General features: G+C 42.7%; 2 protein-coding genes and 1 non-coding gene across 11 annotated transcripts; 1 reads left to right on the forward strand and 2 right to left on the reverse strand.

The window, feature by feature from the left end:
* Positions 1–22,399: 22,399 nt before the first annotated feature.
* trnac-gca (transfer RNA cysteine (anticodon GCA)) lies at positions 22,400–22,471 on the reverse strand. Its single transcript has one exon. It is a non-coding gene; the product is annotated as a tRNA-Cys (tRNA).
* Positions 22,472–75,830: 53,359 nt separating this feature from the next.
* On the forward strand, positions 75,831–175,578 carry ccdc78 (coiled-coil domain containing 78). 4 transcript variants are annotated; one of them, XM_072269555.1, is made up of 23 exons: positions 75,831–75,902; positions 78,215–78,449; positions 83,767–83,893; positions 85,589–85,791; positions 87,194–87,357; positions 90,566–90,709; positions 91,413–91,609; positions 95,943–96,117; positions 105,363–105,494; positions 113,700–113,831; positions 116,198–116,284; positions 130,816–130,995; positions 140,898–141,065; positions 144,151–144,195; positions 146,611–146,699; positions 150,490–150,568; positions 156,799–156,924; positions 158,649–158,860; positions 160,485–160,659; positions 162,608–162,651; positions 167,284–167,365; positions 169,540–169,640; positions 173,957–175,578. In XM_072269555.1, exons 3-23 carry the CDS (start codon positions 83,775–83,777, stop codon positions 174,021–174,023), a joined length of 2,721 nt encoding a protein of 906 aa, XP_072125656.1. In that variant the 5' UTR covers positions 75,831–75,902; positions 78,215–78,449; positions 83,767–83,774; the 3' UTR covers positions 174,024–175,578. The 4 variants fall into 4 exon arrangements, with proteins under 4 accessions (XP_072125656.1, XP_072125657.1, XP_072125658.1 ...); XM_072269556.1 differs by lacking the exon at positions 144,151–144,195; XM_072269557.1 differs by lacking the exon at positions 105,363–105,494.
* Positions 175,579–183,363: 7,785 nt separating this feature from the next.
* On the reverse strand, positions 183,364–202,988 carry antkmt (adenine nucleotide translocase lysine methyltransferase). 6 transcript variants are annotated; one of them, XM_072268981.1, is made up of 6 exons: positions 202,934–202,988; positions 200,131–200,291; positions 198,370–198,474; positions 193,643–193,783; positions 190,027–190,077; positions 183,364–185,532 (listed from the first exon to the last, which is right to left on the reverse strand). In XM_072268981.1, exons 2-6 carry the CDS (start codon positions 200,287–200,289, stop codon positions 185,338–185,340), a joined length of 651 nt encoding a protein of 216 aa, XP_072125082.1. In that variant the 5' UTR covers positions 200,290–200,291; positions 202,934–202,988; the 3' UTR covers positions 183,364–185,337. The 6 variants fall into 6 exon arrangements, with proteins under 6 accessions (XP_072125082.1, XP_072125081.1, XP_072125085.1 ...); XM_072268980.1 differs by having other exon boundaries at positions 202,916–202,968; XM_072268984.1 differs by lacking the exon at positions 202,934–202,988 and adding an exon at positions 202,906–202,926.
* Between the last annotated feature and the right edge of the window lie 85,370 nt (positions 202,989–288,358).

Genomic DNA, 288,358 nt, shown 5'->3' on the forward strand with positions numbered 1-288,358 from the left:
GTTTTTCCTATAATTTTATAACTGATTCTTGTGTCACCTCTTGATTAAAGATGAAACGTTGCTTGTGCCTTTTCTTTAATGTTCGAATGAAAGCTGTGTGGACGATACCTGCGATTGGACTGTACACTCACTGGCCACTTTATTAGGTGTGCCCATGCACCTGCTCATTAATGGAAATATCTAATCAGATAATCATGTGGCAGCAACTCAACACATGAAAGCATGCAGATGTGATCAAGAGGTTTAGTTGTTATTCAGACCAAATATCAGAATGGAGAAGAAATGTGACCTCAGTGACTTTGATCATGGAATGATTGTTGGTGCCAGATGGGGTGATTTGAGTATCTCAGAAGCTGCTGAACTCCTGGGATTTTCATGCACAACAGTCTCTAGAGTTTACAAAGAACAGTGCGGTAAACAAAAACCACCCTGTGAGCGGCAGTTCTGTGGGTGGAAATGCCTTGTTAATACGAGAGATCAGAGGAGAATGGCCAGACTGGTTCAAGGTGACAGTAACTCAAATAGCCAAGCGTTAGAACAGTGGTCTGTAGGAGAGCATCTCTGGATGCACAACATAACAAACCCTGAAGTGGATGGGTTACAGTGGCAGAAGACCACAAACATACACTCAGTGGCCACCTCATTATTCACTCTCATCTGGAGCATTTTGTGGGTTGATGTAGCATAAGTGCAAGGGGTCCAGCCCAGGACCCTACCGGGCCATCACCACTGAGACCTGAACTCTGAACCTCTGTGCTGTGGAGCCCAGACGGCTCCCGGTGTCGGCCTCCGAAGTTACTGCTAAACTCTGTCCGGCTGCTGGTCCTCTCCCTCCGAGCACCGATTGACCGAGTCCGTCAGGCTAGAGAGTGGAGGTTCCCGGTTCTCTTCCTCTGAGTACCGACAAAAGTATGGAGAATGACAGAGCTAAGATCAGGCGGGACTTCCAAATACAGTCTGATAAGCAGGTACTGGCCAACCAACCAGATATAGTAGTACTGGACAAGCAACAGGAGAAAGCAATAGTAATAGATGTGGCAATCCCATCAGGAAGAAAGAGTATGAGAAGCTGGAGAAATACCAGGGCTTGAAGGAGCAGATAGAAAGGATGAGGAAGATTAAGGCCAGAATAATCCCGGTGGTGATAGGAGCACTTGGAACTGTGACACCTGGACTGGGAATGTGGCTCCAAAATACCCTGGGAACAACAACAGAGAGCTCGATCCAGAAGAGCGCACTACTAGGAACAGCAAGGTTACTGCGCCAAACCCTGAAGCTCCCAGGCCCCTGGTAGAGGACCAACCAATAGACAACCCCTTAGGAGAACATCATATGTGACTTGAGTGATCGCACTACTACTAGGCTACGCCAACCGTAACTTCCTCGTGGAGTAACACATACAAAGTGCTAAGGGAACTCAGCAGTTCAGGTAGCATCTTTGGAAAGGGCTTTCTGGCTTCTTCCCCCTTCTTTTTCAGTCCTAATGAAGGGTCTCAGCCCCAAAAAATCGATTATTCATTCCCATATTCCCTATTCTCCAGCATCTGCAGAATCTCTTGTGGTTATGATTTCCCTCATGAATCTTCCTTACTATTGCAAAGAACAACTGTCAAGTTATTTGCCTTTAATTAGTTCATAATGAACCACACTCGTTGAAGTGACTGCTAATTTGGTGTCTGTATGTTGTTTTCAGAAGATTCCCTGCCACCAAGGTTAATCTGATTGGCTTGTCCCCAGGATACTGACGGAGTTTTACCGCTGTACCATTGAGAGCATACTCACCAACTGCATCTCAGTGTGGTATGGCAATTGTCCCGTATCGGACCGCAAAGCACTCCAGCGTGTGGTGAAAACTGCCCAGCGGATTATCGGCACCTAATTGCCCACCATTGAGAACACCTACCATAAACGCTGCCTGAGCAGGGCGAAAAGCATTATCAGGGATGCATCTCACCCTAACCATGGACTTTTTACTCTCCTCCCATCTGGTAGGCGCTACAGGAGCCTCCGCTCCCGCTCCAGCAGGCACAGGAAGAGCTTCTTCCCTGAGCCTGTGACACTGCTGAACCTCTCATCACAGCGCTAAGCAGTATTGCACCCATATTGTACTGTCTCAGTACTTTTATATTTGTGTGCTGTATATTTTTATTCGCAGCTATTTTGTAAATAACACTATTCTTTGCATTTCTTGTCAGATGCTAAATGCATTTCAATGGCTTTGTATCTGTACTCGGCACAATGGCAATAAAGTTGAATCTAATCTAATCTAATCTAATCTTGTTGTTGGCTTTATTCTTACATTCTTTCAAAAGAAAGTATTTGCACTTCACCCTTGAACATCAGCCTTGCATCCATAGAGGTTTGGAAGATGACGGTTAATACTTTACAATTTCAATTATTACTTCTCTCAGCAACCTAAACTGTATCTCGTATAGACTAAGTAATTTATCCATTTAAATGAGCTGATCCTTGAGTATCAATATCAATTTTTAACCAGGAATATGTCACCTACAACTTCCTTTGTTCAGATCAAAGTAGCATCCTCCTTCTCAGTAAAGGCTGATGTAAAGTATTCATTTATACACAGAGAGGCCACTTCATTGGGTTCGTCCTGTGAGTTTATGGTTTTCTGCTGGTGTAGCCCATGCTCTTCTAGGTTCAACCTGTTTTACATGCAATGATGCTTTTCTGTACGCAGTTGTAACGTGGGGTTATGTGAACTACTGCCACCTTACTGTCAACTTGAACTGGTCTGGTCACTCTCCTCTGACCGCAAGGCGTTTTTGTCCACAGACGTTCTGATCACTGGATGTTTTTTTTTGGTTTTATCACCCCATTCTGTGTAAACTTTGGAGACTATTGTACGTATGTGAAAATTCCAGGAGGTCAGCAGTCTCCAAGATACTCAAACCACATCAAATTCCGCGGTCATAGTCACCTTTCTTCCCCATTCTGCTGTTTGGTCTGTACAACAACAGAACCTCTCGACCATGTCTGCATGCTTTTGTGCATTGAGTTGCTGCCACATGATTGGCTGATTGGATATTTGTATTAACAAGCAGGTGAATAGGTGTACCTAATGAAGTGGCCACTGAGTGTGCCTTGGCCATGTTCTCTACCTCCACGGGCAGATCTTCCTTTGGATCACCAATCTGATAAGCGCCCCCGAACTATGGACTTACTTTCAAGGACTCTTCATCTCCTGTTCTCGATATTTATTTATTATTATTATTATTTCTGTTTTTGTGTTTGCACAGTTTGTTGTCACTTGCACCCTGGTTAAACGCCCAGGTTGGTGCGGTCTTTCATTGATTCTATTGTGGTTATTAGTCTATTATGGATTTACTGAGTATGCCTGCAAGAAAATGAATCTCAGGTTTGTGTATGATGACGTATATGTACTTCGATAATAAATTCACTTTGAACTATTTTTGAATCTGTTTTACATTTGCAGTGGCCCTTACACACTACCTCTCTCTGCTCCTCTCAGAAACTTTTGGCCTTGCCCTCCAAACATCTCATACATAGCTTAGCACTCACCTCACAAATTCTGTTTTCTTTTTCTCTATGCTTTAATTTACTATCTCTTTTGCCACACAGTGAAATATGTCTTTGGTTGTCCTACCTTTTTCCCACCTAGGCCTGGACTGAGACTCCACCTGAGCTATCTTCTCCTTAACTGCCTTTTGTTGTTCATTTATTGTATTCCAAATTATCCAGGCCAAATCCATGCAAGAAAATATTGCAATTCACAGTATGGTGCAAAAACGTTTGGCACTTATATGTAGCTAGCGTGACTAAAACCTTTGCATAGAACTATAGTAACTTTATGTATTGCACTGTACTGCTGCTGCAAAAAAGCAAATTTAATGTCATATGTGAATGATGATAAACCTGAATCTGATATGTGGGTCTATTGTGGACTGAGAGTGGGAAGGGGGCAGGGAGAGGGGAATCATTGTTGGGAAAATGGGAAAGGAGCTGGCAGGGAGCAGGAAACACCAGAGAGACATTCTGTAATGATCAATAAACCAAATGTTTGGAATCAAATTACCTTGTCTGGTGTCTCAAGGCTGGGTGTGTCCCTTGTCCCTGGCACTCATACCCCTCCCATGGTACTCCACCGACACCATTCCCAACATCCTTTGCTCCCACCAGACTTACAAATTTGCTCTCCGCTCCACATTGACAAATACAGTACTGTGCAATAGTATTAGGCACCCTACGTATATCTACACCTAAGAATTCCACACAGTACTGTTGAAAATTTGTTTAAATTGGTGAAAAGTCAGTAAGTGGTGTTTAATGTGGGAAAATGTGAAGTCATCTAAGGATTCAAAAACAGATTATTGTCTAAATCGAAAGAGACTTTGAAATGAGTGTAATATGGAGAGATCTTATGCTTGAATCATAAAATGTTATCAGGCTTGTGTGGTAAGTATTTAAAAAGACAAAAGACATGTTGGCTTTTATTGTGTGGGGGCTGGAGTTTGGAAATAGGGATGTATTGAACAGGGTGTTGGTGATGCCATACTTAGAATATTGTCCACCGTTTTGGCCCCCTACTCCAATCCAAAGGAGATTCACCAGGATACTTCCAGGAATGAGAGAATTATTATCCGGTTGAGAGAGCAAAGCAAGATGGGTCTGTCGTATTCTTTGTTATCCAGAAGAATGAACAGCGGCCTTATTGAAACATGAGAGGATCCCAAGAGCTCATGCCTTGTGCAGATGTTGAGATATTTTCACCAATGGGAATGAAGGGAAATAGTTTCAGAATAAGAGTTTGGTCATCTAAACTAGAGTATGTAGAAATATCTTCTCTTAGAGGGTAGTAAGTCTCTGGAACCTTCTGCTTCGGAGCATTTTGGAGGCTGGAATATTTGAAGGAATTGAAGTGGAGGTTAATAAACTTTTGAAAGATCAGGGAGTCTGTGGGTATCTGGTACACAGAAAGAGCTGGTGGTAGACCTGAGGAGAGCTAAGGTACCGGTGACCCCTGTTTCCATCCAGGGGGTCAGTGTGGACATGGTAGAGGATTACATATACCTGGGGATACGAATTGACATTAAATTGGACTGGTCAAAGAACATTGAGGCTGTCTACAAGAAGGGACAGAGCCATCTCTGTTTCCTGAGGAGACTGAGGTCCTTTAACATCTGCCGGACGATGCTGAGGATGTTCTACGAGTCTGTGGTGGCCAGTGCTATCATGTTTGCTGTTGTGTGCTGGGGCAGCAGGCTGAGGGTAGCAGACACCAAAAGAATCAACAAACCCATTCGTAAGGCCAGAGATGTTGTGGGGATGGAACTGGACTCTCTGACGGTGGTGTCTGAAAAGAGGATGCTGTCCAAGTTGCATGCCATCTTGGACAATGTCTCCCATCCACTACATAATGTACTGGTTGGGCACAGGAGTACATTCAACCAGAAACTCATTCCACTGAGATGCAAAACTGAGCGTCACAGGAAGTCATTCCTGCCTGTGGCCATCAAACTTTACAACTCCTCCCTTGGAGGGTCAGACACCCTGAGCCAATAGGCTGGTCCTGGACTTATTTCCTGGCATAATTTACGTATTACTATTTAACTATGTATGGTTTTATTACTATTTATTATTTATGGTGCAACTGTAACGAAAACCAATTTCCCCCGGGATCAATAAAGTATGACTATGACTATGACTATGAGACGACACTAGGAGCACAATGAATGCAAGGGCCAGGCAATCTGTGCTTGCTCCTATTTGCTTGTGTTCTTGTGTTTTTCTCTCATTTGGTGTCACAATGTAAATGTTCTAGTCAAGGAAGCTCATGTTCCAAACACATTTCAAAAGTTTCTTCTCCTTCTTGGCCCCTAAATTGTTATTATCCCTGTCAATATTAGAGGAGTTGAAATCTCCCATTAAGTCCACATCGTGCCTCTTTGCAGATCTCCTTCCACTCTTTCCCATTTCAAAAGGACGGCTCGATGAACCTTGAATGGGAAGTTTCTTCACTCCTGAAAAAAGTTGTCGTTGTGAGGCTAAAAAACATATATATGTTTATTTTAATAAAAATCAACAATATTCATAACAAGTATTATTTACAAGAATAAATCATGCAATGCTTTTTCATCCTTACATTCAAAGTCGATGCTTTCAGTACTGCCCTATTACATTCCTACATATCCATCAATAGGACTGTTGCCACTTACATGGCCCTCTGGGCTGGTATCCTATTTCAATAATTGAGAGTCTTCCTCCCCCAACCCAGTAGCAGATGAACCCTACACTGTGGTTCTTTCCCACCGAGCCCTTGTTGTGGCTGTGCCAAAATTCAGTGAGTCCCTCAGCACATACTCCTGCAGCCTGGAATGTGCTAATAATACAGTCCTGGGCAAAAGTCTTGGGCATATGTATATATATATATGTACATATATAGTTAGGGTGCCTAAAACTTTTGCACAGTACCGTAGTAACTCCCACAATGCTGGAGGAACTCAGCAGGCCAGGCAGCAGCTATAGTCAACGAGTATAGTCAACGTTTTGGGCCAAGGACTGCTGAAGGGTCTTGGCCCAAAACGTCGACTGTACTCTTTTCCATAGATGCTGCCTGGCCTGCTGAGTTCCTCCGGAATGTTGTGTGTGTGTCACTTGGATTTCCAGCATCTGCAGATTTTCTCTTAGCTGTAGTAACTTTATCTATTGCATGGTACTGCTGTCACATGTAAAAAAAAACTAATTTCATGACATATGTGAGTGATGTTAAACCTGATTCTGATATGGGTCTCTGTTGTGGACTGAGAGTGGGAAGGGGGCAGGGAGAGGGGAATCATGGTTGTGAAAAGGGGAAGGGAGAGGGAAGCATCAGAGACACATTCTGTAACGATCAATAAACAAAATGTTTAGAATCAAATTACTTCGCCTGGTGTCTCAGGGCTGGGTGCGTCTGCACACACTCCACCCCTCGACCCTGGCACTCCTTCTCTGCCACCTATCCCCCACCCCTCCCGTGGCGCTCCACCCTCACCATTCCCAACATCCTTTGCGCCTTCCAGATTTACAAACTCGCTCTCTGCTCCACGTTGAGAAATGCAGTGCTGTGCAGCAGTCTGAGGTACACCAACTATACACACTGTACGTGCCTCACACTTTTGTACAGTACTGCATAAAAACTGCATTTGACGAGGGCAGGTGCATGTGGAGGTCAAGTGGCAGGCCATACAATACCTTAACAGTTAGCCTAATGCTTCATAATGCCAGCAACCTTGACTTATTTCTCTCAGCTGTCTGTAGGGAGTTTGCATGCTCTCCTTCTGGCTGCATGGGTTTCCTCCAGATGCTCTGGATTCCTTCTCCAGTCCAAAGACATACAGGTTAGTTGGTCACTTGGGTATAATTGGGTGGCATGGGTTCGTGAGCCAAAATGGCTTGTTACAGCGCTGATTGTTTAAATGAATGAATAAATAAGTACATATATGCAGTTTTGAATGTGGCATTTTGAATCTACCCACTGTAATTTGAATTTATGTTAACTTCACAATACTTCAGTCAGATGAATTATAGACAGACACAATTGCTTATGTTGTTCATCCATGTCTCGGTCACTCTCTCTGTGCATCATCAGTTTACACGTTTGATCTCCGATGCCAGAATAGGGAAGGATATCCCCCAACTAAGGTCACGAATCAAAAAAGTTATGTCTTTTCTGTTTATGGATTAAACTACTGAACATAAGCATGCTGACAATGACAGGTAGCTATTTAAAGTATCACTACAGTTTAGACTTTGACTCCAATGGGCAGCATGAGTAAATATTTAAAATTTCTTTCTGCATTGCAGATTCTAACAGTTTTCAAACATACAGGAGACCTTAACATAACCCTTTGTTTATCCTGGCAACAACATCTGAGGCTGTTTAGGGAGCACATGCATGGGGTTCTGGACAGCGTTGTCCCATTGAGTCAGGGGAAGGACGATTGGGTGAAAGAACCATGGTTGACAAAAGAGGTGCAACATTTTGTCAAGAGGAAGAAGGAAGCTTACTTAAGGTTTTGGAAGCAAAGGTCACACAGGGCTTTTGAGAGTAATAAGGCAGCCAGGAAGGAGTTTAAGAATGCACTCAGGTGAGCTAGAAGGGGACAAGAGAAGGCCTTGGCGAATAGGATTAAGGAAAATCCCAAGGCATTTCACACGTATGTGAAGAATAGGAGAATAATTAAAGTGAAGGTAAAACTGCTCAGGGATTAAGGGGAAAATGTGTGCCTGGAGTTAGAGGAGGTAGGGGAGATCCTTCATGAATACTTTCCTTCAGTACTCAACAGTGACGTGAGGTTAATGTAGAACAGGCTAACGTGCTGGAGCATGTTGGAAGTTAAGAAAGACGCAGTTACAATGGGATGCAGACAGGATGCAGAGCTGGGTTGAGAAGTGTATGGGGAACCTTATCAAATGCCTTACTGAAATCCATTAACACTACATCCACTGCTCTACCTTCATCAATGTGTTTTGTTACATCCTCAAGGAATTCAATCAGGCTCGTAAGGCATGACCTGCCCTTGACAAAGCCATGCTGACTATCCCTAATCAGATTACGTCTCTCCAAATGCTCATAAATCCCACCTCTCAGGATCTTCTCCAACAAGTTATCCATTACTGAAGTCAGACTCACTGGTTTATAATTTCTTGGGTTATCTCTACTTCCTTTCTTGAACAAGGGAGCAACATTTGTAACCCTCCAATCTTCCGATACTTCTCCCCTCCCTATTGATCATCGCTAGAGGCTCAGAAATCTCCTCCCTCCCTTCCCACAGTAGCCTAGGGTATATTTCGTCCGGTCCCGGTGACTTATCTAACTTTATGCTTCTCAAAAGCTCAAGCACCTCCTCTTTCTTAATGTCTATATGCATAAGTTTTTCAGTCCACTGTAAGTCATCCCCACAATTGCCAAGGTCTTTTTCCCTGATAAATACTGAAGCAAAGTATTCATTAAGTACCTCCGCTACCTCCTCTGACTCCATGCACATTTCCACTATCGCAGCTGATTGATCCTATTCTCACACAACTCATCCTTTTGCTCTTCGCATACTTGAAGAATGCCTTGGGGTTTTCCTTAATCCTGTTCACCAAGGCCTTCTCATGGCCCCTTCTGACTCTCCTAATTCCATACTTAAGATCCTTCCTAGCAACATAATTTTCTAGAGCTCTAACAGTACCTAGTTTCTTGAACCATCTGTAAGCTTTTCTTTTCTTCTTAACTAGATTTCCTACATCTTTTGTACACCATGGTTCTTTAACTCTGCCATCCTTTCCCTGCCTCAATGGAACATACCTATGCAGAACTCCATAGAAATGTTCCCTGAACATTTGCCACATTTCTGCCATGCATTTCCCTGACAAAATCTGCTCCTAATTTATGTTCCCAAGTTCCTGCCTAACAGCATCATATTTCCCCCTACCCCAATTAAATGTTTTCCCAAATTATCTGCTCCTATCCCTCTCCACCACTATGGTGAAGGAGACAGAGTTATGGTCACTACCTCCAAAATGCTCTCCCACTGAGAGATCTGACAGCTGACCAGATTCATTTCCCAATACCAGATCAAGTACAGCCTCACCTCTAATTGGCTTATATACATATTGTGTCAGGAAACCTTCCTGAACACACCTAACAAACTCCACCCCATCTAAACCCCTTGCGCTAAGGAGATGCCAATCAATATTAGGAAAGTTAAAATCTCCCATCACAACAACTCTATTATTATTCCACCGTTCCAGAATCTACCTCCCTATCTGTTCCTCAATGTCTCTGTTACTATTGGGGGGGTGGGGTCTGTAAAAAACACCCAGTAGAGTTATTGCCTCTTACCTGTTTCTAACTTCCACCCATACTGACTCAGTAGATAATCCCTCCATGACTTCCTCCTTTTCTGCAGCCGTGACACTATCCCTGATTAGCAATGCCACATTCCCACCTCTTTTGCCTCCTTCTCTGTTCTTTTTGAAACATCTAAAGCCTGGCACACTCAGCAGCCATTCCTGCTCCTGAGACATCCAAGTCTCTGTAATGGCCACAACATCACAGTTCCATGTATTGATCCACGCTCCAAGTTCATCCGCCTTGTTTATGATACTGCTTGCATTAAAATGGACACATCTCAAACCATCAGGCTGAGTGTATCTTTGCTCTAACATCTGCCTATCCTTCCTCACAAACTCCCTACAAGCTGTCTCTACTTGTGCTCCAACCTCCCCATCCTCTGCCTCTTCACTTCGTTCCCACTCCCCCTGCAAATCTAGTTTAAACCCTCCCTAATAACATTAGTAAATCTCCCTGCTAGGATATCGGTCCCCCTCAGTTTCAAGTGCAACCTCTCCTTTTTGTACAGGTCACACCTGCCCCAGAAGAGGTCGCAATGATCCAAAAATCTGAATCCCTGCCCCCTGCTCCAATCCTTCAGTCACGCATTTATCCTCCACCTCATTCTATTCCTATACTCACTGTCGCGTGGCACAGGCAGCGATCCTGAGATTACTACCTTTGAGGTCCTGCCTCTCAGCTTCCTTCCTAACTCCCTGTATTCTGCTTTTAGGACCTCCACCCTTTTCTACCTATGTCATTGGTACCAATATGTACCACGACCTCAGGCTGTTCACCTTCCCACTTCAGGATATCGTAGATGCGCTCAGAAACATCACGAACCCTGGCACCTGGGAGGCAAACTACCATCCTTGTTTCTTTTTCACGTCCACAGAATTGCCTGTCCCCCTAACTATAGAATCCCCTATTACCGCTCCCCTCCTCTTCCGTTCCCTACCCTTCTCAGCCGCAGTTCGAGACTCTCAGTGGCACTGTTGCTTCCCCCAGGTAGGTCGTCCCACACCCTCTCAACAGCACTCAAAATGGAGTACTTATTGTTAAGAGGGACAGCTACAGCGTGCACTCCACTACCTGATGCCCTCCCTTCCCTCTTATCATGGGCTGAAGGATCTGTTCTGAGCAGTAATCTTCTCTGTTCCATGTTCTAATGCTGGTGGTGAGACAGCTATTAAAGAGCAGAGATTGAATAGAATTAGTGAGCCAATGTTGACAGGATAAAAAGGGTTGGTTCCTTAGCACTGACACATGGAGAAACTTCTTCACTCAGAAGTTTCTAATCATTGAAATATTCCGGATCAAGATGGATCTATTTTTAGATACTGGGGATGTGGGAAGATGGCAGACAGGTAAATAGGATTAAAGGTTATTCAGCCATAATCTTACTGGATGAAAGAGACAACAAAACCTTCTCTTCTCATAGTTTCTACTTCCTATAATGCTGAATGGTAAGCTGACAGTGGCCATGAGACAGGGAAATCCAGAGAGACAGGTCTACTTTAGTGATTCAAGAAAATAACTTTATCATGGCAAAGATGCAAGGATAAAGGAAATGGTGTTACCCTACAACATGGATAGGTTTGAGATACTGATTGAACAGCCTCAGAGAAAGAAATAATGCAGAGTTCCAATGAAATAATTTGTATTCAAAAATTGTTCATACAAATCTCAATAAACCTATCTCTTCAATCTTTAGCATTTATGGAAATCCTACTGTTATACTTCGAATTCATCCTCCAAAACTCAAATGCTAAAGATGAATAGCAGAGCAGATCTGATGGACCAAATAGCATAACTCTGCTCCTCTGTCTTATGGCCTTAAAACTGCGCACACACACAATGTCCTCCGAAATCAATTGTTTTTTAAAAATATCTTTTGCTCTGTAAGTTTTACGAGTAGGAGAAAATGAGTGTATAAAATAAACTTTATTTTATTGTGCCTTTGTTCAAAGTACAAAGTTCAAGGTTCAAAGTAAATTTATTATCAAAGTGCAACAACGTAACTATGTACAAATCTGAGATTCATTTTCTTGCGGGCGTACTCAATAAAGCCATAATAGAATAATAACAATAATAGAATCAATGAAATACTGCACCAACTTAGGTGTTCAACCAGGGAGCAAAAGACAAACTGTGTAAACACAAAAGGAAAGAAATAATAATAATAATAATTAATAAATAAACAATAAATATTGAGAACATAAGATGAAGAGTCCTTGAAAGCAAGTCCACATGTTGTGGGAACATTTCAATGATAAGCAAGTGAAGTTGAATGAAGTTATTCTCTTTGGGTCAAGAGCCTGATGGTTGAGGAGTAAATAGTCACAGTTATACTTTATTGATCCCGGGGGAAATTGGTTTTCGTTACAGTTGCACCATAAATAATTAAATGGTAATAAAACCATAAATAATTAAATAGTAAATACCAGGTGGTTTGGGTCCTGAGGCTCCTATACCTTCTTCCTGATGGCAGCAGTGAGAAGAGATCATGTCCTGGGTGGTGGGGTTCCCTGATGATGGATACTGCTTTCCTGTGACAATACTTTATGTAGATGTGCTCAATGGTGGGGAAGCCTTTATCTGGGATTGACTGGGCCCTATCCACTACTTTTAGTCAGATTTTCCATTCAAAAGCATGGGCGTTCCCATATCAGGCTGTGATGCAGCCAGTCAATATACTCTCCACTACACATCTATAGAAGTTTGTCTAAGTTTTAGACGTCATGCCGAATATTTACAAACTTCTAAGGAAGAAGAGGTGCTGCTGAGCTTCCTTTATAATTGCATTTATGTGCTGGGCCCAGGACAGGTCCCCTGAAATAATAAAACACTGAGGAATTTAAAGTTGTTGACCCTCTCTGCCTCTGATCCTCCGATGAGGACTGGCTCAAGGACCTCTGCTTTTTCCCTCCTGAAGTCAGTAATCAGTTCCTTGCTGACATTGAGTGAAAGGTTATTGTTACGGCACCACTCAGCCAGATTTTCAATCTCCCCCCTGTATGCTGATTCGTCACCACCTTTGATCCGGCCTATGACAGTGATGTCATCGGCAACCTTGAACATGGCATTGACGCTGTGTTTAGCCACGCAGTGAGTAGGGCAGGGGCTAAGCTCACAGCCTTGTGCTGCACCTGTGCAGATGGAGAGCGTGGAGGAGATGTTGTTACCCATTGAACTGACTGGGGTCTGCAAGTGTGCCTTGATTATTGTGCCTTTAAAAATACAGTTATTTTATTACTTTCATGAAACTAGTTGAAAGCAATGGAAACACAAAAACATGCAGCACTTGAAATAAAAATAAAAGGCATTTTTCTAATTGTAGAAAAGAAGTTATTTATTTAATTATTGAGCTACAGTGTGGAATAGGCCCTTCCGGCTCTTCGAGCTGTGCTGCCCAGCGATGTTTGATTTATTTCTAGCCTTATCACAGGACAATTTGCAATGACTAATTAACCTACGAACTGGTACGTCTTTGGACTGTGGGAGGAAACCGGAGCACCCTGAGGAAACTCACACGGTCACAGGGGAGAACAAACAAACTCCTTACAGTCAGTGGCAGGAAGTTTGAAAGAGGGTTGAAGTGTTATTTAGATGTGCCTACTATAAATACACTCCAAATACATTGAAGCTTGTATTTATTTCATCCCACTTTGTATAAATATTCATAATCCAAATTCAATGCAGATGCACACATTAACATATTAAGAATAAAACATCGGCTCAAATAATTTAAATGCAACAGGGGAGAGTCAGCAATTTTGACCAAGGGTTGATTAAGCAACTACAAAGTCAATATAGGGCATGTCAGCCGGGTACATTCAGAGATTTGGCAGCAGTTCAAGTTGAAGATGATTGCTTAACTTCAGGAATAGGGACAGATTACTGAGCCTTTTAAGCTTGTGCTTCAATGCAGTGAGAATATGGCTGATCTGAGATGTAGCTCCATAAACTTGTCTTATCTTCAGATCTTTAAAGCTTTGATTAATAAAGATCATTCAACCTCAGACTTAAAATTCCGGCTGTAATGGGACACCACGGCAGCGGTAAGCGTGATGCTACACTTTGACAGCTTGGGGCGTCGGAGTTCAGAGTTCGGAGTTCAATTCTGATGCCATCTGTATGGAGTTTGTGTGTTCCTTGCCGTGAACACACGGGTTTCCTCCGGGTGCTCTGGTTTCCTCCAGCATTCCAAAGGGGTACCGGCTACTAGGTTAGTCCGCGATTGTAAATTGTTCTGTGATTGGGGCCAGTGTTAAACAGGCGGGTTGCTAGGTGGCGCAGTTCATTGGGCAGGAAGGGCTGGATCCGCGTTGTACATCTATCACCTGCCAGCTTCTCATTCCCCCACCTATCTACCCTCACCTGTCTTCACTTCTCACTCGCCCACCTATCTACCTTCCCCTCAGCTGTCTTCATTTCTCACTCCCCCACGTATCTACCTCTACCCTTACCTGTCTTCACTTCTCACTCCCCCACCTATCTACCCTCACCTGTCTTCACTTCTCACTCGCCCACCTATCTACCTTCCCCTCAGCTGTCTTCATTTCTCACTCCCCCACGTATCTACCTCTACCCTTACCTGTCTTCACTTCTCACTCCCCCACCTATCTACCCTCACCCGTCTTCACTTCTCACTCGCCCACCTATCTACCTTCCCCTCAGCTGTCTTCACTTCTCACTCGCCCACCTATCTACCCTCACCTGTCTTCACTTCTCACTCGCCCACCTATCTACCTTCCCCTCAGCTGTCTTCACTTCTCACTCCCCCACCTATCTACCCTCACCTGTCTTCACTTCTCACTCGCCCACCTATCTACCTTCCCCTCAGCTGTCTTCACTTCTCACTCCCCCACCTATCTACCCTCACCTGTCTTCACTTCTCACTCGCCCACCTATCTACCTTCCCCTCAGCTGTCTTCTCTTCTCACTCCCCCACCTATCTACCCTCACCTGTCTTCACTTCTCTCCTTCCAGCTTGCACTCCTTCCCCTCCCCCAACTTCTTCCTCTTTCCTTTCCAGTCCTGGTGAAGAAATTCGGCCCGGAACATTGACAATAGACAATAGACAATAGGTGCAGGAGTAGGCCATTTGGCCCTTCGAGCCAGCACCACCATTCACTGGGATCATGGCTGATCATCCACAATCAGTACCCCGTTCCTGCCTTCTCCCCATATCCCTTGACTCCACTATCTTTAAAAGCTCTATTTAACTCTTCCTTGAAAGCATCCAGAGAATTGGCCTCCACTGCCTTCTGAGGCAGAGCATTCCACAGATCCACAACTCTCTGGATGAAAAAGATTTTCCTCAACTCTGTTCTAAGTGGCCTGCCCCTTATTCTTAAACTGTGGCCTCTTTTTCTGATTTTTTATTATATTGATTCTTATTGATTCTTTATTGTTTTTTTTATTCTTTATTCTTTTCTATAGATGCTGCTGGACCTTCAGTATTTTGTGTGTGTTATTCTTGATTTCCAGTGTTTGCAGAATCTCTTCCATTTACTATTTAGTAAACATGTTTTAGAAGCATAGAAAACCTACAGCACAATACAGGACCTTCGGCCCACAGTGCTGTGCCAAACATGTTCTTTTCAGATTTTGAAAATCTTCTGTTCTTGTTCTGGTCCTTCAAGCTGTAGGTTTTCCTGCTGGATACACACTCAGCTGACTCCCTAAGCGCTGAAGATTTGTACTGGGGTTGTCCATTTTATCCAGTGCTCCCAAAGTGGCCTCCTCTACATTGGTGAGACAGGTCGTAAACTGGAAGACTGCTTTGTTGAGCGCCACCACTCCATCGGCCAAAAGAAGCTCCCGGTGGCCCAACATTTCAACTCTGATTCCCATTCCCATTCCGACATATTGGTCCACGGCCTCCTCTTGTGCCAAGATGAGGCCTCTGTCAGGGTGGAGAGGTAACACCTTATATTCCATTTGGGCAGCCTTCAACCTGATGGCGTGAACATTGATCTCTCTTTCTAATAAAAAAAGTTTCCATCACCCTTCCTTCTTCTTCTAAATCCCACTCTAGCCTCTTATCTCTTCTCGCCTACCTATCATCTCCACCTGGGTCCCCTCCTCTTTTCCTTTCTCCTATGATCCACTCTCCTCTCCTATCAGATTTCTTCCTCTCCAGCCCTTTACTTTTTCCATCCACCTGGCTTCACCTATCACCTTCCAGCTAATCCTCCTTCCACTCCCTCCACCTTTTTATTTCGGCATCTTCAACCTTCATTTCCAGACCTCAAGAAGGGTCTCGGCCCAAAACGTCGACTGTTTATTCATTTCTGTGGATACTGTCTGACTAACTGAGTTTCTCTTGCATTTTATGTGTGTTGCTCAAGATCTGTACTGTTGTTATTTCTGTTAATGAATAACCAGTTGACCCCATCTCGAGTGGTTAGGGAAATCAGAAAAAGTAGATTTAAATCTTCATGAGGGAAGATGGACAAGCAAATTGAAGAATTTTCCATGTATAATAAAGATATGTTAAGGTTTTATAAAATGTTCAACAGACTTATGAGAAAGTTTTAAACTTGACACCCATAACCTTCTATCTCTATGTTGGCCTGGGGCTGAATTATAGGATAGAAATTCTTCTATAAAGCCTTGTGCATTGTTCAGTGAAATACCCCATAAAATTTCTGCACGTCAGGACACACTGAACTGTAATAGTATTTACCTCCGTAAACATAAGCACTTTACCCTGAATAACACTTTAAAGATGATGAGAGGCATTGATCGTGTGGATAGTCAGAGGCTTTTTCCCAGGACTGAAATGATTGCCACAAGAGGGCACAGGTTTAAAGTGCTGGGGAGTAGGTACAGAGGAGATATCAGGGGTAAGTTTTCTACTCAGAGAGTGGTGAGTGCGTGGAATGGGCTGCCGGCAACGGTGGTGGAGGCGGGTACGATAGGATCTTTTAAGAGACTTTTGGATAGGTACATGGAACTTAGTAAAATAGAGGGCCATAGGTAAGCCTAGTAATTTCTAAAGTAGGGACATGTTCAGCACAACTCTGTGGGCCAAGGGGAAGGGCCTGTATTGTGTGAGGTTTTCTATGTTTCTATGTTCTAACAGATATGAAAATAATTATGTTCGTACGGAACAGTTTGAGTTATATTATCAGCCTCTCCCCCTGAAATTTAGAAACAAAAAGACTGCAGCTGATGTAAATCTAAAACAAAAATGGAAAGTGCAGGAAACACAGAGCCAGTCAGCCCGCATCTGTGGAAAAAGAAAGAGATAATGTTTCCAGATGAGGGGTGGGGACTGGGCCCAAAATTTTCTATTTTGATCCCTAAATATTGGGAAGGAGAGTAAGTGGTGGCCAAAACTGTGCCAGGTTGTCATTAGCAACAAAGAAGAAATTGGGTCCAGTGACCCAATGTTGCTGAAGGTTATGCCTCAGAATTACAATCGCCTTCAACATCACTGACATATGATGTGAAATTTGTTGTTTTCTGGCAGCAGTACAGTGCAAATCATAAAAATATTATTACTTACAATGAAATATAAATGGGAAAATGAAATAAATATATAGTGTAAAGTGGAATAGCTGAGTGTGGAGGGGTGAAGCTCTTCCTAAAACGTTGAGTGTAGGTCTTCATAATCCTGTACCTGCCCCCGATGGTAGCCTCCACACCAGGTAATGATGCAGCCAGTCATGCTACATCTGTAGAAGTTTGTCAGAGTCTTTGTAACATACCAAATCTCCTCAAACTCCTAATGAAATATACCCATTGAAAAGTCCTCTTCATGATTACATCAATACATTGGACTCAGGCTAAATCCTCTGAGATGTTGGTGCCCAGGAACTTGAAGCTGCTCACCCTTTCCACTGCTGACTCCTTGCTGAGGATTGCCATGTGTTCCCTTGACTTCCCCTTCCTGAGGTACGTAATCAGTTCTTTGGTCTTGCTGATGTTGAGTGCACAAGTTGTGATTGTGACACCATTCAACCAGCTGATCTATCCCATCACTGTACGCCTCCTTGTCACCATCTGAGATTCTATCAACAATCGTGTTGTCATTGGTGAATTCACAGATGGCGTTGGAGCTGTGCCTAGCCATACAGTCATGGGGGTAAAGAGAGTAGAGCAAAGGGTCTGCTCAGTGCACACTACAATGATGCTCTTGGCTTGTTCTTGAAGGTGATTCCACTACTGTTTCATATTCTTGACAATTTTAGGAGCTATTTTATACTGGTTATTTGGGCACTGAAATGATGGCCAAACTGGACTCTTGAGCTAGAATATGCCGGTTGACCTTTATCTTTGTCAAAGAGGTCAAGCCTGCAGTATGAATGGCTGTCCAGCTGTTTGCTGAACCACTAGTTGCTCCTTGAAATACTTACTACTGCCCACTATTTTACTTAGAGTTGCAGTACGGCAACAGCCCCTTCTGGCCCAACGAACCCACGTGACCAATTGAGCTACTAATCTGTACGTCTTTGGAATGTGGGATGAAACTGGAACATCAGGTTGCTGGTGCTGTAATAGCGCTATACTAACTGCTACAGTGCAGCACCGGCAGAAGTATTCAGCTGGGAATTGAACTCATGATCTCCTATTTACAAGACTGGTCCTTTGACCAGACAAGCCACAGAGCCCCTTGTTGTCTGCACAATGCATTGGCATGACGAGTTTAAATGGACTCTCTTCTAACAGGAGCCTCTTGTTTGGGAGCACTGTGAACTCCTAGCAACAATATGCTGGAGGCAGTCAGTAGGTTGAATCTTCAGCAGGTTGCTCCAGGTTCCAGTATCTGCAGTGTCTTGTGTCTCCAAGTTGTCCTGAGAAAAGATACGTCAGAAGGGTGTTTATCATTCCATTATGAACAAGGTCCTGGCCAAGTCTGCACTAGGATGTCATAGAACGCAAGGAAAGAAACTGCTGGGTGGTCTCAAGAGGCTGTGGAAGTTGGTATCCAGCGCAACAAACAAACTGCTGGAACAACATAGAACATAAAACACACACAATGAGTGGAGCAGTATTGTTGGGATGAAGGTTTTGTCGATGTTCTGAGTTGCACAGGACTCAGAGTGGAGAAACAGGATAGCCAGCACAGAGAGGAGAAGAGAAAGGAACTGACAAGAAAGGAAACTGAGGTGATTTGTGGATTGAGGAGGGGTGTAAAATGACAGGTAGGTGGTGCGGGATAGGGGAAGTGAGCAGGGCGGAGTTTGAACACTGGCAGGTGAATGATAGGTAGAGGCTGGCAAAGAGGGAGAGGAAACAGAAAAAAAAAACAACAGTTGGGGCAAGATGAGAGAAGGGGAATGTGAACAATGGAGTCAAAGCACTGCCGGAGGTGGATTTGGCTAAGAGCTGGGCATTGGCAGAGATTTTTGCATCTTCCTTAGCCACAGATGAGGTATCAGAAGACTGGAGGGTGGTCATTATTATAAGCACTGCAACAAAGAGCCAGGGGATTACTGGTGAGCTAAAAACCACTGGTGGGAATGTTACTAGAGGGAAAGGCAAGGACTGATTAGGTGGGAAATGGTGTCCCAAAAGTTTGATTGAGAGCTTTGAAGAGGTGACCAAGAAGATTGATGAGGGCAGGGGGGTGAAAGGTGTTGTGTATATAGACTTTAGCAAGGGCTTTGACAAGGTCTTGCATTGTAGACTGACCCAGAAGGTCAGATCACATGGGATCTAGGTGAGCTAGCCAATTGGATACAAGGTTGACTTTGTGGGAGAAGACCGAGGATGGTGATGGATGGTTGCTTATGAGATTGAAGGTCTGTGACCAATGTTGTGCTGCAGAGGTCAGTTCTGATTCCCCTGCGGCTTGTCATATACATTAAATATTCCCATGAGAACATAGATGGCATAAGGAAATTTGTGAGTGACATCAAAATTGGGCAGTGAAGAAAGTTGTCTCAGGCTCCAGGTTAACTGGGAATGTGGCCAAGGCAATGGCAGATGTACAAGTTGAATGAGATGCACTTTGGGAAGTTACAACAAAACTGGGTGTATGTAGTGAATGACAAGGCCTTAGGAAATGCTGTATAACAGACATCTTTGGGCACAATTACATCATTCCCTGAAAGTGTTGACTCATGTAGACATGGTGGTGCAGAAGGCATATGGCATGATTACATACATCGAGCAAGGGATTGAGTACAAGTTGTACAAGATACTGGTGAGATAGCACCTGTACAATTGTGTGCAGTTCTGGTCACCATTCTAGAGAAAGGATGTGACTAAGCTAGAAAGGGTGTAATAAAGATTCACAAGACTTTACTGGGACTGGAGAGTTTGAGTTGAAAAGAGAGACACTGTAGCAATGTTCCCTCTAATTAGTAATAACCAGTGTGCAGAAAAATCTTGTGCTGTGCAATTTTATGCCCAGTGACAACAATATGTGCGCACTGAATTTTATATGTATTCATTTTAGCCGCTAAGAAAACACTCTTAATGAGAACTTTGACCTCCCCTGGGATTGACCATTTTTGCTCTTGTTCATCTGCACTCTCACAAAACATACGTAGCAGGCCTATAGTGGGTAATGAAGAATTTTCTCACCAGAGCTTTTGCACACCGTCCATTTGTGATTTGCTTGCTGAATGACACTTTAAAAAGTCGTTTCCAAATTTCACTCCACTTCTTCCCACTTGCAAATTCTCCAGCAACTTTTGTGTTGCAACAATACATGCAGGTAACACCAATTCCTGTACTGTACATAAATATTTCCCGTAACTGCACATCCCTGACCTCATGAGCTTTTGGTGTAGCCATTTATGCTGTTTAATTAAGCAATTCTTTTGTGCGTCACACCCTTTGTTTCTTTGGAGTTCAGCATAGAGAATCAATAACCTCTATAATAAAAACAGTATCGGTCAGCCAATTCTAAAATCTGCAGATAAATCATCACAAACCCCATGTTGTCAACACTGTTTACATCAGAAACCGGAAAAGGAAACGCAATTGTGTATGATGGTGAAATATACTTAACAGGGTAGAGGACGACAACCTTTTGTGTGCAGATTAAAGTCCTTTGTGTGCTAGTAGCAAAAGATGTGTGCGCGCACATGCGCTCACCTCAGTGGAAAGATCGTTGTGTAGGCCAGGGCTTCTTTCTCTGGAGCGAAGGAGGCTGAGGGGTGACCTTACAGAGTTTTAAAAGACTATGACAGCCAGAGATAAGGTGGAACATAGCTGTCTTCCCAGGGTAGAGAAATCTATAACTAGTGGTGAGAGGGGACAGATTTAGAAGGGACCTGAGGGGCAAGCTGAGAGGATGGTATGCATGTGAAATAAGGAAGTGGTAGAGGCAGGTACAATTACAACTCTTAAAACACTTTTAGACAGATACATTGCTAGGAAATGTTTAGAGGGAGATGGTCAAATGCAGGCAAATGGAACTAGCTAAGGTTGGCAACTGCCATGGACGAGTTGGCTTGAAGGGCCCATTTCTGTGCTGTTTACCACTGACTCTTGAATCATTGCTGCTGGAATGAATGGTGAAAGATATTGGGAAACTTTACCTGGCACACACACACAGACTTCAACACTCGAACAACATTTAATCTGGAAATTCCCTGAAAGCTGTAATAAGGATTACTCTCACGGTGGGGGCTTGCAGCACTGGATGCAAGTGTGGAGGAAGGCAGCCTCTGTCACGGTGGCAACCGGCAACGACGCAACCCTGGTGTGGCGGACAGTAGACTCAGTCACGGTAAGGGCTGGCAATGACATGACGCAGAAGCAGAGGAGTGGCACACTCCCCAGGAAGTGAAGAAAACAAGGGGTTAGAGATAGGTGTGACAACCAATCATCGGAGGCACAACTGAGCGACACCACAAGACAAATCATTCTCCACAAACACACAGGAGAATGCCGCTAACAGAGCACAATGAGAATCCCCTTCAAATAGTCATAGAATCTTTTGCTTTTTGCTGGGGGTCTCTAGTGTACAGTAAGTATGACTGCAATTAAGATTTAGGCAAATCAGCACCAGCTGCTAGAGATTGGGGCAGGAGGTAAGGTGGACCTATATAACCGTATAACAATTACAACATGGAAACAGGCCACCTCGGCCCTTCTAGTCCGTGCCGAACTCTTACTCTCACCTAGTCCCACTGACCTGCACTCAGCCCATAACCCTCCATTCCTTTCCTGTCCATATATCTATGCAATTTAACTTTAAACGACAACATAGAACCTGCCTCAACCACTTCTGCTGGAAGCTCGTTCCATACAGCTACCACTCTCTGAGTAAAGAAGTTCCCCCTCACGTTACCCCTAAACTTTTGCCCTTTAACTCTCAACTCATGTCCTCTTGTTTGAATCTCCCCCATTCTCAATGGAAAAAGCCTATCCACATCAACTCTATCAATCCCCCTCATAATTTTAAACACCTCTATCTAGTCCCCTCTCACCCTTCTACACTCCAAAGAATAAAGACCTAACTTGTTCAACCTTTCTCTGTAATTTAGGAGATGAAACCCAGGCAACATTTTAGTAAATTTCCTCTGTACTCTTTCTATTTTATTGACGTCTTTCCTATAATTCGGTGACTAGAACTGTACACAATAAAGTAGGGGGCACCTGGATTTGAACCAGGGACCTCTTGATCTGCAGTCAAATGCTCTACCACTGAGCTATACCCCCACACACACTTTCAACCTGTGGCAGACCTGGTCCAAATTTAGCTAGACCGGTTCAGGCACATTCTGTGCTAATCTGGGAACCTATATAGTGTCTTTCTTCATCCCATAATTTCCAGGAATGTAGCAAGGCAGCGCCTCCTATGCCATTGGAGGAAGTTGACATGTAGAGATCCATGAAACTTCTGAGTTTACAGCTTCTAAAGCTAGTTGTTTCTATTTGGTAACCCAGACGAATTTCAAATGGCAGCAACCTTCCAAGCAAGGAATCATAAACACAAGAGATGCTGGAAATCTGGAGCAACACACACAAAATGCAGGAGGAACTCAGTAAGATTCTCACTGCCTGAAAAGTTGACTGGTTATTCCTCTCTATAGATGTTGCCTGATCTGGTGAGTTTCTCCAGCATTTTGTGTGTGTTCCAAACAAGATATCTTTTTGATAGTGGGTCTACTTAATGCCCTTTATCCAAGGAATCCGTAGTTAGCCCCTCAGGTTCATCTGTGCCAAAGGCAAGCAGCAGTGGTTGACTCTTAATGGCTATCCAAAATGGCCTTGCAATCTCTTAGTTCAGGGTGTAATTGGGAATGGATGCTAAATATTAACTGTGCAGTCTCATGATTGAGTTACAAAGATTCTGTCCTTTTCCAAAGTCAACATGCGTAATTGATGAAACTGAACTTTGATAAAGTAGGTACAGCGACAATTGCCCATTACACAACCCACCCAATTGAAATGATCCAGGATGAATATTACACTGCTGTAATAGAGGAGGACTTTTACCCATCTTGAGCACTTTCCAACATTTAATTTCGACTTTGTATGCTTTTTAGCTGGAATCATCAGCAGCCAGCAGCCTGACTCATTTGCTGCTTTTCAGTACAGGAAAACTTCCCACCCTTGTCTTGAGATTGGATTCCACCCAATGTCTGCCTGGGTTGTGTGAAGCAATACTAGAGCTTGTATGGTACTCATTTGGCAAACCAGTCACACAGATTCATTTTTCTTATCTATTTTTTTCTTTTCCCTTCATATTTGTTGACCCCCTTTTGGTCTGCAGCACCAAGGATTAATGAAGGTTCTTCCAAGAATTTTGTGCTATTTTTGTATATGGAACTTGAAGGGTAATGGATGAAATCTATTTTCCTGGAACTGATAATATAAACTCTATCTGCTGTTCTCTCTGTTTGCCATCGCTTGATATCCTGATTTATTTAATGTGTACAAATGAGTATCATTAAAAAGTGCATCGCTTAAAGGGAAATTACATGCTGCAGATTGCAGTGAGAGTAATTCAAAAGAGGTATATTTAGAAGTATTGTACGTAGTCTGCAGCACGTCACCATGGTTCACTGGCACCATCTTGCAAGGTCCAGAAATAACAGGGCAAAATTTGCACTGTTTTAAAACTTTGGAACTGACAAGTGATTTATTTTAAATAGGAGGTGTAATTAATTGACCCAAATTTATGTTGTTTGATTTATTAATTCACTTTTGATAAACTGTGCTCTAGGTATTGGATGTTTCCAAGAGTTAGCACATTATTTCCCCTCAAGGACCTTGTCCTGAATCCTTTCTCGGCTGAGAGGGTGAAAGTTTTCCTTCTTCCCCATTTAGATTCAAGATTCAAGATTGTTTGATGTCATTTCCAGTACACAAGTGTAAAGGAGAACAAAATAACTGTTACTTCAGATCCAATCCAGCACAAAAAAAACACAATAAGACAATGAACGCAATAATAAGAAAGCTATAAATATAAATACATAAGCTAGCTTACATAGAGAACAGAAACTGATTGTATGCCATAAAGTGACACTAGATACAGGAGTGTCTAGAATTTTTAAACTTGCCAGGGGCTTTCAAACGTTAGTTAATGTGTGGATACTGACATCCATCGGAGGAGGGTTTTTGCAATTGTTGCTCTTTTATCCAATTCTTAATTTTATTCTGGAATTTAGAGGAAATGGGGGAGGGGGAAGATCTCATTGAAACCTATCAAATATTGAAAGCCTCAGATAGAGTGGATGTGGTGAGAATGTTTCCAGTAGTGACAGAGTCTAGGACCAGCCTTAGAATAGAAGTACGTCCCTTTAGAATAGAGGTGAAGAGGAATTGCTTTAACTAGAGGATGGTGAAACTGTGAAATTCATTGCCACAGACAGTTATGGAGGCCAAGTCGTTGGGAATATTTAATAGGTTGATAGATTTGTGGTTAGTAAGGACGTCAAAGTTTATGGAAGAAGGCAGGAGAATGGGGCTGAGAGGGATAACGAATTAGCCATGATCAAATAGCATTGCAGACTTGATGGGCCAGATGGTTTAATTCTGCTCCTGTGTCTTATGGTCTTATCAAGAATGTATATGGCACCCATATAATTCATTGCAAGCATTTCATGATTGTTAGGAATTGCACATAATGTCTTTTGTCTGCCTTTAATTGATATAATGTCTGAACTGTGTCCTAACTCTGCTTACTTCAGTTAACAGTAAGCTGTTCACTGCAGATTTAAGATTTACAGCTGGTCCACATCAAAAGCCATTTGTTGAAGTGTTTCAAGCTTCCCGTAACCCACGAGTGTAAAATAAATTCCTCACCTCATTTTAAAATTCTATTGAATCCCAAGCCCCTCGACCCATGGTAGTAGTTTCTCTCATCTGCTATTTAATGTTGATGTAATCACTCTTAACTTTCTGAATCCCAGAGAGTTAATACAACTCTGGTTATCCCATCTTATTTACAGAAATCATTAACAAATGCTGTGAAGATTGGTAGTCCGAATACTGATTGCTGTGGTAGGTGTCCAGCAGAGTTAATGCCTTTAAGGACAGTCCTCTAAATCTGATAGTGAATCAGATCCTACATGAACACCATCACTGATTAATCTTGTAGGAGTCGATGTGTGGGGCAGTGGTCCACACAATCTTTAATGACTTGGGACAAGGTGTTGGTGTAACTGTTCACAGGTTCCTGACCTGTGTGAATGTTGGAAAACCTGGACTGAGTAAAATAACTATCATCTTAAGTAGATAAAATGGGGGGGGGGGGGGAAAACTGCAGATGCAGGAAATTCTAAACAAATATCAGAAATGCTGGAAGCACCTCGCAGGTTGGACACCATCCTTGGTGAGGAGAGAAACATAAACAACAGTCTGGGCCGAGGACTGAACTATCAGAACTTAAAATAAATGAGACAATGGGCATGTTGCTGCAAGGAAAGAATACACTCAGGGGCCACTTTATTAAAGTACCCCTGTTCACCTGCTTGTTAATGCAAATATTTAATCAGCCAATCATGTGGCAGCAACTCACGCAGTCACGGTCAAGAGATTCAGTTGCTGTTCAGGCCAAATATCAGAATGGGGAAAAAATGTGATCTAAGTGACCTTGACCGTGGAATGATTGCTGGTGCAAGGTGGGGTGGTTTGAGTATCTCAGAAACTGCTGACCTCCTGATATTTTCGCGCACAGCAGTCCCTAGAGTTTTCAGAGAATGGTGAGAAAAACAACAAGAAACCCATCCAGTGAGTATCAGTTCTGTGGGTGAAAATGCCTTGTTAATGAGAGAGGTCAGAGGAGACTCGTTCAAGCTGACAGGATGGAGAAAGTAACTCAAGTAAACCCCATGTTACAGCAGCAGTGTGCAGAAGTGCAACTATGAACGCACAACACGTTGAACTTTGAGGTGGAAAGACTACAGCAGCAGAAGACCACAAGCCACATTATTAGGTACCTCCTGAGCCTAATAACGTTGCCACTGAGTGTACGTGGATGTAATGGGAGCAAAATTACTGCAGATGCCGGAAATTCTAAACTAATACCAGAAATGATTTAGAGTGGGAGACGGAGTGTGGAACAGACCCTTCCAGTCCAATGAGCCACATTGCCCAACAGCTCACCTATCTAACCCCAGCCTAATCACAGGACAATTTACTGTGACCAATTTGTGTTTGGATTGTGGGAGGAATGCGGAACACCCGGTGGAAACCCACGCAGTCATGGGGACGACCCACAAACTCCTTACAGACAATGGCGGGGATTGAACCCGGGTCACTGGTGCTGTAAAGCGCTTCCCTGGCCGCTGCGTTACCTTGCCTAACGAGCAGGATGAACAGCAAATCTGGTGAGCAACACTTTGGTCCAAGAAGTGAGCTTAAAATAAATGGGAATGTGTGCATGTTGCCGACAGGAAAGAAGACCTGTGATAGGATGCAGACCAAAGTTGTCAAGGTAACAATTAGTTTACAGCTAATTACGAATAATTACAGTTGGAGAGAGAAAAGAGACAAATTAAAGCTTAAAGGTGCAGCTGTATCTCTGAAGAGAGCTCAAGGGAATTGATGCCTGAAATTCTTAGATCAATATTAAGTCTAGAATTATGGCACCATGGTAATGTAATAGTTGGCACAATGCTATTATAGCTCAGTGCGTCGGAGTTCAGAGTTCAACTCAGACCCCGTCTGTCAGAAGTTTCCCGTGAGCGCAGGGCTCCCTTGGGTGTTCCAGTTTCCACCCACATTTCAGAGTTGTACCATTTAGTAGGTTAACTGGTGATTGTAAATTGCCCTGTGAGTAGGCTAGTGTTAAGTAGGTGGGTTATAGGGTGGTGTGGCCTGTTGGGCTGGAAGGGTCTGTTCCACACAGTATCTCTAAATAAACAATAAATAGATAGATAATAAATAAACAATAAACAAATAGATAATAATGAATAAATGAAAAGGATTGATGCCTGAAATCTTAAATCCAGTATTAAGTTCCGAATGCCTTATGATTGGATGGAAGTTCCAAATGTTTTAGTATGGAGCTGGAAGAGGAGATGCTGTTCTTTCAGTTTCTGTGGACGCCATTGCAGCAATGTAGAAACTAAAGACACAAGAGGTCAGGGAATTCAAGCCTCGGGTAACTCAAAGCTCATATCGACCTTGCATCTCCGAGGGGTTGTCAGCAAAGCGGTCGCTCAGTCTGTGTTTGGTTCCTCCTTTGTGAAGGAGGTCACTCTGTGAGCACAAAATGTTGCACACTGAATTGGAATCAAGTTTATTATCACTGACATAGGCAGAGAATGTTGTTTTGTGGCAGCATTATTGTAAAAGACATATTACAAAACTAAATAGTGCAAAAGACAAATAATAAGGAAGTGTTTCATGGACCATCAGTAATCTGATGGCAGATGGGAAGAAGCTGACCTTTACTTGTTGAGTTTGGGTCTTCAAGCTCCTCCCCGATGGTAGTAATGTGAAGAGGGCATGCCCTGGATGGTGAGGGTCTTTGATGGTGGATGCCAACTTCTTGAGGCATTGACTCTTGAAGATGTCCTCAATGGCAGGGAAAGTTGTTCCCATGATGGAACCCTCTGCTGCCTATTGTGATCCTGAGCATTGGAGGCTCCATTCCCAGGCTGTGAAGCAACTGTCAGAATGCTCTACACCACACAGCTGCAGAAATTTGCAAGAGTCTTTGGTGATGTACCAAATTTCCTCCAACTACTAATGAAGGAATAGCTGCTGGTATGCCTTCTTTGTGATTGCATCAATAGGTTGGGCCCAGGGCAGATCCTCCGAGATGTTGACACTCAGGAAAGTGAAACTGCTCACCCTTTCCACTGCTGATTCCTCAATGAGGACTGGTGTGTGTTCTCACAACTTCCCCATCCTAAGTCCACAATCAGTTCCTTGGCCTTGCTGACGTTGAGTGAGAGGTTGTTGTAGCGACACCACTCAACCAGCCAAGCCAAACCATCTCCGTCCAACACGCCTTTACCCAGAAGGACCAATTGGTTGCCTGGATACTATGAAGGGAAGTAGTGGAAAGAGGGGTGTTGCATCTTCCATGGTTGCAAGGGAAAGGGCGGCAAGAAGAGAATGGCTGGTGGAGATGGAAAAATGGACTGGGGAACTATGGAGGGAATGGTTCCTTCGGTGGGAGAGGAAATAAAGCCATGGCTGAATCCTATTGAAAGTGGTTGAAAATTATGCAGGTACATATATAATTTTGTATGCATATAAAATTATAAGAAGCATTGGTAAAATGGACAGTCAGCACCTCTTTCCCAGGGTAACAATGGCTATAAGCAGAGGAAATCCTTTTGAGGTGAGTGGATGGAAATTTAGGGAAATGTTGAAGGTAGTTTTTTTTTACACAGAGGGTGATGGGTGCGTGGAATGCACTGCCGGGGTGGTAGTAGAGGCAGATACATTACGGACATTTAAGAGACTCTTAGATATGCATATGGATGAATGAAAGATAGGAGGGATATGGGCTGTGTAGGATGGAGAGGATAGATCAGGATCAGGAACCTGGGGTTCCTGAGCCTCTTGTTTAATGGTATTGGTCCATGGCATAAAAAGGTTAGGAACTCCTGGGTAAGATTGATCACAGAGTAGGTTTAGAGCAGGTCAGCACAAATTTCTGGACCGAAGGGCCTGAGGAAGCATAGTAGCGGACCGGTTACTGTAATGCTATTACAACACTAGCTGTAAGATTGGGGTTCAATTCCCGCCTCTGCAAAGAGTTTGTATGTTCACCCCGAGGCCATGTAGCTTTCTGCCAGGTATTCTAATTTTCCCCCAGAGATGTATAGTTCAGATTATGGGCATGCTACGCTGGCGCTGGAAGCATGGTGACACTTGTGGGCTGCCCAGAACAATCCTCACTGATTTTATTTGATGCGTTTCACTGTATGTTTCAATGTACATGTGACAAATAATTCAAGAAAATCTCTTTCTTTAATGTGCTGTGGTGTTCTATGTTCTATACAGATAAACAATACACTGGGAATGGGTACACTTTGACAAGCATCATTCAGTACAGCAGAATGTATTTCAAATATATTTATTGTGAAGCAACATCAGCTTAACCACAGCCAACAATGTCCTAAAGTACAATGCTTTTTTTCTTTTCTCTCTTATAACAACATAATGAAGTTTGTATAGTAAACAAGCAAAAAGCAAAGGAAACCCCACCACCCCGCCTCCTTTCCCCTCCCCTCCCCTCCCCTCACCCCTCCCGTATGTGCTGTTTAGGTCCTACCTCCCCCCACACTTAGTTCAGCTGTCGGTCTCTTCTAAATACAACAGTAATGGTTGCCAGATTTTTTCAAATTCTTTGAGTCCGTCCTTGATAACGTATCTTGTCCTCTCTAGATGCAGAGTATCCATTAGTGCAGCCAGCCATTGTCTGAGTGATGGAGTTTCCTCCTTTTTCCAGAACATCGGTATGAGTTTCTTTCCATTAAGTATGCCATAGGCTGGGAGTTGTTGCTGGGTAGCCTGGGATTTATTTGACCTTGCAGAAGTTCCAAAAATTATTAAAATGGAGTCTGGTATTATCTGAACCTTTAGTACCTTCGATAGGACCTCAAATATTTGCTTCCAATACTCATGTATTCTGGGACATAGAGCATAAATATGTAAAAAATTTACCTCCGAGGACTTGCATCTCTCACACATTGGGGACACCTCTGGGAATATTTTATGATCCTTACTTTTGAGTAATGTAGTCTATGTAGGATTTTAAATTGTATTAAACAATGCCTGACATTGGTGGAACAAGAGTTAACATACTCTAAAGCCTCATTCCATATAACCTCCTCTATCTCTGTACCCAACTCCTTTTCCCCACTCTTTTTTAACATTATCCATTGTTGTATGACACTTGCTTTGTATGGCATCATACAGATAGGCGATGATGTGTTCTGTCCCTAAGCATGATCTTAAATGATTATCTAATTTATCAGGTTCTGCCATCTCAAATCCAGAAAGATGTGATCTTATATAGTGTCTTAGCTGGAGATACCTGAAAAAATGACTCTTTTGCAATCTGAATTTGTCCTGGAGCTGCCAAAGTGGTGCAGAAATCCCTTGTATGTATAAGTCTCCAACGCTGTGTATCCCTAATTCTCGCCATGCATCAAAGGCCCTATCCATACATGAGGGGATAAAAGAGGGGTTCGCTGATATAGGTACAAGAAAAGATAATGTTCTGAGTTTCAAATGCTCGTACAGCGGAATGTAGTATTACACAATTAGTCAGGCAAAGTTTTCCCCTAGTTTGTGTAAGGGATGCTGGTATTATTTCATACAGATCACTATTGGTTCATGACTGGTATTATTGAGTCCAACTTTAGAAACAGAATCAGAATCAGGTTTATTATCACCGGCATGTGATGTGAAATTTTTTAACTTAGCGGCAGTAGTACAATGCAATACATGATATAATAGAAAAAAATAAGTAAATCAATTACAGTAAGTATATATTTATATTAAATAGATTAAAAATAGTGCAAAAACAGAAGTAGTATATATTTTTTAAAAAGTGAGGTAGTGTTCATGGGTTCAATGTCCATTTGGGAATCGAATGGCAGAGGGGAAGAAGCTGTTCCTGAATCACCAAGCGTGTGCCTTCAGGCTCCTGTACCTCATTCCTGATGGTAACAATGAGAAGAGGCCATGTCCTGGGTGATGGGGTCCTTGATAATTGACATCACCTTTCTGAGGTACCGCTCCTTGAAGATGTCTTGGATACTATGGAGGCAGGTACCCATGATGGAGCTGACTAATTTTAGAACTTTCTGGAGCTTTTTTTCAGTTCTGTGCATTAGACACCACCCCCCCCCCCACCCCGTACAAGATAGTGATGCAGCCTGTCAGAATGCTCTCCACAGTATATCTATAAAAGTTTTTGAGTATAGCTTTAGTTTATAATATTGTACTTATGCATTGACTTTTACATGAAAATTAAATAATAGAGGAGTGCACTATGTGAAGCATGCGGTTTCTCCCATCCAATTTGATTAATAGCTTTAAAATAATGAAGATACTAGCTTATGTTTCTGCACATAGAACATCTGAATAAGTTTATTTAGGAAAAATCAGGGAATGTGCACATACAAAACGTAAATTATACAGGTGCTCAGTTTAAAATTAATGTGGGGAACAAGTTGTCTTCCCCTTTCATATAGTTATTAACTTTTAGACCAAGTTGCCAGTCTGCAGAGTGATGTGAGCTAGCCAGCCAGAGGTGCAGTGGCATCCACACTGGACTTCGAGACGAGCGGCCTTGGATTCGAATCTGGCCGGCTCTGTGCACGCTTTCTATCTGTGCTGGGTTGGACATCGAGCTGGCAACTCGGCCTCATAAAAGAAAAACAGACAAATGGTAAAGAAACGGCAAGGTCACCACCTGATGTGCCACAAGGTGCAGAAAAGAAGAACGATAATGATGTGAGATACTTCAAACACGCAAACGTCAGTGATTGCAATCCTGGCATTGGCTGAGTGATCAGTGTGTAAGAGAAAGTTGGAGTATTTGACGATGTAACTCAAGTGATCGTCTAGAACTTGTCTTGACCAGCTTCAGGGATCAGAGAGAAATTTCACTTTGCTTGAGTTGGCAAACTTCGGTCCATTATTCTTTCTCACTTGGGATGTAGTGATTGGACTGAGGGACATCACATAGCTGCACGGGGCAGATTTGCTACACAAGTGTGTATTGCTTTCAAGCATTTACATATGTGCACAGTTACTGAAAAGTTCAAAAGAATTAGCAATCATGTAAAGATATCCAAGAAAGTTCAAACCTTTATTAGTTATCCTAAAGCGTTGGATTCACCACCGGCATGTCCATATTCCAGCTTGACATCTGTGCTTCCCTCCCATTCACAATTGTTGTAAAAGTCCTGATGGAGCACTCTGCTACAAGTGCCACTGTGCATACTTGATAAAGACCATTAAATCCCATCCTGATGACATCTACTTTTGGGGTCTAGAGATCCCTGTAAACAACAGACAGAAGTTAGGAAGCTCTTTATTTATAGAACTCAAGATGCTGTGGTTAAGCATCTCGATTTTTAAGATTCTGTTGAAATGACAACTCCAAACTTTGCAAAATTACATTCGGTCACAGTCTGAGAATGTGGATCGTTGAAGTTTGTATTCCTTTGCTGTGAAAGGGAACAAATAAAAATCCTCCAGTTCCTTGATGCCTTGTCAGGAATTAAAGTGAAAATAAAAATCACAATGCTCCATGGAAATGCTAACTCAATAAACTGATTAGAAAGGCTGTCTCTGTTACAGGAGTCAAACTGGACACACTGGAGGCTGTGGTAGAACAAAGGACACTATGGAAACTCCTGGCAATCCTGGACAATGTTTCTCACCCTTTGCATGCCACTTTGGCTGAACAGAGGAGCACTTTTAGTAATAGACCAAGACAAATGTGCTGCTCCAAAGTGCACTCTGAGGTCATTCTTACCCTCGGCCATCAGGCTCTATAATGAGTCAACCTATAGCCGGGGACGTGATGAATGCCTCCTGTTAGACTGGTTGAGTTAACTTATTTTTTATTCTTTCTTACTTCTCTTCTATTATTTGTATATCTGTGTGCTTGTAATGCTACTATGACACTGTAATTTTCCTTGGGATCAATAAAGTATCTATCTATCTACACTTTATCCAGTTTCTGATGTGTGGGAACTTACTATGGATAACAGCTCCAATTTATCCTCAAATGTATCTTTTTGTGAGGTTATCTCACCATAACTATACAGTGCATCCTACCAATCTGAGGACTTGGGAGGAGGTTTTACACTGATCTCTCTGAAAATTGTATCAGTGTTAAACTGGCTTCCTTAGTTACCTCTTCGAAAACTCCAAGAGGTTTGTCATGTCTGACGAACCTTTTGGAGTTTTTTTGAGAGGTAGCTAAGTGGTTAGGTGAAGGTAGGGCAAAGGATGTTGTCCACGTGGACTTTAGTGAGACCTTTGGCTAGCTCCCATATGCAAGGTGAGGGTTGCCTGAGTTTCAAGGGAGCTAGTGAGGTGGATTTGGGATTGGCTTGATGATGAGAAGGTGATGTTTGAAGGTTCATTCTCCGACTGGAGGCCTGTGACTGTGACCAGTGTTGGGACATCTGCTTTTCACTATGTGTGTAAATGATTTGGATATAAATGTACACGGGACAATTAGCAAGTTTGCTAATTATAATAAATTAGGGGGTCATGTCAATAATGAAGCCGATTACAATGATTTGTGAAAAGAGAACTTGATCACTTCAGGAGATGGGCTGATAAATGGCATATCAATTCAGCTTAGATAATAGACAATAGACAATAGACAATCGGTGCAGGAGTAGGCCATTCAGCCCTTCGAGCCAGCACCACCATTCACTGTGATCATGGCTGATCATCCACAATCAGTACCCTTTTCCCGCCTTATCCCCATAAGTGTGAGGTGATGCATTTTTGACAGTCAGACCAGGGTAGGACTTGTACAGTGAATGACAAGACACCGATGAGGGACCTGGGAATACAAGTATACAGTTCGCTGAAAGCACATGAGCAAGTAGCTAGGGTAATTTGGCATGCTGGCCTTCAGTCAGGGCATCGAGTTTAAGAGTAAGGTCATTATGTTGCAGTTATATCAGTTGCTGATGAGGCTGTTCTTGGTGAATTGCGTACAGTTTTATCCATCCTGTTGTAGGAAAGAATTGTCAAAGCTGGGGAAGGTGCAGGAGTGATTAATGAGAGGATGCTGCCTGGGCTGGAGGGCCTGAGTTCAAGGGAAGGGGTAGCCTCACTGGATCTTCATTCTCAGGGATGCAAGAATATGAGGGTCGGCCTCACAGACGTTTATAAAATCTTGAGGGGTATGGATAAGCTGGAAGGTCATAGTCTTTTCCCCAGGGTGGAGGAGTCCAAAATTAGGGGGCACAGGTACAGAAGGAGGGGAGGGAGATTTAAAGGAGACCTCATGGGTAGCTTCTTTATAGAGCACGCTGTGAGCACTGGAATGAGCTGCTAGAAGAAGTGGATAAGGCTGGTACAATCACAGTAATTAAGAGGCATTTGGATAGGTACATGCAGAGGAGGGATTTAGAGAGTTATGGACAATCACAGGTAACTGGTACTAGCAGGGAGGACGCTAAGGCTGGCTTAGACCAGAGGGCCGAAGGGCCTGCTCCCCTACTCTATTATTCTAGGACTCTATTTCTTCTGGTAAAGGAAGCGAGACAGAGTGTCACCTTACCTGGCGGTTCGGCTGCAGGGGAAACCTGTGGAGGGTCCTCAATGGTTGAATGCCACGGAGGTGCATAATGGTTTCGCAGTGAAGAAATAGATGGGTTGAAATCACCTTGGAAGCAAGAACGCCTGGACATTAGCTATGCTGCAGGCTGTGCATGTTGTTAGTTAAACAACCAGTTAAAACTAGTTGAAAGGTCAGAATTTTAAAATGACAGCTAAAAAATTCTTCTGCAAGTTCAAGAAGCCAGACAAAAAAAAAATCAGAATAGTTGAACAAAAACAGATCTAAGATTATTAATCCAGAGAATGTTTGTTTTTGATATTATACCAAAGCAGTATGCATTTCAGCAAAACATTGTCTCAGTGTCAAACCTGCCTTAGTTCCCTCTTTGAAAAGATCCAAAAATGTATCATGCCTGACAAACCATTTTGGAGTTTTTCCAAGAAGTAACTAAGTAGACAGATGAAGGTAGAGCTGTCCGCATAGACTTTAGTAAAGCCTTGGTCAGGATCACACATGTCAGGCTGATGTGGAAGTTTGGTTGCATGTGATTCGGGGGGAGTTAGCAGGGTGGATTCAGAATTGGCTCAATGTTATAGTAAAGAAATTGTCAAGCTGGAGAGAGTGCAGAAGAAATTTGTGAAGATGCTGTCTGGACTAGAGGGTCTGAGAAATAGGCAGAGGTTGGCCACACAGGATCCTTATTCCTTGGAGTGTAGGAGAATAAGTAAAGACCTCATGGCAGTTTATAAAATCGTGAGGTGTTTGGATAGTGTGGACAAATTTTGTTCTTTTCATAGGGTTGGGGAGTCAAGACTTAGGGGCCACAGATACAAGATGAGAGAGGAGAGATTTAGAATGGATCTGAGAGGCAGCTTCTTCACAGAGAGGATAGTGAGTGTCTGGAATGAGCTGCCGGAGGAAGTAGTTGAGGCAGCCACAATTGCAGCATTTAAGAGGCACTTAAGAAGCATTAGGGTGGTGGGGTGGAGATATGTTTCTACCAAAGGAGGTGTAAGGCGCTCCTTCCATCCAGTAGACTGCAGGCCACCCTAGTACAAGGTATCGCACCTGCATGGCTCACCCCCAGTCAGGGTCACGGGAAGCTATGGTGGTGGATGGTCGTATGAGCAGCTGGTATATATCACAAATCCTGGTTATGTGACCAGCGATGCCAGGCAGACAATCCCTTAGACTACTGTTGGTGGCTGGGATCACCCGTCTTGTAAAGACACTGCCAGAAGAAGACAATGGCAGGCCACATCTGGAGAAAAATTTGCCAGGAACAATCATGGTCACGGATAAAGAAAAGAGAAAAAACAGCACCGTGAAGGGGTCTACCACACAGGCAGATTAAAGACAGACAGAAGACCATGATCGCCCATATCCTATGACACGGTACATAATGAATGAATGAATGGAGGCATTTGGAGAGGTACATAGAAGGGAAGGGGTTGGTGGATTATGGGCTGAAGGTGGGTGACTGGAACTTGCAGGGAGGATGCTGTGGTTGGCATGGACCAGATGGGCAAAGGTCTGTTTCCGTGCTGCACTGTTCTGTGGCCCTATTCTTTCCGTAATGGAAGTGAAACCAAGTGCCATCTTACCTGGTGGTTCAGCGGTAAGAGAAACGTGTTGGGACTCCTCGATGGTTGTACGCCAGGGAGGAATGTTTTGCATTGAAGAAATGGGTGGATTGAAGTCACCTTGGAAATGAAAACAAACAGGCATAAACAATGCTGCACATTGCATTTGTTGCAACACTAGTTACAAGACCAGAATTTTAGAATGGCAGCTGCAAAATAGAACATAGAACATAGAACATAGAATAGTACAGCACAGTACAGGCCATTCGGCCCACAATGTTGTGCCGACCCTCAAACCCTGCCTCCCATATAAGCCCCCATCTTAAATTCCTCCATATACCTGCCTAGTAGTCTCTTAAACTTCACTAGTGTATCTGCCTCCACCACTGACTCAGGCAGTGCATTCCACGCACCAACCACTCTCTGAGTAAAAAAACTTCCTCTAATATCCCCCTTGAACTTCCCACCCCTTATCTTAAATCCACGTCCTCTTGTATTGAGCAGTGGTGCCCTGGGGAAGAGGCGCTGGCTATCCACTCTTATCTATTCCTCTTATTATCTTGTACACCTCTATCATGTCTCCTCTCATCCTCCTCCCCTCCAAAGAGTAAAGCCCTAGCTCCCTGCAAATGCCTGTATTCACTGGAGTTTAGAAAAATGAGGGAGAATCTCATTGAAACCTATCGAATGTTGAAAAGCTGAGATAGAGTCGAGATGGAGAGGATGTTTCTAGCAGTGGGAGAGAAGAGGACTAGAGACTACAGCCTCAGATTACAAATACATCCATTTAAAACAGACATGAGGAGGAATTTCTTTAGCCAGAGTGAGGTCAATCTGTGGAATTCATTGCCACAGACTGTCGTGTAAGTCACGTCATTGGGTATATTTAAAGCAAAGGCTGACAGGTTCTTGATTATACAGGGCGTCAAAAGTTACATGGAGAAGGCAGGAGAATGGGGTGAGACGGATTATAAATCAGCCATGATAGAATGGTAAAGCGGACTTGATGGGCCAATTATCCTGATTCTCTTCTGGGTCTTGTGGTCTAAGTCTTTCCGTAAGCTCAAGATGGCCAGCCTAAAGAAACATCAGTATAGTGAATAAAAACTGATTTAAGTTAATTAATGTGGGGAAAGTATTTTTTATTTTATATTGTGTCAAAGAAATATTTCAGCAAAGGTTTTGCGTGTTGGTGAGGGATTGCCAATTCAGAAGGTGATAACGTTAATATTATGCATATTCAAAGCTTATAAAACATTGCTACACTTGAGTATAAATGTGTGTAGTGGTTCCTTGGTATTCACGCAATTATTACACTGGCGGAAATATATTAGCCTCAACAAGCTATCCTTTTCCACCAATGCTGGTGATGTAAATATTGAAAAGACCATAAGACATAGGAGCAGAATTAGGCCATGTGGCCCACTGAGTTTGTTCTGCCATTCCATCATGGCTGATTTATTATCCCTCTCAATCCCATTTTCCTGTCTTTTCTCTGTAACCTTTGATGCCCTGACTAATCAAGAAACTATCAACCTCTGCTTTAAATATATCCAATATACCCAATGATGTGGCCTCCACAACAGTCTGTGCTAATGAATCTCACAGATTGTCACTCTATGGCTACAAAAATTCCTCCTCATGTCTGTTTTAAATGGACGTATTTATATTCTGAGGCTGTGCCCTCTGGTCCTTGACCCTCTATTGGAAACATCCTCTTCACATCCACTCTATTTAAGCCTTTCAGTAGGTTTCAATGAGATTCCACCAACTACCCCCCACCTCACCAAAACGCACTCTCCTAAAAGCCGGTGTGTACAAACCCTTTCATTCATGGGACAATTCTAATTAATCTCTTCTGGACCCTCTCCAATACCAGCACATCCTTTCTCCTACAAGGTCCAAAACTGCTAGCAATACACCAATGCCCTATAAAGCCTCAACATTACCTCTATGCTTTTATATTCTAGTTACAGTAATTGCTTAACATATATATCAGCCATTGTATGTACTGTATACGTGCAATGGGAGAGTAGGGGTGTCTTGAGGGAATCAAAAGCTTCACAGAGCACCATTCAGCCATTGTTCACACTTAGCTAGAGAGCATGGAGTGAGCTGAGGAGAAAGAGTTGATCTGTCACTAATTACAAGATAAACTTCATTAAGGATAATTAATAGAACTGATCAGAAATGCATGGTGGTGAGACTCCAGCAAGGTAAATTGCAAAGAGAGCAAATTTGAGATGGTGGGAAGTTAGGAACACTGTTTTAGGAGGATCCTCTCACCCCTCACACCTGTGCCTCCATTTTGTAAAATAATGACTGTTGTGTATTTAATATTCAGTAATATTATGAATATATTATTTAAGCATTCTTTTTTGTTTACATAACTTATGATGGATCATATGTAGAAGTGCGTGAATGGCAAACGCTATGATACCCCCACGTCATGGGTGGGAGCCTCACCGAAAGTACAAACAAAGCCAGACATGAGTAACCCTGGCTCTTCCGTGTGTTTCTTTTGGTTAATTTCTGGAGCACAAAACATGACAATAACCACATTCTGAAAACCATGCTGCTGAATACCCACATACATGAGTTCCTGAAGGAATGCTGCTGTGGCCAGTGAAGGAAACAATCAGAAAGATTTTAACTCTCATGTGATGGGTTCCAGCCTGAAACCAGGGTCATATGACTTAGATGACCTGGATGGATCAGTGTAAGAGCCAGATATCAGGACTGACCTGTTTTAACGTTAAAACTTGTCTACTGATTTTGATTTGCATTGAATGTTATGTTCCCTGAAGAGAAAACAATCTTGCGGCAGCCCATTACTGGGCTGTTTTATTGGAACAGGACTGACAAAGTCTCTTGGCCTGAAATGTCAGCAGTTAATTTTCCTCCATAGATGCTGCCTGATCTGGTGAACGCCAGCACGTGTGTTTGGTCCATTCCAGCATCTGCAGCCTTTCTTGTGTCAACAAGAATATTTACTTAGACAGCATGCGAGTAAAGGCATGCAGTGGTTCATAGGTGGGGAGTGAGGGGTTCTGGTATGTGACCATAAGACATAGAAGCAGAAATAGGCCATTTTTCCCATTGAGTCTGCTCTGCCATTTCCCTCTCAACCCCATTCTCCTGCCTTCTCCCCGTAATCTTTAATGACCTTATTAATTAAGAATCTCTCATCCTCTTTTTTAAACATACCCAACAACTTAGCTTCCACAGCAATCTGTGACAATGAATTTCACAGATTCACCACCCTCTGGCTAAAGAAATTCCCTCTTCTATTCAAAAGGGGCACCCTTGTATTCTGATCTGTGCTCTCTGGTTGTAGACTCTCCCACTATTGGAAAAATCCTCTCCATGTCGTCTCTATCTAGGTCTTTCGATATTCAGTAGGTTTCAATGAGATTCTCCCTCATTTTTTTAAACTCCAGCAAGTTCAGGCCTCCAGCCATCAAATGCTCCTCACACATTAACCCTTTCATTCCCAGGATAGTTCTCGTGAAGCTCCTCTGGACCCTCTCCAATGCCAGCACATCCTTCTTAAACAAAGGGACCCAAAACTGCTCACAGTACTCCAAATGTAGTCAGACCAATGCCTCATAAAGTCTGTGCATTACATCCTTGCCTCTATAATTCTAGTCCTCTTGAAATGAATGCTAGCATTGTATTTGCCTTATGTGCACTGTGGATAATGCCAGATTGTCAGTGACTCTTAACCCACTGAAATATTAAGCATTGAGAATTACAAAGCATACAGTTCCTCCAGTGGAGTCAAACTCGGCACGTTTTCTTACTTGATGTTGGCATTGATGAAGTACCAGTAACCAGATCATTTGGTGAAGATGACACATTACTGAATGTTTGAATAGCTGAGGAAAAGAAAAAAAACAACTTTGAGCGACTTGTAAAGAAATAAACAAACATAAACAGAAGATAAAGAAAGTAGGTGGTGGGCAGGAATTACTTCCAATGCTCATCAACACATTCCATAGGTACTTCATTGCATCTGACATCCTTACAGTCCTAAAGTTGTGAAAGGCATTACGTGAATCCAATCTTTCCTTTACTTTTTTCTTTTCAGCATAAGGATTTGGAGGGAGCAATCCCGGTAGTTCTCTGGCATTCTGCTCCCCACCTGCCAAAAATATTTCAACAGGGTTATCTGATCATAGTGCCATTATCACATTGTCACCTGATGGTGGCTAACCATTTCAAATCGACTTCCGATTCCCATTCTGACATGTCTGTCCATGGCCTCCTCTACTATCACAACGAGGTCAAACTCAGGATGGAGGAACAACACCTCGTATTCAGGCTGGCCTCCAACCTAATGGCATAGACGTTGATTTCTCCAACTTCTGGTAATAACTCTCCTCCACTTTCTTCTCTGTTTTTCCATTTCCCATTCTGGTTACTCTTCTCACAAGCCCATCACCCCTGTCTGATTGTCCTCCCCCTTCCCTTCATACCATGGTCCACTTGTCCTCTTCTTTTATATTCCTTCTCCTTCACCCTTTTACCACTTCTGTATTCCTCCTCACCTCGTCTCATTTATCACCTGTCAGCTTGTACTCCTTCCCTCCCCTGTCCTCCGTATTCTGGCTACTGCCCACTTCCTGTCCAGTCCTGATGAAGGGTCGCACCCCGAAATGTTGACTGTTTATTCCCCTCCATGGATGCTGCCTGACGAGTGGACTTCTTCCAGCATTTTGTCTGTTTTGCCCACTTACCTCCTTCCAGCTTGTTACTTCATCCCACACTTCCCCACACAACCAACTTCTCCCTCACCTGGTCTCACCTATCACCTGGCAGCTTATACTACTCCCCCTCCCCTCCCCTCCCCTCTCCCTCCCACTTTCTTATTCTGACTTCTGCCCCCCTTCACTGAAAGCCTTGCCCCCCCATTGAGCACACCTACAAGGAGCACTGTTGCAGGAAAGCAGCATCGTCATCAGGGCTCCTCCAGCCAAGCCATGCTCTCTTCTCGCTACTGCAATTGGGAAGAAGGTCCAGGAGCACCACGTTCAGGAGCAGTTTTTACCCCTCAGCCAACAGGCCCTGAACCAATGGAGGTAACTTCGCTCACCCCATCACTGAACTGCTCCCACAAGCTATGGACTCACTTTCAAGGGCTCTTCATCTCATGTTCTCGATATTTATTCCTTATTTATTTATTTATTATTGCTATTTTTCTTCTTTTTTTGTATTTGCAGTTTGTTGTCCCTTACGCATCGAATGTTTGTCCGTCCCGTTGGGTGCAGCCTTTCATTGATTCTGTTGTGTTTCCTGGATTTACTGAGCACATCCACAAGAACATGAATCTCAGGGCTGTATATAGTGACATGTATCCACTTCGATAATAAAATAACTTTGAACTTCCCTTCCAGTCCTTTTGAAAGATCTCAAACCAAAATGTTGACTGTTTGCTCTTCTTCATGGATACTGCCTGACTTACTGCATTCTGCCAGCATTTTGTCTGTGTCACGGAAGATTTCCAGCATCTGCAGAATCTCTTGAGTTTATAATGTGTTAGTTGTAGGTCACTGTCGATGAAAACTACCAGATTACAACATTGCAACGGCTGCTCCACTTCAAGCGGTATTGCATTGACTGTGAGGCACTTCAGCATTCTTGAAATTGTAAAACTCACTGTATAAATGAAGCTCTTATTTTCCTTCACCATCAACGATGCCCTCAACCGCATCTCTTCCATTTTGCACATGTCTGCCCTCACCCCGTCCTCCCACCACCCCACCAGGAATAGGATTCGTCTTGTCCTCACCTACCGCCCCACCAGCTTCCACCACATAATTCTCCGTAACTTCCGTCATCTCCAGTGGGATCCCACCACCAAGCACACCTCCCCCACCCCCTTTCTGCTTTCCGTAGGGATCGCTCCCCTCATTACTCCCTTCTCCACTGATCTCCCTCCTGGCACTTATTCTTGCAGCTGGAACAATAACTACACCTGCCCCTACATCTCCTCCCTCACTACCATTCAGGGGCCCAAACAGTCCTACCAGGTGAGGCAGCACTTCACCTGTGAGTCTGTTGGGGTCATCTACTGTATCCTGTGCTCCTGGGTGTGGCCTCCTGCATATCAGGGTGACCTGATGCAGATTGGGAGGCCGCTTCATGGAGCACCTACGCTCTGTTTGCCAGAAAAGGTAGGATCTCCCAGTGGCCACCCATTTTAATTCCACTTCCCGTTCCCATTCCAACATGTCAGTTTATGGCCTCCTCTACTGTTGCGATGAGGCTACAATCAGGTTAGAGGAGCAACACCTTATATTCCGTCTGAGTAGTCTGCAACCCAATGGCATGAGCATTGATTTCTCAAACTTCCAGTAATGCCTCCTCTTCAACATTCTCCATTCCCATTTCCCTCTCTTACCTTATCTCCTTACCTGCCTATCAGCTCCCTCTGGTGCCCCTCCCCCTTTTCTTTCTTCCATGGCCTTCTGCCTCTTCTATCAGCCTCCCTGCTCTCCAACCCTGTTTCTCTTTCATGAAACAACTTCCCAGCTCTTTACCTCAACCCACCCCTCCATCCCGGTTTCACCCATCACTTTGTGTTTCGCTCTCCCCTCCTACTTCTAATTCTTTTAATCTTCTAATTCTGAGTCCTCATCTCTTTTTCCAGTCCTGATGAAGGGTCACGGGCCAAAATGTCAACTGTACTCTTTTCAGTAGACGGTGCCTAGCCTGCTGAATTCCTCCACCATTTTGTGTGTGTTGCTTGGATTTCCAGCATCTGAAGATTTTTTTCTTGTTTGTTCTTATTTTCATTTTTCATTCTCTTATTGTCCTCCCTTTCTATTTTTGTTTGACCACCAATAAGTTAACAGGAGTAGCTCCCTACCTGCTGTTCTGGTTGCAGAGGGCGTAGGAAGGGATGATGTATATCCAGTGTTGGCTGGTGGCGTGAAACCAGTATTCACAGGAGGAGTGTCTGGGTAGAAAACATAGATGTCCATGACTTCATATCGAGTTCAAGTTCAAGCTTATTGTCATCTGACTCCACAAGCAAATGAAACAATGTTCCTCTCGACCATGATGTACCCAGAAAACACATTATATCACACACAGCACATAAAACAAAATTCTACCAGAAGTAAGTAAGTTTTGGAGGAAGTTACAGGAAAGTGGATGAAATCAAGGCAGTGGGTGTTAACAACATGGTAAGGTGTTTGACAACGTCCCGCGTGGGAGGTTGGTCAGGAGGCTTCAGTCACTTGGCATTCAAGATGAGGTAGTAAATTGGATTCAACATTGGCATTGTGGGGGAAATCACAGAGTGGTAGAAGTTGGTAGCTCTCAGACTGGAGGCCTGTGTAGGAGAGTGCCTCAGGGATCGGTGCTTGTTATTTCTCATCTGCATCAATGATCTGGATGATAATGTGGTTAACTGGATCAGCAAATCTGTGGACGACACCAAGATTGGGGATGTAGTGGACAGTGAGGAAGACTGTCAGAGTTTACAATGATATCTGGACCTTAGAGTCATAGTCGTACAAAAGTACAGCACAGAAACAGGCCCTTCAGCCCATTTAGTCCATGCTGAAAAATTTAAACTGGCTACTTCCAGTGACCTGCACTGGGACCATAGCCCTCCATACTTCTACCATCCATGTACCTATATAAGCTTCTCTTAAACATTGAAATTGAGCTCGTGTGCACCACTTGTGCTGGCAGCTTGTTCCACACTTTCACAGCCCTGAGTGAAGAAATTTCCACCCCTGTTAAAGATTTTACCTTTCACCCTTAACCCATGACCTTTAGTTGTAGCGCCCCCCCACTTCAGTGGAAAAAGCCTGCCTGCATTGAACCCATCTATGCCCCTGATAATATGGTATTGGGACTCTATCAAACCTCTCCTCAACTTTCTATGTTCCAAGGAATGAAGTCCTAATCTATTCAATCTTTCTTTATAACTCAGATCTTCTAGTTCCGATAACATCCTTGTAAATTTTGTTGGTACTCTCTTAGCCTTATTTATACATTTCCTGTAGGTAGGTGACCGAAACTGCACACAATGCTCCAAATTAGGTCTCACTAACATCTTATACAACTTCAACATAACATTCCATCTCCTGTACTCAATACTTTGATTTATGAAGGCTAATGAGCCAAAAGCTTTTGGTTACGACCCTACCTGTGATGCCACTTACAAATAATTATGTACCTATATTCCAAGATTCCTTTGTTCTACTACGCTCCGTGTTGCCCTATGGTTCACTGTGTAAGACCTACCCTGATTTGTCCTGCTGAAGTGCAACACCTCGCACTTGTCTGTATTAAATTCCATCTGCCATTTTTCAGCCCGTTTTTCCAGCTGGACCAGATCCCTCTGCGAGCTCTGAAAGTCTGTCTCATTGTCCAGCGGCAAATTCAGCATGACATTTAAAACTCTGACAAACTGCTATAGATGTGTAGTGGAGAGTATGTTGACTGGCTGTGTCACAGCCTGGTAAGGAAACACCAAAACGCTTTAATGTAAAATCCCACAAAAATTAGTGGATGTGGTGCAGCCCATCATGGGTGAAGCCCTTCCCACTGTTGAGCACTTCTACACAGAGCGTTTTCCCAGGAAATCAGCACCCATCATCAGAGACCCCCACCACCCAGTACATACTCTCTTCTTGCTGCTCCCAACAGGAAGGTAGTACAGGAGCCTCAGGACACACACCAGCAGGTTCAGGAGCAGTTATTATCCCTCAGCCATCAGGCTTGTGAACCAGAGGAGGAAGCTTCACTCAACTTCACTTGCCCCATCACTGAACTGTTCCCTCAACCTATGGACCCACTTTCAAGGACTATTCATCTCAAGTCCTTGATATTTATTGCATATTTATTATTTTTTAAAATCTTTTGTATTTGCAGTTTGTTGTCTCTTACAGATTTGTTGTTTGTCCATCCTGTTGGGTGTGGCCTTTCATTAATTCTATTCTGTTTATAGGATTTACTGAGTACGTTTGCAAGAAAATGAATCTCAGGGTCGTATATGGTGACATGAACGTACTTTGATAATAAAGTTACTTTGAACTCTGAGCCTCCTTCCAGTCCTGTAGAAAGGTCGTCAGTCCAAAATGTCGACTGTTACTCCAAAACATGGATACTGCCTGATTTACTGAGTTCCTCCAGCATTTTGTCTGTGTCACGGAAGAGTTCCAGCATCTGCAATATCTCTTGTGTCTATGATGTTCCAGTTGTAGGTTGTTGATGCGAATTACCAACTTACAACATTGCATCACCAATCACTCCACTTCAAGCTGTATTGCATTGTCTTTGAGGCACTTCAGAACTCTTGAAATTGTAAAATTCAAGAGTATAAATGAAATTCTTATTTCCCCTTTTCATTCTCTTGTTGCCTGTCTTTCTATGTCTGTTTTTGACCAGCAATACTCAAACAGGAGTAGTTCCCTACCTGCTCTTCTGGTTGCAGAGGTCATAGGAGGGGACAATGTGTAACCAGTGTTGGCTGGCAGTGCGAAACCAGTATTCACAGGAGGAATGCCTGGGTAGAAAACAGAAATGTTCAAGTTTAAGTTTATTGTCATCTGCCTGTACATACATACAACCAAACGAAACAATGTTCCTCTGGACCATGATGCACCCGGAAAACATACTATATCACACGCAGCACATAGAACAGAATACTACCAGAAGTAAGTTAATAAAATATAATTCAAAATGCATGCAGTGCGCAGCACAGGTAAACAGTAAACAGTATAGTTAACATTATACAGCTCCCTGTCCTATAGACGAGACCTTAGTGGTGGCAGGGTATTCACTAGTCATATGAAATAACTAAGTATGCATTAGTTTCTCTTTAAAATGATTCAGGATTTTAATAGAGGAAGTGCTGTCAGAACAGAATGGCTCCCAGAAATGATACAATTAAAAGGACAAGAGGGAAGATGAGAAACTGTTTTACGCAGTAAATTCTGATCGGCAGGTATCTGCTTTAATGTGGCGCAACTTCAACTCAAAGCAGCAGCGAGGTCTTGGAACCTTTACACATTACAGTGAAGGCGGTGTTTGATGCCTCCAGGCAAATTAATTCCCGGGGCCCAACAAGTTATTTCCTCGGACCCAGTGGGAGGCAAGTGCAGAAATTGCAGGGTCTGTAGCAGAGATATTTAAATCATCCTTAGCAACAGGTGAAGTAACAGAGGATTGGAGGACAGCTAAATTTATTCTGTTGTTTAAGAAAAGCTCTAAAGAAATGCCAGAAAATTATAGGCTGGTGAGCCTGACATCAGTAGTGGGAAAGTTATTGGAAGGTATTCTAAGGGGTCGGATACAAAATATTTGGATCAATGTGCACTGATTTGGGATAATCAGCATCGCTTTGTGCATGGTAGGTCATGTCTAACCAATCTTATAGAGAGTTTTGAGGAAGTTAGCAGGAAAATGGATGAAGGCAAGGCAGTGGGTGTTGTCTACATGGACTTTGGTGAGGTATTTGACAAAGTCCCACATAGGTGGTTGTTGAAGATGGTTCAGTCACTTGGCAGTCAAGATGAGGCAGTAAACATGGGCTTTGTGGGAGAGTGGTAGTAGATGGTTGCCTCTCTGACTGGAGGCCTGTGACTAGTGGAGTGTTGCAGGGATTTGTGCTGGGTCTCTCATTGTTTGTCATTTATATCAATGATTAGGATGATAATGTGGTTAACTGGATCAGCAAATTTGTGGATGCCACAAAGATTGGGGGTGTGGTGGACAGCGAGGAAGGCTATCAGTGGGATCTGCAACAGCTGGGAAAAATGGGATGTAAAATAGCAGATGGAATTTAATGCAGACAGGTAGGAGGTGTTGCACTTTGATAGGACCAACAGTAGGTCTGAGACAGTGAATGTTTGGGCACTGAGGAGTGCAGTAGAACAAAGGGATCTGAGAATACAGGTCTATAATTCACTTAGGGTGGTGTCTCAGGCAGATAGGGTTCTAAAGACAGCTTTTGTCACACTGGCCTTCATAAATCAACATATTGAGTACAGGAGATGGATTGTAATGTTGAAATTGTATAAGCATTGAGGAATTAGTTTCATTCTGAATGCTGTTGGCATGATTTGTTTTTTTCTCTCTATGTTGGGTGTTGGTCATTTTTTTAAAAAATTGGGTTCCTTCGGGTTTCTTGCTTTGTGGCTGCTAGTAAGCAAATGAATCTCAAGGTTGTATAATTTATGCATACTTTATATATACTTTGAATCTTTCGAATCTAAATGTTGGTAAGGCCTAATTTGGAGTATTGTCTGCAGTTTTGGTCACCTACCTACAGGAAAGAGTACAGAGAAAATTTACAAGGATGTTGCCCGGACTGGAAGACCTGAGTTATAAGGAAGCAATGAATAGGTTAGGATTTTATTCCTTGGAACATAAAAGATTGAGGGCAGATTTGATAGAGGTATATAAAATTATAGGAATATAGAACATAGAACAGTACAGCATAGAAACGGACTATTCAGCCAACAATGTTGTGCTAAACCAGTTAAAAAGCAAATCAAAAACACCCAAACCCTAATCCCTCTGACCTACACCATGTCCATATCCCTTCATCATCCTTAGATCCATGTGCCTATCCCAACATCTCTTAAAAGCCTCCAATGTGCCTCTACCACCATACCAGGCAGTGAATTCCAGGTATCCAGGACTCTCTAAGTAAAAGAACTTACCTCACGCATCTCCTTTGAATTTACCCCTTCTCACCTTCAATGCATGCCTCTTGTATTAGTTTATTCCTGGGAAACAGATACTCTCTGTCCATTCCATCTATGCCTCTCATAATCTTGTAAATCTTTGTCAGATCTCTCCTCAGCCTCTGGTGGTCCAGAGAAAACATCCCAAGGTTATCTAGCCTCTTGTGATAGCACATAACCTCTAAAGCAGGCAGCATCCTGGTAAACCTCTTCTGCACCCTCTCCGAAGCCTCAACATCCTTTCTACAGTGGGGTGACCAGAACTGTATGCAATACTCCAGTTGTGGCCTAACCAGAGTTTTATAAAGTTGCAACATAACCTCTTAACTTTTGAACTCACTGCCTTGAGTAATAAAAGCAAGCATTCCATAAGCCTTCTTAACCACCTTATCGACCTGTGTAGCCACTTTCAAGGAGCGACAAGGTAGGGTAAATGCAGGCAGGCTTTTTCCACTGAGGTTGGGTGGGACTAAAACTGGAGTTCATGGGTTAAGTGTGAAAGGGAAGAGTTTAAGGGGGAATATGAGGGGAAACTTCACTCAGAGGGTTGAGAGAGTGTGGAATGAGCTACCAACGTAAGAGGTGCATGCGAGCTTGATTTCAAAGTTTAAGAGAAGGCTGGATAGGTACATGGATGGGAGGGGTATGGAGGGCAATGGTCTGGGTGCATGTGATAGGACTAGGTAGTTTAAATGGTTTGGCATGGACTAGATGGGCCGAAGGGCCTGTTTCTGTGCCGTACTTTCTTTGGCTCTATGACCGTACCATTGCTTAAAAAGGAATTGTATGAAGGAAGCCATAACGATTAGCTCGATGGTGGAGAAACTGAAGGAGCTGTACTTGGTGCAGATGGTGCTGCTGCCCACATCAGAGAGGCACTGGTGTGTGAAGGTGGTGTGCAGTCTAGCAGCGAGTGATTGTCTCAGTCGCTTTTCTTGTGATTGTAAGACCCTGTTGGAAATTGGTAATGTGGAGTGCTGCAAGTCTGATTTACTGTTTTATTGGAGAGCTGTGTGGCCTCGGTTGTCATGAGAACTAGGCCTCAAACTGTGGTGTCCCCTGCTTGAGAGAGGCATGAGAGTCATTGCGCTTCACCAGAGGTGGTGCACTGTGGTGAACATGCTGGAGTTGGTGCTGCTCTCCAGTGCTCACTCGGCAGAAGACAAGATGTACAGTATTGTGTTTGCTGCAGACTGCTGCAACATTCATGAACTCAGGGACTCAGACTATTTTTTTTGTGACTGTATTTTACTGCTGTCTTATGTGTGTTATATATGTGCTGTGCTGTGAATGACTGTTGGCACTGTGTTTTGCACCTTGGCCTTTGAGTAACAGGGTCTCATCTGGCTGTATTCATGGGTATTCATGTAGAGTTGAACGACAATTAAACTTGAACTTGAACTAGTGTTTATTGATTTATTTATGTGTATTTAGAGATAACAGCATGGTAACAGGCCCTTCTAGCTCGACAATCCCACGCTGCCAATTAACCCAACCCGTTTGTCTTTAAAAACACAAACACGAGGAAATCTGCAGATGCTGGAATTTCAAGCAACACACACAAAAACTGCTGGCGAACGCAGCAGTCCAGGCAGCATCTATAGGAAGGGTGTCGGCCCAAAACGTCGACTGCACCTCTTCCTATAGATGCTGCCTGGACTGCTGCGTTCACCAGCAATTTTTGTGTGTGCCGTTTGTCTTTGGAATGTGGGAGGAAACCAGAGCATCTGCAGGAAACCCATGTGGTCAGGGGAAGAGCTTACAAACTCCTTACAGACAGCTGAGTGAATTGAACCTGGGTCACTGGTGTTGTAAAGCATAACTCTAGCCATCCTACCCTATTTATACTCATTAATCCATAAGAAGGCGTGATAGATATAAAAGTTGTAACTAATTCATTCCACGTGAAATGATTAATATAGGGTCCTACACCACTAGTTAGTGCAGTACACCACAGACAGTGTACTGACATTCTGCCCTGAGATTGTCCCGACAGAACTCAAGAAACCTGGAGCAAATAGCCACTGGTCTCACTACAAATCAGAACTGTAGAATCACTCTTGACTTTTTAATACTTTCAGTCCAGTGTATTTACCCAGAATTACTTCATTTACCATCCTTATCACTGGCCTGTTTGAGAGTCCTTTCCTATTATCAGTCAGAATTTGACCTCCAGCCTTTGAAGTGAAGGCAGGGTATAAATCTATTCCACTACCCTCTGCCCCATAAGTTTACATTATAATACAGGATAAGCAAAATGTATGTGAGCATATTGGATTTTCACATTTTCTGCCCTCAGGCAAAGAGAAATTCCTGTCAGCTAATGAAGTAGCTTTGAGGTGCTGGAGTGGAGCAGGTCATCTGAGCACAGCAAGTTCCAAAAGATGTAAAAGGCAAATAAACAACTGATTTATTTTCGTGTTATAGACATTCCGTTCAGTAAGGCAGTAAAGTGATCGTTTGTTGCAGGGGAGCCTGAAGATTTTCTTTAGAACAGAAGTGAGGAGGAATTTCTTCAGCTAGAGGGTGGTGGATCTATGGAATTCATTGCCACAGGTGGCTGCGAAGGCCAAGTCACTGGATATATTTAAAGAGGAGATTGATAGGTACTTAATTAGTAGGGACACCAAAGGTTATGGAGAGAAGGCAGGAAAATAGGGTTCATAGAGAAAACAAATCAGCCATGATTGAATGGTGGAGCAGACACACTAGGCCAAAGGGCCTAATTCTACTCCTATGTCTTACAGTCTTATGTTCTTCACAACAGAGATAAGGAGCAATTTTGTTAGCCAGGGATTGGAGAATCTGTGGAATTCGTTGCCATAAGTAGCTGTGAAGGCCAAGTTTTCGGCTATATTTAAGGAGGAAGTTGATAGGTAACTAGTTGGGACATCGAAGCTTATGGGGAAAAGGCAAGAAAATCAGGTTCAGAGGGAAAATAAATCAGCCATGATCGAATAGCGGAGCAGACTCGCTAGGCCAAATGGCCTAATTCTGTTCCTATGCCTTATGGACTCATTGGTTCAGTATTAAATAATGGTCAGATTCTTGAATAATGCCCTGAAATTCCTTTGAGAAGGAATAATACGCCTTGGATGAGCATTTCATTCAAAGAGTAAAAACTAACAGCAAAACAGGTGAATATGTGATATGCTCGTTTGTTTCTACCACGGCCCTCTCAAGTGACAAATTACCATAACCCAAAATAAACACACAACATGAATTACAATACAGACAGACAGAAAATAGATACATGGATCCTACATAAAGCAATACAGGAATAAATACTTTTAAACTTTGTAATCCAATTCCCTTTCAGTTTGCTTGAAATTACAGGTATGGCTGATACTGAAGGGGTTATATGACAAGTTCTCCTTGTGGGGGAAATGACCCAAGCCGTGCCCAATACTGATTTCTTACCTGGTGTTCCAGCTGGAGGAAGGTAAGGAGGTGGTTGTGTGGCACCATAGTACATTGGAGGTGGATATCCATACTGACCATAGTACATTGGAGGTGGAAATCCATACTGAAAGGCAGCTGGTACATTATAACCACCTGTCGGAAACAAATCATTCAAAAGATACATGGTACAGAGCAAAGGGTAACCCTGAAATCTACCCATTGACCTTCTGTCAACTGTCATCAATCTGGAGCTTTAAGGTACCGGAACATGATCTTTTAGGAATCTGGAGGAATCACTGGGGCTTCCTGCACTTTCCATTCCAGCCACCAAAGGCCCCACCTTCTCTTCCACTGATGACCTTGCTAGAAACCATTCCACTTGGTTCCCATCATTAGCCTCCTGCCACCTGGCCTCTGTGTCACACCATTAGCCATTTAATTTCAAATTTCAAAGTAAATTTATTATCACAGTGCATATCATCACCATCATCATTATTTGCCGTATCGTATGACGTAGGCAATCATGGCCTCACGACATTGATTGTTCTTGACAAATTTTTCTACAGAAGTGGTTTACCATTGCCTTCCTCTGGGCTCAAATAAAGTGGATGACCCCAGCCATTATCAACATGCTTCAGAGATTGTCTGTCTGGTGCCAGTGGTCGCATAACCAAGACTTGTGATGTGCACCTACTGTTCATTTGACCATCCCATTGCTTCGCGTGACTCTGATCGGGGGTGGGGGGGTGGAGGCGAAGCAGGTGCGACACCTTGTACAAGAGTGACCTGCAGACTGGTGGAGGAAAGGAGAACCTTGCATCTCCTTTGGTGGAGATGTGTCTATCACCCATAAATGTCACCATATAATACTCTGAGATTCAATTTCTTGCTGGCGTTCACAGTAGATACTAAGAAATATAATGGGCTCAATGAAAAACTGCACGCAAACAATGGTGGACAAATAACCAATGTGCAAAAGAAGCAAACTGGGCAAATGTGAATAATATTGAGAACATGAGTTGTAGAGTCTTTGAAAGTGAGTCCGTAGCTCAGTGTTGGGGTGAGTGAAGTTAACCACTGTGGTTCAGGAGACTGATTTGGAAACACAAGGGATGTTGGAATCTGGAGCAACAGACAATCTGCTGGAGGAACTCAGCAGGTCGAGAGGAAAGGAGTAGTCAAACGGCGACACCTCCTGTCCACCCTCAGATACTGTTTGATCTGTTGAGCTTCTCCTGTGTGTTGTTAGCCAATTAAATTGACAAGCCCTATTGCTTACCAGGCCATATTTATACCCAATCGGTGTTTATTCCTGAGCATATTTTTGATTTATTTTGTTACTGGTGTTGTTCTCCTGGCTTCCAACTTTTAGTTATTCCCCCCCGCCCCCCAGTATTCTTGCTTCCAGAGTTGTTTGGGCTGGGCCAGTTTTATGTACACTCTTCTGAAATAAATAGTTAGTATTGGAAGCACTCAGCAGGATGCCGAGTCAGTGGAAAGAGAATAATATTTATAATGCTAATATTTGAGATCAAAAGGATTTTTGAGATTATCACTCGTAGTTCAAAAGATTTTGACTAAAATGAAAGGCCTGCAGAGTATTATATGGTGACATTTAACTGCAGAATATCTCCATCTCTAACAATGAGAATTCTTTAAACAATATTCTTCTACAGATTTCTTAGTCTTTGTGAGGTGGTGTTAATATTTGTTCACAGGTGACAGTCACGGGCTGACTGTGTGCAGAAATCTGCTTTAAACAAACAAGGAGATTGACAACAAAACAATTATAATTAAGAACATAACTTCAAATAAAGGAGGTGAACACGAGGAAATCTGCAGATGCTGGAATTTCAAGCAACACACATAAAAGTTGCTGGCGAACACAGCAGGCCAGGCTGCATCTCTAGGAAGAGGTACAGTCGATGTTTCGGGCCAAGACCCTTCGTCAGGACTAACTGAAAGAGCTGGTAAGAAATTTGAAAGGGGGAGGGGGAGGGGGAGATCCAAAATGATAGGAGAAGACGGGGGGGGGGGGGATGGAGCCAAGAGCTGGATAGGTGATTGGCAAAAGGGATATGAGAGGATCATGGGACAGGAGGTCTAGGGAGAAAGAAAAGGGGGAGGCGGGAAGCCCAGAGGATGGGTGGGGGGTATAGTGAGAGGGACAAAAAGGAGAGAGAGAAAAAGAATGTGTGTATATAGTCATAGTCATAGTCGTACTATATTGATCCCGAGGGAAATTTGGTTTCGTTACAGCTGCACCAACCAAGAACAGAGTAAAAATATAGCAATATAAACCATAAATAATTAAATAATAATATGCAAATCATGCCAGGAAATAAGTCCAGGACCAGCCCACCGGCTCAGGGTGTCTGACCCTCCAAGGGAGGAGTTGTAAAGTTTGATAGCCACAGGCAGGAATAACTTCCTATGATGCTCAGTGTTGCATCTCAGTGGAATGAGAAACTGGCTGAATGTACTCCTGTGCCCGACCAGTACATTATGTAGTGGATGGGAGACATTGTCCAAGATGGCATGCAACTTGGACAGCATCCTCTTTTCAGACACCACCGTCAGAGAGTCCAGTTCCATCCCCACAACATCACTGGCCTTACAAATAAGTTTGTTGGTTCTGTTGGTGTCTGCTACCCTCAGCCTGCTGTCCCAGCACACAACAGCAAACATGGTAGCACTGGCCACCACAGACTCGTAGAATATCCTCAGTATCATCCGACAGATGTTAAAGGACCTCAGTCTCCTCAGGAAATAGAGACGGCTCTGACCCTTCTTGTAGACAGCCTCAGTGTTCTTTGACCAGTCCAGTTTATTGTCAATTCCTATCCCCAGATATCTGTAATCCTCCACCATGTCCACACTGACCCCCTGGATGGAAACAGGGGTCACCGGTGCCTTAGCCCTCCTCAGGTCCACCACCAGCTCCTTAGTCTTTTTCACATTAAGCTGCAGGTAATTCTGCTCACACCATGTGACAAAGTTTCCTACCATAGCCCTGTACTCAGCCTCATTTCCCTTGCTGATGCATCCAACTATGGCAGAGTCATCAGAAAACTTCTGAAATAAATAAATAACAGATGGGGTACGAGGGGGAGGTGGGGCATTAGCGGAAGTTTGAGAAGTCAATGTTAATGCCATCAGGTTGGAGGCTACCCAAACGGAATATAAGGTGTTGTTCCTCCAACCTGAGTGTGGCTTCATCTATACAGTAGAGGAGGCCGTGGATAGACATATCAGAATGGGAGTGGGACGCGGAATTAAAATGTGTGGCCACTGGGAGATCCTGCTTTCTCTGGCGGCTTTGTCATTGTCACAAAATTGAATTATAGCTAAGAAGACTTGTCTTGAATACCATCCATACAGATCATTTAGATTAGGTTAGATTAGATTCAACTTCATTGTCATTGTGCTGAGTACAGATACACATCCAATGAAATGCAATTAGCATCTGACCAGAAGTGCAAAAGAAAAGTATTATTTACAAAACAACTTTTCAACAGGGCAGTGCATTGTGTTAGAAGTAAAACAGTAACAGAATGCAAAAATGTATCACAGTTACAGAAAAGGTGCAGTGCAGATAACAATAAGGTGGGAAGTCCATTAGAAGGTAGATTGTGAGATCAAGTCCATCTTATTATACTTGGGGACCATACAGAAGTATTATAACAGTGCAATAGAATCTGTTGTTATTAGACAGGTATTGCTGATCCCTAACAGCTCTGGTGATCTGGATTCGATCTAGATCTTTGATACTGTCTTGAGAGGAGTTTTCATGTTCTTCCCATAGCTATGTAGTTTTCCCTTGATGTTCTGGTTTCCTCCTACATCATAAAGATGTGGTAAGCAAATCAAAGGTTGATTGGCATGTGATGGAGAATGTGTAACAGGGATGTAATTGAAGTAATAGATTGATGGTTTCTTAAATTTGTTATAATCAGGGGTGGTAGTGGGGATAAACGCCCATTACTTATTAAATACTCCCAATGGCGTGCATCTCAAATAGCCTCTGACAACCAAGTATTAAAAACCATCATACCTGGTGGAGCTGGTGGCCCAAGAACATATGCATAATTTGTCCTCTCATCTATAATTGGACCAGAAAGCCTAGAAATGCTTCTGCTTCTTAATGGTATCACATGAATTGTTTCATAAGCATAGACCACAGGATGGTAAGGTGATTGGCCTCTTGACTCTGTAAGGCAAAATTAAAATTGGAATCAACAACACGATTACTACTACACACCATATGAAAATGTCATGATACAACATTTTAGAGTGAAGTATACCCTTAAGCTTCATGGTGTTTGTTGTCGGGGAAAGAATAGTGAGGGTCAATAACTAGTAAGTAGGGATGTGGATTGTGCTAATGTGGTAACAGGGAATGGCAGACAGAAGAAAAAACTTGGAATAGTGAGGGTCAATAAGTAGAAACTAGTGATGTGGATTGTGCTAATGTGGTAACAAGGAACGGCAGACAGAAGAAGAGACTTGGAATACAGCAGCGATAACATCAGGTTTCAGGACTTTTGCTAATTACGTTGCAGCATGCACCTATCGTTGTAATAGAAAATTGTATTTACTGTTATACATGTGGATGATCATCTTATTTTGTCATCAGGACCTGGCCTGTTACTTCATTAACTTTTCCTGTGGCCGCCATTCTGTTATCAAAATCAAAGTTCTAAGTACATTTATCGTCGAAGTGTGTATACCGTATATCAACCTTGAGATTTGTCTCCTTACAGGCAGCCACGAAACAAAGAAGCCCAATAGAATCCGTTAAAGAATGAGTAGATCGTCAAACAGCCAATGTGCAGGAGTCGAAGACAAATCATGCAGTAAGCAAATAACATTCAGAACTGAAGTTTGCAAAAGTGAGTCCACAGCCACGAAGCCAGCAGCCAGTTCAGGAGCCTGATAATTGCAGGCCAATAAAATGTGGTTTTACTGGTTTTCTCGTCAACCGAGAATGTAAAAACTGTATGAAATTCATGCACGGGTATATCAGCTTTGGCCAGTCTTCTGGTGTGCCCCAGTTTTTAATAAATAGCCTGTTATTTTGAACACCAACCCCATGTGATCTCTCAGTTTGTTCCTACAGTGTTCCAAGTGTTTACTTTCCTAAAAGTGCCAATATCCAGTTTTGTGGAGCATTTGAGTTAAAATGTGCTAGGTATAACTTTTGAGCATCTGAATGTTCTTGAAAACACAGCAGGTCTGTCATGAGTATAAAGCATAGTGTTAGGTAATTAGGCTAGGATCTTGGTTCCTGCACTTATTGATTTGATTGACCTGTGGAAATGAGAAAGAGTTCTACCATGGTAACTGGGATTTTAATTCAAGTTAAGAAAAAAAACTGGAATTTAAAAAGCTTGTATCGATATTGATTGACAGGTTACTGCCCTGTCCTTAAGAAAATCATCTAATTCACTAACTTTTACAGGGTGCCTTCTCTACTTGTTGAGGACAATATGAGAGACCAGACCCTTCATTATGGCTTCAATTTTTGCAGGATAACATTTTCGTGAAATGCTATGGGAAATTTTCACCTTGTTAAAGATGCTGTACAGAAGGAAGTTGTTGGATTGTGAACATCAGGAAGTGTTTACCAATGGTTCATATTATAATAGAACAGTGATAACCAGCAACATCAAAGGGTATCCTTCCCCTTTCCTTTTCTTCTATGGCTTTCTGTCCTCTCCAGTTAGATTCTCCCTTCTCCAGATCTCTATCTCTTTCACCAATCGACTTCCCAGCTCTTTACTTCACCCTTCCCCCCCCCCACAAGTTTCACCTATCACCTACTACCTTGTATTTTTTCCTCTCCTCCCCCCACCTTCTTACTCCAGTTCTGATGAAGGATCTCAGCCCAAAACATCGACTGTTTACTCTTGTCCATGGATGCCACCTGGCCTGCTGAACTTCCCCAGCACTTTCTATGTGTGGCTGGGAGAATTCAAATGTGTTTCTTGAGATGCATTTAATTCTTGAGACATAGCCATTGTCCTAAGCAATCGAATGGAATGCGCACCACTCCCCTGAGGGACATTGGTACAATTCCCTTTGCCTACCATGCTTGGCCACTCGTGCAGCTGCTTTGCCAAATTCGATGGCTCCTCCTGAATAAAAGGTCAATTTGAATGTTGCTGTTCCTTCCCAGCCACCTGGTTAAAAAACAAAACCATGAGAAGTAGTTTGTAACACACATCTTCAGCTAAGTGGATATTCTGAACAGTTCCAAGTCTGATTGCTTGCACAGTTTATACTTATTAGTTAGTTAAATTACCAACTGTGCCCGACAAGGCCTTATCCTGACATAACTGATGACCTGCGATGAACCTGTTCTTTGCTAGACATTGCATGTTACTTGTGAAAAATTGGCCCAGCGCAGAGTCAACATTTCCAATGGCGTTTGAATTTTCCACACAATGAAGAACTCTAACTTAGGTCAATAAGATCCCTTCAGATTTCTCCTTTCATATTTTCATTCAACATACAATGAGGCCATCTGGCCCACTGAGTTGATGCCAGTTTTCAGAGCAACCCCACCAGTCCTATTCTCCCACTTATTTCCTTGTAACCTCTACTTTCTCCCGTACCTATCTAAAGCACCAGGATTCTTCTAGCATCAGATACATTAGGACCATTTAACCTACAGCAAGTGCTTGAGATGTGCACAGAAATGCAACAACAGGGAAGCCCTTGGAGTCAGAGGAAACACGTGTAGACTCCATGGAGAGTGTCAGAAGCCAGGATCACTGCAACTGTGGCCTCTGTGTTGATCATAAGACATAGGAGCAGAATTAGACCATTCAGCCCATCCAGTTTGCTCTGCCATTCCATCATAACTGATTCATCATCCCCCTCAACCCCATTCTCCTGCCTTCTCCCCATAAACTTACCAATCAAGCTCTGCTTTAAATATATCCACTGCTACCTTTGGCAATAAACTACACAGATTCACTACCCTCTGGCTAAAGAAATTACTCCTCATCTTTGTTCTATTCTGTTCTCTTCTATTCTGAGGCTGTGTCCTCTGGTTCTAGTCTCCTCCACCTAAGAAAACATCCTCTCTACATCAACTCAATATTTGCCTTTCGATATTTGTTAGGTTTTAGTAAGATTCCCCATTATTCTTCTAAATTCTAGTGAGTACAGGCCCAAAGCCATCAAATGCTCCTCATACATTAACCCTTTTATTCCCAGGATAATTCTCGTGAACCCTCTCCAACGCCAGCAAATCCTTTCTCAGATAGGAGGCCCAAAACTACTCACAAGTATGGTCTGACCAATGCCTTATAAAGTCTCAGTATTACATTCTTGCTTTTATATTCTAGTCCTCTCAAAATGAATGCTAACTTTGCATTTGCCTTCCTTACCACCACTCAATCTGCAAGTTAACCTTTAGGGAATCCTACACGAGGGCTTCCCAAATCCCTTTGCACCTCAGAAAGACAGTGGCTTCCTTGATGGCTAAGAATGAGTGGACATTTTTACGTTTTTTTCAAGCAGCAGAATTGCTTGACATCTTACCTTCAGACTGAGCACTAATTTTTCCCTTGATGTAATTGGCAGAGAAGATACCCTGTTCAACGGAAAGTTCTCGAATGAGATGAAATGGCATTGAGAAAGATGTCAGTGGTTTGGACTGATCTTTTGCCAGGAATATCACCTGTTAAAGAAAGAAACCATATTAACAGCAAGCAGCATTAAAATAAATCAAGTTATTTGGTTGATTTGTGTCAAAGGAATGATGATTAAGAATACCCTACCCTTGACTGAGTAAGAAGTACCTCTCCTTTAATTTTGCCTTTCATCATATCAGGGATTGGCTTCAGATCGTGGAATGTCAGATGGACATTTTTATAATTCAACAGGATGCTGTAAAAATTGAATCATTTGGTTACTTTATAATTTTTCTAAACAGATTCAATATTAGGCATTAAATGATGAAAATATTAATGAACCAAAATGAATATTATTCTTGATCTTAAAGAAACTTGTGTATTAATAGTTTGAGCTTAGCATTTTAAAATGTTTGCATCTCTAGTGTATCATTGAAATGTGCTACTGCGGGGTGGCATGGTAATGTAGTGTTTAGCACAATGCCTTACAGTACAGGCGACGTGGGCTCAATTCCTGTTGCTGCCTGTGACCATGTGGGTTTCCTCCGGGTGCTCTGGTTTCCTCCCACAGTCCAAAGGTGTACCGGTTGGTAGGTTAGTAGGTCATTATAAATTGTCCCCTGATAGGCTAGCATTAAATCCGGGGGATTGCTGTGCGGTGTGGCTCAAAGGACTGAAAGGGCCTATTCAATCGATACAGTGAGACATAAATAAATTAATAACTTGTTTATTAATTGTTATTTTCTAATACCTGCCATAGTTTGAGTTTAATATTTTTACATGCTTATGTCTCCAACAGTATCATTGAAATGTGCTACTTGGCCATTGCCCCACTGCTATTTGTGGGATTATGCTAATCTGCAAAATGGCTGCCCAGTAGTAAATTTAACAGCATTTCAAAAGTGCTTGATAGGCTGATTATCCTGAGGTTATGCAATGCTAGCTTGACGTTTATACCCTGCTTCTTTTCTCGCTACATATCAATGATTTGGATGATGAAATTGATGGCTTTGTGGCCAAGTTTGTGGATGATACGAAGGTAGGTGGAGGTGCACGAACACTCACAACGCGCTGGAGGAACTCAGCAGGTCGGGCAGCATCCGTGGAAAAGATGGGTCAACATTTCGGGCTGGAACCCTTCGTCAGGACTGAAGAGGGAAGGGGCAGAGGCCCTATAAAGAAGGTGGGGGGAGGGTGGGAAGGAGAAGGCTGGTAGGTTCCAGGTGAAAAACCAGTAAGGGGAAAGATAAAGGGGTGGGGGAGGGGAGGCAAGGAGGTGATAGGCAGGAAAGCTGAAGAAAGAATAGGGGAAAACACAATGGGTAGTAGAAGGAGGCGGAACCATGAGGGAGGTGATAGGCAGCTGGGGGAGGGGGCAGAAGTGCAGGAAGTATTGAGGAAGCAGGGAGACTGCAGAAAGAATTGAACAGATTAGGAGAATGGACAAAGAAGTCGCAGGTGGAATAAAGTGTTGGAAAATGCATGGTAGAAGGAATAAAAGCAATGACTATTTTCTAAATGGAGAAGAAATTCAAAATCCGAAGTGCAAAGGGACTTGGGAAACCATTTAAACTGCCTACACCCATCAACTTGCGTTGGGACCATAGTCCTCTGTACCCCTACCATCCATGTACATATTCAAACTTCTCTTACACAGTGAAATCAAGTTTGCATGCATCTCATGTGCAGAATATCCTAAAGGTTAATTTTATAGGTTGAGTCATTGGTGATGAAGGCAAATAAAATGTTAGCATTTATTTGAGATGACTAGAACATAAAAGTAAGGATGTAATGCTGAAGCTTTATAAGGCATTGGTGAGGTCTCAGCAGTTTTGGGCCCCTAATTTAAGAAATTACATGTTGACATTGGAGAGGGTTCAGGGGAGGTTCATGAGAATGATTCCAGGAAAGAAAGGCTTATTATATGAGGAGCTATTGATGGCTCTGAACCCTTACTGGCTGGAACTTACAAAAATGCGAGGAGGGAGGGATCTTCATTGAAACCTATTAAATGTTGAAAGGTTTCAGACAGAGTGGTTGTGGAGAGGATGTTTCCTATGGTGGGGAGTCTTGGACTAGAGGGCACAGTCTCAGAATAGAGGGATGTCCATTTAGAACTGAGATGAGCAGGCATTTCTTTAGCCAGAGAGTGGTGAATCTGTGGAATTTGTTCTCCTGTGCTTCTGTGGAGGCCAAGTCATTGGGTATATTTATGATGGAGGCTGAGAGATTCTTGATTAGTCAGGGTGTGAAAGGTTATGAGGAGAAGGCAGAAGAATGAGGTTAGGAGGGAAATGGAACAGGCATCACAAAATAGAGGAGCAGACTCAATGGACCAAATGGCCTAACTCTGCTCTATGTCTTATGGTCTTATGTTAGAGAATTACAGCACAGAAACAGACCTTTCAGCCCATCTAGTCCATGCAGAAACCATTTAAACTGCCTACTCCCATCAACCTGCACTGGAACCATAGCCCTCCATATCCTTTCTATCCATCTGTCTATCCAAACTTCTCTTGAACATTGAAAATCAAGTTTTCATGCACTTCATGAGCTGGCAACTCATTCCACACACTCACATGGCCCTCTGAGTGAAGAAGTTGTCCCTCATGTTCCTGTTAAACATCTCACCTTTCACCCTTAACCCATGACCTCTGGTTGTAGTCCCACCCAACCTCCGTGGAAAAAGCCTGCTTAATTTTTCCTATCTAAATCCTTCATAATTTTGTATACCTCTGTCAAACCTGTCCTCAATTTTTTATATTCCAAGGAATAATTCCTAATCTATTCGATCTTTCCTTATAACTCAGGTCCTCCAGACCTGCTAACATCCTTGTAGATTTTCTCTGCACTCTTGTTTACATATTTCCTGCAGGTAGGTAGACACAATACTCCAAATTAGTCCTCACCAACATCATATTCAACTTCAACGTAACATCCCATCTCCTGTACTCAATACATTGATTTATGAAGGCCAATATGCCAAAAGCTTTCTTTATGACCCAATCTACCTGTGATGCCACTTTCAGCAACAAATTATGGACCTGTACTCCCTGATCCCCTTGTTTTACCACACTCCTCAGTGCCCTGCCGTTCACTGTGTGAGACCTACCCTGGTTGGTTCTACCAAAGTGCAACACCTCTCCCTTGTCTGCATTGAATTCCATCTGTCATTTTCAGCCCATTTTTTCAGCTGATACAGATCCCTTTGCAAGCCATGATATCTTTCCTCACTGTCCACCACACTCCCAATCTTGGTGGCACTGTCAACTTGCTGATCCAGTTGACCTCATTATCATCCAGATCATTAATATAGATGACAAGCAACAAAGGACCCTGTGGCACACCGCTAGTCACAGGCCTCCTGTTAGAGAGGCATCCCCCTACTACCAGTCACTGGCTTCTCCCACAAGGCCAATATCTAATCCAGTTTATTACCTCATCCTGAATGCTGAGTGACTGAAACTTCCTGACCAGACTCCCATGTGGTACCTTGTCCAATGCCTAATTACAGTCCATGTAGACAACATCCACTGTCCTGATAACTTCCTCCAAAAACTCTATAATCTTGGTTAGACATGACCTACCATGCACGGAGCCATGTTGACTATCCTTAATCAGTCCATGTCTATCCAAATATTTATATACCTGGTCCCTCCAATGACTTTCCCACAACTGATGTCAGACTCACTGGCCTATAATTTCCTGGTTTCTGTTTGGAGCTTTTTTTAAACAGCGGAACAACATTGGTTATCCCCCAATCCTTTGGTACCTCTCCTGTTGCTAAGGATGGTTTTAATATCTCTGTTAGGGCATAGCAATTTCTGCACATGCCTCCCATAGGAAATGAGGCTATACTTTGTCAGGGCCTGGCAATTTATCCACCCTGATTTGCCTCAGGGTAGCAAACACCTTCTCCTCTGTAATCTATACAGGATCCATGAAGTTGATGCCGCTTTGCCTCACTTCTATAGACTCTGTATCTGCCTCCTGAGTAAATACAGATGAAAGAATGCATTTAAGATCTCCCTCATCTGTTTTGGCTCCACACATGGATTACCATTCTGGTCTTCCAGTGGACCAATTTTGTTGCTTGCAATCCTTTTTCTCTTAACATATCTGTAGAATCCCTGAGGACTCTCCTTCATCTTATCTGTCTTATTTTAGTCTTCCTGAATGTTCTTTTGTGGATTTTTGATTTAGATAACCCCACAACATCTTTGACCATTCAACAAGATCATCTTTTACCTCAAGTCTATTTTATCTGCATATCCATTGGTTCAGATTCAGATTGGCAGTATTTATTTATCACATGTACCTAGAAACAACCAGTGAAATACGCTGCTCACATCAGCAACCACCACAATCTGACGATGTGCTGGGGGCAGCCACAAATGTATCCACACATTCCAGCACAACATAGCTTGTCCACAATGTTGAACAGAACAACACAAACTGCAGCAACAAAACAAAACAAGACTACACCAGCACAATAAGCCCCTTTCCCATCCACTCACACACAGTGACAGCCTCCATCCCCAGTGCAGCCTGCTTCTGGGCCTTCAAACCTTGGTTCAGGACTCTCAAACTTGCAGAGTCTGGGCCTCCTACCTCCAGTCGCTGACACAGACTGCTGGCTCGCAGATATCAGACCTCTGCCTGCGGGCCTCTACCTCTTCACTCTCGGACGTCCGACTTTGACCTCTAGGCCAATTCCTCTGGACTCACTGAGCTCTAGACATTGACCTGACGGCCTCTACCTCTGGATTAACCAGGCTCTGGACTTCAATCTTCTGTTTTGTCTTGCGGACTTTCACAGGCTCTAGGTATTGACCCAGAACCATCCGATCATGAGCTTGACTGTCAGACCTCAACCTATTATGGGTTTAACCTTTGGACCTCGACTTCCAGACTCTCACAGACCTCCAACCCTAGTGAGCTAGATCTCCTTTTATCCCCCTCCATACGATATCTCCAAGGAGCGGTATCTCAGAAAGGCAGTGTCCATCATTAAGGACCCCCATCATCCAGGACATACCCTCTTCCCATTGTTTCTGTCAGGTAAGAGGTACAGGAGCCTGAAGGCACAGACTCAGCGACTCAGGCACAGCTTCTTCCCCTCTGTCATCAGATTCCTAAATGGACGCTGCCTCATTTTTTTTTAATATCGTGTATATTATTTCTGTTTTTGCATTACTTTAATCTATTCAATATACATATACATACTTAGTGTAATGGATTTATTTATTTATTTTCTTCCTACATTGTCATGTATTTCATTGTACTGCTGCTGCTAAGTTAACAAATTTCATGACACATGCCGGTGATAATAAACCTGATTCTGATTCTAAGTGCTGCCTGACTTGTTAAGCTCCCCCAGCTTTTAAAAGAGGAAACTCTCTGCCTTTCATCAGCTTTGAAAAAAAATCCTTACAATGTGATTATCTTCCATGCTAATTTACTCTTATGTCCTGTTTTTTCACCATAACTTTCATGGTCAGATCTTTGCTTATCATTCTTGTTAAATTTAAGTCTCCTTTGAACTAATGTCAACCTCAATATCTCTTGTCAGCCATTGCCCAGCAGAGTTTTACTTCTCAAGGAAAGACAGATCCATTGTATTATTCCTTTAAAGTTTTGCCATTACTTTTCAACCTTCAGATCATTTTATGAATTAGAAAACAAGATTAAGTTTTTTTCAATATTTGAGCATAATAAAATTAAAGTATTAGGTCCTGACGAAGGGTCTCGGCCTGAAACGTCGACTGTACCTCTTCCTAGAGATGCTGCCTGGCCTGCTGCGTTCACCAGCAACCTTGATGTGTGTTGCTTGAATTTCCAGCATCTGCAGAATTCCTGTTGTTTGTTAAAGTATTAGGTCTGTTTATTAACTTCAGACAACTGAGGACTATCAACTTATTAGCCTATTGCTGTATGTCTGAATCTATAATAAAATACATAAGGACAGAACACTTTGTGGAATTAAAAACTAACAGTATCAAGTAAAATCAATATTGATTTATGAAAGAAAAATCACATTTGCCGAAACTACTGAAATTCTATGGGATAGGACTAGCAAAATAGAGGTCTGTAGATATGGTGTGCTTTGAGTTTCAGAACATGTTTGCTGAGGTCCCACACAGGTCAACAAAGTTAGAGCACTTGGAAATAGAAACGATAGACTGGTATTGGTCGAGAATTGATTATAAGCATAAACAGCAATAGATCATTCGCAGGCTATGATGGGTAAGTACTGCAGGGATCAGTGCACTTGGACCACAACTATTTAAAGCCTATATCAATAATTCGGTTGAGGGACCAAAATGTCATTATTATCAAGTTTGCTGACAGCACTAAACCAGGTGGAATTGAGAGTAAGGTAAAAAGTGTAAAGTGGCAACCAGGGGATTTTTTTCAAATACTTTATTCATAAAATATACAGTTATAAAATATTAATATGGCATTCATTAACTGTACAGAGTCCAGACATTCCATCAATGGATCATTTAATAGATCTTTACACAGAGCCCAATCTTTCAGTATCTTGTGATGGGTCTATATCATAGTTTTTCTTCACAGGGTGTCTAGGATGACTTCATCAGGCTTCAGTATATTCCTTGGCTCTTACTCTTACACCTTGGAATGTGCCATTCTTTAGTAATTCACCTGTGGATGGATATCTCCTTGCGCTAAAACACTAAAGTTTCAAGCAGATCCTCTCCGTCTCCAGTTATACTCTCTTTCAACCCTTATTGAAAAGATCAGTAACCAGTAAACCTGCTATAAAAGTATTACAGAAAATTAAGGGTTACATTTATTTTCAGTGACTTAAAGTCTTTTCATAGTTGACAGAATGTAAGACATAAATATATGGGAGTAGAATTAGGCCATTTGGCCCATCGAGTCTGCTCTACCATTTCATCATGGCTGATCCATCTCCCTTTCATCCCCTGTCTCCTGCCTTCATGCCCTGACTAGTCAAGAATCTATCAACCTCTGCCTTAAGTATACCCAATGACGTGGCCTCCACAGCCACCTATGGCAACAAACTTCACAGGTTCACCACTCTCTGGATAAAGAAATTCCTCCTTGTCTCCATCCTAAATGGACATCTCTCTATTCTGAGGCCGTGTCCTCTGATCTTAGATTTGCCCACCACTGTCCACCCGTTCAAGGCCTTTCAACATTCAATAGGTTTCAATGAGATCCCCCCCTCCCATTCTCCTGAATTCCAGTGAGTACAGGCCCAGAGCCATCAAGTGCCAAGCCTTTCAATCCGGGAATCATTTTTGTGAACCTCCTTTGAACTCTCTCCGGTGTCAGCACACTTAAGAGTAAATGGTTCTGTAAGTTATTCTTTCTTGAAAAGGATTGAGTGAATAGCATCCAATTAATCATCTTAAACCCAGTTTGACTTTGGTAGAATAAAAATGGTAGCTGAATGCAGAAGAATAATCACAGGGACTATTAAGTTAGAAGATGTTGAGGTCATCACTGATGTAAGGCAGCACAGTTACTGAGGTCATAGTAATGGAGTTCTGACATCATCTGCTCAGTCCCACTCTGCTAATCTTGTGGCATAACCATTACTGGTATGTACTAAGCTGCACGTTGAAATTGAGTGTGAGGTTTGGTAGTCATTATCATTTTCTGGCTCAGAAGGAGAGCTACTACTTATTTTCCTTAATGAAGTACATTGTTGATAAAGAAGCTGAGTACAGTGTAGCTCATTTATATATCAGCTTGAGACTATGGAGTGGTCAATTAGTGTGGAATTGCCTCACGTTTCTTGATATCCAGCTTATTGTGACTACATGATTAAATCTCGGTTCTTTTCCTGAAACAGTGCTTTGATTTGTTTTATTAAAATTCATTGAAACATTTAATAACAGGTGTGTTTGCTTGAATCCATTGGAGAAATTCTGTTGAGCTTAATTATGGCTCTGAAGGAGATCTAAATGGGATAATGTTTAAACATTCGCGATATTGTTACTCATCCTGAGCCAGCGTGAATAATTTCACTCACCTCAACTCGGAACTGATTTCACAACCTCCAGACTCACTTTCAAGGACTCTACTCAGAAATTATTTCTAAGACATCCGTTAGTCTTATGAGACCATGGATCTGCGCCTGGAAAGTCTTCACTCTCCAGGGCGCAGGCCTGGGCAAGGTTGTATGGAAGACCAGCAGTTACCCATGCTGCAAGTCTCCCCTCTCCACGACACTGATGTTGTCCAAGGGAAGGGCATTAGGACCCATACAGCTTGGCACCAGTGTCGTCACAGAACAATGTGTGATTAAGTGCCTTGCTGGGGCTCGAACTCACGACCTTCAGGTAGCTAGTCCAATGCCTTAACCACTTGGCCACGTGCTCACACAGAAATTATTTACTTATTTTTTATTTGCACAGTTTGTCTTTTGTACATTGGTTGCTTACTAGTCTTTGTTTATGTATAGCTTTTTTTATAAATTATATTGTATTTCTTTAATTTCCTGTAAATGCCTACAAGAAAATGAGTCTCAATGTAGTTGTATATGGTGACATATACATAGTTTGATAATTAAATTCAGTTAACTTTGGTTGTTTAAGGATTGATATACTTATTGTCTTACTTTGTATTCATGAAACAACACGAGGTTTTCATTAACACAATTAGTTATTTGTTGTTCTGTTTGATGATCTTGTCAATGAAGGATAGGTTAAGGTATCTGAGGGGTGTGATGACCTTATGTTCTCTGATCTTCTGACTTTTAGCTTTGCAAACTTCAGAGGGCCTAAACAGTCACGAGCGCTGTGGACCTGTGCAGCAAACTGTAGAGCACTGGGCTCTGAGTTTTCTAGAGGTATTTGTTAATTGTTGTCTTAACTCGAGTTGTTAAGCCCTCTTGCCTTCTGTTTAATCTTGTGAAGTTTATTTTGACTGGCACAGGTTTTCCACATACTGTGATTATTTAAGGTGGATTCTAGATTAGCGCCTATTGGTCTTTGTTCTGAGAATGATTTGCCTCACGGTGTTGCTCAGTCGATCCACTCATGTCCTGTTGAAATTCCTATGTATAAACTCTTGTTTCCGTCTCTACATGGGAGTCTGCTGTTTGTCCGCACCTGGATTCAGTCATTGCCAGCACTCATCATGACACAAACAGAATGTTGTAAACTCATATTTGCTCACCCCTAATGTGACCTCGTGCCAGTTCATTTTTAAGAATGAGCGACCACACATATCCATTGTGATATGATGTTTGATGCTTGTTGAAATTCATCAGCGCATCATAGCAATGAGTCATAAACAAAAATCTGCCTATCTGTCTGGGTACGCCACTCACTCCACTTCTGCACAAAGTATTCAAAAGTCTTTAAATTGGAAACACTTGAAGATCAGGTTAAAAGGAAAGGTCAGGTGAGAACTTGCACCTGTAAATGTGGTGGTTACTGTTGCGTCATTGGTTGAATGAGCAACATATTAGTATGAGTACTAGTAATGGTTTTATTTGTTCAGGGGATCACGTCAGTAAGTATGGAAATGATAGATTTACTTGTTCAGGGGATTTAAGCAATATTATCTCCGGCTGTGATCTGGCAGTGATACAACTTTCTTAAAACTGGTGAAGTCTTGTTGATAGTAGCACTGCCACACTTAAGCACAGTAGAATATTGAGTAATATATTCTATTTTTGTTAGACAAATTTAATATCACTCATCCAATCAGATAAACTGAAATTAGAGTTGTATACATCTTACTTTCAGACTTTTACTGTTGACCTATTTAATTTAGATAAGCAGTATTAATTACACAATATTAATTGTTTATATTAATGTAAACACTATTAATTATATAGTTGAAACCCCTTTTTACCAGGCATCTATAGAAACAGGGGCTTGTTAGCCCCTCGCTAACAGCCTCTGGACTCAGTGAGAAGACCACCGTTCTCGAACACCGTGCGTCTAGGGTCAGCATGACTTCGGTCCCACCCTAACTGGGAAGTTGGGATGTTTCGACCACCCAAACCCCAATCTGTGTGAATACTGTGTAAATACTAGCCCCATGCAATTAGTCGTCAGCAAGAAATAACAGGTCATACACTGTGTAAAGGGAGTATATTTACAAACTTTAGTGTTATCGAACAGTTATAGGAAAAAGAAAAGGGGAAAAAAGGGGTCATTACAGTTAACCCGGTCCAACTGTGCACATAAATTTGGAGCTTATGTTGAAGTTGTCTTTAGCACTGGACCCATCGTCTGTGTGAAAACAGACACCACCTTCTGACAGTCACTCGAGATCCTTCTCCAACAAACGGGCTCCCGCACAGGAGTATTGGCCCTTCCTCCTTGAAGCTCTTCATCTGCACAAAGCACACTGTGCATCTGGGACAGCATCCTCAGCCACCTTCCTCCTGTCTTGCCCCAGCTCTCGGCAAAAGGACCTGGGCCCACCCCTGTGTCTGTTCCAAAAACCTCTCCGCCCAGTTTTCTTTAGAACCTCCTCACAACTCCATCATCCTGATTGGCGGACTCAACATTCCTAATTTGAACATCACACTCCCTTATCTCTAACTGAGACCTAAACAATCAGCAGAACACACTGCTTCTACAGAAAACTATTAAATGAAATACTGTACCCTACATCATTAGCAGTAAAATCTTAACCAGGGCATTACATAGTATTAATTTAAATGCCAACTTCCTGTTTTTACCTTTCTAATTCATGGATTTAATGGCATAAACCTAATTCTGATGACTAATTCTAAGTTTGCCTTAAATAAGCAGTAATTAGAGTATCTGATATAAGAACATAAGACATAGAAGCAGAATTGGGCCATTTGGCCCATCAATTCTGCTCTGCCATTCTATCATGGCTGATTTATTACCCACCTCTACCCCATTCTCCTGCCTTCTCCCCGTAGTCTTTGATGCTACTATGGGAAACATCCTCTCCACATCCAGAACTATGCAAGGAGTCCAGTTCTGACCTATGAAGGCTATATTAAGAGTGAAAAAACAATTCTGATTGAGGTTAGGGATGGACGCCAGCTCTGCCAGGGTTTGCAGGATATTAGTTCCTACAAAGCAAAACCTAAAATCATGAATGGCTGTGAATCTTCACTCATAGATGAGCTCAACATTTTTTATGCATGCTTTGAAAGGGAGAATAAAACTACATCTATGCAAATCTCTGCAGCATCCGGTGACCCTACGATATCTGTCTCGGAGGCTGATGTCAATACACTTTCCAGAGGGTGAACCTTTACAAGGTGTCAGGCCCTGATGGTGTACCGGGTAGGGCTCTGAAAACCTGAGCCAACCAGCTGGTGGGAGAGTTAAAGACAGCTTCGATTTCTCACTGTTATAGTCAGAAATTCCCACTTGCTTCAAAAGGGTGACAATCATACGAGTGCCCAAGAAGAGCAGGATGAGTTTCTGCAATGATTATGGCCCAGTGGCTCTGACATCTGCAGTGCTTTGATCGATTGGTCATGGATAGAATCAACTCCTGCTTAAGTAAGGACCAGGACCAGCTGCAACTTGCCTAAAGCCACAATAGGTCAACAGTGGTGTAATCTCCACTCAGCCTCGGATCAACTGGACAACAGCAATACTGTCAGGCTGCTGTTTATTGATTACAGCTCAGTGTTCAACACAATCATACCCTCAGTTTTGTAACTCCAAGACATACAAACTAATTGAAAGGAAAACTCAGGGCTGGGAATAACTCATTTGAGTTCTTAGTTTTACTTTCAGCGAGACATGCATATATCACATGGTGACATGAAGACATATGCCATTTACGTACTTTTATATATAAGCTGTAAAGAATTATGTAAACGATAAAGAATGCTTAATCAAACAAGATATTTGCAATATTACTCAAATAGACAATAGACAATAGGTGCAGGAGTAGGCCATTAGGCCCTTCCAGCCAGCACCACCATTCACTGTGATCATGGCTGATCATCCACTATCAGTATCCAGTTCCTGCCTTATCCCCATAACCTTTGATTCCACTATCTTTAAGAGCTCTATCCATCTCTTTCTTGAAAGCATCCAGAGACTTGGCCTCCACAGCCTTCTGGGGCAGAGCATTCCATATATCCACCACTCTCTGGGTGAAAAAGTTTTTCCTCAACTCAGTTCTAAATGGCCTACCCCTTATTCTTAAACTGTGGCCTCTGGTTCTGGACTCACTCATCAGCAGGAACATGCTTCCTGCCTCTAGTGTGTCCAGTCCCTTAATAATCTTATATGTTTCAATAAGATCCCCTCTCAGTCTTCTAAATTCCAGAGTATACAAGCCCAGTCGCTCCAATCTTTTGACATATAACAGTCCCGCCATCCCGGGAATTAACCTGCACTCCCTCAATAGCAAGAATATCCTTCCTCAAATTTGGAGACCAAAACTGCACACAGTACTCCAGGTGTGATCTCACCAGGGCCCTGTACAGCTGCAGAAGGACCTTTTTGCTCTTATACTCAATTCCCCTTGTTATGAAGGCCAGCATGCCATTAGCTTTCTTCACAGCCTGCTGAACTTGCATGCTTGCTTTCAGTGACTGATGCACAAGAACACCTAGATCTCGTTGTGCTTCCCCTTTTCCTAACCTGACTCCATTTAGATAATAATCTGCCTTCTATTACTGAAATATTAAATACACAAGTTCTAACCAAATCACTCCAAAACCTGGTCCCCTGCACATCTCTTTGCAACTAGATCCTTGACTTCCTCACCAGGAGGCCACAGTCAGTGCAGATTGGAAATAACATTGCCTCCTCCTCACTGACAATCAACAAGGGTACACCTCAAGGATGTGTGCTTAGCCCACTGCTCTAGTCTTTCGACATCCACCACCGTGTGGCTAGGTACAGCGCAAACACCATTTTACAGCATAAATTTGCCGATGGCACAACTATTGTTTGCAGAATCTCAGACGGTGACGAGGAGGCCTACCGGAGCGAGGTAGATCAGCTGGTTGAGTGGTGCTACAGCAACAACCTTGTACTCAATGTCAGTAAGACCGAAGCGTTGATTGTGCATTTCAGGAAGGGGAAGTCGAGGGAACACACACCAGTCCTCATTGAGGGATCAGAAGTGGAAAGCAGAAGCTGGGTGGTGTCAACATCTCTGACATCTCCAGGGTCAGGTATATCGATGCAATACAAAGAAGGCATGACAGTGACTACACTTCATTAGGGGTTTGAGGAGATTTGGTATGTCACCATAGACACTCGCAAATTTCTACAGATGTAACGTGGAGAGCATTCTAACGTTATTGTTTGATATGGAGGGGCCAGGGCACAGGATCAGAAAAAACTGCAGAAAGTTGTAAACTCAGTCAGCTCCATCATGGACATTAGCCTCCCCAGTATCAAGGACACTTTCAAAAGGCGATGCCTCAAAAAGTCGGCATCCATCATTAAGGACCCTGATCACCCAGGACATGTCCTCTTCTCATTGCTACCTTCAGGGAGGAAGTACAGGAGCCTGAAGACACACACTTGACATTTCAGGGACAGCTTCTTTCCATCTCGCATCAGATTCCTGAATGGACAATGAGCCATGAACACGTCCTGATTCTTTTACATCTTTAATTTATTTTTTTGTATATACAACTTATTGTAGTTTATAATTTTTTGTATTATGTATTATATTGTACTACTGTTGAAAAGGAACAAATTTCATGACACATCCCAGTGATATTAAACCTGATTCTGATTCTCTATCTAGGCCTCTCAACACTAAATAGTTTTTAGTGAGATACCCCAACGTTCTTCTGAAGTCCAGCGAGTAGAGGCCGAGAGTCATCAGGCAGTCCCTATACATCAACCTTTTCATTAATATGATTTTGTATTACTTGTAAATTTTTAAAGTATATGTTGGTCTTCAGTTACTCATCAATAAACTTAAGAATTTTATTGTTACAATACTGCCATGTAACCATAGGTTCTGTGATGACTGTCCACCATGTCTGACGATGACAGGAAACCTGTGAAGGAAAGTTTTTAAAAATGGAAGAGCCGTTGCACTCTCTCGACCTCAGAAGTCCGCGTCCAGTGGTACGGGCAAGTGTCACAGACTGGGGTCTTCCTTGGTTGCAGTGGATGACCACAACATCTTCTGTGCCTTGTCAAGCCCTTCGCCCTCTACGGAGCGTGGCCGTGCTGCCTTCCTGGCCATTGGATATCACTGTAGATCTCATTCGCCTCATCCGCCAGAGCTGACTACGCGATCTAGGACAGGCATGTCCCTGTCTCACCAGAGATATTATTAAAGTAAAAAACACCTAATTAACTACAGGGGAGAGGTATCATTGACAATGCAGAATTAGATTAGATTATTAGATTATGAAGACACGCAGTCCTCTTTTATTGTCATTTAGTAATGCATGCATTAAGAAATGATACAATATTTCCTCCGGTGTGATATCACAAAACACAGGACAGACCAAGACTGAAAAAACTGACAAAACCACATAATTATAACATATAGTTACAACAGTGTAACAATACCATAACTTGATGAAGAAGTCCATGAGCACAGTAAAAGTTCAAAGTCTCTCAAATGTCCCACATCTCACGCAGACGGGAGAAGGAAGAAAAACTCTCCCTGCCACGTCCGACCACAATCCGTCTCTGAGTCATCCGAAAACTTCGAGCCTCTGAATCAGCTCTCCAACACCGAATACTGAACGCCATCTCTGTCCGAATGAATCGACCTCAATCTCGGTTGCCAATAGCAGGCAAAGCCAGGGATTTTGAGGCCTACCCCCCGGAAGATTCCCGACCACGCAGTAACGACAGTAGCGAATGAGCGTTTCAGAAATTTCTCCGGATGTTCCTCTGTGCTTTCACGTCCATTCTCCATCAAATCAGAATTGTCCACGGCCCCTATTTAATGGATATGATATCATTTTCACCGGAGGGCTGCGCCAGCGCGGTGCGCTGCTCTCTCTCCTCCCGCCATTTTATTATTCACAGACCAAAGCAGACAACTAATTGATGGCAAAATTAACTTGAAGATGTGTCTCCAAAGGAATCTAGCGAGTTCTGTGATAGACTGTCTGTAGCATGATACCAGTTCAGAGGATGCATGCTGCCCAGTACATTCGAAGTATATTTATTATCAAAGTGTGTATAAATTATACAACCTTGAGATGCATCTGCTTACAGGCAGACACAAAACAAGAAACCCAAAAGCAACAATATCATCAAACTGCCTGAACAGCCACTTAAAGATGTTCAAGAATTCTCATGGACAGCGTAATTGGCAGTCTTCCTGGGCCTCCAGCCAGGTACAGGTATCGAGTTTAACTGATGTATCAATGACAAACTCTGCCATCTACATCAGGGATTATGATTGAGCTCATCTAGTCCAGTGGTATTTATACCTCCTGATTGGTTAGTCCTCAACCAATAAGGTTTCAGCTGTCCCACCTTGTTCACAATCAAATTCCAATTATTAGAGCGAGACCTTCGTCTTTGTTAAAATTCTTTTACTCTAGTTTTAATTTACAGCTGTTGTGTTTCCTATATTACAACAATGAATACACTTGAAGAGGTTTTAGGAAAATGTTTAAATAATTAAATAACAAAGAGTGTTTGTTAGAATCACAAACACGAGAAATTTTGCAGATGCTGGAAATTCAAGCAACGCACACAAAATGCTGGTGGAACGCAGCAGGCCAGAGCATTTTTTAGATGCTGCCTGGTCTGCTGCGTTCGACCAGCATTTTGTGTGTGGTGTTTGTTAGAATGTTTGGATCATTCTAAAATAACAGATATTTAATAACTGCAAGTTTTGTTTCTAAATGGTTTCAAATGTATTACAGCATCTCATTATGCGCCCTCGTTATGGAAAGGAAATAATTCTGTAAGCACGTCCCTATGAATTCAGGCTAAATTCTAATACTTATTCATGATTTCATTTGGATTCTGTCATTTTGTGTTGGATTTCAACATGTTAACATTATTAAAAGCTGCAGAATGTCCTCCTGGGGTACTGTTTAGTTTGCTACATATTGTGAATATTGGTTTATTTAGACAAATCTGTTAAACTGTTTAATGTTTACCTTTCCTGGTTGCCCAGAGCTGGCATTCCATTCTGTAAATGAACTGTGTTAAGTGCCATTGTCTCAGTTTTCCTTTAAGCTCCTCGCATTCTTCCTCCTGTCGACATTGTTTTCTCTTTCCAGCTTTTTCCTTCTCCTTTGCTTCCCTTTCTCCCCTTTCTATCTATTCTCCCCCTCCCCTTCTTTTTCTATCACTTCTCTCTTTTTGCCCCTCTTTCATCTCTCTTTATCGCCCTCCCCCACTATCTCCCTCTCTTTGGCTCTTTTCCCTTGGCTCTCCCTCCATGTAACATAACAGTGTGTCACAATCAGCTACAAACTAGTATGTCACCAGTCAGTATGGCCAGTAAAAACACGATGGCTATGCTGTAGTTTCGAGGTGAAATAAATGTACTGAATTTAGTTCTGTCCTGTTTGAAATAGAAAGTGCCTAAAATTATGTTCACATGAGAAATGATAGTTTTTGTTGTCTTTCTCTTGCACTTAAGTTTTCATTTAATGTAGATTTGATATTGTTTTGGATTTTCTGCATGGCTAAATACATTAAATGTAAATAGGATGCCCAGTGCCAAATTTTCCATGCAGTGTAACACAATGTTTTCCCTCAGTGAGTTTCACTCTGGTAGAAATCAGGCACATAAGAACTAGATACAGGAGCAATATAAACTCAAGATATTCTGCTGATCCTGGAAATCCAGTGTAACACAGACTAGTTGCTGGAGGAACTCTGCGGGTCAGGTAGCATCTAAGGAGAGGAATAAACATTGGATATTTTGGGTCGGTCAGGACTGGAAAGGAAGGGGAGAGCAGCCGGAACAGGAAGGTGGAGAGAGGGGAAGGAGAACAGGCTGAAAGATGATAGGTGAAGCCCGATGGGTGGGGGAGGGGCATGAAGTAAGAAACTGGGAGGTGATAGGTCGAAACGACATAGGGCAGAAGAAGAAGGGATGTGACAGGAGAGGAGAAAAGTTGCAGCAGGAAGCTTTGTGACTCCTTGAGTTTACTGAAAGGTCAGTCTGAACACCGTAACTGAGATTTCACTGGCAGTTGAAAAACTTCTCCTAGATTTGGATACAGTTTATAGCCCAACACACGCTCTGGGAGAGAGAATTCCAAAGATGTGCAAATCTCTAAGAGAAGACGTTCTTAAGTGACCAATCCCTGGCACTGACGATAATATCGTTCTGCTCAGTTATTCCCTGCAAGCCCATCAGTCCAGCAATCATTCTTGTCAACTTTGCTAGGATGCAAAACTGGGCTGAGACGTGGCAGATGGAGTTCAACCCAGATAAGTGTGAAGTGGTTCATTTTGGTAGGTCAAATATGATGGCAGAATATAGTATTAATGGTAAGACTCTTGGCAGTGTGGAGGATCAGAGGGATCTTGGGGTTTGAGTCCACAGGACATTCAAAGCTGCTGCGCAGGTTAATTCTGTGGTTAGGAAAGCATACGGTGCATTGGCCTTCAGCAATCGTGGGATTGGGTTTAAGAGCCCAGAGGTAATGTTACAGTTATATAGGACCTTGGTCAGACCCCACTTGGAGTACTGTGCTCAGTTCTTGTCGCCTCACTACAGGAAGGATGTGGAAACCATAGAAAGGGTGCAGAGGAGATTTACAAGGATGTTGTCTGGATTGGGGAGCATGCCTTATGAGAATAGGTTAAGTAAACTCAGCCTTTTCTCCTTGGAGCGATGGAGGATGAGAGGTGACCTGATAGAGGTGTATAAGATGATGAGAGGCATTGATCGTGTGGATAGTCAGGGCTGAAGTGGCTAACACGAGAGGACACAGTTTTATGGTGCTTGGAAGCAGGTACAGAGGAGACGTCAGGGGTAGGTTTTTTACACAGGGAGTGGTGAGTGCGTGGAATGGGCTGCCGGTGACGGTGGTGGAGGTGGATACGATAAGATCCTTTAAGAGACTCCTGGACAGGTAGAACATAGAACATAGAAATATAGAAAACCTACAGCACAATACAGGCCCTTTGGCCCACAAAGCTGTGCCGAACATGTCCTTACCCTAGAACTATCTAGGCCTACCCATAAACCTCTATTTTTCTAAGCTCCATGTATCCATCCAACGAGTCTCTTAAAAAACCCTATCGTATCCGCCTCCACCACCATCACCAGCAGCCCATTCCACACACCCACCACTCTTTGCGTAAAAAACTTACCCCTGACATCTCCTCAGTACCTACTTCCAAGCACTTTAAAACTGTGCCCTCTTGTGTTAGCTATTTCAGCTCTGGGAAAAAGCCTCTGACTATCCACACGATCAATGACTCTCATTATCTTATACACCTCTATCAGGTTACCTCTCATCCTCCGTCACTCCAAGGAGAAGAGGCCAAGTTCACTCAACCTATTCTCATAAGGCATGCTCCCCAATCCAGGCAACATCCTTGTAAATCTCTTCTGCACCCTTTCTATGGTTTCCATGTCCTTCCTGTAGTGAGGCGACCAGAATTGAGCACAGTACTCCAAGTGGGGTCTGACCAGGGTCCTATATAGGTACATGGAGCTTAGAAAAATAGAGGGCTATGGGTAACCCTCGGTAATTTCTAAAGTAAGTACACGTTCGGCACAGCATTATGGGCTGAAGGGCCTGTTTTGTGCTGTAGGTTTTCAATGTTTCTAACTTGCACTCTCCTGCAGTGCATTGTTGTGGATTAGCTCCCAACATTCCCTGGCGGTCTTTGGTAGATAATGAGATGGCTGTATGTTCTCAAAGTCAGAAGGGCAGGTTGAAAATAGGTGAAAGTTCCTTATATTCAGAGACAATCAAATCAGAGTGGGGCAGAGGTATAGTTGTTAGCACAACGGTTTACAGTATCAGCGACCCAAGTTCAATTCCTGCCACTGTAACACACTCTCACACACACACACAATGCTGTAGGAACTCAGTCAGGATGTTTCAGAATAATATACTGCGTCTCTATTGATGTTGCCTGACCTGCTGAGTTCTTCAAGCATTTGGGGTGCATTTTTCTGAAGTCTTGTTGTAAATAATTATTTATTTATAAACAAATAGCACTTATTTATAACTTGGATTTGATTGATCAGAATTTAATGTATGTAAAGTATAATACTATATAAATTCTTCATCAGTTGAGAAACAAGTGCTTCAACCTGTTGTATTTTAGATTGCTAACTCAGTTTATTAAGTTACTCCATGAGTAATTTCTGCTTCCTCAATTTGAACAGAATTGCTGGGCAGAGACATCAGGGCCAGAGAGTTAAGTCACAGGCTGAAATCAAGTTAACTACTTCTCTGGAAGTGTTTCTTTCCCCCGTAATTTCCATCGATTTTTCTCTTCCAGTTGGGATTATGGATCATCCTGACTAGAGGGCGTCAGTGAGCAGCTAAACCTGCAGTAATTGGACTGGGCTGGATTTCTTCCTCTGAGATCAGGAGGTGGTGCACTCTCTCTCTCTCTTCCCGTGTTGCCAGGGGAACAGCAGAACACATTTTACACATTGCAGTGACAGAAAGCCAGAGAATAAGAGACAACAACTTGAAACTTCTGCAAACAGTGGAATGTTTAGGGCTTAAAGGTAAGGATATATTTGTATTAAATCTTAGTCATACACAGTGGACAGTGTGTTGTCAAAGAGAGTTGTTGTTGGAGGTAAAATTTTTGCTTTTGGTTTGTGCCGAGTTCTTCAGTTTGCCATGAGAATGGCCTCAATATTCTCCCTGTTTGTTCATGGCATGTCATGCAAACACCAGCATTTATTGCCCATCCTCAATGACAAGCAAATTATGAATTTGTGGTTCAAATAAGGACTCCTCAAGCCACCAATCAATAAAATGATGGCCTATGTGACTGTGACCTCAGCTCCACATTCCTGTCTGAATGCTGCAATTTGTCACTCTTGGTTTATCATGAACTCGAGATCAGGCTTGTTGTCATGGGCATATGTACCCGGGGTATAAATGGCGTGGAAATTAGCTTCATGCAGCAGCAACATATATCATTAAAGATATTGTAAAGGTCAAATATAGTCATAGTCATAGTCATAGTCATAGTCATACTTTATTGACCCTGGGGGAAATTGGTTTTCGTTACAGTTGCACCATAAATAAAACCATAAATAGTTAAATAGTAATATGTAAATTATGCCAGGAAATATGTCCAGGACCAGCCTATTGGCTCAGGGTGTCTGACCCTCCAAGGGAGGAGTCGTAAAGTTTGATGGCCACAGGCAGGAATGACTTCCTATGACGCTCTGTGTTGCATCTCGGTGGAATGAGTCTCTGGCTGAATGTACTCCTGTGCCCACCCAGTACATTATGTAGTGGATGGGAGACATTGTCCAAGATGGCATGCAACTTGGACAGCATCCTCTTTTCAGTCACCACCGTCAGAGAGTCCAGTTCCATCCCCACAACATCACTGGCCTTACGAATGAGTTGGTTGATTCTGTTGGTGTCTGCTACCCTCGGCCTGCTGCCCCAGCACACAACAGCAAACATGATTGCACTGGTCACCACAGACTCATAGAACATCCTCAGCATACTCTGGCAGATGTTAAAGGACCTCAGTCTTCTCAGGAAGTAGAGCTGGCTCTGACCCTTATAAATAAGCTTAATTTAACCTAATTATACATAACAGATGACAAACAAAACTAAACATAGTGACACTAGTGCAAGTTGAGCCTAAGGTCACGTTGGCTGAAGAACTCAACAATAGCGGGGAAGAAGCTTTTGCTGAATCTTGAAGAGTAAGTCTTCAGTCTCCTGTACTCCTGCCTGATGGCAGCAATGGTGTAAAGGCATGGCTTGGATGGTTGGAGTCTCTGGTGATGGGTGTCGCTTCCCTGAGACATCACCTCTTGTAGATGTCCTTGATGGTGGGGAGAGCCATACCCGCGATGGACCTGGTCAGCTTCTCACGCTCTGCAGTGGAACTGGCCCAGTCCCTCACTCTCTGTAGCCCTAACGGGATTGAGCAGATCTGCTTCTACAGCCCTTTCAGGAAGATTTGAGACTCTCTGAGAGGAAACAATTTCACCCCATCTCTGTCTTTGAGTAGATGATTCATGAATTTGAAACAGTGATTCTCACCCAAGAGGAAATATCATCACCACATCCACACTGTTGAGATCTCTCAGGACTCTCTATGTTAGAATTGAATTCGCCCTCGCTCCTGTCAACCTCAGTGAACACAGTTTCAGGCTATCCAACCTTTCCTTGTAAAGCAATCAGCACAGGACCACACACAAAATGCTGGAGGAATTCAGGAGGCCAGGCAGTATCTATGGAAAAGAGTAAACAGTCAGCGTTTTGGGCTAAAACTTTGACTGTACTTTTTTCCATAGATGCTGCCTGGCCTGCTGAGTACCTCCAGCATTTTGTGCGTGTTGCATGGATTTCCAGCATCTGCAAGTTTTCTCTTGTTTGGAATCTGCACAGATATTGGTTTTATAATCATTCCCTGAACTGCTTTCTTCCTTAAATAATGAGATCGGTATTGTACACAATATAAAGCCCTGTATAACTGAGCATGACCTATTTTTGCATTCCGTTTCCCTTGCAATAAACAATAACCTTCTGTTAACCTTCCTATTTGCTTGTCTTAGCTACACATGAGCTTTTGGTGACCCATGTTCTAGGACAGCTAGATCTCTCTGCATCTGAGAGATCTATAGTCTTTCATCATTCAGCTGATATGTTTCCTTTGTATTTTCCCTCCCAAAATGGTCACCTAGTGGTCTATTTGTCTATCATTGGCAACTCACTTAATGTATTTTTCAGCCATTACTTTAGGTCCCCTAGTACAACCTACCTTTCCAGTTTGTATTGTCAGCAAATTTCATAAGCATAACTTCAGTGCACTCAGAAATTGTAGGAAAAAAAATTGGGATGTCAGCACAAAGCACTAGATAAAGACTGATTGATCCCTTCCATTTCCTGCTCTCCACCTGGCCTTTCTCCTTTTCCCGTTTCCTCCAAAATCATGAGTTTTGATTTTCCTCCCCAGCTTGTGATGCAGCACTTCATCAAATGCCTTCTATAAATCGAAGTATAGCAAATCGAGTGCTCCCCCTCTATCCACATCACTTTACTTCAGTAAAGAACTCTGTAAGTTAGTCAAATAAATTTGGCTTTTCACAAAACCATGTTTGCTTTACTTGATTATCTGTAAGTTTTCTTAGTTCCCTGCTAGAACATCTTTAATAATAGCTTCCAATAATTTCCTCATGACAGAGGTAGAGTGAACAAGTCTCTGATGTTCTGTTTTCAGTGTCTCTCTCTCTCTTTTTCAATAAAGGAGTTACCTTTGTTATTTTACAAACTGGTGGAGCCTTCCCTGGATTTTTGGTAAAAGTCCTGCATATTGTTCATACAGATCCAATCATTAAACAGTGCATTGTGGTAGAACAAGGTAAAACAGTAACAATGCAGAATGAAGTGTAAAAGTTACAGAGAAAGTCCAGTGCAGGTAAACCAAGTAATGAGGTAGGTTATGAGGCCAGGAGTCCATCTTATTGTTCTAGGGGACCATTTAATAGTTGTGTAACAGTGGGGTAGAAGCTGTCCTTTAACCTGCTGATACGTGTTTTCAGGTTTTTGTATCTTCTTCCCAATGGAGGCGGGGAGAAGAGAGAATGTCTAGGGTGGGTAGGGTCTTTGATTATGCTGGCTGCTTCACTGAAGCAGTGAGAAGTGTAGGCAGGATCTGTGGAGGAGAGAGTGGTTTCCACAAGGCCCTAAGCTGCATTCACAACTCTCTCCAATTTCTTCTGGTCATGTGTCAAGCAGTTGCTGTACAATAAGACTATAAATTCATCAGATATAGGAGCAGAATTAGGCCCTTCGGCCCATCGAGCCTGCTCTGCCATTTCACCGTGGCTGATCCATTTCCCTCTCAGCCCCAGTCTCCTGTCTTGACCCCATGTCCCTTCATGCCCTGTCTAATCAAGAACCTATCAAGATTTGTCTTAAATATAACCAATGACTTGACCTCCATAGCCATTTGTGGCAAAGAATACCACAGATTCACCACCTTCTGGCTAAAGAAATTCCTCCTCATCTCTGTTCTTAATGGGCGTCCCTCTATTCTGAGGCTGTGTCCTCTGGTCTTGTACTCCCCCACCATAGGAAACATCCTCTCCACATCCATTCTATTGAGGCCTTTTAACATTTAATAGGCTTCAATGAGATCCCCCCCCCACCACCATTCTTCTGAATTCCAGAAAGTGCAGGCACAGAGCCATCAAACCAAGTCGTTACACATCCAGATAGAATGCTTTCGATGCTACATCAGTAAAAATTGGGAAGAGTTGATAGGCCAAATTTCTTTAGCCTTCTGAGGAAGTAGAGGTATTGACTATGATGTCTACGTGATTGGACTAGGACAGACTATTGGTGATGTTGACTCCTAGGAGTTTAAAACTCTCAACTCTTTCAACCCACACTATTAATGTAGACAAGAGCATGTGCGCTGCAACCAGCCCCCTTCTGAAGTCAATGACTATCCCTTCTATTTTACTGACATGAAGGCGAATGCCATGACACCATGTTACTAAGTTCTCTGCCTCCTTCCCATACTCCTTGTTATTTGCAAAATGGCCCACTATTTCATCTGTGGAGAGAAAGCAGAACACGTCCACACAATCAGGAGTAGGGAGAGTACAGCAGGGTTCGGAGAACGCAACCTTATGTAGCATCAGTGTTGAGGATAACTGTGATGGATGTTTTTCTGCCTGTCCTTACTGATTGTGGTCTGTTGGTCAAGAAGTCAGGGATCTAATTGCAGAGACTTTTAGGACCTAGAGTTAGGTGGTGAGTTTGCTTTTGATTATAGTACTAAGGTAGAGCTGTAGTCAATAGACAATAGTCCGATGTAGGCACTTTTACTGTCCAGATGCTCCAGAGATGAGAGTAGGGATAGGGAGATGTCCTCTGCTGGCACAGTAGGCAATGTACTGGGTCTCTGGATTCCAATCCAGTAACTTGGCCACAGTGCTACCACAAAATGCAGCCTGTAATGAAGTGGCTGGGGGAGGGGGAATGGCTTGGGAGGGGAGGTAGAGTGGAATAGCATTCATACTCCTCAGACACTGCATACTCCAGTGGAATGCCTTGTACATTTTATGCTGGCTCTCCTTCTCAACAGAAATTCTGCTTCACAGTTAGAACTGAGTTTTGTGTACAGGGCATTTTGGTTGGGTTTGCAGTCTTGGATGGCAGCATCCAGGATCTGTGCCAAGGAAAGATAGGAATGTGAGGGAAATGTTGAGCAGCTCTGAGAAAATGTTGGAAGAACTCAACCGGTCAGGCAGCACCTATGGGGAAGAATAAGAAGTCAACGTTCTGGTCCAAGATCTTTCACCAGGACCCAATTAGGTCTGGAAAGGAGGGTGGCAGAAGCCAGAATGAGAAGGTGGATGGCGGGTGGAGGGAGGTTGGAGATGAAGGGTCTCAACCTGAAACGTCGAGCTTTAATTCCTTTCCTTTCCATAGCTTCTGCCTGACTTGGTCCGGCTGAGTTCCTCCTGCATTTTGTGTGTGTTACTCAGGAATCTAACAGAAGAGGACAGCGGACCGAGGGGTAAAGGGAAGGAAGAGGGGAACCTGGGGTGTGCAGGGAGCTGTTGGGCAGGTCATAAGGGTGGGAGAGGAGAAGAGAAGGGATGAGATTAGGATGAGAAAAAGAGATAAAGGGGAAAAAGAAAAAAGTTGGTGGGGGAGGGCAAACAATTAAAGGCATTGAATGTCTTGAATGACCTGTTCACTGCACTGAGAGAATGGTTCCCTGCAGTACTGACATAATGGAGTGGCAATGAACAGCAGATGATCTATGTAACCTCCATCCTTCCATTCAGAGGACATGTTTTACAAGCACCAATCTCTGACTCTTTATAGGCTACAGAATGAATATTGAAGTGGTGGGCCGGATCCGACCAGCCCGCAGACCAGAACAAGGCCACAGTCTGCAGATCTCATCGGAAGGCAAGACCATCTACACAGCCTTAGGAGGAGCATCCTGCAGGTATACTGAGGGCCAAGAAAGAGCATTTTCTCCACACTTCTAATGGCCAAACTAAGGTGTCAAGAAATTAAAGATATAAATATTTCACCAAGAAAAGCACATTGACCTGCCACAACTACAATGTCACTGATTTCAGTGGGAATTCCAGACTTGTGCATTAAGGAGCAAATATTACAGGGTTAGATACAAAGGTTTAGAGACAGGAGTTCAAATCCCACCACAGTATCTGCTAATTTATGTTCATAAACTCAAAGCTATAACTATGTTGTTAGAAAAAAGCATCATTTGGCTTTATGGCCTTTCTTAGAAGGAAATCTGCTACCATTGCCTTGGCTGGTCTGTAAGTTAGCCCACACCATGGCAATGTGATTAATTTTTCACTGTTCTCTGAACTGCTCACTAAAAGCCATTCAGTTAAGGGGCAATATTAACAATGGACATTAAGCCATCCAGAGAATAAATAAAAGAAAACTTCTCGACACATTTCTGTTTTAATCCTGGAGTATTTTATACGGAATAAACCTTGTCATTCTCACCAGCCTTTATCCTGACCTTAGCATCAAAGTTCAGAGTAAATTTATTATCAAAGCACGTATACTGTACATCACCTGAGATTCATTTTCTTGTGGGCTTTCATAGCAACTACAAAGAAACGCAATAGAATTAATGAAAAAGCACACACAACAAAAATGAGCAACCAACCAATGTGCAAAAGACAACAAACTGTGCAAATACAAAAAAGAAAAAAACAATAATAATAATAAATAAATAAACAATAAGTATTGAGAATATGAAAGTAAGAGTCCTTGGAAGTCTATAGGTTCGGCTGGTGGTGCAATGAAATCAGCGCCGGACCCGGGAGCGGAGGTTCCCGGGTTCGAAACCAGTCAGGTCCGCTCCCGAGTACGCTTTCCATCCGTGCTGGGTTGAGTGTCGAGATCGTAACTCGACCTCGTAAAATAAAGGGAAAAATACTGCGAAAACGCCTGTGTGAGGAGTGGCATGCCACACAGTCTCTCTCTCTCGCTCCGCGCCTTATAAAAAAAAGCCATGAAAAAGACATCACCACGGACACACGCACAGACACGGACACATGCACACGCACGCAGGCACATGGAAAAAAAAGAAAGTCTGTAGGTTGTGGGAATAGTTCAGGAATGGGGTGAGTGAAGTTATCCCCTCTGATTCAAGAGCCTGCATGTTGAGGGGTAATAACTTCCTGAACCTGGTGGTGTGGGTCCTGAGGCTCCTGTACTTCCTTCCTGATGGCACCAGCGAGAGTAGAGCAGGGTCTGAGAGGTGGGGGTCCTTTATGATGGATGCTGCTTTATTGTGGCTGCACTCCTTGTAGGTGTGCTCAGTGGCTGGAAGGGCTTTTTCTGTGAGGGACTGGGCTGTATCCACTACTTTTTGTAGGCTTTTGTCCTTGGCTACCCGTTGACCTTGTCCCTTGCTAGTTAAGGGAAAAGTGACCCTGCGCCTCTCAGCTTTACCTTGGTGTCAGGGAGTACTCTTAACTCCCAGTCTTCTCAACAGCTCTGCTCTACAAGCTTGGAGCTAACATTCCCTTGGAGGTCCTCTCCCATTTCCCTGACTGTACCTCCCCCCCCCCCAAGTTACCAGCTGTGACCAATGGGCATTGCCACACAGGAGTCATCTCGTCAGCCTCACAGTGGGTTGTTTTCCATCCTCTAGTTTCCAGGAGGTCTTTGACCAGAGGGTCTCCACTCGGGAGGTATTCAGCAGGACTGTGGAGCCCCTGCTCAATGTGTTCACGGAAGGAATGAACGCCTGTGTTGCCGTATTTGGTGAATCCAACTCCGGGAAGTCATACACATTGATTGGAGAAAAGAATGACCGATTTGCAATCATCCCCCTAACGATTGATTACATCTTTGGTGAGTTGCAGGGTTCTGTCAGACACTTGGCGAGAACCAGGCCATTAAATGTAGCAAAAATTTACATGAGTGTGACTTGCCTTTGTATAGCACCTGTAATGTAGTAGGGCATGCCAACTTGCTTCATTGGTTATCATCAAACAAAAATTGAAGTCAAACTGCATAAGATTAGATGTCAGGAGAGATGATGAGAAGCTTCCTCAAAGATGCAAGTTTTAAGGAGAATCTTCTCCTGGAGTGAAGTCAAAGGGCTTGAGGGAATTCCAAAGCTTCAGGGGAACGAAATGTAGAACAGGAACAGACTAATCCACACACAATGTTTGCTGAACTAATTAAGCTAATTAAACTAATGTCTTCTGTCTGCGATGGTCGATGTCCCTCCAATCCTGCATATTCATGTACCTTTCTAACACCTCTCTTGTATCTGAAAATTTAAAAATAAAGATTGAAGATTAGCTTTATTTGTACATCAAAACATTGGAACATACAGTGAAGGGTTATGGGTTGAGTGCAGGTCGGTGGGACTAGGTGAGAGGTAAGCATTCGGCACGGACTCGAAGGGCCGAGATGGCCTGTTTCCGCGTTGTAATTGTTATATGGTTATATGGTTAAATGTGACATTTGCGTCAATGACCAACACAGTCCAAGGATGTGCTGGGGGCAGGTTGTAAGTGTCGCCATGCTTCCGAAGCTCACAATTTACTAACCCTAATCCGTATGTCTTTGGAATGTGTGAGGAGACTGCACCCGGAGGAATCCCAATATCCATGGATATTATTGCCCGAAGAGCCCATTTATGTGTTGTATGATGGGATGAAAGCATGATATCCAGTGGTAGAGTAATCCAGGGTGGCACGGTAGCGTAGTGGTTAGCACAATGCTTTACAGTACTGGCGACCTGGGTTCAATTCCCGACACTGCCAGTAAGGAGTTCGTACGTTCTCCCCGTGACTGCATGAGTTTCCTCCGGGTGCTCCGGTTTCCTCCCACAGTAGGTAGGTTAATTGACCAATTATCCTGTGATTAGGTTAGGATTAAATTGGGGGATTGCTGGGCAGAGCAGCTCAAAGGGTTGGTTGAGCTTATTTCATGCTGTATCTCATTAAATAAATAAATAAAAAAACCACAAGACCAGGGCAAGTGGAGAGCAGAGATCTCACAGGGTTGCACGCCTGGCGGAAGTTATTCAAAGCATGTAGGGCAATTCATTTGATAAAAAGACATTTAAAATCTAACAGGACAGCCTTTGCCGGTTGAGACTGCAGTGGGTAAAAGTATTGCGGTGCAGATTTTGCATTTTCATGCCAGTTTTTCAAGCAATAAATTGGGCCCACCCTTCACCAAAATTAGTTGGATGCATCATTTTGTTACTAACATATTTTGTTTCCTTTTCTTCTTCTAGGTAAATCAAAATTGCAAAATTTACAGGTCACTGCAACCCGGACTCTATCGATGTCTATGTATGAGATTTATGCTGAGGGGCTGAAGGATTTGTTACATTCCAGTGGATTGGACCCTGCTACTCTAAAGCTAGCATGCACTGCCCGGGAGGGCACTTTCATAAAGGTGCAGTTGCTACAGTCATAGCATCAACTGAAATGCAGATAATCATGAAAAATGCAGATAATTCCCTTCATAAGTGAATTACATTATGAATGACAATAATAAGTATGTGTCTGGAGTGCATTGGGTAAACAGGTCAGTGAGTGAGCAGCAGTCAGTATTTAAATTATCAGTTCATAAAGCTCAATAGAAATTTATCCCACTTAGAAAGAGGGATTCCAGAGAGAGATGAATCATCTGTAGTGAACAAAGGAGAACAAGACAAACATTAAATCGAAGGGTAGACTATTCAATGTGACAAGGGCTAGTGATGGACTAGAGTTGTGGGATACTTACGAGACCCAGTAGTGGGAGGCTAAAAGGTCAATAAGCAGGGAGAAAATTTAATCATGAGAAAAAAGTGGCCCAAGTAACATCCAGACCTGTATGAATCTCTAAACAGCAAGATGGTAGTTTGGGTGTCTAGATATTGAGATGGGAATTAATAATTCAGATTGGCTTTATTTCTCACATGTGCATTGAAATGTACAGTGGAATGTATGACCAACACAGTCCATGGTGCACTGGGAGCAGCCCACAAATATCACCATGCTTCCAGCTCCAGCATAGCATGCCCACAATCTACTAACTCCAGAACGTGTTTGGAATGTGGGAAGAGTACCAAAGCACCCAGAGAACGTAAGAACTTCTTGTAGACAGCAGTGGGAATTGACTCCTGATCTTACAGCTGAAATGGCAGATAAGTTGAATCAATGCTCTGCATCAGGCTTCATGGTGGAGGACACAGCAAACATCCCAAAGATTTCTGATGAGCTAGTTTCAAACAGTGCGGAAGAACTTGTACCGATCACTATCAGGATGGGCAAGGTTTTGGAAGAATCAGTGGGACTACAGGGAGACAGATTGCCAGGTCCAGATGGCCTGCAGCTGAGGGTTTTAAAGCAATTAGCTGCAGACAAAGTGGAGCTTTTGGCTATGGTTTTCCTACCTTTGTCAAGCTTTAGGGAGACACAACGAATTGGAAAACCACAAATATAACACCAATATTCAGAAAAGAGCAAGACAAATAGTATGTAACAAAAGTTCTGGTAGCATAATATCTGTTGTGTTATGATGTTGGAATCCATAATCATTGAGGTAATAGCTAGTCACTTAGAGAAGGTTAATGTAATCCAACAAGATCAACATAATTCTTTGAAAGGTAATTTAACTAATTTTCCATATTTTTTGGAACTCTGGAATTTTTTTCCAGAGTTATCCAAAAAAAAAGTTCCAGATCCAGGTTGTAAAAAGCAGAGCCATTAGTGGAGAACCAGTAGATGTAATGTAATAGGATCTTCAGAAGGTACTTGATGAAGTGAGGGTGGTGGGGTGGAGATATGTCTCTAGCAAAGGAGGTGTAAGGTATTCTTTCCCTCCGCTAGCCATTGGTCAAGGTGTAGCACCTGCTTAGCCCCCTGATCAGGGTCACGTGAAGCCGTGGGAACAGTGGTGGATGGTCGTAGGTGCATATCACAAATCCTGGTATGCGACCACTGACACCAGGTAGACAATCGTTGTAGAGTACTGATAATGGCTGAGGTCACCCATCTTGTAAAGATACCGCACAGAAGAAGGCAATGGCAAACCACTTCTGCAGAAAAGTTTGCCAAGAACAATTATGGTCATGAAAAGATATTGATTGCCCACTTCATACGATACCGAACACAATGAACAAACAATTTCATTTAGTATTAAGCCTAGTGCGCGAGACAAAAGCTTGTATTAGGGAAAGTGTATTAGCATTAGATTGAAGATTGGTTATTGTATAGAAGATAGAGGTGGAATAAATGGACTTATTTTCAGGCTATAGGATGAAACTTGCGATATGCCCTAAGCACTGACTTCGGGTCTCAATTACTTATGTTTTATAATAATGAGAAAAGAGCAGAGAGCAAGGCATCCAAGTTTGCCAGCGGTATGAAAATAGGTGGGAGGGGCTGTTGTGAAGAGAGTATTGACTCTTTGGGATAGAATTTAGAAGTGTTCTTGTGCATGGATGGGGAGAAAAGTAGCAGACACGCAGCAAGTACTCGGAAGGCAAATGACATATTGGGGTTGGGGGGCAGGTTTTAGAATTTTGAAATAAGGAAATATTCTTACAATTGCACAGGGTGTTGATGAGGCCACACCTGGAGCACCGGGTACCGTTTTGGTCCCCCCTCCCCCCTATTTTAATAAAGAGTATGCTGGCACTGTCCAAAAGAGATGCACTATGTTAATTCCTGAGATGAGGGGTTTAGAATGTGGAACAGCGTAGCACAGGAGCAGACCCTTGGGCCCACGATGTCTCTGCTGACCATGCCAATCTAACTAATCCCATCTTGCCTGTCCATGGTCTGTGTGCCTCTGTTCCTTGCCCGTTCGAGCACCTATCCAAAAGCCTCTTGCACATTATGGATGCATCTGCTTCCACCATCTTCCCTGGCAGCTCAATCCAGGCATCTGCCACTCTCTGTGAATTACATAACTTGTCTGCAAAAGTCCTTTAAACTTTCCCCCTCTCATCTTAACGCTATTCCCTGTAGTATCTAACATTTCCACACCGGGGCAGCGGGTGGGAAATGACACTGACTATCTATCCTGTCAAAGCCCCTCACAACTTTATGTACTTATGTCAGGTCTCCAGTCAGTCTCTGACGCTCCAAAGAGAACAATCCAAGGTCGCCCAACCTCTCCTTGTAGCTCATAGTTCTATAACAAGGGGCTATTACATTCCAGTGGATTGGACCCTGCTACTCTAAAGCTTGTGTGCACTGCCCAGGAGGGTACATTCATAAAGGTGCAGTTGCTATGCTCATAGAATCAACTGACCATGAAAATCATGAACCCTGAGACCGTAGCCTGTAACTAATGGGCTACTGAATTGGCTGCAGCAATGACTGGCTTCGTGGTTGTCGACTTGCTTTGGCGAGCTTCAGCTCTGAATGTTATTTGCTTACTTTTATTGTTTGCACAATTTCTTTCCTTCTGCACGTTGGATGCTTGATAGTCTTTTTCGTAAATGGGTTCTACTGGGTTTCTTTGTTTTGTGGCTGCCTGCAAGGAGATGATTCTCAAGGTTGTCTATAGTATGCACTGATAATAACTGCACTTTGAACTAAGGAATATAGAGTTGTTTGTGCTAAAGCAGGAAACGCACTATTGAAGGTTGCAAAATATTGGCTTTCAGGGATTGAGCCATATCACCGTCTCCTCAGCAGCAGATGCCACCACTGTTATCCGACAAGGTTGGGCACGTCGCACGGGGGCTGTGACGGACTTTGGACCTGCAGCCAACCATTCCACTGTTGTGACGCAGCTGAACCTTCTGGTGGTGAGATCCCTGAACTCTTACTCAGAATCAGAATCAGCTTTGTTATCACTGACCAATGTTGTAAAATGTGTTATTTTGTGGCAGCAACACAATGCAAGACATAAAGAATACTATAATTTATATAGGCATCCATTAGTCTCGTGAGACCATGGATTTGCGCCTTGGAAGGTTTCCAGGGCGCAGGCCTGGGCAAGGTTGTATGGAAGACCGACAGTTGCCCATGCTGCAAGTCTCCCCTCTCCATGCCACTGATGTTGTCCAAGGGAAGGGCAAGGGCCGATACAGCTTGGCACCGGTGTCCTCGCAGAGCAATGTGTGGTTAAGTGCCTTGCTCAAGGACACAACACGCTGCCTCAGCCAAGGCTCGAACTAGCGACCTTCAGATCACTAGACGAACGCCTTAACCACTTGGCCACGGGCCAACACACTATAATTTACAAAAAGAGAAAAAATAAATATTGAAAATAAGGAATATTTTGGTAAAACTGCCGTTTTGAGCAGGATGTGAGACAAAGTTTAGTTGGAAACCATTCTTTTATTGACTATTTCCTGCCCAACATACTGTGAGAGCAATCCTTTCTTTCTCCCTGCCTATAGATACCACGTTTCTGCAAGTTGTACATGTACAATACACTGTTGCGTACTCCTTTTCCTGCTCTCTTTACTAACACTTGATTTGTATTTCTCAATGTAAAAACTGCAGCAAGACCAAAACGAGCTCCATCCAACCAAGTCAACCCTGCAGATCATTAAACTACCAGGAGCAGAGGTGCTGGCAGAAGACAAGAACGCTTTGCACTTTCAGGAAGGGTCGCTGCTTAATAAGCCACTTCTTGCCTTCTTGCAAGTGGTGAATGATCTGGCCAGTTCACCACATCCAGACAGAGTTATTAACTACAGGTAAGAAGAGAACGATACTTTGTCAGTATTTATGTGTATTGAGATCAATTAAAATATGATTGATTTCAAAATGGTTTTAAACTGAAGGATACAATTGCCAATAGACTTCATAGAGTATTTGACCCTCTGATCAAATTTGACGTAAGAGCTCCTGACTTTGGGTGCAATAACTGTGAAGTTTGAAGCTCTTCCTGTGACTCTCTGGTTGCTTCAACTTCATTCCACATTCCAAAGGTACACTGGTAGTTTAAATGGCCATAGCTGGAACACTGTGTAAGGATCAGGGTCATCAGAATACTGGAAGGATAAGATGATACTGGAGAGGCTGCTGAGAAAATTCACCAAAATATTGCCTGGGGTGGGGCGCTTCGGTTTCAAGGAAAGATTGGACAGGTTGGGTCTGTGTCCCTTGCAGTAGAGGAGGCTGAGGGGGGCATCTGATAGAGATGTACAAAATTATAAAGGGTATAGATAGGGTTGAGTGGTGGGGTGGAGTTATATCTCTACCAAAGAAGGTGTAAAGTGCTCCTTTCCTCCGCTAGCCTGCAGATCACCCTTGGGCAAGGTGTAGCACCTGCTTAGCATCCCCTCCCCCCCGACCCGCCCACTGATCTGGGTCACGTGAAGCATTGGGAGCAGGTAGTGGATGGTCGTACAAGCAGCTGGTGCATATCACAAGTCCTGGTTATGCGACCCCTGACGCCAGGCAGACAGTCGCTGAAGAGTAGAGATAATGGCTGGGGTCAGCATTCTTGGGAAGACACTGCCTAGAAGAGGGCAATGGCAAACCACTTCTATAGAAAAAATTTGCCAAAAACAATCATGGTCATGGATAGACCATGATCCCCCATGTCATACAACACATCACATGCTGATGAAGATAGTTGGGGTAAATAATAGGAAACTTCTACCCATAGCAGCAAGATCTAAAACTTGAAGGAATAGGTTTAGAGGGGATTTGAGGAAACTGAATGATCCAGAGGATAGTTGGAATCTGGGAGGCACTGCCCAGGAGGCTGATGGAGATGTGAACTCTCACACTTGAGAAGTAGTAGAACTGCGCTTGAATCACCGATAAATGGAAAGTAAACCAAATGCTGGTAAATGGAATTAGTGTAGATGGGTACTTGATAGTTGCCATGGATATTATGAGCTGAAGATTTCGATAGATATGCGCAGGCGTGTATGAACCACATTGTTTAACAGCCATTGACCAAACTTGTGACTTTATCACCAGGAAGGACATGGGAAAGCCACTTCCTCCGACAGGTTCCTTTCCAGATAGCACAGCATCCTGACTGGAGCTAAACTGCTGGTCCTTTGCTATCACTGGGTCTGTAGTTTCCTTCCCAATGGCGTGAGTTTTCCTTCACCAGAAAGAGTACAGCAGTCTGAGAAGTTAATACAAGCACAGTTTATGATGGACATTGACGGCCTTGACACTGAGGTCTATATCTCAGGAATAAGTAATTGATTACACATTGAGTAGAAAATGGTTGCCATGTTTGTCCATTAAAAGATTATTAACAGCATTTCAAAGTATGTTATTGTCTGTGAAATCAAACGATAAACATAAATATAAGTAGAAGTCTTCTTCAGGCTGATGTCAGGTAAACATCTGACACTACACGCATTCCAACTTAATGCCCGTTATGCCACTGGCATTTAGGGCAGCAATAAAGAATTTTATCCTCATTGCTGTTTCTGTAGCAGCTTTGTTTGACTAGTCAGGGTTGCTAGCCCTGAGGTGAGCCCCCAAACCTAGAGGACTCGTGGACCCCTCTTACCCTGGCCTCTACACTTTGATTTATTTGGCATTTATGACCCTACCAAAGGGCACCACAGCAGCTTGGCAGTTAGCACAATGCTCCTATAGCTCAGGGTCTTCTGGAGTTTGGAGATCAATTCCAGTGCCGTTCTGTGAGGAGTCTGTATATCCTCCCTGTGGAATGTGTTGGTTTTCTCCTGGTGCTCCGGTTTCCTCCCACAGTCCAAAAATGTATCGGGTCAGCGAGTTGGTCGTTGTAAATTGTCCCATGATTAGGTTAGGGTTAATTGGGGTTGTCTGGGGTTGCTGGGATGGTGTGGCTCCAAGGGCCAGAAGTGGCGTCAGAGTTCAGACTTCAATTCCCGCATCATCTGCAAGGAATCTGTACGTCCTTCCCGTGCAATGCGTTGCTTTATTTTGGATGATCTGGTTTCCTCCTACAGTCCAAAGACATTACGGGGTAGGTTAATTGGTCATTGTAAATTGTCCCATGATTGAGTTAGGGTTAAATCGGTTTGTTGGGGGGTTGCCAGGGCCACATGGCTCAAAAGGTTGGAAAAGCCTATGTCACGCTGTATCGCTAAATAAATTTTATAGAAATAAATAAGAGTGAAAGCATAAAGCCCTGACTCCAGCCAGCATAGCTCTCCACTCCATGCAAGCCTCCAAATTACGACAAGATTGTGGTCCTTTTGGAGGATGCATATTCCACGTATGGTGCTTTATTAGCTGGAATCCTGCATGATATGCTTTACCTTGTGTCTGATGTTAACTGTGCTTAAGAAATGTCCTCTAGCTCCATTCGTCTGGTAGTTCAATGGCAACTTTGTACTTGCTTTATAGAAAAATATGATTGGGGCAGGAACAACTCATTTACCCCTGGAGCCTGCACCATCATTTAATAAAATCACTTTAAACCTGATTCCATCCTCAGTTCTACTTTGTCACTTATCATTTTACCTCCTTTGCTTTTTAAGAATCTCATCTACCGTGGCCTTAAAATGTTCAAAGTACTTCAGTTCCTATTTGAGTTCCAAAGCCTCTCAACCCTCTGAGATCTTTTTAAACCTCATTTCTGTCTTAAAAGAAAACTACTGGTTTTAGATTTTGTCATAACGGGAAACATTCCACATTCAACATACACAGAATGCTCAGCAGGCCAGGCAGCGTCTGTGGAAAAGAGTAAACGGTCAACATTTTGGGCTGAGACACTTCAAGAGTCCTGGTCAACCATTTACTCTTTTCCACAGATTCTTCCTGGCCTGCTGAGTTCCTCCAGCATCCTGTGTGTGTTGCTTTGGATTTCCAGCATCTGCGGAATTCCTCGTGTTTGGAACATTCCATGTTCACCCTGTTAGGGCAGTTGAGGGGTTTTGAGGTTTCAATGTAGTTGTCCTTACTGTTCTGAATTCTTGTAGCTACAGACCAAGCCTGTCCGGCCTTTCTTTATGAAACAATTTGCCCATTCACGATGTTAGAATCAGAATCAGGTTTACTATCACTGACACAGGTCATGGGAATTTGTTTTGTAGTGCAAAAGATAAAAAAAATTGCTCAAAGTTATAAGAAGAAATATAAAACACAGGCACTGCAGAAAGAGAGCACGATAGTGAGGCAGTGTTCATGAGTTCATGGACCGTTCAGAAATCAGTTCCTATAACGTTGAATGTGTCTACATACTCCTGTACCCTATCCTGAACGGTAGTAATGATGGTGCAGCCGGTTGGAATGCTTTCCACAGTACATCTGTAGAACTTTGCAAGAGTCTTTGGTGACGAACTCCTAGTGAAATATAGCTGCTGCCATGCCTTCACAATTGCATCAATACATTGAGCTTAGGGAGTGATCTTCACAGATTTAGTCCTGTAAACCTTCTCAGAACTGTTTCTAATGCTTTAACATAAATCATAAAGCAAGAAAACCAATACCATACAGAGTACTTGAGAAATGGCCTCCTCTGTGCCTTTATAAATGAAGCAAAATTCATATACTTCTGTATTCAACTCAGTGACAAAGTTTTGCTTGATTTTCCAATCATGCAAACCAGCCTTAAGAACCAGGAATTAGAATGTCCAGATCCCAGAGCGTCAGACAGCAGACAGAGCTCTTCCCCGCAGAGAGTACTGATCCCTTGCTCACAGACAGAGCTCCGACAATTTTTATGGGGTGCTACGGTACTGTAGCGGTTAGTGTGATGCAATTACAGCTTGGGGGGGGGGGGTCAGAGTTCAGATTTCAATTCTGTAAGGAGTTTGTACGTTCTCCCTGTGAATGCGTGGGTTTCCTCTGGGTGCTCCAGTTTCCTCCCTCATTCCAAAAACGTACTGGTTAGTAGATTAATTGGTCATTGTAAATTGTTCTATGATTAGGCTAGTGTTAAGTAGGTGGTTTGCTGTGTGGTGTGGCTCATTGGACGGGAGGGCCTGTTCTGTGCTCTATATCTAAATATAAATCTCAAACCGGTTATGGTTTCAAAAGAAGTTTATCATTACTATTTGCGCTGTCACATATTATAAGAATTAATGTGTCTGTCCATCACTTTCTTCCTGTATTTATGCCCTGTAGCGAATCCAAACTAACTCAGCTGACCCAAGATGCGTTTGGAGGGAACTGCAAGACTCGGGTTATTTGCTGCCTGCCCCCTAATCCAGACCCGCAGCATCTTTCGGCCGTCCTACGAACGTGCGCCTCCCTCTCTCAAGTGAAAAATTTCCCTGTGTTAAATGACCACTTTGTTGAGGTATGCACGGGAAAATGTTATCCGCTGTGTAGCAATCGGCAAACACGGTTCTGTTTGGTTCCTGCAGCCTCGAAACCATCCGTTGGATGCTCTATCGAAGGCTGGCGATGCATAGGTTTTGTTAAGCCATCAGGGTATTTGAAGTGGCAGTAGGTATCTGCAGCTTGAAATGGTGTAATGAGCTGCCCATGGAAAGTATTGGAATGTTACTAGGCATTCAAACAAAGAAAAACAGCTACTGGAAGAACTCAGTGCGCCCAGCATCATCTGTGCAGGCAAAGGAATATCCGATGTTGCATGAGGACTGAGAGTGTAAAGAGGAGATCACCAGTACAAAGAGGTGAGGGGCAAGCAACAGGTGGACCCAGCTGAGGAGGAGATGATGGGCCAATGGAGCCAGACATGGGAGGGAAGGGTGGGAACTTACATTCTCAACATTATCTGTCTATCTATTAATTATTTCTTTTTGTATTTGCCGTTTGCATTTTTTGCACATTAGTCGTTTGTCGGTCTTTGTTTCTGTGTAGTTCTTCATTGTTCCTTTTGTATTTCTTTGTTCTACTGCGAATGCCTGCAAGAAAATGAATCTCAGGGTCGTATATTGAGACATGTGTTACTTTGATAATACATTTACTTTAAACTTTGAGATAGTGAGAAAAACTGGGAAGTGAGAACAGAGGGCCACAGATCACGGAATCTGATGAGAAAGGAAAGTTACTTGAGGACCTAAGTTATAAGAAAAGGTTGAAAAGGTTAGGACTTCATTTTCTGGAGCACAGGAGAATAAGAGGAGATTTGATAGAAGGTATTCAAAATTATGAGGAGAATAGATGGGGTAAATGCAAGCCGGCTCTACTCTGTAATTCAGAAGAATGAGGGGTGACATCATTGGTGTGGTTGTGGAGTAGGTGTTTCCTATGGTGGGAGAGTCTAAGAACAGAGGACACAGCCTTAGACTAGAGGGGCATCCTTTTAGAATGGAGGTGTGGAGGAATTTCTTTAGCCAGAGATTGGCGAATCTGTGGAATTCATTGCTACAGGCAACATGGAGGCCAACTCATTGGGTATATTTAAGGCAGACGTTGACAGGTTCTTGATTTTTCAGGCCATTAAGGGATACGGAGAGAAGGCAGGAGACTGGGGCTGAGAGGAAAATTGGATCAGCTGTGATGAAATAGCAGAGCAGACTTAATGGACCAAATGACCTAATTCTGCTCCTGTATCTTATGTTCTTATGAATGTAACTAGGCAGGGAGAGATGTTGCAATGTGTTTCAATTGCATGCTGAAAGCTGCAGCAGAGGGGAGGGAAATTACGAAAATCTCAGTGCAACTCAGAGAGAAAGGATTGTGCTAAGGTGACCTTGAGATGGCTGCAAAGGTGAAGACCCATACTGAATCTTGCTTCTCTGGTGAAGCCTTTGCATCCCTTTAACCTGTTGGACGTGGTCCTGAGAGGAATGTTGGTGGTATTGATCTGCTCTCCAAACCTGTACATGGAGTCACCTGCTGGGAAATTGTTCCTCCCATCCCTGCCTTCACTACTGCCCATTCAGGAAGCCAGGACTTTTGGGACATTTGTACCCCTTGACAGATGATTATTGAGCGACTTGTTTGGTAAAGTGTAAGAGCGAATGATATCCAGAAGGTGGCAACATTTAACCATGACTTGTAGTGGGAAGCCACATCTCCCTTTTTGAGTGTTCTCTCTGTGAATCACACTTAATCTTTAAACTTGACTTTCTTCATGACTCTCTTTTAGAGACTAAAACAGGTAATAGCACATCAACAGTCTGTTTAACTGGCCCAATGTGTATTTCTTTTGACGTTATAAGATATGAACAAATAGTGTGTTGAATTACATAGGAACAGAGAGAGACCATTTTGGCCTTCTAGCCTCTAGCACCAGTTGGATCATGTACGACCTGCCTGTCTGTCTACCTACCTAGATTCTACAACCTTAATGTCCTTTCTTTGGAAGAATTTAGCAACCTTTGTTTGGTAGTTTGTGATTGAATCCTTCTCCAATCTCTGCTGGGGAGGAAGAATTCCTCATTTGCAATGCCTCCTCATATCTTGGGTAAATGTAAGCAGGCTTTTTCCATTGAGGTTGGGTGAGACTAGAACCCAAGCCCGTGGGTTAAAGGTGAAAAGTGAACTGTTTAAAGGGAACATGAGGGGCAAATTCTTCGCTCAGAGGGTGATGAGAGTGTGGAACAAGCTGCCAGGGTAAGTGGTGGATGCGAGCTCGATTTCGACATTTATGAGAAATTTGGATAGGTCCATGGATGGAAGGGCTATGCTCTGGGTGCCTGCCAGTTGATGGGACTAGACAGATGAATAGTTCAGCATGGACTAGATGGGCTGAAGGGCCTGTTTCTGTCCTGTAGTTTTCTATCACTCTATCAACACTGTACGGTTTGGATCCAATTTTAAGTTCCTACCAAGAAGCAGTCTCTGTCTATTGGATAGCTCTGTTTATAATCTTATTATACAAACCATGAATCTACTATTGCAAAATCAGAATGACCTCTTAAGTGCATACCTTCCATTATTCCATCTCAGCAAGAGTTTAACCATCTGCACTTGACACTCACTGGCATTTATAGTTCAATCAACAACATCCTGGATGGCCATTGACCAGAAACACAACAGAACCAGCCATGATAATATGGCTATAGGAGGAGGTGAGAGGCTAGATGTCCTGCAGTCTTGTCCACCTCATCAAGCCCCTTTAAAATTTTTGAACCTACTTTAAAACTGGCTGGTTATTTAGTCAGATCACAGTTCAACCTTTAGCTAATTTCTCTTTCCACAATCCTTACCACCATTAATGCCCAGAAATTAGTTTGATCTCAGTTTTGTCTTTGCTCCATGACTGAACAGCTGCAACCCTCTGGGACATGGAATGATGCATTCCTCACATTTCCTGACACCCCAAAGTCTGACCTCTATTTATAATGCATCACACCCCGAGGGCTCACGACTGGCCGCTTTTCGAAATCCCAAGAATGCGGCCTAGAAAGTGAGCGTGCCTTTGGGGTTCTGAGGTTTTGCAGCCCTGTGGACGAGCTGATTCTGTGGTGTTGCTGACTGAAACATCATGGGAGAAAACAAAACATCAGGAACAGCAGATCAGCTCTCAGAGGCTCTGTCCTCGGTGAATCGCTGCTCTCTAGCACTCTCGCTCTCTCTCATTGGCAGGGGACAGTTTGTTGCTTATTCTTGAGTCGTAGAACTCAGGGGAGAAAAAAGCGATGTGACAGACTTTACCATCGCAAATCAACGAGTTGGTTTGTTATGTCTTCCCTCTCGCTGTGAAAGGGGGGGAAACCTCTTTCTCCCTTTTATTAGAGGGAGAGAGAGAGCCTGTGGTATGTCGAATTGTTGGGTGAATGATTAGTTTTTGTTGTACTGCAGATCATGGTCTTGGGGGCTTTGCTATTGCTTGCTTGGTGGGTGGAGGGTACTGATGCTTCTTTTGCTGAAGTAAATGGGGGAGGGGAGGGTCGTTGCTTTGCTGCTGCTTGTGCACCGGAGGGTGGAGGAGGGGGGCATTGGGGTTCAAATATTTTTACTATCATTCCTCCGTGGGGGCACTCTTCTATTTTCGTGGATATTTGCTAAGAACAAGAACTTCAGGATGTATATTGCATACATGTCTCCGATATTGAACGGGAGTATTGAAACTATTGATTTGCCTTTGATAAGTGCAATTCCAAAAAAAATTCAAAAACATTGAGACAATCCTGTAAAAATCTCTCAGCTTGATTGGTGTCTCATCCACCCCACCCTAAACATACCCTTTCCCAGCACTGGTGCACTGTAGCAGTAGTATGGACTGAACGCAAGATGCCATATAGTTACTTGTCTCAGCTACTCTGACTGCATCCCCCAAATGCTCACATCTAACGGCAAGGAAAATGGGTGCATGCAACCGCAAGGAAGCTGTGGACACCTAATGGAAACCAACTGCCTCTCCAAGCCGTCCTGATTTGGAAATATATCGCTGATCCATCACTGACACTGGGTCAAAATCCTGGACTTCTCTCCCTCCTGTCTTGTAGATGTATCCACACCTGTAGTACTACCACGTTCAAGAAGGCAGCTCACCACCAGCCACTCAAGGGTGACTGTGGATGGGCAATTAAATGTTGGCTGAGCCTGTGAAGTCCACTTCCCTTGCCAGTACCTTAGGCACAACAGCAGAATTGAACTCGGGCTGCACTAACCACTAGGCTACTGTGCCATCCCCGTTTGGCGAGACATCACATGTGTCTCCTTCTGTAAGGAGCAATATAGTTGTCCAGATTGATACATGAACCAAGAGCTGTGAAGAGAGGCTCGGTCCAATGGGCACTTCTCCTTTGGAGTTAAGAAGAATGAGAGGTCATTTCATTTGGGAGGGATTGAGAGGGCAGATATTATGAGGCTGTTTTCTGTGGCCAGAGGAGTTGAGAACCAGAGAGTCATATTTCCAGGATAAGGGATTAAAGGGATCATCTCATACTGAGATGAGGAAAACATTTCTTCCCTCAGAAAATTATGAATATGTGTCGTTTTATCTTCTAGTGGGTTATGGCTGTTTAGTCAGGGGGCAGACTCAAAGCTGAGATCAATCTTATACTTGATCGTTAAAAGAGGTAAGGACCGTGGAAAGGGAAATTAGCTAAAGATTCAGCTAATGACTTAATGGCACTGTGGTCTTGAGGGTGTCATCTTAAAGTACATTTTAAAATTTTAAAGGCTTTTGATAGGGTGGACATAAAATGTTTCCACTTGTAAGGGGATCCAGAAGTAGAAGTCATAATCAGAATCCAGATGCAATGAACCGGATTTAATCAGGGACCTTGAGGTAAAGGAGCCATTAGGAGGTAGTTACCATAATATGATAAGTTTTAATCTACAATTTGAGAGGGAGAAGGGAAACTCAGCAGTGTCAGTATTACAGTTGAGCAAAGGGAACTATGGTGCTATGAGGGAGGAGCTGGCCAAAGTTCAATGGAACAATACCCTAGCAGGGATGACAGTGGAACAGCAATGGCAAGTGTTTCTGGGAATAATGCGGAAGATGCAGGATCAGTTCATTCCAAAGAGGAAGAAAGATCCTAAGGGGAGTAAGGGGAGGCCGTGGCTGACAAGGGAAGTAATGGACAGTATAAAAATAAAAGAGAAGTATAATATAGCAAAGACGAGTGGAAAGCTGGAGGATTGGGAAACTTTTAAAAAGCAACAGAAGGTAACTAAAAAGGCAATACGTGGAGAAAAATGAGGTACAAAGGTAAACTAGCCAAGAATATGAAGGAGGATAGTAAAAGCTTCTTTAGGTATGTGAAAAGGAAAAAAATAGTTAAGACCAAAATTGGGCCCTTGAAGACAGAAGCGGGTGAATTTATTATGGGGAACAAGGAAATGGCAGACGAGTTGAACAGGTACTTTGGATCTGTCTTCACTAGGGAAGACACAAACAATCTCCCAGATGTAATAGTGGCCAAAGGACCTAGGGTAATGGATGAATTGAAGGAAATTTATATTAGGCAGGAAATGGTGTTGGATAGGCTGTTGGGTCTGAAGGCTGATAAGTCCCCGGGACCTGATGGTCTGCATCCCAGGGTACTTAAGGAGGTGGCTTTAGAAATCGTGGATGCATTGGTAATCATTTTCCAGTGTTCTATAGATTCAGAATCAGTTCCTGTGGATTGGAGGGTGGCTAATGTTGTCCCTCTCTTCAAGAAGGGAGGAAGAGAGAAAACAGGGAATTATAGACCAGTTAGCCTGCCGTCGGTGGTGGGAAAGATGCTGGAGTCAATTATAAAAGATGAAATTACGACACATCTGGATAGCAGTAACAGGATTGGTCCGAGTCAGCATAGATTTATGAAGGGGAAATCGTGCTTGACTAATCTTCTGGAATTTTTTGTGGATGTAACTATGAAAATAGACAAGGGAGAGCCAGTGGATGTAGTGTACCTGGACTTTCAGAAAGCCTTTGATAAAGTTCCACATAGGAGATTAGTGGGCAAAATTAGGGCACATGATATTGGGGGCAGAGTACTGACATGGATTGAAAATTGGCTGGCTGACAGGAAGCAAAGAGTAGCGATTAACGGGTCCCTTTCAGAATGGCAGGCGGTAACCAGTGGGGTACCGCAGGGTTCAGTGCTGGGACTGCAGCTGTTTACAATATATATTAATGATTTAGATGAGGGAATTAAAAGTAACATTAGCAAATTTGCCAATGACACAAAGCTGGGAGGCAGTGTGAAATGTCAGGAGGATGTTATGAGAATGCAGGGTGACTTGGACAGGCTGAGTGAGTAGGCAGATGCATGGCAGATGCAGTTTAATGTGGATAAATGTGAGGTTATCCACTTTGGTGGTAAGAACGGGAAGGCAGATTATTATGTAAATGGAGTCAAGTTAGGAGAAGGGGAAGTACAATGAGATCTAGGTGTTCTTGTACATCAGTCACTGAAAGCAAGCATGCAAGTACAGCAGGCAGTGAAAAAAGCTAATGGCATGCTGGCCTTCATAACAAGGGGAATTGAGTATAAGAGCAAAGAGGTCCTTCTGCAGCTGTACAGGGCCCTGGTGAGACCACACCTGGAGTACTGTGTGCAGTTTTGGTCTCCAAATTTGAGGAAGGATATTCTTGCTATTGAGGGAGTGCAGCGTAGGTTCACAAGGTTAATTCCCGGGATGGCGGGATGGTTGAAAGATTGGAGCGACTGGGCTTGTATGGACTGGAATTTAGAAGGATGAAAGGGGATCTGATTGAAACATATAAGATTATTAAGGGATTGGACACGTTGGAGGCAGGAAGCACGTTCCCGCTGATGGGTGAGTCCAGAACCAGAGGCCACAGTTTAAGAATAAGGGATAGGCCATTTAGAACGGAGTTGAGGAAAAACTTTTTCACCCAGAGAGTGGTGGATATGTGGAATGCTCTGCCCCAGAAGGCTGTGGAGGCCAAGTCTCTGGATGCTTTCAAAAAAGAGATGGATAGAGCTCTTAAAGTTAGTGGAATCAAAGGTTATGGGGATAAGGCAGGAACTGGATACTGATTGTGGATGATCAGCCATGATCACAGTGAATAGCGGTGCTGGTTCGAAGGGCTGAATGGCCTACTCCTGCACCTATTGTCTATTGTCTGTTGTCTATAATAAATATAACAGATTCCCATCAGATAGTGGTGAGAATGTGAAGCTCAGAAATAGATGAGCAGTAAAATGGAATCGCAAATACAAATGCTGGAGGAAATCAGCACATTATAAACACAAAAGATTGCTGGAAATCCAGAGCAAAACACACACACACACACACACACATCCCACCCTGCAAAAAGTCATTTCAGGGAGGTAGCACCACTACCCCCGCCCCCCCCCCCCCCAGTCAACCTCCAAGGGTGTATGTATACAGGACATTTGATTATGAAAAAACACAACAATTTATTTGATCACATATTGAAACTATTTACATATATATATTCCTTGCTGAGTATTTTGTTGGCAGTCTCAATGCTAATAGCTAAATGCTAATGCAAATAGCTTTTCTATTTCTTTTGCAAACTTTCCTTGTACTGTGATGTGGCTTGCTTGGCAGACAAGCATTTTGCCAGAAGTCTCAACAGAGAAAACTGATAGGTCTACTTAGCACAAAGAGAGACCAATCAGAATTCTCATTCTCTCATTCCCCCTCTCCACTCTCCCCTCTTTTCTCTCTCTCCCCCCCCCTCCTCTCTCTCTCCCCTCCCCCCCTTCGCTCGCTCGCTCTCAAAAAAAAAAATTCTGGGATATTGTTTATAATTTGCGGGCGTCAGGGAGCCACTATCAATATGAGGGAGACTCCTGGAACTTCCGGGAGAGGTGGGATGTCTGTCACACACCCACAACACACGCACACACAGAACCCAACACACACACACACACACACAATGCTGGAGGTACTCAGCACATCATAAACACAAAAGATTTTGCAGGTGCTGGAAATCCAGAGTAACACACAGAAAATGCTGGGGGAATTCAACAGTTCAGGCAGCGTCCTTCCTTTCCAGTCCTGATGAAGGATCTCAGCTGAAAGCATTGAATCTTTATTCCTCTACATAGATGCTGCCTGGCCTGCTGAGATCACCCCAGCATTTTGTGTGTGTGTGTGTTTACTTTTCTGGATTTCCAGCATCTGCAGATGTTGTGAGGCTGTTTTCTGTGGCTAGAGGAGTTGAGAACCAGAGTGTCATATTTCCAGGATAATTCATATTGAGATGAGGATTATGAATATTTGTCATTCTGTCTTCCAGAGGGTCATGGCTGTTTGGTTGTGGGGCAGAATCAAAACTGAGATCGAACTATCTTTTATGCATTAAAGGAGATAAGGTGTTTATGATTGGCAAAGAAGTATGTAAGGCAAGTCCATGACAGAGAAAGGAATAGAAGCAGAAATTGAGGAAGGATGAATCAGGTTAGGAGAAAGCTGCTGTGTACCCAATACCAGCACAGACCAGTTGAACTAAGTGGCTTGTTTCATCCTGCCAGTGGTATTGAACTTTGAGGCAGAGTACCGTCTGCAGACATTACACCGCTACTTAGCGAGGTGGGATGAATTTGTTGGCATGGGAATTAATTCTAAGAGTAGTGAATTTAAAAACGCAAACATGAGGAAATCTGCAGATGCTGGAAATTCAAGCAACACACACAAAAAATGCCGATGAACGCAGCATTGCTGGTGATGCAGTCAACTTCTCGGCTCGAAACGTCGACTGTACCTCTTCCTATAGATGCTACCTGGCCTGCTGCGTTCACCAGCATTTTGTGTGTGTGTTGGTTGAATTAATTTTAAGAATATGTTTTGTAGTGAACAGTTTTAGGTTGCAGCACGATATGTATTTTTTATGAGGATTATACATCCTCACAATAGAATGTGCTATGTGATCCCTTCTTAATGACACGATCATTTACGTGAAAAATTTGAGCCAGATTTTGTCTGTAGCACAATCCTTCCAGCAGCAGGTTTGCTGTCTCATGGGTAACTGGGAACTTTTAGCTCATTCATTCTGCTCCACCTCCCTGGTGTTTGCTTCAGAAGAAGGAGAAGTTTGCTTCTAGCCAGTCAGAGTAACAAAGACAATAGCAACAAAACTGTTTATAGCAACAGAAGAGCCTGTTCACATACTCTTGCCGGTAGGATCGAGCTGAATTGCTGTGAGTGGGGTGTAGATGTGTTTTGACTCTGTTTTCCAATTGACTGTAGTCACTGCTGACCCAGTACCGGGCACGGATCTCAGTGCTACTACACCAGTCTGGCGAGGATATGAGCACCAAGTCTGGGAGTGAGAAAACCAATGTCCTCAAGGATCAGATTCGACGACTGACCAATGAAAATGTAAGCTACCAGTCCGAGCTAAAGAACATAACTGTTTTAAATCAAATGCCAAACATACTGTTGTTGAGTACTGAAAACTCAAACCCCATTCCAATTAATATGATGTATTTTTACATTATTTAAAAAAATATTCTTTCATTATATTATATGTAGAAGGGTTCTATTCATACAGTCCTGTTCAAAAGTCTTAGACACATATGTTTAGCTAGGGTGCCTAAGACCACTGCACAGCACTGTAGTCATTATATGTCTTGCGTTGTGCTGCTGCTGGAAAAAAAAACAAACCTCATGATGTATGTGAGTGATGATAAACCTGATTCTGATATGGGTCTCTATTGTGGACTGAGAGTGGGAAGGGGGCAGGGAGAGGGGAATCGTGGTTGGGAAAAGGGGAAGGAGTGGGAAGCACCAGCGAGACATTCTTTAACAATCAATAAACCAATTGTATGGAGTCAAATGACCTTGCCTGGTGTCTTGGGGTTGGGTGTGTCTGCACCTGTGCCACCCCCCACACCTGGCACTCCTCTTCCACCTGGTCCACACCCCTCCTGCGGCGCTCCACCCTCGCCATTCCCAACATCCTTTGCTCCCGCCAGATTTACAAGCTCGCTCTCTGCCCCACGTTGACAAATACAGTACTGTGCAAATGCCTTGGGCGCCCTAGCTATATATATGTACCAATTTAACACTAAATTGACTTTATTTATATTTCTTGCTGTTGTAATGAGTTTGGTTCCTGTACAAGGTTATGTTTAATCTGACATTGAACATGCATTGCAGATGCTATGACTCTAAACCAAAGATAATTCTCCTCAGATATAGAAGATCCTATGGCACTACTTTGAAGATAAGAATAAGGGCTTCCTCTAATGTGCAATTGAAATTTATCCCTTAATGAACACTATTAAAATGTATCAAAATGATACTGTGTCTGTGAGAACTCACTGCATGCAAATTTGCTGCTCTATTTATGATAGTGACTAAGTCTTTGAAAACTTTCCTTTAGAAAACATTTTGTGACATCCTAAAATTATGAAAGCCACCAAATAATTGCCAAACTTTCTTCCCTATAATATGTTAATTATATGAAAGAAGCTGCAGAAGATCGTGAACACGGCACAGCGTATCACACAAACCGGTCTTCCGTCCTTGGACTCACTTTACACCGCACGCTGTCGGAGCAGTGCTGCCAGGATAATCAAGGACATGACCCATCCAGCCAACACACTTTTCGTCCCTCTTCCCTCCGGGAGAAGGCTCAGGAGCTTGAAGACTCGTACGGCCAGATTCGGGAACAGCTTCTTTCCAACTGTGATAAGACTGCTGAACGGATCCTGACCTGGATCTGGGCCGTACCCTCCAAATATCCGGACCTGCCTCTCGGTTTTTTTGCACTACCTTACTTTCCAGTTTTCTATTTTCTATTTATGATTTATAATTTAAATTTTTAATATTTACTATATTTTACTATTGTTAATATTTTTAATATTTAATATTTGTAATCCAGGGAGCGGGAAGCGCAGAATCAAATATCGTTGCGATGATTGTACATTCTAGTAGCAATTGTTTGCCGATAATAAAGTATAAAGTAAAGTTAATTATACAGAAATAAATCTTTTCCAGTCACCGTTCAGCTTCCCCGTTTTCCCTGATCCTTTTTTACCCTGTTCTCTTTCCCCTGTCCGGCCCTCCCCTCCCCTCACGGCCTGTCCTTCCTCCATCTGGTTACCCACGTCACACGGACTAATGTCCTCTCCTATCAGATTCCTGCTTCTTCAGCCCTTTTGCCTTTCCCAGCTACAGTATCTCCTCCCGGCTTCTCACATCATTCAATTCTCCCATCCCCCACCCTCTTGCCTTTCTCTTGGATTCACCAATCAACGTCCAGCTCATCCTCCCTTCCCCCTCCCCGACCCTTTCATCCTTCCTTTTATGCCTCCTTCCTTTCCAGTCTTGATGAAGGCCCTCAGCCTGAAACAGCCACTGTTCATTTTGCTCATTATGTGCTACCTGACCTGCGATCCTCTAGCAGTTTTTTAAAGATTGGCAGCGCGGTAGTATAGTGGCTAGCACAACGCTTCACGGTGCATGTGACCCGGGTTCAATTCCCGTTGCTGCCTATAGAGAGTGAGTTTGTTTAGCAACGCACATAAAAATTGCTGGTGAACGCAGCAGGCCAGGCAGCATCCATAGGAAGAGGTACAGTCGACGTTTCGGGCTGAGACCCTTCGTCAGGATGCCTGGCTGCTGCCTGGCCTGCTGCGTTCACCAGCAATTTTTATGTGTGTTGCTTGATATTCCGGCATCTGCAGATTTCCTCGTGTTTGAGTTTGTTAGTTTGTTTGTTCTCCTCGTGACCCCGGGGATTTCCTCCAAGTGTTCCAGTTTCCTCCCAGGGAGGTTGGGAGGTTGACTGGTCATTGTAAATTGCCCCATGATTAGGCTAGGATTAAATCCGGGGTGGGGGCAGGTGGGGGGTGATAGCTGGGCGGTGCAGCTCAAAGGGTCAGAAGGACCTATTCTGCACTGTATCTCAATAAATAAAAAAATAAAGATTGGCTTTGTTTGCCACAGGTACATCAAACCATACAGTGAAAGACGCGCTGCTTACATCATTGTTTGCCATGTGCTGGGGGCTGCCTGAAAGTGACACCACACTTCCAGTGCCAACATAGCATGCCCACAAATCACTATCACGAACTGTACTTTCCGTCTTGGAATGTGGGAGGAAACCGGAGTACCTGGAAGAAACCCCAGGGAGAACATTCAAACATGAAAACTACAGGGAGCAGTGGGAATCGGACCTACATTGTTCCAGATTTCCACCATCTGCATTTCCCCTTGTATCTTGTTTGGCAGTATCACTCAGCTGTGTATGTCATTGTTCCGCAGAAGTTTACACACTCACGTGAAGTACTGACTTTTATGTGCTTTAACACTGGCACGAGTTGCTTTTGGCTGTGCTGACTGTGCAAAGTAGGTGTTTTAATAAGCATCAGTCATACTTCAGCATTCTTGGTGACATGCTCAGTAATACTGTAGAGAAGTGGTGCTGAAACACCCATCTGTTGTCAGTGAAGACTTGAAAAATGTCAGCTCCAAACTTAGAAATAATCAACAGGATGTGGAACTTTAGAATGATTACTTTTTTTAAGCTGGGGTAACTTTTGAAGAAATAATAGAAAGTGCAGACCCACCCTGCCCCTTACAAGGGCGCCAGGGCAACTTCTTCCACCAGGCCCTCAGACTGATTAATTCATGCTGATTTAATTGTATTCAATTGACTGTCCTGTTGTATATGTTATTTGTTATAAATTGCACATTTAGACGGAGACATAACATAAAGATTTTTACTCCTCATGTATATGAAGGATATAAGTGTTAAAGTCAATTCAATTCAATTCATTTCTCCCTATTTTCATTCTGACTAGGGGTCTCTGACCTGAAATATGGACTCTGTTTCTCTTTCCACAGATGCTGCCTGACCTGCTGAGTATTTTCATTATTTTCTGTTTTTGCAATAATGGCAATCCCTTTGAATGAGGAGTGAGGGATGAGTTTTGGGTCCGTGGGTGCAGATTTTCCAAGTGTGTTCAGATGTATAAGCGAAGTTAAAACTCAGAAGGAAATGTCAGTTATTTTCTTGAACTAATATTTAACCTTCAACCAACATCACTGAACAGATTGGCCTTGAAATCCATCTCTGCTGTTTTTGAAATGTCAGCACATGGGTCCCTGAAGCTGGTTTTTTAAAGTCCTTAAGAGATTGTGGAATTCGTCAGCACAGTATCATTGGCAAAACAATCTCCAGAGTTTTGGGAACAAAGCTGCCAAGTTCTGGGTAATGTTAAAATTCTTACCGCTTTCAACTCTTCGACATGGTAGCTTGACAATTTGTAAGTTCAAAGTTCTAAGTAAATTTTAATGAAAGTATGTAGTGTCACCATGTACCACCCTGTGATTCATTTTCTTGTGGGCATTCAGAATGGATACAAAGGAGCACAATAGAATCAATGAAAAACTACAAACAAACAGACATGGACAAACAACCAATGTGCAAGAGAAGAGGAACTGTTCAAATACAAAAAATAATAATGAACAAAGAATAAGTATTATTGAGAGCACGAGCTGTAGAGTCATTGAAAGTGAGTCTATGGGTTGTGGAATCAGTTCAGTGTTGAGGTGAGTGAAGTTAACTATGCTGATGGTTGAAGGGTAATAACCGTTCCTGAACCCGGTGCTGTGGAAGGAGGTACCCCGGTACCTCTTTCCCGATGACAGCAGTGAGAAGACGGCATGACCTGGATGGTGAGTGTCCTGGTGTCCTTGACGATAGCTTCTGCTTTCTTGTGGCATCTCCTTGTAGATGAGCTCAGTGGTGGGGGGTGGTTTTCCTGTGATGGACTGGACTGTATCCACTACTTGTTGTAGGCTTTTCCCTACCAGGCCATGATGCAACAGGTCAGGATGCTCTCCAATGTGCGTTTTTACAAGTTTGTCAGTGTTAGATGACATGCTGCGTGTCATTAAGGGCACTCAAAACCACCAGTTCTGAAAACTGCTGCTTAGTTCCCCATAGCTGTCCCAGTACTTCGCAAGGACAGGGAGAGTCATCTCTTTTTGCTGATAAGGTCCTCAAGAGGCTGGTGGTCAGATCACCCACAGGATGATATTCTCTGGCCAAGAGAGGCGCGTGGATTAGGGTTACTAACATAATAATACTTTATACTTTATACTTTACTGTCGCCAAACAATTGATACTAGAACGTACAATCATCACAGCGATATTTGATTCTGCGCTTCACACTCCCTGGATTACAAATATTAAATATTAAAAATAGTTAGTAAATATTAAAAATTTTAATTATAAATCATAAATAGAAAATAGAAAAATGGGAAGTAAGGTAGTGCAAAAAAAAAACCGAGAGGCAGGTCCGGATATTTGGAGGGTACGGCCCAGATCCGGGTCAGGATCCGTTCAGCAGTCTTGTCACAGTTGGAAAGAAGCTGTTCCCAAATCTGGCTGTACGAGTCTTCAAGCTCCTGAATCTTCTCCCGGAGGGAAGAGGGGTGAAAAGTGTGTTGGCTGGGTGGGTCGTGTCCTTGATTATCCTGGCAGCACTGCTCCGACAGCGTGCGGTGTAAAGTGAGTCCAAGGACGGAAGATTGGTTTGTGTGATGTGCTGCACCATGTTCACGATCTTCTGCAGCTTCTTTCGGTCTTGGACAGGACAACTTCCATACCAGGTTGTGATGCACCCTAGAAGAATGCTTTCTACGGTGCATCTATAAAAATTAGTGAGGGTTTTAGGGGACAGGCCAAATTTCTTTAGTTTTCTCAAGAAGTAAAGGCGCTGGTGGGCCTTCTTGGCAGTGAACTCTGCTTGGTTGGACCAAGTCAGGTCATTTGTGATATTGACCCCAAGGAACTTAAAGCTTTTGACCTGTTCCACTTGCGCACCACCGATGTAAATTGGGTCGTGCGGTCCGCTACTCCTTCTGAAGTCAACAACCAATTCCTTCGCCTTGCTGACGTTGAGGGATAGGTTATTGTCTTCGCACCATGCCACCAGGTTCTTAATTTCCTCCCTGTACTCAAACTCATCATTACCCGAGATACAGCCTACAATTGCGGTGTCATCAGCAAACTTATATATTGAGTTTTATGGAAACTTGGCTACACAATCATGGGTGTACAGTGAGTACATATTAAAAATAGAAAAAATTAGTAAATATTAAAAATTTAAATTATAAATCATAAATATGAAATAGAAAAATGGAAAGTAAGGTAGCGCAAAAAAACCGAGAGGCAGGTCCGGATATTTGGAGGGTACGGCCCAGATTGGATCAGGGTCCGTTCAGCAGTTTTATCACAGTTGGAAAGAAGCTGTTCCCAAATCTGGCTGTACGAGTCTTCAAGCTCCTGAGCCTTCTCCCGGAGGGAAGAGGGACAAAAAGTTTGTTGGCTGGGTGGGTCGTGTCCTTGATTATCCTGGCAGCACTGCTCTGATAGTGTGTGGTGTAAAATATTTCAGTAACGAAAGGCAGATAGATTTAGCTCAGAGTCGGAACATATTTTCCATTGAAGAACAGGACTGTTAGTCAGGCAAGGATCAATACGGCCACATTCAAGTGTTTTCTTTTTCAAGATCCAGCGCAGAATAGGCTCTCTAGTTCCTTATTTTTTTGCCTTCCCCCTTCCTTTCCAATGCTGATGAAGGGTCTTGGCCTGAAACATTGACTGTTTACACATTTCATACATGCTAAGAGTCCCTCCAGAATTTAGTACGCGTTGCTCTAGATTTCCAGCATCTGCGGAATCTCTAGTGCCTGCAATTTGAGATGCCTGCAACAGAGAGAAATCCCTGTATCAGTTGAAATTTGTTCATAGAATGCAAGCACTTAGGTCATTTTCTTTGAGCTAAGTTTTGATTCCTTGACCTATTGTAAACCTATCCACAGGCTGACAATAACTCAGCCTGTTGTAAACTCTAAAGGATCATTTATTAAAGAGTTCATCAAAATCTACCTCAATAATTCACGAGCACGAGGAATTCTGCAGATGCTGGAAATTCAAGCAACACACATCAAAGTTGCTGGTGAACGCAGCAGGCCAGGCAGGAACTTTGATGTGTGTTGCTCGATCATTCATAGTTGTAATAAAACCTTGAATTACACTGTTAATAGAGAACTACTCCAGCATAGTTGGAATCTATATTTTTAATAAGTTTCTGAGATTGTTTGAATTAGGCATTTAAACGTAAGGGTTTTAGTCAGAATTAATTCTTGGAAACTGTCAGTGCTCCTTTATGCATTGCTAAAACTAGCCAATGCTTTAAAGGACTTTATTAAACTGTCCTATTTTCATCAAATTCAGCTTTCTTTAAGTATATAGTACACACTTCCTTTATCATATGATATGAAAGACATTTATTTGCACTCACTGGCCGCTTTATTAGATATACGTGTTGGTTAATAAATCTAATTAGGTCCGCAAGACCATCCAGCACCACATTGGCCCCCATGAAGACCTTCTCACAACAGTGAAGAAAAGAAAGCTGAGATGGTACGGCCACGTAACAAGATCCAGTGGCCTTGCAAAGACCGATCTGCAAGGAACTGTGGAGGGGAAAAGAAGGAGAGGCAGACAGAGGGAAAAATGGAAGGACAACAGTAAAGAATGGACAGGGAAAACATTTGCGGTGACCCAGGCTCTGGCACACAACCGTGACAAATCGAACAGATTGGTGGAAAGCTTGACATGACGGTGCCCCAACAACTCCACCAGGAGTTAAGGGCGAAAGGCAAGGCAAATCAGCCAATCATGTGGGGGGTGCCTTAGGTTGTCAGAACCGGGGATGATAGTGTGGATAGACTCCCATTACCTACTAGATGTTCCCAATGGCGTGCGTCTCAAATAGCTTCTGACAACCAAGTCCAGATCACGGCCTTCACGTGTGGTTTAGCGACTAAGCCCAGCTAAACCATTTCTAATGACAGAAGGGGCAAAGGCAGGTTACTGGTGCCTTAAAACCAGTTAGTTTGGGTGAATGGGGCTCCTCAGTCATGGTTGGCAGCTCATATAGGAGAAGGAAAACTGGTCTCAGACTTCCACTGCCTTGTGGCTATACCCACTCCTGGAGAAGGCTTCGGGAGTCCCTAAGGCCGTCAAATGTTGAGTTCAACGCTGACTGCTGACACCTGCGACGCGAATATTGAAAGGCCTAGACAGAGAGGATGGTTCCAATAGCGGGAAAGTCTAGGACCTAACGGCACAGCCTCAGAATACAAAGACGTCCCGTTCGAACAGAGATGAGGAGGAATTTCTTTAGCCAAAGAGTGGTGAATCTGTGAAATTCATTGCCAGAGTTAATTAACTATCGTCCACTTCTATCCTTTAGGGAGGGAAACCAGCTTTCCTATGTGGTCTGGTCAGACCAAGAGCTTTGAAATGGTCTTCCAAACGTCCAGTTCATGAATAAATAGGGATACAGTGAATGCTGCAATATGTAAATGTGGAACGGATAGGAAGTTGACACTTTGGACAGTTTATCGTGCTTTTAATAAGAGCTAAAGGTGGGATCAAATTTAGAACAATTGAAGCACAAATAAATGCAATTAATCTCCTTTCAGAAACAATATTATATGTTACTAGTCAGGAAATGTTATTCACTGCCACGGTTTGGTATTTCATTGTTCCTATAGGTACATCTTCATGACAAGAATGAACGATTATACTCCAAGCTAGGAGAGCTCCAGGGAAAGATGGGACAACTAGCCGGGTCGAAGACCGACCTCTCATCCAAACTGATCTTTAGCGAGGAGGAGAAACTGAAGGTGAGGTTCTGAACATCTGAAGTCCGATCTGTATGTCTTTGGGTGGACTGAAAGCACTGGACGAAGGACGGTAAGTGGTTTGGGTCATCTTTTTGTTGTCGCTGAATTCCATAGAGCTGATTAACCTGATCCAAGTGAAATGGAACCATTTCTCTCAGCTCATGATGCTCTACATCTTGGAGGTCAGACTCTAATAATCCTGCCAGGATCACATATGAAAGATTTAATGATCTGGTAAGGAACCAGAAAACAAGGTGACCTCTGTTAATCTTCTCATTCTAGATTCTCTGTGAGTATTCTTGTCTTTAAGCCTAGCTGAGAGTAACAAATGATTGGTGTGTAAACACCTTGAAGAGGATTTTAAAAGATGCCAAGAAGTTTCTAAATAGCCTTCAGATGCTTGGACAGTAAGGGACAGGAAATGGGATTTAGGCACTTTTTGAGCCTGAAGTAAGTGATCTTCTGAAGTGCAGGGAGAAAGCTTTTCAGAATTGGACCTGGTTTATTACTGATACATGTACCAAGATATGGTGAAAACCTCGTCTTAGATATTGTTCATACAGATCAATTCACCGCACAGTGCATTGAGGTAGCACAAGGTAAAACAATAACAGCATACAGAATAACGTGTAACAGCTACAGAGAAGGTGGAGTACAGGTAGACAACAAGATGCAAGATCATAACAAGGTAGATTTTGAGATCAAGAGGTAATTTTATCATACTAGGCAATGCTAACTATAAGCCTTTATTTAGGATGAGGTAAGAAAATAAGAATGGTAGTCTTATAACAACAGGGCAGAAATTGGTACATGCCTTCAGGCTTTTGTATCTTTTGCACAATTGAAAAGGGAAGGAGAGAGAATGTCTGGCGTGGGTGGGGTCTTTGCTTATGCTGGCTGTTTACTGTGGCAGTGAGATGTATTGACAGAGCCCTTAAGGGGAGGCTGGTTTCTGCAAGGTACTGAGCTGTGACCACAGCTCTCTGTAGTTTCTTGCAGTAACATACAGAGCAGTTGCTGAACCAAGCCATTATGCATCCAGATAGAGGGCATCGATAAAAACTGGTCAGAGTTGATGGGGGAGCTCAACTTTCTTTAGCCTCCTGAAGAAATCAAGATATTTGGTTGCATTGGGACTTGGGTTGCATTGATGGACGTCCAGTGAGCTGTGGAAGCCAATTGGACATCCAGAGGCAACCTAGCAACTTGGGAATCTCTTACTAATTTGTACAATTTATCCTCATACATTTAGACAGGTTTGGGTTTGAGGAAAAGTACGGTGGTAAAGATGGTTTTGTTGCTGCTTCAGAATTCCAGCAGGACAGGTCCAGTGCTGACTTCCACTGCTGTTTACTTATGAGCTTCCTCACACATCCCAAAGACAAGTGTTTTAATTGGCCACAGTAAATTTCTCTTTGCATGTGGGTGAGTGGCAGAATCTGGGGATGTTTTTTGGGAATGTAGGGAAAATAAAATTATATTAATGTATGATGAGTGTAAACAGAGGCTTGATGATTACCACTGATGCCTCTACAGATCAATGGCTTATAGTTAGCATTGCCAATGCAGGACTTATTTTAAACTGATGTTCCTGCACATACTTTTTACAGGAGGTATTGTTGTACATTGTAAAGGGGCTGAAACCTCCAGCTCCCTCATGACTGAATTTCTACTCTTATTTTCTTACTTCAGCCTAAATAAAAGGAATAAACATGGCACCAGCCTGGCCCTTGTGACTTTAAATCCAAATACTGAGCAGTTTGCAGAGCACTAATGTTTGTAAGAACTTAATTGTTAGATTTCAAAAAATCTTAATTTTTTTGTATAAATCTGTAAGGACACTGGAGCAGGGATCCAATCGCAGACCCAGTGCTGTGCACACAGTGATATTAATTGAGTAACAAACAAAGTCAGCATCAAAGTTCAGGCAGAGATCAAAACATCCAGAGAAATCCAAAATCCAGAATTGGGAAACAGGGAGTGTCAATATTCATACGGATAGAGTATAGATACAATGCTGGAAAGACTCAGGAAAATTCACAGGCAGCAAACAGGTGCAAACACAGGGCTGAAATACACTGACAATAAACAGAGAGGCAGATGATAGGTGGAGCACAATGAGACACAGGTGGCAATACAGGTAATCATGAGAGACAGGTGAGAGACAGAATATTCAGTAATACAGGGACCGAAGTAGAGCAGGAGCAGAGACAGGAGCACATGGCGATACAAAACCACAGAGTGGTAGCTAGGGGGAAACACATGAAAAGACAGATCAACTGGAGGTACTGACAAAATCGCATAACCTGCTTCTCTTTTGGACTAATTTGCTGATTCATTCCCAGAGATTCCTCTTACCTATCTAGATTTCCAAGGACTTGATTGACCTGCAGATTCAGACAAACAAGATTCGAGAACAATACGAAGCTGAAAACTTTGAACTTAAGAACAAGGTATGGCACACCTATTCTTCTCTGTGATGGAGGGATGATCAAGATGTATGATTTTCATCATCCACGTACATTTTCATTCACAGGATGGAGGAGTTTAGCACCAGAGGGCACAGTCCCAGAATAGAGGGATGTCCCTTTAGAGTAGAGATGAATTTCTCTAGTCAGAGAGTGGTGAATCTGTGGAGTTCATTGCTGTGGAGGCTAAGTCATTGGGTATATTTAAAGTAGAGTTTGATAGGTTCTTGATTAGTAAGGGTGTCAAAAGTTATGGGAAGAAGACAGGAGAATGGGGTTGAGAGAGATAATAAATCAGTCATGATGAAATGATGGAGCAGACTAGATGGGCCAAATGGCCTAATTCTGTCCTCTATCTAATGGTCTTATATGTGTTCTCCTATATTTATTGCCATCCCTAATTAACCCTGAAGCATCTGGCTTGTTAGAACACTGTGAAGCAGTCCAAATTTCTTTAGGTCTAGAATCAATAAGCAAGGATTATTTCCTTGCTCAAAGGACATCAGAGGTCCGTGCAAAGGTTAGGACTTTATTCTCTGGAACGCAGGAGAATGAGATAAGATTTGATGGAGCTACACAAAATAATCAAAGGTATAGACAAGGTAAATGCAAGCAAGTTTTTTCCACTGAGGCTTGGTGGGACTAGAACCAGAGGTTGTGGGTTAGTGGTAAAAGGTGAAATGTCTAAGGGGAATATAAGAAAGATCTTCTTAACTCAGAGGGTGGTGAGAGTGTGGAAGGAGTTGCCAGCTGAAGTGGTGGATGCGGGCTCGAGTTCAACATCGAAGAGAATTTTGGATACATACATGGACAGAAAGGGGAGTGGAAGGTTATGGTCCAGATGGAGGTCAATGGGATTAGGCAGAATAACAGTTTGTCACAGACTAAATGAGCTAAAGGCACTGTTTCTGTGTTGTAGTGCTCTAAGACTCTTATACGGATGAGCTTTCGCAAATATCTGGTGACTTCATGGGTTATTGTGACTGATGGAAGGCTTTTGATTCCAGATTTTTTAATACTAGCTGTATTAGTAGTTGAAGTTAGGTTTCTGGAATTTTAATCTCAGTTTGTGAATAACTAGTTCACATAACCCCCACAGTACAATTCCTCTGGAATTGTTCCTGTATTGATAATCATTCCCTGTGACAGTAATCTTACCTGGGGCATGGCGGCATTCTGGTTATGGGCTCTGGTAATCTGCAAGCCTAGATCCGAGACACAAGCTTAAAGCATTACTCTACCTTTGAGGTCTCTACAATGCCTTCTCCATCCCTGTCACAAGAGATTCTGCAGATGCTGGAAACCTTGAGAAACACGCACAAACTACTGGAGGAACTCAGCAGGTCAGGGAGCACCTGCTGAGGCGAATAAGCAGATGTTTCATGCCTGCAGAAGGGTCTCAGTCCGAAATCTCAACTGTTTATTTCCCTCTGTACGTGCTGCCTGACCTGCTGAGTTCCTCCAGCAGTGTTCATATTGTCTGGTGTATCACTGCATCACTGTGATCTCTTGGAATTTGTCTCACCACTTCTCCATTAAATCAGCTAGGAGCTTTCTCAGAAGTGTTGAGAAGAAGATTTCCAGAATGTTAATCATTTGAAATTAGACGAATAAGTGGTGGCCTTACTGAGATGTAAATGATTCTGAGAGGAATGATGCCGAGAAGTTGCTTCTGTATCATCTCTTACCAACCTCACACAAGGTAGAACATAGAACAGTACAGCACAGTACAAAACCTTTGGCCCACGATGTTGTGCAGACCTTCTCCAAGATCAATCTAACCCTTTTTTCCTATATAACCCTCCATTTTTCTTTCATCCATGTGCCTGTGTAAGAGTCTCTTAAATGCCCTTGTTGTATCTGTCTCCACCTCTACCCCGGCAGTGTGTTCAAATGTTCTCACTACACTCTGACATCATTCCTGTACTTTCCTCCAATCACCTTAAGAGTATATCTTCTTGTATTAACCATTGGCATCTTGGGTAAAAGGCACTGGCTTCCTCTCATTCCTGGCTCCCCGCTCAGAAAAGTCAATAAAAAATGCTCCCAAAGTAGAATCGTCAATGTGCCATTGTCTAGTTGGTATTCTTGAGGTTTTCCTTTACCTTTCTTTAAGAAAATGAAAGTGAATCAAGTTTTTTAAAAAAATGTAAATTCAGGATTATGGCCGACGAAGTTAGTTTAAAAAAGGCTGTTCTCTCAACGTAAACACAAAAGATTCTACAGATGCTGGAAATTCAGAGCAATACACAAAATGCTGGAGGAATGTAGCAGGTCAGGCAGCATCTGCGGAAGGGAATAAGCAGTTGATATTTTGGGATGAGATCCTTCATCAGGACTAGAAAAGCAAGAGGTGGAGCCAGAATAAGAAGGTGGGGGAGGGGGAAGGAGTACAAGCTGGCAGGTGATAGATGAAGCCAATTGAGGGGGAAGGAAGATGGGCAGAGAGGATGGATGAAGAAAGAAGCTGGGATGTGATAGGTGTAAAAGGGAAAGGGTTGAAGAAGAAGGAATCTGGTAGGAGAGTGGAGTTGTCCATGGGAGAAAGGGAAGGAGGAGGGGCACCACAGGGAGGTGATGGGCATTTGAAGAGAAGAGATGGGGTAGGAGGTGAGTCAGAATGGGGAACTGGAAAAAAGGGGAAGGGAGAGGGGAGGTTACCCTTTGAGGTAGGGCTGGGAAAGGCTTAAGCCCCCTAGAGCTCAGTGGTCACAAGCCAGTTATATAACTATTTTATTACCTTCAGCTGTTAGCGATCTGTGTATTTTACGGTGATAATGTAGGGATTCCTGTTGCTTGGCCCATAGTTAAGTTTTTCCATTAGTGATCTGAATCAGCCTGTCTTCATTAGGGCCAATTTTACCCTCCACCTTCGGAGCAGTGAATGGCTGCAAGGAGTACCGGGTGTCTGGCTTTTTTTTGTAAGATGTGATTAAAATACTATGTAAGTTCTCAGGGTAGATGTTACCAGACAGAAGATCCCTCGAGTAACTGCCGTGGGAATGTCACAGTTGCTACAAGTCATTACTGGTTCTGGAAGTCAACCCAGAAACAAGTGTAGAAATAACTACCTAAATGAATCATGATCTCTACATAGTATGTAAATGTGGATACTGAAGGGCCTGGATAGAGTGAGCACGGAAAAGTGATTCCATTAGTAGGAGAATCCAAGATCTGAGGGCTTAGCAGTAGAACAAAGGGATATCCACGTAAAACTGAGATTGGAGGAGAAGATGGCAGCGCGCGCAGCCTCTCCGGTGAATGATATCTGTAAACTGTCAAGTAGGGGACTGTGCACAATTCTGATTTGATGGAGACGGACGTAAGAGTACGGAGGAACATCTAGAAAACTTCTGAAATGCCCGTTTCGCTGCCGCTGCGACTGTGTGGTAACTGGAATCTCCGGAGCAGAAGGCTCCAAATCCTCGGCTTTGCATGTTTCAGTGGCCGGGGGTAGGTCCAAGCGCTTGGCAGAGGATGGCGCTCAGGAGGCTGTATCGGGGGGAGGCTGGTCGGAGGCTTGAAATTTTCAGACGGATGGACTCAGTGTCGGCTGTGGTTGACTGCTTCCAAGGCATCGGCAAGTTGACGGTGTCTGGAGGTTTATGGCAGAGTTTCTCCCTTTTGCCGCCTGCTGTCGGGAATTTGGAGACTTTGAGACTTTTTTTTACCGTGCCCATGGTTTGTTCTTCATCAAATTATGGTATTGCTTTGCACTGCTGTAACTATGTTATAATTATGTGGTTCTGTCAGCGTTAGTCTTTGGTTTGTCCTGTTTTCTGTGATGTCACTCCGGAGAAACATTGTATCATTTCTTAATGCATGTATGCATTTCTAAATGACAATAAAAGAGGACTGAGTGCCCTCATAATCTAATTAGGTAGAATTTCTTCAGTCAGAACGTAGGATGTACGGGAAAGGAAGAATATGGGCCAAACACTAGTTCACATAGGCAACTTGGTCAGTATCTTATGCAATTCTATAACTCTAATTCCATACCTCTTCATTCTCCAAATATCAAATTATCTATGAAAAACTGTTTTGCACATTCTCAGTGCCTGGACATCTTCCTTGGGTATGGAATTCCAAACTTTTGAAACTTTAACTTTGAGTCTGCTCCATCATTCAGTCATGGCTGATTTTTCTTTCAGCCTCATTCGCCCACCTTTTCCCTAAAACCCTTAACCCCTTTAACAATCCAGAGCCCACCAATCTCAACCTTAAATACACCCAGTGACTTGGCCTTTACAGCCCTCCATGACAACTAATTCCACAGAAATTCATTCAAGAAATTTCTCTTCATCCCAGTTTTCAGAAACCCAGAAACCACTTCCCTATATCCACTCTCTCTAGACCTTTCAATATCTCATAGGTTTTAACGAGATCTTCCCGAACTCTATACAGTACAGGTCCAGATTCATCAAACGCCCTTAAACATGAAGCCTGTCATTCCTGGAATCATCGTGTTAACGTCTGAAAGTAGGGGAATGCTCAAATGATATTTGCGAGGCATATTTTTTTCACAGAGTAGTGTGTGCCTGGAATGCTCTGCCAAGGGAAGGGGGTGGAAGCAGATAGGATAGCAATTCTTAAGAGGCATTTAGACAGGAAGTGGTGGAATATACACTCGGTGGCTTCTTTATTAGGTACACCTGCACACCCGCTCATTAATACAAATATCTAAGCAGCCAATCCTGTGGCAGCAACTCAATGCATAAAAGCATGCAGACCTGGTCAAGAGGTCCAGTTGTTCGGACCAAATATCAGAATGGGGAAGAAATGCAAACTAAGTGACTTTGACCGCGGAATGATTGTTGGTGCCAGAAGGGGTGGTTTGATTATCTCAGAAACTGCTGATCTGCTGGGATTTTCATGCACAGCAGTCTCTAGAGCAAGGGTTCCCAAAGTTTTTTATGCCGTGGCCATTAACTGAGGGATCTGTGAACTCCTGGTTGGGAACCCATGCTCTAGAGTTTACAGAGAATGGTGCAAAAATAAAAATCATCCAGTGAGCTGCAGTTCCTTGGGCAAAAATGCCTTGTTAATGCAAGAGGTCAGAGGAGAATGACCAGACTGGTCCAAGCTGACAGGAAGGTGACAGTAACTCAGATACCCACGTATTACAACAGTAGTGTGCAGGAGAACATTTCTGAACGCACAGCACGCCGAACCTTGAAGTGGATGGGATACAGCAGCAGAAGACCACACCAGATTCTACTCCTGCACCTAATAAAGTGGCCATTGATTGGAGCTCAGCTGCAGATGGATGGAATTAGTTTAAATTGGCACCATATTCAGCAGGGTCATTGTAGGCTGAAGAGCCTGTTCCCATGCTGTACTGTTCTATGTTGTGGAAAAGCAGGTAGTGTGGGATTGAGACACTATCAGGTTGGAAGCTACAGAGGGGAGATTTTCTGAAGCGATGTGTTGACAGTGGCCCCATATTTGTTGCTGGGGTCATGGTCCAGGGATAGATACAAGGAGGTATCGAAGAGCTACCACCTGGCCTCTATGAGGTAGAGGTCGGTCCGTCAGTGAGAAATAGAAGCAGGAAGTGTGATCTTAAGTCCTGGCTTATAGTCTGCAGAAAGGAACAAATTCTCCATGACGTTAGTTGGTTGCATAGCAACTAGAAGTGCTGCCACTGAAATGGAGAGAGACCTTGCATTACTTCTGTTGATAAGAGTTGATTTGGATCTCATTCAGCTTCAGTCACTGCGACAAATTTGTCTATGAATTACACCTTAATTTCCCCCCAGTGTTAACCATTGATGGGGAGAAAAGAAGTGTTCAGATCGTTAAGTGTTCATTGACTCTGTGTGTGTATAGTCACTGAAAGAGATAATACATCAAAGTAATTTGATTTATGGACATTAATTGTATTCAGTCACCTAGAGAATATCTGGGAATAGGGGAGAAATGTCACTTTGCTCCCAGAGCAAACACTGAACTGAGTAACTGGTGGAAAATTGGAATGCAAGTATAAAACAACACTCAAGTGAAGTGAATAGGGATATGAGTGAAGGGCAATGTTTCAAATAGTTTTTTAATATCCAAAAATAGGCTGTGTCTCCAGAATCTTTTTCTTTAGATGCCATCCTGAATTGCAGTTAAGTAACACCTATCTTGGTGTCAGTTCTGATTTGGTGGTTAGCAATCTTGTCGAAGGTGCAGATTGTGGGTTGAAATCCATCTTCAGAGACTTGAGCCCCAAAACTAAGTGAGACTCCATTGAGATTGTGAGGGAATATCTCACCTTGGAGGTAATGCTTTTTGGATGAGATGATGAGCTGAGGCCCATGCTGTTTCCTCGGATGGAGGTCAGCTGCTCATGGTACTGTTGGGCAAAAGTCCAGCAAATTATCTCTGGTGTCCATCTCAAAAATTACCCCTCTATCAAGACCATTGACAAGAAAAATCATTGACATAGAGTTCCAGCTCAAACCTTGCCAATACCTTGTGTCACTGTAGATTATCTGGTGGTTATCACAGAATCATATCATATGAATCTTTCCTATTCCAATGTCTTTAAAATATCATAATTGTACCTGCCTCTACTACAGCCTCATACTATGTAGGTATCACACGCTGTGAAAAAAGTTGCCTAGTCTGTTTGAAAGCTTTCCTGTCTCACTTTAAACTTAGTTTTAAATCTACTTTTGAAGTCCCCTACTTTGAGGGTAAAACTGTGTCTATTTGCCTTAACTATGTCCCTCATGATTTTATAATTTTCTGTAAATTACCCCCCCCAGCCTCCTTTGCATCAGAGAAAAATGTCCTAGCCTATGCAGCCTCTCCTTATAACTAAAACCCTTGAGTCCTCGTAACTTTCCTGTAAATATTTTTGCACCTTTTCCATATTAATATTATTGCATGGCGACCAGAACTAAATGCTGTTTCCTAATGTGGCCTTGTCAATGCATCTGGAACATTATGTCCCAAACCTTGTACTGATTGATGAAAGAAAGCATGCCAAATGACTTCACATTCTGTCGACCAGTGGTGCCACCGTTAAGGAACCTGCATCCCTCGGTCATATTGCAGATGGTGGAAGATTGGCAAATTGTCCGCTATTTTCCTAGACCACCAAATGTTTTTCATTTCCTGTGAAGTGCCTCGGGATATTCTGAGGTGTGAGATAAATACGAGTCTTCTTTCCTTTTTATCAGGTTCAAACTTCAGAATTCAAATCAGAATCAGGTTCAATATTACTGGAATACCGTACTGTGCAAAGGCTGGGGTGCCTTAGACTTTTGCACAGTGCTGTAGTAATTTTATGTATTGCACTGTACTGCTGCCACAGAATAGAACAGATTTCATGACATATGTGAGTGATGATAAACCTGATTCTGATATGGGTCTCTATTGTGGACTAGGAGTGGGAAGGGGGCAGGGAGAGGGAATCGTGGGTGGGAAAAGGGGAAGGAAAGAGGGGAGGGAGCAGGAAGCACCAGAAAGACATTCTTTAACGATCAATAAACCAATTGTTTGGAGTCAAATGACCTTGCCTGGTGTCTTGGGTTGGGTGTGTCTGTACCCACCTCACCCCCTTGGCACTCCTTCTCTGCCACCTGTCCCACACCCCTTCCATTATAGCATCCTTTGCTTTTACCAGATTCAGTAAGTCACTCTCTGTTCCATGGCTCCACGTTGACAAATACAGTACTGTGCGAGAGTCTTGCATATATATATCTATATGTGTATGTGTATATAGATGTATGTTTTGTGTCTGTGTGTGTATTTGTATATAGATGTATGTGTATATAGATGTATGTTTTGTGTGTGTGTGTGTGTGTGTGTGTATATATAGATGTGTGTGTGTGCGCGCGCGCGCGTCCTTAACTCCTGGTGGTGTCATCTGGGCGTCGTCATGACAAGCTTTTATATATAAAATTGAATTTAATTGGTTTAATTTATTTAAATCTTACATCCATCCCACAACGTGAAGGAGTAAAATTTTTTGTGTTATGATTCCATTGCAATGTACAGACATGTGAATTTAGAAGTCTAATGGCTTGTAGAAAGAAGCTGTCCCATAGCCTGTTGGTCCTGGCTTTAATGCTGTGGTACCGTTTGCCAGACGGAAGCAGCTGAAACAGTTTACGGTGGGGTGACTGGTGTCCCTGATGATCTTCCAGGCCCTCTTTCTGCACCTGCTGCTGTAAATGTCCTCAATGGAGGGAAGTTCACGCTCACAGATGCTCGGGGCTGTCCATACCACTCTCTGCGGGGCCCAGTGATCAATGATGGTGCAGTTCCCTTACCAGGCGGTGATGCAGCCAGTCAGGATGCTCTCAATGGTGCCCCTATAGAAGGTCTTGAGGATTTGGAGGCTCATGCCGAGCTTCTTCAGTCACCTGAGGTGGAAGAGACACTGTTGTGCTTTTGTTGCCACACAGCCGGTGTGTACAGTCCAGCTGAGATCTTCGGTGATGTGTATACTGAGGAACTTGAATCTACTCACCCGCTCAACTGCAGACCCATTGATGTTGATCGGTGGTGAGCCTGTCTCCACTCCTCCTGTAATCCACGATCAGCTCTTTTGTGTTTTGGACATTGAGGGAAGAGGTTGTTATCCTGGCACCATTGTGTCAGGGTGTTAGCCTCTCCTCTGCAGACTGTCTTGTCACTGCTAGAAATAAGGCCAATCAAAGTCGTATCATCTGCAAATTTAATCAGCAATTGGAGCTGTGTGTGTGGCAATACGGTCATGGGTGTAAAGGGACTAGACTATATATATGTGTGTGTATGTATGTACAGACACACACCCCCCCCCACACCCCCCGCACACACACACACACACACACACACACACACACACCACCCCCCACCCCCCCCCACACACTCATCCCTGGTCAAAATTTCTGTTACTGTGAATAGCTAAGTGAGTAAAAGATGAACTGATTTCCAAAAGGCATAAAGTTAAAGATGACACATTTCTTTAATATTTTAAGCAAGAGAACTTTTTTATTTCCATCTTTTACAGTTTCAAAATAACAAAAAAGAAAAAGGGCCCAAAGCAAAAGTTTGGGCACCCTGCACGGCAGTACTTAGTAACACCCCCTTTGGCAAATTGCGGCCCAAAAGTTCTATTTTAACTTCATCAGTCCACAGGACTTGTTTCCAAAATGCATCAGGCTTGTTTAGATGTTCCTTTGAACCTTTTGTATAGAACTTCCTGGCCACAATGAGCAAAGGTATGTTTGGAGAAAAAAGGGTGCAGAATTTCATAAACAGAATCCCTCTCCAACCGTTAAGCACAGGGGTGGATCGATCATGCTTTGGCCTTGTGTTGCAGCCAGTGGCACGGGGAACATTTACTGGTAGAGGGAAGAATGAATTCAATTAAATACCAGCAAATTGGAAGCAAACATCACACTGTCTGTAAAAAATCTGAAGATGAAAAGAGGATGGCTTCTGCAACAGGATAATGATCCTAAACACACCTCAAAATCCACAATGGACTACCCCAAGAGGCGCAAGCTGAAGGTTTTGCCATGGCCCTCACAGTCCCCCGACCTAAACATCATCGAAAATCTGTGGATAGACCTCAAAAGAGCAGTGCATGCAAGACGGCCCAAGGATTTCACAGAACTAGAAGCCTTTTGCAAGGAAGAATGGGTGAAAATCCTCCAAACAAGAATTGAAAGACTCTTAGCTGGCTACAAAAAGCGTTTACAAGCTGTGATACTTGCCAAAGGGGGTGTTACTAAGTACTGACCATGCAGGGAGCCCAAACTTTTGCTTCCAGCCCTTTTCCTTTTTTGTTATTTTGAAACTGTAAAAGATGGAAATAAAAAAGTTTTCTTGCTTAAAATATTAAAGAAATATGTCATCTTTAACTTCATGCCTTTTGGAAATCAGGTCATCTTTTACTCGCTTAGCTATTCACAGTAACAGAAAATTTGACCAGGGGTGCCCAAACTTTTGCAAATGTGTGTGTGTGTGTGTGTGTAAAGACCATTGCACAATACTGTAGGTATGAAATTTGGTGTTTGTGCAATATTTAAAAGAACTATAAATTACAATAAGAAATACATTAATATATCTATCTATGCACGTGTACGCGCATACACACATATGTATAATTAAGTAGTGCAAAAAGAGCAAAAAATAGTGAGGTAGTGTTCATTATTTGGACATAAATCTGATGGCAAAGGGGAAGAAGCTGTCTGAAAATTTTGAGTGTGCATCCTCAGGCTCCTGTGTCTCCTCTCTGGTGGTAGAAGTGAGAAGAAGGCACGTCATGGGTGAAATTTAGTTGTTTCATAAGTAAGTGGGCACTGCCAGCTCTTATTTGGAAAATTTATGTGATTATGCAACCTCTTTAAGCTCTTTATACTATTCTGGAGAATATTTTTGCATATGTTACAAATCAAGGTTAATTGATGTTATCTTAAGTATCACTTCAGAAGTGCTTTACTTTCTGATATAATTTTGCCGAAGCAGAAAATGGTCCTGTTTTAAAATTGATGTGCAATTTTGTGTGGAAAATATTTGGGGATTGTTACAAAAGATACGATTTTTTTCATATCTTTCATAAACATCCCAAAACTTAGTACATTTATTTATTTGTATTTCTCTTTTTTCACTGGTTTTCTCATTTCTCGTGTGTTAGTAAGCTTGCACTGGCCAGTAATTAGATTGGACTGGCTTGTACTCAGCGATTAATTGCTTCGGGCAAATTGACTATTGAACCAGCCTAAAAGATCACAGGAATTTGACCCTGTGTGTACTGATGTAACTTATAATGTTCAATATTCATGATTCTTTGCTGTTTCTGTCAATTTTACCTAGAACATAGAACATAGAAAACATACAGCACAACACAGGCCCTTCGGCCCACAAAGCAGTGCTGAACATGTCCCTACCTTAGAACTAACTACCTAGGCTTACCCACAGCCCTCCACTTTTCTAAGCTCCATGTACCAATCCAGGAGTCTCTTAAAAGACCCTAACGTATCCACCTCCACTACCACCACCAGCAGCCCATTCCATGCACTCACCGCTCTCTGAGTAAAAAACTTCCCCCTGACATCTCCTCTGTACCTACTTCCAAGCAGCTTAAAACTATGCCCTCTTGTGCTAGCCACTTCAACTCTGGGGAAAAAGCCTCTGACTATCCACATGATCAATGCCTCTCATTATCTTGTACACCTCTATCAGGTCACCTCTCATCCTCCGTCACTCCAAGGAGAAAAGGCCGAGTTCACTTAACCTATTCTCATAAGGCATGCTCCCCAATCCAGGCAACATCCTTGTAAATCTCCTCTGCACCCTTTCTATGGATTCCACATCCTTCCTGTAGTGAGGCAACCAGAATTGAGCACAGTACTCCAAGTGGCATCTGACCAGGGTTCTATATAGCTGCAACATTACCTCTCAGCTCTTAAACTCAATCCCATGGTTGATGAAGGCCAATGCACCATGTGCCTTCTTAACCACAGGGTCAACCTGCATAGCAGCTTTGAGTGTCTTATGGACATGGACCCCAAGATCCCTCTGATCCTCCACACCGCCAAGAGTCTTATCATTAATGCTATATTCTGCCATCATATTTGACCTACCAAAATGAACCACCTCACACTTATCTGGGTTGAACTCCATCTGCCACTTCTCAGCCCAGTTTTGCATCCTATCAATGTCCCGCTGTAATCTCTGACAGCCCTCCACACTATCCACAACACCCCCAACCTTTGTGTCATCAGCAAATTTACTAACCCATCTCTCCACTTCCTCATCCATGTCATTTATAAAAATCACGAAGAGTAGGGGGTCCCAGAACAGAGCCCTGAGGCACACCACTGGTCACCGACCTCCATGCAGAATATGACCCGTCTACGACCACTCTTTGCCTTCTGTGGGCAAGCCAGTTCTGGATCCACAAAGCAATGTCCCCTCGGATCCCATGCCTCCTGACTTTCTCAATAAGCCTTGTATGGAGTACCTTATCAAATGCTTTGCTGAAATTCATATACACTACATCTACGGCTCTACCCTCACCAATGTGTTTAGTCACATCCTCAAAAAATTCAATCAGACTCGTAAGGCACGACCTGCCTTTGACTATGCCATGCTGACTATTTCTAATCATATTATGCCTCTACAAATGTTCATAAAACCTGCCTCTCAGTATCTGCTCTGTCAACTTACCAACCACTGAAGTAAGACTCATTAGTCTATAATTTCCTGGGCTATCTCTACTCCCTTTCTTAAATAAGGGAACAACATTCACAACCCTCCAGTCCTCCGGAACCTCTCCTGTCCTCATTGATGATGCAAAGATCATCGCCAGAGACTCAGCAATCTCCTCCCTCGCTTCTCACAGTAGCCTGAGGTACATCCCGTCCGGTCCCGGTGACTTATCCAACTTGATGCTTTCCAAAAGTTCCAGCACATCCTCTTCCTTAATATCTACATGCTCAAGCTTTTCAGTCCACTGTAAGTCATCCCTACAATTGCCAACATCCTTTTCCGTAGTGAATACTGAAGCAAAGTATTCATTAATTACCTCTGCTATCTCCTCCAGTTCCAGACACACTTTTCCACTGTCACACTTGATTGATCCTATTCTCTCATGTCTTATCCTCTTGCTCTTCACATACTTGTAAAATGCCTTGGGGATTTCCTTAATCCTGCCCACCAAGGACTTCTCATGGCCCCTTCTGGCTCTCCTAATTTCAATCTTAAACTCCTTCCTGCTAGCCTTATAATCTTCTAGATCTTTATCATTACCTAGTTTTTTTGAACCTTTCCTAAACTGCTCTTCTTGACTAAATTTACAATAGCCTTTGTACACCATGGTTCCTGTACCCCACCATCCTTTTCCTGTCTCATTGGAACATACCTATGCAGAACACCACACAACTATCCCCTGAATATTTGCCACATTTCTTCTGTACGTTTCCCTGAGAACATCTGTTTCCAAAATATGCTTCCAAGTTCCTGCCTGATAGCCTCATATTTCCCCTTACTCCAATTAAATGTTTCTCTAACTTGTCTGTTCCTATCCCTCTCCAATGCTATGGTAAAGGAGATAGAATTGTGTTCACTATTTCCAAAATTCTCTCCTGCTGAGAGACCTGACACCTGACCCGGTTCATTTCCCAAAACCAGATCAAGTACAGCCTCTCCTCTTGCAAGCTTATCTACATATTGTGTTAAGAAACCTTCCTGAACACACCTAACAAACTCCACCCCATCTAAACCCCTCACTCTAGGGAGATGCCAATCAATATTTGGGAAATTAAAATCTCCCACCACAACAACCCTGTTATTATAACACCTTTCCAGAATCTGTCTCCCTATCTGCTCCTCGATGTCCCTGTTACTATTGGGTGGTCTATATATAAAAAAAACACCCAGTGGAGTTATTGACTCCTTCCTATTCCTAACTTCCACCCACAGAGACTCTGTAGACAACCCCTCCATGACTTCCTCCTTTTCTGCAGCCGTGACACTATCTCTGATCAACAGTGCCACGCCTCCACCTCTTTTGCCTCCCTCTCTGTCCTTTCTGAAACATCTAAAGCCTGGCACTTGAGGTAGCCATTCCTGCTCCTGCACCATCCAAGTCTCTGTAATGGCCACAACATCATAGCTCAACATGGAATAGTACAACACTATACAATGTTGTGCCAACTTTTTAGCCTTCACCAAGATCATTCTGACCCTTTCCTCCCATGTAGAGCTGCATTTTACTTTCATCCATGTGTCTCAGAGTATCGTAAATGTCCCTAATGTATCTGCATCTACCACCACCCCTAGCAGTGCAGTAGTGGGTCACAGAGCCATAGAAAAGTACAGCACAGAAACAGGCCCATTGGCTCATTTAGTTCATGCTGAACCATCTAAGCTGCCTACTCCCATTGACCTGCACCAGGACCATAGCCCGCTATACCCTACCATCCATGTACCTACTCAAACTTCTCTTAAATGTTGAAATGAACGTTGCACGCACCACATGCGCTGGAAGCTTGTTGCACATTGTCACGACCCTCTGAGTGAAGACCCTCATATTCCCCTTAAACTTTTCACCTTTCACCCTTAACCCATGAATTCTAGTTGTAGTCCCTCCCAACCTCAGTGGAAAATACCTGGCATAATTTTGTATACATCTGTCAGATCTCCCAATCAAATGCATTCCATGCATTTATCTCTCTCTGTATTTAAAAAAAAGATCTCTGACATCCCTCCTTCGGCATGGACTAGATGGGTCAATGGGCCTGTTTATGTGTTCCTATACTTTCCTCAAATCATCGGAAAATTATGCCCTCTTGTATTAGCCATTGCGACAAAGTAGGCGCTGACTGTCCCATATGCCTATGCCTCTTATCACCTAATACACCTCTATCAAATCACCTCTCATCCTCCTTCACTCCAAAGAGAGAAGCCCTAGGAGTTAAACATTGCAGTCCAGCATCACTGGATAGCTACATCTACTTTCACAAGACACTGAAACAATGTTTTTGCAGGATGCATTTCACGGCGATCATTGTGATGTTGCTACTTCGCAGATTTTAATTCTTGAACACAGAACAGTGGAACTGGAAGGGCAGAAAAACAGATGTGTGAATGATTATGAGGTGGCGAGGAATCAGCTGAAGGCGCTTGAGAAAAATCGTCAGGAATTGGCAGATGAATACATTGCCCTGAAGAGCAATTATCTGGCACTAAGGAAACGGCATGAAAATGAGGTGAGTGAATTTGGCTAGTTGTCCACGGGAGTTCTTTGATATTATGCATTGTGCCTTGAGTAAGCAATTTGAGCAGATTTTTGTCAGAATGGCAAAGCACTCTGAACATTAATTTTTTTTTGTTGCCAGAAAATACAGTGAACTTAAGTGGACCATCTCAAGCAATTTTCCTTTTCCTCTTCAATAATAATGAGATTTTTTTTTTTGAAAAGAGCCACCACTGTCCATTTTTTCTGTTGCTGGAAGCTATTAGTTTATTTTGCAATTGCTGTACTGTAACAAATCAGTTCCATATATTTAAGTTATGGCAGGTGATCGTGAGTTACTCTTTCTGAAATTAAATTGTTATTTTGATCTTTTTCTACAATTCCTTGCATTGGAGTTTGAATTAACTGGAGAGATTTGTGTTTACACGTGAGAGAGCAGCTGTTGTAGGCATATTGCTCTGTAGAGGCATATTCCATCTGGAGTTCCTACCTACATCAAAAGGACCACTATTATCTCAGTATCTAAGGAAAGCAAGGTATTGTCTCTTCACGATTATCATCTAGTGGCCCTGACATCTACCATCGAGAGGTTGGTCATTGCACCATTAACTCCAGCCTCTAAGACAGCCTCAACCCACGGCAATTCACCTACTGATGAAGCAGGACTACATTGGACGCCATCTTCCCAGTCCCACACTTATCCCTGGAGCAACTGTACAGTAAAGACACCTATAGTAAGTGACCACTTCATTAGGTACAGGAATGGTACCTGCTGTGGCCAATTTGTTCAAAGTTCGAAGTGTTGTGAATTCACAGTTGCTCTTCTGCACACCACTGTTGTAACGTGCGGTTATTTGAGTTAGTCACGTTCCCATCGACAGTTTCAGCTTGGAACAGTCTGGCCATCCTCCTCTGGGAAAACAAGGTGCTATTGCCCACTGCACTGCCATTTGCTGGATGTTTTTTTTAGTTTCTCAAACCATTCTCTGTAAACTCTGTTGTGCAAGGAAATCCCAGGAGATCAGCAGTTTTTGAGATACTCCAACCTCCCCTTCTGGCACCAACAATCATTCCACAGTCAATGCCACTTAAATCACATTTCTTCCCCGTTCTGATGTTTGGCCTGAATAACAACTGAAACTCTTAACCATATCTGCATGCTTTTATGCATTGAGTTGCTGCCACATGATTGGCTGATTCAATACATATTTGCATTAATGAGCTCTAACAAGCAGATGTACCTAATAAAGTGGTATGTTAGACTATTGTTTGTCGACTATACCACCATCACCTTCAATACTATAATTCCAAGAATACCCATCACTAAACTCCAAGACCTGGAAGCAACACCTCCCTCTGCAACAAGACTCTTGACTTCTTGACCAACAGACCACAATCTATAAGGATAGGCAGTAACACCTCCACCATTTCTTAACACTAGGTTGTGTCTTCAGCCCCTTACTCTACTCCCTGGGCACTCTGCTCCAACTCCATTGCAGGTGATACCACTGTGGTGGGCTATATCTCACTAGTCAGAGTACCAGAAAGAAATAGAGAGCTTGGCGTCATGACAACAATCTTTCCCCCAAGATAAGCAAAACAAAAGAGCTGGTCATTGTCTTCAGGAATGGGAGGTTTCATGTGCTGCTGTCTACAATTTTTTTCATCCCCCTCTTCTATTCCCCACTCTGGCCTCTTACTACTTCTCCTCACCTGCCTATCACCTCCCCCTGGTTCCCCTCTTTCTTCCCTTCCTCCCATGGTCCATTCCCTTTTTCTATTGTATTCACTAGCCCTTTGCTTTTTCCACCCATCACTTCACAGCCTCTTTCCTTATCCCCCTTCTCCCACCAACCTGTCTTCACCTATTACCCTCTAGCTTGTCTTCTTTCCCCTCCCCCCACCCCCACCTTTTAATTCTGGCATCTTCCTCCTCCTTTTTCAGTCATGAGAAAGGGTCTTGGCCTGAAACGTAGACTGTTTCTTCATTTTCAAAGATGGCGCCTGACCTGCTGAGTTCCTCCAGTATTTTGGGTGTGTTGCTTTGGATTTGCTGCATCTGAAAAAATCTCTTGTGTTTATAGAAAGCATCATATCTCTTTGCATAATGGCTTGGCATGGCAGCTGCTGTGCCCGTGACCACAAGAAACTGCAGAGAGTTGTGAACAGAGGTATGCACATCACAGAAACCAGCCTCTTCATGGATCCTGTCTACATTTCTTGCTGCCTTAGGAGTAATCTGAGACGCTACCCACACCAGACATTCTCTCTCCTCCTCAAGCATATAACCATATAACCATTACAGCACAGAAACAGGCCATCTCGGCCCTTCTAGTCCGTGCCAATCCAAAAGCTTGAAAGGACATACCACTAGTTTCTGTCCCTGTTTTAAAACCACTGAATGGTTTCCGAGTATGATTTGATGGATTCCTAAGCTCACAGACTACCTCACTACGATCTTGCACCTTATTGTCTACCTGCACTGCACTTTCTCTGTAGCTGTTACACTTTATTCTGTATTCTGTTATTAAGACCATAAGACATAGGAATATAATTAGGCCATTTGGCCCATCGAGTCTTCCATGCCATTCCATCATGGCTGATCCCGGATCCCACTCAATCCCACACACCTGCCTTCTCGCCATATCTGTGACAGAGCATTCCACAGATTCACTAGTCTCTGGCTAAAAAAATATTCCTCCTTACCTTTGTTCTAAAAGATCACTCCTCAATTCTGAGGCTGTGCCCTCTAGTTCTGGATACCCCCACCATAGGAAACATCCTCTCCTCATCTCCACTATCTAGTTCTTTCAACATTCGATAGGTTTCAATGAGATCCCCCTACATTCTTCTGAATTCCAGAGAGTACAGGCCCAAAGCTGCCAAACACATCTCATATGTTAACCCCTTCATTCCCAGAATCATCCTGTGAGCCTCCTCTGGACTCTCTCCAATGACAATACATCCTTTCTGAGATATGGGGCTCAAAACTGTTGATAATACTCCAAGTATGGCCTGACTGGTGCCTTATAAAGGCTCAGCATTATCTCCTTGCTTTCATATTCTATTCCCCTTGAAATGAATACCAACATTTCATTTGCCTTCTCTACTCTAAATTAACCTTCTGGGAGTCTTGCACGAGGACTCCCAAGTCCTTCTGTACCTCTGATGTTTAAACCTTCTCTCCATTTAGATAATGGCCTGCGCTTATTGATGCACCTTGTACTATTTCATGCACTGGGTAATGAATTGATCTGTGTGAACAGTAAGCAAGATGAGCTTTTCATCGTACCTCAGCATGTGACAATAATAAATCAATTCCAATTCCAATTGTTACATATTAGGTAAATTGATGATTAACTTTCAGCTGCTACCTTTTCTCAACTGGAGATCGTTGCAGAGACTTTTACTTGAAAGATGTACTCTGAAATGGTAACGGTAAACGTCTGTGCTGGAAGTGTGGAGAATCTGAAACAACTGCTCTAAAGTGGACATTGTCTCACTGGCTCAGCTCTCTGCTTTGAAGCACCTAGACTTCTTCAAGATGTATATCAGGCTACTCTTTATCAATAGCACATCAGTGTTCAATGCCATCATTCCCTCAGTACTAATAACTAAGCTTCAAAACCTGGACCTCTGTACCACCTTCTGCCACTGAATCCTCAACTCCCTCATCAGGAGACCCTAGTCAGTGCAGATCAGTAATAACATACTCTCCTTGCTGACAATCAACACAGGCACAATTCTAGGATGTGCTTAGCCCAGTGCTCAACTCTCTCTACACTCATGACTGTGTATCCAAGCACAGCTCAAATGCCATCTATAAATTTGCTGATGGCTCCACTGTTGTTACAATCTCAGATGGCAACAAGGAGGCTTACAGAAGTGCGATCGATCAGCTGGTTGAGTGGTGTCGCAGCAACAACCTTGCACTGAACGTCAGCAAGACCAAGTAATGATTGTAAGCTTCAGGAAGGGGAAGTCGGGAGAACATGTACCAGTCCTCATGGGGAGGTCAATGCTGGAAAAGATCAGCAGCTTCAGGTTCCTGGGTGTCAAATTCCCAGAGGATCTAACCTGGCCCCAAGCACGAAGCAATCATGTGATATAATCATGAAGAAGTCACACCAGAAAACCAGAAGTCTCCAGTTTGTGGAGATTTGGTATGTAAGTCGACAGGAGGAGAAGATGGTGGCGCGACGCAGCTCGCAGCGGCCACTCTGGTGGTGATGTCTGTTATTTGTCAAGTAGGGTGCCGTGCACAATCCTGATTTGATGGAGACGGACGTGAGATCACGGAGGAACATCTGGTGAAACTTCTGAAATGCCTGCTTCACTGCTGCTGCTACTGTGTGGTTCAGAATCTCCGGGGGAGAAGGCCCCGAGTCCTCGGCTTTGCTTGTTGCTCGGTGGCCGGGATGGGGTCGTAGAGCTTGGCAGAGGATGGTGCTCGGAGAGGCTGTGTCGGAGGGGCTGGTCGGAGGCTGGAAGTTTTCGGACAGAGTCCGCTGCGGTTGGGTGCTTCCAAAGGTGCTGCGTCGGTAAGTTGGCGGCGCTTGGAGGTTCATGGCAGGGAGAGTTCCTCCCTTCTGCTGCCTGTGTGAGATGATGACTTTATCGGGACTTTGAGACTTCTTTTTACCGTGCCCATGGTCTGCTCTTTATCAAATTATGGTATTGCTTTGCACTGTTGTAACTATATGTTATAATTATGTGGTTTTGTCAGCTTTAGTCTTGGTTTGTCCTGTGTTTTTCTTGTGATAATCATTCTGGAGGAACGTTGTATCATTTTTTTTAATGCATGCATTTCTAAATGACAGTAAATGAGGACTGAGTGTCCTCATAATCTAATCGAAATTTACATAGATTGTAAATGTATATAGATTCTGACTGGTTACGTTATCACCTGGAATGCAGCTTGCAGTGCACAGGATTGCAAGAGGCTGCAACAGACCCAGTCAGCTTCATCATGAGCACAATCCTCCCCTCCATCAAGGGCATCTTGAAGAGGCAGTCAGGAAGGTGGCATCCATCATTAAGGACCCTCATCATCCGAGACATACCATCTTCTCACTGGGGAGGATGTACAAGATCCTGAGGATCTACATGCAACGTTTTGGTCCGCCAGCAAATTTCTGAACAATCCATGAATGTTATTCCTTTATTATTGTTTATCAGTATTCCTTTCTTTGCACTATAATTTATATTTGGAATTTATAGTATATTTTTATACGGCTGCCACAGAGTAACAAATTTCATGATTCTGATTCTGAGTTGACGGTGATTATATGCAGAGTCTGGATGAATACCAATAGCCAGTGACTGATTGTCGGTAGACAGTAGGTTAGATGTTATAGCGTATTTTGCAGTCATGCATGGGAACTTAGTAGATCAGTGAGAACTGTGTGAATGCAAATCACAAGAGGGCAGCTGGTGGACTTCAGGGGTGTGAAATCCCTGACCATCAGCATGGTGAGGGCGAAGATGTGAATTACAACTCCAACTGCTCGACATTCAAAGTTACCATATACTACTTTGAGATTTATTTTTAGCAGGCATATACAGAAAAAAAATACAATAGGACCTTCAAAAAAAAAGCATAAACACAAGAAGTCCTGATGAAGGGACTCGGCCTTAAACGTTGACTGTTTACTCTTTCTCCGTAGATGCTGACTGGCCTGCTGAGTTCCTCCAGCATTTTGTGTGTGTTGCCATAGATAAACAAAGATTGACAAACAACCAAAGAGCGAAAGGACACAAACTGCGGAAGTGTAAAAATGACTGAGAACATGAGTTGTAAAAGTGTCCTTGAAAGTGAGTCTGTAGGTTGTAGAATCAGTTGTACGTTGTAGTGAGACAGTTATAGGTTGTAGAATCAGTTGTAGTGAGACAGTTACAGGTTGTAGAATCAGTTGTCGTGAGTCAGTTGTAGGTTGTAGAATCAGTTGTTGTGAGTTAATTGTAGGTTGTTCAGTCAGTTGTAGTGAGTGAATTTTAGGTTGTTCAGTCAGTTGTAGTGAGTCAATTGTAGGTTGTAGAATCAGTTGTAATGAGACAGTTGTAAGTTGTGATCAAAGAATTTATCCATGCTGGGTTATCTGTCAATAGAAACAGTCCCTTGAACCTTCATTCTTTTCACAAGACTCAGGACAATTTGACTTCTTTTCCAAGATATCTAATTCTTTACAGCTCAGATTACAAATGCACAACAATCTGCATTTATATAGTGACTGGCTTCATCAGATACTGGTCCACTAATGAAATCAATCTCTGAGTTGTAGTTGTGGGAAGTACATCAAGTACTTGTTTCACAGAGGGCAAAGGATCTTCAACAAACATGAATTAGGAACAGGAGAAGGCCACTCAGCCCATTGGTCCCCAGTCACCTTTCACCCTCTAGTCTGTCAAGTAATGTCTGATTTAAAGTTTTTCAAAGACTCTGCTGTCACCACCCTTTGAGGAACAGAGCTCCGACCCTCCAGGAGAATTTTAGTTTAATTAATTTCCACCTTAAATTGATGAGCTTTTTACTTAATCATTAACTCATTACCTCCTACAGTACTGTGCAAAAGTCTTAGGCACAAATATATAGCTAGGGTGTCTAAGATTTTTTGCACAGTACTGCATTTGCCAACGTGGAGAATTTGTAAATCTGGCAGGAGCAAAAGATGTTGGGAATGGTGAGGGTGGAGTGCCGCTGGAGGGTTGTGGGACAGGTGGCAGAGAAGGAGTGCCAGGGATGGGAGGGTTGAGCGGGTGCAGACAGACACACTCAGCCCTGAGACACCAGGCAAGGTCACTTGATTCCAAACAATTGGTTTATTGATCATTACAGAATGTCTCTCTGGTGCTTCCCTCTCCCTCCCCTCTCCCTTCCTCTTTTCCCAACCATGATTCCTCTCTCCCTGCCCCCTTCACACTCTCAGTTCACAATAGAGACTCATATCAGAATCAGGTTTATCATCACTCACATATGTCATGAATTTGTTTTGCAGCAACAGTACAGTGCAATACATAAAATTACTACAGTACTGTGCAACAGTCTTGGGCACAAATATATAGGTAGGGTGCCTAAGATTGTTTCACGGTACTATACATTTTCACACAAGCAAAACCTTCCATTTCACATCTGCTATATCAAGAACCCTCAGGAACTTCCATTTTTACATGTTTCCTTATGACAAAGCAAAAGACAATTTTGCCCTATTTGTGTCTATGCCACAGTACATTGTCATTTTCCCACTGATTTTCCTATTTTCCCGTCATTCCCAGCTACAATCCTACCTCTCACCCACACACCAGTGCCAATTTACCGCAGTTAATTAATCTCCAAACCTGCACATCCATAGGATGCAGGAAGAAATTAACGTGACTGTGGGCGAGGGAGATACCCAAACATCCCATTCCAATGCATCAGTCCATGGCCTCCTCTACTTCTACAATGAGGCCAAACTCAGATTGGAGGAGCACCAACTCATAGTCCATCTGGGTAGTCTCCAATGTGATGATATGAACATCGATTCCTCTAACTTCTAGTAACTTCTTTCCCATCCCCTCCTGCTCTAGTTTTCATTCCCCTCTGACCACCTCTTCTCCTCACTGCCCATCACCTCCCTCTGGTGCCCCTCCTCCTCCAATTGTCCACTGTCCTCTCCTATCAGATTACTTCTTCAGCTCTTTCCCCCTTCTGCCAATCACCTCTTAGCTTCTTACTTTGTTCTCCCTTCTTCTACCCATCCACCTTCCCCCTCACCTGGTGTCACCTATCACTTTCCAGCTTGTACTCCTTCCCCTCCCCTCCACGTTTTCATTCTGGCATCTTCCCCATTCATTTCCAGTCCTGTTGAAGGGTCTCAGCCTGAAACATCGAGTGTTTATTCCTATCCATAGATGCTGCCTGACCAGCTGACTTTCTGTGTGTTGCTCAAGGTTTGCAAACTCCGCGCAAATAACACACATTTTCATCCTCCTCTAGGTAGGGAGAATGATATTGAATATAGTAGTCCAGATGTTGTTCACTAATCTCCCACTAAATGAAACATAACTTTTCTACTTTTGTATTCAATTCCTCCAGCGACATATTGTTGAATGATAGGGAGGCATGATAGTGTAATGGTTAGCACAACGCTTTACAGTGCCATCGACCCGGGTTCATTTCCTGCTGCTGAATGTAAAGAGTTTGTACGTTCTCCCCTTGAAAGCGTGGGTTTCCTCTGGGTGCTCTTGTTTCCTCCCACATTCCAAAGACGTACTGCTTGGTAGGTTAATTGGTCCTTGTAAATTGTCCTGTGATTAGGCTAGGGTTAAATTGGGGGTTGCTGGCCGGTGTGGCTCAAAGGGGTGGAAGGGGCGCTGTACCTGAATAAATAAATTTGTAAAAGTAACTATTATATCTTTTTGCTGAGCTTGATATAAAGTTGAGAATGATTTCTTTCCAATCTATTGGACTACATTCATAGAATGTAAATCTTAAATCTTGCGTGTGCTATAAGTGAGGCTGCTTGCTTCCAATGTGTTCACATTGGTCCTTATTTTGCAAATGCGTTGTTTGAATGGGGGTTGTGGAATGACGCTCCTGGGCAACATTTCTTGCTAACAACAGGAATTCTGCAGATGCTGGAAATTCAAGCAACACACATCAAACTTGCTGGTGAATGCAGCAGGTCAGGCAGCATCTCTAGGAAGAGGTACAGTCGACATTTCAGGCCGAGACCCTTTGTCAGGACTAACTGAAGGAAGAGTTAGTAAGAGATTTGAAAGTGGGAGGGGGAGATCCAAAATGATAGGAGAAGACAGGAGGGGGAGGGATGGCGCCAAGAGCTGGACAGGTGATTGGCAAAGGGGATATGAGAGGATCATGGAACAGGAGGTCCAGGGAGAAAGACAAAGTGGGGGAGGAACCTAGAGGATGGGCAAGGGGTATAGTCAGAGGGACAGAGGGAGAAAGGAGAGCGAGAGAAAGAATGTGTGTATAAAAATAAATAACGGATGGGGTACGAGGGGGAGGTGGGGCATTAGCGGAAGTTAGAGAAGTCGATGTTCATGCCATCAGGTTGGAGGCTACCCAGACGGAATATAAGGTGTTGTTCCTCCAACCTGAGTGTGGCTTCATCTTTACAGTAGAGGAGGCCGTGGATAGACATGTCAGAATGGGAATGGGATGTGGAATTAAAATGTGTGGCCACTGGGAGATCCTGCTTTCTCTGGCGGACAGTGCGTAGGTGTTCAGCAAAACGATCTCCCAGTCTGCGTCGGGTCTCGCCAATAGAAGGCCACATCGGGAGCACCGGACGCAGTATATCAACCCAGCCGACTCACAGGTGAAGTGTCGCCTCACCTGGAAGGACTGTCTGGGCTATACCAATTCTAGGTCTAAAGCTGTCTTAAATCTTTGCAAATCTGTTATGTAGAAATATAAATGCAAGAAAATTTACAAAAAATTATTTAAATAGCAGATATGAGGAAAAGTTGAAACAAAGTTATTTCAATGTAATTTTAATATCGAATGCAAGGTTGTAAAGGAAAACCAATCACATTTTTAAAAGGTTTTGGACATGAGAAAGGTTTTGAAAAGGACAATGAAATTTTTAAAATATCAAAAAGTATAAAAAGCCAATTAAAGTTTTAAAACCCATTTATTAGGCAGGAAGAAAAGTTTAAGCAAGTATAATTCAAGCTTTAGAAATGTTTTTAAATATCAGATATATGGAACGAACAGAAAAGGTAGTTTTAAAAATATTACTTAAATATTTTAAACACTAGACTGGAGAGACATGGTCATAAATAGAAGAATTAAAGTTTTAAATCAATTTATATTTTTCTGGTGAAGGTTTTATTAAGAGTTACCACAGATCTTTGACTCCCAGAAGCTTTGATGGATCGAGCTGATTATGAACAGCACCTGTTTGCTTCCAGGTTGCCAGAAATGATGAACTGAGCATGGAGATCCTGAACTTGGCCAACTCCAGGAATTCCCTGATCAGAGAACAGGACCAGTATGTGAAATCCCGAGCCATCTATGACGAAGCTGCAGAAGAGCTGAGCAGAGTGAAGGACCTTGTGGCTCGGCTCAGCAACGAGAAGGTGAAGGCAATCTTCTTTGCTACTTTTATTCACTGGGATGCCTATGCTCATGTCGTCTCACACACCTATACATATATATATATATATATATATATATATACCTATATACAGTATACTTGTATCTTATGCATATATGCACGCACACAGTGTTTATACAGTACTGTGCAAAAGTCTTAGGCACATATATATAGCTAGGTACTGTAGTAATTTTATGTATTGCACCGTACAGTTGATGTGAAAATAATAACAAATATCATGACATATGAGAGTGATGATAAACCTAATTCTGATATGGGGTCTCTCTTTCGGACTGAAAGAGGGGAATCATGATTGGGAAAAGGGGAAGGGAGGGGGAGGGAACGTGAAGTAATAAAGAGGCATCGTGTAATGATCAATAAACCAATTGTTTGCCATCAAATGACTTTGCCTGGTGTTGCAGGGCTGGTGTGTCTGCACCCGTGCCGCTCCCCTGCCCCTGGCACTCCTTCTCTGCCACCTGTCCCACCCGCCCCCTCCTGCAGCGCTCCATCCTTGCCGTTCCTAACATCCTTTACTCCTGCCAAATTTACAAACTGGCTCTCTACTCCATGTTGACAAATACAGTACTGTGCAAAAGTCTTGGGCACCCTAGCTGTATGTGCTTAAGACTTTTGCACAGGACTAAAATATATGTATTGTGGATGACACTAAAATAGCTGGTGAGGAAGGCTATCAAACATTAGAGAAGGAGATCTTGAACTACTGGATAAAAGGGCTTAGTAAGTGGCTTTCAATTCAGCTAAGTGTTAATGTGCAGATAGAGAAGAGAAACCAGGTTAGGATTTATGGGAAAGATCAGGCTCTGGGAAGTGTTGTGGAACAAAGGGGCCCACGTGTGCAAGCATGCAGTTTTCTGGAAGTTCCTTAAGAGTAGACAGGCTGGTGAAGAAGGCGTTTAGCATGTTGGTTTTCATCAGGCAGAGCACGAAGTGTAGGAACTGGGACAGTTGGTGAGCTCTCACTCAGAGTAATGTGTACAGCGTTGGTTTCCCTATTATTAGAAAGACGTCATTGAAGTGGAAAGGGTGCAGAGAAGATCTATAAGGATGCGTCAGGACTTGAGGTTATAAGGAGAAGCTGAACAGGCTAAGAGTTTATTCTGGATTCAAGACTCAAGATTATTTAATGTCATTTCCAGTACTCCAGTGTAAAGTGTAATGATGTAGCACAAAAAACACATGAAGATAAAGAACCCAGTAATAAAAAAATATAAATACATGAGATAGCCTATGTACATTGATTGTACATGCGTATCATAGGTGGATAGTATGTACAATTGTATGTATATGCCTTGGAACTTAAGAGATTGAGGTGTGATCTTATAGAGGTGTATAAAATTATTATACATTGAGAGGGTGAACAAAATAGTTTTTTTTCTCAGGGTTTAGGTTGAAGGTGAGAGTTGAAAGGCTTAAAAGGGTTGTGAGGAGCAACTTGACAGAACTAACTTGCAGAGGAAGTGGCTGAAGTAGTTAAAATAACAAAACTTAAATGACATTTGGATAAGTACTTAGGAGTTTAAGTAAATACAGGCAAGTTGGGCAAAGAGCTTGTTGGTGTGCTGTTTTACTCTGTATAGTTGTACTAATTCAATAACCACCAGTAAGTAGTTTCTAGAGAGTACTATATGTATATTATCAATCTGAGATTAGGTCTTCAAAGGTGTAAGAGTTATAAAGCTCTGGCACGGGTCTTCAACCTGTCATGTCTGTGGATGTGTATGCAGCAAAGCAGCATCCATCAACAAGGACTCCCACCATCTAGGCCATGCTCTCTTTTTGCTACTGCCGTCATACAAAAGGTACAGGAACCTCAGGACACACACCACCAGGTTCAGGAACAACTACTACCCCTCAGCTATCAGACTCTTGAACCAGTGCTGAGCTGTTCCGATAACCCATGGACTCACTTTCAAGGACTCTTCATCTCATGTTTTCAATATTTATTGTTTATTTGGTTATTATTATTATTATTTTTTTGTATTCATAATTTGTCTTTTGCACATTGGTTGTTTGTCCATTTTGTTTGTATCTTTTCATTGATTCTTTTGTGGTCCTTTGTATTTACTGTGAATGCCCACAAGAAAATAAATCTCAGGGTTGTATATGGTGACATATATGTACTTCAATAATAAGTTTATTTTGAACTTTGAGTGTATTTCTCTATACTAATTCCAGTCACTTGCACTTGGTTTGTAACCAAGACATTTAGAAACCCAAAAGAGTTATTAAAAATCACAGTTAATTATTAAAAAAATGAAGGGAATTAACTAAAGATATTGAAATCAGGTAAATATTTAGAAACAAACTAATCTGAATTTGTAAAGAAATGGTATTTGGTATTGTCTTAGCTTCTGATTCCAACTTTAAGTTGAAGTTCAAGTTTATTACCATCTGTGTACATATATACATCCAAATGAAAAAACTTTCCTTTGGACTATGGTGCACCGATAAAACATATAACACACACAGCACATAAACAAATATTACCATAAATAAATTAATAAAATTTAGTTCAAAATGCACGTAGTGCACAGCACAGGTAAACAGTACGGTAAACAGCTTGCTGTTCTAGTGACGAGACCTCGGTGGTGTCATTAGCCTCACGGCCCGAGGGAAGCAGCTGTTACTCCGTCCAGCAGTCCTAGTCCTGGTGCTTCTGTATCTCCTTCCTGACAGTAGTGTGTCCAAGAGATTGTGGGATGCGTGGTAAGGATCCTCAACAATTCTCCCAGTAAATGCCACAAATAGGGGTAAAGGAGACCCTGGTGATCCACTGACATGCTAAGCCCTTATATAACCCAACATCCAAAAATTCTTTGGTTCCATTAGACATATGAGAGCAAACATTTCAGGCAAAATTGCAAGCATCGTACTTTGGTACACTCCTTGTTCTAAGAAAAAGTTTCTGCTGGAGTCCACAGAGACTTCTGAAAGTTTGTGCAGTTGTGATTAACCATTAATCTTCACAGCCAGTCAGCTGTATTTTAGGCAGTAAGCTTCCAGTGATGTTAATCAGTTTGCCTTTACATCTATGGGTCCTCAAGAACGAAGAGGTTAAGGAATACGAGCATTCCAAGCTTGAGAGATATGTAAGTGTTAATTGAAAGTTGTTAAAACGTAGAATTTATCTGAACCTGCAGTTATCTAGCATGGATTCATATGTTATAGTATGGCAATTTCACTTTGAGGTTGGCTTGCTTCATATTGATTTCTCCAGTTGAAATACATAAAGGTAACTCATTTCTGGATTAAATTAGAATTCCAATAGACTCAAAAGAAAATGAGCCATATCTCTCCTCTTCCTTTCGAGTCATGAGAAAGGCTCTTGACCTGAAACATTGGCTCTCCATCTCCCTCCATCGATGCTGTCTGATCCAATGAGTTCCTCCAGCAGGCTGTGTGTTAAATCATTTGAATGATGCTAAGTCGTTGCAACTTACATTCAGTGGCCACTTTGTCAGGTACGGGAGTGGCACCAAGTGTAGTCTGCTGCCCATCCACTTCAAGGTTCAATGTGTTGTGCATGCAGAGATGCTCTTCTGCACACCACTGTTGTACTGCGAGTTTATTTGAGTTACTGTCACCTTCCTGTCAGCTTGAACCAGTCTGGCCAATCTCCTCTGACCTCTGTCATTAAACACGGAACTGCTGCTCACTGGATGGTTTTAACTTTTCACAGCATTCACTGTAAACTCTTGATCGGGGGTTCCCAGCTATTTTTATGCCATGGAGCCTTACCAATAACTGAGGGGTCCACGGAGCCCAGGCTAGGAATCTCTGTTCCAGAGACTGCTGTGCATGAAAACCCCAGGAGATCAGCAATTTTTGAGATGCTCAAACCACCCAATCTGGCAGCAATAATCATTCCACGGTTAAGTCACTTGGGTCACATTTCTTCCCCATTCTGTTGTCTGGTCTGAACAACAACCGAACCTCTTGACCATGCCTGCATGCTTTTATGCATTGAGTTGCTGCCATATGATTAGCTGATGAGATATTTGCGTTAATGACCACATATACAGATTTACCTAATAAGGAGACCACTTAATGTAGATTCATGTTATAAACACATGAAATATTTGAAATAACTCAACAGCATCAATGGGAAGACTTAACATTTGGGGTCATTGACACTTCATCAGAACTGATCACGCTGAAACCGTTTCCACCTTACAGATGCTGCCTAACCCACTAGGCCTTTTTTTTTTATTTCAGTTGTGCAGCACCTGCATTTGGATTCATATGCCTGTGAATCCTGAAGCAGTCAATCCTGTTAGTTCTTTAAAAAGCTTCAAAATTTGAACTTCAAGTAAGTAGAAGTTTGCGCTGTCAGGCCTGTGTGAAATAAGACACCTTGTCATCGAGGCTCGGAAGTCACAGTTCCATCTCCAACTGAAGGACATTTGGTGCTGCACTGCAAGCCTCTCTCAAGTACCATGGCTTGTCAATAAATTAGCAAACAGAGGGTCTTAGAACAGGGTGTGTTTTCACTTCTTTAGTAATGATAAATGAGCAAGGAGAGTAACTCAAATAACCACACATTACATTAGTGGTGTGCTGAAGAGAATCTCTGAACACACTCAGCAGTCACTTTATAGGTTCACCTGCTCGTTAATGCAAATATCTAATCAGCCAATCACGTGGCAGCAACTCAATGCATAGAAATATGCAGACGTGGTCAAGAGGTTCAGTTGTTGTTCAGACCAAACATCAGAATGGGGAAAATGTAATTTAAGTGACTTTGACCGTGGGATGATTGTTGGTGCCAGACAAGATGGTTTGAGTCTCAGAAACTGCTGATAGCCTGGGTTTTTCTTGCACGACAGTCTCTAGAGTTTACAGAGAATGGTGCAAAAAAAACCAAAACACACCTTGTTAATGAGAGAGGTCAGAGGAGAATGACCAGATTGGTTCAAGCTGACAGGAAGGCGACAGTAACCCAAATAATTATGCGTCACAACAGTTGTGTGCAGAAGTGCATCTCTGAATGCCCAACATGTCGAACCTTGAAGTGGATGGGCTACAGGAGCGGATGACTATGGACGTGTAGTCTGCGGCCACTTTATTAGGTACAGCAGGTATCTAATAAAGTGGCCACTCAATGTATATATCCAGAAATGCTTTCGTCTTTTAGTTGCATGATATTATCCTTACAAGTTGCCCAGAAATAGAGGAAAGGATATTGGTGGGTAAATAGCAATGATCACGTACCCACTCACTTGGTCACACAAAGGGTTCCATCGTTGACCACCTGACCCTAAGGGAAGAAGTACTATTTGGTTTGGAACCAAATGGGGCTGTTGGTGATACAAAGGGGGAGTGGAGCCATTGGTTGTAGAATTGGAGGGAGACCGGAGAAAATGCCTTTAGAAATGTACTACAGTTTAAAATATTTTGAGCCCTGGTTGTTCCTTTGGAAATTCCTAAACAGGATTACTTTTTTTTTTCCCTTGTGCATTCTCAATGCTTAAAATTGCTGAAGCCTCTTCTTGGTTTGACCTTAGTTGTTAGGAAACCAGGATCAAATCAAAGAACAAATAGAAGAAATGAAGCAAAACCATGCAAAGCAGCAAAATGCAATGGAAGAACAGATGTAAGTGCATTATAAGACTATAAGACACAGGAGCAGTATTTTAGGCCATGTGGCCCATCGAGTCTGCACTGACATTCCACCATGGCTGATTTATTATCCCTCTCACCCCCATTCTCTTGCCTTCTGTGACGAAGGCCCGCCACTGATTACAGACCGCACATGGCACAGTAAGACACTCATCCACACACATTATTCCCCTCTGTTATTGTGGTGAGTGCACGCACCACAGTAAATCAACAGTCACAGTTTTACACTCATCCCTAGCAGTAATAGGTATGGAAAAAAAGAAACACACTATGTCACAGTTTAATTATCTCAGGTCAATTTATTCATATTCATCTTTCCAATAAGTGTTTTGCTGAAGTGTCATGATAATCTGACGTTTCTCTCCTCCACAGTCACTGGGTCTGAACCAGAGCTGCCTTATACAGAGGCGGCAGCCACCTGCACAGGTGTGCTGATGGTGGAGAATACCATCTTTAACTGGGTCAAGGATTATGTTACCTAATTACTCACCTTGTGGTAAAGTTTTGGGGTTTATTTAAGTTATTTAACCGGGAAATGGTGAATCCTATAATGAGGTATATGTGTTTATTGTGAGAACTGGCAGTAGAGTTTCAGATTGTATGAAATGGAAGATAATTGAGTTAATCAGCTTTTGGTTGGTCTAGGGGGAGGGGCTTAGCAGTTATAAGCCTCGGGTTACCAAGGAATTCCATGGACTCAGTGATTATGTTAGAGACTGAAATAAGGAAGGCCCAGGCAAATAGAGTCAGTAGTGGCAGTGTTCTTTGACATTGAAAAAGCCTATGATATGATGTGGAAGGAAGGATTATTAATTAAACTGCACAAGATGGGGGTTGGTGGGAGAGTTTTTAACTGGATTAAAGATTTTTTGTTTGGTAGAAAAATTCAAGTTCGGATTGGATCAGAATTATCAAAACAGTACATAGTGGAAAATGGCACACCTCAAGGTAGTGTGATTAGCCCGTTACTTTTCATGATTATGATCAATGATGTCTTCACAAAGGTACCAGTGGATATAGGTAGGTCACTGTTTGCGGATGATGGGGCCTTGTGGAAAAGAGGCAGGAACATGGACCATATAATCAGGAAACTACAAGAAGCAATTGATGAAGTGGTGGAGTGGGGTTATGATTGGGGATGTAGATTTTCAGTAGACAAAACTCAATATGTATTTTTTACCAGGAAAAGGGTTGAGGTAGGGAAGAAGTTAAGGATGTATGGAGTTGAATTAGAAAGGGTTGCATCATTTAAATTTCTGGGAGTTATATTTGATTCACGATTAACATGGGCAGACCATATCAGGAAAGTTGAGGAGAAATGTAAAAAAGTAATAAATGTGATGAGATGTTTGACTGGTAGGGAATGGGGAGCAAGTTGTTCAGCTTTGAAGAGAATATGTGGCTTTAGTAAGATCTGTATTGGATTATGGAAATATAGTATATGGATCAGCAGCTAGGTCTCTTATAAGGAAACTGGATGTGATTCAGGCTCAGGCCTTGAGAGTGTGCAGTGGGGCTTTTAAAACGTCACCAGTGTCAGCCCTACAGGTAGAAATGGGAATAATGCCTTTGGAACTAAGAAGGATGCAACTGATGGCAAACTACTGGGCTAACTTGCAGGGGCACAATGATTCTCACCCTACTAAAGGAGTGTTGCAGGAGTGCTGGGAAAATGGGAGGTTTCAGAGGGATACCTTTAGTCAGGTAGGGAATGATATCGCGAAAGAATGTGGAGTATTTGATCTGAGGATAAGTCCTTCAGTAGTTTATCCGGTTGTAGCTCTATGGAAGCTTGTATGGCCTGACATAGACTGGCATTTGTTAGAGGTAAAAAGGAAAGGAAGATATAAAACAGATTTGGTAAATGCATTTAACTGTCATGTGATGGAAAAGTATAGTGATTATACTCACATTTATACGGATGGTGTGAAGGAACCTGAAACAGGAGTGACAGGGTTTGGGGTGGTCATACCAGCAAAAGAAATTGGAATCAGCAGAAGAACATCTAATAAGTTAGGAGTGTTTACAGTGGAGATGCTGGCGATGTTGGTTGTGTTGCAATGGGTGCAGAAAGCCAGAAAAGTCAAAGCATTGATATGTTCAGATTCATCCTCAGTTCTAGCAAGTTTAAGGTCTTTTCACACAAACAGTCGGCAAGATGTACTTTATGAAGTCCTTCAGTTAGTTACAAGGATTGCAAATCAGGGAGGTCAGGTAAAATTTCTATGGGTTCCAGCACATGTAGGGGTGAAGGGGAATGAGAGGGTGGATGAGTTGGCAAAGAGGGCGTTAAAGAAAGAAAATGTGGAAATGCACATTAGTATCAGTAAAGCAGAGGTTAAGTGTGTAATCTGGGAAAAAGTCAACCGAATGTGACAAGAAAGATGGGACAGGGAGGGGAAAGGGAGGCATTTATATCAAATACAAAAGAGTGTTGCAGTTACTAGGGTAGGTAATGGAAACAGAAGAGAGGAAATTGTGTGGACTAGGTTAAGGCTGGGGCATTGTGCATTAAACAAAACATTGAAAATGATAGGGAAACACCAGACAGGATTGTGTGAGGAATGTCGGAAGAGGAGTCAGTAGAACATGTAGTTTTGTGTTGCAGGAAGTATGAGATACAGAGAGAGATGATGAGAAATAAATTAAGGGAGTTGGGGATGCAGGAATTCACATTAAAAGGGTTGCTGGGCATGGGTGAGAGAGCACAAGTCCGGGTATTTTTAGCGTTTTTAAGGGGTACAGGGGTTTTTTATAGAATATGACGAATAAATAGGAATAGGATACTAGGATGGTCAAAGATGGGAGGGTGAAGTGTGTGTGTGTGTGTGTGTGTGTGTGTGTGTGTGTATTTAGAATGTATGTCTAGTGCACATTCTGGAGCAGAGGGTGGCGGTAATGCACCATTAAGCTGGATGCCAACCGCCGTAAAATAAGATACAGACAGACAGGCTTTGGGTTTTTTGTTTAGTCTGAGGATGGCTGTTAACCAGACAGGTGACAATTGCAAGCTGTAGATATATTGTATTTTTTTTTCTTTTTTTTCTTGCTTTGATGTGGATGTCCAAGTTTTTGTTTTTCCACTATTTTTGTAAATAAAAGCAACTCAATCTATTTTTGCGACTCAAGCCATCTTGTTATTTTTCCTGGACAGTTGACCCACAGTTTTTGTGACACCTTCTCCCTGAAACCTCTGAAGCTCTTACCAATCAAGTATCCGTCAACCACTGCTTTAAATATACCCAATGACTTGCCCTCCACAGTTGTCTGTAGCAATGAACTCCACCAATTCACTACCCTTTAGCTAAAGAAATTCCTCCTCATGATGGGCTGATGTTCAAACTGGCAAAGATTTATGATTAGATGAGATCAGTTTATTTGCAGTGTTCAGTAATCATACTGGTTGATAGTCCACTGTTATTCATACCGCAGTTAATCTACCCTGCCCAAAATGCCATTGTTTAACAGCTCTGTGGTTTCTCCCACCGGTGAGATCAGGAATCTAGAAGAGAGAACAGTGTCTCAGTAAACTGATTGTGGTTTTAGGAGAGGAAAAGAAACATTGGGTCTTTAATATAGCTTGATATCTATTATAATGTAACTCCTTCAAATATCCCGGTGTATGCTTTCCTGTAAGGTTGATATTTTACTTCTACAAGCAGATCTAAAATGAAAGTTCTGTTAGTTTGTTGCTGTATAACTGCTTGCAAACCACTGGCTTATGATATGCTTAACTTAAATTCTGACTGCAAACTCTGTTTCAGTGTTAAGCTGGGCAAAGAACTTCAAGAGGCCAAAAGGGCTATTCGAAACACACAGCACAGACTGGCAGAGCAGACAGCGGTGAGTCATTGAAGAGTAAACGAATTGTTGTGCTGAGACCATATGACATTATTAGGCCATTCAGCTTATAAGGTCTGCTCCACCATTTGCTTGTGGCTGATTTATTATCCTTCTCAGCCACATTTTCCTGCCTTCTCCCTGTACCCTTTGACACCCTTACTAATCAAGAAGCTATCAACCTCCGCTGTAAGTTTGCCCAATGACTTGGCCTCCACGGGTGTCTGTGGCAATGAATTCCACAGATTCATCACCCTCTAGTTAAATAGCCATTTAAATAGATATTAAGAAAGAGGATGTGCTGGAGCTTTTGGAAAGCATCAAGTTGGATAAGTCGCCGGGACCAGATGAGATGTACCCCAAGCTACTATAGGAGGCGGGGGAGGAGATTGCCGAGCCTCTGGCGATGATCTTTGCATCATCAGTGGGGACGGGAGAGGTTCCGGAAGATTGGAGGGTTGAGTATGTTGTTCCTTTATTCAAGAAAGGGAGTAGAGATAGTCCAGGAAATTATAGACCTGTGAGTCTTACTTCAGTAGTTGGTAAGTTGATGGAGAAGATCCTGAGAGGCCGGATTTATGAACATTTGGAGAGATATAATAATGATTAGGAATAGTCAGCATGGCTTTGTCAAGAGCAGGTCATGCCTTACGAGCCTGATTGAATTTTTTGAGGATGTGACCAAACACATTGATGAAGGAAGAGTAGTAGATGTAGTGTATATGGATTTCAGCAAAGCATTTGATAAGGTACCCCATACAAGGCTTATTGAGAAAGTAAGGTGGCATTGGATCCAAGGGGACATTGCTTTGTGGATCCAGAACTGGCTTGCCCACAGAAGACAAAGAGTGGTTGTAGATAGGTCATATTCTTCATGGAGGTTGGTGACCAGTGGTGTGTCTCAGGGATCTGTTCTGGGACCATTACTCTTCGTGATTTTTATAAATGACCTGGATGAGGAAGTAGAGGGATGGGTTAGTAAGTTTGCTGATGACACAGAGGTTGGAGGTGTTGTAGATGGTGTGGAAGGCTGTCAGAGGTTACAGCGGGACATTGATAGGATGCAAAACTGGGCTGAGAAGTTGCAGATGGAGTTCAACCCAGATAAATGTGAGTGGTTCATTTTAGTAGGTCAAGTATGATGGAAGAATATAGTATTAATGGTAAGACTCTTGGCAGTGTGGAGGATCCAGAGGGATCTTGGGGTCCGAGTCCATAGGACGCTCAAAGCAGCTGTGCAGGTTGACTCCGTGGTTAAGAAGGCATACGGTGTATTGCCCTTCATTGATCATGGAATTGAATTTTGGAGCCGAGAGGTAATGTTGCAGCTATATAGGATCCTGGTCAGACCCCACTTGGAGTACTGTGCTCAGTTCTGGTCGCCTCACTACAGGAAGGATGTGGAAACCATAGAAAGGGTGCAGAGGAGATTTACAAGGATGTTGCCTGGATTGGGAATGCCTTATGAGAATAGGTTGAGTGAACTTGGCCTTTTCTCCTTGGAGCGATGGGGATGAGAGGTGACCTGATAGAGGTGTACAAGATGATGAGAGGCATTGATTGTATGGATAGTCAGAGGCTTTTTCCCAGGGCTGAAATAGTTGCCACAAGAGGGCACAGGTTTAAGGTGCTGGGGAGTAGGTACAGAGGAGATGTCAGGGGTAAGTTTTTTACGCAGGGAGTGGTGAGTGCGTGGAATGGGCTGCCGGCAACGGTGGTGGAGGCGGCTACGATAGGGTCTTTTAAGAGACTTTTGGATAGGTACATGGAGCTTAGAAAAATAGAGGCTCTGGGTAAGTCTAGTAATTTCTAAGGTAGGGACATGTTTGGCACAACCTTATGGGCCGAAGGGCCTGTATTGTGCTGTAGATTTTCAATGTTTCTATGTTTCCATGACCATGTGAATGTTATTCCAACATTTATTAATCTTATGCACCTTTGTAGGGTTTGTGCTGTACAGTCTTAGAGTCAGAATCAGGTTTATTATCACTGACATATCGTGAAATTTGGTGTTTTGTGGCAAGACATAAAAAAGTGACGAAAAGTTACAAGAATAAATAAACTCACAATGAAGTAGTGTTCGTGGGTTTATGGACTATTCAGAAATCTAATGGCGGAGGGGAAGAAGCTTTTCTTAAAAAAAACCCCGCATGTGGGTCATCAGGCTGCTGTACACCCTGTTGGTAGTCATGAGAAGATTTTCCACCTGTGAATAATTCCAGAATTATCCAACGTTTAAAAGGTATGTGGACAGGTGCAAGGAGAGGGGAGGTTTAGAGTGGCATGGGCCAATTGCAGGCAAACGGGATGTTCTTCGATGTGTTTCTTGGTTGATGTGGACCAGCTGAGCCGAAAGGCATGTTTCCATGGTGTTTGACTCAGTGAAGTTCTTTCAAACAAAAATTGGAATGAACAAGTAGTGAAATCAACTGTTCTTGTGGAAGGATGCTCGGATGTTGAACTCACTAGTACTTGGAGTGGCTGGAGTGGCCGAACTCGTTACCTTGATTAGGTTGCCATGGTGAGACAGACTAATATAGGAGGAGGTGGTGTTGAATATAAACATTGATATAGCTCCGATGGGGTAAGTGGTCTGTTTTTGTGAGTTGCAATGCAATTGTACCCTCTCCTTTGTGGAGACAACCTCACTGTTGCTGTAAGTTATTTAGTCATGCTAACAGTATTTTCAAAAGATTCCTGCCACCCTGGTCATCTCCTTTTCCTTCTTCTACCTTCTAGGAGAAGACACAGGAGCTTAAAAGCCTGGATAACTGGAGTCAAGAACAGCTACTTCCTTACTGCTCGCAGACTTCCAAACAAAACACTTCTTTCGCACCCCTTCCTGGTGGTGCTGCCACGTCCTTGAATCCTTAATTTTTCTTACTTACTTACTGCCTGTTTTGCCACTGGCATTTAGGGCAGCAATGAAGGTCCTCCATCTCTGGCGTTGTTCAGGGCTTCCTTCATCTCTACTGCCAGTACGCAAGTCCTGGGAGGAGACTCAGGGCTACTGTCGCACTCAGACGTAGAAGGATTCTTCTTTGCTGTTTCCGTAACAATATTGTTTGACTAGTCAGGTGTTGTTAGCCCTGAGCTGAACCCCCGAACCTGGAGATCCGGTGGACCACTCTAAATCTGGCCTCTACCCTTTGACCTGTTTGGCATGGGTGACCCTACCAAGAGTGAAAGCATGAAGTCCTGACTCCAGCCAACATAGCTCTCTGAGTCATTGAGGAATGCAAGCCTCCACAAGCAATGACAAGGCTGTGGTCCTCTTGGAGGCCTTAATTCTACCTCTTCTATTATTATCATTTCAGTATTTCTGTTTGCACTGCTACAGTTAACAACAATTCTGCTGATTTATTACTGTATGTGCACTGTTTACTCTATAAGCTTCATGTGAGCAAGGAGTTTCACTGCAGCCTGATGTGGTGTTTGCCCATCATGTCTGACAATGACAGGAAACCTGTGCAGGAGAGTTTTCAAAATGGAGAAGCACTGGGGCAGTTCCACTCCCTTGACATCAGAAGTCCAAGTCCAGCGGTACGAACAAGCGTCACAGACTGGAGTCTCCCCTGGTTGCAGTGGGTGACCATGACACCTTCCGTGCCTTGTCGTACACTTCGCTCTCCACGGAGCATTGCAGTACCATCTTCCTGGCCTTTGGATTTCACTGTAGATCTCGTCCACCCAGTCAGCCGGAGCTGACTTTACGTGCTGGGACCGACGTGTCCCTAATTCACTGGGGTAAGAGTCCCGCTGGCTACCCTCACCTAGTTCCGCCCGCCTGTTGAAGCGGTGTACCAGGTTGTCACGTGCAGACAGCTACTCGGAGCCACAGGTGAGAGCTGAGTGTCCAGTGGGGACCAAAGGCAAGTGGGCCGCCCTGGAATGGACACAAGCCCCTTCTCCAGAGGGCTACCCCTCCGTACACACCCCACCGTGGTGTATGTGACAATAAACTCATCCAATCTGGATCTGAATCCCAAGTTAAAGTGTCAGTTGAGACTGCTTGCTGGAAACGGGCCCACATTTTTTTTAAAGTCATAAAGAGATGGTATTTCCATCTTGTGCAATAGCAACTGCTTCATTTTCCATGCCCCTTTTAAATTGCATAATAAATGGGAAGGAACTATTTTCTGGGGGGGAAGAATCAATAATCGGGGGCAGAGCTGAGGTGCTTTATTTATCATGTGTACACCACAACACACGGTGAAATGCAAACACGAGGAATTCTGCAGATGCTGGAATTTCAAGCAACACCCATAAAAGTTGCTGGTGAACGCAGCAGGCCAGGCAGCATCTATAGGAAGAGGTACAGTCGACGTTTTGGGCCGATACCCTTCGTCAGGACTAACTGAAAGAAGAGCTAGTAAGAGATTTGAAAGTGGGAGGGGGAGGGGGAGATCTAAAACGATAGAAGACAGGAGGGGGAGGGATGGAGCCAAGAGCTGGACAGTTGATTGGCAAAAGGGATATGAGAGGATCATGGTTTTTCCCCCCCTCCCCCTTTTCTTTCTCCCTGGGCCTCCTGTCCCATGATCCTGTCATATCGCTTTTGCCAATTAACTGTCCAGCTGTTGGCTCCATCCCTCCCCCTCCTGTCTTCTATCATTTTGGATCTCCCCCTCCCCCTCCCACTTTCAAATCTCTTCCTAGCTCTTTCAGTTAGTCCTGACGAAGGGTCTCGGCCCGAAACGTCGACTGTACCTCTTCCTATAGATGCTGCCTGGCCTGCTGCGTTCACCAGCAACTTTGATGTTTGTTACACGGTGAAATGCGTCTTTTTGTGTCACATCTTTGGTGAGCAGCCGGCCAGGATCATCTTGAATCTGGCGACAACATAGCAAGGCCAAAACTCACCAACCCCGATGTGGGTAGGGTGGAATGTGGATGGAGATTGGAACTCCCAGAAAAAAATCCACGCAAACGTTGGCACACATTCCAGCGTTAACATAGCATGCCTGCATTGTTCGGCAAAACAACAGCAAAACAAGTCCCTTTCCTCCCTCCTCACACACTCACATGCACACACGGTCCTCCAGGGCACCACGATTGATGGAGATAGTGGATAGTGAGGTAGGCTATCAAAGCTTGCAGCAGGATCCGGACCAGACGGAAAAATTACACAAGAACGAGCACACTTAGAACAACAAAATTGCCCGTTGGAAAGCAAAGCAGTCGTCGTGTTGCTATGCTGGAGCAGTGCTTAGGGCTGTGCCGCTTGTATCAAGGAACCGATTGGCTGAAGGGAAGTAGTTGTCATTGAACCTCCTGGACACTGACTCATCACCTCTTGTGGTGTCAGTGGTCAATTTGTATATGACATTGGAACTGCGCTTCGTTGTAACTGTAAAACATTTACTGATCTGCCTGCCATTTCTTTTAAATAGGAAGATATCAAAGTTCAAGGTTACATTTATTATCAAAGTAAATATGTGTCACCATCTACAGCCCTGAGATTCATTTTCTTGTGGATAAGAAACAGGAGCAGGAGTCAGCCATCTGCCCGTCAAGCCTGCTCCGCCTCTCAATAAGATCATGGCTAATCTGGCCATGGACTCACCTCCACCTACCTGCCTTTTCTCCATAACCCGTAATTCCTCCACAATGCAAAAATCTATCCAACCTTGTCTTAAGTATATTTACTGAGGTAGCCTCCACTGCTTCATTGGGCAGAGAATTCCATAGATTCACCACCCTCTGGGAAAAGCAGTTCCTCCTCATCTCCATCCTAAATGTACTCCCCTAAATCTACAGAATACCAACCGTATCAGAATCAATGAAAGACCACCCGACTTGGGCATTCAACCAGTGTGCAGAAGACAACAAACTATGCAAATAAAAAATAAAGACATAATAATAATAAATAAACAATAATTTTTGAGAACATGAGATGAAGAGCCCTTGAAAGTGAGGTCATTGGTTGTGGAAACATTTCAAAGATGGGGCAAGTGAAGTTATCCCTTCTTGTTCAAGAGCTTGATGGTTGAGGGGTAATAACTGTTCCTGAACCTGGTGGTGTGAGTCCTGAGGCTCCTCTATCTTCTACCTGATGGCAGCAGCGAGCTGGGTGGTGGGTGGAGAGGGTCTTTGATGATGGATGCTGCTTTCCTGTGACAATGTTTCATATAGATGTGCTCAATGGTGGGGAGAACTTTCTTTGTGATGGACTACACAAAAAAAGCCTAGAAATCTCTATAATTTGATTCTACTTTTATGATCTCCGATAGGCATTGCTGGGTTCTCAGAGTCAACTGAAAGAGATGCAAACTGAGAACTCCCAGCTGCAGCTCCGACTGAAAGAACTAAGTGAAGAATATCGCATGCGACTTGTCCGCTACATTGAAGATGTTACTGTAAGCAGTTAATTGAATGGTGTAATTCTTTTATTTAAGATTGCTTGTGTAAAGGAGTCTGAATTATTGGGGCAGCTCAGTGATACGGCTGGTAGATCCTGCTGTCTCACAGCTCCGCCGACCTGGTTCATGTCCGACCTCCACTGTCATCTGCGTAGAGTTTGCAAGTTCTCCCTCTGAGCACGTGGATTTCCCAGGATGCTCCGGTTTCATCCCACACCTCAATAACGTGCAGATTGATGGATTAAATGGCCACTATAGTGAGTGAATGTAGTGGGAATGAGAGGAGATTCACGTTTATTATCACTGACATAAATCATGAAATTTGTTCTTTTGTGTCAGCAGTACAGTGTAATTCATAAAAATTGCTGTAACTTGCAATAAGAATATACATCCATTGCACTTTATTAGGTACAGTAGATGTATGTTCGTGGCTTTCTGCTGCAGTAGCCCATTCGCTTCAAGTTTCGACATGTTGTGTGCCCAGCGATGCTCTTCTGCACACCACTGTTGTAATGCGTGGTTATTTGAGTTACTGTAATCTTCCTGCCAGCTTGACCCAGTCTGGCCGTTCTCCTCTGACCTCTCTCATTAACAAGGTGTTCTTGCCCATAAAACTGCTGCTCACTGGACATGTTTTGCTTTTCGCATAGTTCTCTATAAACTCTAGAGACTGCTGTGTGTGAAAATCCCAGGAGATCAGCAGTTTCTGAGATACTTAAACCACTCCATCTGGCACCAACAATCATTCCACGGTCAAAGTCACTTAGATCATATTTCTTCCCCCAGTCTGATGTTTGGTCTGAACAAGAACTGACCATGTCCACATGATTATAGGCTTTGAGTCGCTGCCAATTATTAGGTGACTAGTGCATTAACGAGCTGGTGTACAGGTATACCTAATAAAGTGGCCACTGAATGTGTGTGCGCGTGTGTGTCTGTGTGGGAGGTAGTGTTCATGTGTTCAAGGACCGTTCGGAAATTTGACGGCAAAGGGGAAGAAGCCGTTCCTAAAATGTTGAATGTATATTTTCACGCTCGTGTATTTCCTCTGTTATGGCTGTAATGAGAAGAGAACGTGTTCTAGGTGATGAGGATCCTTAATGGTGGATTCTGCATTCATGATTCTGCTTTTGAAGATGTTCTCGATGCTGGGGTGGGGGTGGCTGGTGCCCATCATGGAGATGGCTGACTCTACAACCCTATGCAACCTTTTTTGATCCTGCACATTACAGCCTCTGTGTCAGGTGGTGATGCACCAGTCAGAATGCCCTCCACGGTATATCTGTAAAAAAATTGCTAGAGTTTTTGGTGACCTACCAAATCTCCTCAAACTCCTAATGAAATATAATAATTGTCACTCCTTCTTCATAATTGCATCAATTAACAGTATTGGGCCCAGGCTAGGTCTTCAAAGAATAGGATCTAGGGGAAGTTAATGGGGAATAGACTTGCTCTTTAGGTGGCATAGACAGACTGAAGTTCTACATCATAAGAACATAAGTAATAGGAGCAGGAGCAAGCCTTCTGGCCTGTCGAGCCTGCTCTGTCTTTCAGTAAAATCATGGCAAATCTAGCTGTGGACTCAATTCCACCTACCTGTCTCTTCCCATAACCATTAATTACACTGCTATCGAAATCTATCTCGCTGGGTCTTATATAAGGAAATGTGAAATATTTGAAGGAAAAACTAATGGCGTGTTGCTTCCAATATTCTGTGCAAGGACTATGTGGATAATTCAGTGAAGCCTAGCAATGATGACACTAAACCCTCAACAGACCCACCTCACCTGAAGAAGTTTGTGGACAGCATGCTCAAGGACATACGATCTGCCTACAGATCGCGAGAGGAACAGCTGGCTACGGCAGCCAGAAGTTACAAGAAAAGGATGCAGAACGTGTTCAAGAAACATGAATATCTCCTGATCGCATACAGGTTAAAGAATAATTGTGGCAAATTCTACTATTTGGGAATATAGTAGATTTGCTAATGTGGGAAATTTGGGAATATTTCTCTGATTTATTAATTTAGTTGGCTTATAGTACTGTTGGGATCCATGATTCAGCTACTTTGTGTTATGTCAAAGAATTTGTAATCAGTCATCTGCAGTAACATATTGTGTATGTCTCAAATCCAGACCCAAACCCAAGGTGGGACAATAAATTATTGCTCAGTGACATGAAGTACAAGAAATTCTCCCCGTTCCTTTGACACAGTAATTCTTTAATACCCTGTCCTTCCTGATAGGTTTAATTCCTCTGAAATTCAATATTCTTGTCCTGTTGTAATTTTCACTCTTACTGCTCTTCCAGTACCAAAGCACAGGCAGCCTCACTTCAGTTACATACCCATCGTGCTGTGGTCCTTTCGTACTGTCTAAACCTGGCTGCATTCCAGTGACAAATGGAGATGATTCGGTTCTTTCCCTGCCAATCAACTTTATTACACAATTATAAGTGAATAAGAATGATTTAATGCCCATAATTTATGTGCATCTCTCTTACATTTGCAACATCTTTCTGGAAAGATTGTCCCACATGCATAGGAAGAGGTTCTTCATAAGAACACGTTCTTCCCCTCTGTAATCATATTTATGAATAATGGTGTAGTAACACTACCTCACTCTTCTTCTTTAGCTCTACCTATCTAATTTTTAATGTTTTGTTTCTTTGAAGTTGTTATAGCTGGGGGTGGTAATAGGGATAAGCTCCCACTACCTATTAAATGCTCCCAATGGCGTTCACCTCAAATAGCCTCTGACAACCAATTCCAGCTCCTAGCCTTCATGTGTGACTTAGCTACTAAGAATCATTTCTACTGACAGGAGAAGGGGCAAAGGCGGGTTACTAGCACCTTAAAACCAGTTGCTTCAGGCAAACAGGGCTGGTTAGCTATGGTGGGCAGCTCCTCTAGGAAAAGGAAAAGTGATCTCAGACCTCCACTGCCTTGCGGTTATACCCAGTCGTGGGGAAGGCTTCAGGAGTAAACCCTGAGGGAAAAATCCGGAGCTGGAGTCTCTTAAGCAGTTGAGTTCAACGCTGTCTGACAACTACCGCGACGCTGCCAGGGCCAAGCTATAACAATCTCTGCTGTTCCTTTGGATTCATCAGCTGCATGGAGAGGGCGAGCCTGCTGAATGGGCAGTCGCTTGCTCTCCGTATCATACCATCCTGGCTTGTGTATCACATAGACAGCCGGGACACCACATTCATGGTGGACCCTGACCAATGAAGGTCCTCAATACTGCTTCCACAAAACAACAAATTGGACCACACGTGGCAGTGATAAAACTCTGATTCCAAAGTGGCTGTAGTTTTGGCTTCTTCTGTTCCTAAATAGACTCTGTTTTCTATGTAATTTATATGCTTTACAATAGACTTCACTGAAATCTTTGTTCCTGAAAAAATGGTTAACCATGTCGTGGTAATGTTCATTGTATTTGAACCGGGAGGGGATGAGATAAGGAAGTTGCAGAAAAATGATTCTGGTTGCGGAAATGACTGTATATTTGCCTTAGGAGCATTACACCTGTAACTAAATCCATTCTTGTTTGGCACAGAATGCAGCGGGAACAGATTTTATCATTGGGCAACAAGGAACTGGATCCTGGTCCTTCAGAAATAACCTTTGCCATCACTGACAGTGAACTTCTGAACCATCAGAGTCAGGAGATGAACAGATTACGCGAGGATAAAGCTCGCCTGGAAGGACAACTCCGAGACCTTCAGGAGAAGGTGAGAATTCTGCAGGGAAAAGAGAAGGGAAAGGAAATCTTCTCCTTAAGTCAGAAGCCCATTCTATTTTCGATTCTTCTCTATTATGTATGTATGATTGTGTTTATGTGCGTGTTCATTGATGACTTATGCCATGAACCAATCCCACAGTGATTGTGACTGTGATCTGCATTTTTAAGTTCAATCTACAATCCTCATTCAGATATGAAGACTGGTTGCTGTTGAAATTAACATTTGCTATGTTCCATAACTCCAGAATATGTCCTAACAGAGGCTGCAGTAGTAGATAGGGAGTCATGTAGCATGGAAACAGACCCTTCAGCCCATCTGGTCCATACTAACCATGATCTAATCTAGCCCCATTTCCCCATCTTTGACCAATATCTCTCTGAATCTTTCTTATCCATGTACCTGTCCAAATGTTGTAACAACAAGTTTGCAGATGAAACCATTATAGTGGGCCACATTTCAAATAATATTGAGTCGGAGTACAGGAAGAAGATAGAGAGCTTGGTGACATAGTGTAATACAACAATTTTTCCCTCAGTGTCAACAAAACAGACAAGCTGGCCATTGATTTCAGAAAGGAAGATGGTGCACATGCTCCTGTTTGCGTTAATGGTGTTGAGGTTGAGAACTTCAAGTTCCTCGGCGTGAACGTCACCAGTAGCCTTTTCTGGTCCAACCTCGTAGACACTACAGCTAAGCAAACTCACCAATGCCTCTACTTCCTCAGGAGGCTAAATAAATTCAGCACCTCCTCATTGACTCTTACCAATTTTTATTTTTGCACCATGGAAAGCATTTTATCTGGAAGCACAACGGCTTGGTATGACAACTCTTCTGCAAGAAACTGCAGACAGTTGTGGACAGAACTCAGCCATCATAGGAACCATTTTCCCCTCTGTGGACTCTGGCTATACTTCTCTCTCCCGCGGTAAAGCAGCCAGCGTAATGAAAGATCCCACCCACCCTGGACTTCCCCTCAGCTCTCCTCTCCCCTCTCTCATCGGGCAGAAGATACATAAGTCTGAAAGGACCAGGCCCAAGGGCAGCTTCTATCCTACTGTTATCAGACTCTTAAATAGATCTCTCGTACGGTAAGATGGACACTTGAGTTCACAATTTACGTTTATGATCTTGCACTTTATTGCTTACTTGTGCTGCACTTTCTCTGTAAGCTTTTACATGTTGTTCTGCATTATTATTGTTTTACCTTGTTTTGCCCCAATGCACCGTGTAATGATTGGAATCTATAGAAATAGTATACAGGACAAGCTTTTCACTGTACATGTGACAATAACAAACCAATAATCAATCATAATCCTGCAACCATTTTAAATGAATGCTTTAGAGTCATAGAGTCAAAGAAAACCACAGGACAGAAACAGGCCCTTCAGCCAATCTAGTCCATGTCAACCCATTTAAACTACCTACTCCCATCGACCTGCACTGGGACCATAGCCCTCCATACCCCTCCCATCCATGTACCCCTCCAACTCCTTTCAAACTTTGAAATCGAAATTGTATCTACCACTTGTGTTGGCAGCTCATTCCACACTCACACAACCTTCTGAATGAAGAAGTTTCCCCTTAAGCATTTCACTTGTCACCCTTAACCTTTGAACTCAAGTTGTAGCCCCACCCAATCTTGCTTGCTTGCATTTACCTAAAGCTTGCAAAGCTTGCTTGCATTTACCCTATCTATACCTCTCATTTTGTGTACCTCTATCAAATCTCTGCCCAATCTTCTAGTCAAGACTATCTTCATGGCTGCAAAGATTACAAATGAAATATTTTATACAATGAGTGGTTCATATCTTGGCACCAGGCTGATGAATTACGCTAGACTCAATTTGCTTGTTTTAGTACCATGACCAGAGCATATTCCTTTACAACATATTTCAGTTCATGTCCGCTTACTCATTTAATTTGCATTTATTTTTAGATAAGACTTGGTGGGAGTTCAGCACCGGCTGCATCTTCCTTTGTGTAAGTGTTGCACCAATTCTTAACTTTCTGGCAATGTTGTGGTATTTAATTTTTGATTTTTTTTGCACAGTGATTTCTTTGTACGAGAATAGGGATGTCGGTCTCAAATAATTTTCACATTATTTAATAATTGGGATGGGTAATGGTGGCAGGGTGGAGATGTGTCTCTACCAAAGGAGCTGTAAGGTGCTCCTTCCCTCCACTATCTGCAGGTCACCCTTGGGCAAGGTGTAGCTCCTGATTAGACCCTCCCATCCTGATCAGGGTCACGTGAAGCCATGGGAGCAGGTGGTGGATGGTTGTATGAGCAGCTGGTGCATATCACAAGTCCTGGTTATGTGACCACCGGCACCAGGCAAACGATCTCTGAAGAGTATTGACAATGGCGGGGTCATTCGTCTTGTAAAGGCATGCCCAGAAGAAGGCAATGGCAAACCATTTCTGTCGGAACATCTGCCAAGAACAATCATAGTCATGAAAAGACCATGATCGCCACATATATGACATGGCACACAACAAACGAACAAATGGTAGACAGAAAGGAGGACGTTAACAGTAAAGTCATGAACTGGATCTACAGATTGTGTGGGCTAGATCAGAGTTAGTGGACTCCATGCAGTTCTTGTGTTTGGTCAAACCTTGTTCGACTGATCCCAAGATCCTCGGAGGCACAGTGTTTAATTTGGTGCATGTGCTCTGGAGAATGGATAGAAGGGGTGGTGTAGGGGAAAGGGAAAGGAAGGAATAAAAGGTCCCAGAATTATCTCTAAAGTCCTTGGGGTTTGGGCTGTAATTTTGTAAATTACAGGTCAAAGTCAAAGTTGAGTTTATTGTCCCATGCACATGTCTATATGTGTACAGGTGCAATGAAAAACTTACCTGCAGCAGAATCACAGACACATAACTTCATATAGGCAGTATTCACAGGAAATAACATAAACACAAGTTTTACAAGAAAGAACACAATTAAAAATCCCCATTTTAGTGTAAATTGATCAAAGTGGTTGTACTGTTGCCACACTAGCAATTAGGGTTATGTCACTTGGTTCAAGAACCAAATAGTTCAAGGGAAGTAGCTATTCCTGAACCTAGGGACTTCAGACTTCTGTACCTCTTGTCCGAAGGTAGCTACAAGAAGATGACATGGTCATCTTGGTGGAGGTTAAATCTGAATATTATGCAAAAGGTCACTGCTGCAGTGGGAAACTATAGAGATAAGGTGAAACTTAAACTTCAGAATTAGAGCCAGGTTTATTATCACAAACATATGTCGTGAACTGTGTTATTTTTGTGCCAGTAAGTCATAAAGATACTATAAGTTAAAATATAAAATAAATAAATAAATGGAGCCAACGAGGAATGGTGAGGTAGCATTCATTGACCCCTCCAAAGGGAGCATACCATGGTCGTAGGGTTTGGAGGCTTGCATGCGTCAATGACGCAGAGAGCTTATGCTGGCTGAAGACAGGGCTTTATGAGTTGGCTCTTGATAGAGTCATCAATGCCCAACAGGTCAAAGGGTAGAGGCTAGACTAAGAGTGGTTTACCAGTTCTCGGGGTTTGGGGGTGGGGTTCAGCTCAGGGCCAACAACCCTGATCGGTAAAACAAAATTGTTACGGAAACAGTAATGAAGAATCCTTCTACATCTGAGTACAACGGTATTCCCGAGTCCCATTGCGGACTCAGGAATACATGACTGACAGCAGTGAAAATGGAAAGGAAGCCCTGAACACTGCCAGAGATGAAGGACCTTCATTGCTGCCCCAAACACCAGTGGTGTAATAGGCAGTAAGAAAGTGAATAAGTTCAAGGACCATTTAGAAATCTGATGGCGGAGGGGCAGAAACTATTCCTAAAACTTTGAGGGAGGGTCTTCAGGCTCTTGTACCTCCTCCCTGATCGTAGTAGTGTGAAGAAGGCATGTGTCAGATGCGAAGGATGCTTAGTGATTGTTGCTGCCTTTGATGAGTAGAATTTAGAAAACTGTAGACATTGGAACCTGAAACAAATGCAGAAGAACACAGCTGGTCGAGCAGCATCATTCCCAGTTCTGATGAAAGATCTTTAACGAGAAATGTTAACTGGTTTTGATCTCTCCACAGACGCTCCTTGAATGGTTGAGTTCTCCCAGCATTTCTATTTTTGTGTAATAGAGTTTTACTGGTTACATCCACTCAGTGGCCACTTTATTCAGTACCTCCTGTGCCTAATAAGGTGGCCACTGAGCAGATGTTTGTGGTCTTCTGCTGCTGTAACCCATCCACTTCAAGTTGTGCACTCAGAGATACTTTTCTGCACACCGTTGTAACACTTGGTTATTTGAGTTACTGTTGCCTTCTTGTCAGCTTGAACCAGTCTGGCCATTCTCCTCTGACCTCCCTCATTAACAAGGCACTTGCACGCACAGAGCTGCTGCTCACTGGATGTTCTTTTTCGCACCATTCACAGTAAACTCTAGTGACTGCTGTGCGTGAAAATCTCAGGAGAGCAGCAGTTTCTGAGATACTCAAACCACCCCAACACTCACAACCCGCTGGAGGAACTCAGCAGGTCGGGCAGCATCCGTGGAAATGATCAGTCAACGTCTCAGGCCGGAACCCTTCGTCAGGACCCTCCCAAACTACCCCATCTGGCACCAACAATCATTCCATGGCCAAGGTCACTTAGATCACATTTCTTCCCCATTCTAATGTTAGGTCTGAACAACAATGTAACCTCTTGACCATGCCTGTATGCATTGAATTTCATGTTTAAGATGGTGTTGGCAGCAAACAAAACTACTAACTATTTTATTAATCACACTTTTCTTGGGAGCAGTCATGGCAATCAGTAGCGTGCAACTTTCCTTTTGTAGTTGAGCTTTTGAACCGCTGGCACGACCTGGCATTATTACAGTGTGAATTGAAGTCTTGAAGGTGCAGGATAGTTGCATTGTGCTGGGTACAGGCAGAATCGAGGCAGCGGGGCTCTGGCCCGAGTGCGGGGAATGAGCTGATGTTTGGCCCTTACTGGAATGGATTCGAAGGTGATTCGCAGCAGCAGGGCCCGAGCCTAAGAGTGAGGAACAAGCCGATGTCTGACTGATTTAAGTGACCAGTTTCAGTGATCGGGATTCAATTCCTGCTGCTGCCTGCAAGGACTTTGCGTGTTCTTTCCGTGGCTGCGTGGGTTTCCTCTGGTTTCATCTCACCTTCCAAAAGACGTGCAGTTACGGTTAGGGTTAGTGAGATGTGGGCATGCTATGTTGGCGCTGGAAGCATGGTGACAGTTGTGGGCTGCCCTCAGAACAATTCTCAGGCTATGTTGGTCGTTGACCAACATTGCATTGCATAGTAGGGGAATTAAGAGTTTTGGGGAAAAGGCAGGTCGATGAGTCCCTGGCTAGATAGTCATGATCTTATTGAATAGCAGAGCAGGCTCAACAAGCCAGATGGCCGACTCCTGCTCCTATTTCTTATGTTCTTATGATGCAAACGACACATTTCACTGTACGTTCAATGTTTCAATGTACATGAAACAAATAAAGCTTATCTTTATATCTTTCATTTATAACTCTGCTGACTGCATCTTTTTTCTGAAGAAATAGCCCTGCCAAGGAGATGTGGCTGGGAGTCTTGCCTCTGCTGTTTGAGTAGGCTGTTAACTGTGAAAATTTACCCTGCATAATAGACTGCACAATCAAACACACAGGCACATGTCCAATAAGCTGGAAAAATGGTCTGCTGGCAAAATGCTCTACACTTTGAATTAGATTGATAAAACAAATAGGCCTTTACCTCTCAAAAGGCAATTGATAAAATGTTGTGAATGTGAAAATATCATTTGAAAATTACATGAAGAGGAGAGGTAATTCTTTCAGAAAATTTAAGAACATGGAAATAGTCAAGGAAATAATTAAATAACTTTTTAAGGAAGCTCAAGCAAAATGCTTCCAGCCAAGAAAAAGTCAGAGCTGCAGAATAGATGCAAAGAAGTAGGATTCACTTTGAGCCAAGTTTGGTACAGCACACGCAAAGTGCTGGAGGAACTCAGCAGGTCAGGGAACATCGATGGAAATGAATAAACAATGGACATTTTCGGCCAAGACCCTTCACCAGGGCTGGAAAGGAATGGGGAAGAAGCCAGAATAAGAAGGTAGGGGAGAGAGTACAAACTAGAATGCGACAGATGAAGCCATGTGGGTTGGGAAGTGGGTGTGAAGTGAGAAGCCGGGAAATGACAGGTGGAAAATGTAAACGATGAAGAAGGGGGAATCTGATCGGAGATGGGAATGGACCATGGGAGGAAGAGGGACCAGAGGGAGGTGATAGGCAGGTGAGAAGAGAAGAGGTAAAAAGTTAGAGAAATCAACTTTCATTCCATCAAGTTGGCTACCCAGACAGAATATAGGGTGTTGCTTCTCCAACCTGCGAGTGGCCTCATCATGGCAGTAGAGTAGGCCATGGACTGAAATATTGGAATAGGAATGGGGATTGGAGTTAAAATGGTTGGCCATCGGGAAATCCTGCACGTTGCAGATGGGGCAGCCATCTGCTTCCTTGAATACAGGCAGTTTGGTGCCGTAATCTTCTGTCATTGTTTTTAGTAAAAAATCAGAAAATCGAATTTACTGTTTTATTGTTAACTTTCAGATTGGAAACTGGTGGCAAATCTGATAATGAAGGCTGGAGTGAACTAAAGAAACAGCTGAGAGAGTTCACGTTTACCACACAGGTCTGGGATGCCGCTCATTGTGGAATGTGTTTGTGTCTCTGAGATATTATAATATCCAATAGTCACCACTTAGAATAGGAATACAAGAAAAATTCTGTTTTCTAATTTTTATGGCCGTCCATTCAATGAGATGCAGTGTCCTGACACGTTCATTCCATTCCTCATCTCTCGGACAATACAATGTGGTTCTGAACTACAATCATGGGTTAAAGCGATTGTCATTTCTACTACAAAAAGCCAGCTCTATTAAGATAAATATTAATTTGTGTCTTTTTAAAAAAAAATAAATACAACATTGGTTGTAGAGAAAGAACACAAAAAGAGGCTTATGTGAAAGCCCATGTATTGATTTTAGTGGAAAGTGCAAGGTCATGTAATTAAATATAATTTTTTTAATTAAGAGAAACAGTACAATAACAGGCCCTTTCAGCCCAATGAGCCTGTGCCATCCAAATGCCATGTAACCAGTTAACCTACTGACCCATAAGAGATAGGAGCAGGGTTATGCTATTCAGCCCATCATGGTCGACCATTCCATCATTGCTGATTTATTATCCCCCTCAAGCTGTACATCTTTGGAGTACGGGAGGAAACTGGAACACCCAGAGGAAACCCACACAGTCACAGGGAGAATGAACAAACTCCTTACAGACAGCAGCAGGAATTGAACCTGGATCGCTAGAGCCGTAATAGCATTACGCTAACCGCCATGCTATAGGGCCACCCCAATTTGCACTTCAGACTGTTACGAGGCTTGTACTATCAATCGTGTGCTAAACTCCTATAATGTTAAATGGGGAATGTTTGTGACAGTAAGGAAGTTACCTTAACAGGAACGTTGCTCTAGCACGGTGTTAATAGGACAAGAGTTTTAGACTGCAGTACCAATTTCATAATTCTCCATCCTGGAAGCAATCAGATGAGTCATGATGCCAGGTAGACCTGACATCAGCATAAACGAAATGGAAGATGAAGTCTTTCCCATGAGTAGGGGGATGAAGTATAGCTAAATTAGAGGCACAGAGATATTTAAAGGGCAATTAAATAGTTTTAGAGTTAAACTTTAAGAGTTCAAAGAAAAACTAATAGACATCACTTGGAGAAGATTATTTTATACACCAATAGCGGCAAATCTCCTTGCTGAAATATATTAAATGGGGATTATTGAATAAATCATACAAGACAGAGGAAATATGATCTCTACAAATCCTATAGAGAGAAAATGAAATGAACATACAAAACCTGAAATCTTTTAAAAGCAGATCACAGAGGCGATCATTGTAGCTGGAGTCAATAGGAGAGCTTAAATCTACAAGATTAAAGTAGTGTCAAGTCAATATGAGCATTAAGCAATCTGAACGATAACTTCTTGAAGGAACAGTATTCCCATTAGTCAACTTGATAAGCAGATCTTTCTCAGAAATAAAAGCTAAGGCAGATTTAAATGACCCAGATTAAAGTTACTTAAATAAATTCATCATTAGAAACAAGGGAGGAAGTTTATAACAATTCTAAAGCAGCAGAACACACTGGGGAGTACCAGCAGATTTCCAGTAAACCAATAGTGCACTGCCAATATTTCAAGATAATAGATACAGATGTAACATTGAAGGCATTAGTCACACTTCTGGTCCGTGGGGTATATAGGGATCAGTACTGGAACCTTAGTTATATGCATTAAAAATCTGGGCATGAATGTAGCAGATGTGATTAGGAAGTTAGCATCTTTCGTGAAAATCACGCACAGCGGTCTCTAGACAATAGTGCGAAAAACAAATAACACACAGTGAGCAGCATTTCTGTGGTCGAAGGTGCCTTGTTAATGAGAGGAGAATGGCCAGACTGGTTCAAGCTGACAGGAAGGCGACAGTAACTCAAATAACCACACATTACAACAGTGATGTACAGAAAAGCATCTCTGAGTGCACAACACATCAAACCTTGAAGTGAATGGGCTACAGCAGCAGATGGCCATGAGCATTCAGAACATGAGGTACCTCCTGCACTTAATAAAGTGGCCCCTGAGTTTAAATGTTAATATTCCGCAAATGAATATAAATAAAAACTGGTTTAACGCTGTTTGCTGTAAGACGTTTTGAATGGGAATAGAAGCCCTGTGCTGAAGCATAGAGTTTGACTACTGTTAATATCTTGACACTGGATTTTACTAATAGGAAGAATTGGAACGTGAGCGCGCTGAGTTGAATTCGCGGGTCATCATTGCAGAGGAGCAGCTGGCTGAGCTGCAGGAATATGTGGACAAGCATCTGGGCAGGTAAAACCAGAATACACAACTTCAGAGATGGAATTGAATGTATTAGCCTTTTACAAAGTTGATGGCGGGGTTCTTAGCAGTGTGGAGGATCTTGGGGTCCAAGTCCATAGATCTCTCAAAGTTGCTGTGCAAGTTGATAAGGTGGTTAAGAGAGCATATGGTGTGTTGTCAGCCTTCATTAGTTACGGGATTGAGTTACACCATAAGATATAGGAGTAGAAGTTGGCCATTTGGCCCATCGAGTCTGCTCTGCCATTCAATCACGGACTGATACAATTCTTCCAGTCAACCCCACTCCCCTGTTTTCACCCCATACCCTTTGATGCCCTGGCTAATCAAGAACCTATCTATCTCTGCCTTAAATACATCCAATGACTTGGCCTCCACAGCTGCTCGTGGCAACAATTTCCACAGATTTACCACCCTCTGACTAAAGTAATTTCTCCACATCTCAGTTCTAAAAGGACGTTCTTCAATCCTGAAGTCATGCCCTCCTGTCCTAAAATCCCCTACCATGGGAAATAACTTTGCCATATCTAATCTGTTCAGGCCTTTTAACAGTTCAAGGACTTTGAGGTAATGTTGCAGCTCTATAAAACTCTGCTTAGACCACACCTGGAGTGATGTGTTCAGTTTTTGTCACTTCATTATAGGAAGGATGTGGAAACTTTTGATGGCATAGGGGAGATTTACGAGAACATTCTCTAGATTAGAGAGCATATCTTAATGAGGAAAAGTTGAGCAAGCTAGGACTTTTTTCTCTGGATTGAGAGAGGATGAGAAGTGACTTCATAAAACTGTATAAAATGATTAAGAGTCATTAGCCAGCACCTGGGTGATAATGGCTAATATAAGAGGAAGAACTTTAAAAGTGAGAGTGGAAAAGTATAGAAGTGATGTCAGAGGTAGTTTTTTTTAAAACATAGAGGTGCATGGAATGTACAGCCAAGTTGGTGGTAGTGTCTTATACATGATGGACATTTAAGAGACTCTTAGATAGGCACATGGATGAAAGAAAAATAGAAAGTTATATGAGAGGTAAGGGGTTAGACTGGTCTTGGAGTAGGTTAAAAGGCTGGAACAACATCACGTGCCAAAAGCCCTTTACTGTGCTGTGGTGTTCAATGTTCTGTCTGTAGATCGATATTTATTTTCCCAATTTTCTCCAATTGTCATATCCCACAAGGTTGTCTTCTGTCTGTTGTGAATGATAATTCCATAAGGCCATAAGATATAGGAGCACAATTAGGCCATTTGGCCCATTGAGTCTGATCCATCATTTCATCATGGCTGATCCAATTCTCCTCTCAGCCCCAATCTCCTGCCTTCTCCCCATATCCCTTCATTCCCTGACCAATCAAGAACCTATCAACTTCTGCCTTAATTATAGTCATAGTCATAGTCATACTTTATTGTTCCCGGGGGAAATTAGTTCATAAAGACCTGGCCTCCATAGCTGCCTGTGGCAAAGAATTTCACAGATTCACCACTCTCTGGCTAAAGAAATTCCTCTTTGTCTCTGTTTTAAAACAACACTCCTTTATTCTGAGGCTGTGTCCTCTAGTCTTAGACTCTCCCACCTTAGGAAACATCCTCTCCACATCCACTCTCTCAAGACCTTTCACCATTCAAGAGGTTTCAATGAGGTCACCTCTCATTCTTCTGAATTCTAGTGAATACAAGCCCAGAGCCATCAAACACTCTTCATATAACAAGCCAGACAATCCTGGAATCATTTTCATGAACCTCTTCTGAGCCCTCTCCAGTTTCAGCACACCCTTTCTAAGATAAGGGGCCCAAACCTGCTCACAATATTCCAAATGGGGCCTCACCACTGCTTTATAAAGTTTCAATATTAAATCCCTGCTTTTATATTCTAGTCCTCTTGAGATGAATGCTAACATTGCATTTGCCTTCCTCACCACTGACTCAGCCTGCAAATTAACCTTTAGGGAATCCTGCACAAGGACTCCCAAGTCCTTTTGCACCTCAGTTTTTTATTTTGCTTTTTCTCTACACTTAGAAAATAAGTCAACTCTTTATTTTCTTCTACCAAAGTGCATGACCATACACCTCCTGACACTGTATTCCATCTGCCATTTCTTTGCCCATTTTCATAATCTAAGTCCTCCTGTATCCTCTCTACTTCCTCCAAACTACCTGCCCCTCCACCTATCTTCATTTCGTCTGCAATTCTGCAACAAAGCCATCAATTGCATCATCTAAGTCATTTACATATAACATGAAAAGAATCAGTCCCAACACAGACCCCTGTGGATCACCACTAGTCACCGGCAGTCAGTCAGAAAAGGCTCCCTTTATTCCCACTCTGTCTCCTGCCGATCAGCCACTGCTTTATCCATGCTAGAATATTTCCTGTAATACTATGTGTTCATAGCTTGTTAACCAGCCTTGTGTGACACCTTGTGAAAAGCCTTCTGAAAATCCAAGTACACAATAACCGATTCTCCTTTGTCTATCCTGTTTGGTAATTCTTCGAAACCTTCCCGCTGGGATATTAGTCCCCCTCCAGTTCAGGTGCAAATGGTCCCTTCTGTACATGTCCCACCTTCTCTGGAAGAGAGCCCAATGATCCAAAAATCTTATGTCCTCCCTCCTATACCAACTCCTTACCCACACATTAAACTGTATAACCTTCCTAGTTCCAGCCTCACTAGCACATGGCATGGGTAGCAACCCTGAGATCACAACCCTGGAGGCCCTGCCCTTTAACTTAGCACCAAACTCCCTGAAGTCCCTGTGCAGAACCTCGCCATTCATCCTACCTATGTCATTGGTACCTACATGGACCACGGCTTTTGGATGTTCACCTTCCCACTTAAGAATACTACGGACTTAATCCAAGATACTCCCCGCAGTATAAAAAAAATATGAGAAATATAACCATTCAAGTATAAAATCTAAAGCATGTATAAATGAGATGTAAATCTGAAAAAAATAGTATTTAATCATAGTTATCCTGATGATGAATGAGATGAGGGAAGGGATTTCTGATAACCAATCTGAAGAAGGTAAGGACACTGGAGGTTCTATAAAGGTCACAGTGCTGTCATTCAGACAACTGACAACGACTCTTTATAACCCAGAATTGTGGATTTGCCCTGAGGTTAATAAAAACATGACAAGATGCAAATTATTTCTGTAGTTTTCTTCCAAGAAAGTGAATACAAACTTACAGACTGTGGTGGTCACAACCCAATCCGTCACAAGTAAAGCACACTTCACCAATGCTCCTTCACATGGCCACTGCTGCAAGAAAGCAGCATTCATCATCAAAGGCCCCCACCATTCCCTTTCCTCACTACTATCATTGCGCCTGAGGTACAGAAACCTTGGGTTCCTTGAAAGGGAATAAACAGTTGACATTTTGGATCAAAATTCTTCATCAGTCCTGAAGGAGGGACTCAGCCCAAAATGCTAACTGTTTATTTCTCTATGTAGATGCTGCCTGACCTGCTGAGTTCCTCTAGCATTTTGTGTAAGACCATAAGACATAGGAGCAGAATTAGGCCATTTGGCCCATCGAGTCTGCTCCACCATTCAAGCATGGCTGATCCTTTTTTTTTCTCCACCTCAACCCCATTTCTCAGCCTTCTCTCCATAACCGTTGATGCCATGTCCAATCAAGAACCTATCAATCTTTGCCTTAAGTACACCCAACGACCTGGCCTCCACAGCTGCACGTGGCAACAAATCCCACAAATTCACCACCCTCTGGCTAAAGGAATTTCTCCACATCTGTTTTGAATGGATGCCCCTCTATGCTGAGGCTGTGCCCTCTTGTCCTAGACTCTCCCACCACGGGAAACATCCTTTCCATATCTGCTCTGTCTAGGCCTTTCAACATTCAAAAGGTTTCAATGAGATCCCCCCCACCATCCTTCTGAATTCCAGCAAGCACAGACCCAGAGCCAACAAATGATAACCCTTTCATTCCTGGAATCATCCTTGTAAACCCCCTCTGGACCCTCTCCAATGCCAGCATATCCCTTCTAAGATGAGGAGGCCAGAACTGTACACAATACTCATTGTATGTCTTGATCTGGATTTCCAGCATCTGCATAATCGCTTGTTTTTATGATTAACTATAAAGGGTGATGCAAAAATCATTTAGGTCTATCCTGTCAACTCTTCTGTATTTCCAGGTTGGATCTACTTCTAGATAAAGAAAGCTGTAAAAAGATCTTTAATAAGTGTATTATGTAATGCCATGCATTTTTTACTCTCAGCCTGTACTGTGCCCACGTTATTATTGAAATTGCAAAATTAACCTTTTTTTAAAAAATTAATTTCAGGTACAAGCAGGAAATTACTCGCCTCAGAAAACTTGTTGGAAATGAAGAATCAAGAGGTCAACGCTAAGAACCTCCACAGAAATCACACCAGAACCTCAGATATGAAAAATAGTAAAGTAACTCCTAATGTTGTCAGCAATTTTCTGAATGGTTATTTCAAGGCACTGGAAATATTAGGATTAGTGAATTTACATAGTAATGCAATTATCATGGCATTGTTATAAAATAAGATTAATACTTCCTACCCATAGACTACCCATTAATAAGTTCCCACAGACTTACAAACAAATTGACCATATATAGGCACAGAGAAAGCCATTCAGGAACACAGGCCGATTGTATGTACACTTAGTGGCCACTTTATTAGATACAGGAGGTACCTAACAAAGTGCCACTAGGTGTATTCCTGTATGTTCATGGTCTTCTTCTGCTGTAGCCCATGTGCTTCAAGGTTCAATGTGTTTTGTGTTCAGAGATGCTCCTCTGCCCACCGCTGTTATAGTGCATAGTTATTTGAGTTACTGTTAAAGTCCTGTCAGCTTGAACTAGTCTGGCCATTCTCCTCTGATCTCTCTCATTAATGAGGTGATTTTGCCCTTAGAACTGCCGCTCACTGGATGGTGTTTTTTTTCCCCATACCATTCTCTCTAAACTAGACACTGCTGATCTCCTGTTTCAGAGATTCTCAAGCTACCCTGTCTGGCACCTACAACCATTCCACAGTCAAAGTCACTTAGATCACATTTCTTCCCTATTCTGATGTTTAGTCTGAACAACTGAACCTCTTGACCTTGTCTGCATGCTTTTATGCATTAAGTAGCTGCCACATGATTGGATGATTAGATATTTGCATTAATGAGATGTACGGGTGGTTACTGAGTGTATATCATAATTGTACTTACCAAATTTGTTTCCTTAAGCCTTAATCTTCTTACCTCTCAAAATGCTATCAATCTCATTTCTGAAATGTTCAATTAATCCCCAGCGTCTTCAACTTTCTCAGAAGAGAGTTTTCCAGAGGCATTCCCAATGCTTTTTATCACTTCTGAATCGGTATGGTTCACTTCTTAATTGGTTTGATTGGTGTGGTATGGATTGGACTCATTTTTAGAAGGCCCTGCAGTTCATGTTATATGTGTTTCTGGTTTCCGGTTACATCTTTTATATTGCTATTTTCCCCATGATTTTGATCAGGACACTTTGTCGCAGACTGGTTCTGCGGCCTACATTTAATGAATGACAAGCGCTAAATTGAACTGAACAGAACTACACTGAACATTCCTAGACTACTTCAAGAACTCTGCAGTTTGATGTTTAATATTCTGGGTGTTATCCACTCATTTGTTGCTGTTTGTTCTTTTTATTGTACATTGGGTGTTTGATGGTTTCTTTGACCAGGTTCCATGGTGTTTCTTTGTTTTGTGGCTGCCTGTGGGAAAAGAAATCTCAGGGTTGTATACTGCATACATACTTTGACAATGAATGAGCTTTGAATATTTGCACTTTGATTAGTCCCACATTTACAGATGGTGATGCAGGATTCTGAACATATTGAATGATGAGTTGTACTTAATCTCCTTTGTTAAAGTCAGTCATTTAAAAAGCACCTTTGGAGTATTTAAAAAGCATTCGTTAAAAGATAATGTCTGAATTAAATGATTTCTTTCTGAAATGTATTATCAAATTAAGCCTTTATTCAGCTTGATGCATTTTTCTGCCTCACTGCCTTTAACAAGTTTACATTCAGAATAATAGACAACTTGAAGTCATTACGGCATTGCAGACATCTTGAATGGTTCACACTGAGTCGCAAGATACAAGCAATTTATGCTCGATTCCAGAATGAAATCAATCCATTCTTCTCTGTCATATCCCAACAAATTGAGGCTATTTCATAATTATTTTAGTTCATTTTTGGTGGATATTAACATTATACAACAATGCTAATTTATCCAATTAAGGAATAATTATATTGAATTTTTCAATTCTATAACTGACTCAAGGGTATAGTATAACATGTGTCATATAATTAATAGATTGCAAAAGCAATTACAGTTGCTATTGTGCTAGGTTTTTCTCCTGAATACAAAAATTTGAAGACATCTTTTTGTCCTTGTTTCCTACCTCAAGAAGTCAATGCCTGGAGCTCAGGTGTTTTATAAGATTGCTGATAATCAACAGAAAATGTGTTGTAGCCATTAGCTGGTAAGAATTGATCACTGACTGGGAGAATTAGTTTGTATAATCAAGTTTGTAGTAATATTTAAATATGCAATTGGAATTGGTTTATGATTGTCACATGTAATGAGACAGAGTGGAAAGCTTAGTCTTGTATAATGTTCATACAGTACATCATTACACAGTGCATTGAGGTAGTACAAGGTAAAACAATTACAGAATGCAGAATGAAGTGTAACAGCTACAGAGAAAGTGCCGTGCATGTAAAGCAATATAGTGCAAGATCATAACAAAGTAGATCAAATCAAGGAACCATTCAATAGTCTTATCACAGCGGGGCAGAAGCTGTTCTCTGGCCTGATGGAATGTGCTTTCAGGCTTTTGTATGATTAGCCCAATGGAAGGGGGGAGAAGGGAGAATGTCTGGGGTGGATGGGGACTTTGATTGTGCTGGCTGCTTTACTGAGTCCACAGAGGGGAGATTGGTCTCCATGATGTGCTGAGCTGTATCCACAACTCTGCAATTTATTATATTTATTTAGAGCAGAGCAATGTCAAGCCATTATACATCTATGGTGTGTCTTTAAAAAGTAGTAAGGGTCAATGAGAGCATGCCATATTTCTTTAGCCTCCTGCGGAAGTAGAGGCATTGGAGAGCTTTCTTGGTTGCAGCGTCTACATAGTTGGACCAGGGGAGGGTGAAGCAAAGCATTCTATTTTGACCTTCTCCACTTCCAAGTACCTGCCTTTTCCAGAGTTTCCTGAGCATTGGGCTTCATGTGGGAATGCAATTTCCATACTAACCTGCACCCCGAGTGCCCGTAGGACTTAAAGCTAACTCTACCACTCATCTTAAATTAGAGTGCTTTCCAGCTGCGATGGAGGTGAGAGGCAATTTATATTCTCACCTATCTCAAAGATCAAGTTTTCTTCCAGTTCTCCTCCTTTGACTCCATGCTTATTCCCTGGTCCAGTCCCCTAACCAATTATGTTTATAGTGACAGTTCTGATGCCCTCTATCACTTTAACGGTTTCCAATTCCTAATCTTTATCACAGATTGTTTGTATCTCCAACCTACATCAGGATGGTTTGACACCCCTCTCTTTCTTCCATCTACAGAGGCCCAACAAGTTCCCTTCCACCAACACATGCATTCCATGCCCTGAACCTGTTCTCACATTGAATAACTCCTACTTCACCTTTGGTAGCGCAATCACTTTACAATGCCTGCAATCGCTGATTGGGGTTCAATTCCAGCCACTGCATGTAAAGAGTTTGTACATTCTCCCCATGACCGTGTAGCATTCCACTCGGTGCTCCAGTTTTCTCCCAAATCCAAAGATCTATGGTTAGGGTTAGTGAGTTGTGGGCATGCTATGCTGATGATACTTGTTTGTGTCCCAACACGATCCTCGGGTTGTTGATGCAAAACAACCCATTCCATGGCATACTTCGATGTACATGTGAGAATAATCTTTATCATACACTTTCTCGAGATTAAAGGTTTCGTCATGGGACCGTGCATGGGCCCAAGCTGTGACTGTCTTCCAGTAAGATATGATGAGCATCTTCTCTTTGGTCCTGCTGCAGTATTCTTCCATTCATTACCTGTGTATCAGTGCTGCTTCCTGCATTTGTATCAAACCCCAAAATTTCATGACTTTTTATGCATTTCTACGTAGCTCTCTCCATGAAATCAATCTGACTCTTCTCTTCCTCTTTTGCCATTATTATCTGACCCAGAGAATCTTCTGCCATTGTCCTGGTCAATGCAATGATAGAGTTCTCTTACTTGTTACTTTCCACTCTACCAGCTCCACATTCAATGGATCATATTCCACAGTTTCTATCAGTTCTAACAAGATTCCACCACCAGACACACACTGTAACATCCTGCTGAGCACTGGTGCCCCTCGACGTTGTGTGCTCAATCCGCTGCTCATGATTGCACTGCCCGATTTAGCTCATGTCAGCTGCTGATACTGTAGTGGTTGTCCTCATCAGCAACAGTGATGAGCTGGCATACAGATAAGGCTTGTCAAGTAGTGTGAGAACAACAGTCTGAGTCTCAACATGGATACTTACCACCCATCCTACAATTTCTATGACCCACTATCATCAAAAAGGAGGTACAGAGCATCAGGACTAGGACTGTAACAGCTTCTGCCCCCAGGCTGTGAGACTAATAAATACCCTGCCACCACCGAGGTCTCATCAGTAGGACAGTGAGATGTTTACTGTTTATCTGCGCTGCACTTTACTATGAGCATTTTGAATTATATTCTATTAACTTAATTATAATATTTTGGTTTGTGGGCTGTGTGTGATATGTGTTGTGTGGGTGCACCGTGGTCTGGAGGAACGTGGTTTCGTTGGTTGTATGTACAGTCAGATGACAATAACCTTGATCTCCCCATTTCAGCATTTTGCAGGGACCATTTTTTTTGTGATTTCTTAAATCAATCTTGTCTTCATCCGTCACTCCCACTTTCATAGTACTTTCTCGAGCAACCGCAAGAGGTACAACACCAGCTCTTTCATTCATCTCTTTCCACCATTCAAGGATTCAGTCTTTCAAGCAAAGTGACAATGGACTTGCACTTTTTCCAAGCCAGTGTACTGCATTTGGTACTTACAACGCAGTCTCCTCTGCACTGGAGAAACCAAATGGTAATAGGTGACCATTCAGTGCAGCAACTTTCATTCTGTCTGCAGAGGTGACCCTGATCTTCCAGTTATTTGCACTTTAACTCTCATCTGTCTTCCACTCTGACCCATCTGGTCATGGTCCTCTGCACTATTCTGATGGAAGCCCATTGTAAACTCAAGCAAAAGCATTATCATGGTCCATCTAGACCACTTGACAACACTGAGATTCAAATTCATTTATTTATCACATGTACATCGAAACAAACAGCAAAATGTGTCATTTGCATTAACTAACACAACCAAAAGATATGCTTTGGGCAAACCTGCAAATGTCACCACACAGCTAAAATGCCATGCCAATAAGTCAGAACTACACAAGCAACAAAAATAAGACGGCAAAACAAGCTTCTTCCTTCCCTCTCACACACAGAGGATAGGCTGCTTCAGGGTCTCCAACCTCCAGTTCTTGGCCTGGAGTCTCAGTTGTCAGGCCTCCGACTGCCAGACACGCCAACTTAGGGCCAGTCTTAGCCTTAAATACACCCAATGGCTTGGCCTCCAAAGCCTTCTACATTTCTATTCCTTCTACATTCTTCTTTTGAGTTAAACTATAATGGTCTCCAATTATGATGCCAGCCTCCTATAAATTGTGTCCAGTCCATCAGGATTCAATATCTCAGTTACAAATTAAATTAGTTTAGATAACTATCAAAACTGGCCAATTCTGCTGAATGGTTATCCAATTGTAAATTAATACAGAATCTCACTTTCTACAGACACTGTCTGATCTGCTGGGCATTCTCCTTTGTCCTCAGTTCACTGCACCATCTCTGTGCATTTCACAGCTAATGTATGCCCCATTTTTATCTCTGTTCCCTTATCAATGTACGTAGCAATGTATCACTACAGCAACTCCCACCTCACCCTTTCAGAGATATTTCCTATGTCCTATCCATTTCCCTCCCACCCTTGCAAAATTAACTTTTCTTACTTTGCCAGTTCTGATGAAGGGTCTTCAGTCTCCTTCTTATTTCACAGATTCTGACTAACCTGTTAGGCATTTCCAGCACCTTCTATTTTTACTGCATATTGGAATGTCTTTAAGTTTTCTGGATCTTTACTAACTGGGCAATGTATGCTGCAATCATCAGCCTTTCCAATATTTACTGTCTTGCACTTTTATGATCATCTATAACTGCTAATGGAATTTGTTCACTCTTTTATAAATTGCATACAAGCCTGATGTGGGATGTGATTTATCCACTGAATTTTGCAGTCGGTGCTTTAACTTATCATTTCTGCCTCCTTCCACCCAAAAATTTATACCACTGCAGAATTACAGTGATGTCGCCTCCACAAATGTTTAATGATTGTTATCCATTCCACTTGATGAAAAATATTTCTCACCCTCCTTAATCCTTCTCACTATGTGAGTTAATCCAACTCTACTTTAGTCGACAGTACCAGTGACACAAGTCAAGATTCTCTTTAGCAACACACTCAAAATGCTGGGGGAATTGAGCAGGTCAAGCAGCATCTATGGAAAAGAATAAACAGTCGCCGTTTCAGGCTGAGACCTTTCATGAGTCTTGAAGAAGAGTGTCAGCCCAAAACGTCAACTGTTTACTCTTCTCCATAGATGCTGTCTGTCCCGCTGAGTTCCTCCAGCATGTTGTGTGTGTTGCTTCGGATCTCCAGCAACTGCAGATTTTCCCTTAAGATTCTCTTTACATTTCTTCCTTGTTAAGCAGCCAGCACAATCAAAGACCCTAATCAACCCAGCACCCTTTCTTTTCTCCTCTTCCCCCATCAGTCAGAAGATACTAAAGCCCGAAAGTATGCATCACCGGCTCCAGGACAGCTTCTATTCTGCTGTTATATATAGGACTGTATAGGCCTGCAACTAACTGGGTCTTCAACTGGCTGTGAACTCACTTTCGTGAACTTCAGTTCTGAAGGTTATTTGCTTACTTTTATTGTTTAAACGAAGTTATTTGCAAGATTTACAGAAAGTCCTCAGTTACTCACCTAGCCTTCTTCCATAGTATTTCCCAAATCACATATCTACTGCAAGGTCAACAAGAACGTGACAACACGACAAACTGCAAGTTTACTCTCAAGTTGCTCAGATTTCTAACTAGGAAGCGCATCATCTAGCAACTCCCTCCCAAAAGCAATTTTTGGAGTATCGTCATCAGAAAGACTGTGGCAGTTCAAGACAGCAGCTCATTACCAATTTCTCAAGGACAATCAAGTGGGCAAAAAATGTAGATCATTCCAGTAACTTTCCATTCTTGATGAAATGAATAGAAATGCAAGTAAAAAGCCAGAATCAACTGTAATGAATAAAAAATTACATCTCCCTGTACAACTAGAATGCTATCATTGTCAAAATTAACATGAAATAAAAAGTGCAAAACATTTTGAATAAAATGAGAAGTTGAGATCATAGCAATGAGGAAATGTTAAATAACTGTTGCAATAGTTCCAGAAACAACAGAACACAGACCAAAGTGTCGTGAATTATGAATCCTCAGGTCAGATTTTAAGAATAATAATACCAAAGGTCAGCAAAAGGAATGACAGAGAAACTCAGATACTGAAAATTATGACAGTGGCAGAAAAAGTTTAGAAAGGCAGAAAGTAAGCAGTCTTATTGAATTTATATCCCACATACTTACACACTAACATGGCAATAACTGAAATAATTTGATTGAGGTATGACGATAGTTATTAGCATATGAGGAGTATTTGATGGCTCTGAGACTGTTTAGAATAACTTGGGGGGGGTGAGGCGCGAAATCTCACTGAAACCTACCAAATATTAAAAGACCTAGGCAGAATGGATGTTTCCAGTAGTGTGAGAGTCTAGGACCAGAGGGCACAGATTCAGGATAGAACGATGTTGTGGGGAGGAATTTCTTCAGCCAGAGGGTGGTGAATGTGTCGAATTCATTGCCACAGACTGTTGTGGAGACCAAGTCATTAGGTATGTTTATTTAAAGTGCTGGTTAATAGGTTCTTGATTAGTAAGGGCATCAAACTTTACAGGGAGAAGGCAGAGGAATGGGGCTGAGAGGGAAAATAAATCAGCCATGCTTGAATCGCAGAACAGACTCAATGGCTGAATGGTCTAACTCAGCTCCTATGTCCTACGGTGTAATAATTCCAACAAGAGCAAAAACTATGATTCTTTAACCTTTCCAATAAAAAGTTACACTAGGGAAATAGACAATAACTCAAAATATTCTTCAATGAAAGAGAAATTGGCAAGATGAACAATAAATAGACCACAATGAATTTTTCTTAATCAAACAACATAAACCTACAATAAAATAATCTAACAAATACTTAACAATTACAGTCAAAGTTTGAAAATACATTAAAATAATAAAAGCCAAAGTAGAGGTAAAACCAACATTGTAAATAAAAGACACCAGGTTTTATAGACAAGGCAGCCACTGAAGATATAATAGAACTAGAGAGAGGATTTTCATCAAATCCTGATGAAAAGTATTGGCCCAAAACATTGCCTGCTTTTTCTTGCATTCCAGCCTTTCCTTCTGACTTAAACCCTAACAACCCCGGAGATTTTAAACAAGATCCCATGTTCTAAAGTCAAGACAGAAAGCAGAAAAGTACTTAAAATATTACTAACTGGAGGCCAATAGGCTGTGTGGTGCATTATATATTAGAAATCTGATGAAATCATTATATATCAGCACCAGACATCAACTACAGCCACAACAACTATACTTGGATGTAATGGAAACATATCAATACTCAAGCCATGATGATGATGATGATGATACCAGTGCAGGTCTTCCAATACAGTGGGCCAAAAGGAGATACTGAATGGGCTGCCACGATCGGACTGAATAACAATTTCTCTCAAATTAATTGTGTACATCGACACATCCAAGAACAGGGGGAAAAATACTGATGTGAAAATTACCTTTAGAACAAAAAGCCCGCAAGGTTGTGCCACTTTTTCCCTTAGTGTTCACTATTACCAAGAATATTTTACCCTACTACCTGGAAACAAATGGGTCAAACAACTTTTCATAGGTTACTTCAATGATTCCATGTCTCTAAGTTCAGAAGATCAAACTAAATAACATGTCAGAAAGACTGAAAGATAAGATCTGTATGTAAAATTGATTATTGAGTGACCAGTGGAAATCTAATTATACCCTTCAAAAAATGAGTAAGAGACTGCAAGAGACAAGTCATTCTGGGGCATGGTTAAGTTAAAGATTCAAGAATCAAGTTTAGTTACAGGAAATGTGTTATTTGTGTTAACCAACACACCCGGGGTGAGCTGGGGAGCAGCTGACGGTGTTGCCACACATTCCGGTGCCAACATAGAATGCCCACAATGCTCGGCAGAACACCACATAACAAACAACAAAACAAAAGCAGCAAAAAAAAAAACGAGAAAATTTGCAGATGCTGGAAATCCAAGCAACACGCATAAAATGCTGGAGGAACTCAGCAGGTCAGGTAGTATCTATGGAAAAGAGTACAGACATCATTTTGGACCCAAACGTTGACTGTACTCTTTTCCATAGATGCTGCTTGGCCTGCTGTGTTCCTCCAGCATTTTGTGGAAGAGCAAAAAAAAAGCCTAATTCCTCCCTCGGACCCATGCATATATACGATCTTTGAACCCCACTTCAACACTCAACAGAAATTGCAGCCCGGCGCCATCTTAGCTTTGACCCTAATTCAGAACCTGTGTTGGTCCAGAAACATAGATTTGAATCTCACCACAGCACTTGGAAACTTTGATTAAAATAATTAAACAAAATTTGGGAAATTAGTAAGCTACTCTCTTAATGCTGACTGCTGTTGTACAAAGCCATGTAGTTCACTGATGCCTTTTGGGGAAAGAAATCTGTCTCCAACCAATAAACAAAAATATAGCAAGTGAATTTGATACCAAATTATTTGGCTTTTTTATGGGAAAGAGAAGTAAATGAATCAAACTAAACCACACACTCATGATGTGAAGGGTCTTGGCCTGAAATGTTAACTGTTTTTTCTCAGTTAGTTGGTGAATTCTAAAACCTCAGGAATCTTTGAGGCTCTTTGATCTTGGATCAAGGTCGTAGCATGACCCTGACGACTGGAAAAGGGAGAAGAAGCCAGAATAACGAAGTGTGGGGAGGGGGAAGAGAGCACGCTGGCAGGCGATAGGCGAGGGGGAAGATGGGTTTCTGGGGGAGGAGGGTAAAGTGAGAAGCTGGGAGGTGGAAAAGGTTTCTGGGGGAGGTGGAGAAGCTGAAGGAGGAGGAAACTAACTAAGTGGATCATGGGAGAAAGGGAAGGAGGGTGCCAGATGGAGGTGATGGGCAGAGGTGAAAAAGTGAAGGAATAAGAGGGGAACCAGAGTGACAAATGAAAAAAGGGAGAAGTGGAGGGGTCTCCTTCCTCCTTCCTTTTGAATCCTGATGAAAAGTATTGGCCCAAAACAATGCCTGTTTATTCTTTTCATAGATACTGCCGGATCTGCTGAGTTCCTCCAGCATTTTGTGTGTAATGCCAGAGGAAATGGTTGCAGCAGATACAATAACATTTAAAAGAAACTTGGACAGGTACATGAAGTGGAAAGGTTTAGAGCAGGGATACCCAATCTGGGGTCCGTGGACCACTCAGTTAATGGTAGAGGTTCATGGCATAAAAAAGGTTGGGAACCCTTGGCTTAAAAGGAAATGGACGAAGCATGGGTAACTGCGAACAGCTTTGTTGGGGAACTTGGTTAGCATTGTTGAGTTGAGTTGAAGAGTTTGTATCAATGCTGTATTACGCTGTCACTCATATTCAGGGTTTGTATTAATCTAAGAATTTATTGTCTGAGGGATAACCTTTGCATAAACCACTCTAGTCAGTAAGCTGTTTACTCTTAAAAGTTTAAGTCACATATCTATAATACTTAACTACAATATATCATGCTTCAGTCATTCTTGCTTATCCTTACCAATTAACTTAACCACTTTTACAACTATTATCCCTAAAATCAATAACGGTTAGTTATATATTTTGAATAATAAAGGGAAAGCTTCTTTTGATTTCTTTAGTTCAGAAGAATTATCAATGACAGAATGGTGGCAGAACATCAACAGTCCATTTTTAAAATGAGGACGTTCCAAATGCACAACGCCAAACCCCATTTTCTTGCCCATACTGTAAAACTTTACACTCTCAACTGATGGAATAGATTCCAATTTAAACCCACAGGGGCTGTTCTTCTAAATGCCTGCTGTAACTGTGTGGAAAGATTGGTGGATATCCTGCAGAAATGCAATTCCTACAGTTCCTAATTATTCATGCCATTTTCCCTGGAGAAACTAATGTTCCATTTGATAAAGTTTTACAGAAGAATGATACAATTAAACCTGGAAAGCAGTACTGTCTAATAAATATGTATTTCTGAAAAAAAAACAATGCTGTGGTTATGAAAGTTATTTTTCATGCAACTTGCAGCTAAAAATATAAAATAACTGTCCCTTCTTTAATTCATGCATCTGCAGTAAGGGTTTGACAGCTGCTGTCACACTGCTGTTCCTTCCTGTGCAATTTGGGATTTATTTTCTTGACGTAGTCTTTTGGCACTGTAAAGCCAGGCTCGATCCACTCCTTCACCGACCGTGCAGCATGGTTTCCAGCTTGGGAAAGGGAAACGACCAGCGACAATCCAGGAGTCTTCCGGAAGTTCAGACAACAGCTTGGCCTCTAGTAAAGAAAGCTGCACAGAAAGAGGTATCTTTGAATTATTTTCACTAACCAACCCGCTAACCAGCATTCTAACTGGTTGCATCACCGTCTGGTAAGAAGGGACCACTGCACAAGATTGGAAATAGCTGCAGAAAGTTGTACACTCTGTCTGCTCCGTCATGGGCACTGGCCTCACGAGCATCCAGAACACCTGTAAAAGGTGATGCCTCAAAAAGGTGGCATTCTTCATTAGGAACCCATCACCCAGGGCATGCCCTCTTCTCATTTCTACCATCAAGGAGGTGGTACAGGAGCCTGAAGACACACACTCAGCATTTCAGGAACAGCTTCTCTTTCATCTCCCCCCACCAGATTCCTGAATGGACAATGAACCCATGAACACTATCTCAGTATTTTTACTTCCTCTCCTTGTGACTGCATGGAATTGTCCGGGTTCTCCAGTTTCCTCCCACGTCCCAAAGATAAATGGATTAGTCTGTTAATTGATCACATGGGCTTGTTGGGCCTGAAGGGCTTATTATAGTGCTGTATCTCTAAATAAATAATCCGATAAAGTAGTTTGCAACACACACAAAATACTGGAAGAACTCAGCAGGCCAGGCAGTATCTATGGAAAAGAGGACAGTTGGCGTTTCAGGCCGAGACCCTTCAGAGTCCTGCATGGATTTCCTGCATCTGCAGATTTTCTCCCGTTTCAGATACAGTAGTGCACAAGTCTTAGGCATATACAGTACATATAGCTAGGGTACCTAAGATTTTTGCACAATACCGTATTTGTCAACGTGGAGGGGACAGCAAGTTTGTAAATCTGGCGGGAGCAAGGGATGTCGGGAATGGTGAGGGTGCAGAGTCACAGGAGGCGTTCGGAACAGGTGGCAGAGAAGGCGTACCAGGGGCAGGGGATGGGGTGGCACAGATGCAGACACATCCCTGAGACACCAGGCAAGGTCATTTAATTCCAAACAATTGGTTTATTGATCATTACAGAATGTTTATCTGGTGTTTCCTGTTCCCTCCTCCTTCCTTCCCCTATTCTTAACCACAATTCCCCTCCCTCTCTCTGCCCCTTTTCTCACTCTCAATCCACAATAGAGCCCCATATCAGAATCAGGTTTCTCATCACTCTCATATCATGAAATTTGTTTTTTTCTTGTGGCAGCAGTATAATGCAATATATAAAACTACTACAATACCATGCAAAAGTCTTAGGCACCCTAGCTCGCTCGCACTCACTCACTCACTCACTCACACTCTCTCTCTCTCTCTCTCCCTATGTGTGTGTGTGTGTGTGTGTGTGTGTCTCTCTAAGACTTGCACAGTACTGTAGATTCGAGGGTCTGAGTTATAGAGTGCGGCTGTGCAGATTGAGACTTTCTCACTGCAGCTTAAGAGGATGAGGGCAATCTCAGAGAGATGTATAAAATTATGAGGGTTATTGATAGGGTGAAAGCGCACATATTTTTCCTCAGGTTGGGAAATTAAGAATTAGAGGGCACAGTCATGTGATGGGAGAGATTTAACAGGAGCAACTTTTTCAGCCATAGGGTGGTCAATCTACAGAATGAGCTGCTAGAGGAAGTGGTTGAGGTACGTGGAGAGGGAAGATTAAGAGGGATGTGAGCCAAATGCCTGCAAATGGAATAAGCTCAGATGGGGATCTTGGCGTCAACCGGATCAGAAGAGCTTGTTTCTGTGCTGTGTGGTTGTGACTCTAACCCAAAGAAAAAGCTAATGTTGTCCCCAAACTCTCCTTCAGGTCAGAGCAAACCTTACCTACCCTGAGCCAGCACCCCCCAGGGCAGCTTTCAGAAAACATTTGTCACAGTTTTGAACAAGGGCCCATTTGTAGTCAGGTAGAAGCCCTCAGTAATACTGCTGTTATAATACCATAAGCTCATAAGATATAGAAACAGAATTAGGTCATCATCATGGCTGATCTATTTTTCCTATCAGCCCCAATCACCTGCCTTCTCCCTGTATCCCTTCATGCCCTGACCAATCAAGAATCTATCAGCCTCGGCCTTAACCTCTCCACAGCTGCCAGTGGCAATGAATTCCACAGATTCACCACTCTCTGGCTAAAGAAATACCTCCTCATCTCCATTCCAAAAGGACACCCCTCTATTCTGGTCTTAGACTCTCCCACCAGAGGCAATATCCCCTCTATGCACACTCTATCAAGGCCTTTCACCCATTCAAGAGGTTTCAATGAGGTCACCCCTCATTCTTCTGAATTCAGTGAATACAGGCCCAGAGCCATCAAATGCTCTTCATATGACAAGCCACTCAATCTTGGAATCATTTTCATAAACCTCCTTTGAACCTCCTCCAGTTTCAGAACATCTAAGGGGTCAAAAACTACTCACAATATTCCAAGTAAGGCCTCACCAGTGCTTAATAAAGTCTCAACATTACATCCTTGCTTTTATATTCTAGTCCTCTTGAAATGAATGTTAACATTGCATTTGCCTTCCTCACCACAGACTCAAACTGTAAATTAACCTTGAGGGAATCCTGCAAATGGACCCCCAAATCCCTTTGCACCTTAGATTTTTATATTTTCTCTCCTTTTAAAAAAAGTCAACCCTTTCATTTCTTCTTCCAAAATGCATGACCATACATTTCTCATCACTGTATTCCACCTGCCATTTCTTTGCCCATTCTCCTAATCTATGCAAGTCCTTCTGTACCCTCTCTACTTCCTCAAAGTTACCTGCCTCTCACCTGTCTTCATATTGTCGGTAAACTTTGCAAGAAATACATCAATTCTATCATCTAAGTCATTCACATATAATCTAAAAAGCATTGGTCCCCACACAGATCCCAGCAGAACAACACTAGTCCACCGGCAGCCAACCAGAAAAGTCTCCTTTTATTCCTACTTTTTGCCTCCTGCCAATCGGCCAGTGCTTTATCCATACTAGAATCTTCCCTGTAATACCATGGGTTCAAGGCTTGTTAACCAGCCTCATGTGTGGCACCTTGTCAAATGCCTTCTTAAAATCCAAATACATAACATCAACCAATTCTTTATCCATCCTGCTTGCTGTTTCTTCAAATAATTCCAACGGATTTTTCAGGCAAGATTTTCCCTTGAGGAAACCATATTGTCTATGGCCTATTTTATCATGTGCCTCCAAGTACCTTGAAATCACATCCTAAATAATAGACTCCAACATCTTCCCAACCTCTGAAGTCAGGCTAACTGGCCTGTAATTTCCCTTTTCTGCATCTCTCCCTTCTTGAAGAGCGGAGCAACATTTGCAATTTTCCAGTCTTCTGGAACCTTTCCAGAATTTAGTGATTCTTGGAAGTTCATTGCTAATGCCCCCACAATCCCCTCAGTCACCACTTTCAGAACCCCGGGGTGTACACCATCTGGTTCAGGTAAATTATCTACCTCCAGACCTTCCAGTTTCCCAAGAAACTTTTCCCTAGTAATGGTAACTTCACACACTTCATGACCCCTGACGCCTGGAACTTCCACCATACTGCTAGTGTCTTCCACAGTGAAGACTGATGCAAAATATGTATTCAATTTACCCACTATTTCCTTGTACACCATTACTACCTCTCCAGCATCATTTTCAATGGTCTGATAGCCACCCTCGCCTCTCTTTTACAGTTTATGTATCTGAAAAAGCTTTTGGTATCCCCTTTAATATTATTGGCTAGCTTACTTTCATATTCCAGCTTTACTTTCTTAATTATCTTTTTAGTTGCCTATTGTTGGTATTTAAAAGTTTGCATTCCTCCAACTTCCCACTAATTTTTGCTCCATTATATGCCCTCTCTTTGGCTTTTATGTTGGCCTTGACGTCTCTAGTTAGCCGCGGTTGAATCATCTTGCCTTTGGTATGTTTAGCTTTATACAAAAATCATCTTTTTACAAAGTTATTTTTATTTTAAGAATGCAGAAATCTCTTTCTTGTTTCAATTCTGAGAGGATTGGTGTGGTAAGCATTAACTATAAATCTTTTCCTTTGATTCAGTTCTATTATTAACGATACTACTATAATTAAGTTACAATGAAATTGTTTTCTGACTTCTAGAATCTGATGAGTGTTAGTACTTTGCCTATAAGGAGACAAGCAATTATATGGAATAATCCAATAGATCACACTAGAATGACAAGGATCCTCTACTCAAAACTTTATTACTGTATATTTATGTAGATTTAAAAGACAGATTTACGGTCTGCATTAGAGAATGTACAATGAAATAAGAGGAATAAAGAAAAATGTTGTCACATACATTATATACAGTATGTTTGGAAGAATGCTTCTAACAATACTGGGTAAAGACTCACGTAGTTTCTAATTGGATGAATGAGAAAAAGTACATGTATGTATTTGTACTGGGAACATGGGGAAAGGAGAGAGGAGTAATAGAGGTAGATGGGGAGAGGGTTAGGGGTTTTAGAGGGGGGGATTGGAGGGGGAGGGGGGTTGGAGGGGGGAGGGGGAAGGGAACGGAAAGGGAGATATGATAAAATTCCACTTACCACACTGGGAGCTAGGAAAACTGTTACATTGGAACAGTGTGACAGATCAACCTAATAAAAATAAGAACATCCATTATCATCAATATTTGGGAGATTATTTCTGAGCATAATATTTGTGTATTTTATATCATTGTAAAAATAAGGATAATAATTTTAAATACAAAACTTTGTTACTGAATAGTCCACGAATTTCCTGTAATTTTCCAGTCTCTCAAGGCCCCTCTCACTAAAATGCTGCATAATGAAAAGCAAGATGAATTTAAAAGAGCACAGAGGCTGGAAGTCTGAAATAAAAGCATAAAATACTGGATGTGGAGCATCTTTTGAGAGAGTAAAAGCTAGTGTTTCAATTCATTGACCTTTACTCAGAATTGAAAGTTGGTGATATAAATAGGTGTTCAGCAGTACAGAGACAGAGACAGATAAAGGATGGGTGGGATGCTTCTATAATGAGTCAACTTTGTTCCAATAATTTTCAATCAAATATTTTGACATTCTGAATCAAAATCAGAATCAGGTTTATTATCATCGGCATGTGTTGTGAAATTTGTTAACATAGTAGCACCAGTAATGCAATACATGATAATACAGAAAGAATAAATTAATCAATTACATTATGTATATATAAGTATATTAAATAGGTTAAAAATAGTGCAAAAAAAATAGAAGAAATATATATTTAAAAAAGTGAGGTAGTGTTCATGGACTCAATGTCCATTTGGGAATCAGATGGCAGAGGGGAAGAAGCTGTTCCTGAATCGATGAGTGTGTGCCTTCAGGCTTCTGTACCTCCTTCAATGAGAAGAGAGCATGTCCTAAGTGATGGAGGTCTTTAATGATGGACGTCGCCTTTCTGAGGCATGCTCCTTGAAGATGTCTTGGATATTACGGGGGCTAGTAACCAAGATGTTCTCCGTGTATTATACATCACTTCAGACCATAATGGTTCTCAATGGCAGATTTTAACATTAAATCTTGAAAAGGTATTTACATAATGTTGATAGTTCCCTTCTGATCCAATCAGTTACTTCACAAGGCTGGTCCTTTCAGCTTTTTGATATATCTCTCGCTATAAAATCTGTTCATCTTAAATAGGAAAGTAGCACACAGACAGAATTAAAACCTTTGCTATTCTAGAACAAGATTTTAAGTTTACTGTTTGTACCTACCATAATGATACTTGCATTATTTTACAATGCTTGAATTTGTTAGCCTGAAGAAAATGAGCATCTAAATGTAATTTCACATAGGTGCAATTTCAAGTTGAAATTTATTGTCATTCAACCATGCACATGTATACAGCTAAATGCTAAATGAAACTTTGTTCCTCTGGAAGATGCAAAACACGGTAGATATAGTCACATACAGTGTAGACTGTAGCTGCAATCCAGCACATACAGTCACAAAATAATATTAGCACAATTCCCTGAATGAGATAGCCTGAAGATTGACAGGTTAACATAGTGTGCGAAGTGCACTTTATATAAGACAGTCTACTGTAACGTTACTGGCACTATTATCCAGAGGATTGGGAGACTTTTAAGGAGCAACAGAAGATAACTGAAAAGGCAATACAGGGGGAAAAGATGAGGTACGAAGGTAAGCTAGCCAAGAATTTAAAGGAGGATAGTAAAAGCTTCTTTACGTATGTGAAGAGGAAAAAATTAGTTAGACCAAAGTTGGGCCCTTGAAGACAGAAATGGGTGAAATTATTATGGGGAACAAGGAAATGGCAGACGAGCTGAACAGGTACTTTGGATCTGTCTTCACTAGGGAAGACACAAGCAATCTCCCAGATGTAATTGTGGCCAGAGGACCTAGGGTAACGGAGGAACTGAAGGAAATTCACATTAGGCAGAAAATGGTGTTGGGTAAATTGATGGGACTGAAGGCTAATAAATCCCCAGGGCCTGATGGTCTGTATCTCAGGGTACTTACGGAGGTGGCTCTAGAAATCGTGGACGCATTGGTAATCATTTTCCAATGTTCGGATTCAGGATCAGTTCCTGCAGATTGGACAGTAGCTAATGTTATCCCACTTTTTAAGAAAGGAGGGAGAGAGAAAACAGGCAATTATAGACCAGTTAGTCTGACATCAGTGGTGGGGAAGATGCTGGAGTCAATTATAAAAGATGAAATAGCGGCATATTTGGATAGCAGTGGCAGGATAGGTCCGAGTCAGCACGGATTTACGAAGGGGAAATCATGCTTGACTAATCTTCTGGAATTTTTTGAGGATGTAACTATGAAAATGGACATGGGAAAGCCAGTGGATGTAGTGTACCTGGACTTTCAGAAAACCTTTGATAAGGTCCCATATAGGAGATTAATGGGCAAAATTAGAGCACATGGTATTGGGGGTAGGGTACTGACATGGATAGAAAATTGGTTGGCAGACAAGAAACAAAGAGTAGGGGTTAATGGGTCCTTTTCAGAATGGCGGGCAGTGACTAGTGGGGTACCACAAGGCTCGGTGCTGGGACCGCAGCTATTTACAATATACATTAATGATTTAGATGAAGGGATTAAAAGTAACATTAGCAAATTTGCAGATGACAAAAAGCTGGGTGACAGTGTGAAATGTGAGGAGGATGTTATGAGAATGCAGGGCGACTTGGACAGGTTGGGTGAGTGGGCAGATGCAGTTTAATGTGGATAAATGTGAGATTATCCACTTTGGTGGCAAGAACAGGAAGGCAGATTACTATCTGAATGGTGTCAAGTTAGGAAAAGGGGAAGTACAATGAGATCTAGGTGTCCTTGTTCATCAGTCACTGAAAGTAAGCATGCAGGTACAGCAGGCAGTGAAGAAAGCTAATGGCATGTTGGCCTTCATAACAAGGGGAGTTGAGTATAGGAGCAAAGAGGTCCTTCTGCAGTTGTACAAGGCCCTGGTGAGACCCCATCTGGAGTATTGTGTGCAGCTTTGTTCTCCAAATTTGAGGAAGGACATTCTTGCTATGGAGGGAGTGCAGCAGAGGTTCACTGGGTTAATTCCAGGGATGGCGGGAATGTCATATGTTGAAAGATTGGAGCGACTGGGCTTGTATACACTGGAATTTAGAAGGATGAGAGGGGATCTGATCGAAACATATAAGATTATTAAGGGATTGGACACGCTAGAGGCAGGAAACATGTTCCTGATGTTGGGGGAGTCCAGAAGCAGAGGCCACAGTTTAAGAATAAGGGGTAGACCATTTAGAATGGAGTTGAGGAAAAACTTTTTCACACAGAAGGTTGTGGATCTGTGGAATGCTCTGCCTCACAAGGCAGTGGAGGCCAATTCTCTGGATTCTTTCAAGAAAGAGTTAGATAGAGCTCTTAAAGATAGTGGAGTGAAGCGATATGGGGAGAAGGCAGAAACAGGGTACTGATTGTAGATGATCAGCCATGATCCCAGTGAATGGTGGTGCTGGCTCGAAGGGCCGAATGGCCTACTCCTGCACCTATTGTCTATTGTAATAAAACATTTTTCATAAAAAATTAGAAGTAACCAGTGCAGGATAAGAGTGTTTTCTGTAAGTTCATATTTAAATCTGAGAAAACTTGAGGAAAATCATTACTATCAAGTGATGGAACTCTTCCACTCAATAAGTCAAAATGATTTTATATCTACCTGCCACAGATCTTGTTTCACATAAGAAACCTTGTCAAGGTAGCCTGCTCTCCAAGCGTGGAACTGTGACAACCTGATGAGCCATGGGTTCAATTCGTAGCCAACAGCTGGGTGGAAGCCATGCTTGCTAGCTTCCAAAACCTATGGAATACAGGGGACTTGGTGAATTAATACTGCAAGGAAAACACACCTACAATGGAATTTGGGGAAAAAAAGCAAACTCATCCCGAATTTAAGTGAAACTTAACAGCTGCATCAATTTTTCTTTCACAGTTCATTGAACAGAAGCAACCATTCAGCCCAACTGCTCTTTGTGCCTGAGTCCATATTTTAAACAAGCATCCTGTTCAACATGCTTATAAGCTTTGGATAACTGCAATTATCAGTTGTGGGTCATTTGCGGACATACTCTTCTCTGTTAGAGATGGTAAGATTCAAGTTCCTCTCTAGGAGCTTGAAGACAAAGATCTAGGCTGACACTCAACACCTGCTCTTTCATAGTGGCACTACGGTGTTTGGAGAGGCCACATGGAAAGTCCATAATGAACAGGAACAGAATTAGCCCATCTTGTTCATCAAGTCTGCTCTGTCATTCAATCATGCCGATTTTTTTCAGTCCCATTCTCCCACCTTCTCCCCAAAACCCTTAACCCCTTTACCAATCAAGAAACCATTAATTTCTTCCTTAAATACACCCAATGATTTGTCTGCCAACACCGCCTATTGCAAATGCATTCCACAGGAAGTTACCATCAAGGATCTTTATCCCAGAGGATCTGAGCAATATTGATCTCTGCCTTTACAATGAAGCAGTTCACATTCTACATGAATTTCCAACAGTTACTCTTTCAAGCACCAGATTATTTCTTTACATTATACGCTGTTATGTAAAAGACTGATACAGGCTTAATGGTGGCCCATTATGGGCTGTGAGATTTTATGATGCAAGAACCTTCGGCAAGCTTCTTCTAATTATTTGTTGTTAACATCTTTCATTTGTAATGAACAGAGAGTCAACGCAAAACTTTTATTGTTAATAACTGTATTGAATAAGGACTCACAGTCAACGAATGGTTTTCTTGTATGTAATTATTTTTATTTTGTAATATTTCTGAATAAAGTATTTTTGGAAAAAAAAAAATAATTTGTTGTTTGCCAAGTGTTGACTGTCAACGACAGGTCACTGCAAAAGCAACTCGATGTGTTAGTCATCCCAAGTCACACTCCATCTGTGATGTTTACCAGATGAGCAGCTTATAGACCTCTGCTAGCACTACTGTTACTAGGAAATGCTCAAGAGGGACTTGCTCTATTTTTCCTTAAAACTAGAGGAGTCATTCAGCCAAGAACTACAGAATGGAATGATACGTGATTAAAAACTCCCTCATGAGTGGGCCAGGCATTTCCTGTAGACAAAAAAGGCAAGATTAAAATACAACACAAGGGCAAGATGCCAACAGTTATTTTCTCGTTAGCATCGTTTTCTAGAAGCAGCACATAACCCCACGGCTCCTTGCTGACCTTCAAACAATTCACTTCTACTTTGCAAGTTTGGTTTAAATCTGCCTTCACTTGCAGGGTAAGAAAAACAGGAACATGGAATCTGTCTAATGGGCTGCAAAATAAAATAGCAGGCCGTTTCTTGTTCCTAATCTCACTTGCATAACCTTGATATGAGATATCTCTGTGCAAGCAGAGAAGGCAGCATTCAGCTCATACACTGCTGCAATCAAATAGCTCACTAGATCTCATTGGTCAGACTTGGGATTCCCAGCAGAACAGTGAGTATTTCAGCAATGTTTCCAGGGTAATTAAGCCTTTTAGCACATCACCCCATATTCCTGTTGGAGGGGAGACGACTCATTACGACAAACAGTGCCATGTCACCAATAGCAGCCTTGTCTCCAGTTGTTGTGTTCCAATCCCTGAACCCCTCTACCTTCCTTTCCTCTACCTTTGTCCTATTATCTCCTTATCTGAATCGATGTCAAATTGATGTCCTTCTTCCCTTCATTATGCCTTCCTGGCCAGGGAACCATACAGCAATCAACCACAAATTTCAGTGTTTGAGTAATCCTGGGAATACATCTGATCTTTTCCCTTTTCTCTAAAGTATGCATCCTGTATAGCATTAGAAATTTTTTCCTTGATCTAAGCACAAGAAAAATTCAAACAAATTTCTCTTGACAGGGGTGTGAAATTAAGCCCACAATTCACCATAAGGTAATTGATTCCCCCCAGGTGTATAATCTTGGGAAGGGACTATGTGAGGTTCTAAATAAAGGCAGCATGGTAGTGCCGTGGTTAACACAATCACTTCACAGCAACAGCAATCAGGGTTCGATTCCCACTGCTGTCTTTAAGGAGTTTGTACATTCTTCCCATGGCTACATGGGTTTCCTCCCACATTTCAAAGACGCACAAGTTAAGGTTAGTAAGTTGTGGGCATGCTATGTTGGTGCCTGAAGCATGGTGACACTCGCGGGCTGTTCGACGCACAATCCTCACGGATTTGATCTGATCCAGACATATTTCATTGCATGTTTCAACGTAGATGTGACAAATAAAGCTATTTTCTCTTTAAGTAAGACTCACCCTGCAGCTACAGAATAAAATATTCCAATATTTTAAAAATACTGAAGAAGGCTGGGTTAACAGATTAATTATAATATAAACATCCACCATCATTTTAATTTTAATGAATCAGCAGTGTCGTAGAGAATCAGGCTGGTGGGAAAATATTTTCCATTTGGCTTGGAGTTACATTTTCATTTAATGGAGAAAAGAATTGTCCACTTTGTGTTACTGCACCTCCTATCCAGATAGAGAAGGTACTAAGGTTCTAGCAAACCTGACAGAACTGGAGAAGATTCTGCTCCTATGTCGTACAAAGGCAGGAGGGTGGGCTTGAGAGAGATAATAAAGCAGCCATAACGGAAAGGCAGAGCAGACTCGATGGGTCAAGCGGCCTAATTCTGTTCCTATCTGTTACGACTAGGGTTTACAATGAAGTTACAAACTATTGCTGGAGGAAGTACAACGAGATCTAGGTGTCCTTGTTCATCAGTCACTGAAAGCAAACATGCAAGTACAGCAGGCTGTGAAGAAAGCTAATGGCATGTTGGCCTTCATAACAAGGGGAATTGAGAGGTCCTTCCGCAGTTGTACAGGGCCGTGGTGAGACCACACCTGGAGTATTATGTACAGTTTTGGTCTCCAAATTTGAGGAAGGACATTGTAGCTATGGAGGGAGTGCAGCGTAGGTTCACAAGGTTAACTTCCGCGATGGCAGGACTGTCATATGTTGAAAGATTGGAGCGACTGGGGTTATATACACTGGAATTTAGAAGGATGAGAGGGGATCTGATTGAAACACATAAGACTATTAAAGGATTGGACACGCTAGAGGCAGGAAACATACTCCCAATGTTGGGGGAGTCCAGAACCAGAGGCCAAAGTTTAAGAATAAGAGGTAGACAATTTAGAACAGAGTTGAGGAAAAACTTTTTCACACAGAGGGCTGTGGTTCTGTGGAATGCTCTGCCTCAAAAGGCAGTGGAGGTCAATTCTCTGGATTCTTTCAAAAAAGTTAGATAGAGCTCTTAAAGATAGCGGAGTGAAGGGATATGGGGAGAAGGCAGGAACAGGGTACTGATTGTGGATGATCAGCCATGATCACAGTGAATGGTGGTGCTGGCTCAAAGGGCCGAATGGCCTACTCCTGCACCTATTGTCTATTGGAACTCAGCGGGTCAAGCAGCAGCTGTGAGTGAGGGTTGGAGAATGCAGTTTGAAAGAATTGAAAGCCCTGTAATGAGCTGAAGAATCTAAAGTGTGAGGAGAGATTGACGAGGCTGGGGCTCTTTTTCATGCAAGAAAGAGAAGATGTGGAAGAAATTTAGTAAAAAAACAACCTGTTATATTAATGCTGCTTATATTGTAAATACATGCTGGCATTTAAGTATTTATGCATATTTTTCCATATCTATACTTTTAAATTTATTTTGACATAATTCTTTATAAATATTTTTTTTTGTTGCCTGTGGCACCAACACACCACAGCAAATTCCCAACACATGTAAATGTATATGATGATTAAAGTTAATCCTTGAAAAATATTGAGGGAGCTGAGAAGGGTGAAAAAGAAGAAATTATTTCCGTATCGCAGGAAGATCGGGAACCGGGGGCATAGGTCTAAGGTAGAATAATTTTAAGGGTCTTTGAAGACTAATCTTTTAATTCAGAGAAAGGACGTTTGGAATTCACGGCTGGAAAGAGTGGTCAAGGCGGAAACTTTCATCACATTTACAAGGTACCTGGATGAACACTTGATCTACTAAAACTTGCAGAACTATGATCTGAGAGCTGAGGATTGGGATTAACCCAAGTAATTGTGCACAGACACAAAGAGGTGCATGGGCTTCCAGTATATCTCTGATTCCCTGAGGGCTGTTTCAAGAACTGACAGGAACTGAGGCACTACATGCTTACCACTTTGGCAACTGGGAATCATGTTCAAAATTGTACAAAAGTCATCAACCTACATCTTCAAAGTTAATCAAACAACATGATTAAGTAACTCTTACTAAATGAGGCAAATTATATCTGGCTACAAAAACAAATCTTTAAGGTATTGTCATTTTCTATGCTGTGAAATCCAATTACAAAGGTTGAATAGCGTGCTACTCGCAGAATCAGGATGTTTTTATTCCAAATGTTTTACATACAATTCTGCCATCACCTGATCCTAAGTCCACCATCTTGCCAGACCGGCCTTTAAGCAACGTCATCACATTCTGCACTTGCTTGCGGCTTGCAGGTATGTACGGCACCTGGTAAAAGATAAAGCCATATTTCCTAATTCTGCTGAAATACCGTCACTAACAAAAGATCTTGATTTCTTCAAAAGCTTAAAAACTTCAAAATCATGCCAAAGAAATTAAGTTAAGAACTTAGTTTAAAAAAACATAAAAGGAAGATATAGTGAAGAGTAACCCTTAGTCTGTTGATTGATAGCAATTTTCTATCCCTGAGAAACGTATGCCAGATTAGATGATGGACAGTGGCTGTGAAGCCATTTAGATTACAATAGATTTTAGGATAGGTTGGATTTCTTTCTGTCAGTTCAATGATTATAACTGAATGGTAAGTAACGTCTTGTTAACTAAAGATCAGTCTAAGGGCAGGAACCAAAACATCTTTTGTGTGAAGCAACTTTTAAAGGATGGTAGGGCACTTGAAGGATTTTCTTCAGTATCGTGGTTAACAAAGTGCTATTACACAGTGCATTCCTGAGTTTGGAGTTCAATTCTGGTGCCACCTGTAAGGAATTTGTACGTCACCCCCCCCCCCACCCCTTGTGAATGTGTGTGTTTCCTCTAGGAGCTCCAATTTCCTCTCACAGTCCAAAGATGTACTGGTTTGTAGGTTAATTGGTCATTGTCAATTATCCTGTGATTAGGTTAGGGTTAAATCGGTTAGTTGCTGGGCAGTGCAACTCATTGGGCTGGAAGGTCCTGTTCTACGCTCTCTTTAAATAAATAAGCAAATTACTAGCAAACGAGGTCATATTTGTGGACAACATGCTCAGTTTGTGATCTCAGTGAGAAAATGGAAGAGGGACATAAATAGTGGGAGGAATCTGCAATAGGGCTGTCCATTTTCATAAGATGGAAATGGTTCCTTAAGTGCAAATATGTGTCTCTACTTCCATAGGAGTTTGCAAAGACTCCGGATGACATCTAAAACTTTGACAAACTTCTGTAGGTGTGTGGTGGAGCTAAAACATCTTTTGACTGGCTGCATCACAACCTGGTTTGGAAATACCAATGCCATTGAATGGAAAATCCTACAAATGTTGTGGACATAGCCCATCTTGGGTAAAACGCTCCCCACCATGGAGCACATCTACACGAAATGCTGTTGCAGGAAAGCAACATCCATCATCAGTGCCCCCCCCCCCCCCACCACTGAGGCCATGCTCTCTTTGTGCTGCTGTCATCAGGATGGTGAACAGGAGCCTCAGGACTCACACCACCAGGTTCAGGAACAGTTATTACCCCTCAGCTATCAGGCTCTTGAACCAAAGGGGGATAACTTCACTTGCCCCATCACTGAAATGTTCCCACAACCTATGGACTCACTTTCAAGGACTCTTCATCTCATTTCTCAATATTTATTGCTTATTTATTTATTGTTATTACGTCTTTCTTTTTGTATTTGCACAGTTTCTTGTCTTTCTCACACTGGTTGAACGCCCAGTTGGTGAGGACTTTCATTGATACTGTTATGGTTCACAGATTTATTGACTTTGCCCGCAAGACAATGAATCTCACAGTTGTATATGGAGACATATATGTACTTTGAAAATAAATTTATTTTGAACTTTGATAAGCATATTTTATCCTGAAGTTAAAAGTAATTCTGTGGTGTTTAACAGAAGAGAAATTTACTAAATATTCGTGCTAGCTGTTTAAGAATACTCCTACCTGTAACCTTAGAGGTACCCTCCTGAAACCAGGCATCAGTATGCCTGCCCATACTATATAGGCAGTTAAGCCAGTGCATCCAGCAATCTGCAATAAACCCCAGCCACCAATTGACTGGTTCTTGAGGACGGCTTCTCCTTCAGTGTCATCCTGGTCCATTCCTAAAGAAAATCAAATTGTTGAAATGTATTGCTACGTATATGTAATTCTTAGACTTAAACAGAAAAACAGTTCTGAGTGATGCACTGTATTCTGCTAAATGGTAAGGCTGGGAGCATCAAATGTATGACACAGGGGGTGTTCATGTTTACTATTTTGTGAATATATACCCAGCTTATAAATGCCATGGAAATTAGCTTTTTGCAGAAGTAGTACAGTACATTATAAATCACATAAACTTAAATTAACATAAATTATACATAACAAAAGAACACTGAAAATAATCAACTGTCCAGCCTATTGGGTCAATGCTGGACTAAAAAAAAGGGTGTGTTTTGATAGATTAGATGCACAGAATGGGCATCCTTGCCTAAACTTTCATTGTTTTTTCCTCACGGCACACCATGGCTACAGTGCGCACAGTCTACAAATCACACTTCAACACACCAAAACTTCTTCATTAGCATTCACCCCCCCCGCCCCAAACCTGCGATCTTTACCACCTTGAAAATTAACAGAATGCACACAGAAACATTCTGTATGAGTCCCTCCCAAGTATCTCACCATTCTGCATTGGATATGCAAATGCACTTCCTTCATCACCACCCATTCCAAATCCCAGAACTCCTTTATCCATCAGGAATGAAAATGAGAGCTCATTTTCTTGTCTTCCCCTCGTATTTCTGCCACATGTTGCCTTTACACTTTTGTGGACTGAGTTCTTCTTGGGATCCCATTGTCATAAAAGGTGGTACAGCAAAAACTAATCCAACAATCAAAACAACTGCCACAAGTCTGCAACCCTCACGGGATTGTTAAATTTGCACGATGCAGCCTCAGCTCCAAAGAAATAGTTGTTCCAAAGAGTCGGATTCCTAATTTCCATCATTTATTAGCAATTAGCAAACATACAATCTTGACGCGATATTAGGCGTTATCTCAACAGTCAGCAAAGTTATGACATCTCACGTCCCAAGCTACAAACTGCCACGAAATAAGCATGAGTACACAACTTATCCCCTTTGTTTTCATCCCACCTCCCCCCATGGACGTTTTCATGTTTTATTGTTTTACAACATTGAATTAGAGTGGATGTAATTTGGCTTTTTTGACACTGATCAACAGAAAAAGACTCTTTCATGTCAAAGTGAAAACAGATCTCTACAAAGTGATCTAAATTAATTGCGATTAGTTACCATAATAAACAAAATAAATGCACAATACATGGCTCCTACAGGTGGAAGGTATTTAGTTATGAAATACTGTAATGAATAAGGCTAAAGAGGAATGACTGGGATGGGATAAGGCTGAACATATCTTCTCAGATGGATGTACAAGCATGTATCGCCTCCTCTCTGCCATAAATTTTTGACTCTGCAGGCACTGGTCACCACAAAACTGTCTCTAAGACATGAATGCTTGACCATGACAAATGGCCGACACAGCATTGACTAGACACAGGTTTAAAACGTGTTGAATGAGCCACCTAACACTGTGGAGCTCAATACAGGTCAAACTGAAGATCCCCTGGGTCAGTCTAGCAACAGTGTTGTGTGAAAGTCTTAGGCACATAAAGTCCCTATAAAACGTATTCATCCCCCCCCCCCAGAAGTTTTCATGTTTTATCGTTTTACAACATTGAATCACAGTGGCTTTAATTTGGCTTTTTTGACACCTATCAAGAGAAAAAGATTTTCATCTCAAAGTGAAAACAGATCTCTAAAAAGTGATCTAAATTAAATGCAAATATAAAAACAAAATTTCATGTGATGATAAACCTGATTCTGATATGGAGCTCTGTTGTGGACTGAGAGTGGGAAGGGGGCAGGGAGAAGGGAATCATGGTTGGGAAAAGGGGAAGGGAATAGGAAGCACCAGAGACATATTGCAATAATCAATATACCAATTGTTTGGAATCAACTTATCTTGCTGGTGTCTCAGGGCTGGGTATATCTTCACCTACGCTACCCCCCACCCAGGCACCTGTCCAGCACCCATCCCGCGGTGCTCCACCCTCGCCATTCCTCCCACCAGATTTACAAACATGCTCTCCAGCCCACATTGACAAATACAATACCATGCAAACGCCTTAGGCACTCTAGCCACATATGTGCTTAAGACTTTTGCACAGAACAGTACTTTGCATTTAAGCTTACCAGAGCTGCAAATACCTTGATCAATTTTGAAGTATTTTGCCGCAAATTTTCAGCAAAATGCTCATTAATCAAAACAAGTTCGAATCAATGTTACCAAATGATCATCTTTCATACTATTTTGATTAAAGCTTTTGTAAGTGAAAACTATGTCCTGTTACATTCAGTGCCAAATCTAGAAAGCTCATTGAGGTTATTCAGGGGTTACACAGAGCTTGGAGCGCAATGTTTCTGTATTAGAGTATCCAGCAGAGAGTGGGAAGGAGCGCAAGTGCAAACAGAACATTAAAACACGGGATGCCTCGGGAGAAAGGGTGGTGGGGGGACTTATGGAGAGTTAGGGGGAGGCATGAAGGGGACCGGGAAGGTTCCGAGAGTGACGGGACGGGGGTGTGGAGTGGGAAGGGCAGCGAACTGCATCTCGGCGGGTGAAGAGGGAGGTAACGGGACGACTGGTCACTACCAACTCCTACCCCGTCCCTGACACCAACCACGCTCATCTGATCCTCCGATCTCCGCGACGGACCGGATGCGCCCGCCTTCACCTCTCCCCAAGAGCCCGGCACTTTCGTTCCACACCCAGTGACTCAGAGAACATCTGCAAAGCCCATGAAGTGCTGAAGGAACGCCGCAGGTCCGGCAGCATCTATCGAGGGAAAAGAACAGGGCTGATGAAGGGTTTCGGCCCGAAATGTCGACTGTTCATTTTCCTCCAGAGATGCCCCATGACCTGTTGAGTTCCTCCAGCATGTATGTTAAGAGAACATCAATTTGTCCCATTATCCCACCCAGTAGTGGGGTTCAATGAGTCACTTCGTTAAAACCTACCCTTTATTGTATCTCTCGTTATTGGAAACATCTGAAAATAAATTGCTGCATCCATGAAATATTTCCCACGAACAGTGCAGCTCAAAGCCTTTTGGCAGCCAATGAAATACATTTCGAAGCATTGTATTTTGATTAGTTAGAAATAGCAGTAATGCTACTATGGTCTGATAACACATTTTGATGAACATGAACGTAGACCAAAAAAAGCACAGCAACAGACCCCTTCATCCATGATGTGCCAAACTAATTAATGATACTTAGTCCCTTTTGACTGCACAAGGTCCATACCCCGTCCATTTTCTGTGTGCCTGTCTAAGAGACTATTAAACACCCTTATTGTATCTGCCTCCACCACTATCCCTGATAGTGCATTCCAGACGTGTACCACTCTGTGCAAAAAAACACTTGCTCCAAACATCTGCTTTGAACTTCCCTCCTCTCACCTTCAATGCATGCCCTCTAGTATGAGACCCTCTGAAAAAAGCTGTCTACACTATCATGCTTCTCATGATTCTATAAAGTTTTATCTGGTCTCCCCTCAGACTCTGAGGCTCCAGAATAATCAAATCCATTTGTCCAACCTCTCTTTCAATCACATACCTTCTATTCCAGGCAGCAATCCTGGCAAACCTCTTCTGTACCATTTCCTTAGAAATAAGAACATAAGAAATAGGAGCAGGAGTCGGCCATCTGGCCCGTCGAGCCTGCTCTGCCATTCAATAAGATCGTGGCTGATCTGACCATGGACTCATCTCCACCTACCTCCCTTTTCCTCATAAGTCTTAATTCCCCTACTATGCAAAAATCTATCCAACCTTGTCTTAAATATATTTACTGAAGTAGCTTCCTCTGCTTCACTTGGTAGAGAATTCCACAGATTCACCACTCTCTGGGAAAAACAGTTCCTCCTCATCTCCGTCCTAAATCTACTCCCTTGAACCTTGAGTCTATGTCCCCTAGTTCTAGTCTCACCCACCAGTGGAAACAACTTTCCTGCCTCTATCTTATCTATCCCTTTTATAAATTTATATATTTCTATAAGATCTCCTCTCATTCTTCTGAATTCCCGTGAGTACAGTCCCAGGCGACTCAATCTCTCCTCAGAGTCTAACCCCCTCATCTCTGGAATCAACCTGGTGAACCTCCTCTGCACCACCTCCAAAGCCAGTATATGCTTCCTCAAGTATGGAGACCAGAACTGCACGCAGTGCTCCAGGTGCGGCCTCACCAGTACCCTGTACAGTTGCAGCATAACCTCCCTGTTCTTAAATTCAATCCCCCTAACAATGAAGGCCAACATTCCATTTGCCTTCTTGATAGCCTGCTGCACCTGCAAACCAACCTTTTGTGATTCATGCACAAGCACTCCCGAGTCCCTCTGCACGGCAGCATGCTGCAATTTTTCACCATTTAAATAATAATCTGCTCCTGGTCATTCTTATCCTCCACATCTTCCCTATAATGGTGTGAATAGAATTGAATGGAATATTCCAGATGCGGCCTAACCAGAGTTTTATTAATCTGCAACATAAATGATAGTATATAAGACCATAAGATATAGGAGCAAAAGCAGGCCATTTGGCCCATCGAGTCTGCTCTGCCATTCAATTATGGGCTGATCCAATTCTTCCAGTCATCCCCACTCCCCTACTTTCACCCTATACCCTTTGATGCCCTGGCTAATCAAGAACCTACCTATCTCTGCCTTAAATACACCCAATGACTTGGCCTCCCCAGCCGCTTGTGGCAACAAATTCCACAGATTTACCACCCTCTGACTAAAGTAATTTCTCCACATCTCAGTTCTAAAAGGACGTCCTTCAATCCTGAAGTCATGGTCTCTTGTCCTAGAATCCCCTACCATGGGGAATAACTTTGCCATATCTAAACTGGTCAGGTCTTTTAACATTCAGAATGTTTCTATGAGATCCCCCCCTCATTCTACTGAACTCCAGGGAATACAGCCCAAGAACTGCCAGATGTTCCTCATATAGTAAATCTTTCACTCTTGGAATCATTCTCATGAATCTTCTCTGAACCCTCTCCAATGTCAGTATATCCTTTCTAAAATAAGGAGCCCAAAATTGCACACAAAACTCCAACTGCATGTCTGGAGTTGGAGGCAGCCTCCAAACCACAAAGCCTACCACCTCCAGCTCCTTTTCCTACAGCCCTAGGTCCAGGCCAAGACCTTTCTCACTGCTACGCCTCCTCTTCTCCTACCAGTACTTCCCACCAGACCCAGGCCTCTCAGGCTCCCCTCTACCCCCCCGTCCCTCAATTGCTTATTTGCCTTCATAGATACTGCCTGGGCTGCTGAGATCCTTAGCATTTTGTGTGAGTAAATCAGGAGGAACCTAGTTATCGGGAGAAGTTGGGCAAGCTAGAACTTTGTTCTTGGAGTGTAGGAGACAGAGGCGTAACTTCATAGGAGTGTATAAAACTATCAGGACTATAGTTTGGGTGCGTGCACACTTTTTCACAGGGAGAAGGAAGCAAAAACTAGAGGGCATACATTTAAAGTGAGAAAGGAAAGTTTTAAAGGTGACCTGAGAAGTAGCTTTATGCAGAGAATGGTTTATATGTGGAACAAGGATCTAGAGAAAGTGGTTGTGGCATTAGCAATAACTTTTTTAATGGACAGTTGCACATGTACATGGATAGCAAGGATTCAGAGGGGTTTAGGCTATGTAGGGGAAAATGAGACTAGCTTAGATGGTAATCTTGGTTTTGACATCAACGACATTTCATTGATTCAGTTGAATTTCTCTGTTCTACTGTGAATACCTGCAAGGAAATGTGAATGATTGTAAGAAGCTGCAGAGAGTTACAAACTCAGCCAGTGCCATCTTGCGCACTAGCCTCCCCAACATCGAGGACATCTTCAAAAGGCGATGCTTCTAAAAGTTTGCATCCATCATGAAGAACCCCTTTCACCGAGGGTGTGGTGGGGTGGAGATACATCTCTACCCAAAGGAGGTGTAAGGTGCTCCTTCCCTCTGCCTGCCTGCAGGTCACCCTTGGGCAAGGTGTAGCACCTGCTTAGCCCCCTGATCAGGGTTATGCGAAGCCATGGGTGGATGGTCATATGAGCAGACGGAGCATATCACAAGTCCTCGCTACACGGCCACTGATGCCAAGCAGGCAATCTCTGCAGAGTATTGATAATTGCTGGGGTCGCCAATCTTGTAGAGACACTGCCCAGGAGAAGGTAATGGCAAACCACTTCTGGAGAAAAATTTTGCCAAGAGCAATCATGATCGTGATTAGCGAAAAGAGTAGGAACAACAGCGTGAAGTGGGGGGGGGGGTCTTCCCCACAGGCAGACTAAATGCAGACGGAAGACCATGATCACCCACGTCACACGCCACGGTACATAATGATGATCATGGAGGACATGCTCTCTTCTTATTACTTGTGGTAAACCATATATATATGTTGTAACTGGGTTACCTGTCTGGACACGTCCCTGTGCTCACTGCTCCTGTGGCTCCTCCCACAGTACCCTGAATAAAGGCGATTGTGCCATTGCTCCTCCCTCAGTCCAGGGCAGATACTCAGCATGGTGGAGGTCACATTCTACTGCTAATAAAAGCCTTTCAGTACTTACTCTACTTCCAGTCTTTTGGAGTAATTGATAGTGCATCATTAGTACTGTCTGAGAGGAGTTACAGGAGCCTGAAGACACACACTTCGTCCCCTCCACCATCAGATTTCTGTACAGACAATGAGCCAAGCCATAAACACGACCTCTCTGGTTTGCTCTCTTTTTGCACTACTTATTAATTTATTTTTTTAAAAATATATTTCTTACTGTAATTTATTGTTTTTAATATATTACACTGTACTCCTGCAAAACATATTGTGTATCAGTGATATTAAACCTGATTCTCAAAATGAATCTCGGGTGACATATATGTACTTTGATAACATGTTTACTTTGAACTTTGAACTTGGATGAGTTGGGTCAAAGGGCCTGTTTCTGTTGCCTATCACGCTATGGCTTTGATGAGGATGAGACCCCATGCCCTTTAAATAATGTTGGAGGATCTTTTATATCCAAAGGTTGGGCATCATAATACTCCCTCTGTATTGTTCTTCACTTCATGCTCAAAATACTGGAGGGTGAACCCACAGCCCACCGGGTCAGCAGAAAGAATTATATTATTGAGGCATGATCTTCAGCATCTTACTCCTAGAAAAATCTTTGCTTCCTAACAGAGATAAAATTCAAGAACAAACAAGAGAGAATCTGCAGATGCTGGAAATCCAAGCAACACATACAAAATGCTGGAGGAACTCAGCAGGCCAGTACAGTCGTCATTTTGGGATCCTTCACGACAGTCGCCGTCTCGGCCCGAAACATCGACTACTTTTTTCCATAGATGTTACCTGGCCTTCTGAGTTCCTCCAGCATTGTGTGTGTGTGTGTGTGTGTGTAGCATGAAATTTAAGAAGCTTTGTGAAAATATTAGAGTGGAATTGTACAAGGCATTTAAATTAAACTATGGGGTTTCTCGTTCTGTGTTGGAAACAGTAGCAACCTTTTAACCAAAGGGTTAAATCTAGCTGGTTACAGCCTGCATTTCTGAAAGGAACCATTGATTTTCAGGCATTTACCTGGAATTAAGTACCGTATATTTGCACATGCACTGAGCCTGGAACTCGCTGCCTATATAGGCATGGGTGGAATCAAATCTGTGTTTTTATTTCTGTTATAATTTTCACCTACTAACTTCATCTAGTTTTTAAATGTCAGAGATATTAAAAATCTACCAGAACATTTAAGAGCTTTGACTGAAATCTGAGCCTTATTCCCAGCTGTTAGGAGTGTTTCAGGTTGGGATGGATGTCTGAATCTGAAGTCTGTGGGCCTTGATGCTCTATTGAGGATACGGAGGGCCATTATAATTGATCCTTCTGGGCTTTGTGGGCAACGATTCCAGGCAGCAGCCCTGATCTAGTGCAGCCCAGCCTGATATATTTTAATATGTCATGTCAGAAACGAAAACAGAAGTTTAGTTTTTAAATTGATGTTTTAATATTTAGCAATAGTAAGGTTTCTCTTACGCAAGAGAATTAAAAAAACATCAAAAGAGAAATCTTAGGATTGTGAACAAGCTTGTTGTGCCAAAATAATGGCCAAAAAGCTTACCTCAATCTCCACTCCTTTAACTGGTCTTTGATGCGAAATGATTACGGATGTGGATCACTTCGTCAAAATCTAGTCATCTTGGTCCTGAAGGTATTAATTAGCCTGGTATCCGGTTGCTCTGGGGTTAGTGTCTGAGAGCTTTGTGGTCATTAGCTCCAATGTGTGATGGACTGGGGCGATGAGCTTGCTCTGTCTGCCCTGGGCTTCGGGTTTCCGAGCTCAGTTTTGTTCTGAATGCTGGTGCTTCCTTTATTGCTTGTATGATTTGTGTGTTTTTTTTTGCTCACTGTTATTGGGCCTTTTTTTTTCTTAAAAATTAGGTTCTTTCGTGTTTCTTGTTTCGTGGCTGCCTGTCAGCAGATAAATCTCAAGGTTGTATACTTTATACATACTTTGATAATAAACATACTTTGAATCCACAGTCTGAGGAGACTGCAAATTTGCAATCTCCAATGTTCTTCTAAATGATCCAGCAAAAATGTTAACATTTGGCTGCTCCACCCAGAGTTGGAATAAACAATTATTCTGTCTCTGCCTTTCCCAAGTCCCTAGTTACTTTAAACACCTGCTTTAGATCACCCTTCAACCAAAGTTATGGAGCACAAGCCAAGTTTATTCAATGTGCCTTTATAATGAAACTGTTTGAGGTTTTTTTTTATCATTCTGATGAGTCTGCACTAAATCTTTTTCAAGGCTAATAATCCCTCACTGAACTGTGGCACGTACAACTGAACACAGATGGAGTCTTGATGAAGTCTCAGTGCAACTGGATGATTATATCCTATTTTTGAATTCCAGCTCCCTTGAGGTAAAGGGCAGGACTCCAATAATCATTTTCACTCTTATTTTTTTGTAGCCACCACCCAGCTCCAGAAGGAGCGCGCACACCAACTGGTCCTTGCTGACCCTTCAGACAACTCACTTCTACTTTGCAAGGTTGGCTTGAATCTGTCTTCATTCACAGAGTTAAAAAAACACACACACAGGAATGTGAAACCTGTCTAATGGGCTGCAAAATGAAAAAGCAGGTTCTGGTTCTTGTTCCTAATCCTGAGGGTTAAATAGGGTGGCATGGTTTGATGGGCCGGAAAGGCCTGTTCTGCACGGTATCTCCAAATGAGTAAATTATAAAAGCAAAGATGTATTGCTGAGGCTTTATAAGCCTTTAGCCAGACCGTACTTGGAGTATTGTGGGTGCGGCCCTGAGGTAAACTCCATTCGTTGCCGGTGTCGCTGACTGAGGCATCATGGGAGATCAGAATATTGAGACAGCAGTGTAGGCTGCTGTCGAAATAGGTGATGCTGTAGACTGTAACGTTGAAACAGCGAGCTGGTCTCCCTTTTGTTGAGACAGGAGCCATACACCCTGTCTCCCCTGTGAGAGAGAGAGAGACAGACAGTGAGAGATAGAGAGAGACGGGGGGGGGGGCTGGAAGAGAGAGCGTGTGCCTGTGGCATGTCGAACCGAACTGTTGGATGAACAGTCATTTTTTGATGGATTCAAGATCATGGCCTCTTTGGGGGCTTTGCTATTGCTTGCACGGTGGGTGGGGGGGGCTGATGCTTTTGCTGAGGCAGGTGTGGGGAAAGGGAGAGGGAAGGGAGGGCTTTGGGTTCTAGCATTTTCCTGTCATTTATTCTTTGGGGTTTTTCTTCTGTTTCATGGATGTTCAAAGGTTCAAAGGTCAAATTTAATGTCAGAGAAATGTATATAATGTACAGCCTGAAATGCTTCACAAACATCCACAAAGACAGAGAAGTGCCCCAAAGAATGAACAGCAGTTAAACATGAGAACCCCAAAGTAGCCCCCCAGCTCCCCCCTCCCACGCATAAGCGGCAGCGAGGAATGACTCCCCCTCCCCCCACTGGCAAAACAAAAAGCGCACCCGCTACCAAGCACGAGCGTGAGCTAAGCGATAGCAAAGACACAGACCAAAGTTACCCCAAAGGCTTCGCACTTCATCCAATACTCGACAAACCATAGTGTCTCTCTCTCCCTGGCAAGGGAGAAGAAGGTGTCCCCCATTTTCACAGTGAGCTGGAGACATAACAACAACCTGCTGGTTTATGATGTTAAAAGTCCATTTTGTGGCTTTTGCGAGCTCTGTATCCGAAGATTGCAAAGACCCCTGGTCTTCGGGCCCACAGCAAAAGATTTTCCGGCCTCCCCGATGACACACGAGTCTCCTGCAGTGACACCAACCCTCGATCCACCCGTCTCCAGAGCCCTGAGATCTTAGGCTTCCAAACATGATCGAGACTCTCAGGCCAAACCTGTGGCATGTCGAATAACAGCCAGTCGTGGAACCCTGAGAACGGGTCCCATTCCCACAAAGAACCGAAGCCTACGTGTAACTCCAGGTCAGGGTCTTCAAAATAACCCTGAAAGGGAAAGATAAAGATATTGAAGGTGGAAATAGAGCAGTTTCCAAAGATGCAAGCAGAGGAGTCATTGCCATAGATGTCTGTGAAGAGCAAGAATTTCAGGTTGTATACTGTATACGTTCTCTGATATTAAATAAAACTATTGAACCTTATCTACGAAAGCATGTACTGGCGTTGGAGAGGATCCAGAGGAGGTTCATGAGAATGATCCAGAGGATGAAAGGGTTAATGCATGAGACGCATTTGATGGCTCCAGGTCTGCACTTGCTGCAGTTTAGAAGAATGAGGGGGAGCGTCTCATTGAAACCTATTGAATATTGGAAGTCCTAGATAGATTGGACATGGAGAAGATGTTTCCTCTAGTATGGGTGTCTAAGACTAGAGAAAGCCGCCTTGGAATACAAGAGCATCCCTTTAGAACAGAACTGAGGAGAATGATCTTTAGCCAGAGGGAGATGTTTCTCTGGAATTCATTGCCACAGATGGCTGTAAGCCTAAATCATTGAGCATATCTAAGTAGAGACTAATAGATTCTTGATTGGTTACTGCGTCAAAAGTTCCATGGGGGCGGGATGTCAGGAGTATGGGATTGAGAGGGGAAATAAATTAGTCATGTGGAATGGTAGGACAGACTCAATGGGCCAAATAGCCTATTTCTGCTTCTAGGTATATGGTTTTATAATCTCAACATTTGGGTGGATGAGCTTTCAACAGATGTTGGAAAACCAATGGTAATATGACAGTCATTTTGCCAATGAAAGGTCATTGACCAGAAATATCAAATCTTTTTCTCTCCCTGCTGATGTTGCCTGACCTTTTGTTTTACAGTATTTTCTGTTTTTATTTCTGAGTTACCACTGGCAACTGTGACCCCTTGCCCTGCCATGTGACTCTGTGGCCTGGACTGCCTGGGGAAAGTACTGCAAAGTATTCCAGGGGAACCATTGACTTTGTCGCTGCAAAATTCTCCCAAGCCACTGGAAGGATAAGTGAACCAATGTTAGTATCCACTCCCAGTCCAAAGGCCCTTATGACATAGAGACATACAATTGGGCCCCCCCAAAGTGACCACAGCCTTGTTGTGGTTTGGAAGCCTGCATGCCTCATTGACCCTGAGACCAATGCTGGCTGGAGCTAGAAGTTTATGCTTTGGCTCTTGGTAGGGTCACCCATGCCAAACAGGTCAAAGGGTAGAGGCCAGACTAATAGTGGCCTACCGGTCTTCCAGGTTTGGGGGTTCAGCTCAGGGATAACAACTCAGACTGGTCAAAGAAGGCTATGATGGGAACAGCAATGAAGAATCCTTTTACATCTGTGTGTGATAGTATTCCTGAGTCTCCACTCCGGACTTGCATGGCTGACTGTAGTGAAAACTGAGAGGAAGCTACGTGGACGATGAAAGAAGACCTGCAAATCACAAAGACCAAGACCAAAAATGGTTTTGGCCAAGGACAGGCAGAGACAGAGGGCCTTCATTGCTGCCCTAAATGCCAGAAGGCATAACAGGCAGTAGGTAAGTAAGCAAGCAAGTAAGTAATTCTGCTGGGCAGACCATGCCATTTTTATGTCCAATGGAGATTTCTGAAACATGGACACTTTCCCCTGCAGAACAAAGGAAGAGGCTCAAGGATTTCCTTAGGAGAGTGTAACGGTTCGTGTAGTGCTTTACAACGCCAGCTGTAGATTCGGGGTTCAGCACCTGCAGCTATCTGTAAGGAGTTTCTACTTTCTTCCCTTGACTGTGCAGATTTCTTACAGAGGCTCCAATTTCCTCTCACATCCCAGAGATGTACGGGTTAGGGTTAATACGTTGCTGGCATGCTATCTTGGTGCCAGAAGCATGGTGACACTAGCAGGTTGCCCCTAGCACATCCTTGGGCTGTGTTGATCATTGAAGCAAATGATGAATTTTACTGCATGATTTGATGTTTCCATGAACACGTGACAAATAAAGATAATCTTTATTTTAATCTCAGGCCTTCTTCGGAAATATGTAGCATCTTCACTGGATCCTGTGAGAACCTAGCTTAAACTGGACACTTTGGTTTGAACTAAAAATGTTTATTCCTTCATCAAGAGCTTATGGAAGATCAAAATAGAAAAATGGAAGAAGCACATCATGTACCAAACAACGAGTCTTTCTCTGCTACCCTCTTCCTGCCACACAGTGGCAGTGTCCACGCTTCTTAAACTGCCCTCCTTGGGCACCTGGAGACCCATGGATGGATGGTTATGCATGGTTGCTGTTGGCACAGTGAGACTAAGGATCTGTTTCTGTGCTATATAAATCCATAACTCCATGCCTCCATGGAATGAGAGCCATCGTTGACTTTGGAAAGGGGAAGTCAGAAGACTATGTGTCTCTTGGAGACCACCAGGTCAGCAGTGGTGAGAGTTCCTAGCTTCAAATTCTTGGGCATTAACACATCGGACAATCTGTCCTGGGCCCAGCATATAGATGTTACCACAAATCTTCTACTTTCTTAGAAGCTTAAGGAGATTCAGCTTGTAAGTAAGTACTCTAACCAATTTTTACAGATGTAAGGTAGAAGATATCCTGGTTGGTTGCATCATGGACTAGTCCAGCAATTCCAACATAAACAAACCCAATAAAAAAGATTCTGAAAAGAGAATCTGAAGAACAAGAGGGTAGGTTTAAGGTGAGGGGAAGGAGTTTTAAAGTGGACTTGAACTGAAAATTTCTTGTGCAGAGGGTGGTTGATATCTGAAATTCGCTGCCAGGGGAGGTAGTGGAATGATCTACAATATCAACATTTAAGAGAAATTTAGACAACGCATGGAAGATATGGACCTATTGCAGACAAATGGGATTTGTGCAGATAAACATAAGATTGGCATGGATAAGGTGATCACTGGCTCATATCTGTGCAGTACAACCTTCTAACTCTATTGCTCCAGGACTCTATAACACGGGATGAGATAAATATTGTGCACAACTACATATCAATTAAATAAAAGCATGCATGGGGAGATGGTTTTAACTGGTGTATTCAAATTGCAGCGAGATATAGAGAACAACGTGCATGCGCAGACAACAACCTATGTGCAGCAACAGATCAATACGGTGTGCTAAGTGGGGGGGGGGTTCATTGCTCTAGAAGAAATAGATCCACACATTACACTTCCTCCTCCTTTAGATTAATGAAACATACGACTGTGTTTGTACAAAATATTCAATTTCCTTTTCATAACCTCATATTCCCTTAGGAGTAATGCTGTAGTGGGGGTGCATTTTGAACTTTTTAGCATGCCAAGCAACCTTTGGCCAAGTCTTCAATCTATTTATCTATTCCCTGCCATCATATGTAGCTCTGGGTGAGACTCTTCATCTTGACTTTACCCAGGAATCCTTCGTGCAGATTTTCTGACACTACGATGCACAGTTTAGAGGGAACCATAACACGAGATTCACACATCAGCATTCTTTACCATACTGACAGTTGGTCTCGTCTCGCTGAGAACTCTGGAAACATAGGGTTACCATGAGCTGGCCATCCTTGCATGGTGATTTCATAGTCTTTTGACAATTTTGGATCATTCCTTCTTTCCCTTTGTATTTCGGAATTTATTACCAGCAACTGGTCCACCAATGCAGTGTGGAACATGTCTGCTGGGTCACAGTATGAAGACTTTTCTTCTTCAGTTGCCAGCAGTGGAAGACATGAGAAGCCATCAGTGTTGCTGTGTTGTTTGGTACCCTTGAACTCTATGTCATAAGAGTGGGCTCCTAGGAATAGTGCCCAACATCATATCTGGGTAGCAGTCATCACTGGAATTCCCTTCCTGGGATTGAAAATGGACACAAAGGGTTGGTGATCAGTCACTAGAGTAAACTTTTGTCCATAGAGCTGGTGGTGGAACTTCTTAACTCCTCATACTAGACTAAGGGCCTCTCAGTCAATCTGCATTCTGCACTCATCAGTGATCTTGAAGAAAGATGCTCAGATCCATCTTTCATAGCGTGTGACAAAATGGCTTCAATGCCATTAGGGGACGCATCGCACATCAGTCTGATGGACAGGGATGGGTCATGATGGGTGAGCAGTTCATCCAGATGTTGTTAGCCTCTTTGTTTCCTTGAATGCTTTTTCACATCTTTCTGACCATTCCCACTTTGCTCCTGTCTGAAACAGTCTGTTCAATGGTTGCAGAACTGTAGCAATGTTTGGGAGAAACCAGTGGTACTAGTTTACAAAGCCCAAGTATGACCTGAGTTGTGACACATTTTCCGGTTTGGCTGTTTGTAGCACTGCTTCAATCTTCTCTTGTGACTTATGTAAGCCATGCTTGTCAATGACATGCCCGTAATATGAGATTACTTTCTTGCAAAACTCACATTTGTCTCTCTTGACACGCAGCCCATACTCACTCAGCCTGGTAAGCACTTTACCAAGGTTCTGGAGGTGTTCTTCATCATTTTTGCCAGTCACGATGATGTCATCAAGGTAACATTGTGTTCCTGGGATATCTTGGAGCACTTAGTCCATTGCCCTTTGCCAAAGTCCTGGAGCTGATGTGATGCCAAATACGAGATGATTATACTGGAACAGTCCTTTGTGAGTACTGATTGTGAGGAGCTTCCTGCTTGGCTCCTCAATCTCCACTTGCAGATAGGCTCAAAGTCAATCTTTGAAAACCTCTCCCTGCCTGCCAAAGATGCCAAAACGTCTTTTATTCATGGCAGGGGATACTGCACAGTACACAGCTCTGGGTTGCTGCTTATCTTGAAATCTCCACATACGTGAACGGCTCCATCCTTCCCTTTCCTGATCGCCTTCATTAGCACTATCAAATTTGTCAACTTTCCCAACTGAACATTATTTTCACTTGAAATGCAGCATGTCTTTCACTGTTACTCACATGTTTCTTCCTTAGCGTCCATGATGGCTTTCTCATGCTGTTGTACTCTCACTGTTCTGTCCCATAACTGTCAGAGCGGTTTCTCATATCTTGTGACATTTAGGTTTGTACTCGTCTCCGATTTGTTGTGTCTGTATACAACTACGTATTGATTAAATAAAAGCACGCAGGTGGGAGATGGCTTTAACTGGTGTATTCACATTGCAGTGAGTGAGAGAGAGAGAGAGAGAGAGAGAGACAGAGAGAGACAGTGATAGAGAGAGAGAGTGATAGAGAGAGAGCGAGAGAGAGAGAGAGAGAGCAATGCGCATGCATAGACAACAGATCAATACATAGTGTTGTGATGGGGGTCAACTGCTCTAAAAGAAATAGATTCACACATTATAATAAACAAACTGATTTCAATCATTAAATCTACTTTGATACAGGCTAGCAAGTAATTGACGCATTAAAACTGCAAAATTATACTCCTTATCTTGTTTCTACAAATAAGACAATTGAAATAGGCAGCAGGTTATCTGGCAATGAAAACTATTGGTTATTACTGAAGTTATCTGCAGTTATCAGGTCCTTTGTTAGTTTAATATGTAGAAGATTGTCCATATTAACGTTCTCATAATGCAAAGTAAACAGATGTTTCAACACTTGTCTCGGTAGTCTCCTTTTCCTGAATGTTGAATATTGTATTTTTATCTGTTTTTCAATGATTTAGTACATGCAGACCCTTGCTATTTTTGCACAAGTCCTCATGCATAATGCACTGTTATTTTCCAGTGATTCGCTATTTACTATCTTTGTAGATTTTTATTGATTACGTACATCATTGTATAAACTTTCAGTGTGAAGATAATGGCTCATTTATAAAAACAATTGCTCTAACACTTATTATAATGGTGCCCTTTGGCAAAAACAGAAGCAGAAGACAGTGAAATTACATTTGGATGTCAGCTTCTGATGTGTACGTCCTTATAAATTATTCCCTTTGAACGTACTGTATGTGGTTAATGATACACTTTTATCTCATTAATCCATTCAGGGATCTGTTGATTTCTATGTCAGCAGACCATTCATCATGGTCTTATGGTCTTCATCATACCTGCAACTGCAATCTCTATTCATAACACTCCGAACATTTGGTTTTGTTAAGGTTCTTTTGCTATGTTAGAATTATAAATGGCAGATGTCATTCTGAGGCTTTATAAGGAATTGGTCGGACAGCACTTGAAATATGGTGAGCAAATTTAGGCCCTTTATCTAAAAAAGGATGTGCTAGCATCGGAGAGTTCCAGAGAGTTCATGAGAATGATCCCAGGAATTGAAGGGTTAACATGTGAGGAGTATTTGATGGATCTGGGACTGTACTCACTGGGGTTTAGAAGAATGGTTGGGGGGGATTGTATTGAAACCTATTGAAAGGCCTAGATAGAGTGGACATGGAGAAGATGGTTTCTATAATGGGGGAGTCCAGAACCAGAGGGCACAGTCTCAGAGTACAAGAATGTCCCTTTAGATCAGAGATAAGGAGGAACTTCTTTAGCCAGAGGGTGGTGAAGCTGTGGAGGCCAGGTCATTGGGTAGATTTAAAGCAGAGGTTGATAGGTTCTCATTAGTAAGGGTGTCAAAGGTTACAGGGAGCAGGCGGGAGAACGGGTTTGAGAGAGATAATAAATCAGCCATGATGGAATAGCAGTGTAGACTCAGTAGGATTCTGCTCCAATGGCTTATTGTCATCATACTTGCAATCATAATGTCTGTTTATGATAATGCTTCACATGCCATGTTAATTCTTTTACTTTATGGCCAAGAGAGTACACCAATGAATTTACTTCCTCAGAAGACTAAGGAAATTCAGCATGACCCCAATGACTCTCACCAGTTTTTACAGAGACACCATATAGAAAACATCCTTTCCGGATGCATCACTGGTTGGTATGGCAACTGCTCTACCCAGACTACAAGGAATTGCAGGGAGTTGTGAACACAGCCCAGTATGTCACAGGATCTAGCCTCCCCTCCAGTGATTCTGCTGACACTTCTCCCTGCCTCGGGGAAACAGCTAATATAACCAGGGACCCCTCCCACACTGGTCATCCTGTTTTTTCCCTCCTCCCATTGGCCAGAAGATACAGAAGTTTGAGAACATGTACCACCAGGCTCAAGGACAGCTTATAACACTCTTGAATGGACCTCTTAGGCACAAAAGATGATCACTCAGTCTACATCGTCCTGGTCCTTGTACTTTACTTTTTAACCTTTTAACTGTACACTATCTTCTGCATTATGTTTTTTTTTGTTGTACCTTGATGTTCTTGGGTGTGTAATAATCTGTATTTGAACAATGCACTCACTGCTCAACAAAACAATGACACAAGAGATGCTTGTAATCTTGAGCAACACACACACACACACACACAAAATGCTGGAGGAACTCAGTAGGTCAGGCAGCATCTATGGAAAGAAGTAAATAGTCACTGTTTCAGGTCTCAATCCAAAACGCCGACTGTTTATTTCCCTGTCTAGGTGCTGACAGACCTGCTGAGTTCCTCCAGCATTTTGTGAGTGTCGTTGGACCGTAACATTGATGCTCACACCATATTCCTGTTGATGGCGCTGGTGAGCCTTTCAGAATTGGTGATAACTTGCCTGGAAGCATTAAACCATGACAGGAACAGCATCCCTTCCACCATCACCCTCGATGCATTCAGAGTGTGACTGCATCTCAGATTTGGGTTCTGTAATGTGAAGGAGGTCGCTTTACTCTGCTTTGCTTGCAAGTCAGTTTCGGTGGTGCCTGGTCATGAGAGACTGTGGCGCAACCAGAAAGAGAAGGGGAAGGAATATGAACAACACAGATGCATTAATGCGTAGAAGCATCGAACAACACTTACTTGCACGTTTGTTTGCTTTGTACTATAAAGAAATCCAGCAAATACAGGTGCCAGACAGAGATACGGAAGTTAATAGAAGTAAACAAATACTTGTCTGGCTGTTCGGTGTGACATTACGGATGCAGACAAACAACTGAGGCAGCAGCAAGGCAGATGCAGCAGAGAAGCAGTACACTAGTGGAAGCCGGTGCTTCAGGGCAGGCTCCATCTCCTGCTGTATTTCTCCGGCTCCAGAATTGCGTGCAGCTTCGGTCACCTAATGGAAAGATGTCAATAAAGTTGAGAAAGTACAGAGAAAATTTACAAGGTTGTTGCAGGGTCTGGAGGACCTGAATTATATGGAAAGATTGAATAGGTTGGCACTTTATTCCTTGGAACGTAGAAGATTGAGGGGAGATTTGATAGAGGTTTACAAAATTATGAGGGTATAGGTAGGGTAAATGCAGGCAGACTTTTTCCACTGAGGTTGTGTGGGACTACAACCAGAGGTCATGGGTTAGGGGTGAAAGGTGAAATGTTTAAGGGGAGCATGAGGGGAAACTTCTTCACTCGGAGGGTTATGTGAGTGTGGAATGAGCTGCCAGTGCAAGTGGTGCACTCAAGCTCGATTTCAATGTTGAAGAGAAGTTCGGATAGGTACGTGGATAGTAGGGGTACGGAGGGCTATGGTCCCCATGCAGGTTGATAGGATCAGGCAATTTAAATGGTTCGGCATGGACTAGATGGGCCAAAGGGCCTGTTTCTGTGCTGTACTTTTCTGTAACTCTACCTTTCACCTGGAGAAAAGTTAGTTGATGTGTACAATGCAATGTCTATTTTGGACAGTCTAGGGAAGCATGTACCAGCAGGCTCAAGGGCAGCTTTTACCCCACCATTATAAGCTTATTGATGGTCCCTTAGTACAATGAGATGGAAACTTGACCTCATAATCTACCTGATTATGGTCTTGCACCTTATTGCCTGCCTGGGCACTACACTTTCTCTGTATCAACACTTTATTCTGCACACTGGTATTGATTTCCCTTGTACTATGTAAATGCATTCTTGTAATGAAATGTTCTGTATGAAGGCAAGCAAAATAATTTTTTCACTGTCCCTCACTATATCTGACGATAATAAACCAAGTTACCACTGCTCATTATCTTCAGAATCAGGGTTAATATCACTGGTATGATATGTTGTGAAACTTGTAACTTTGTGGCAGCAGTACAGTGTAATATATAATAAAGAACTATAAATTACAATGATAATTTAAATATGGAGTGCAAAAAGAGAGAACAACATAGGAGGTTGCGTACATGGGTTCATTGTCCATTCAGAAATCTGATGGTGGAGGGGAAGAAGCTGTTCCTAAGATGTTGAGTATGTGCCTTCAGGCTCCTGTACCTCCTCCTTGATGGTTGCAAAGAGAAGAAATAATGACCTGGGTGATGAGGCTCCTTAATTTTGGATGCCGTCTTTTAATGATGTCGTCGATGCTGGGGAGGCTAGTGCCCGTGATGGATCTGACTGAGTTTGCAACTTTCTGCAGGTTTTTCTGATCCCATGCAGTGGCCCCTCCATACCAAACTGTGATGCAACCAGTTAGAATATTCCCTGTTTGCAGGCTAAAATCAGTGCAGGGTCAATAAAAAGAGGGATGCTGTTCCATCAGGAGCACTGGATACAGTAGATGACCCCACTGGATTCGCTGGTGAAGTGTTGACTCATCTGGAAAAACTGGGGCCTTGAATGGAGGTGAGGGAGGAAGTAAATGGGCAGGTGCGGCCCCTGTCATAGAAGTCAGTGGTAATAAATCTGATTCTAAATTCTAAATTTGGGCTCTGACATCCCTATAGGTAGCATGGCATATTGGTTTTCACATTTATATTGATGCTGTGCCCGTAATCTCATTTGTTTTTCACCCGGTTAAATGCAACTATTGCTGGAGTGTGTACTTACTAATTACAGGTGTTTTGATAGATTCATATTTGGATTTCAGTGCAGTTTTTCATGTGAAATAATGTAGATTAGTGGAAAAAGATGTTGATACAAATTGACTGAAGTTGAAATGATAGCTCATGGGTAGTCAACTGACACCAGGGTATTAGCAAACGCTCTTATTTTCTTGCTCCATGTCATTATAAAAAAAATCTTTGTCTAAATTCTGAACAATTAAAGCTCGCACGAATACCTTCTGGTGCTGTAGAATCTTGGGATTAGTCAAGTGCTTTCATGCACACAGATGTGCAGTTTAATTTTCATTCTGTTGATGGCACGCTATCCTTGTGATCTTGAGTCCCTCTGTACTGTCAGGATTAACCTGGTTACTCAAACAGATTAATTTAACTATTATTTTTATTGCAGTTTCAATAAAACCTTAAGATCTGTATAACTTGCCTGGGAGGTGATAGGTGGAGGCCCACTATTGCCCCCACCTATAACCTAGGAGCCTTAGTCACTATTATCTGCTCTCGTTCAGCTGTTCATCCTGCACCATCCTGGCCTGGCGTCACTCTCGGTGGAATTCTGCTGATTACAGCAAGTGTTGTAATCAATAACTCTAATTCATTTCATTGACCCAAAGTGAAAGGCAGTTTGTCCTCCAACACCTGACCTGTGGAGCCATATCTAATCGATAAGCTTTGCTTGTGTGTGAATTATTTTCTTTTCATGTGGTTAAACCTGAAGGTATTCTGACGGCTAAAATAAGGCCATTTTAAGGTCAGTTAGCCCCATTAATACCAGGGAAAGACAATGAAATTTGACATTTCTGCATGTTGGCAACGTCAGTTATACCCACATCATTCAATCAAAACACACCGTAACAGGAAAAAGTCTGACACAGTAACAGGAAGTGCATTTCAGAAACTTGAAAAATACACATAAAACCTTAAGAATAGGAGCAGAAGTGAGCCATTCACCATGACCAATACATTTCCCTTTCAACCCCATTCTCTAGCCTTCTCTCTGTAACATTTCATGCCCTGACTAATCAAGAACCTATCCACCTCCACCTTAAACACACCCAATGACCTGGCCTCCACAGCCATGAGGTAGAAATCCAACTGGCTTTGAGAATCTATGAGCTATGAAACAAAGTAGGAGGAGATGCCTGAGACCATGCACTTGGTGTAACAGCAAACTTACCCAGGAGAAACAACAAAGGACTGATCAATAAGACATGACATCTTAAGACATGGATATTGACATGGATAAGACAAGGATATTGTTTATTTGGATTTTCAGAAGGCCTTTGACAAGGTGCCGCATATGAGGCTGCTTAATAAGATAAGAGGCCATGGAATTACAGTGAGGATACCAATATCGATGGAAGACTGTCTGACTGGCAGAGGGCAAAGAGTTGAAATAAAGGGGACCTTTTCTGGTTGGCTGCTGGTGGCTAGTGGTGTTCCACAGGGAATGGTGTTGGGAACACTTCTTTTCATGTTGCGTGTCAATAATTTGGATGAAGGAATTGATGGCTTTGTGGCCAAGTTTGCAGATGATACAAAGATAGGTGGAGGAATCAGAATCTGGTTTATTATTATCACCAGTGTGTGTCGTGAAATTTGTTAACTTAGCAGCAGCAGTTCAATGTAATACATAATAAAGAAGATAATAATAATAATAATAACAATAATAATAATAAATAAATAAATAAATAAATAAATCAGTATATGTATATTGAATAGATTAAAATCCGTGCAAAAACAGAAATAATATTTATTTAAAAAATGAAGTAGTGTCCAAGGGTTCAATGTTCATTTATGAATCGGATGGCAGAGGGGAAGAAACTGTTCCTGAATTGCTGAGTGTGTGCCTTCAGGACTCTGTACCTCCTACCTGATGGTAACAGTGAGAAAAGGGCATGCCCTGGGTGCTGGGGGTCCTTAATAATGGACACTGCCTTTCTGAGACACTGCTCCTTGAAAATGTCCTGGGTACTTTGTAGGCTAGTACCTAAGATGGAGCCGACTAAATTTACAACCATCTGCAGCTTCTTTCATCCCTGTGCAGTAGCCCTCCATACCAGACGGTGATGCAGCCTGTCAGAAGGTTCTCAATGGTACATCTATAGAAGTTTTTGAGTGTATTTGTTAACATACCAAATCTCCTCAAACTCCTAATGAAGTATAGTCACTGTCTTGCCTTCTTTATAACTGCATCGATATGTTAGGGCCAGGTTAGATCCTCAGAGATCTTGACACACAGGAACCTGAAGCTGCTCACTCTCTCCACTTCTGATCCCTCTGTGAGGATTGGTATGTGTTCCTTCGTCTTACCCTTCCTGAAGTCCACAATCAGCTCTTTCGTCTTACTGACATTAGTTGGCATATCTTGTTCCTGTATGCCCTCTCGTCACCATCTGAGATTCTACCAGCAATGATTGTATCATCAGCAAATTTATAGATGGTGTTTGAGCTATGCTTAGCCGCACAGTCATGTGTATACAGAGAGTAGAGCAGTGGGCTAAACACACACCCCTGAGGTGCACCTGTGTTAATCTTCAGCAAGGAGGAGATGTTTTCATAAAACTGCACAGATTGTGGTCTTCCATTTAGGAAGTCGAGGATCCAATTGCAGAGGGAGGTACAGAGGCCCAGGTTCTGTAACTTCTCAATTAGGATTGTGGGAATGATGGTATTAAATGCTGAGCGATAGTCGATGAACAACATCCTGACGTAGGTGTTTGTGTTGTCCAGGTGGTCTAAAGCTGTGTGAAGAGCTATTGAGATTGCATCTGCCATTGACCTATTATGATGATAGGCAAGTTGCAATGGATCCAGGTCCTTGCTGAGGCAGGAGTTCAGTCTAGTCATGACCAACCTCTCAAAGCATTTCACCACCGTCGATGTGAGTGCTACAAGGCAACAGTCATTAAGGCAGCTCACATTATTCTTCTTAGGCACTAGTATAATTGTTGCATTTTTGAAGCAAGTGGGAACTTCCACAGGTAGCAGTGAGAGGTTGAAAATGTCCTTGAATACTCCCGCCAGGTTTTCAGAGCCTTACCAGGTACTCCATTGGGACCTTCTGCATTGCGAGGGTTCACCCTCTTTAAAGTCAGCCTAATATAGGCCTTTGAGACAGAGATCATAGGGTCATCAAGTGCAGCAGGGATTGTCACAGCTGTAGTTATATTCTCCCTTTCAAAGCGGGCGTAGAAAACGTTGAGTTCATCTGGTAGTGAAGTGTCACTGCCATTTATGCTATTGGGTTTTGTTTTGTAGCAAGTAATGTCTTTCAAACCCTGCCAGGGTTGTCGTACATCCGATGTCACCTCCAACTTCATTCGAAATTGTCTCTTCACTCTTGAAATAGCCCTCTGCAAATCATACCTGGTTTTCTGGTACAGGCCTGGGTCGCCAGACTTGAGTGCCATAGATCTAGCCTCCTGGTTCATCCATGGCTTTTGGTTTGGGAATGTACAGTAAGTCTTTGTATGCACAAACTCATCCACACAGGTTTTAATGAAGTCGGTAACAACTGCAGCATACTCATCCAGGTTTGAAGATGAATCCCTGAATACAGTCCAGTCCACCGATTCAAAGCAGTCCTGTAGGCGCTCCTGTGCTTCCCTTGTCCAAACCTTCTTGGTCCTCACTGCTGGCGCTGCAGTCTTCAGTCTCTGCCGATACTCAGGGAATAGAAGTACAGACAGGTGATCAGACTTCCCGAAGCGAGGGCATGGAATAGCCCGGTAGGCATTCTTGATGGTGGTGTAGCAATGGTCCAGTGTGTTGTTTCCTCTGGTATTGCAAATGATCTGTTGATTGTAGTTGCTTAGTGATTTTTTCAGACTGGCCTGGTTAAAATCCCCCAAAATGATGGTGAAGGCATTAGTGTGTGCTGTTAGGAGCAAGTAGTGTTGAGAAGTTGGCTGTAGACAGATTGAGACAATAGGCAAACAAGTGGCAGATAGAATATAGTGTAGGAAAGTGCATGATCATGTACTTTGGTAGAAGAAATAAAGGCGTGGACTATTTTCTAAATGGAGAGAAAATTTTTATAAAAATCAGAGATGGAAAGGGATTTGGCAATCCTCATGCCAGATTCCCTGAAGTTTAGCTTGCAGGTTGAGTTGGTGGTAAGGAAGGTGAGTGCAATGTTAGCCAAGAGGACCAGAAGACAAAAGCAAGGATGTAATGCTGAGGATTCATAAGAGATTAGTCAGACCACACTTGGAGTATTCTGAGTAGTTTTGGGCCTCATATCTATGAAAAGGTATGCTGGCACTGGAAAGGCTCCAGAAGAGGTTCACAAGAATGATCCCTGGAATGCAAGGGTTAAGCTATGAGGAGCACTTGATCGCTCTGGGAATGTACTCACTGGAGCTCAGAAGAATGACAGGGATCTCACTGAAACCTATCAAATATTGAATCACCTAGATAGAGGGGATGTGGAGGAGATACTTACCATAGTGGGGGAAGTCTAGGACCAGTGTGCACAGCCTCAGAATGGAGTGACATCCATTTTGAACAACGGTGAGGAGAGAAGTCTTTAGCCAGAGGTGAATCTGTGGAATTCATTGCCACAGATGGCTGTGGAGGCCAAATCTCTGGGTATATTTAAGGCAGGGGTTGATAGATTCTCGATTAATCAGGGTGTCAAAGGTTATGGGAAGAAGACAGGAAAATGGGGTTGAAAGAGATAATAAATCAGCCATGATAGAATAGCAGAGCAGACTTGATAGGCCGAGTAGGCTAATTCTGCTCCTATATCTTATGGGCTTAAAACATCAGCACACCATGGGTCAAAGGGCCCGACCTGTACTGTGTTGTTCTATGTTGCTATTTTATTTTTACGTTCCGGCTATTATTTAAGAACTTCTGATTATGAGAACTGAGCTGCTGCAATTGCAGCAGCGTTTGGCATCAACTATATTTAAAGATAAAATCCAGAATGCCACTGGCAAGTCATCTGGTTTGAAACGGAGACTATTCTCATTATGGGGTAAACTAAACGACTTTATCCCACTGATGCAATAGTATGGATTCACTTTCAATGGTTGTGATGGCTCACCAATTGTGGCCATCATTCCTTCCCTTGGTTCCCTTGGTTAGCACAACACTTCGCAGTACAGGCAACCCGGGTTCAATTCCCGTCACTGCCTGTAAGGAGTCTGTACGTTCTCCCCGTGACTGAGTGGGTTTCCTCCAGGTGCTTTGGTTTCCTCCCACAATCCAAAGACGTACCAATTGCCCTGTTATTAGGCAAGGATTTAACTGGGGGTTGCTGGGCAACACAGCTTGGAGGGCCAGAAGGGCCTACTCTGCCCCATATTTCAGTAAAAATTAAATAGAAAGTAATGAGTTTGTATTTTCTCTCTGTGACCATGTGGGTTTCCTCCAGGTGCTCTGGTTTCCTCCCACAATCCAAAGACATACTGCTTGGTAGGTTAATTGGTCATTGCAAATTGCCCTGTGATTAGGGTGGGTGGGTTGCTAGGGACGTGGTTCGTTGGGCCTGTTCCATGCTGCATCTCTCAATAAATAATAAGTAAATCTCGTGGTAGTTGAGCTGGCTTCCGCACTTACAATCATGTTCAACCAGATGATCTGAGTCAATGATCTATCCTGGCTTCTTTGTTTGATTCTCCACAATCCCAGAAGCCTGTCTTCAGCCAATTTGATTCCCAATGGGAAACCTCTGAGAGCAGAGACTATAGGATCACACTATTGCAGACTCATGCTGGAGAGTGAGATGTTCCAATTTGCTTCACTACAGTTACAAAAACAAACAAACGAAAAAAGAACAATTGCCTAGTTCTGTCCTGTTGCTAAGAACAGGACAAATCTTGTCGAACAAATTTCCACCCCATGAGTCCATCCTTAATTATCAACAAAGTTAGAGGGTCATAGAGGAATTAAGGCACAAAAACGGGCTTTCAAGTCCACCTATTTCATGCCAAACCATTATTCTGCCAGTCCCATTGACCTGCACCTGAACTATGACCCTCCCATCCATGCACTTCCCATAATTGTTGCAATTGAACCTGCATTCACCACTTCCACTGGCAGCTCATTCCACACTCCCTCTACCCTCTGAGTGAAGAAGCTCCACTTAAATATTTCACCTTTAACTCTTAACCTATAACCTCTAGTTCTAGTCTCACCTAACCTCAGCTTGCATTAACCCTATCTATACCTCTATTTGTATACCTCTTTCAAATCTCCCCTCATTCTCCTATGCTCCATGTAGAGCTACTAGGACTTGATGTTTCAATCCCTATGGTAAGTTGGCACTCTTGATGTTGGCAGTGGGCTTGGAGTGGTGACAAGAAGGGAGGGTAGGTACGTCATCGAGGTCATCAGGTGGGCACCCTCCTTCTTTGACGTTTCGTTGATAAGCCCACGACGTCTCCAGAGGGCTCAACGGTGCTACCTGGAGTCCCAGATACACCCCCCTCAGTTCCATACCCTCCTGTCTTCATCTTGCAGCCCAGTTGTTGTCTTTCCTTTTAATCCAAATCCAATTGCTGCTTTCTTCTGCTGCGTTTGACAAGGATTTGATTGCTTGTTGGAGGAAGTGACCCCTCACCCCCATCTTCTTCAATAGACTGGTCGTAGATGTCGCAACGAATCCCCTGCATCCCACTCCTACAGGGAAAATCTTGGTCTTCCAGCCATTCTGGGAATGAAGTCCGAACCCATTGAAACTTTCAAAGATTCAAAGTACATTTATTATCAAAGTATGTATGCGGTGTACAACCCTGAGATTTGTCTTCCCCACAGGCAGTCATGAAACAAAGAACCATGGAACCAACCTGTTCAAAAAACATCAAACATCAAACTGACCCCAAGCACAAATGGTAACAAAAAAAAAGTGAAAACAAAGATAAAACACAAAAGGGAGATTCCAGTTCAGTTCATCTCAGTGTTCATTATCTGCAGACCGCCCCGATTCAAAATTCACCCAAAAATACTAAGGAAAAAGAGAGACCAGAACTAGAACTAGAAACTAGAACACATCATAGATTCCTAAATCTATGATCCATTGACAGCATCGAGGGAGAGATTGATTATTTGAACGCAAGGACCTACCCTCAGGAGCAGTGAGCGGGAGACCGCCACACGCAGACACCATCTCTGGCGGCAGTGAGCACGAGGTTGTTAGACGGCGCTGAACACTTTCGGCAGTCACCTCGATGATTTCAATCTTCCTCGGCGTTTTGATCGGCGAGAGATGGGTCGATGATGGGCTCGCGCCCCGTCTCCTGGCTTCCTGCTCTCCACGCCTCACACTTTGGTCACAGCCTTGTGAAACAGTTTTTGAGACAGCAAAGCGCCCGGTCACCTGATCGGCCAGAAATCAAACTGCCAAAATATAGATTACAGGTGCTAACAGTAGTAGAACCATATCTGAAATGAGAAGATATAGAAGAAGAGAAAAGAATTGCTTCGTGACCCGTCTTGGGGATGTCGCCTCTGGTAGCATTGTTCACTGGTGCCATCTTCTTCCGGAAGTTTCCATATAACTCAGGTCCTCAGGTCCTGGCAACATCCTTGTAAATTGTCGCTGTACTCTTTCAGTCTTATTGATTATTCAAGTGTGGAATGCAGGATCCTGAGCAGAGGCCTGACCTCTAACTCATCCACATCCTTGCTCCTGAAGCTTAAACTGACCTCTAATTCAGTTTGTTTTCAAGTTTTTAAATTTTTTTCATTCCTGATTAATTTGCTTTCCTTGTTTCTGATATTTCCCTTTAGGTTTCCCTCCCTCCCTGGTTTCCTTTGTTTCTGCAATGGTCCAGGGAACATACACTCAGTGGCCACTTTATTAGGTACACCAGTATACTTTCTTGTTAATGCAAGCATCTAATCAGCCGATCATGTGGCAGCAACTCAATGCATAAAAACACGCAGACATGGTCAAAAGGTTCAGTTGTTGTACAGACCAAACATCACAATGGGAAGAAATGTGATCTAAGTGACTTTGATTGTGGAATCATTGGTGGTGCCAGACAGGGTGGTTTGAGTATCTCAGAAACTGCTGATCTCCTGAGGTTTTCATGCACAATACTCTCTAGAATTTACAGAGAAAGGTGCAAAAAAAAAAAAACAAAATTAAATGTCCAGCGAGTGGCAATTATGTGGGAGAAAATGCCTTGATACTGAGAAAGGTCAGAGGAGAATGGCCAGAATAGTTCAAGCTGAGAGGAAGGTGACAGTAACTTAAATAACCATGTGTTACAACAGTGGTGTGCAGAAGAGCGTCTCTGAATACACAACACATCAAACCTCAAAGTGGATGGGCTACAACAGCAGAAGGTAATGAACATACACGAGTTTTTTCCCGAATGTTATATCACAAGTGGATTGTACTGAAAATTAGTTTTATCTCTCAGCACCTGCTAACGAGGCAAATGTGTTGCAAACAGCAACTGTCAATTTTTAAATATTAAGATGATCTAGATTTCTATTAGAAAAGTTTTACACCTTTATCTTTTCTCAGCAAGTAATCACAGCTAGGCAGTCATTATCCCAATTACACTTTATAAGCTTCTGCAAAGCTGATTGCCAATAAAATAATGGACTCTGCGTCTGAGCTCCAGGGATTTGATTTTCAACATTATGCCTCCAGGCTTTACTGGACATTTCTCCAGTAAGTGTCTCCAAACTTGTCCCAGCTTTTCTGTAAGTGAAGTCGTGTACACCTATTCCAGGAAATGTCACTATCTGACTTCTAGTGCTTCATCTCCACCAATGGCCCATCTGCTTGCCAGTTTACTTTTCTGAGCCAACTGGGAAACAAACAGACTCACTTTTTACCCACTTGAATGATTCATGACTCTCAAAGAATTCTTGCCTCCATCTTCAGCAAATGCATTGTTCCTGTGCTGTCTCTCTTGTACTGCAATTGGACTCTGGATTCTAGGTAGGATATGATCCTGTGCTTTTTCCATAGTGGAACAACTCCAGAAGGTTGGGAATTCTGCCCGTAAGATTTCAGGTGGTTTTGAGGACAAGGAGGAATCCTTCACGCTTCCCCAAAAATTGGAGAACTACTTTATTTATTTATTGATTGATTGATTGAGATACGGTGTGGAATATGTCCTTCTGGCCCTTCGAGCTGCGCCGCCCAGCAATCCACCGATTTAATCCTAGCCTAATTTCAGGAGAATTTACAAAGACCAATTGACCTACCAACCGGTATGTCTTTGGAGTGTGGGAGGAAACCGGAGCACCTGGAGGAAACTGAAGCGGTCATGGGGAAGCTTTACAAACTCCTTACAGGCAGCAGTGAGAATTGAACTTGGGTCGCTGGTACTGCAAAACATTGCGCTAACCACTACGCTACTGTGCCCCAAGGTCCAAAATCCCTTTGGGTGTGTTTAGCCTTCTCCAGAGATGCTGCCTGACTTGCTGAGTACCTTCTACACTTTGTGTGTGTTGCTCGAGGATCTATGATATTTGTTACACCAACTGAACCGTTTGTTGTTGCTGTTGTTGAGGTGAACTCTTACTAAAGGGAATACTAATGGAAATTGTACAATTGATATGAGCAGCAAAAAGGGAACAAATAAATACTTGAGTAAATGCAGAAACATGGCAAGTAGTAAGAATGAAGTTAACCTCCATAAAAATAAACAACACTCTAAATTGTCTTTGTTGATGTGGTAGCCATCCCATAACCATCCCTTTTGTTTTCTCCCTCCCTTTGCAATCTTTCTCCTTGTTTTACAGTACATTTCCCAGCTCTGATGAAACATTAATTCTGTTTCTATCTCCAAGGATGCTGCCTGATTTCCAACATATTTTGTTTTACTCCAACGCCTGCGGCATATTATATGAGGAAATAATAATGTGTTTTCCTCCACCGAAACGTCCTTTTCTTTTACAGTTCTTAGAATGTGGCACTGAGCAGAGAGAAACATAACAAGATTCTTAATAGGGCTGCACAAGCAGAGCCTTTTGCCTCCGATGGGGAGTTGATTGGCTGTTGTATTCTTGAACATACCTGACTTTTTATTTTTGCATGTGAACATTTGAGGGCATTTTAAACACACAAGATTCTGCAGATAAGAGAAAATCTGCAGATGCTGGAATCCAGAGCAACACACACAAAATGCTGGAGGAACTCAGCAGGCCAGGCAGCATCTATGGAAAAGAGTACAGTTGACGTTTCAGGCTGAGACCCTCTGGCAGGAGGAAAAAAAGCTGAGGAGTAGATTTAAAAGGTGGGGCGGGTGGGGGTTGGGGGGGGAGAGAGAACCACCAGGTGATAGGTGAAACCTGGAGGGGGAAGGATGAAGTAAAGAGCTAGGAAGTTGATTGGTGAAAGAGACAGAAGGCCATGGAAGAAAGAAAGGGGGGGAGGAGCACCAGAGGGAGGTGATGGGGGGGGACAAGGAGATAAGGTGAGAGAGGCAAAAGGGGATGGGAAGTGATGAGGGGAGGGGGTTGGGGGGACATTACTGGAAGTTTGAGAAATCGATGTTCATGCCATCAGGTTGGAGGCTACCCAAACCGAATATAAGGTGTTGTTCCTTCAACCTAAGCGTGGCCTCATCATGACAGTGGAGGAGGCCGTGGACGCTAGAAATCCAGAGAAACAAACACGATCTGCTAGCAGATCAGGTAGTATCTAAGGAGGGGAGTAAATAGTCAACGTTTCGGGTTGAAACCCTTCATCAGGACTGGAAAAGATGGGGGAAGAAGCCAGAATAAGGTGTAGAGAGGGGAAAGGGTACAAGATGCAAGGTGACAGGTGACACCAGGGGTGGGGAAAGGTGGGTGAGTGGGGAGGAGGGACGAAGTGAGTAGCTGGGAGGTGATAACTGGAAGAGGTAAAGGGCTGAAGAAGAAAGAATCTGATGGGAGAGGAGAGTGGACCATGGGAGGAAGGGAAGGAGGGGGGAGGTGATGAGCAGATAGGGAGAAGAGAAGGGGTGAGATGGTCACCGGAATGGGGAATGGACAAAGCGAGGAGGAGGGAGAGGGGAGAAATTTCCAGAAGTTGGAGACATCGTTTACATGCCATGAGATTGGAGGCTACCCAGATGAAGTATGAGGTGTTGCTCTTCCAACCTGAGAATGCCTTCAGTTGAGGATATTTGATTTCATAATAAATGATCCATGATTGATATTGAAAACAAAATTCAGTTTAAGTAAAAAGAAACAAGAATTGAATTGCTCCGTATCCTGCCAGTGCCTACGTATCACCACGTCAGTGACTATTTCGATGTTAAAAGGAAGAGCACTGTGTAGAGGGAGGCAACCAGCAGCGGGAGTCTTTTCAGAATCAAAATCAGCTTTAAGATCACTGGTATATGTCGTGAAATTTGTTGTTTTGCGGCAGCAGTACATTGCATTACCTAATAATAAAAACAGTGAATTACAGTAAAAATATATATTAAAAAGTTAAATTAAATAAATAGTGCAAAAGAAGTAGTGAGGTAGTGTTCATGGGTTCAATGTCCGTTCAGAAATTGGATTGCGAAGGGGAAGAAGCTATTTCTGAAATGTTGAGTGTGTGCCTTCAGACTCCTGTACCTCATTCCTAATGGCAGCAATGAGAAGAAGGCATTTTCTGGGGAATGGGGGTCCTTAATAATGGATGGCACCTTTTTGAGGTATTGCTCCTTGAAGATGTCCTAGATGCTGTGGAGGTTAGGACCCATGAAGTTGCAGACTGAGCTCACAACTTTCTGAAGCTCAATTTGATCCTGTGCGGTGGCCCCCTCCCCCAGACAAGATGGATGAGGCCAGATAGAAGCTCTCCACGGTACACCTGTAGAAATTTGCGAGTGTCTTTGATGACATACAAGATCTTCTCAAACTCCTAGTAAAATATGGCTTTGTAATTGCATCTGATATGAACTTCACATAGAGCTATGCCAAATACTACAGTAAGTAGGAACTGGCCTTCCATCTGTATCCATGCGCGTTAAAAGAGTGCATCTACAGTCTTTGCTCTGCAATACATCAGTGAGGGCATTCTTGCATTTAATTCAGTCACAGGTGAGACATTATAGGCAGATCCAGCATTGACTGCCTTTTCTGACTGGGCTTTCTGGACTGTTTCAGAAGAATGCTAATGATCAGCTGCACTGGCGAGTCTGGACTTACAGGTTGTACAGACTGGGTGGTTTCTTTGCTCTGAAGGCCATTAAAGAAGCAGGTGAATTTCACAACAACCTTGTGGTTTCTTGCTGAATTTTTAAATTTCCTGGTTTATTTAATTACTTCAGTTCGAAACTCCCAGCTGCTAGGGCGGCACTTACAGACAGTATGTCCTTCGATCCTATAGATAGCTGTAGTTGTACGCTAACTGAGTCACTATGCTACCTGAGCAAATTAACACCCTGACTGAGGAGTAGAAAAGTCTGTTGATGTGGACTCAATGGTTCAGGAACAGTTTCCTCCCGCTCTGCCATTGGATTTCTGAATGGTTCATGAACACTACCTCACTAATTTGCTTTCTTCTTTGCACATTTAGAACATAGAACATAGAACAGTAATGGACAGTACAGGCCCTTCAGCCCACGATGTTGTGCTGACCCCTAACCTGTTCTAATATCAATTTAATTAACCCTTCCTTCCCACTTTTATCTCATCCATGTGCCTATCTAAGAGTCTCTTAATTGTCCCTAATGTATCTGCCTCTACCACCACCTCTGGCAGCACATTCAATGCATCCACCACTTTTTGTATAAAAAAACTTACCTCAGATATCCTCCCTCTACTTTTCTTCAATCATCTTAAAATTATACTTCTTCATTTTTAGCCACTTCCTCCCTGGGAAAAAGTTTCTGCCGTTCACTTGATCTACGTCTCTTATCATCTTGTACACCTCTATCAAGTCACCTCTCACACCCCTTCGCTTCAAAGAGTGAAGTCCTAGCTTGTCCGGATCCCATTGTTCTTCCACACTGCTAAGAATCTTATTTCTTATTGTAACAAAGTAATTTTTTATGTATTGCTCCGCACTGTTGCGACAAAACAACCAATTTCATGATGTACACTATGTCAGTGATATTAAACCATGTGCTGATTCTGATTTTGTTTCTGCCGAAGGGTCTTAGCTCAAAACGTTGACTGTTTTTATCCTCTCCATAGATGCCGCCTGACCTGCTGGGCTCCCCCAGTATTTTGTGCATGTTGCTGTGAACACTGTGTTACGTGCCCCGTAACCGGGTTGCCAAACCAGCAGAAATGGAACGCTCGTTGGAGTCTGGCTCATTGGAGTTACTAGGAACTAATAAAGTTTTATTAAAGAAACAAGTAATACAGTACACTAATCGTAAGGGTATAAATGTAACAGGTTAGCAATGATAATACACACATATACACAGAACTAAGGTAATAGGAATCAACCAAGCTCTGTCGCAGTCTAGGGGTAAAATGATCAGTCTTAAGTGAAGCAGAGTTCAGTTCAGTTTAGTGCAGTTCGAAGTAGTCACTGCTGTTGTACCGTTGGGTGGGGGGGAGAGAGAGAGAGAGAGAGAGAGAGAGATGCAGTTGGTTTCAGGCAGACCTTTTGATGTCTTCTAATCCTGCTGTGGTCACCGACTGTGACCCCTCCGTTCTGGATACGACCGTTCTTCCGCGGTGAACCCGGCACCCAGGCAAGGGCGGACACACACCCAGGTTCCCACCGATCATATCTTTACACCCTGTGAGCCTCTGATCGGTTCTTGCGAACTGGTCCTCCAAACTCCCACCAACTTGTGGGGGCACACTGCTCTTTCTAGGGTCTCGTGGCGTGTCGTGCCTTAGCAAACCTGCTCTTTTTGTCCCCCTGCTGGGGTATCACCTGTCCATCAAACTTAAAACAGTTCAGGTTCAAAGCAACTGGTCTGTCAATATCTGAATTGTGTATCTTTCTTGTTAATCTCTCTCTTCTCTCTTATTAGCATTTTGAATGTTTCTCCATTGTCTTCCGTTATCTCTCTCACTAGCACCATCCGTCCGGTAGCTCTGCTTGGCGTCACACATGACAACTGACAGACAGCCTCGTACATACAGTTTACTGGTGGATGTTAAAAAGATAACACACATGGGTACTGATGCTTTATTAAGTGGTCATTAATTCCAGTGCTTCTGGGGATATTCTTGCCCAGCAATCAGGTAGCTGAATTGACGGAGAGGCCCCCGAGTATTTCCTGTTCTGCTTGCTAAGCAAAAATTGGAAGCTGCTTCAGTTTCTTTTGTGTGACCTTACATTGCATGAAGTTACTACATCACAGGAATTAAAGAGCATCAACACCCTCAGGAAAGAGATCAATAAGTAGCACAATAGCATAGTGGTTAGCACAACGCTTTACACTACCAGTGACCCGGGTTCGATTCCCACCACTGTCTGTAAGGAGTTTATGTCCGCATGAGTTCCCTCCAGGTGCTCTGGTTTCCTCCCACAGTCCAGAGACATATTAGTTGGTAGGTTAATTGGTCATTGTAAATTGTTCCGTGATTAGGCTAAGGTTAAATCAGTGGTTGCTGGGCGTTGTGGCTCAACATAGGGGAATTAAGGGTTATCGGGAAGAGGTAGGTAGGTGGAGATGAGTCCATGGCCAGATCAGCCATGATCTTATTGGTTGGCAGAGCAGGCTCGACAGGACAGATGGACTACTCCTGTTCCTATTTCTAATGTTCTTATGAAGTGCCAGAAGGGCCTACTTGGCACTGCATCTCAATAAATAATTAAACAAATAAAAGATTGAAAGAGTATAGAAAAAAGTAACAAGGATCTTGCAAGGACCTGAGGACCTGAGCTATAGGGAAATGTTGAATATATAACTATATAACAGTTACAGCACGGAAACAGGCCATCTCGGCCCTTCTAGTCCATGCCAAACGCTTACTCTCACCTAGTCCCACCAACCTGCACTCAGCCCATAACCCTCCATTCCTATCCTGTCCATATACCTATCCAATTTTTCTTTAAATGACTATATCGATCCTGCCTCTACGACTTCTACTGGAAGCTCATTCCACACAGCCACCATTCTCTGAGTAAAGAAGCTCCCTCTCATGTTATGTTGTTACTTTTGCCCCCTAACTCTTAACTCATGTCCTCTTGTTTGAATCTCCCCTACTACGTCAACTCTATCTATCCCCCTCATAATTTTAGATACCTCTATCAAGTCCCCCCTCAACCTTCTTCGCTGCAAAGAATAAAGACCTAACTTGAATAGGTTAGGACTTTGCTCCCTGAAGCATAGAAGAATGAGGAGAGATTTGAAAAAGGCATACAACATTATGAGGGGTATAGATGGCGTAAGTACAAGCAGGCTTTTTCCACTGAGGTTGGGTGAGACTACAACTACAGGTCATAGGGTTTTAAGGGTGATGGTGAGATACTTAAGAGGAAATTGTTGGGGGGGAGTGTCTTCTCTCAGAGGGTGGTGCGAGCATGGATCAAGCTGCCAGCAGAAGGAGTGGATGCAGGTCTGATTGCAACATTGAAGTGAAGTTCAAATAAAGTACGCTGACAGGATGGGAATGGAGGGTTATGGCCCAGGTGTGGATTAATGGGATGAAGCAGAATAACAGTTTGGCATGGATTAGGTGTTTCTGAGTTGTAGTGCTTTATCACTCCACAACTCTATGACTAACTAGCATGGAACAACAGAAAGTCCCTGTCACATCAGTTCTGTGTTTCATTGAATTAAACCTGTTTCTTCCCAATAGATTTCAGGAAGGCGATAAAGATCATTGATCTTTCAGTAATGGATAGAGAAGAAGTCTTACTGGTGCAGAAACACGCGATTGGAAGCATGCTGTGGCATTGCTGCTGACAGTGATCACTAAACAAATTAACATCCAACATGTTTGCAAACAATAGGTATGTTGGATACATCCTTCTCAAAGCAGTCAAATTTACTCTCAGTGGCCACTTTATTAGGTACCTTCTGTACTTAGTAAAGTGGCCACTGGGTGTATGCTCATGGTTTTCTGCTGCTGTAGCCCATCCACTTCAAGGTTCGATGTGTGGTACAGTCAGAGATTCTCTTCTACACACCACTGTTGTAATGCAGGTTTATTTTGAGTTACTGTCACTTTCCTGCCAGCCTGAACCAGTCTGGCCAATCTCTTCTGACCTCTCTCATTGACATGCAGTTTTACTCAGACATCTGCTGCTCACTGAATTTTTTTTCCTTTTTTTTTTGCTTTTCACACCATTCTCTGTAAGACTGTAGTTTGAAACTCCCAGAAGATCAGCAGTTTCTGAGATACTCAAACCACTCTGTCTGGCACCAACCATCGATTCACGGTCAGAGTCATTTAGATCATATTTCTTCCCCATTCTGATGTTTGGTCTGAACAACAGCTGAACCTCTTGACCATGTCTGCATGCTTTTATGCATTGAGTTGCTGCCACGTGATTCGCTGTTTATACATTTGCATTAACGAGCAGGTGTACTGGTCTACCTAATAGAGTGACTCCTGAAAGCGTGCCCATATGATAGTGCTGTAGTGTAAAACTGATGATAAAGTTGACAGACTGTTTTATATCAATTTGAGGAAAATAAAAACAGAAGTGGATCTTAAATGTACTGCTCCCTTACTATGGCCCACATTCTACACACTAGATATTAGAACAGGTGCTCCCTGTGGAACCGAGTGGTGACCTCCAGCCCTTTCACATGGATGTAGATGATTTCATGGCACTAGGAACATTCAGCTGGGGTTGATTAGTCAGCTCTCTGACTCTGTTCTGCCTTTTAAGTCAAGTTGAGTTTTTTTTATCACAAGTACGGTGAGGTACTGTGTAAAAGTCTTTGGTACACCTGTGTAGCTAGGTGCCTGGGACATTTGCACAGTACTGTATTTGTCAACACGGAGAGGAGAGTGAGTTTGTAAATCTGACGGGAGCATAGGATGTTGGGAATGACGAGGGTGGAGCGCAGCGGGAGGGGCGAGTGACAGGTGGCAGAGAAGGAGTGCCAGGGGCAGGGGTGGCACAGGTGCAGTCACTCAGCCCTGAGACACCTGGCAAGGTCACCTGATTTCAAACAAAAGGTTTATTAATCATTACAGAATGCGGGCCTGGTGCTTCCCACTGCCTCCCCTCTCCCTGCCCCCTTCCCACTCTCAGTCCACATTGGAGACCCATATCAGAATCAGGTTTATCATCATTCTCATATGCTGTGATTTTTTTAGCAGCAGACATACAGTGCAATAAATAAAATTACTACAATACTGTGCATCGAACCTTGAAGTGGATGGGCTACAGCAGCAGAAGACAATGAACATATACTCAGAGACCTCTTTATTATGTATAGGAGATACTTAATAAAGATGTCACTGAGTGTATTTTAAAAGCACTCCACTGGGTAGGGAGAATTGTAGTTTGCACTGAGCTTGTGAAATAGTTATTTTAATGCAAGCCTCTTTTTGATCGTTTTTTACGCCAAAAGCAGGTACACAGAGATAACTGAAAGGAGACAAAGGGATAGGCTGAACTCTATGTAGTTTATGGCCAGAAAAAAATGCCCTTTTACAAAATGCTTCTCACTGCTCCAATACTATATTAGTTAAATTATACCCTGAAATCATTTGCCAGTGAAAACTGTATTTTATTTTCATTTAATTGATCACCTTGATCCTTAAAAAACCTTAAAATGGAAATCAAGATCCTCTTGACACCTGCAGGCAGTAATTAAAAAAGCCTCCCTCAGATTTTCTTGTTGGTCTCAAAATTGTTCAGCTGATCGATAAAGCTCCTACAAACCATTGCAGTAGTTAGCGCTCCCCCCCCACCCCCGAGAACCGAAATAGCACTAAAATGAAACTCGTGCAGACTGTTTTTTTTGAGACTGTGATTTTGTAAAATTTAAATGTGTAGCATTTCCTTTCAGAACGTTGGTTACAGAAGAGGCTTGACAATTCCGAAGCTGAATTAGTTTTATTTGCTCTCAGAATAGAATTTGAATCTTCAACGTTGTAGAATCATAGATGAGAACAGCGCGTTCATCTTGTCCCCTTCATCTTGTCAGTGCTAGTGAATCATTGCATTTGAGTCTTTGAGAGAGGAAAATCCAAACGATACTGCAATCTCTCTAAAAAGAAATCCAAGGACAGCACACACACACACACACACACACAATGCTGGAGGAACTCAGCATGACTAGAGGGGATTGAACAGTTTTGGGCCAGGAGCTTTCATGAGGACTGGAAAGGAAGGTGGCAGAATCCAGAATATGATGGTGGATGGAGAGGAAGGAGTACAAACTAGCATTTAGTTGGCCGATGAGACAAGATTAGATTAGATTATGAGGACATGCAGTCCTATTTTATTGTCATTTAGTAATGCATGCATTAAGAAATTATACAATATTCCTCCGGTGTGATATCACAGAAACACAGGACAGACCAAGACTGAAAAACTAACAAAACCACATCATTATAACATATAGTTACAACAGTGCAACAATACCATAACTTGATGAAGAACAATCCATGGCACAGTAAAACAGTTCAAAGTCTCTCGAAAGTCCCACATCTCACGCAGGTGGGAGAGGGAAGAAAACTTTCTCTGCCATGCCCGACCACAGTCCGACTCTGAGTCATCCGAAAACTTCGAGCTCTGATCAGCCCTCCGACACCGAGTACCAAGCACCATCTCTATCCGAATGCTTCGACCTCAGCCCTTAGATGAGGGGGAGGATTGGTGTGTGCGGGGTAGAAGCAAGAAGCTGGGAGGGGTTAGGTGGGAAGGTAAAGGGTTGGAGAGGAAGATATAAGATTCTTATAGGAGAGAACAGTGGACCATGGAAGAAAGGAAAGGAGGAGGGGAACCAGAGGAATGTTCACTCCATAGATGCTGTCTAACTTGTTCAGTTCCTCCAGCATTTTATGTGTGTTACTCAGGACTTTCAGCATCTGCAGAATATCTTGTGTTTAGACATCTAAGGGTTTGTTTGGTGGATATTGATCTTTCTGTTTCCCCACCCAAAGCCCATGTCATTGGTCAAAGCCTGAGGCTTCAGATGTTGTTGAAATACTATTCAATGCTGGTGCTAGACTTCAAAATGTGCACCCTGACCTGACATCTTGTCAAGAACAACTTATATTATCATGCATTTTCCACAAAGCCAAGACATCTCAAAGCTGTTCACAGGAATATTATTAAAAACTGAGCCATTTTCAAGAACTATGGGTCAGATGGACAAAAGTTCAAAGGTTCATTTTATTATCAAAGTAAGTATGCAGGATACAACTCTGAGATTTGTCTTCTCCAGATAGCCATGAAATACAGAAAAACTATAGAAAAGTTGAAAGAAAAGACATCAATTCTCCACCCCCCCCCCACAAAAAGAATAAAGAAACATAAAGCTCGCCAACTCCAAACACCCCAACTCCTCCCTCACACAAAACTAAACAGATCGCCTTCACGGAGAAACTTCAACAAGAACATCAAACACCAAACCTTCAGCCCACTGACAGGCAAGAAGAAAGAATGGGTGAGATCACAAAAAAAAAGGCAAAAGCCAAGACAAAGATTTTGATAATTGTCTTAAAGCAAATAGAGGTGGGGGCCATTCAGGGAGGGCAATCGAGAACATGGTATATTGGACATGGCTATCATTAATTCAGTAAATACACTCAGTGACCACTATATTAGGTTCCTCCTGCACCCAATAAAGTGGCCATGAAGTGGTTCATGGTTTTCTGCTGCTGTAGCCCATCCACTTCAACGTTTGATGTGTCATGTGTTCAGTTGTTACAGAGGTGTTGTAACACGTGCTTATTTGATTTACTGTCACCTTCCTGTCAATTTGAACCAGTCTGGCCATCATGCTCTGACCTTTCTCATTAATAAGACTTTTTCGCCACAGAACTGCTGTTCACTGGATGCTTTTTTGTTTCTCTTATCATTGTTTGTAAACTCTCGAGACTGCCGTGTATGAAAATCCCAGGAGATCAGCAGCTTCTGAGACACCCAGACCTCCCCGTCTGGCACCAACAATCATTCCACGAAGTCACTGGGATCATATTTTTTCCCCAATCTGATGTTTTTCTGAACACAAACTGAGCCTCTTGACCACGTCTGCTTTTTTTAATGTCTTGAGCTGCTGCCTCATGATTATCTGATTGGATGTTTGCATTAACAAGCAGGTGTACAAGTGTACATAATGAAGTGGCCACTGAGTGTATGATCTGTGGATAAGCAAGGTGCCAGAATTAGATGCCACAAGGAATCAATAGGAATATGATTTATAATTCTAATAAACTTCCAATTTTTCAGAGAATGCGTCATCTGTGCCCAGCTGCTCCAGGGAGCTGGAAAACTACCAGAGCTATGTATGGCTGCTGATTTACAACTATACACACTTTCCCCTGCACTCAGATTTGATTTACTTAACAAATAACTTAAACAAGTAGAGGACCTGTGCACGCAGAGCCTGGTATAAAACAATTCTTGTTTTTTCTTCATTGGTTCAGACAAGGGTTCATTGTAGAAATAACAACAAAAATACAGCAGGGAGTAGACAGGAATGGCAGCAATTTAATAAAATACATCATGTAGGCACTTTTCTTGCTGTAATTGGAGAAGAGAAGCAACCACAGGGTTCATGACCTTAGGTAATGAGCAACCCCTTTCAAAGTGCACCAGTGGCCACTTTATTAGGTACAACTGTACACCTGCTCGTTAATGCAAATATCTAATCATCCAGTTTTGTGGTGTGAGAAGAGCATCTCTGAATGCACAACACATTGAACCGATGGGCCACAGCAGCAGAAGTCCGCAAATAAACACTCAATGGCCATTTTATTGGGTCGAGGAGGTACCTCATAATGTGTGTGGCCACTGAGTCTATGATTAATACTCTAAACATATAAATCTCATTTGTTCTTCACTCTTGTTATCACTTCTTGAAATATCCTCTGTCAACCAAGTGCAAAGTTATTTCCCTTCTAAAAGTTCTTCTCGATAATCTTACAGGTTATGATTAACAATAGAGAAGTTATATATTTAAATACAATACTTTGATACACTGTGCCTCATGATATGTAAAATGCTGGAGAAACCTACAAGTCAGGCAGAATCTATGGAGAGGAACAAACAAGTTGATGTATTGGCTAAGACTAGGCCTGATGAAGGGTCTAGGCCCAAAATGTCAACTGTTTATTTTTCTACATAGATTTTGCCTGACTTGCTCAGTTTTTACAGTATTTTGTCTGTGTTTCTCAAGATTTCCAGCATCTGTAGAATCTCTTGTGCTTCAAGATGTTTGTTATCGATGCAAAAGGATATAAAAAAAAACAGAAGTACATAGAACATAGAACAGTACAGCACAGACTAGGCCATCTGGCCCACAACGCTGTCTTTATCTCGAGGCCAAGTAAAAGAAAGTATTTAATTTACTTTTGTATTTTCAGTTTGGCCAAGGACTTCCAAGAAAATCTACAAGAAATTAACTAATCCCTAGTTAACTGCAAGGAATGCTTGACAAGAGTTAGCCTCTAATTATTCTCAGAGTGTGTCTACTTACCTTGTAGGCAATTGGATTATACACACTTCTGTTTTAGTAACAGAATGTTCCACTTTGCAGTATATGATAATATCCATGCCTGTACCAAACAGTAAATTTATTGATTTACTTACCTTTTCTCACCTGCCTATCACATACCCCTGGTGTCCCTCCATCTTCCCTTTCTCCAATTGTCCACTCTCCTCTCTTGTCAGATTCCTTCCTCTCCAGCCCTTCACCTTTCCCACCCACCTGAGTTAACCTATCACCTTTTAGCTAATCCTCCTTTAACTACCCCCACCTTTTTATTCTGGCATCTTCCCTCTTCTTTTGAAGAAGGGTCTTGGTCCAAAACATCGATTGTTTATTAATTTACATGGATGCTGCCTGACCTTTTGAGTTCCTCCAGCATTTTGTGTGTATTGCTTTGGATTTCTAGCATCGGCCAAATTTCTTGTGATTAATGTATTAATCTGTATTTTTGCCATAGGGTTAATTAGTATATAAATTGATTCGTATATGATGTTTCTCTCAGTCTGAAAATGCACCTAATGTCACAGATTGATGAATAGATCTGTTTGCCCCATCTGGTTAAAGTAAGTTCAGTCAAATTTTGGACAAGATCCTGCTTGATACGACCTGTGCTTTGTACTCAACCCTTGTATGATCATTTCAGCACGCCTTTATAGCTCCCCCCCACCGACCTCTCCACCTTGATCCAATCAAATTCTAGGTCTCACTGTAGCAGCTGTCCAATGAAATGTAACTGTCCATGAGTGTCTACTAGCCCTCAGATGGCTGCACCTGAGGCCCTGTAGCCAGGGAGTCCTTAACTGTTTAAGCTATTGTTTCTACTCTCTCTAATACCTCTGATAATCATTGACAACTATCTTCATCATCATTATATGCCGTGTCTTATGACGTGCGTGATCATGGTCATTTATCTGTCTTTAATCTGAGAAGTTCTAATAAGCTCCTCAAGACTTTTGCCGGTCCATCCCTTGATATAACTCATGAATGTCATGCACCGTCGACGACAATTTTTTCTTCCATTTGTTTCTCCCATCACTGCAAGATGTTCAAACTTCTCTTTCCTCAGTACATGTCCCTGAAATTCCAGCTGCCATTTCCTGATTGATGGTATCAGCTCTCTTCTTATTCCGGCTTTTCGCAGCATTTCCTCATTTGTTACTCTGTCTTTCTGTGATATTTTCATCATTCTTCTCAAAAATACATTTCTGCAGCTTTGCGTCTCCCCTCATTTTGCTTCGATATTGTCCAACGTTTGCTTCCACATGTTAGTGTGGAATGAACTTTGCATCATTCATTAACGACTACAAACAGCTGAAATAGATTTAAATAATTTAAAAAATAGTTACAAATACAATCAAAATAATGCATTTATTTAAAAACCTATTTAAGTGATACAAATTAATTAAAATCTTTTATATAAACATAAAGGCATCCATTAGTCTTGCGAGACCATGGATCTGCGCCTGGAGAGTCTTCACTCTCCAGGGTGCAGCCCAGGGCAAGGTTGTATGGAAGACTGGCAGTTGCCCATGCTGCAAGTCTCCCCTCTCCACGACACCGATGTTGTCCAAGGGAAGGGGAAGGGCTGATACAGCTTGGCACCAGTGTCGTCGCAGAGCACTGTGTGGTTAAGTGCCTTGCTCAAGGACACAACATGCTGCCTCGGCTGGGCCTCGAACTCACAACCTTCAGGTCGCTAGTCGAATGCCTTAACCGCTTGACCACGTGCCTACCGAGAAAAAAACATTCATAGTAATTAAAATAAGGAAGAAACAAACACCTTTTTCACTCATTATGGTGACATAAGAGATTTTGCAGGTGTAAATCTGGAGTAACACAACGCATTTTTTTCACTCACTATTTCCTTTCAGGCTGACAATCCAGTTCAAGTTATTGTGGACAAGCTAGAGTCCGGATCACAGAACAAAACAGCACAGAAACGTCTAAGCTAGAGCTCATATTCCTCAAAGCCTTTCCTACCCATGTACCTGTCAAAATGCCTTTTTTAAAATGTGTTATTGTAACTGAGTTAAGCTCAGACTCCAGACATGGAATAAATCTAGGTCCTCAGCTCTGCCCAACACAGCTGTACCCCAGGGTTCACCGATGAAGCAGGAGGTCAGGAGAACCCTCTTTTGACATCCAGCAAGTTTCTGTCTTCCGCATTGCAATACCCCATGTGCAGGAATCATCAAAGTGCATAACCTTGCAGTTTTCTTTTGAGCATCTGGTAAAAGGAAAGTATATTTGGGCTCAAATTACTCTCACCAATGGGGGGGGGGGGAACTCGTCTGCTGACTTCCTAGTGCCTTTTCCCCTTCCACAAGGCACAAATCAGGCATGTGATGGAATACTCTCAAACTGACTCGATGGGTGCAGCTCCAACAACTGTCGAGAAGCTCAAGGGCAAAGCCATCCACTTGAATGACAGCACCTTTTCCCTCTACCGTCTGAAATCTGTGACTGCAGTTTCGGGGGACTTACGAAATGCACTGAAGTTACTCACTGGAGCTACTCAGAGAGTAACCCAAAGTTCAAAGGTAAAGGTAAATTTATTATCGAAATACTCATATGTCACCAAATACTATCCTGAGATTCATTTTCTTGCAGGTGTTCATAGTAGAACAAAGAAATAGTATACAATCAGTAAAAAACTATCTACAAGCAAATAACTGACAAGCAAGCAATGTGCAAAAAGAAGACAACTAGTGCAAATACAAGTATAAACTACTACCACTAATAATAATAAATATGGTAAATAAGTAAATAGTACTGAGAATGACTTGTAGTGTCCTTGAAATTGAGTCAATAGGTTGTGTTCAGTGATCAGTTCAGTGTTGAGGTGACTGAAGTTGTGCACACTGGTTCAGGAGCCTGATGATTGAAGGATAAGAACTGTTCCTGAACCTGGTGGTGTGGAATCTAAGGCTCCTGTACCTCCTTTCTGATGGCAGCAACAAGAAGAGTGCACGGTCTTGACGATGGTTGCTGCTTTGTTGTGACACAGATGCTCTTTGCAAATGTGCTCAATGGTGGACAGTGCTTTTCCTGTGATGGACAAGACTGTATCCACCACTTCTTGGAGTTATGCCTCAAAAACATCAGTAGATAGAGGTCATGGACACACTGGAAACACCAGCAGCACAAATTCTCCTCTATATCATACACCATTCTGTTGTTTCTCATCACTGTCACTAAATCCAGAAACTCCCTCTTCAACAGCCCCATGCGTGTGTAGGTTTCCTCTGCCTGCTCTGGTTTCCTCCCACATTCCAAAGACATACAGTTAGGTTTAGGAATAGTCAGTTGTGGGTATGATATGTTGGCACTGGAAGCTTGGCAACACTTCTGGGCTGCCCTCAACATGATCCTTGCTGATTTGATTTGATGCCAAAGGATACATTTCACTGTATGTTTTGATGTACATGACAAAAAAGATAATCTTTTATATTTTTCTTTATTAGACACACTAAGGCAGCTTGCCATTATGTTTTCAAGGGCAATGAGGAATGTATGTTGTCAATGAATTAACAAGAACTTACTTGTGAAAGATAGCAGAACGTGTTAAAGCACATTTTAAAACTCAGTACAGTTCTATGTACACTCGGTTACCACTTTGTTAGATACCACCTGTACATAATAAAATGGCCAGTGAGTGTACGTTCATGGTCTTCTGCTGCGGTAGCCCACCCACTATAAGGCTCAGAGAAGCTCTTCTGCACATCACTGTCGTAACGTGGTTATTTGAGTTACTGGCGGCTTGAACCAGTCTGGCCACTCTCCTCCAACCTCTTTCGTTAACAAGGCATTTTCACCCACAGGAATTGCTGCTCAAAGGATGTTTTTAGGTTCTCGCACCATTCTCTGTAAACTCCAGAGACTGCTGTGTGTGAAAGCTACAGGAGATCAGCAGTTTCTGAGATACTCAGACCACCCCATCTGGCACCAACAAACATTCCATGGTCAAAGTTACTTAGATCACATTTCTTTCCCTTTCTGATATTTGACCTGAACAACAACTTAACCTCTTGACCATGTCTACATGCTTTTATGCACTGAGGTGCTGCCACATGATTGACAGATTAGATATTTGCATTACCGAGCATGGGCACACATGTACCTAATAAAGTGGCCATTGAGTGTATAAAGACATGTATTCACATCTTTGGGAAGTGTTTGCAATTAGTTATAGAGTTAAGTTATAATAGGACTAAAATTAAAGAAGGAAGGAATATTACTGTATTAAAATAAGATTATGCAAATGTATGCATCATATTAATAATCAATGCCTTGTATTATCAGCTGAATAGTAAAATTTTGTGCCTGTTACTTTTCTGTACATTAACTCAGATTTTCACTATACCTATTCGTTATGATAATAAGAACAAACTGTTTATGTCATTTATTGGCAACTTAATCAAATGACCTCAAGTCATCCTGGTGGGCATCTATAATGCAGTCACTTTTGGGTTATTTAAATTCTTCGCACGTACTGAGCTCGTGAAAAATTAAATACTAGGGACCTCAAAAGTGATCCTAGAATCATAATATGTCTGGTGCAAGAGATCTGGATAATAACAAAGAACCTGTAAAAGTGAAATTTACTCGGAAATATCTATTGACCTTTAGATGATCGTTTCCGGTCTGATGGACTTGTGATCTAGTGATACTTAGAAATTAATTGAAAGAATTCTTCATGCTAAATTCAGTCCCAATCCCAAATATTTCTCAGGGCATCCAAGTTCCTGTCCTAATGATTAATGGTGGCTAAATCATGAGGGCAAATATTGCAGCTAGAATTTCCTCTTCAATACTGTCATCAACTGGTAGTCCCATTTTCAGTCTTCACTCATCACGGTCTGTACTGGGTCATAAATGCATGGGGTAATTGGACAGGGATCAACAGAAAGCTGAGTGAGTCAGGGAGCTAAAATATATATGGAAACAGAATCAGGTTTATTGTCCCCGACGTTAGTTGTGAAATTTGTTGTTTTGTGGAAGCAGTAAAATTCAGGCATAGCAAATTACTCTAAGTTGCAATAACAAATGGGTAAATAGACAAATAAATAGGTAAGTAGCGCAAAAGACAAATAGTGAGGTAGTAATCATGGATTCATGGACCGTTCAGTAATCTGACAGCAGAGTGGAAGAAACTGTTCCTAAGACATCGAGTGTGGATCTTCTGGTTTCTGATCCTTCTTCCCAATGGCAGTGTTTGTTTATTTATTGACATACAGCGCAGAGTTGGCCTTCTGGCCCTTTGAGCCACGCACCCACCCCCGCCCCCCAGCAATCGTGGGACCGAATTTACAACGACCAAATAACTGACCAACCACTTTGTCTTTTGACTGTGGGAGGAAACCAGAGCACTCGGAGGAAACTCACTCAGTCTCGGAGAGAGCGCACAAACTCTTTACAGGCAGTGGCGGGAATTGAACCCCCGGCCCCTGATACTGTAAAGTGTTGTGCTGACCACTGCGCTGCTGTGCCGCCCCTTCCCTTCAGCAAGGAGAAGAAGACATGTCCAAGATGGCGAGGGTCCCTACTGATGGATGCTGCCTTCTTGAGGCTCCGCTATTTGGAGATGTCCTCCATGGTGATAGATAGACAGATAGATAGATAGATATACTTTATTGATCCCGAGGGAAATTGGGTTTCATTACACCCGCACCAATCAAGAATAGAGCGTGAATATAGAAATACAAAAACCACAAACAATCAAACAACAATATGCAAACTATGCCTGTTGGAAATAAGTCCAGGACCAGTCTATTGGCTCAGGATGTCTGACCCTCCACAGGAGGAGCTGCAAGTTCGATGGCCACAGGCAGGAACGACCTCCCGTGCCTCCCAGTGTTGTATCTCGGTGGAAAATAGCCGAAGTCCAACAGTAAAAAGTTCAATATCCGGTCTACAAACACATTCCTCGATCGTAATATGACCCGGATTGCACCATCCGTTGTTAGCCAGAACAGTAAGCCCCCAACTCCTTTACGCTTACCACTCTCAGTGCATTTCTGGTCAGCCCGAATGGTCTGGAAGCCGTCCATGGAGAAGTTTTGGTCGGCTATGTCCTCGTGTAGCCCGGTTCCAGTGAAACACATAACACTGCTCTCCCGAAATGTTCTCTGACTCCTGGCTAGCGCCGTGAACTCGTCCATTTTATTACCCACCGAACTCCTCTGCTCCATAAGTCTCTGTTGTCTCGACCCGGTCCTCTTTCCTCGACTTTGTGATCCCCCTCTGCATCCTCTGTGTGTTTTTCTCCAGATTTCAGCAGGGGTGTCCGTCGCTCTGTTCCCTAAACCAGCCGGCATAAGTGCAAGCAGCTGGTCCCTGGAATAAACAATGCAACCATGCTTCTGCCCCACTAATGAGATGTGTCGGAATGTAACTATTTCCAGCGCTACAAACCCAAATAAAACTCTCACTACCAGCAGGTTAGAGAGGGTGCAGCTTCGACGCGTTACCATGAGGAAAAAAATACAAAAAATAACGTAAGTTAAAAAGTAAGAAGAAAAAGGTAAGAATACTGATCGGGACGGCTGTAGCAGGCTGCATGCACGACCGGCGCATGCGCACTATGGTTGGGAGGGTTGTGCCCGTGATGGAGCTGAGGCTACATCCCTCTGCAGCCTTTTTCAGTCTTGTGTCTTGGAACCTCCATACCAGGCTGTGATGCAACAAGTCAAAATGTTTTTCACCATAAGTCTCCAGAAGTTTGCTAGAGTCTTTGGTGACATGACAAATGTTATTTTGGATTAAATGGGAAGAATAATTCTCTCCTTTAAATAAAAACATTTATGGGCCTGGTTGATTATAATATGGAAAGAAGTGATGCCATCCAATTTGGTGAATAATAATGGAATAAAGATCAGGAAATTGGTCGGATTAATCTACATGGAGCTATCGGGGACACAATGGACCAATGGGCTTCCTGCTGTGCCAGGACTGCAGGATTCTGTGATCATGCCCTCTATTGACACCCTCAGGTTTTGCACCATCTGTCATCTTCCAGGATTTTTGATCCGTTTTTAGTTCTTGCAAAGCAACTTGTGAAGAAGTCGCAATCCACATTAAAAAAAAGTCAATTTGCACAGGGCTACAAAATGTGTCAGGTTGCAAACACTGAGAATATGGATTCAAGTCTGATGACTCATCCATACGTGCATATAAAGCGGACGTGGGGAAGTGGGTTGGTAAGTAAGAGAACACAGAATGTCTGGTTAGTAGAACTGCTTACCAACTAAATGGTGACAGCTGTTTTCAGTATAAATCTCTCCCTATTAGTCTCCTCCGCAAATCCCAGTGTAGGGCAGAGGTGGTGAAAGTAAGGAATTCGACTTCTTGTGTTCTCAGTGACACTTCCTGTTGAAAATTGGCATGTTGTTTTAATAATACATGGACAATGTGTTGATGGTGGATATCTGCAGGAGATTTAAGATGCTAGCACTGACTCAGGAAGACAGTAATTGGTCTCAGTAGGTACCTGAAAAAAACAGAAGGTCTGAGTGACTATAGAAGGAGAAATATAATGACGTAGGGAGACAGATTTGTGGCTTGCTTATTTGGCAGTGACTCTGTGCAGCATCATGTTGGCAGCTCAGTCAATATATTGTTTGATTGTAGGTTGCACCACATTGTACTTTAGATTACCTGGGAGAATATTACTAGTTTGTGGGGTCCATTCTTTCCAAATTTTGCCCTTTAATAGAATGAGAACTGTGCCACCTGGGATCTTTCTGGCTTTTCTTTCCAGTCCTGATGTAGTGTCTTGGCCTGAAACATTAAATCTTTACTCCTTTCAATAGATTCTGCCTGACCTGCTGAGTTCCTCCAGGATTTTATGCATGCCTCTGGATTTTCAGCATCTGCAGAACCTCCAGTGTTTGGGATTTGCAAATCAGGCCAGGTCAACAGGTTGTATAATTCAGTAAAGACATAGGACACTGTGGCTATGCTCATGAAATAAGATGTCTTCTTACTAATTCTGAAGTATTATTGGCCATAAAACCATAATCTTCTGGCATATTTGCTCCTACTACCCAACAGAGCATGGAACACTATACTTATGTTATTAGGCTGCCTTCCAGAGTCCTCAGGCGTTAACCTACATACAGATGCGGCCCTCTCACTGGGCTTGTAACAAACTCAGCTCATTAGCTAACTCTGGCGAACAGCCAGAGGACTCAGCATTGCACGGGTACCAGTGAGAAGAGCACCCTCGATAAGTACCACACGTCTAGGGTCGGTATGATCTGGGTTCAACCAAACAGGAAAGTTGGGATGTTCTGATTAAGGAACATTAATTGTAGTTAATGCTGTGTAAATACTCTCCATAAACGGTTATCATTTGCCAGGAAATAACAGATTGTATATTGGCATAAAATGAAAAAGGAAGTATATTTACAAATTTTTCAACTACAATAAACCACTAACAGAAAAAGAAGGAAAAAAATAAATGGGCACATTACAATTAAACCAGTCTAAATGTGCTCATAAACATTGGAGCTCATTTTTGTAGTAGTTGGGTGTATTACTTTACTCATCGTGCAGAATTCTCATTACTGACCACAGGCAGAACTTTCCTCGAAGAATGTCATGAACAAACTGGTCATCTTAGAAGTTGGTGGCAAAAATAGGAAAACAGATTATTATCTGAATGGTGGCCGATTAGGAAAAGGGGAGGTGCAACGAGACCTGGGTGTCATTATACACCAGTCATTGAAAGTGGGCATGCAGGTACAGCAGGCGGTGAAAAAGGCGAATGGTATGCTGGCATTTATAGCGGGAGGATTCGAGTACAGGAGCAGGGAGGTACTACTGCAGTTGTACAAGGCCTTGGTGAGACCACACCTGGAGTATTGTGTGCAGTTTTGGTCCCCTAATCTGAGGAAAGATATCCTTGCCATAGAGGGAGTACAAAGAAGGTTCACCAGATTGATTCCTGGGATGGCGGGACTTACATATGAAGAAGGACTGGATGAACTGGGCTTGTACTCGTTGGAATTTAGAAGATTGAGGGGGGATCTGATTGAAACGTATAAAATCCTAAAGGGATTGGATGGCTAGATGCAGGAAGATTGTTCCCTATGTTGGGGAAGTCCAGAACAAGGGGTCACAGTTTGAGGATAAAGGGGAAGCCTTTTAGGATCGAGATTAGGAAAAACTTCTTCACACAGAGAGTGGTGAATCCGTGGAATTCTCTGCCACAGGAAACAGTTGAGGCCAGTTCATTGGCTATATTTAAGAGGGAGTTAGATATGGCCCTTGTGGCTACGGGGATCAGGGGGTATGGAGGGAAGGCTGGGGCGGGGTTCTGAGTTGGATGATCAGCCATGATCATAATAAATGGCGGTGCAGGCTCGAAGGGCCGAATGGCCTACTCCTGCACCTATTTTCTATGTTTCTATGTTTCTATAAACACGAGGAATTCTGCAGATACTGGAAATTCAAGCAACACACATTAAAGTTGCTGGTGAACGCAGCAGGCCAGACAGCATCTCTAGGGAGAGGTACAGTCGACGTTTCGGGCCGAGACCCTTCGTCAGGACTAACTGAAGGAAGAGCTAGTACAAATCTCTTACTAGCTCTTCCTTCAGTTAGTCCTGACGAAGGGTCTCGGCCCGAAACGTCGACTGTACCTCTCCCTAGAGATGCTGCCTGGCCTGCTGCGTTCACCAGCAACTTTGATGTGTGGATCTTAGAAGTATCAGCACTTCCTCCTTGAAATCATTTATCTGCACAAAGCACTCCTTGCAATAGGGTATCCCCTTCGGGTGGGATCTCCAAGCATCTTCCCTTGTGCTCTTTTCCACATCTCCTAACAAAAGAGCCCAAACCAGACTACCGTCCTTCAGAAATCTGATCCCGCCCAGCTCTCTCGAATCTTCCATTGTGTCCCACTGGGCCAAACGTTACAATACGTTACTAAGACAAACCCGACTGGCTGACGCAACATTTCCAAGTTGGACGAAATGGCTCCTTATCTTTGTTGGAAGCCAAAACACTAGTCTATGAAGCTAACTAACAGGACACACTACGTTTGCAGAAAACTGCCAAAATAAAAAATACCTCACTGCATAGCAGTAGAAATCTCAACCAGGGTATTGCACATAATTTATATTCCCAGGGTAATTTAAATTCAAGTAATTAAATACATTTGGTTGCCATAGAGATATAGAGTCACACAGCTCAGAAATAAGTCCTTCAGCCCACATATCTATGCTATCCCTCATGTAGCCTTCTATACTAATCCTATTGACTCAGTCTGTAGTCTACAATACTTGGCAATCAAGTGCTTGTCCAGGTGCTTCTTAAACATTGAGAGAGTACCTGTCCACTGAGTCTCCAGGCTGTATATTCAAGGTTGGAAAGAGGACTCATCTTCAGATACCACCTAAACCTCTCCTTTCTCACTTTAAGCCTGTGCCCTTTGGTCTTACACTTCAGCCACGGAGGGAGACTTCTTACCATCTACCTTGTCTCTGCTTCTGATAATTTTGTATATTTCTAATAGGACCCTCTTCAGTCCTCTTAGCCCCAAGGAAACAAGCACAGATGATCCAGTCTAGCAGAGCTAGTAATGCTCTTGAAATACAGAATTATTCAAAATTCTCTCACTTAGGTCCTTCAGAGAAAAGTGTCTGAGACTGAAGGAATTTGTTCCGACAGCTCTGGACACCTTTCTTCTCCTTCCTTTTTCTTTCAGTTTGTGCATCTTGGTCTTGAGAAGGTGCGTCTAGCTTGTAGGAGCATTCTCTTAATCATCCTTTTATTGATCCCTTTCTGATCTGATCTCTTGGTGTCTGCATCTACAGCATCTTCTGCTAAATCTTTTGTTTTCGTATTTCCATTTACACCTTTATTTTTAGTCTTCCATTCATCCCGCTGGACTTTGGTCTTTGTATCTACTTTTACAAGCAGTTTTTTGTCTCCCTCTTGAAGTTCATGCAATAACCTCAATGCATGCAGAGTAGATTCTGGTTCTTTATACTCACAAAAGCCCAATGCTTGAAACTTCCCCGAAGACGGTTCCAGCTTAAAACCAAGCCACATTTCACAAACAATTGCTTGATTTACATATCAGACAGATTCTCAGATGTGTTGCCTACAAAAACTGTTGTAGTCAGACCACTGCCTTTGTCACTTTCGTGATTCCTTCAACCAATACGGTCCTTCCTTGGTCTAATATGCTTTCCAACCAGAGGCACAGAGGTTGGACGCCAACACCTGTTTGCCCTCTGTTGGGCAAAGGTTCTTGACGTGCAGAATGGGGACCGCTGTGGCATCATGTAGTACCTTCCCTAGTTCGCTTTCAGTTAACTCTACTGCAGGGGATGAGGTAAGTAAATGGTGGATGGATCTCCAATCAAGTTGTTGTCTCAACCACACACTTTTCCACAATGTTGGCCCTCCTGCTTTTACCACATACAAGCCCAATGTGGCTTGTTGGTTGTTGTATTTCACTGTTATGGATGTCATTCTCACGGGAGTTGGATATCTGCAGGCTTCAGTTCAGTACCTTTGAAATGCCGTTCAAACTCATCTTGTGGAATAACTGAAGCAGCTGAGCCAGCGTGCAATCCCATTTTAATTAATTTGCCATTCACTTCTGGTGTAAGCCATACTGCTTGTCTCTGGTTCGTTTTCACATTGTAAATCTCAAGGGGACCCAGACCTGTTTCACTTTCACCATTCTCAGGTTTTCATCAGCAGCATTAGTGCTCCTTTTGAAGCTGCAACTTGGCTCTTTAGTTGTTTCTCTTTGCTGCAAAGCAATAGTCCCTCTAAGGTGAGTGAGTGTGCGCGTGCACACATCTTTTGTTACTAGCACAAAAGGAATTTAAACTGCGCACAAAAGGCTGTGACCCTCTACCTCGTTGGCATGCTAAGTATATTTCATGATCATATTTCCTTTTCCCACTTCTGATACAGATGGTGTAGACAACATGGAGCTTGCGATGATTTGTCTGCAGATTTTAGACCTGGCGTATTTATTCTGTTTTTACTGAAGAAATTATTGATTCACTGTGTTGAATTCCAAAGAAGCAAAATGGGTGAAGTGTGAAAGAACTGTTAGTTCATTTAAAGTGGAATGGTTTATTATCCTTAGAATAGTTTCAGGTTTACTTCCACTTAAAAATTCAGTGCCACACACATTGTTGTCACTGGGGGAAAAATTGCACACACAGCACATGGTTTTTGTGAATACTGGTCATTACAAATTAGAGGGAATGTTGCTGTGCAGTCCATTTATTTTTGTCTGCCTGACATGCATTTTGCATGCATCCCACTTTGTTGTAATTTCTCCTTTAAACCTGTATTGGTCTGGTGTATGTGAGCAACACACACAAGATGCTGAGGAACTCAGCAGGCCAGGCAGCATCTATGGAAAAGTGTAAACAGTCGATGTTTTGGGCTGAGATCCTGGGTCTAGGCCCAAAATGTTAACTGTTTACTCTTTTCCATAGATGCTGCCTGGCCTGCTGAGTTCCTTCAGCATTCTGTGTGATCTCTCAGTGCATCATTAAGCTCATCATTGAACAGATAATGCTCAGACAATCTCTTCAATTCAGCCACGTATGCTGAAATGGACTCCCCTTCATTTTGATTCCACTTTTGAAACCCAAATCATTCTGAAATCAACAATGGCTTTGGTTCTAAATCTTCCTGCATTACTTTCACAATATCAGCAAAGCTAATTTCTGCTTGTTTGGTTGGAGCATTTAAATTTTGTAGCAAACTGTATGCCTTTAAATCCAATGCACTCAGCAAAATTGGTACTTGTTTCTCATTGGCTATTTCATTTGCTTCAAAATACTGTTCAACTAGCTCAGTATACATGAAGCAGTTACATATTATGTAATCAAATGCATCTATCTTTCTGATATAGACAGCTATTTCTGCTTTTTTTAATGATTATTATCATCCTGCATTCACTGTTTATGAACCCTGAATTCCTCCATTTTTTTGATTTTTTTTAACATGACTCTCTCTGCACGTGCTGCACTGCTTTTACTTTAACTTGCTGTTCTTTGCAGTGCTTCAGCAGATTGGTGTCCATTGCTCAGGTTTGTTTTTAAAATGCCTCATGCCACTATTAGGTTTTGTAATTTCAAAACATTAAACTAATTCAAAGGAAAACAAGAGAGCTGAGAGATGCAAATTTTAATTCATGTTTATTTTAAGCCAGGCGCATATTTATCACGTGGTAGAGTCATGACATATGAAATTTATATATTTTTACATATAACCATAATGAATCATAGAATGCTTGATCAAGCAACATCTTTACAAGATTACTCAAATATTACTGAAATATTAAATGCACAAAATTTTTTCGGGAGCCGATGTTGGATAAATACATCTTTCCAGTTCTGAAAGTTACGCAGATGTAAGGTGGTGAGCATTCTGACTGGCTGCATCACAGCCTGGTATGGAGGCTCCAAGGTATTGGATCGCAAGACGCTGCAGAGAGTTACACACTCAGCCATCTCCATCATGGGTACAAGCCTCCCTACCAGTGAGGGCATCATCAAGAATCAGTGCCTTAAGAAGTCAGAATCCATCATTAAGGATCCTCCCCTTCCAGGACACAAAATATTCTGCAGATGCTGGGGTCAAAGCAACATTCACAACAAGCTGGAGGAACTCAGCAGGTCGGGCAGCATCCGTGGAAAAGATCAGTCAACGTTTCGGGCCGGAACCCTTCGTCAGGACTGAAGAGGGAAGGGGCAGGGGCCCTATAAAGAAGGTGGGGGGAGGGTGGGAAGAAGGCTGGTAGGTTCCAGGTGAAAAACCAGTAAGGGGAAAGATAAAGGTGTGGGGGAGGGGAAGCAGGGAGGGGTTAGGCAGGAAAGGTGAAGAAGGAATAGGGGAAAGCACAATGGGTAGTAGAAGGAGGCGGAACCATGAGGGAGGTGATAGGCAGCTGGGGGAGGGGCAGAGTGAAATTGGGATAGGGAAGGGAGGAGGAGGGAATTACCAGAAGTTAGAGAATTCAATGTTCATACCAAGGGGCTGGAGACTACCCAGATGGTATATGAGGTGTTGCTCTTCCAACCTGAGTTTAGCCTCATCATGGCAGTAGAGGAGGCCATGTATGGACATATCCGAATGGGAATGTGAAGCATTCCAAGACATGCTTGCTTCTTGCTACTACAGTCAGGGAGGAGGTACAGGAGCCTGAAGTCCAGCATTAAACAATTCAGAAATGGTTTCTGCCCTTCTACCATCGGAATTTTGAATGGTTCATGAACACCATCCCACTCCATTTTTTAGTATTTATTTATTTTCAAAGTCCAAAATGAATTTATTATCAAAGTACATATTTGTCACCATATGCCACCCAGAGATTTGTTTTCTTGCAGGCATTCACAGTAAATACAAAGATACACAATAGAATCAATGAAAACTACACTAAACAAAGCTGGACAAACAACCAATGTTCAAAAGACAACAATGTACACAAATACAAAACGAGAAGAAAGACAAAAAATTGATAATAAATAAGTAATAAATATTGTTTTGTAATTTATAGCAATTTTATGTCTCTGCACTGTACTACTGTGCAAAACAACACATTTTAAATTATAGAAGGCAGTGATAATAGATCTGATTCAAGATCTGTTGTTTCAAATCCTAGTTCTAATGACTTCACCATCTTTCCGGATATTGATTATCTGTCCTCTCAGGGGACATGAAAAACGTTTTGTAAATATAAACACATGAAATTCTGCCGACGTTGGAAATCCAGAGCAACACACATGAAATGTTGGAGGAACTCAGCAGGTTGGGCTGCATCTATGGAAATTAGAATTGGAATCAGAATCGGGTTTAATATCACCGGCATAATTCGTGAAATTTGTTGTCTTTGCGGCAGCAGTACAATGCAATACAGTATAATTGAAAACGAAGAATTACAGTAAGTGTATATATATAAAATAGTTAAATTAAATAAGAGCACAAAAATAGAACCATGATAACCCATGGGAATACTTTGCAGAGGAGCTTGGCAATGATGTCCTAGGCAATATTTATCCCTCAGTGAACAACTAAAGCAGATCATTATTTAATTTGCAAAACCCCACATTTCAATTGGCCACTATTTCCTAAAATGCAAAGAAGGATGCTTGAAAGTCACTTAATTGGCTGGAAAATGCTTTGTCATTTTTTTTAGGCTGTGAAGGAATTAACAGAGATACAGATACAAGATATTCTGCTGGTGGTGGATATCTTGAGCGGCGCACACAAATTGTGATGGCGGGTCGTGGCCTGAAACACAGTCTGTTTAATTCCCTTCATAAGCGCTGCCTGACTTGCTGAGCTCCTCCATCATTTTGTATGTGTTCCTGTAGAAGTAGAAAACTCTTTCAAAGTGGAAACGTTTTTGGGGCATTGGGCAGATGCAGCACAGAATATGGACCAACAGACAACTTTTTCAAAGGGCTAGTATTCAGAGCTTTGATCTAATGGCCGTTTATGTTATTACAAACCATAATTCTTGAGGGATTGGAATACTGTAAAAAAAAAGGGCTGAACATGGTCTGAGTACAGTCAGTAAAATTTGGGCCGGGAGTAATGTGGCTGATTGCATAACTTGCTCTGTGCTAGACAGAAGGTGCAGAGACAAATTCATTGTTGCTAGGGGCGGTTGTTGCAAACGTTGCTCACTTGTTTGTCTTGGTATGAATTAGACAATATCCACCCCTGCACTTACAAGGTAAAATAACCCTGTTATCTCAGTTACAATCCCACTTTTTCAAAAGTCCAGCTGATTATTGTGCGGGTGTGCAGTGCACAGTTTGCTTTAATTAGTATGTTCAGCAGAGCATGTTTTAAAGGTTTCTCCAGTTTCTATGACAACATTAGAGTCAAAAATGTTTGAAATCATTGTGACCTGCAGTAGCTTTGTTTGGGCCATTATTCTCTAAAGTAAGGTGTCAGATTGTAATAAATGCTGTTTTTATGCAAAATCCATTTTTAATGTTAGAAAATTTAGTAAAAGAGTTTTATTATTCTGTATAGTGTAGACATTTTAGCATTGAAAAAAATTCCATTACTCTCATAATTGCAGAGTTGAATTGTTGCACATGATTACACATGTGAGCTTGTGTCCACCCTCCTGTCTATTCTCATGGTTACTCGAATCTGTGTAGCTATACCCTAAGATAAACCCCATATTTCATTTATCCTTCCCAATTTTGTACACTGGAATGCAATTCAGCACTCATTTGCAAATCTTTCTTATTCCCCAGCCTCCTCTGATCCAGAATGTTTAAGATCTCTGTGCTCTGCTAAAACTGCCTCCTTGATCTCCTGTTTAATTATTTTAGATTAGATTCAACTTTATTGTCATTGTGCCGAGAACAGATACAAAGCCAATGAAATGCACTTAGCATCTGACCAGAAATGCAAAGAATAGTGTTATTTACAAAATAACTGCAAATAAAAAAAAGTGCTACAGCACACAAATATGGAAGTACTGAGACAGTACAATATGGGTGCAATACTGCTTAGCGCTGTGATGTGAGGTTCAGCAGGGTCACAGCCTCAGGGAAGAAGCTCTTCCTGTGCCTGCTGGTGCGGGAGCGGAGGCTCCTGTAGCGCTTACCGGATGGGAGGAGAGTAAAAAGTCCATGGTTAGGGTGAGATGCATCCCTGATAATGCTTTTCGCCCTGCTCAGGCAGCGTTTATGGTAGATGTTCTCAATGGTGGGCAATTGGGTGCCGATAATCTGCTGGGCAGTTTTCACCACACGCTGGAGTGCTTTGCGGTCAGATACGGGACAATTGCCATACCACACTGAGATGCAGTTAGTGGGTATGCTCTCGATGGTACAGTGGTAAAAGTCCATCAGTATCCTGGGTAGGACATGAGCTTTCTTCATGCTCCGCAGGAAATAAAGGCGTTGTTGTGCCTTTTTGATCAGGATGGAGGAGTTCAGGGACCAGGTGAGATCCTCAGAAATGTGGACACCAAGGAATTTGAAGCTTGATACACGCTCCACTACAGTTCCGTTGATGTAGATGGGGACGTGAGTGTGGCTCCTAGCATGCCTGAAGTCCACAATGATCTCCTTGGTCTTCTGGATGTTAAAGGCCAGATTGTTGACTGTGCCTTCAGCTACTACTGTCCTTTAACATCTGCTGGACGATGCTGAGGATGTTCTATGAGTCTGTGGTGGCTAGTGCTATCATGTTTGCTGTTGTGTGCTGGGGCAGCAGGCTGAGGGTAGCAGACACCAACAGAATCAACAAACTCATTTGTAGGCCAGTGATGTTGTAGGGATGGAACTGGACTCTCTCACGGTGGTGTCTGAAAAGAGGATGCTGTCTAAGTTGCATGCCATCTTGGTCAATGTCTCCCATCCACTACCTAATGTACTGGGTGCGCACAGGAGTACATTCGTTCCACCGAGATGCAACACAGAGCGTCATAGGAAGTCATTCCTGCCTGTGGCCATCAAACTTTACAACTCCTCCCTTGGAGGGTCAGACACCCTGAGTCGATAGGCTGGTCCTGGACTTGTTTCATAATTTACTGGCATAATTTACATATTACTACTTAACTATTTATGGTTCTATTGCTATTTATTATTTATAGTGCAACTGTAACAAAAACCATTTTCCGCTGGGATCAATAAAGTATGACTATGACTATGACTATGACTAAAAGTCCATGCTCTGGAATTCTGTCCCTACAACTGGCCTACTTTTTTCTCTGCATGAAACATTCCCTAATCAGTGGCTCTTCGGCCTAGCTTTTGGTCATCTTCTTTCCTGTTTGAAAATACTTCTGTGCTGAGCTTTATACAGTCAACATTACATTAAAGGCAAAATGTAGAAACTACCAGATAGTAAGCTAAATCTTTTCACTAAGGATGTTTGCACTATCAAAGAAACCATCAGCTCTATTTGTATCTCTGTCGGTTTGGTATTGTACTACCTTGGGCACCAGGTCATAGAATTGCACAGAGCAGGAAAAGCCACTGTACCCATGTTACTGACAAAGTTACCTTATGCTATTCCCCACATTTCACTGTATGTTCCAGTGTACATGTGATTAGTTAGATCCATGAGGTTTTGGTAATTTAGTTTTGCCTCCTTTGGCTCCTTCGGCAGCGAAATCTAGGCCTGGAGCGATTTGCCGGCGGCAGGGCCTGGTTCCTAGTGTGAGGTTCGGGCAATTTAAACGCTGGCCAAGGTAGTTTGGGGGCTTCTCTTTCCAGACTGCTAGGCCTGTGAGACTGCCCCGGGTTGCTGTGCTTCATGTCTGCAAACTTTGCAATGATTTGTCCTGCTAATATGATACATATAAACTATATAGACGCTAAACTAGGCATGACAACCCGCCTCAGAGTACTGAAATGTTATGTTTATCCAGTTATGTTGTATGGCTCAGAATGTTGGACAATATCTAGCAACATGAGGAAACGAACTGAAGCAGCAGAGATGTGGTTTTTGAGGAGGATGCAAAGAATATCATGGATGAAACGAATATCTAATGAGGATGTCATGAATAGAGCAAACACAAAAAGAGAAATAATGTATGAGATCATGAAAAGGCAACGTACCTTCATTGGACGTGTGATTAGGAAAGAGGAGTTAGAATGCACGGTAGTTATGGGAAAGATTGAAGGGAAGAAAGCAAGAGGAAGGCAAAGACAAATGATGATGGAGACAGCAGCCAGAGAACTGGAAATGAATACCAATGAATTGATCCACTTGACCTGAAACAGGAGAGTGCGGGCCATGGCAGTCAAAGCTCAAACTGGGCATGGCACCTGATGATGATGATGATGAATATGATGAGCTGAATTCCAAGGCTTTGGGCCTGCTCCGGACTGCCTCAGGAGTTTGGATTTAAGGACTCAATATGGTGCAGAATGATGTTGTTCTTGCTTGCTTCTAATGTCTCTATGATTTGTTTTGTGTATTTTTTCTCTTTCTCTGTGGGTACTGGGAGGTGGGTTGGTCTTATTTCTCAAAGTTGGGTCCTGTTGGGCTCCTTGCTTTGTGACTGCCTGTAAGCAGACAAATCTCAAGGTTGTATAAATTTATGCATTCTTTGATAACAAATGTACTTTGAAACTTTGAAACCATTTATATCTTGCCCAGCACACCTTCTGTTATTTCGGCCAGAATTCTCGGGTCACCCTATCATAGGAGTTGTTTGCTGTCCCGAGGCAAATCAGAGTGGATAGATATCCAGGTCCTAACAGTGTGTTCCCTCAGACCCTCCGGGAGGCAAGTGCACAAACTGCCGAGCCCCTAGCAGAGATTTAAATCATTCTTGGCGGCAGGTGAGGTATCAGAGGATTGGAGGATTGCACATGCTGTTCTGCAGCTTAAGAAAGGCTCTAAACATAAATCAGGAAATTATAGGCCAGTGAATCCAACATTAGTTGTGGGAAAGTTATTGGAAGGTATTCTAAGAGATGGGATATGTAAGTATTTGGATAGACATGAACTGATTACGGATAGTCAGCATGGCTTCGTGCATGATAGGTCATGACCAACAAACCTTATAGAGTTTTTCAAAGGAGTTACCAGGAAAGTGGATGTTGTCTACATGGACTTTAGTAAGGCACTTGACAAGGTCCCACATGGGAGGTTGGTCAAGAAGGATCAGTCATTCGGCATTCAAGATGAGGTACTAAATTGGACTAGTTTTGTGGGAGAAGCCGAAGTGTGGTAGTAGATGGTTGCCCCTCTGACCGGAGGCCTGTGACTGGTAGAGTACTGCAGGAATCAGTGCTGGGTCCATTGTTGTTTGTCACCTAAATCAACGATCTAGATGATAATATGGTTAACTGGATCAGCAAACTGGCAGATGGCACCAAAACTGGGGGTGTAGTGGACTGTGAAGAAGTCTATTGTGGCTAGCAGAGGGATCTGCATCAGCTGGAAAAATGGGTTGAAAAATGGCAAATAGAATTTATTGCAGACAAGTGCGAGGTGTTGCACTTTGGCAGGACTAACCAGGGTAGGTCTTACACAATGAACGGTAGGGCACTGAGGAGTGTTGTAGAACAAAGTGATCTGGGAATACAGGTCCATAATTTGTTGAAAGTGGCGTCACAGGTAGATAGGGTCATAAGGAAAACTTTTGGCACTTAGTTCTTCATAAATCAAAGTACTGAGGACAAGAGATGAGATGTTATGCTGAAGTTGTATAAGATGTTGGTGAGGCCTAATTTGGAGTATTGTGCACAGTTTTGGTTACCTACCTACTGGAAAGATGTAAATAAGGTCGAAAGAATACAGAGGAAATTTACAAGGATGTTGCTGGGTCTGGAGAACCAGAGTTACAAGAAAAGATTGAATAGGTTAGGACTTTATTCCTTAGAATGTAGAAGATTGAGAGGAGATTTGATAGATGTATACAAAATTCTGAGGGATATTGATAGGATAAATGCAAGCAGGCTTTTTCCACTAAGGTCATGCATTAGGGTGAAAGGTGAAAAGTTTAAAGGGAACTTGAGGGGAATCTTCTTCATTCAGAGGGTTGTGAGAGCTTGGAAGGAGCTGCCAGCGCAAGTGATGCATGCGAGCTTGATTTCAAAGTTTAAGAGAAGTTTGGATAGGTACATGGATGGTGGGATACAGAGGGCTATGGTCCTGGTGCAGGTCGATGGGAGTAAATAGTTTTGATGGTTTTGGCATGGACTAGATGGGCCAAAAGGCCTGTTTCTTTGCTGTACTTCTCTATGACTCTAGATAGGAGGAGGAGAAGATGGCGGCACGACGGCAGCACACGCGGCCTCTCCGGTGAATGATATCTGTAATCTGTCAAGTAGGGGACCGTGCACAATTCTGATTTGATGGAGACGGACGTGACAGCACAGAGGAACATCTGGAGAAACTTCTGAAATGCCCGCTTTGCTGCCGCTGCTACTGTGTGGTAACCGGAATCTCCGGAGCAGAAGGCCCCGAAATCCTTGGCTTTGCGTGTTTCAGCAGTCGAGGCGAGGTTGGAGGCGCTTGGCAGAGGATGGCGCTCAGGAGGCTGTATCGGAGGGGCTGGTCAGAGGCTCGAAGTTTTCGGACGGACAAACTCAGTGTCGGCTGTGGTTGGCTGCTTCCAATGCATCGGCAAGTTGACGGTGCCTGGAGGTTTATGGCAGGGAGTTTCTCCCTTTTGCCGCCTGCTATCGGGGACTCGGGAGTCGATCGACTCGGGGACTTTGAGACTTTTTTTACTGTGCCCATGGTCTGTTCTTCATCAAATTATGGTATTGCTTTGCACGGCTGTAACTATATGTTATAATTATGTGGTTCTGTCAGTGTTAGTCTTTGGTTTGTCCTGTTTTCTGTGATATCACTCTGGAGAAACATTGTATCATTTCTTAATGCATGTATGCATTTCTAAATGACAATAGAAGAGGACTGAGTGTTCTCATAATCTAAATCTAAATTTCCCCCATAAACATAAGAGATTCTGCAGATGCTGGAAATATTGAGCAACACACACAAAATGCTGGAGGAACTCAGCAGGTGAGGCAGCAGCTCTGGAGGGGAATAAACAGTCAACATTTCAGGCTGAGACCCCTCATCTGCACTGTAAATGAAGGGGGCAGAAGCTGCAATCAGGTGGAGAGAGAGGGAGAAGTACAAGCTGGCAGTGATAGGTAACATCAGGTGAGGGGGAAGGTGGTGATGAAGTGAGAAAGTGGGAAAAGTTGGGGTCTGAAGAAGAAGGAATCTGGTAGGAGAGGACAGTGGACCATGGCAAAAAGGGAAGGAGAGGAACTAGAGGGAGATGATGGGCTGATGAGAAGAGAAGATGTGAGAGAGTTAACTAGAATGTTTTTATTCTCTCTTGGTTCTTCCCCCACTTTCTCTTCAACATAAATCTGATTCTATTTCAAACTTTACTGATGAAAGCTAATTGACCTGAAAATAAGATCTCTTTCAGATGAAGCTAACCTGCTGAGTATCTTCAGCATTTTCTGTTTCAATTCCACTTACTTAATTGCAGTTTGTGTGATCTCATAGTACCTTCATTGGCTGCTCTGCTTGGTGACATCACAACCATAGCTGGGCTTCAGAAATGGAAATTGGCTTTCAAACATCTTGAGTCATGAAAATGGAGAGTTGTACATTTATTCATGAAAAGCAATGCAGGGATGTTTTAATTTGTGTTAGGTCAGGTCATGTAAAATAGAGTTATTAACCACAATTACTAATATGCTCTTTGAGGAGAATATTACTACAACAGATGTTGCTTGGTTAAATCCCATTATTAATATAAACTCACACGACAGCTTTAATAGATAATGCCACTTGATTCTTTCTCACCATTGGAGATGCAAATGCTACATCTTGTAAACTCCTGTTACAAGCTTTTCCAACTGATAAAACATGGAGCCTTGTCAGTAGATTGTCTTGTTAAATTTGAAATGACAACGAGCAACACAGCTGGTGAATCATGTCTGTCAGCTTCAAATGAGTATTACAGTTTGTGATATGAACCTCTGGAATACCACACTAATTGGTTTTCATCCCACCTTTGCAGCTTCTTTGCTTCTATACCTCTCCTGCTGTGACTAAATATTACGGTGGCAGGTTGCATATGCGCCTCTCAGATAACACATGATGAAAGCAATGGCTGTATTCCTCTGTGGAAACATTTATTAAAAGTTAAGACATGAAAACAATATTTTATTTTTATTTAGAGGTACAGCCACTGAAGGGTCTCAGCCTGAAATATTAAGCATTGATTTCTCTCCATAGATACTGTCCGACCTGCGGAATTCCTTCAGAATGTTGTGAGTGTTCCCTTAAGATCTTCAGCACCTGCAAAATCCCTTGTGTCAGCGACTTCTCGATGATATCCCAGCCAACATTTTTTTCTCATGAAAGATTACCAAGATATTTTTCTGATCACTATTGTGTGGAATGGGCTGCCAGCGGTGGCGATGGAGGCGGAAGTGATAGGGTCTTTTAAGAGACTCCTGGATGGCTACATGGAGCCTAGAAAAATAGAGGGCTATGGGTAAAGCCCAGGTAGTTCTAAGGTGGACATGTTTGGCACAGCTTTGTGGGCCGAAGGGCCTGTATTGTGCTGTATGTTTTCTATGTTTAGATTAGATTATGAGGACGCACAGTCCTCTTTTATTGTTATTTAGTAATGCATGCATTATGAAATGATACAATATTCCTCCGGTGTGGTATCACAGAAACACAGGACAGACCAAGACTGAAAAACTAACAAAACCACATAATTATAACATATAGTTACAACAGTGCAACAATACCATAACTTGATGAAGAACAGGCCATGGCACAGTAAAAAAGTTCAAAGTCACTCGAAAGTCCCACACCTCATGCAGACGGGAGAAGGAAGAAAACTCTCCCTGCCATGCCCGACCACAGTCCGACTCTGAGTCGTCCGAAAACTTCGAGCTCTGATCAGCCCTCCGACACCGAGTACTGAGCACCATCTCTGCCGAACGCTTCAACCCCAGCCTCGGTTGCCAGCAGCAGGCAGAGCCGGGGATTTTGGGGCCTTCCCTCCAGAGATTCTCTATCGCACAGTAGCAGCGGCAGCGAACCGGGCATTTCAGAAATTTCTCCAGATGTTCCTCTGTGCTTCTCACGTCTGTCTCCATCAAATCAGAATTGTGCACCACATCCTACTTACAAATACAATATCATTTCACCAGAGAGGCCGCGCCCGCTGCGCCGTGCCGCCATCTTCTCCTCCCACCTCCTAGTAGTTTCTATTATACTATTCAGATTTGGTTCTGTACATGGATATGATTGACAAGTCTGGGTATTTACACCCATTCTGGTGCCCTGAGGAAGATGGGAATCAGCCACTTGAACCCCAGCAGTCTATCTAAGGAAGATTCTCCACAAAGATGCAGGGTAGGACTTAGTGCCGGAAACTGTGATACATTTTCAAGTCCCATTTGGTGTGTGAAATGGAAGGATAAATAGTGTTTTGCTTGTGCAAATTGGCTGCCATGCTCTCTACTTCACAACTGTGACCACGTTCTGAAGTACCTGATGAACTCCAAGCTGTGCTTACATATGCCAGAACCACATTGCGACTGATAGTCGTCTCATCTCTTTCGATTTTGCCACGAGCACCATTAGTTCTGTTTTGAATATCTCACTCTTCTGCTCAATGAACGATTGGCGCAGCAGGAGGTGACCGAATGCAAGATGTTCAAATCGCATCTTAATGTTATTCAGTCTTTCAGTGCAGGTGGAGCACTTGCCAAATGTGTTCTTGCATGTTTTTTCCCTTTTATGAGTCATGTACTCCTCTGTAAGTATGTTTCTAAATGCTCCCTTGCCTACGGCTTGTCTCCACAGGGATAAGCTTCCAACTAAGACTTTACAAATCTTTGGAGAAATTGGCGAATGAGTCAGAATATAAGCATGGTGATGGGAATGGTGCTTTTCTAATTAAAACATCAACAAGAGTTATTTAAAAAAATCAAAATAGCAAATTCTCTTTTCATTGGAAGTGTTCTAAAGAAAGATCTTTGAGTTGAAACATTAACTCTGTTTCTCTTTCCCTGATCTGCTGAGTATTTTTGGAATATTCCATTTTTATTAGCATGTAGGCAATTTTTCTCTATCAACTCTGATCATCCCAAAATTCAAAGTAAATTTATTATCAACGTACACACAGTGTACAGTATTGTGCAAATTCTTCAGCACATGTAAAAAAAATGTTCTGGAAAGCGAAGATGCTTTCAAAAATAATGAAATGAAAGGTTTCTAAATATCAAAAAATTGACTATAAAGGGCAGTAAGCAGTTTAAAAAAAAACTAAATTTGGTGTGACATCCTTTGCCTTTAAAACTGCATCAATTCTCTTAGGTACATTGTTGTGTAGTTTTATAAGCAACATGGCTGATAGGTTGTTCCAAGCATCTTGGAAAACTTACCACAGTTCTTCTGCAGACTTTGGCTGTCTTGCTTGCTTCTTTTTCTCCAGATAATCTCAGACAGCCTTGATGATGTTGAGATCACAGCTCTGTACCCTACCATGATAGAAAAAAATCTAGGGAGCCTAAGACTTTTGCACAATGCTATATGTCACTATATGCAACCCTGAGATTCATTTTCTTGCAGGCATACTTAGTAATTCCATTAACTATAATAGAAATGGGGACACCTATTTTTCTTTATTAGGGAGAGGGAGAGAGCCTGTAGTGTGTCGAATTATCGGGTGAACAAATAGTCTTTGGGGTGCTGCAAGTCTGTGTCTTTATTGATACTTTGCTGCACTCTTGAGTGCTTGGTGGGGAGTGCTGATGTTTTTTTGCTGGTGGGGGAGGGGGTCGTCACTTTGCTGTTGCTTGCGCATGGGAGGGGGAGCTGGGGGAGGACTTTGGGGTTCTAACATTTAACTGTCGTTCATTCTTTGGGACACTCCTCTGTTTTTGTGGATGTTAGCAAAGAAAAAGAATTTCAGGATGTATATTGTATACATTTCTCTCACTTTAAATGTACCTATTGAAACCTATGGATAAATAGCCCCAGTGCATTGAGGGCAGCTTCGGGAGAGACGAAGGTTACGGGAGTAAACCCAGACAGCAAATCTGGAGTGGAGCCGCTAAGGCAGCTAGAAGTCATTGAACATCCTTCTGTCAGATCCTGCAGCCAAGCTGGCGCCAAACGTATTGCTTCATAAGCTTTCCTTTGGACTACACTGGTGAGGCCGCGAGGGGGATCTTAACAACTGGATATCTCAGAATCTCCATACTTTCTGCCCAGGCTTGTGATGGTGATGATCATCATCACCCATTGTCCTTTGAGACAGGTGGATGCCAACCACCAATAGAATTAATGCAAGACCACACCCAACAGGATAGGCAAACAACTTGTGTACAAAAGACAACAAATTGGTGCACATACCGAAGAAAAATAGAAACAATATTAATAAATAAAGAAGCAATAAATATTGAGAACATGAGATGAAAAGACCTTGAAACTGAGTCCATAGGTTGTGGGAACAGTTCCTATTGAAAGCTTTAATCACGAATTGATCTTCTAGAACATAGAACATAGAATAGTACAGGCCCTTCGGCCCACAATGTTGTGTTGACCCTCAAACCCTGCCTCCCATGTAAGCCCCCACCTTAAATTCCTCCATATACCTGTCTAGTAGTCTCTTAAACTTCACTAGTGTATCTGCCTCCACCACTGACTCAGGCAGTGCATTCCACGCACCAACCACTCTCTGAGTAAAAAACCTTCCTCTAATATCCCCCTTGAACTTCCCACCCCTTACCTTAAAGCCATGTCCTCTTGTATTGAGCATTGGTGCCCTGGGGAAGAGGCGCTGGCTATCCACTCTATCTATTCTTATTATCTTGTACACCTCTATCATATCTCCTCTCATCCTCCTTCTCTCCAAAGAGTAAAGCCCTAGCTCCCTTAATCTCTGATCATAATGCATACTTTCTAAACCAGGCAGCGTCCTGCTAAATCTCCTCTGTACCCTTCCCAATGCTTCCATATCCTTCCTATAGTGAGGTGACCAGAACTGGACACAGTTCTCCAAGTGTGGCCTAACCAGAGTTTTATAGAGCTGCATCATTACATCACGACTCTTAAACTCTATCCCTCAACTTATGAAAGCTAACACCCCATAAGCTTTCTTAACTACCCTATCCACCTGTGAGGCAACTTTCAAGGATCTGTGGACATATACCCCGAGATCCCTCTGTTCCTCCGCACTACCAAGTATCCTGCCATTTACTTTGTACTCTGCCTTGGAGTTTGTCCTTCCAAAGTGTACCACCTCACGCTTCTCCGGGTTGAACTCATCTGCCACTTCTCAGCTCACTTCTGCATCCTATTGATGTCTCTCTGCAATCTTTGACAATCCTCTACACTATCTACAACACCACCAACCTTTGTGTCGTCTGCAAACTTGCCAACCCACCCTTCTACCCCAACATCCAGGTCGTTAATAAAAATCACGAAAAGTAGAGGTTCCAGAACAGATCCCTGTGGGACACCACTAGTCACAATCCTCCAATCGGAATGTACTCCCTCCACCACGACCCTCTGCCTTCTGCAGGCAAGCCAATTCTGAATCCACCTGGCCAAACTTCCCTGGATCCCATGCCTTCTAACTTTCTGAATAAGCCTACCGTGTGGAACCTTGTCAAATGCCTTACTAAAATCCATATAGATCACATCCACTGCACTACCCTCATCTATATGCCTGGTCACCTCCTCATAGAACTCTATCAGGCTTGTTAGACACGATCTGCCCTTCACAAAGCCATGCTGACTGTCCCTGATCAGACCATGATTCTCTAAATGTCTATAGATCCTATCTCTAAGAATCCTTTCCAACAGTTTCCCACCACAGACGTAAGGCTCATTGGTCTATAATTACCCGGACTATCCCTACTACCTTTTTTGAACAAGGGGACAACATTTGCCTCCATCCAATCCTCTGGTACCATTCCAGTGGACAACGAGGACATAAAGATCCTAGCCAGAGGCTCAGCAATCTCTTCTCTAGCCTCGTGGAACAGCCTGGGGAATATTCCGTCAGGTCCCGGGGACTTATCTGTCTTAATGTATTTTAATAACTCCAACACCTCCTCTCCCTTAATATCAACATGCTCCAGAACATCAACCTCACTCATATTGTCCTCACCATCATCAAGTTCCCTCTCATTGGTGAATACCGAAGGGAAGTTTTCATTGAGGACCTTGCTCACTTTCACAGCCTCCAGGCACATCTTCCCACCTTTATCTCTAATCGGTCCTACCTTCACTACTGTCATCCTTTTTTTCTTCACATAATTGAAGAATGCCTTGGGGTTTTCCTTTACCCTACTCACCAAGGCCTTCTCATGCCCCCTTCTTGCTCTTCTCAGCTCCTTCTTAAGCTCCTTTCTTGCTTCCCTATATTCCTCAATAGACCTATCTGATCCTTGCTTCTTAAACCTCATGTATGCTGCCTTCTTCCACCTGACTAGATCTTCCACCTCACTTGTCACCCATGGTTCCTTCACCCTACCATTCTTTATCTTCCTCACCCGGACAAATTTATCCCTTACATCCCGCAAGAAATCTCTAAACATCGACCACATGTCCATAGTACATTTCCCTGCAAAAACATCATCCCAATTCACACCCGCAAGTTCTAGCCTTATAGCCTCATAATTTGCCTTTCCCCAATTGAAATTTTTCCAGTCCTCTCTGATTCTATCCTTTTCCATGATAACCCTAAAGGCCAGGGAGCGGTGGTCACTGTCCCCCAGATGCTCACCCACTGAGAGATCTGTGACCTGACCCGGTTCATTACCTAGTACTAGATCTAGTATGGCATTCCCCCTGGTCGGCCTGTCCACATACTGTGACAAGAATGCATCCTGGACACACTTAACAAACTCTGCCCCATCTAAACCCTTGGAACTAATCAGGTGCCAATCAATATTAGGGAAGTTAAAGTCACCCATGATAACAACCCTGTTATTTTTGCACCTTTCCAAAATCTGCCTCCCAATCTGCTCCTTTGTATCCCTGCTGCTACCAGGGGGTCCATAGAATACCCCCAGTAGAGTAACTGCCCCCTTCCTGTTCCTGACTTCCACCCATACTGACTCAAAAGAGGATCCTGTTACATTACTCACCCTTTCTGTAGCTGTAATAGTATCCCTGACCAGTAATGCCACCCCTCCTCCCCTTTTTCCACCCTCTCTATCCCTTTTAAAGCACTGAGATCCAGGAATATTGAGAATCCATTCCTGCCCTGGTGCCAGCCAAGTCTCTGTAATGGCCACTACATCATAATTCCATGTATGTATCCAAGCTCTCAGTTCATCACCTTTGTTCCTGATGCTTCTTGCATTGAGGTACACACATTTCAGCCCTTCTACCTTACTGCCTTTACACTGTTTATTCTGCTTCTCTTTCCTCGAAGCCTCTCTGTATGTTAGATCTGGCTTTACTCCATGCACTTCTTCACTGCTCTATCGCTCTGGGTCCCATCCCCCTCGCAAATTAGTTTAAACCCTCCCGAACCATGCAAGGGAACCTACCTGCAAGGATATTATTACTCCCCCTCGAGTTCAGGTGCAAACCATCCAATCTGTACAGGTCCCACCTTCCCCAGAAGAGATCCCAATGATCCAAAAATCTAAAACCCTGCTCCCTGCACCAACTCCTCAGCCATGCATTCAACTGCCATCTCCTCAAATTCTTACCATCTCTGTCACGTTGCACTGGCAGCAATCCTGAGAACGTCACCCTTGAGGTCCTGATCTTCAGCCTTCTGCCTAGTTCCCGAAACTCACACTTCAGGACCTCATCCCTCTTCCTGCCTATGTCGTTGGTCCCAACATGTATCACGACTTCTGGTTGCTTTCCCTCTCGTACCAGGATGTCGTGCACCCGGTCAGAGACATCCCGGACCCTGGCACCCGGGAGGCAACAAACCATGCGGGTGTCCTTCTCACGTCCACAAAATCTCCTGTCTGCTCCCCTGACTATAGAGTCTCCAATGACAACAGCTCTCCTCTTCTCCGTCCCACCATTCTGCACCACAGGGTCAGAATCAGTGCCGGAGGCCCTGCCACCGTGGCTCACACTTGGTCGGTCGTCTCCGCCAACAGTATCCAGGACGGTAAACTTATTATTCAGGGGAATGGCTACAGGGGTGCTCTGCACTACCTGTCTGCTCACCTTCGCTTTCCCCCCCTGACTGTCACCCAACGACCTGCTTCCGACAGCTTAGGTGTGACTACCTCCCTGTAGCTCTCATCTATGACTGCCTCATTCTCCCTTATGAGTCGAAGGTCATTCAGCTGCTGCTCCAGATTCCTTACATGGTCTTCCAGACCACCCAGCCGTATGCACTTCTGGCAGATGTGACTCTGCGGGAGAGGGGAGTTCCCCCAAGACTGCCACATCTCACATGAGAGGCACATCACCGTCTCAGGAGACATTGTAAAAACTAACTGCGAGCTAGCTTGCTCTCCGCCTCTTCTCGTCGAAGCCTCTCGAGTCAAAGCCTCAAAGCTCCACTCCTTCACTGGCCGCTTTCCACTGGGTGGAGAGGCAAAAGTTAACTTCGAACCCTTCCTTGGATTTAAGCAGAACCAAATGCCAATTAAAACTATTACTTTGAGCAAGCTCAAGAGAACTGATCTTGTACATATGTAAATAAGATTGAAAGGTTGCAGAGAAAATTTACAAGGATGATTCCAGGACTGGAGGACCTGAGTTATAAGGAAAGATTGCATAGGTTAGAGCTTTATTCCTTGGAACGTAGAAGATTGAGAGGAGATTTGATAAAGGTATACAAAACTATGAGGAGTATAACTATGAAGAGATTAACGCAATAGAAAGGAAGGACATAAGCTGGGAAGATGTGGAATCGATATGGATAGAGCTGCGTAACACTAAGGGGCAGAAGACGCTGGTGGGAGTTGTGTACAGGCCACCTAACAGTAGTAGTGAGGTCGGAGATGGTATTAAACAGGAAATTAGAGATGTGTGCAATAAAGGAACAGCAGTTATAATGGGTGACTTCAATCTACATGTAGATTGGGTGAACCAAATTGGTAAAGGTGCTGAGGAAGAGGATTTCTTGGAATGCATGCGGGATGGTCTTTTGAACCAACATGTCGAGGAACCAACTAGAGAGCAGGCTATTCTGGACTGGGTTTTGAGCAATGAGGAAGGGTTAATTAGCAATCTTGTCGTGAGAGGTCCCTTGGGTAAGAGTGACCATAATATGGTGGAATTCTTCATTAAGATGGAGAGTGACATAGTTAATTCAGAAACAAAGGTTCTGAACTTAAAGAGGGGTAACTTTGAAGGTATGAGACGTGAATTAGCTAAGATAGACTGGCAAATGACACTTAAAGGATTGACGGTGGATATGCAATGGCAAGCATTTAAAGATCGCATGGATGAACTACAACAATTGTTCATCCCAGTTTGGCAAAAGAATAAATCAAGGAAGGTAGTGCACCCGTGGCTGACAAGAGAAATTAGGGATAGTATCAATTCCAAAGAAGAAGCATACAAATTAGCCAGAGAAAGTGGCTCACCTGAGGACTGGGAGAAATTCAGAGTTCAGCAGAGGAGGACAAAGGGCTTAATTAGGAAGGGGAAAAAAGATTATGAGAGAAAACTGGCAGGGAACATAAAAACGGACTGTAAAAGCTTTTATAGATATGTAAAAAGGAAAAGACTGGTAAAGACAAATGTAGGTCCCCTGCAGACAGAAACAGGTGAATTGATTATGGGGAGCAAGGACATGGCAGACCAATTGAATAATTACTTTGGTTCTGTCTTCACTAAGGAGGACATAAATAATATTCCAGAAATAGTAGGGGGCAGAGGGTCCAGTGAGATGGAGGAACTGAGGGAAATATATGTTAGTAGGGAAGTGGTGTTAGGTAAATTGAAGGGATTGAAGGCAGATAAATCCCCAGGGCCAGATGGTCTGCATCCTAGAGTGCTTAAGGAAGTAGCCCAAGAAATAGTGGATGCATTAGTGATAATTTTTCAAAACTCGTTAGATTCTGGACTAGTTCCTGAGGATTGGAGGGTGGCTAATGTAACTCCACTTTTTAAAAAAGGAGGGAGAGAGAAACCGGGGAATTATAGACCGGTTAGCCTAACGTCAGCGGTGGGGAAACTGCTGGAGTCAGTTATCAAGGATGTGATAACAGCACATTTGGAAAGCGGTGAAATGATCGGACAAAGTCAGCATGGATTTGTGAAAGGAAAATCATGTCTGACGAATCTCATAGAATTTTTTGAGGATGTAACTAGTAGAGTGGATAGGGGAGAACCAGTGGATGTGGTATATTCGGATTTTCAAAAGGCTTTTGACAAGGTCCCACACAGGAGATTAGTGTGCAAACTTAAAGCACACGGTATTGGGGGTAAGGTATTGATGTGGATGGAGAATTGGTTAGCAGACAGGAAGCAAAGAGTGGGAATAAACGAGACCTTTTCAGAATGGCAGGCGGTGACTAGTGGGGTACTGCAAGGCTCAGTGCTGGGACCCCAGTTGTTTACAATATATGTTAATGACTTGGATGAGGGAATTAAATGCAGCATCTCCAAGTTTGCGGATGACACGAAGCTGGGTGGCAGTGTTAGCTGTGAGGAGGATGCTAAGAGGATGCAAGGTGACTTGGATAGGTTGGGTGAGTGGGCAAATTCATGGCAGATGCAATTTAATGTGGATAAATGTGAAGTTATCCACTTTGGTGGCAAAAATAGGAAAACAGATTATTATCTGAATGGTGGCCGATTAGGAAAAGGGGAGGTGCAACGAGACCTGGGTGTCATTATACACCAGTCATTGAAAGTGGGCATGCAGGTACAGCAGGCGGTGAAAAAGGCAAATGGTATGCTGGCATTTATAGCGAGAGGATTTGAGTACAGGAGCAGGGAGGTACTACTGCAGTTGTACAAGGCCTTGGTGAGACCACACCTGGAGTATTGTGTGCAGTTTCGGTCCCCTAATCTGAGGAAAGACATCCTTGCCATAGAGGGAGTACAAAGAAGGTTCACCAGATTGATTCCTGGGATGGCAGGACTTTCATATGAAGAAAGACTGGATGAACTGGGCTTGTACTCGTTGGAATTTAGAAGATTGAGGGGGGATCTGATTGAAACGTATAAGATCCTAAAGGGATTGGACAGGCTAGATGCAGGAAGATTGTTCCCGATGTTGGGGAAGTCCAGGACGAGGGGCCACAGTTTGAGGATAGAGGGGAAGCCTTTTAGGACCGAGATTAGGAAAAACTTCTTCACACAGAGAGTGGTGAATCTGTGGAATTCTCTGCCACAGGAAACAGTTGAGGCCAGTTCATTGGCTATATTTAAGAGGGAGTTAGATATGGCCCTTGTGGCTACGGGGGTCAGGGGGTATGGAGGGAAGGCTGGGGCGGGGTTCTGACTTGGATGATCAGCCAAGATCATAATAAATGGCGGTGCAGGCTCGAAGGGCCGAATGGCCTACTCCTACACCTATTTTCTATGTTTCTACGTATAGATAGGGTAAGTGCAAGCAGGCTTTTTCCACTGAGGTTGGATGGAACTACTACTAGAGGTGATGGGTTAAGGGTGAAAGGTGAAAAGTTTAAGGGGAACATGAGGAGAAACTTCTTCACTCAGGGGTCATGAGAGTGTGGAATGAGCTGCCAGCACCAGTGATGCATGTGAGCTCAATTTCAACATTTAAGAGAAGTTTGGATAGGTGCACGTATAGTAGGGGTATAGAGGGCTATAGTCCTGGTGCAGGTTGATGGGAGTAGTCAGGTTAAATGGTTCGGCATGGACTAGATAGGCTGAAGGGCCTGGTCCTGTACTGTATTGTTCTATGACTCTATGACCCTGAGTTCAGTAGTTGCCTACATCTAATTGTTGGGGGAGGAGAAGATGGCGGCGCGACGCAGAGTGCGCGGCTGCTCCGAAATTATATCGTATGTGTTAACTAGGGGCCGTGCACAATCCTGATTTGATGGAGACAGATGTGAGAAGCACAGAGGAACATCTGGAGAAACTTCTGAAATGCCTGCTTCACTGCCGCTGCTACTGTGTGATAGAGAATCTCCAGAGGGGAAGGCCCCAAATCCTCAGCTTTGTCTATTGCCTGTTGCCGGGCCACGGTCGAAGCGCTTGGCAGAGATGGTGCTTGGTGCTCGGTGTCGGAGGGCTGGTCAGAGGCTCGAAGTTTTCGGACGGACTCAAGAGTCGGCTGTAGTCGAGTGCTTCCAGGGTGCTGCATCGGCGAGTTTGCGGTGCTGGAAGCTCTTGGCAGGGAGAGTTTTTCTTCCTTCTACAGTCTGCTTGAGACGATGGGACTTTCGAGAGACTTTGAGACTTTTTTTTTACCGTGCCCATGGTCTGTTCTTCATCAAATTACAGTATTGCTTTGCGCTGTTGTAACTATATGTTATAATTATGTGGTTTTGTCAGTTTTTTTAGTCTTGGTTTGTCTTGTGTTTCTGTAGTATCATTCTGGAGGAACATTGTATCATTTCTTAATGCATGCATTACTAAATGACAATAAAAGAGGACTGCGTGTCCTCATAATCTAATCTAATTTAATGTACCGTCTGCATTCAGAATGCCATCCTGTGTGGAAGGACAAGTGGTGCACTATGTCTTAGCAGCGACATATCAACCATCAGAAAATATTCTAGTCTGGCTGGATGTCGGGCCGGCAGACCAGTGTTAGCAAAAACTACTGACCTGGGGTAGTGAGTTGTAGATGGGTTCCGTAATCACAGTTCTGTGCGAGGAGGAGGAACAAGGTCCAATGACCACCTGGGTTTGCGAATCTGTGAGCCCAAAGATTGAGGCCTAGTGTTTGAGTACCCTTCATTGGCGAGTCTGGAGGTGGAGGCCCGGTGTTCGGTGAACTGTGGGTCATGGGGTCGATGCTGAGGATTGGAGGCCTACTGTCGAATCGGAATTCTGAAAGTTGAGGCCCATTGGCTGGGCTTCAGGTCTGCGAATCTCTGCGAATCCACTGGGGGAGTTAAAGGCACAATGTCTGGTGCTTGAGTGTGCTGGAGCCTGAAGAAGATGGCTTTTCTTGTAGAGGACTGTAAATGTACGCGGGTGGGAGGGAAGAATAGGGCTTGTTTTGCTGTGGTTGTTTTGGTGCTTGTTCTGTGTTGTCCTGCTGAGCATTGTGGGTATGCTATATTGGTGCTGGAAAGAGTGTCGACACTTGCAGGCTTCCCTCAGCACAACTTGCACTGGTGGTTAACACAAACAAACATTTTACTGCATGTTTCGATGTACATGTGATAAGTAAACTTGAATCTTGATGTTTCCAAAACCCATTCTGCAGGCACAGCTCCAATTATAAATAAGTTGTAAAAGGTTAATAGAATATTGCTTTTCTGAAGTCCTTTGAAATAGCCCTTAATTGGATCTCTCCAATAGCATGAGGACTTGTTTTTAAAATGGGAGAAATACATCACAAGAGAACAGATTACTTTTCAACTCTTACTGACGGTATCGTGCAAATGCCAAAGGCAATCATGTCACTTTAGACAGAATGCCCAAGGGCAGTCAAACATAGTTGCAAGTTCTCAGCAAGTGAAGGTGTCAGGTTTACCTGGAAACAGCATATCAAGAGAGAATGAAGGAGCAGCTCATTACTTCTTACCTTGTTGAGTTCTTTGCTTCAAGGTAATGAATGTGATCTGTATTTTTGTTATCAGGGGAGAGCACTCCGATGACTGGAGTGAATGAAGGTAGTGTTGGAGCAGTTACATGAATCTGCTCACTGTCTGGTTGGAGTATCAGCTGTCAATCTGATGCCTCTTGAAAAGAAGGTTTCGGAGCTTCAACAGCACGGCTTTAAATCTGGGGGCCAATTTTTTCTTTGGAATATTTTAATAAATAATCTAGAAGGAGGAGAGTGGTAGAAATTGCACATGATTCGAGAATTTAGCAAGTTTGATTTTTGGAGACTATCGTCATTATGTGCATGCCCTATCGGTTAAAGGTAAGGGTCCATGGTATCGCTCCTTGAAGATGCCCTCTGTAGTATCCAGGACATCTTCAAGGAGCAATGCCTCTAAAAAGTGGAATCCATCTATAAAGACCCCTGTTACCCAGGTCATGCCTTGATCTCATTGCTACCATCAGAAAACAGGTACAGAAGCCGGAAGGTACACACTCAATGATTCAAGAACAGCTTCTTCCCCTCCGCCATCTGATTTCTGAATGGACATTGAACCCATGAACACCACCTCACCACTTTTTTTATTTCTGTTTTTGATCTACTTATTTAATTTAACTATTTAATGTATAATAAATAAAGGCATCCATTCGTCTTGCGGGACCATGGATCTGTACCTGGAAAGTCTTCACTCTCCAGGGCGCAGGCCTGGGCAAGGTTGTATGGAAGACCAGCAGTTGCCCATGCTGCAAGTCTCCCCTCTCCACGACACCGGTGTTGTCCAAGGGAAGGGCATTAGGACCCATACAGCTTGGTACCAGTGTCGTCGCAGAGCAATGTGTGATTAAGTACCTTGCTCAAGGACACAACACGTGGTCTGGGGCTTGAACTCACGACCTTCAGGTCGCTAGTCCAATGCCTTAACCACTTGGCCACATGCCCACTCATATTATATTTAATATATACTTACTGTAATTCATGATTTTTTTCTATTATTATGTATTTCATTGTACCGCTGCTGCAAGGCTAGCAAATTTCATGACATTTGCTGGTGATTCTGATTCTGATTCTGATAAAAAAAAAAGGTGGGAACTCTTGGTCTTGATGCTATTTGCTAGAAGGAGGAGAGTGGTAGAAATTGCACATGATCAGAGAATTTAAAAAGTGCGATTTTTGGAGACTACCGCCTCGAAAAGATTTTTTAGATCAGGTGCCACAACAACAACGCTGCACTCAATGTCAACATGATCAAGGAACTGATTGTTGACCTCAGGAAGGGGAAGTTGGGAGAGGACACACCCAGTCTTCATTGACGGGGTCAGCAGTAGAAAGGGTGAGCAGATTTAAGTTCATGGGTGTCAACTTCTCAGAGGATCTATCCTACGCCCAATTCATTGATGTAATCATGACGAAGGCACAGCAGCAGCTGTACTTCAGGAGCTTGGCGAGGCTGGGTGCATCAGCAAAGGCTCGAGCAAATCTCCACTGTATACAATGGAGACTATTCTCTCTGATTGCATCACAGCCTAATAATGGAGGCTCTAAAGCAAAGGATTAAGAGAGGCTGCAAAGTGTTGTAGACTTAGCTAGCTCCATCACAGGCACAACCCTCCCACCATCAATAACATTTTCAACAGGTGGTGCCTCAGGAAAGCAGAGTCCATCATTAAGGACTCTCACCATCCAGGGCATTCCCTCCTCTCATTACTACCATGATAGAAGATGTACAGAATTCTGAAGATCCACAGTCAACAACCCAGGGACAGATTCTTCCCCTCTGCCATCAGATTTCTGAAAGGTCCCTGAATCTAAGAGCACCACCTCTCTCTTCCTCTTTTGCACTATTAATTACTTTATTTATTGTAACTTATAGCACATGGCCAAGTGGTTAAGGCGTTCGTCTAGTGATTTGAAGGTCGCTAGTTCGAGCCTTGGCTGAGGCAGCCTGTGTGTCCTTGAGCAAGGCACTTAATCACACATTGCTCTGCGACGACACCGGTGCCAAGCTGTATCAGCCCTAGTGCCCTTCCCTTGGACAACATCGGTGGCGTGGAGAGGGGAGACTTGCAGCATGGGCAACTGCCGGTCTTCCTCACAACCTTGCCCAGGCCTGCGCCCTGGAAACCTTCCAAGGCGCAAATCCATGGCCTCATGAGACTAACGGATGCCTATATATAGCAATTTTTACATCTGTCTTGCACTGCACTGCTGCCACAAAACAACAAATTTCATGACATATGCTATTGATAATAATAATAATAGCTTTATTTATAGAGCACTTTCCGGATAATGTCATTTAAAATGCTTTACAATAGGATAATAGTATAAACATGAAAATAAAATAAAAAATAAAAATAAAAGATGTTAGTTAAAAGCAAGGTTAATTAAATAGTTTTGAGCTGGTGTTTAAAAGTGTCAACTGAGTCTATATCCCTTATAGGTTTAGGTACTGAGTTCCACAGTTTAGGAGCCTAGTTCAAGAAAGCTGACCTGCCAATTATCTTTTGAGTGAGATTGCTTAAATTTAGGAGACTGGTGGAAGAAAACCTGAGAGCTCAATCAGGATGACAAAATAAAAATTATTCTGTGATGTACTCTGGCCCCAAATCATTAAGAGCTTTCAAAACAAGTAAGAGAACTGTAATATCAATTCTAAAAGATGCAGGAAGCCAATGGAGAGTAGTTAGGACAGATGCGTCTGGTGGTCCCGATGTGGCCTTCTATATATTGGTGAGACCCGACGCAGACTGAGAGACCACTTTGCTGAACATCTACGCTCTGTCCGCCAGAGAAAGCAGGATCTCCCAGTGGCCACACATTTTAATTCCATGTCCCATTCCCATTCTGATATGCCTATCCATGGCCTCCTCTACTGTAAAGATGAAGCCACACTCAGGTTGGAGGAACAACATCTTATATTCCGTCTGAGTAGCCTCCAACCTGATGGCATGAACACTGACTTCTCAAACTTCCGCTAATGCCCCACCTCCCCCTTCCCCTGGAATTCTCTGGCTTTTTATATATTTTACGTTCCATTATCCAACCAGTTTGCAATCGCATGCAACGAGCCTTAGAGACCTGCTGGCCACCTCCCCAGCAATGTTCATAGACTCATAGTCATAGAAAAGTACAGCACAGAAACAAGCCCTTCAGCCCATCTAGCCTGTGCTGAGCCTTTTAAACTACCTGCTCCCATCGACCTGCAGTGGGACCATGGCCTTCCATACCCCTACCATCCAAGTACCTATCCAAACTTCTCCTAAACATTTTGATCGAGCTTACATGCACCATTCTCATGATCCTCTAAGTGATGAAGTTTCCCCTCATGCTCCCCTTAAACTTTCTACCTTTCACATTTAACCCATGATCTCTAGTTGTAGTCCCACCTAACCTCGGTGGAAAAAGTCTGCTTGTGTTTATCCTGTCTATATCCCTTATAACTTTGTATACCTCTATCAAATCTCTCAATCTTCTACATTCCGAGGAATAAAGTCCTAACCTATCCAATCTTTCCTCAGGTCCTCCAGATCTTGCAACATCCTTGTTAATTTTCTCTGTCCTCTTTAAACCTTATTTACATCTTTCATGTAGATACAGTAGGTGACCAAAACTGCACACAATACTCCAAATTACGCCTCACCAATGTCTTATACAACTTCAGCATAACATCCCATCTCCTGTACTGAATATTTTGACTTAGGAAATAACTATAGAGAAGCACATTTCTGGGGAAAGGTACAAGACCATCTCAAAGGCAACGATCATACCTTAGTGCATTGTAAAAAAGTCGAAAAAGTATGAAACCACAGCCACACTGCCTAGGTATGAAGGCCAATGTGCCAGAACTTTCTTTAAGACCCTAACTAACTGAGACACCGCTTTCAATGAATTATATACCTGTATTCTCAGACCCCTTTGTTCTACCACACTCCCCAGTGCCCTACCGTTCACTATGTAAGAGCTACCGTGGGTAGTCCTACAGAGTTGCAACACCTTGCACTTGTCTGCATTAAATTCCATCTGCCATTTTTCAGCCCATTTTTCCAGCTGGTCCAGATCCTGCTGCAACCAGGAGAGTCTTCCTCACAGTCCACTACATGCCCAACCTTGGTGTCACCCTTACCTCAGAATGCCACATATAACTCAAGATCTTCAGCAGCTGCAGAACTTCTTGAGTCAACCTTCCTCAACTCATGCTTTCTCTGCTTGGACTGTCCTGAAGGAGCTCGACAGAATATCACTGGGATAGCTTTCAGCTCTGTCGGTACCTCCTGCAGAGGTTGTAACTTTGCGTTCTTCAGAACGTAATGGGGTCCTGGGAACTAGTTCACTCTCAGTTTATCTGTGAAGACATGGGTGCACCTGGAATTTATTGCCCATCCCTGTTTACCTTATGAGGACAGTTGAAGTGAGCTAGGGTATTTTCCCTCTGGAGGAAAGGTGGATGAGGGGTGATTTGAAAGAGGTGTATAAGATGATAAGAGGCATAGATTGAGTGGATAGCCAAACTCGGGTGGAAATGGCAAATACGTTTTTTACACAGAGAGTGGTGAATGCATGGAACGCCCAACCAGGGGTGGTGGTAGAGGCAGATACATTAGGGAAATGTAAGAAACAGAGAGGCACGTGGATTATAGAAACATGGAGGGAAGTTTATATTGATCATACAGTCGGTTAAAAGGTCAGCACATCGTAGCCTGAAGGGCTCTCACTGTGCTGTGATGCTCTATGTTCTATTTTCTATGGGAAGATGATATTGATATTGATACTCCTTGTGGACATGGCCAAGTGGTTAAGGCATTTGACTAGTGATCTGAAGGTCGTGAGTTCGAGCCCCAGCCAAGGCAACGTGTTGTATCTTTGAGCAAGACACTTAATCACACAGTGCTCTGCGATGACACTGGTGCCAAGCTGTATGGGTCCTAATGCCCTTCCCTTGGACAACATCGGTGCCGTGGAGAGGGGAGACTTGCAGCATGGGCAACTGCTGGTCTTCCATACGACCTTGCCCAGGCCTGCGCCCTGGAGAGTGAAGACTTTCCAGGTGCAGATCCATGGTCTTGCAAGACTAACGGATGCCTTACTCCTTGTATCACTTCAGTGCATGTTTTAATGGTACTGCACTGTTAGAGAAGGGTGTTCCAATATTTAGCTCTCTTAGTTAACAGAGAATACTGACCTTGTGTAGACAACTTCAGATAGCTGTGAGTTTGCGTCTCTAAGTAAATACCACTGGTGTTCAAGGTCATATTACAGGTTAAAATTAGATACCAGTGGGCTATTTGCTGTCGTTGTTGCATGCTGTTGTTTATAAATCCTCAATTAATACAAATATATCCCTTGAATAATGAGACAACTCAGGCTATTGATTTAAGATTATTCTTCCAACAAGACAATGCTATGAACAGACTGGCTCAAATCCTACAACAGCAGACATCGATGGGAAGAAATACGTGAGTAAGGTATAAAATGCAACTAGAGCTGAGATACTTTGGGCTGGAAGATCAGAACTGGTCCATGGTCCATAACTGGGGTTGAACAAACCTAATAGGGGAAAATATATCATTTATGAAGTGTTTTGAGTAGAACAGTTCAACACCGGTGTAGAGAGAACAGAATACCATGAACTGAAAATTTCCCTGTGGAAAGCTAACTTTAAGTTCAATGTTCAAAGTTGAAAGTTGAAAGTAAATATATTATCAAGGTACGTATACGTCACCATATACAACCATGACTATATTTACCGCAAAACTACATTTTTTTTACATTCATAGTAGAAAAAAGAAATACAATAGAATCAAAGAAAAACTACACACAAAAACTGACAAACAACTGCCAAACTGTGCAAATACATTAATGGTAGTAGTAATAATAATAATAATGAAACTTATTAGTATTTAGTATATTAACTCACAAAGAAAATAGACATACTGTGATAAAGAGAAAACATTCAACGAAACTTACTTCAAGGCTTAAGAAAATCTGCCAAACAGAGCTCAATAGTAAAAATATGACACAGGCAATAAAATCTCGCTATCCCCATATTAATGTATTCTGTTTACACAACAGTCAGTAAAACTTCTAAGGACATATTTTCATCATCCAAAACAGGATTCAGACCTCCATGCGAGCGTATGCAATTCTGATAAGAAGTACACACCACTAAACTTAAATGAAAACACAATCCAGAAAAAAAATGACGAAATTATCACGATAGAAGAAGAAGTTAACAAATGAAGAGCATGGCCCTCCATGGAAGCCAGCCCCGTGATCTGAGGTGTTGACAAAGAAGCATCGAACACTTGCTCAGAATTGGTGACCTTTTCCCAGAATCAGAGGGGTTCTTTGTGGCAATACAGGACCAGATGGTTAACACAAAAATGATCAAAAATACATAATAAAAGACCAACAAATTCAAGATGATAAATGCAGAAAATGCCAAGAGAAACCAGAAACAGTCCAACACATTACATGATCCTGTAATAGGTTAATTCAGTCTGATTACTACCATAGGCGCAATTAAGTGGCTAACATCATTCACCAAAATCCTACTTTAAAATATAAACTCATCAAAGACAGCATATCTTTCTATAAATACAAGCCTGATCTAGAGTTAGAGACACAGCCTGAAAATTATATTAAGACTGGCCCATTATTACAGATAGGACAATCCATGATAATAGTTTGGATATAATAATACGAAGTAATCAAGCCAGAACAACTTACTTAATAGATATAGCCATCCCAAACACTCATAGAAATCATTAAATTAAAAACATCAGAAATATGCTGAATTAAAAGAAGAAATTGAAAGACTATGGAACATGAGCAGGGTATCCATTGTCCCAAAAGTAATATTTACAGTGTTGGCACGTGACCAAGTGGTTAAGGCGTTTGTCTAGTGATCTGAAGGTCGCTAGTTCGAGCCTTGGCTGAGGCAGTGCGTGTGTCCTTGAGCAAGGCACTTAACCACACATTGCTCTGCAATGACAATGGTGCCAAGCTGTGTGGGTCCTAATGCCCTTCCCTTGGACAACATCGGTGGCGTGGAGAGTGGAGACTTGCAGCATGGGGAACTGCTGGTCTTCCATACAACCTTGCCCAGGCTTGTGTCCTGGAAACCTTCCAAGGCGCAAATTCATGGTCTCACGAGACCAGCGGATGCCTATAAATGTTTACAACTGGTGTTATCCCAATGTCACTACACAATAGTATTAAACAATTAGGCCTACAAGGCAATATTTGTGTAAATATTACATAAATCTCCAGAAAACCACAATACTAAACACTACTAGTGTACTCCGAAAGTTCACAGCAATTGAAAAATTAGTGTGCTTGGCTATGCCTGTATCTCAGGTTTTACCAACTTGAGCTGAGAAAAATAAAAATTATAATTATAATAAATAAATAAGCAAACAGACAAGCAAACAAACCAATAAATAAATAATACTGAGAGCATGATTTGTAGAGTCATTGAAAGTTATTCCATGGGTTGTGAAACTTTAAAGGGGGCTATACCCTTCCTTTCAGGGTGGTATCCATACCAAGGGGGTCTCTGCAAATTTGGACCCAGAGAAGTTAACAGAATAAGCAGGCATGTCTTCTTTTAAAGATAAGTGATTATGCTGTAAGAAGGATGTAACATACTTCAGTGATTCTAATGTATAGTTTTATTGTACTTCGGACAGTATAAAGCTGCTGATGAATGGCAGGAAAGGAGGGAACTGCAAGACACAATAAATATTGTTTTGCAATCTTTTACAAAGACAACATAGGTTTCAGTGCCATGTAATTATTTAATGAAGTTTGGTCAGCATTATGTCTGATGTGGAGTGAACGATTGTCACTCAGATGCTTGCCTAAGAATTATTAATTTAGATTGGACTCAGCTGGAACATTTGCAAGGCCGCCATCAATTAAACTTGATGAAGTGTTACAAAAGATTAATAGAACAAAACTGTGTGAATTTCCAAAACATCCAGTCAGAATATCAATGTGTAGTAGTTTTCTACGAATTCAATACAAAAGGAAGAATAGTAGACAATATATATTGAACCTACATACAGTGGATTCTATTTCATTGGGCTATCAGTTAATCAGGGCAGCCACTTATTGGTACAACTCTTTAAGAACAAACACTAAATCGTTAAAATAGCCTGGATTGCCTTCATTTATTTGGGACACTATACCACTTAATTGGGCAGGAGACTGTTGCTGAACAATTTCTAACTAGTGTCAGTTGCGTGCACTTGGGTGGCTATTAGACACCACACTGTGCTTGAAGCCATCAGTTTCTAAATAGAGTCAATTGCATGTGTTATTGTTCAAAAAGCAATGATTTTTGTCATTGATAGTTGGTAAGAAGTAAGCAGTAATACAATTTGGAAAAGTTTCGTTCACTGTGGTTTTCAAGCATTCAGGCTCAGAGATACCAGAAATGCCCGGGACTTGAAATGAAACAAATTCATTACTTCAACAAATAAGAAAATACGAGGAATTTGAAGGTATCGACAATCATGTTGAATGTTACAATGAAGATGAATACTTGGAGGATGCAAACAAGAGAAAATCTGCAGATGCTGGAAATCCAAGCAACACACAGTCTATATTCCAAGCCTACGCTGGTATCCGTCCCCCACTCTTCCTACACTACATCGATTACTGCATTGGTGTTGCTTTCTGCACCCATGCTAAGCTCGTCGACTTCATCAGTTTTGCTTCCAACTTCCAGCCTGCCCTCAAATTTACCTGGTCCATTTCTGTCACCTCCCTCCCCTTTCTTGACCTGACTGTCTCTTTCTCTGGAGACAGCTTATCTACTGATGTCTATTAGAAACCCACGGACCCTCACAGTTACCTGGACTATACCTTTTCCCACCCTATAACTTATAAAAATGCAATCTTCTTCTCTCAATTCCTCTGTCTCTGCCACATCTGCTCTCAGGATGAGGCCTTTCATTCTAGAATGAAGGAGATGTCCTCCTCTTTCAAAGAAAGGGGCTTCCCTTCCTCCACTGTCAATGCTGCCCTCAACTGCATCTCTTCCATTTTACACAGGTCTGCTCTTGCCCTATCCACCTGCCACCCTATCAGGGATAGGGTTCCTCCTGTCCTCACCTACCACCCCACCAGCTTCCACGTCCAGCACATAATTCTGTGGAACTTCTGCCATCTCCTACGGGATCCCACTACCAAGCACATCTTTCCCTTCCCCGACTTTCTGCTTTCCGCAGAGATCGCTCCCTATGTGACTCCCTTGTCCATTTGTCCCTCCCCACTGATCTCCCCCTTGACACTTATGCTTACAAGCAGATCAAGTGCTACATTTGATGCCCCTACGCCTCCTTCCTCAATACCATCCAGGGCGCCAAACAGCCCTTCTAGGTGAGACGACACTTCCCCTGTGAGTCTGTTGGGGTCATAAACTGCGTCCGGTGCTCCTGGTGTAGCCTCCTATATATTGGTGAGACCCAATGTAGATTGGGAGACTGTTTCACTGAGCAGCTACGCTCCATCCGCCAGAACAAGTGAGATATCTTAGTGACCACCATTTTAATTCCACTTCTACTGTTGTAATGAGGCCACACTCAGGTTGGAGGAACAACACCTTATATTCCGTCTGGGTAGCCTCCAACCTGAAGGCACGAACATTGATTTCTCAAACTTCTGGTAATAGCCCCTCCCCCCCACCACCTCCTTCACTATTCCCCATCCCTTTCCCCTCGCTCACCTTATCTCCTTCCCTGCCCATCACCTCCCTCTGGTGCTCCTCTCCCCTTTTCTTTCTTCCATGGCCTTCTGTTCTCTCCTATCGGACTCCCCCTTCTCCAGCCCTCAATCTCTCTCACCAACCAACTTCCCAGCTCTTTACTTCATCCCTCTCCCTCTCAGTTTCGGTTTTCACTTTGTGTTTCTTTCTCCCTTCCCCGCCTTTTAAGTCTACTCCTCATCTTTTTTTCTCCAGTCCTGCAGAAGAGTCTGGGCCCAAAACATCGACTGTACTTTTTTCCACAGATGCTGCCTGGCCATTTGGGGGATGCAATTGTTTAAAGAATTGAATGAAGGCAGTCCATAATCTGCACTAGGCATTAATTCTGTTCACTTACCATCAATCAAAAGAACATGGCAGATGAATTCCTCCGTTGATAACTATTAGGAACTATACACAATTTTATAGTATGGTAGAGGTTTTGGTAATGTTCTAAATTGTTCTATATTTTATTTAAATACATGAATTGTTACTCGGTTAAATAGTAGTTTGCCTCTTTTATATCTTTTAACTACTTCCACGAAACTTTGTCTAATTGTGGCAGCCGCTTAATTGGGTCCTGATGTGTCCCAATTAACTGGAATCCACTATATATATAGAAAGTATTGTGCAAAAGTCTTAGGCACATATACATAGGGTCTCCAAGACTTTTGAGCAGTTCTGTATTTGTCAATGTGGAGTGAGGTGTGAGTTTGTAAATCTGGTGGGAGCAAAGGATGTTGGGAATGGTGAGGGTGGAGCGTTGCGGGAGGAGTGTGGGAGAGGTGGCAGAGAAGGAGTGTCGGGGGGGACGGTGATGTCAATGCAGACACACCCAGTCCTGAGACACCAGGAAAGGTCATTTGATTCCAAAAAATTAGTTTGTTGATCATTACAGAATGCCTCTCTGGTGCTTCCCACTCCCTCCCCTCTCACATTCCTCTTTTCCCAACCATGATTCCCCTCTTCCTGCCTCCTTCCCACTCTCAGTCCACAATAGAGACTCCATTCAGAATCAGAAGGAAAGTAAGAAGCCCATTTTTCTAATGATTATTGTCTGCACCATAAAGCTGTGTTGCAAATTGAAAGGGAAGAAGGAGGACACAGACAGGAAAAGGATGGTTAGATAGCTAAAATGGCCCAAGTTTCCTACCACCCTGGAGCCACCTGTTTTAACCAACTCTCTTGGAATTCTCTTTTTCCCATCCTACAAAGTTATGGATCCTTCCTTTGATGGGCACGATTGTTTTGGTTTAGTCAGTGAATGATAAAAGTGGGACTGGCTTTAAGAAAAATACTCATGGAAACTCCACACCTCAGAGGAAAACAAGGGTGGAAGTGACCATCCATTTTAGGACATTCCTCCAAACAAACTTTATTAGGAAAATTCCTCAATTGCAAGACTCTGCAGAGAGTGGTGTGGACA

The sequence above is a fragment of the Mobula birostris genome, chromosome 9 (assembly GCF_030028105.1).
Source record: "Mobula birostris isolate sMobBir1 chromosome 9, sMobBir1.hap1, whole genome shotgun sequence".
Taxonomy (NCBI): Eukaryota; Metazoa; Chordata; class Chondrichthyes; order Myliobatiformes; family Myliobatidae; genus Mobula; species Mobula birostris.

Bases quoted from the DNA above. Each gene is read 5' to 3' on its own strand.
- ccdc78 (XM_072269555.1), top strand. From the start codon at position 83,775: ATGAATATTGAAGTGGTGGGCCGGATCCGACCAGCCCGCAGACCAGAA. The intron at 85,792-87,193 runs GTGAGTTGCAGG...TTCTTCTTCTAG, and splicing joins AACGATTGATTACATCTTTG to GTAAATCAAAATTGCAAAAT. The intron at 158,861-160,484 runs GTTAAAGAATAA...TGTTTGGCACAG, and splicing joins TATCTCCTGATCGCATACAG to AATGCAGCGGGAACAGATTT.
- antkmt (XM_072268979.1), bottom strand. From the start codon at position 200,926: ATGGATAAAGGAGTTCTGGGATTTGGAATGGGTGGTGATGAAGGAAGT. The intron at 190,078-193,642 runs GTAGATATAAAA...TATTTTTATTAG, and splicing joins TGAAACAAGATCTGTGGCAG to GTTGATCTGTCACACTGTTC. The intron at 185,533-190,026 runs GTAAGTGGAATT...CTTTCTGTGCAG, and splicing joins TTTTCCTAGCTCCCAGTGTG to CTTTCTTTACTAGAGGCCAA.